We start from the raw sequence: 288,358 nt of genomic DNA, 5'->3' as shown, positions 1-288,358 counted from the left end.
GTGCATCTAGTAGCACTACAGGTAAAGACAAAGGAAAAAATAAAGTGTCAGATGGCATTGATGCAGTTCTTAATGGAGACTCTAGTGGCTCAGAGAGCTTGGATGATGAGCTTGGTATTCCTTCTGTCAGGACACCAGGTGTACAAAGAGCTCATAGTAATGTAAAGGCTCCATTGAGTGATCCAGTGGTACCCAGATCTAGCAGGGTCAGATACCCTGTTAAAAGATTTGGTTTTGAAGGTTATGTAGCTCACCATTATGCTTATATGCTGAAACTAGTTGAGGATGTTGAGCCCACATGTTTTGAGGAGGCTGTTGGTCATGCTCATTGGGATGCATCAATGGATGAGGAGATGGCTGCATTAGAGGCCAATAAGACTTGGGATCTAGTATCATTGCCGAAGGGTAAGAAAGCTATTGGATGTAAGTGGATTTGTAAGATTAAGCACAATGCAGATGGTTCTATTAGTAGGTACAAAGCTAGGCTGGTTGCAAAAGACAATGCCCAGACATATGGCATAGATTATGAAGAAACCTTCAGTCCAGTTGCTAGGATGGCAACTGTCAGATGTGTGATTGCTTTGGCAGTAGCCAAAGGTTGGAGGTTGCAGCAAATGGATGTGAAGAATGCCTTCTTGCATGGTGATTTGCAGGAAGAAGTGTATATAGATCAACCAACAAGTTATGAAGATTTAGAGCATCCCTGTATGTGTGCAGGTTGAAGAAGGCGCTCTATGGGCTAAGCAAGCACCTAGAGCATGGTCTGACAAGATCAGAGAGTATCTTATCAATATTGGCTTTTATGTTTCTGATATTGATCACTCACTTTATGTGAGAAAGGGAGATGCAGGTTTGGTCATCATAGTCATCTATGTGGATGACTTGATTATTACAAGCGATAGTGATAGTGGAATTGATGAGGTCAAGGATTTGTTGAAGAAGAAGTTTGAGATGAAGGATTTAGGTGAGCTAAGGTACTTCCTTAGCATTGAGGTGATAAAATTTGATGATGGTATATGGCTGTCCCAAAGACAGTATGGCTTGGATATGTTGTCCAAGTATGGTATGACAGCATGCAAACCACTTTCAGTCCCGTTGGAGCAGAATGTAAAGTTGAGTGCTGATGTTGGGGATGAGATAGAAGACCCTACTATGTTCAGGAGGATAGTGGGGAGTTTGATCTACATCACCATTACAAGGCCAGACTTGAGCTACGTTGTTGGTCTTGTGAGTCAATTTATGCAAGTACCTAGAAATCCACATTTGGATGCAGTCAGACGCATATTGAGATATGTGAAGTCCACATTACATTATGGACTTTTCTATGAGGCAGGTATAGATGTATAGGTGTTTGGATACACAGATGCAGATTGGGCTAGTAGTATGTCTGATAGAAGATCTACCAGCAGATACATGTTCTCTCTTGGTAGTGCAGCAGTTGCTTGGAGCAGCAAAAAGCAATCTATAGTTGCTTTGTCGAGTACAGAGGCTGAGTATAGAGGTGCTGTTATTGCAGCATGTGAGGTAGTATGGCTACAAAAGTTAATGGCTGATTTGGATGTGCAGGTGGAAGGTCCAGTTGTCATTTATTGTGATAACATGAGCAGTATACAGTTGGCTAGGAACCCTGTGTTCCATGCTAGGACAAAACATATTGAGGTACACTACCACTTTGTGAGAGAGAAGGTACTAGTTGGTGAGATTGACTTGGTGTATGTCAGCACACAGGATCAAATAGCTGACATCTTCACGAAGGCATTGGGTACAGAGAAGCTTCAAAAGTTTCGAAGCTTACTTGGAGTTGCAGAGATGCAGTTGAGCTTGAGAGGGAGTGTTGAGATGACAAGCTCAACACATGCCGACATTGATGATGGACCACCTGGTTAGATGGGTCCACATATCTACACTTAGCACGTCGGTGGGTCATTATGACTCTCACATGGCCATTGACTCATTACTTATTATATTCAGGTTGTTACACCTATTTACAGCTGGCATAGTTATAGCGCCAATCAACTAGTGTAGTCGGTTATGCATTGTTTGACTTAGTAGGCCACTTTCCTTTATGTTGTATCTTATCTATACTTTGTGTACATTGTAAAGAGTGTGAAAGAAGAAGAAGAAACCAGCAAGAAAACGTTTTGGCCTCCATCTCTCTTCTTGTCTCTTGAGTGAGCTTCTCCTTATGCATTCTGTGTGTGTTCGGCGCAGCATCTTGAGCAAGTTCCCCCACCACGCGATTCTTGACATGTAGGCTAGAGGCACAAGGCTAGAAGAGGGAAATGGAAAAAGGACCTTGCCACAATGGCTGGTCATATAAAAAATGGATGGGTGCCCATGGGATTTTAGGGCTTGTATATAAAGTTCAAAAAATGAATGAAAGATCATTCTTTTGGTATGTGGCAACAAGAGTCTTCTTCTTCTTCTCTCCTTCTCATCTTCTTGCTTTTGTGTGCTCTTGAGAGAGGGAGTGTGAGAGTGTGAGGGAGTGAGTGTGTGAGAGTGAGGGATCAAGAGGGTGAAGCTCTTCACCATCTCCTCTTCTCTTCTTCTCTTCTCTTCTCCCTTCTTGCGCGCGTGGCTATGGAGGATGGAGCTTGGAGGTGGAGGAGGCTTGAGGATGCTTGAGCTTGCATCTAGGATCGTGGAGCTACCAGTGTGGTGAGAGAGGAGGCAACTCATATCGGCATTAAGGTAAGCTCATACACTCGTAGGATCGACGGCGCGTCAGCTAGGTGAGAGATAGCCATTAGAGCTCGCTTAAAACACTTGAAACAATAAGCGGTCCATGGGTCTTGGCGGTAGAGCGAAAGCTCCCACATTTTGGTTCCGTTTTGCCGGGACCAACGGATTCAAGCTTGAGCACTTGCGCGCCTCATATCAAGCATCGAAGTAAGGGATTCATCCCCGAAACGGAGCTTGAGATAGGTAGGGAGTTGGGTGTTTTGATCTTCAAAAAAAGTAAGTATTTTGAGGTATTGTGTTTGTATGAGGATTGGAAAACATGGAGAAATCATTTCAGTTTTATGCTTTCGATTCTTGTTGCATTTAGCGTAGGTTAGGGTTAGGAAATCGAACCGAAAAAGGGTAGGGTTTATCGTTGCAAAACAAGGCAAAACAGTGCAAAAATCGTGCAAAAAATGGCAAAAAAGCTCACTTTTGATGCCTAAGATCGGCAAGTGAGTGATTGGGGGCACCAACACCATACCCGGGAAGGGGTATAAGAGCCAAGAGGCTAAGGGAGAGCTCATTTGTGACCATTTCAATGAGAGAGAGAGAGAGAGAGCCATCCCACGATTCAATTTGATCGCACCATCAATGAGCCTACCGCTCTATTCAGGTATATGAATCCCTTTCCCTATCCCCCTAGATAGAATATGGAGGTTATTGCTTACTATGATTGCCTAAATCACACGAATCAACCAAAATCATCCCTTTGCTGTCGTCGCGCTGCCGCACTCGGCCCGTCCGAGTGGCCTTTTCTGAGCCGAGTCCCAGGATCGGCCCTCGGCCCCTTACCATTCGGCCCACTCGGCCCGAAACCCTAATCGGCCCTCAGCCGTCCGAGTCCATTATTCGGCCCAAACCATTCAGCCCGTCCGAGTCAAACCATCCGAGCCTATTGATTCGGTCCGTCCGAGCCAACAATTCGGCCCTTGGCCCGTCCGACTTCAACATTCGACCCTCGACCACATATCACATTCAGCCCTTGGCTCAAGTGCCTCGGCCCGTGCGAGTAACCGCGTCCGAGTCTGCTCTGTCCGAGTCAGGAATTCGGCCCTCGGCCCTGTGCCTCGGCCCGTCCGAGTAACCCACTCGGACCCTGGAATTCGGACCAGTTGGGCCGAGTGTAGATTTTTATCAAATTTTCAGAAATTTGACCTGACCCAGCTAGAACTCAGCAGCGCAAACTGTCGAAAGCCCTTAGGATGCTCAGAACTTGATTCTGGCACATAGAATAGGCAAAATCGTAGGACGCAGCCGCTTAGCAGCTAGAAGTAGGCAGTTGCGAGACCCAGAGGCTTAGACGCGAACCGCTGAGTTGTAAAGCCTGATTGGACCTAAAACGAACGAGGCAACATATTAGAGAAACCCTAAACCCTGTCAAGACGGCAAGAAAATTGACCAACAAGCCTATCAGGCCCGAAACAATGCGAGAGTGTGTAAGACGCCTAGAAATTGGTTGCTGCACTCACCTTGAATTTCCTCACTTGAAGTACACTTAAGGAAACTGAAAGCCTGATTGAGCACAAGTGCACAGGAAAAGACACACACATTGAGTGGCCATAAATTGAGGATTGTGTTCAATAACTGAAGGAACTCATCCAAATAAACCACTCGAGGAACCCACCAGTAGGAGAGGACCCAAGACATAGACAAACCATCAACGTGCAAAATAGAACTAAGCAAGGGGTGCCGACGAAGTGGATTTGACAAGTCTACTGAACCTGATCGATAGCTTGGTGGAGCACGAGAACTTGACAATGGCAGAAGAAAGTTTAGACCGCAGATCTAACGAGGAATTCGACTTAGGAGTCTTTTCAGATGCTATTCAGCAGCTAGTCAGTAGTTACGATGCTCATGCCTGGTATGAGCACCGCTGCAAGACAACAGACACTATGATCGCAGATCTAGAAGAGAAGAGAAAGCTAGCCCACAAGGCATTGCAAAGCATGGCTGAATACAATAGGGATCAGCAGGCTAGGAGCCAAAGGCAAAGCATGGAGTTGCGAGAGGTGCAGCGGGTGCTAAACCTGGCTAGCAGAAATCAAATGAACCATGAGAGAGCACTAGAAGGAGATTTAACGCTGAGTGAGCTTCTCATGAAGCGACTGCTCGATAACACGACTATAGAGCAAAGTGCCACGGCTCTAGCAACATCGTTTCTCGTAGGATTAGGAGCAAACCAAGACTCAAAGAGCCAGTCTAAAACCCCTATTGTCGCCAAGCAACTCGATAAGTACCAACCCCATGACGATCCATACAGCTTTGTTGAGCAGTTCGAGCAAGTTTGCGAAGCCAACGGCCTCAATAACCTAACTCAACTCTCTCAAGCGTTCGGGCTTTGCTTGGATGACAAGGGTAGGATGTGGTATATGAGCTTAGATACCACAGAGCGAGCCAACTTCGATGGCCTCAAGGATCTCTTCATTAAGATATTTGCCGAGCCCAGATACTTTGATAATCTACTAGTATGCTTGATGAACATCAAGCAGAAAGACATTCGCGATTACATGACCCACATGAGGAGTCTCTTCAAGAGAATTCCTACTGGAGAGTGGCCAACTGAAAGAGCAGTATCAACTGTATTCATCAGCGGGATTCGGAACGAGGAAGTATATAAGGCTTTGGCAAGCAACTCGAGCTTGCAGGGAGATGTGCTAGCTAGGGTCTTGAAGGAAGCCATCCAAGTTGACAATCAGCTGAAGGAATGAAGCTCTAGGAGCTCAAACTCTGAGCAAACCAACTTGCGAAATTCAGAGAGAGCGTCAGCCTCGAGTGAGCGATCAGCCCCATCATCCCAGGATAAGGGAAAAACCACCGAGACGAACCAAGACTTGGCTGACGTTAAGATGGAATTAGCCAAGTTGCAAGACATGTTGAGACGACCAACGCGCCCACACGTCCAATGCGTGTGCTGTGGCGGAAACCACTTGCCAGCCGAATGTCAAGACCCTAGGTCAAGACCTTGTGCTAACTGCAATAGATTCGGTCATGACGTCGCGCATTGCAGATTTCCAAGAAGACTTCCATACTCACAACCATACGGCTAGCCTTACCTAGCGAACAGGCCGTAGCCATTTTTCAGAAGGGGAGCCCCATTGGCCCTCCCTGCGCCTAATGACATTAAGCAGACTATTCCTAGGATGGAAATAAATCCTACATGCATTCTAGACCGCCTGGTCCTTACGTAACCCATCCACCGAGTGACGCTCCTGTCCACTACGTGGAAAAACCAACTGAAGAAGAGATCTATGTATACCCTTACGTCTTGCATGGCAATGAGGGCAACGCAGTCCTCATGGATTATCGACCAGTGCTGTTGATGGCGTTGGGAAGAGGAACTTAATACTGATAGGTATTTTGCCACGTCGAGTAGCATGGAACCTTGACCGAGTCTACTGGCAATATGTAACCCCTCTTCGGTGAGAACCTTATCAATCAAAGGGCCCTGTAGCCTAGTCCCAGCCAAGTCCGCACCCCGAATGTCAGTGAGCACTCGAAGGGAAGTTGGTGCCACGTAGGTTGGGTCCCTTTGGGATCGCCATTTGGCCAATCTCTCTTCTGAGACCATCATGATCTGAGCCCCTAGTTCGGCCATTACGACGCGGCTTTCGCACCAACGCCGCTCAAATTGACTCTGGCCTGTTGACAGTCGCTTTAGTAGCTCTAGGTCTACAAGATTCGGTCGGCAGAGCACTTCATTGAATGTGACGGTTAAGCGTAGTTCATCAGCCTCCTCGTCAGGGATGAGTCGCATCTGTTCATGCAGGAGCCTGTCGTAGTGCCCGTTAAGATGTTCTTGTTCTTCCCATGATAGAGGAAAGGTCAAGCACTCTCCAAGCTGCTCCTTGGGGATCATGCCCACGTCCGCAAGGACGTAGACACGTGCGACCACTTTGAGCTTAGCCTCTAACTCAGTTAAGCATTCTGCGAAATTTCTATGTTCAACGAGGGCTTGCTCAGTTGCTATCTCATGCAAAGTTCTAAGAGTTTCCTTAGGCTTTAGCATGGTTGGGGGCTCAGGCCTAGATGAGCAAGATTGGTCAACGCTAGGATTCCTTGTGCTCTTGGGGTTCTCACGTTTCTCCTGAGGTTTTGTTGTTATTTCGTCATGGTTCTTCTCGGATGTGACTGGTATAGATTTGTCACCCTATTGTGACAGCGTTGTATCCACTCTTGATTGATCAATGTGAGTTCTATTGTCAGTGGATAGAGTGTTGCAAGCAACTGTTGATGGCAACGGTTGCTTTGGTTTCTCAGAACACACGGATGTGTCTGGGGTTTCACTGCTATTCGGAGAGGCATCAATGAGTTCATTGGTGGATGGACTTGAGGCTTTATTAATCGGCTCTTCGGCACCCTTCGTCTCAATGTTCTTGGGGTCCACAACCACCTGCAACTGTTGCTGTTTTCTCTGCTTTCTCCTCTTTTTCTTGGTCAATGAAGGTGCCTCTCTCGACGACTCAGGACCCTGGGCTATATCGACCGTTGATGTGCTTGGTCGGGCCTCAGCATTTCCCTTCTCTAGTGTGTCCTTATGGGACATAGCCGCGGTTTGCTGAATAGCCTTGCCCGGTTGTGAGGGCACAACTGCTGCTCTTTTTGGAGAGTCTAGCTTTTCAACCAACTCCCTTGCGTTTAACTCCTCTGTCCTAGGCTTTAGGCACTTTGAAAGCGCTGGAGTTGTCGAGGGATTTGGTTGCGACATGTCCTCCACAGGTAAACTACTGACATGTTCCACAAGGGGCATTGTCACGGCCAAGGGCTGTGACTGCTGTGATCCCAGATTGGAAGTAGTAGCAACCAATTCAGTGGGCTGGCTACCCTTGGTGGATTGTGGTGTCAAGTCCCTAGGGCAATCAGAAGTGGTTGTGTCTTTCGTTGGCCTTTGAGCACTCATTTGTGTAGATCGAACATGAGCTGATCTAGTCGCCTTAGGTGGCTTAAGCATATCCTTGGGTCGAGAGCTACAGATGGCACCATGCCCCACCTCTTTGACGGTTGGAAGCTTAGATGGAGGTAGAGATTGGAATTGAGCAGTCGCCCTTGACAGCTGCTGTAGTGCTTCCTGTGTTTGTTTGGGAGAAGAGGGCGTAGGAGATCTAGGACTCCTAGGTGGATGTGGCACTAGCTGAATGATTTTCTCAAGGCTATTAGATGATTGTGCCTTTTGCTTTGTTGAGCGAATAGCCTTGCCATGAGCAATGTTGTGCCTATGATGTTTGTTCTCCCCTTGGGAAATCAAAGGCTCCTTGGGCACTAATGATTTTTGTGCACCCTCAGTGGCTGCATCTGATATCCGCTTGTCAAGCACACTAGGCTGAGGATCTACTTTTTGATAGGCCATGTTTGGTTTCTTGATTTCAGTAGTGATGGGCTCAATCACTCCAATATTTTTGGTTTGAAACTTGGCCGTTCGTTTAGTTTTCCTCCTACGCCTCTTTGCTTTGGACATAGTTTGGGCTTCTGATAGAGGTGGCCTAGCAGGGAGTTTGGGCACCCAAATCCATTGGTTACCTGCGTAGTATCCTTGAGCACGTAGCAATGCTTTGGATATCCATCGCGGTGTTGTGCTGACTCTCCATTGACGCCTCCGTCTATAAGGGTTGGGCTTCTTTCGTGGTCTTCTACGATATTTGTGAGTCCAAACCCTGTCCTTGGCCTTGTCTCTTGACCTTCTTGTTTCCGGCATGGCCTCACTCACTGGTTCTCGTTATTCGACCTGTGCTTGTATCGACTCTTCCAACAAGTCCTTGCCCTCGTTAGTAGGCTTGACTGTTACGTTAGTACCTTCCTTGCCTTTCCCTCGAGGTTTGATGAGGTCACCCTTGCTAAAGGTTGTGACTATCCTCACACCCGGTAGTGTCAGGTGTATCCTCTGTGCTACATAGTCAGCCTCACACTTGGTCGCCCTTTTGAAGGGTCTTCCTAGGAGGGTTTCTTTCCCGCAGTCAGCACTATTTGGAGGAACATGAAATAGAATAGGCAAGCTTTCTGTTTCAATTGTCGCAAGGATTTTGCACTTCCCTATGAGTGCTTGTGGGTGTCCCCCATAAGGGCTAAGAGTTGCACTAGTCGGTGTCAGCTCTGATATTCCTAGTAGGGTCCATGATTCATAGGTCAAGATATTAAAATCTGCTCCTTCATCAATTAGAGCATCAATAGTATGCTCTCTTTTTGCGGTGAGTTTGACCCTAAGATAAGCAGGTGGTACTATGTCTTCATCTTCCGGGTCCTGGCTTGTAAATTTAAGCCTTTTGACAGATGCCCTTGAGTTCTCGACTGCACGACCAGATGTGGATTCTCCACTGCTGTCTTGGATCGTCAGTGCAGTGCTATTCAAGGTACATCTCTCGTCAAGAGTGTTATGTCTAGTCATATTCGCATTTGTAGCTTGCTGAAGTTGCATTTTGCTCTGACTAGACACAGTCTGAACACAATGTCTTTGTGTTCTCGTGGTGTGGCCTTTTCGCCCTTGATGGCTAGATTGGCCCATTGATGTTCTAGGGTCTCTGTTTCTCTCTGTTCGGGTATGGGCTTTTGGTTGCTCTATTACAAGTGAGACTCCATGCTGGTGTAGAGCCATTACTATGCTAGGGTCCAATTTGGAGGACCTGTCACGGCGCGCGTTTTCTCTCCAACCTACTCGAGGGAGGTGCAGAGGGGGCAGAGCCCCCTCTGCGGGGGTCCGGGGGGGGGGGGCAGTCCCCCCGGCCCGCAGGGCCGTTACGGTAGACGCCATATGCAATTTGGAGGATCGTTTATAGCCAAATTTTGAACTACGTGCTCTAAATTTTAGCCCGGTTATGGATATGTGATGTGCCTTCAGCTCTACATAGCCTTAGGGGTCAATCTCGGGGTTTAGATGTATCAGAATTTGTGTTCTAGACACGTGTCCGATTTTGACAGTTTTCTGTCCGATTCTCAGATGTCCGATTTTCAGGAGTCGACTATCAGAATCGGACGTCCGATTTTGGGTTGGTCCGATCGGACCAGTGGTCCGATTTTGCTCACGTCCGATTCTAGCAGTCGGATCAAAAAGTGGTCCGATTTTCAAGTGGTCCGATTCTGGGAATCGGATCGGACAGGGTGGTCCGATTTTGACTGGTCCGATTCTGACTGGTCCGATTATGACTGGTCCGAGTCTAGGACTCGGACGGCCTGGTCCGATTGTGAGTGGTCCGATTATGGACTCGTCCGAGTGTCCGAGTCGGACGGGTTGGTCCGAGTGCCACGTGGCACGTCCGATCGGGCTGGTCCGATTCTGGAAATCGGACGGTCTGACTCCCGAACTCGGGTGGTCCGATTCTGGGAATCGGACCACAGCGAGTTGGTCCGAGTGCGTCGACGGGCGGACGCGATTCCCGCGCGTTTGTCCCCTCCTCACTGTCTGGTGCACAAAATCACCATAGACTTTCTAACTCTGATCAGGACACTTGTTAGAAAACATCAGACTCACCTGGAGCAGCACGAATCACTGATGCCTAAGAATCGGGGCAGCGCTTCCTCGTCCTATGAGCCAGAAGTTCTCTCTCTCTCTCTCTCACACACACACACACAAGGCAAACCAAGGAACTGAGGTCTGTCCTGGCCTCCCAGGCCTCTTAAGGTCCTTTCTGAGCACTGCAGAACCTCACAGCTAGTTCCTTGTCCCTATCTTACCCAGCAACTTGAATCTGGTCCCCTGTTTCCCTGTTTCAGCCTGTTATACAGCAACAGAAAACCCCACTGTTTGCCTGTTTTTTTCTTCTTTTTCTTTGTTTTTTTCCTACCCTAAATGCATCCAAATCACAAAATAAATACCTACACTACTCCATTCCACAATATAAATCTCAGAAAGCAACAAACCTACTTGCCAAGGAGATCGAATACCATCTTCAACCCCCTCGCTTCCTACCTATCTACCTGAAGCACCGGTTCGGGGGAAACCCCTTACTTTGATGCTCGATTTGAAGCGCGCAAGCGCTCAAGGCTTGAATCTGTTGGTCTCGGCAACGGAACCAAAATGTGAGAGCTTTCACTCAACCACCAAGACCCTCAGACCGCTTATTCTTTCAAGCGTTCCAAGCCGAGCGCTAATGGCTACCTCTCACATAGCCGACGCACCATCCATATCTACGGGTGTAGTGAGCTTACCTTGATGCCGTTCGAGTTACCTCCTCTCCCGCGCACTCCGGTAGCTCCACGATCCAAGTGCAAGCTTCAAGGAAGCTCCATCCTCAAGCTCCACGCTCCAAGCTCCATTGCCACGGGCAAGAGAAGAGAAGAGAAGAGAAGAGAAGAAGAGAGGAGAAGATGGAGAGCTTCTCCTCCTCGGTCCCTCACCCTCACACACTCACTCCCTCACACTCTCACACTCCCTCTCTCAAGCACAAGCTCAAGCAAGCAAGAACAAGAAGAAGAAGAAGAAGAGGAGAGCTACTTTTGGCCACACACAAGAATGAGCTTCTCATTCACTTTTCAACTTTATATACAAAACCCTAAATCCCTTTTGGGCGGTCATCCCCTTTTCCCCTTTTTACATGGCCGGCCATAGCCTAGGCCCCTTTTCCCATTGTCCTTCTATCTTCCTAGCTTCCTATCCACCGCCCGTCTACATTTACAAATTGCACGGGTGAGAGCCCGGCGCTCTTTTACAAGGTTTCAGGGTGCGCCTTTTTATTTTAAAATGCGCCTTTCCCCTTTTGCCTTTGCCTTGGACTTTTAAGGTTGCCCTTGCGCTTTTGGCCTTTTCTCCTTTTCTTTCTTCAGTCCGGGCTACCTTTTTTCCGCCTTTGCCCTGCATCTTTTCCACTTCCTTTTGCTTTCTTCGTGTTGGGGTTAACAGTAGCACAGCCGAAAAGTGCAAGAGTGCATTGTCTCAGGTTGAGACGCCCTTCGCGGTGAAGCAAGAGGGCAGTGTATGCTGCGGGAAAGGGCTTTAGGCCTTAGGTGACCTTGTTTTTTTGATTTGAGACCATTTCGGGGCCTGTTTTGGAGGCAGAAGTTTTCTGCTGCAAGAAAAGGCCCAGTTTTATGCTGTGCAATCACTGTTCTATAGGTTGGTGAAAAGTTACTGTAGAAATTGCATTGTATGCCTGTGCACAGAGACATTGGGAGTTACAGAATCATTCCTGTTGCCTGTTGATGCAAAATCGTCACTAGGAAGTGACTGTGTGGTCAAATACCACTTTCGTTAGTTTTGCAGATTTGCCCTTGTGGGGATGAAGCTGTGTTCTTTGCAGTGACAGAATTTTTTGCAGTGTTCTGTAATGGCGTATGATTCTCTTTCATAGATTGTCACTGAAAAGCTTGACAAGAACAACTTCCAAGCATGGAAGTTTAGAATGACGAATTTTCTTATGGGAAAAGGATATTGGGAATTTGTTGCAGGAAATGAAGAAGAACCAGTTCTTCCTGATGTTCCCAATCAACAACAAATGCAGGCATTTAAAGCATGGCATGAGAGAGCCGAGAAAGTTATGTATTGGCTGTCTATCAGCATTTCAGACTCTATGATTGTGCATATTCAAGATGCAAGTACGCCAAAGGAGGCATGGGATACTTTGTCAAAAATGTATAGCACAAATACACAAGCCAGGAAAATGCAGCTCAAGCAAGAGTTGCATAATATGCAAAGAGAAAATATGAGCATCAATGACTACCACATGAAGGTGAAGAAGATTGCAGATGCACTTGCTTCCATTGGGTCGCCACTGGAAGATGATGATTTAGTTTTTGTGACCTTGAATGGTATAGGAAAGGATTATGCACAGTTTCGAACATCCATTTCCGTCCGTGAAAGATTTCCTGATTTTGAGGAGTTGATTGCTCTTCTAATTTCTGAGGAGCAGAGAAATGGTGGTGCATCTTCTTCAGGAGGAACTTCAAAAGAAGCTATCTTCTACTCAAATGCTAGAAGAGGTAGAGACAGAGGTAGAGGAGGCCGATCTGGAGGCCGTGGTAGAAATCAAAATATGCAGCAAACTCAAAAGCACCAGTCCTATGGAGGAGGACGTGGTAACTCTAGAGGCAGGAGGAGCCAAAGAGGTCGTGGTGGATGGCAAAGAGGCCAAAATGCAAACAGCAATGTTGAATGCTACTACTGTGGTAAAATGGGTCATATGGCTAAGGACTGCTATACAAAGCAGAATGACATCATGAATGGAAAATTGCAACAAGGGAATTATGCATCTTCTAGTATACAGGGTGATGACAAAAATGAGCATTTGTTTATGGTACAGCACATGAACAATTCTATGACAAGTGCAGAAGAAAGCAACGATGTATGGTATGTTGACTTAGGTGCATCAAACCACATGACAGGTCATGCAAAATGGATGGAGGATGCAAGGAAAATGAAAAAACCAGAATTTGTGGAGACTGGTGATGATACTGCACATCCTATTGTGCAGATTGGAAAAATTCCTTTGTCTATGCAGGATGGGAAAAAAAAATACCTGTCCGATGTATTTCATGTCCCGAATATCACCAAGAATCTGGTTTCTGTTGGTCAAATGGTTGAGCAGGGCTTGCAGGTCAGATTTAATCCTCATGGATGCTTTGTTGAGGATATGAAAAATAAAGGTCGCTTGATAGCAAAAGGAAAGAAGAAGGGCAGAATGTTTACATTGGATGCAGACATGTCTGAATTGAGTGCAGCAATGTTTGCACATGGGACCGGTGTAGTTGCAGATATTGATATCTGGTATAAAAGCATTGGTCATGTTAATGTACAGCGAGTTAAATCAATGCAGACCCAAAATATTGTTGCAGGATTGCCTAAATTCAAGGTTGCAGAAATGCATAAGGTATGTGAAGCCTGCCAATTTGGAAAACAAGCAAGGAAACCATTTCCTAGACATGTTCAAGAGAGTAAGAAGCCATTGGAATTAATCCACTTTGATGTGTGGACTACTAAAGCTACATCTCTTGGAGGCTGTCATTATTTTGTCACTTTTATTGATGACTATAGCAGAAAAGTTTGGGTGTATTTTATGAAAAAGAAAAGTGAAGTTTTTGGGCATTTCAAAACTCTTAAAGCTATGGTTGAAAAAGAAACAGGCTTGCAAATAAAATGCCTAAGGTCAGATGGAGGGGGAGAGTACCTCTCAAATGAGTTTGCAAGGTTCCTGCAGGAGCATGGCATAAAGCAGCAATATTTATGTAGTCATACCCCACAACAAAATGGAATTGCAGAAAGAAAAAATGGGCATATTGGAGAGGTATCTCGTGCCATGCTCAATGAAAAAGACCTGCCAGATTTTTATTGGGATGAGGCAGTTGCTACAACAGTCTACATAATGAACAGGACTCCCATTGCTGCAATACATGGGATGACTCCAGAGGAGAGGTATACTGGTAGGAAACCAGATATTTCTCATTTGAAAATATTTGGTTGCATTGCCTATGTTCATGTGCCAGATGAGTTGAGATCCAAGTTGGATCCAAAAGCTGAGAAGTGCATATTTATTGGTTACTCTCTGCAGCACAGCAGAAAGGGTATAGATGCTATAACCCTTCTACTCGTAAGTTTACAGTGAGCAGAGATGTTGTTTTTGATGAGATGAGTAGCTGGTATAAACCAGTAAATGTGATTGATAATGTGGATGCACAAAATGGTAACACTGCACAGAATTCATAGCAGCAGTCACAAGATATTAATGGACCTGGAGCGTCCTCTAGCAGTGGTTCACATTCTTCGCCATGGACAGGCAGATTGAGATCAGGAGAATCTTCTCAAAGCAATGCAGATAGTGGTATGCAGGTATCACGAAAAGGAAAAGAGAAGGTAGATCAGCCCATGTTTGATGTTAATGTAGGTCACTCTTATGTGGATGGTGAATCCAGTGGCTCAGAACAGAGCATTGATGATGAGTTGGGTATTCCTTCTATTGTTACACATGGAGTAAGGAAGACCAGGGATGTTTTGAGAGCACCTGGGAGTGAACCTACTTTGCGCAGGTCTACCAGAGCTAGGTATCCTGTGGATAGGCTGAAATATGATGGATTTACAGCCATTCACTATGCATATATGGTCAAAGTGATACAGGAACCAGAACCCACTTCTTTTGAGCAAGCCATGGGAAAAGAAAAATGGGAAAAAGCCATGGATGAAGAAATGGATGCCTTGGAAGCAAATGCTACATGGGAATTGGTACCTTTGCCTAAAGGTAAGAATGCAATTGGCTATAAGTGGGTTTAGAAGGTGAAGCACAATGCAAATGGTTCTGTGAACAGATACAAGGCAAGATTAGTAGTCAAGGGGTATGCACAAACATATGGCATTGATTATGAAGAAACATTCAGTCCAGTTACAAGGATGGAAACCATAAGAGCAGTCATTGCTATGGCTGCTTCAAAGGAATGGTCTTTACATCAGATGGATGTAAAGAATGCCTTCTTGCATGGTGATTTGCAAGAAGAGATATATATGGAGCACCCACCAGGTTATGTGCATGCTGTTCATCCTGAGTTTGTTTGCAGGTTGAAGAAAGCATTGTATGGCTTGAAGCAAGCACCTAGAGCATGGTCTGACAAGATAGGACAATATCTTATCACTATTGGCTTTCAGATTTCCAAGGCAGATTTCTCACTTTATGTGAGAAAAACAGAGAAAGATATTATGCTGCTTGTCATTTATGTTGATGATTTGATTATGATAGGCAACAGTGATGAAGATATCCTTCATGTGAAAATGCTATTGAAGCAGAAATTTGAGATGAAGGATTTGGGAGAGCTGCGTTATTTCTTGGGCATTGAGGTGATTAGATCACCAAGTGGGATACGGCTCTTGCATAGGCAGTATGGATTGGACATGCTGTCCAAATATGGGATGACAGGCTGTAAGCCTATTTCAGTTCCTTTGGAGCAGAATGTGAAGCTGAGCACAGATGCAGGTGAGCTTCTGGAAGACCCTACTATGTACAGACGCATAGTAGGAAGTTTGATTTATATGACTATTACCAGGCCAGATTTGAGCTATGCTGCTGGATTGGTAAGTCAGTTTATGCAGGCTCCAAAGAAACCGCATTTGAATGCGGCTAGATGCATACTCAGGTATGTGAAGTCAACACTACAGTATGGACTACTTTATGAGATTGGGATTCAGATACAATTGCATGGATACACTGATGCTAATTGGGCTGGTAGTATTTCTGATAGACAATCTACCAGTGGGTATGTGTTCTCTTTTGGGAGTGTTGCAGTCACTTGGAGCAGCAAGAAACGGTCTACAGTTGCCTTGTCGAGCACAGAGGATGAGTACAGGGGTGCAGCAATGGCTGCATGTGAGGTAGCTTGGTTGCATAAGCTACTTTATGATATGCATCAGCCTACAGATGGGCCAGTTGTCATTTATTGTGACAACATGAGTAGTATATACTTGGCAAATAACCCAGTCTATCATGCTAGAACAAAGCACATTGAGGTGCATTATCACTATGTGCGGGAGAGGGTTTTACTAGGTCTTATTGATCTAGTTTATGTTAGCACAGAGGATCATGTAGCTGACATATTTACGAAGGCATTGGGCACAGAGAAGATACGCAAGTTCAGAGACCTGCTTGGTGTGCAGGAACTGGGATTGAGCTCGAGGGGGAGTGTTGAGATATCGAGCTCCACTCATGATATGCCAGGGTGACCGTTATGCATTTATGTCACCAACTTGTCAGTTTGCAGATGCGATTGGTACACCACTCATCATGAATAATAGCTAGATGACAGCTATCCTTATCTACTCTAGTTCGTGGCTCAGTTAGTATGCCACCTTAGTTAGTTGAATTTGGTTTGAGACCCATATATAGGGTTCTTCTATTTCTATGTACTTGAGTTCTTTTTGGCTTACACAACTGAGAAGAGGAAAACTGTTTTCAGCCTCCACCTTTGTGTGTATTCCCCCATTGTGCAAGCAAGAAAGCTAGAAGTGAGACTCCTTCCTTCTCTCCCACAATCTTGACAGTTATAACAGCGATACCCTTTCTGCTCTAAAGAGTATCCAATAAAAACACATTTTTCTGCCTTTGGATCAAGCTTCTTCCGTAGCTCATCTGGCACATGAATGTATGCAACATAGCCAAATACCTTCAAGTGCGATACATCAGGCTTCTTGCCAGTAAAGCATTCTTCAGGAGTCATCCCATGAACTGCAACTGTGGGAGTTCTGTTCATAATATAAACAGCAGTATGAATAGCCTCATACCAAAAATGCTTAGGCATATTCTTTTCAGCCATCAAGGCACGTGCAACTTCTGCAATATGCCTGTTTTTCCTTTCTGCAACCCCATTTTGCTGTGGGGTATATCTGCATGTGAATTGTCTCTTTATCCCATGAGACCTTAGAAAATCACTGAACTCATTCGAGAGGTACTCTCCCCCTCCATCTGACCTCAAGCATTTTACTTTCAAGCATGTTTCTCTTTCAACTGTAGCCTTGAAAGTTCTAAAGTGCTCAAACACTTCACTCTTTTCCTTCATAAAATATACCCACATCTTTCTAGAACAATCATCAATGAATGTGACAAAGTATGAACTGCCTCCAAGAGATACATTTTGTGTAGGCCTCCAAATGTCTGTATGCACAACATCAAGGATATTTCTGCTTATATCTCTGTCATGTGAAAAGGGTTGTCTTGCATATTTACCAAACTGACATGCTTCACATACCTTATGAAATTCTACAACTCTAAATGTAGGCAAACTTGTAACCAACCCTTTGAACTGCATTAATTTCAGCCTTTGTTCATTTGCATGTCCAATGCATTTGTGCCAAATTTCAATATCTACAACAACATCTTTTCCTTTAGCATACATAGCAGCATTCATAGTAGGAATTTCAGCATCTAGAGTAAACATACGTCCAACTCTACTTCCCTTTGCTACCAACCTGCACTTGTCATTGAAGTCTTCTACAAAGCAGCCCTTTGCATTAAATCTGACTTGCAGCCCTTGCTCTACGATTTGACCGACTGACACCAAGTTCTTTGTAATAGATGGCACATGTAATACATCTGAAAGACTCTTTGTCTTACCATCATGCAAGGACAAGGGAACTTTTCCAATGTGTGAAATTGGGTGGTATGAATCATCACCTGTCTGTACATAACCTGTATTTTGCAAATCCTGCATCTCTCCAAGCCATTCTGCATGGCTAGTCATATGATTGGATGCACCTGAATCAACATACCAAACATCATCATGTGTTCCCTTTCCTGTAACAGTATTCAGCATATGCTGCATAACAAACAGACGTTCATTTTTGTCTTCATTCTGTCGTGAAGATGATGCATAGTTTCCTTGCTGCAACTTACGACTGCGAATATCATCTTTCTTAGCATAACATTGGGCTGCAATATGACCTATTTTGCCACAGTAGTGACACACAATACCAGAGTTGTTAGAACCTCTGTTCTGCCATCCACCTCTTCCTCTAAAGCTCCCCCTTCCTCTAAAGTTACCACGACCTCCTGAAACCTGCATATCGCCAAATTGCTGATTCAATCTGTTTTGTTGGTTGTCACTACCACGTCCTGTACCACAGCCTCTTGAAAAGGACCTGCCACGTCCCCTTCCTGAACTGGAGTAGAAAGCTTGGACCTGTTCACCACTTCTTTCAGATGTCTCACTCTGCATGTTGATCTCTTCAATGATCATAAGGGAGACCAACTCATCGAAATCTGAAAATGGCTTTCTGACATATACAGAAGTTACAAAAGACTTCCAAGCCTTTTCATTGTTAAGTCCACCCAAGGTAGACAATACCAAATCATCATCATCGAGCATTGCATCAATCGCTGCCAATGCATCTGCAATGCTCCTTACCTTTAGTGCATACTCATTGATAGACATCTTCCCTTTCTTCAATGTATTCAACTCTTGCTTGAGTTGAATCTTTCATGCCTTTGTATTTATGAAAAACATACTTTCAAGTATGGTCCAAGCTGCATATGAATTTTTTGCATTTCTAATATGTCCCAATATATTATTGTCAATTACTGCAGACAGCCAATACATGACCTTCTTGTCTTTTGCATTTCATTCCTTCCGTGCCTTTGTCTCTTCTGCACTTGGAGGATCACTCATCTTCGGCTCCTTTTCTTCACCTGAAACAAACTCGTAGAGGCATTTTCCAATAAGGAAGTTCGTGACACGGAACTTCCATGAAGGGTAGTTGTTTTTGTCGAGCTTCTCAATGATAGGGCTTCCACTATTCTCTGCCATTATCACAAAACTAATACCATACAGTAAGCAAATCTTCTGCAACCCTCGACCTGTAGTGCACAGCAATACACCAAACAGCCTTTTTTACTGTTTGCTCAACAATACATGCAATCTGCAACCTCTTTGTAGATAAACATTATGTTTGCTTCTTGCAAACACCTCAAGAATTACAAATTCACAATCTGTAACCTGCGTACCCACTTTCGATCAAAATAGCCGAAATCACAGTGTACCTTGAAACTGATGTTCGCAACCTTGCGGCTCTAAAACGGGGCCTAAAACGACCTCAGATTCCCAAAATCACTGCGGAATGCCCTTAAGGGTTGATCTGTAGAATACACAACGCTCTTCACATATACCAAATCTCACTGCAATCTGACATTTTTGCTCTGCCCTGCTTCCGGTGCCTCCACAGGCACTATCCAAGAGAAAGAGTGGAAGGATGGGAGCGCTTCTTACCCTGGCTTGCTTGCTTGAACCTTGCTTCTTCTCCTTCACTTCAGCCTTTGAAATCAGCCTCTCTCAGTGGCGTGGCTCTGATACCATGTCAAGAATCGCATGATGGGGGAACTTGCTCAAGATGCTGCACCGAACACACATAGAATGCACAAGGAGAAGCTCACTCAAGAGACAAGAAGAGAGATGGAGGCCAAAACGTTTTCTTGCTGGTTTCTTCTTCTTCTTCCACACTCTTTACAATGTACACAAAGTATAGATAAGATACAACATAAAGGAAAGTGGCCTACTAAGTCAAACAATGCATAACCGACTACACTAGTCGACTGGCGCTATAACTATGCCAGCTATAAATAGGTGTAACAACCTGAATATAATAAGGAATGAGTCAATGGCCATGTGAGAGTCATAATGACCACCGATGTGCTAAGTGTAGATGTGTGGACCCATCTAACCAGGCGGTCCATCATCAATGTCCGCATGTGTTGAGCTTGTCATCTCAACACTACACCCATCTAATATTTTACAATTGGCACAGGAGAGAGCCTGGCACTCTTTTACAAGAGTTTTCTGAGTTTTTTGAGGCGCCTTTTCATTTAAAGTTGACTTTTTGCCCCAGTTCATCTTTAGAGGCCACCTGCGTGTCTTTGCTCTTTTTCAATTTTCCTTTTGCTTTTTCCTTCACTTTTCCGCCATCTCGACTTGGGGTTAACAGCTTCCCATCAATACAACCCTAACTTCTTCAATTGGTTTTGTCCAAGCCTACATGACAGGAACCCTAAACCATCTCTTGCTTCTACACTAGAGTCAGTTGAACCTCCTGAGCAAAAGAAAAATAGCTCTAAACACAACACCCGCTTTGATAAGAAGCAATGGAGACATGTTCCAATGGGTAAGGACAAGAGTCTAGAGTGAATGCTCGACCAAGAGCAACTGCCAATGCAATCGAATGATGGGGCTAAACTGAGGGGAATTAGTTGAAGAGCTAGACTCTCCAAAGAGAGGGGATTTTATTTTTGTGAGCTTTCATTTTTGTTCTTTTGCAATCAATCTCATTTTTTCAAGCTTTTTTGTACAACATACATTCATAGCATGATTACTAATTCATAGTCATACAAACTATAGACATGAAGTGACATAAAAATAAAATTGTAATTCTTTATTATTACTGAAATAGTATGCCAATTTGTATTTACATGAGCAGACATCAAGAAAACAAGACCAATGTGGCATATTCTCAACATAACCAACCAAATCAAATATCCTAATGCATATGATCTCTTGGCTAAAGTAATGATAGGGAAAGAAAAACCAATATAGTCACATGCCAACAATATAGTTGAATGATATGGTGTCAACACAACCAACCACAAAGCATAATGTCAGACTAAACAATGTAATAAGTTCACATACAAGGGTGGATAAACATTCCCTCTCTCCCTCAGCACAGTACAAGGGTGGATAACCCTCTCTCCCTCAGCACAGTACCGGTCCACATACAAGGGTGGATAAACATTCCCCATAGAGCATGTCATCTAGCTCTAGACATATGCAATGTCTCCTCTCCTCTACACTAGCACGTGCCAAACCACCACATCCTGCAAACATATCCAAAACATAGTCATAGTGCTTTGTAAATGTAGCCGATAACTACCTAACTATATCACCAATTAAGATACAAAACGTTTGTGACCATGCAAGTAGAAACAATGAAATAACTATACAACAAAACTTGAGAGCCAAAACATACAAAACTACTTACCGATAAAAAAGATGAGACCTCTCTGCCCCACCTCTAAGAATGGTACCATCAATATCTGTGGGAAAGACACAATCATCCAACATGTAGCTACGATATGCTAGAAACAACCTCTCTGAAATCTTCTCCCTAGCCTCTCTATCTTAGCAAGATACAACATGGCCAACATGATGCCAAAGACACATTGTAACATTAACTACCTATTCATGAGTGGAAATAGAATAAGTGATCAAACCTTGTTTGCAACATATAACAATACGTTTTCAACTTTGTTATCTTACTACCTCTCTAGTAATAGGGTGATGATAAGCCTTGAAATCACACATGAGCATCCAAGTGCGGTGAAGCACAAGCCCCACTCTCGCTGTATCCACAATGAACTCACCTATATGCTTTGCCAAGAAAATACTAACCAAGAATCCCTCGTCGGCCAAATACTCATGAGCAAGATCCATGCAACTCGTAACTAGACCCTTTGAGAATGTATTCCACTTGGGAATAGTCATTTCCTCTAAAAGAAACACAAGAGTCATAACATATGGGAAGTGATTTTGATGTAAACCTTGTATGAGAGAAAATGTAGCTTACCTAATGATGCGAGACCTAGACTATCCACAAGCAAGCTTGTAGGAAAATATGCAAATATCAATCGAGCTACCTCTCGACATGGAATGGCATTTTTGCTATAAAGATGTGTCTTTTGTGTTGCAAAAAACTCGTTGATGCTATTCAAAAAACAACACATAGTCATTGATGCTAAGTAAACAATGATGCAATGCTACATGTAACATGTAAATTAAGGTTCTTGCAAAACATGGTTACCACATTTACCTATCAAGGGCAAATCTATCAATCTGAGTCACATCCACTAGCAAAGCATCAATGTATGTTTGATATTGGAACCCTGAAATAATTATTTCAAGTAATATATTTTTAATTATCATACATGTAAGTCTTCCTCATCACCGCCAAACAAAGCAAATGAATTTCAACTTAATATAAGAGCTTCTCACCTACTGAATGAGTTATGGGTTGCCTCTCCCAACTCTCTTGGCCAAGAGATGACTCTGCAACAAAGGAGGCGGTGGGTGCCATAAATGATTGCATCACATTTTTTCTCAGTGGATCTATGGAGGTGCTTGGTTGGCTCATAAGCCCTTTGCCTCTCTTGTCAATGGGGATAGCAAGAGGTGTGGTAGTGGCCCCAATGGTAGCTTGAGCAGCCTGCACATTATCATGAGTACCTTAGGTGGCTTGTGTAGTATCCTTGCGAGCTTCGATGGCCTGAGTACTTCCTTCTACACCTTGAATACCTGTAATTGCTTGCTCTTCTATAGCAATGGGCATGGCAAGTGAATCTCGAGCAGGAACCTCCTCCACGAACCCTACAAGCATGATTCAACCTTTAAACCCTTATGCATGAGCATAAAATGTAATTCTACAAAAGCAACAATGTGCTTTACATGGGTTAAAGTACTTACTCTTATGCAAATTTTTCTCTTGCTCAGGGATAACTCCCACAGGGTAATCGAGCCACCAAGGACAAATATGTTCCTCCCATGCCATCAAGTTCCTCTCACATAATGTTGGAGAATACATGGTATTCTCATCATGGATATCAATCCACTCTCTTGTGAATTTTGGAGCTACATCCAATGTCTTCTCTTCTACACTCTATAGTATCCACTTGCAACATTCTCGATCCAAATGACTCCATAATGATCAAAGCACTTACCATAAGAGAAGAAATGATTACTCCTCATGCACAACAATCAAAATAAACCTATAAATCACGCGTTTGGATGAATGCACAAGCTCTGGTATCTTCTTTGTAGTGTTTAAAGACTTGACTCCATCCATGAGACATACAAAAGCGCACAAACATTTTACAAAAACTTAATATTGACACGTACATTAAGAAAAATGTCAAAAAAGAAATATGGATGTATTGTGTTGTGCCAATGTGCATGACATGATTCTTCAAGTTAAGTTTGAAGAACTCTTGAAATGAGTTCGGTAGTTGTGGACCTTCTACTTTTATCCTTTGGATCTGTAGCACGGCCTCCAAATGCAAATGAGCCCAATATGTCTCTTCATGTAAACCTGAAAGAGCTTGTAATCACCAAAGTGAGGGTATTGGGGATCTTTAGACTTCATAAGACTCATAAGATGCAGTGATATTTTTTATTGCGTTGCACAGCAACATGCATGAATAGAAAGCATTGAAGAAAAAAGACACCACACACACAACTCTCTTTGTAAATACAAATTACCTTTCCGGAGAGATTTTTGAACTTGTAAGACAATACAACTTGTCTCTTGTGATTTTGAGCATGTTCGCATCATCCCACCTTAGGCTAAATAACAACTTAAAGAAATGATCCCCATTTTGGGAATTGGCAATGCATAAGTACTTGTAACCCCTATCTTTGAGGCACTCCTCTTCGGCTCTTATAGACTTATCTAATTGTTTCTTCCTCTCTACCTCATCTATAGCAAGAGCCTCAACCTTTGCAGTTTCTTTTGAGATAAAGGCATGGAATTCATGCTGTCATGCCAAAACAAAACTAAAATTATAGCCAGAGATAGAAAAGCACATCCCATACAAGAGAGCTAGAGATAGAAAAGCACCTTCCATACAAGTTGAGATATTAAACTGCAAGGAGAGTTATACCATGGACCGGCACCATGATAATTCCTTCTCTCTATACTCATCTCAACCTCAGCCCACTTCCGCATGTCTGGACTCAATCTATCTAGAATGGATTCCTTTTTTGCAAGACCAAACTTTTGGAACATGTACACCTCATGAGCAATATTTGGAGCTACATGCACCCTAGAAATACTATTGGAAACAAACATAATCATAAATATGACAATGAGAAGCATAGTTTAAGGAAGAATACTTACGCATTGGTGGTATCCAATGCGAGTAGTAGCTCTACTTCCTTCTCCATTGGCACCTCAATGAATTGAATATGAAATTGAGCATTTTTGGAGTACTCTATAATTGAAAATTAGATAACATAAGAATATGATACATATATTCAATGCCTACATGTATAATGGACAAAGTATAAATGATTACTTACTTTCTTTGATGCATCTCCATCATGTTTTTAGCCTATGGTTTCCATCCCAAACTAAGAACTTCTAGCCCCTAATATCTTGCCATTCTCTCCCAAGAGCCATCTCAAACTCCTCATTTCTTTGATGCCAAATCGGATCCCAATCATCTAGATTGTTGACTGTCACAGGTATGGTCTCCCCTCTAGGACCTGCAACTGACACAAGGAAGTGTCCCATAGTCTCTAGATAACCAATAGAATCAAAGGAAGGAATCAACCACTAAGCATCGTTTGTGGCAAATCTGACTGCCTCATGAGCCACCAATCTACAAAGAGGCACAACAGGACGCAACGTCCTCTTCTTGTTGGCTTAGTACATCCTTCATCAAGCCTAGAGAGACTTGCTTGCCTAGGTGCCTTGAGTGCTTTTGTTGTTTTCCATCCTCAGCCTCCCCTTGAGCATTATCACCACTCATATTTTCATTATCATCCAGACCCCCATAATGCACATTGGTCTCTATAAACATAGATGTTAATAAACAACAATAAAAAATAATAGTAGCAAAGCAATATATAATGATAAAAAACAATGAGTAAAAATAAGCAACAGTGACATATAAATGAAATGAACACATAAGTGACTACCTATCTACTCAGCAATCTCGTTAATGGTATTGGAGTCCCCATCTACTTGTGCTTCATCGTCAATGAACACACATATTTTTGGACCACATCCTTTTTGCTTTGGAGGAGTGTCCAAAGGTCTCACACGTGATGATGCTTCTTGGTCTATGATCTGCCGCCTAGCAGCACATCCCGAACATAGCTTCATGCTTACTTGACGTTTACTATGATGTGAGACATATTCCTTTCTCTTGCCAACCACTCTTTTTGGTGCCATAATATGAAATTTGAGCATGAACCACAAAGAAAATTAAAATTCATGATGCCATTATGTCTTAGGGCAGTGACTTGGATTCGGATACAAACCCAAAAGATGATAGCAATAGTGAGACAATGGGAATTTAGATGAGGATGATGGGAATAACCCCTAAGATAAATGATGACATCAATAAATCATTAAATGGTACTCACAAATTGTAGTTTTGGACTAGTTTTGAACCCACTTGCTCAATGACACAAATAGAGAAGATAGAGGGATTCATAGTAGCTGCCTAGACCTAGTCTAAGTCGCCGACTTACCTTTTCACTTCTTGAGTGGAGATGCTTGTGAATTAGTTTTTTACTATTTTTTTGTTGAAAATTTATGATTCATCTTTTGAAATCCACTAGAGTATCAAAGGGGGCAACTACATTGGAATTGATCAAAGTAGCTAGACATGAAGGGCACTACATACACTATGGTTGCCAGTGCAATTGCTTGGACATCCAGTTGCCATCCCATCCACTTGGGAGAATTGAATGACCATTGTGCATCTTGAATCATACATTAGATCTTTCTTTGGGGCTCATAGTGATAGAGACCTCCAATTGTGTATAGTGCTTACACTTGCTCCACAAAGATAGAGGTTTCACATTGAATGTCTTGTAGTACATGCAATGGGAAAAACATAGGGAAAGAGGTGACTTTTTCACCTCTTAGACGTGTCTTTGATGAGCTCATTGTTGAGCACCAATATCACAACTATCTTGTGAGAATTGTTAAGTTCATCAACTTCATTAACACTACCAATTTGACCCACATAGAGGGGGACTACTAAGCCATTGTACTACTAGCATCTCCAACCTTCCAAGAGGACCAATCTTCAAATCATCAAAGGCAAAGTTATTACTTCCCTCAAGTTGCACTCTAAGGGACTAAATGGTCACATGCTCTTAGGCCTGGAATTCATCTTGAGACTTGGTAATTGCATGGGTAGGTAGAGCTATACACCATCACTTTTCTAGAAAAGGACTTAACCCATCCTGAATTGTCTATTCACCATAACCTTGAGTTTTGGATGATGTTCTACCTCAAATTTCTCTTGATGCCACCCCTAAGTTGTTATGCTAAAAACTTTCATGTGGAATTCAGTCAAATCTATGAAGAGGATTTTTAGACCTTAATCTTTGTTGAGAGGTGGGAGAGACGTTTTCGAACAGGTCATGGCTAATGGCCAACATTATTTTTTCCTAAGCTTTTCAAAATGAACTCTTCTACTAACTCTACCCATTTTTACAAATGAGAAATATATTTGGAGGGCATTTGGGAAAGAGAGTGCAACAGACACTATCTTTGTGGAGCATCGCATGTAAAAGCATCTAATAGTGCCTCACCATCGGATATAGCTTTACCGAGTTCTGAGCCACTGCTACACAAGCCACAAGCCCTTGCTACACCTGCACCGAATTGCTGCTACACAAGCCTCTTGGTATGCCAAATTGTTGTATGCAACGTGGATGGGATTTGCACACTCTGCACCTTCATTAAAATGCTACTGCTACTACTTTCCTTCCACCCACTATTCTCTTTTTTCCTACCCCCCCTCCTCCTCCCCCCATTGTACCTTTTCAAACTTGTGGGCCTTTTTAGACATGGGCACATTGATTGCTGCTCAGGAATTTGGATGACTGATCTGGCCTTTTCCATATAGCGATTAGTGGTCTCCCTCTCTGGCTTAAAGGCATTTTCCATTTTGTATTGGATTAGTGGTCTCCCTCTCTGGCTTGATAAGCAGCCCCCACTTTCATTCGGCCTTCTCTCTCTCTCTCTCTCTCTCTCTCTCTCTCTCTCTCTCTCTCTCTCTCTCTCTCTCTCTCTCTCTCTCTCTCTCTCTCTCTCTCTCTCTCTCTCTCTCTCTCTCTCAATGCTCACACTCCTCAAGCCCATTCCGCTACCAAGACGCAGGAGCTCACATCTCAGCCAATATGAAGGAAGATTAAACCCTTCAATGAGGGTCGAATCGATGGGTAGTTTGAGCCAATTGATGGGTAGCCTGAGCCATAAGGCTTAAAGGGAAAGAATCTTTGCCACTTAATCAACAATGCTTGAACTAGATGCCCTGACATCTCTATGGTGCCTATTTTAATGTGCCTATTTTAACATCATAGCTTGTTGTAATGTGCCCTAACAGCTCTATGGTGCATTGAAAGTCGTACTTGCATTGAAATATTACCTGATGAGAGGAAGGAGCTAAGCTCACTTCTAGTTTGCGTCCATGCAGACGATTTGGCTGCTCTTGTGGTCAATTGAAGATGAACATAGACCTACTTCTCCACGTTCTCTCACAAGAATGAAATAATCAAAAGCCCTTGCCTTTCAAAAGTTGATCCACCAAATAATAAGGCCTTAGGGCCTACCCACACTTATGAGGACATCTATGTCACAAGACCCATTAAGATTGCATTACCTACAATCAACCGTGTGCCTTTCTCTTCCAAATTCATTTGATTGTCCATGGTGTTAGAAAATTTCTTGATTGTCCATCATAAAGGCCATAAAGGCCATTAAATTTGGCAAATCTCCAAATGCAAAATTTCAATTAGAATTCATCCAAATTTGTTTAATGGAAAATTCATCTAGTTAAAGATCTCTAGATTCACCTTAGTGTGATTCACATTGACTGATTCTGGTTAAAGATCTCTAGATTCAAATTTGATCGATTGATATTGTGGTCAATTCATCTAGGTCAAAATTCATTCAATTGATGACACATCTTGAAATTCATCAAATTTGCAACCTCCAAATTCATTCGGTCATCTGATTTGACAATTCCTAAAAGCAATGATTTGGTTTTTCTTACACTTACCCAATGAATGACCAAGTAGGGACCGAAGGATTAGGAAATACACATTTTTCCCAAACTACTCAAGTTCGTGCATAGCAACAAAATGAAGGGTCTTCCAAGAAGAGATATTATAATCCAAACCTTCATATAACCATTTTTTATAGAAAGGTAAAATTGATAACTACCTTCAACAATTATTTTTTATAGAAAGCTAATGCAACAATTATTTTTAAATAGAAAGTTAATACTTCCTTGAAACAAGAGTCTATCCTTGTTGTTTTACAATGGAGTCTATCCTCTGCAGCAAAACATGTCTACTTACACATGCATGCACACACACTCTCTCGTATCTTGGCCTATGTGCGTGTCTCACCTAAAATGGTTATATGATCATAATGTGCAAAAAAAGGCAGGTTGGCAGTCCCCCATCCTCTGCATGCACGCAAATGATGGTAGGAAGCATATGCAAAGGACAAGATCCTTAGTGAGTTCACTTGTACACCTCCCTTGTGATTTGCGTGTGTGCAGTCGACTTGACTGCTTTGCAATCTTGAGGATGATGACTTGCGGCTCGCTGACCCAATGCTTCATGATCTTGAGTGAGAGAGAAATACATACACAAAGATATATATATATATATATATATATATATATATATATATATATATATATATATATATATATATATATATATATAGAGAGAGAGAGAGAGAGAGAGAGAGAGAGAGAGAGAGAGAGAGAGATAGAGTCTGTATGCGTGTGTGTTGGCTTGAATCAGTCAAGGTTTGAGAGAGAGAGAGAGGGGGGGAGACACAAAGCTTTGTGAGAGCGAGAGTGAGAGTAAGACATTGAAAAATCAAGAGTTCATGTTGAAAGATGCCTTCTTTGGCAAGGCAATGTTCTTAAGTAGGATTATATCAGGCTCTTACTACCAAGGTAGATGGCAGTGACTCTAGAGATTATACTACTAAGCCTGGAGGGTCGTACCAATGTGTGTGTAAAATGTCCTAGCAAATAGCCCAAATATCCTTCGATGTCATTTTTATTACATCTCTCATGCAAGTCTCTCACTCACTCTAATGATGTTTTAGAGTTATTGAGCCGTCACTACTAAATGTTCTCTATGATGTGTCATAAATGGATAGTCCTTCTGCGGCTCTTAAATTTTGATGATTCTAATAATTCATTAATTATTCTTCTCAAGTTACAATGATGGCCACCCACTACAACTTTTACATTATTAAAACCCTCTCGAGACTTCCTCTATGACACCCTTTTTCCTTTGCACTTTCCTTAATTCGATAGTTGTTGCTTTCTCTTTAACAAATCCACATTATAAGCTCAATATAGAGTTGTCTTATTTTTCATCAATTTCCAACCCAACAGAGAGCACAACATGTCAATTTTTGCCATTTTGTCATGGAGAATAGGTGGTGATTACATAGAGCACATGGTTTCATTAAGAAATGGAGAGCTTGTTCTGAGTGAGAACTACTCGGAATCTATTGCCTCCAACACAAAAATTTCAAGGGTTGAAAGCCATCGTAGAGCATGAAGGTGGAGCAAACAAGGTAAATGTGTCTCCAAGATGGGATCATGAAGGGCATGTGCACTACATGATTAGTAGCACACTATCAAGCACCTACTCCATCATGCACTTAAATGATTGTGTGTATGTATGTGATAGTATTGAGTCAATAAAAGGTGGTACTGGTAGCAAGTCAACTCCAGTGTATCTTGATATGCCCTCAGATGATAGCAAGGATGTTGACCAAGTGATAATGTCAAAAGCTAAATACAATTGCAGAGGTGTGCACATAGGGATGCATGACACAAATATTGATGAGGAGTTGCATGTGGGTAGCAAAAGCAAGGATGTGTCTTTCTATGATAATTCCATTGTGGCCTTCATTGAGGAGAAAGCTAGGCCAGTTAGATTGAGAAAATTTCTAGTACTTTGTGGATCTTCGCAAAAGGTGGATGAGCTCCCAAGTGAGTATAATGGTATGATTGCTTTTGAGCTTCCAACTACACAAAGTAAGAAACGAATGATGGGTATGGAACAGAAATATGATGGTCACCTTTGGTCGTGGCCCTCACAAACAAATATGTCAATAGAGTGCACAGTGCATTTGAGCTATTGTCTTGGAAGTCTTCAATGTCCCAGGGTAACTTGTCCTTACTACATAATTGAGAGAAGATAAAATGATGATTTTTTCCATGGTCGTTTAGATAGACAAGTGAGCATGGGCTATCATGCAAGTGAGGGAAACTCCAAGATAACATGTCACTATTGTCAAAAGGTTGTTAGTTGTATAGTCATTGCAGATGCTCAATCTATTATGTGTTGCCATTAGACCCTACAATGACAGGATTGGTGATCCATGTTGGGGAGCATGCTCATGATGTTCAATAGGGCACAAAGAGGGCAACCATTGAAAAGGTACGGAGCCTTATTAGCACAGTCCTAAAGATTGAAAAGGGAGGCCCATGAAAAATATAGATGCTAGTTGCTCGGCAGATGTTGTTTGAATCTCTGACAAAAGAAGATGAATTAGAGGTGACTGAGGTGGATCTTAATCATTTTTTAGAAGAAATGATGCCATTGGTGCAGAATAAAGGGTAATCTTGTGTATCATTACTTTGTACTAATGTTGTATGCCTTGCATTTGAAATAACCATCTAGCAAACACACAGGTTCAAAGGTATTGTTTCACAAGAGAGAGCTAATCAGATTCAGGTCATTGGTGATGTGTATGACAACATACTTCTTTTGCAAAGATGTTGTAGCTTTCCATTTTTCCATGGAAGTAGATTTCCTGGGCAAGCTGATGCCAAGGAGAAGTGCTTCTTGTTTAAAACATCCACTAAGGGAAGCATCAGGGGTGGATTTAGTGAATCATATGAGGCGAACAGGAACTGGAGATCTATGAAGTGCATGGGTGCACTTCGATCACACCCATAGGGTTGATGGATGGGCAACAATGTCTTGTTCTGTTTATGATCCTGGGTATGTGATAATATTATTATAGCTTACATTAAAATTGAATTGTTGCCAACAAATACTATGCTAATGTATCAATCATCAACTAGCATGAGAGCATTGCAGGTGATTGCAATATGTGAATTTAAAGAGGAGGATGAAGAGTCTCAAATCTTGTTTTGGGAAAATCTGAATTTCGTCATGGTTTGATGTGGTCGTGATCCTCCTGACTTTTTTGGATTCATGTCCGATGAGGCAAGTGCAAATTGGTTGGCAGTAAGGGCTGTATACAATGGAGGATTGCATAACATAATGGAAGGGAGAGAGCGCTCTTGTCTTTTTCATTGGGAGCAAAGTTTACAAAGGCATACCAAGAAATTAGTCACTATAGATAAACAAATGCATCACATTGAAATGTGTGAAGCATGGAGGCTAGCAATGACAAGTCAACATGCATCGCTTCATGCCTATGCTATCCAAGAGATTGGTGGGCAAAAAATGTAAACAAGGATAACATTAAGGCTTTGGATAGGTGGTTAAAATGGTGGCAACAAAGAATTGCCCATTGGGGAGGAATTGAATCTCATGTAGGTCTGTTGTTTTTCTTAGTTCATTAAAAGAATTGCTACACAATGTACTAATGGAGAGAGCTACTAACTTTGTTCTTGGATTGGACTCTATAGGATAACAAAAGTCCCCGGGAATGTGCTCATATTCCAAGGATAAACTTGCTGGAAGGCATCCATGCATGTGTTATTGATGTTTTGAATGCATATATCCAATGTGCAAAGAGGTTGGGCTATATCACGGGTAGGTATATTGGATCTTGGTCTTCAATGGACTCTTTGATGGCTAATGCTAGCAAAAGGAAATCCCCAAATCCTGTGTTTGTTGCGCGTGCATTGCAAGGTGTTGTAGCTGGCAGTCCTTTGTATGAGGAGCCCACAATGTAAGGTGATAAGGAGACCGTGCATAGAAAAAAGAAGGGAATTGGAGCAACTGCAAGTTCCCACAAGCTGGGATACGTGATTGAGTCAAGGCAATGTAAAAATAGGGGTAGACCACGAAGTATGCAATTTGATGATGGTGAGTTGGAAGAGATATATATTCAGGATGTGCTGAGGAGAATGAAGAGATGCCAATCAAGTTGGTGGAAAGTGGAGTAAATGTGCCAAATGCAGGAACAATGACTTATGTAGAAGAGGTAGAAGTGGCATAGGAGGAGTGGGCTTTACGAAGGATGCCACCTAACTGTGTGAGGAAATGTTTTGGTATGGAGGGTAGAAAGAGTTGTAGCAACAAGTTACAAAGTCAGCAAGTGGGGCTAGTCACACCATGCTTTTGGTCTGAGAGAGCCTATAAGGACAAGACCATTGCATAATGGATATGATTTTGCAATCATGATGTCATGCATACAAACACTGTGTAGAAACAAGTGATAGTACACCAATAGTTCCTTTTTTGTGGCCAGTTAATATAGGGACAAATATAACAAAGGAAGAGTGTAGCAGTCTAAAACATGCTGGTTTCAAGTTTGCTTGCTTTGCAACACCATCAAAGAATGAAAAGAGAAAACCTCTTACTTCTGCAGAGGGTGGTTCAAGTGGGAGGAGACACAAGTGGAGGCATGGAATTTCCAAAGATGCACAAAAGAGAATAGAGGTAGTTGCTTACATGGTTGCAACCTGCTTGGAGGAGATAGTGAAACTTGAGAGGCAACATTCAGTATTTCAAGTCTTGACAGAGAGTTATTATGATGTGCACATCAAAGAAGAACCTAGGTGCACTTTTTCTGATTTTCAAAGAAAAGAATCTACCCAAAAGGCATTTCTAGCCTGCAAACATATGTATTATGTGTACGTGCACATACTTGGCCTTCGACCTAAGAAGCACATGGTTATAAATCAGCCCGCACTAACTCCCATTGACCTTTGCCTTTGTGTTAGGGCAATCATGTGAGATATGCCATGTCATGTGGAAAGCTAAAAAATAATCATAACTCATTCATTGTTTTGGCCCACTCGTCATCATACTCAGATCAGTAGGGTGTGGCATGTCCTTGTTTATTGCAAAAAGATTAGGGTGTAGCAATCTTGAAAATTTTCTAGATATTGTACTCCTTTTGGGAGATATAAAAGTTCTCCATTGCTCACTGGAGGAATGTTGCCCATACTCTTTCTAGATATTGCACTCCTTTTGGGTGATGTAGAAGTTTTGGTTGTAGTAATCTTGGAACATTTCTAGAATTTTGTACCATAGCTTCCTCAATTCTGGATACTATACATTTTTTTGCAAGCTTGAAAAAGCTCAAAAAATCAATTTCAATTACAAAAGCACGAAATTGAAAGCTCGTAAAAATAACACAATCCCAAAGAGAGAGGTAGTTGTACCCTCACAACCTCGCGAGGCTATTCAGCAAGCCACGACTATGTCCCATGAGGACACAACAGAGAAAGAGAATGTTGAGGCCCAACCAAGCACATCAATGACTGACCTAGTTCAAGTTGGGTCCTAAGTCTTTAAAGGATACACCTCGATTGCCTAAGAAAAAGAGGAGAAAACAACGACAATTGCAAGTGGCTGTAGATGCCAAGAAGATTGAGACCAAGAGTACTTAAGAGCTGAGAAATAAAGCATCAAGTCCATGTACCAATGAACCCATTGCCATCTCTCCTACTGGTGGTGAAACCTCAGACACATTTGTGTATTCTAATAAATCAAAGCAACCATTACCATCAACAATTACTTGCAACACTCAATCCATTGACAACAGAACTTACATTGACCAATCAAGAGTGGATACAACACTATCACAATAGGTTGACAAATCACATCCAAGGAAAACCATGAAACAATAGCAGCAAGGCCTCACGAGAAACGTGAAAATCCCAAGGACATAAGCAATCCTAGCATTGACCAATCTTGCTCATCTAGGCCTAAGCCCCCAGCTATGCTAAAGCCTAAGGAAACTCCTAGAACCTTGCATGAGATAGCAACCGAGCAAGCCCCCATCAAACATAGAAGTGTCACAGAGTGCTTGATCGATTTGGATGCTAATATAAAATTATTCGCATGTACCTACATCCTTGTGGATATGCGCACATTCCCTAGGGAGCAGCTTGAGGAATATTTGTCATATCTGCTATCTTGGGAAGAGCAAGAATATCTTAATGAGCACTATGACAAGCTATTATATGAATGCATGCAACTCATCTCTAAGGAGGAAGCCGACGAACTACGCTTGACCGTGATATATCAACTAAGTGCTTTGCCAACCAAATCTCTTAGAGATAGAGCAACTAAAGTGACAATCATAGGGTCAAAGTCAATTTGAAAAACATTGGTTTGAAAACCGCGCTACAATGGCCGAACTTGGAGCCTAGAGGAGTGATTGGCTAGATGGCGGTCTCAAAGAGACCCAACCTTTGTGGCGCCAACTTCCTTTCAAGTACTAACTACCATTTGGGGTATGGACTTAGCTGGAACTAGCCAAGAGAACTCTCTGATTGATAAAATTCTCACTAAGGAGGAGCTACATGTTGCTAGTATACTCATACAAGATACCATGCTACTTGATGTTGCAACATATCTATTGTTATAATAGGCTGCCACAATTACTAGATATGTATGCCACACTCCAATACAATTGTGAGTTCTACAATTGGTTTTTATCCTCACGAAGTGACATGGATTCACAAACGTGTACACAAATAAACAATGTGTTTTGTGACTATGTATAAATAATACGAAAAGAAGCAAAGCTAACACACACACAAGCAATGATAATCAAGCACATGTGATATGCATTGAAGTCAATACTATGGGATTCAGATAAGTGATGCCTTGTTGAGCTGCACTTGTTCATTATGGCTGAAGCATATGACTTGCATGTACTCTCACGAGTTGCCAAGTGAATACAAGATGACATAGGTCTCTATATGAAAGTGTTCAATGTCCAAGTCACCACAAGGCCACCAACCCCACAAAGAACCATTATGGAGAAAGTGACAGAAATATCAAAAAACAAAGAGCCATGATGGAAGCCCCGCTGGAAGAGAAAATCACCCCTACAGAAAGCACACATTGCATCTGAGCATGGCCAAAAGCATAGTCATTGGCTACTCTCTCTTTCTTGGATAAACTCTACATCCGGGTAGGAACCATGCTCTCAACAATGGCAAACATTTCTTCATCAACCAAGATTCAATTTGCTAGATGCTCTATCTCTTGTCCATGCACATCTCACTCCAGTTGCTACCTCGATTGTTCCCATGTCTCACACATTACAAAGAGGTTTGCAAAATATCAAGTGTATCTCTTCATCTCAACAACTGTTCCTCTAGTATCGAGGCTAGTAACACAATCATCTTTCTAATATCCATCTTTCACAGCCTTTGGATCTCAATATTTCTTAATCCAAATGAAAGGCTGATGGCCTCAACGTATTGCATTGATTGTATTCATTTTCTCCAAAAAAAAGAGAGAGAGAAAAAAAAGAAAAAAAAAGAAAAAGAAAAAAAAGGGGGCACCCACAATCACATCACAGCACCCAGGGGTCTTGAAATTAGGTACGTCCAGTGACCTTGGTCCCATCCCTAGTCCACTAGCCCTTTATACATCCCCCATAATTATTCATGGCACATCAAGGACAAGACATACCAAGGGAGCTCGTCTCGGTTAGACTTGCCACCCTGAACCATTTGCACAATTCTTTTGCGCACTCCATCTCAGTGCCATCGCAATCAATAGTGGTAGGAAGGCACAAAAGACCATGGAAAGTACATCATATGCTAAGACATTGACAAAATTTTCCACCCCTTTGAATCCTCGCTCCATCCACACATTGCTACAAGGAACTAAACCAAAAATCTTCTATAACTATGTAATATCTAAGTATGCACATGCACTCACATAATATCTGCACCACAATCTATACATAGTTTGGGTCCTCAAATGTAGGACAATACTCTTGGTCCTCAAATGTAGGACAATACTCTTGGCTTGCTTAGAGTAGACCTGTCTCACAAACTAATCAAACTACATCTTGTGCACGATAAGAAGGCTAGCACTAACCCTTAGGGAGAGACTATATGAGAGGTTTTCAATTACAGGTATTGAAGACTCCAACAAAAGTACCGTAATCTCTTCATCAACACTCAAATCTGAACTCTTGTCCTTTATCATCATGCAATCCCACCAAAGAATCGTCATGCCCAGAATCCCTAGAACACCAACACCTATGCCAGCCATGAGTGCAACTCCCAACAAAGAACAACCCTATCACCAGCCAATTAGGCCAACAACATGCCACCAACGAACTGCATCTATACCACCACCAAAACTCATCCAAGGCAAACCACAACAGTCTTTTTCACCCACGTCTTTGGTGCATGCCAAAGCCTGCTACCTACGACGGTGAGTGGCATGGGATTGGCACTCGTTTAGGAGGGGGGTAATGTTAACCCTCAGACAAACAAGGTGGAAAATCTGGAAAATCTAAAGCAGAAGACAAGGCCAAGGAAAAAGTGAAATGGAAGACAAAGACGCGCCAAGAAAAATCTAGAAACACAAGAAGTGTAAAAAATTCCTAAATTAAGGAGAGACGCACACAAGAAAAAGGACAAGTTAATACTTTTATAAAAGAGCACAAGGGGCACCATGATTTATTTTGTAAAAGAGCACCGGGCTCTCACCATTGTAAAGGGTTACAGGCATAGGTTGAGGCCATGCTAATAGGGAAAGAGGAGGAGAAGGGTTGGAGGAATGGGCCAAGCCTAGACCAAAAAAGGGGATGACCACTTAAAGGGAATTGGGGTTAGGGTTTTGTATATAAAGTTGAAAAGTGAATGAGGAGCTCATTCTTGTGTGTGGACAAAAGTAGCTCTCCTCCTCCTCCTCTTCTTCTTCTTCTTCTTCTTCTTCTTCTTCTTCTTCTTTCTTGCTTGAGCTTGTGCTTGAGAGAGGGAGTGTGAGAGTGCGAGGAAGTGAGTGTGTGAGGGTGTGGGAGCTCACGCTCAACCGCCAAGACCCACGGAGCACTTATTGCTTCAAGCGTTCCAAGCCGAGCACTAATGGCTACCTCTCACATAGCCGATGCACCATCCATATCTATGGGTGTAGTGAGCTTACATCCATGCTGATTGAGTTACCTCCTCTCCCGCGCACTCCGGTAGCTCCACGATCCAAGTGCAAGCTTCAAGCAAGCTTCATCCTCAAGCTCCACGCTCCAAGTTCCATAGGCGCGAGCAAGAGAAGAGAAGAGAAGAGAAGAGAAGAGAAGAGAAGAGAAGAAGAGAGGAGAAGATGGAGAGCTTCTCCACCCCACGGTCCCTCACCCTCACACACTCACTCCCTCACACCCTCACACTCCCTCTCTCAAGCATAAGCTCAAGCAAGCAAGAAGAAGAAGAAGAAGAAGAAGAAGAAGAGCGCCACTTTTTGTCACACACAAGAATAAGCTTCTCATTCACTTTTCAACTTTATATACACAACCCTAAATCCCTTTTGGGCAGTAATCCCCTTTTCCCTTTTTTACATGGCCGACGTAGCCTAGGCCCTTTTTCCCATTGTCCTTCTATCTTCCTAGCTTCCTTCCCCCCGCCCTACTACATTTACAAATTGCACGGGTGAGAGCCCGGCACTCCTTGAATTAAACCATGATGCGCTTGCGCCCTTTTACGAAAGTTTTTACTTTCACTTTTCCTTGTGCGCCTTTGTCTTCCGTTTCTCTTTGCCTTGGCCTTTGTCTTTGTCTTCTGTTTTAGCTTTCCGGATTTTCCACTGCCTGGCACTCTTTTTTAAGATTTCAAGGTGCGCCTTTGTATTTTAAAACGCACCTTTCCCCTTTTGCATTTGCCTTGGACTTTTTAAGGTTGTTCCTACGCTTTTGGCCTTTTCTTTTCTTCTTTCTTCTGTCAGGCTACCTTTTTTTTGCCTTTGCCCTGCGTCTTTTTTATTTCCTGTTGCGTTCTTTGTGTTGGGGTTAACATTACCCCCTCCTAGAGGAGTGCCAGTCCCATGGCACTCTTCGTCGAAGGTAGCATGTGGAGCTTGCAGCGAAGACGTGGGTGGAAGGGACTGTTGTGGTTTGCCTTGGGGGAGTTCTAATGTTGGTGCGGATGAAGGTCATTGATGGCACTGTGGTGTTTCAATGGTTGGTGATATGATGGCAATAGGACTATTCGGTGTTGGGAATGGCCACTCATAGCTGGCACGGGGGTTGGTCATCGGGGGATGCTCATGGTGGATTTTGCTCGTGATGATTCTCTGGTGGTTTGCATGATGAAGTAAAGGACAAGAGGTCAGAGTGGAGGGTTGATGTAGAGCTGCCAACGCGTTCGTTGGAGTCTGTAAGAACTGCAATTGGAAAACCTCTCATGTGGTCTCTCCCTAAGGGGTGGTGCTAGTCTTCTTATCATGCACAAGACAGATTTTGATTAGTTTGGGAGATAGGTCAAACTCGAAGCAAGCCTTGAGTATTGTCCTGCACTTGAGGACCCAAACTGTGTGTATACTTGGGTGCAAAGATTATGTGAGTGCCCATGTATACTTAGATATTACGTGGGTAGAAGAGCGCAAGCTGGTTTCACCGAATGACGTGTGGAGTAAGCAAAGTCGTCCCGGATGGAAAGAACTACACATGGAGACGTATGCGACATCCTGTACATTGTGATTGCATGATTACAATTGATTGCAATGAGATTAAGGCAGAGTGTAAGGGGGGATTGTGGGAGTGGGTCAGGGTGACAGGTCTAACCATAGGCGAGATAGGCTCCCTAGTTATGTCCTGCCCTTGAGGTGCCCTGAACGATTGTGGGGGGGTGCTAGGGGACTAGGGGCAGAGCCAGCCGACCAAGGGCGCTGGACGCACCTAATGTGAGGGCCCCTAGGTGCGGTACTGTGATCGGGGGTGCATTTTATTTATCATTCTTTTGTTTTCTTCTCTTGTCTTTTTTTTTGGCCACAATACAACCTTTGCAGTATGCGGAGGCTATGAGCCTTTCAATGGGTCGGGACATGTCAAGCCTCGGAGGCTCAGGAAATGGATATGACCATGGTGATTTTGCCCTAGCCTCGTTGTTAAGGGAGCCATTGTTGCGGCATTGGTGCGATTGTGGTGACACCCGTCGTGACCGCAGAGCGTGACCCAAGAAAGTTCCTGACTATGCGTGGGTTCATGCGATGTGTGCACTTGCGAGGGTGATGGTTCACGTTCAGCAGCATGTCTTTGTTGTGGTTTTGCAGTGACCCAGAGCGCTGAACATGTTTGCACGAAGACCTGTGTTATCGTGCATCCACTTGTCACATCGTGAGAGCACATGCTTGATTTCGTTAAGTAATTCAATAGATGCAGTTGAGTTAAACCATGACTTTCCGAACCACTATGATGTTAATCGCACTGCATAAGCGATCGCTTATTAAAGATTCGGCATACATAAGCTATGGGTAGCACAAGTGGCATGAGTGGGGAGTTTCCCTTTCACCCATCAAACTGCTCGTACATTACAAGGCTTAGTCGATTTCTATTAGGCAGGGCGAGTCCGATTGGTTGGGTGACTGGGCTGGTGTTGGTGCGGGATTGTCGTGAGGTCGGGTGGGGCACATGTCGATTGGGATGTGGATGGTATAGTCTCGGGCCGCCGCTAGTTCCTGAATGCTTTTAACCAACTTGTTGAACTCTTCCCTGTCCTTGGCTGCCTTTTCTGCTCTTGGGCATCTGGTGCCCGAGCGCTTGTGGGGGGTTTGTGCAACCCGTGTTGCCACGGGTTGCATGCTTAGACGATCTCTGACTTTCTTGGCTTGAGGATCTTTAGGCCTTCATCCGGGACGCTGCCGTTTAGGTCTGCACCTCTTTGCATATCTCTTGAGTGTGGGCACATAGCGCTCCGGTGGAGGGGCGCATGCCGTGTGCTCCCGTCGTGTGCGAAGAGCGTCCTTGCACGCCAACTGATCGTGGTTCTCCATGTTTTCCTTCTGGAAACCTGCACAATGCAATCCAAGAGTTAGGCCTTGATACGGGATAAGAGTGTTCCCATAGGAGAGACTCGGTGTGGGTTGTCAAATGCATGTGACTAGAAGAGAAGGTGCGGAACATGCTGGACTCTTGTAATGGTGTCCCTCTAGCCTCTAACTATGAGTAGATCTTGACTCATGCCGAGTTGCATCGTTTGGTGGTGCTGCGTTTGGAAGGCTCCTCCTCGAAAGGATAGACCGGGGAGGGGATCGTGTGCAGAGAGAGAGAGAGTGCGCCCTTCTTACATCATTAGGGATGTTGGTCAGAGCTACCCTGGTGGTAATGCGAGGCACATGCCCTTTGCTCGGAGGCGGACATGATCTGGTGAACGGGGGACCGGCCTAGCATAGCTTGTTAGCCCCGATTTGTCTGTCTACACTTGACTTGTTATGGCTTGTGTGTGTTGATAATGTCTATACAAGGTGATACAAAAATCATTGTATATATATGTGTACATACATTTTTCCGAATCCTTGTCACTTCACTAGGATAGAAACCAATGGTAGAACTCGGGATTGTACTGAAGCGTGGCACACGCATCTAGCACACGTGGTAGCTTACTCAATACTGATAAATATTTTGCCACATCGAGTAGCGTGGAACCTTTTCTGAGTCTACTGGCGACATGTAACTCCTCCTCAGCGAGAACCTTATCAAACAGAGGGTTTCCTTAGCTTGGTTCAGCCAAGTTCTTGCCCCGAATGGCAGTCAGCACTTGAAGGGAAGTTGGTGCCACATAGGTTGGGTCTCTTTCGGATCGCCATTTGGCCAATTGCTCCTCAGAGACTGTCATGATCTGAGCCCCTAGTTCGGCCATTGCCACGCGGCTTTCACACCAATGCTGCTCAAACCGACTCTGGCCTGCTGACAATCGCTTTAGTTGCTCTATGTCTATGAGATTCGGTTGGCAGAGCACCTCATTGAACGTGATAGTTAAGTGCAATTCGTGGTCTCACTCCCAACCACTGTCTCCATTAAAGCTTTCAAATACCCAAGAGGAGAAACAGGACACTGGCCGCAACTCTCAGCCCAAGGATACTCCTGTGCACCCAATGTGACTGGATCAACGCAGGATCAATCCACGCAGCTGAGTGTTCAGAGGACAACAAAAGACACGTCCACGTTTGATTGCCCCAGGGACTCCACATTGCTATCCACCAAGACTGCCCAACCCACTGGACTCAACGCCGCCGCTCCCAACCATGGATCGAAGTTGTCACAGCCCTCGGCTGTGACCACACCCCTTGCAGAGCGTGTCCCGGACACTTCATCTGAGGAGGAGGTGCCACAACCAGTAGCCTTGACAACTCCCATCCGTCCCAAGCACCTGAAGCCTAGGCTCAAGGATGTTGCCAAGGAAATGGCACACCAAACCACTCAACCCAGCGAGGCTATTCAGCGGGCCACAGCGATGCTCCATGAGGGCACACTAGAGAAGGAAAATGTTAAGGCCCAACTAGGCACAACAATGGTTGACCTAGTCCAAGGTCCTGAACAACTGAGAGATATGCCCTCACTGACCAAGAGAAAGAGGAGAAAATAGCGGAAACAATAGCAACTGCAGGTGGTCCTGGACCCCTAGAGTATTAAAACCAAGAGCGTTGGTGAGCTGGGGAATAAAGCATCATGTCCACCCACCACTGAACCCATTGATATCTCTCTTGATGGCAGTGAAACCTCAGACATATCCACGTGCTCTGACAAATCAAAGCAGTCGTTACCATCAATGGCTGCTTGCAACACTCTATCCACTGACAATAGAACTCGCATTGACAAATCAAGAGTGGATATAACACTGTCACAACAAGGTGACGAATTCATACCAGTCACATCCAAGGAGAACCATGACGCAACTACGAAGCCTCAAGAGAAACATGGAAACCCCAAGAGCATGAGCAATCCTAGAGTTGACCAATCTTGCTCATCTAGGCCTGAACCCCCAGCTATGCTACAACCTAAGCAAACTCGTAGAACCTTGCATGAGATAGCAAACGAGCAAGCCCTCGTTGAACAGAGAAGTGTCACAGAATGCTTAGCTGAGTTGGATGCTAAGCTTAAGGTGTTTGCATGTGTTTACGTCCTTGCGAACATGGGCGCATTCCCTAAGGAGCAGCTGGGAGACTACTTGCCCTTCCCTCTATCTTGGGAAGAGCAGGAACACCTTGACGAGCACTATAGTAGGCTCCCGTATGAACGCTTGCGACTCATCTCGGGCGAGGAAGCCCTTGATGGCTGTCGTTGTGCCTCCGGGGTCCGTTTGGGAAGAGAGGATGTAGGGGGCCTAGGACTCTTAGGCAGACCTGGCCCTGGCTGAATGATTTGCTTGTGATCGTTGGGGGATTATGTCATTAGCTTTGCCGAGCAATCAGCCCCATCATGAGCGACATTGTGCCTGTGGTGCTCCTTGTCCCCTTGGGAAGTCAAAGGCTCCTTGGGCACTAGTGGACCTTGTGTACGCTCGACAATTACCTGTGATATCTGCTTGCTAAGCACGCTAAGTTGAGGATCTAATTTTTGATAGGTCATGTTTGGTTTCTTGATTTCAATCGTGAGGGGCTCAATCACTCCAATATTTTTGGTTCGAGACTTGGATTTTTGTTTAGGTTTCCTCCTATGCCTCTTTGCTTTTGACATAATTTGGGCTTCTAATAGAGGTGGTTTAGCAGGGGGTTTTGGTACCCAAATCCATCGGTTGCCTACATAATACCCTTGAGTACGAAGCAACACCTTGGATATCCATCATGGCGTTGTGCTAGCTCTCCATCGATGCCTTTGTCTATAAGGCTTGGGCTTCTTTCGTGGTCTTCTACAATATTTGTAAGTCCAAACCCCATCCTTGGCCTTGTCTCCTAACCTTTTTGTTTCAAGTATGGCCTCACTCACTGGTTCTCTCCGTTCAACATGCGCTTGTATCAACTCTTCCCACAACTCCTTGCTCTCATTACTAGGCTTGCTTGGTATGTTAGAATGCTCCTTGCCCTTCCCTCGAGGTTTGATGAGGTCACCCTTACTAAAGGTCGCTATTATCCTCACACCTGGTACTGCTAGGTGTATCCTCTGTGCTACATAGTCGGCTTCACACTTCGTTGCCTTCTTGAAGGGCCTTCCTAGGAGGATTTCCTTCCCATACTTCTCGCTATTCGGAGGAACATAGAACAGAACTGGAAAGCTCTCTGTTTCAATAGTAACCAGGATTCTACACTTCCCTAGAAGTGCCAGCGGGCTTTCCCCGTGAGGCTTAAGAGTTGCATCAGTTGGTTGGAGCTTTGATTGACCTAGTAGGGTCCATGCTTTGTAAGTCAAGACATTGAAATCTGCTCCTTCATCAATGAGAGCATCAAGATTATGCTCTCTTTTTGCAGTGAGTTTGACCCTAAGATAAGCAGGTGGTACTATGCCTTCATTGTCTGGGTCTTGATTTATAGCTTCAAGCCCTCTGATACATGCCCTTGAGTCCCTAGCTGCACAGTCAATCACGGATTCTCCACAAAAATCTTGGGTTGTCTGTGCAGCGCTGCTCAGGGTACATCTATCGTCAGGACTGCCATGTCTAGTCACCTCTGCATTGGTAGCTTGACGATGTTGCATTCCGCTTTGACTAGACGTAGTTTGAACACAATGCACGTGTGTCCTTGTAGTGCGGACTTTTTTCCCTTGATGGCTAGATCGGCCTGTTAAGGTTCTAGGGTCTCTGTTTGCCTCTATTCGGGTGTTGGCTTCTGGTTGTTCCTTTGCAAGGGAGTCTCCATGCTTGCGTGGGGCCATTACTGCCTGAGGATCTAGGTTGGAGGGCCTGTCATAGCGTGCGTTCTCTCTCCAACCTACTTGGGACGGAAATGGAGGGGGTAGGGCCCCCTTTGCAGGGGTCCTGGAGGCGGTCCCCTCCTCGACCCGCAGGGTCGTTACGGTAGGCACCATGCACAGCTTGGAGAATTGTTCCACCAAATCTTGAACCACTTGCTCGAGGGTTCGGCCCAATTGTGGGTCTGCGATGCGCCTTTCATTCTATGTAGCCTATGGGGTCAATTTCAGGGCTTGGTGCTCTTTTTCCACTTCGTTGCCTCGTTCGTTTTTGGGTCCAATCAGGCTTTCCCCCTCGATGGATTTCGCCTAAGTCCCTAGTCTTGCAACTGCCTGCCTCTAGCTACTAAGCGACTGCACCCTACGATTTTTCCTATTCCGTGTGCCAGAATCGCGTTCCGAGTGTCCTAAGGACTTCTGACAGTTCGCGCTGCTGAGGGTTAGCTAGGTCAGGTAAAGTTTTCTAAAAATTTGGTCAAACTGCACACTCGGCCCAACTGGTCCGAGTTGCAGGGTCCGAGTGTCCAATTCGACACATCCGAGGGCCGAGTGGTAAGGGTCGTGTGTGACTGTCCAAATGAAAAATTCGGCCGGTCCGGCCCCAGGTGTTCGAGGGCCGAGTGGGCCGAGGCCGAGTCAGAGGGCCGAGTGGGCCGAGGCCGAGTCCGAGGGCCGAGTGGGCCGAGGCCAAGTCAGAGGGCTGAGTAGCTAGGCCGAGTCCTCGATTCGGAGGACCCAAGCATGGGCGTCCGAGTGGTAGTGGTCGAGTGGGTCTAGTCGAGCGGTCCGAGGGCCAAGTCTGGGCCTAGGACCAGAGTCATCGTGACTCGGACGCGCCGAGCGCCACGCGTGTTTTCGCCGATGCTCACGAAATTTGTCGTGCAGGGCACTGGAGGCCTTCTTGTTTGTCGAGCAGCTCCAAATTGGCCTACTACTGTAGGGGGAGGTGTAGAATTACCTGGGCTAGCCGAAGATCTCTCTGATTCCAAGATTGAAGTGGATTCCCTCGCCAAGCTTTCCTCTTCTCTCCTGCTCTCCTGAAACCCTGCAATGCACAATGTGGCCTTTCTTGCCACTTTTGGCCCATATACCCTTTTTTGGGTATGGTATTGGCACCCCCAATAACTCACTTACCGAGCTTAGGCATCACAAGCGAGTTTTTTACCACTTTTGCACGATTCTTGCCATGTTTCTGCCCTGTTTTGCAACAGTAACCCTAATGTTTATTTTCTTTGTTTTTCTTTGTTTTCTCCTACTCTAATGCACACAACTCACAAAGTAAATACCTACTCTACTCCATCTCACCACATAACTCTCAAAAAGCAAAAAACCTACTTCCCAAGGAGATCGAATACCATCTTCAACCCCCTCAATACCTACCTATCTCAAGCACCGGTTCGGGGAAACCCTTACTTTGATGCTCGATTCGAAGCGCGCAAGCGCTCAAGCTTGAATCCGTTGGTCCCGGCAACGAAACCAAAATGTGGGAGCTCGCGCTCAACTGCCAAGACCCACGGACTGCTTATTGCTTCAATCATTCCAAGCTGAGCACTAATGGCTACCTCTCACATAGCCGACGCGCCATCCATATCTACGGGTATAGTGAGCTTACCTCCATGCCGATCGAGTTACCTCCTCTCCCGCGCACTCCGGTAGCTCCACGATCCAAGTGCAATCTTCAAGCAAGCTCCATCCTCAAGCTCCACGCTCCAAGCTCCATAGCCGAAAGCATGAGAAGAGAAGAGAAGAGAAGAGAAGAGAAGAGAAGAGAAGAGAAGAGGAGAAGATGGAGAGCTTCTCCACCCCATGGTCCCTCACCCTCACATACTCACTTCCTCACACCCTCACACTCCCTCTCTCAAGCACAAGCTCAAGCAAGCAATAACAAGAAGAAGAAGAAGAAGAAGAAGAGAGCCACTTTTTGCCACACACAAGAATGAGCTTCTCATTCACTTTTCAACTTTATATAGACAACCCTAAATCCCTTTTGGGCGGTCATCCCCTTTTCCCTTTTTTACATGGCTAGCCGTAGCCTAGGCCCTTTTTCCCATTGTCCTTCTATCTTCCTAGCTTCCTTCCCCCCGCCCTACTACATTTACAAATTGCACGGGTGAGAGCCCGACGCTCCTTGAATTAAACTATGATGCGCTTGCGCCCTTTTACGAAAGTTTTTACTTGCACTTTTCCTTTTTGTCTTCTGTTTCTCTTTGCCTTGGCCTTTGTCTTTGTCTTCTGTTTTAGCTTTCTGGATTTTCCACTGCCTGGCACTCTTTTTCAAGATTTCAGGGTGCGCCTTTGTATTTTAAAACGCACCTTTCCCCTTTTGCATTTGCCTTGGACTTTTTAAGGTTGCCCTTGTGCTTTTTAAGGTTGCCCTTGTGCTTTTGGCCTTTTCTTTTCTTCTTTCTTCTATCGGGCTACCGCCTTTTCCCTGTGTCTTTTTTATTTACTTTTGTGTTCTTCGTGTTGGGGTTAACAGAGGGTGAGGGACCATGGTGGAGAAGCTCTCTATCTTCTCCTCTCTTCCTCTCTTCTTGTCTCTTGTCTTGTCTTGCTCATAGCAATGGAGCTTGGAGCATGGAGCTTGAGGATCGAGCTTGCTTGAAGCTTGCATTTGGATTGTGGAGCTACCGGAGAGCTTGGGAGAGGAGGCAACTCGATCGGGCATGGAAATAGGCTCACTATACTCGCAGAGAGAGATAGCATGTCGACTATGTGATAGGTAGCCATTAGTGCTTAGCTTGAAATGCTTGAACACTAAGTGGTCCGTGGGTCTTGGCGGTTGCTTGAGCTTGCCTCTACAGAAACCTACAACATAAAGGATATGAAGATCATGAATTAAGCAATGGGGCATCTAGAAGACAAGTCTTCCCCTCCTAGGTTCCTTATTGCTTTAGAACCACCTCTTATCATGACACCACTGATAGATCTTCTTGTAAGGCTGAACCCTAAAAGGTGTCAGATCACTCTATTCTGCGTGAGCTAATGGAGAATGAAGATGAGGAAAATACAAAAGAGAAGCCAAAGGAGAAACTTTAGAGGTACAAGACACATGAAGAATCAATCAAGGCATTACTTTTTTATTTTAAGATCAATAAGCTCAATAAGTTTAAGGAGCCCTTACCTTTGTAAACAATACGAGTACTTGTCCAAGTAGCTTGAAGCATAGTAGAGAAGAGGTGGACAATGATGCCTTTAAAGCATCCTATTAGATCAAGTAGGCACAAGTAGATATCTCAATATGAATCATCAAGAAGCTTGCCAAGACAATCATAATGTAAGTACCTACTCTTGGAGCAAGATAAAGTAGCATTGAATGCATTTATCCTACTCTAGTGAGCTCGATTAAGCAAACATGCTTCTGTGTCCTTTCTCCTACCAACATGGTAGTTGATGAGGATGATAAAAAGCAACATGGGAGGTACAGCTTTCCAAAAATTCTAAATGTAAGGGCCCTTGAGAAGAAGAAGATTTTCTTATTCTAGCCCTTTGACCTCATTCCCTCTTTTATATATATTTGTGAAAAAATTCACCAATGGCCCAAACCCTTCCTTCCTTCATGACATAGAGCTAAGTTTCGATGATAATATAAGAAAAAATGAAATGTGTGGCAAAGAGAAAAATGTTGGTTGTTGGAGGTGGAGAAAGTTGTAGAGAGAAGGAAGTATGGGCCATTCATGTTGATGGTTCTTCATGCAGTCCATGTACTTGTCATGATGCTCTCCATGAGGTTGTAAACTACCTATCTTGGAACATGAGGTGCTTGTTGAGTGTAATTGGGAGATGGTGGGTCGACTTTTTAGTGAACTCAAAACATTGTCCCGCACTTGAGGACCTAGTTTGTGAGATGTTAGTGTGCTATGCTATCCCCAAGGTGAAAGGTTTTCTAAGCAAGCTTGGGATATCTTGCCCTTAATGGGCTCTACGGTTGCGATGTGGGGGAGTGGGCTAGGGTGGCCCCTAAGTGCTATGTGAGCGTGCCAATGTGTTTCTTTATTTTTTTTATTTTCTCACATTTAAAAAAAATAAATTTGTCATGCAATTCCACTACTTAGTGACTTGCTTGAGTGTATGCCAAAGGCATCCTTTATTTAGCATATACTCTTTTGGTGAGCTGCATAGTTGTAGGCACAGCTTTGGATAAAGTAGATGTGTGCACAAAGTAAACCTATTGTCTAACATATCTATCAAGATCTTAGTACTATATGTAGGAGTAGTATGGCCTAGAGGTGGAGCCGTATCATAGCCACCCAGTTGATTTTGACATTTACATCAAACAAGAGTGGCAACAACCTTTTTTTAAGGGTGTGAGGGGCCGTTGGAGTAAGATAATGAGGAGATAGAGATGATTGAGGATCTCTTCATTAAGACTGACCCGACACTTCTCACCAACGACATCATGCTCCTATAGCATATGTGCCATGGGACTAGCAGTCCATTAGGAGGGGGTAACTGTGACTTAGCATAGGATTATGGATCCAAGTGCATGCAAGGGGAAAAAGAACAATCTTTGGGCCAAAAGATATGAAGGATGCCCAAGGGTATTTGGGAAATTTGTAACCCTAATTTTTAGTATAAAAAGGTTGAAAAGGAATGGAAACAATATTCTTGGATGTACCAACTTTTGGTTCTTGCCTTCTTGCTTTTGCACAAAGAGAGAGAGAGAGAAAGAGAGAGAGAGAGAGAGAGAGAGAGAGAGAGAGAGAGAGAGAGAGAGAGAGAGAGAGAGAGAGAGAGAGAGAGAGAGAGAGAGAGAGAGAGAGAGAGAGAGAGAGAGAGAGAGAGAGAGAGAGAGAGAGAGAGAGAGAGAGAGTGTGTGTGTGTGTGTGTGTTTTTGTGTGAGGGTGAGGGACCAGGAGGGTGAAGCCTCCATCTCTTCTCGCACTCTGTCATGCCTTACCATGCTCTCTTCTAGCATGACAAAGGTCATAGAGGCTTTGAGAATCTAGGAGGTGCACCTTAGATCATGGAGTATGCTAGGAGTGTCCTTCATCATTGAGGGTATGCTTTGTGCATTCAATACAAACAAATCTTGTGTTCATGTGCAAGTGGCTGCATGAGAGGTAGGTAGTCACCAAGTGGTTGAAGCTCCTAAAATAATAGGAGTGTGTCTAAACATTCCATCACACTGAGTGTGTGTTGCCCAGCATCCCTACAACTTGTAAACCCTTTCATCAAGAAAGAGGATATTCAGCTCTATGAGCACCTTTTCTTTGATACCATGTAAAGAAGTAGTAGGGTTTATAGGGAGGAAATGAGTGCATATGATAAACATTATGACACAAAACTCACAAACAGAAAAGGCGATTGCATAATGAATCATGTTGAATTATGATATAGTGGAGGAGAGAGCCTCAAGAATTTGTGTCTCTAGGAGTGGTACTAAGGTGAGCATGGTCAAGTTGATGATGTAGATCAGAGCTTGGAGATGATGGGACTATCTTGATTGATAAAATGGTAGCATCTATAAATGAGGATGTTCTAAAGAGGAAGTGAGACATAGTCCTTCGAGAAGGGATATTAGAGAAAACACTATGATTAAGGATAATAGTAGAGGGAGAAAAGTCCAATCCTTAGGTGGTATCGATGATGAAATTAATGCAATAAAATCATAACATTAATGCATGCAATGACTTTGGTTACTCACAACAAGTGGCACATATGAAAACTCTTGAGCCAAATAACCTATCCGTCAAAGGTGTGGGGGGCTTCTAGAGACTTATAGTTAGTGCCTCTACATTGATCCCTCCCAAACTAAGTTTCATAAACAATAGAACCATTTGAAGGTAGGACAAGTTTCATTTTGATGAAAGAGGCAATCAGAGCATTTGAAAGTTGAAAGGGCCAAGTAAGAGTGAGAGCACAAGTGGAAGCAAGAGCTATGGATGTTGAAGTAGGAAGAGAGAGTAAGATTGTACATGGGAACTCCAACAATCACAATGTTTGACCTACCTTCCTTTATTCTATTGTCATAGTAATAATAAAGAATAAAGAACAAAGTGAAGGGGATGCAATGACAATGGAGAAGGAGAAGAGGAAGATGAGGGAGAGAAGAGCACACAAAATGTAGGTGCTGTCCAACTAAACTAACAGCCTTATTGCACTATCATATTATATATGAATAAAGAATGGGTGGTCATAGTGTACACGGGCAGGCCCATAGGCCTTTTACCCTAGCAACCTCCCACTAAAAAGCCAATGTGGTTGGGGAGTGAAAACAAAGAAAAGAAAAGAAAAAAAGACAAGGCGAGGAATCATGACATCTCACCCAACTCCCAATCGGAAAGTGAGTTGTGCAAGAAGTGTTGGGAATCTTTGCAGAAGAAGAGTCAAGCATCCCCGAGTCCATGACATCCAAGAGATAAGCGATCCCGTAGCTCCATACAATGGAGCAATCCAAGAATGCTTCTCATGAAGCAAGCACAACTCATCAGTGTACGACTGTAAAGCATCAGAGTTGCGCATAGCATCACCATGGTGCATACAAGACATCGGAGAGCAGTCAAACTCTCCAGAGTCAATCACTAAAAGAGAGCCAACATCCCAGACTCTCGTCCAACGGGGTCTCAAGACTACATGTGGCCTTAGTGAAGCGGAAGATTGACATATGGCTAGCTGTCCAGCCTGCAAAACTACAAGAAAATGGCTCTCGTGAGCTTGCAAGGGGCCTAGCAATTGATCACCAACATCCTGACCCTAACTGCTATGCATAGCTATGTCATCTGGCCAATAAGTGCCTCATTTTTAGCATAAAAAACTTGTTGTAATGGCACTATAGTTTCTCATCAAGAGGCCTGAGAGGTGTCTGAATCTCATAGAAGATAGCATGATGGTTGCGAATGACCTACTGGGCATCCAAATCCCATAATATGTAGGCCTTAAAGTCACCGTCTCCATACCCAAGGAGGATACATCTACATGGCATAGGCTCATGTGGCATACGTATAGATGCCTAGTAGCCAAACATCCTCAAGTAATCATAGGAGGGTTGCATGCCACTCCATGCCTCATGGGGTGTAATACCATCCAAGGTCAAGCACTGCATCCTGTTAACCAAATAGACTGCCGTCATAAGGGCCTCAGCCCAAAAGCCATAAGACAACTCAACTGTGGTAAGCATAGAGCAACCTTTGCCTGTAAGGTCATGTACATGCCATGAGCAATCCCATAATATTGTGGGCACAAGAAATCAATGCCATATTGCTGACAAGAGGTTTGAAAGCTGGGAGAGAGAGCATGACTCTCATAATCCATCTGCAAGCACGTAGGTCTGCTACCAGCAGAATCCATAAACCTGTCAAGCATAACTGCAACATCCTCAATCTGCACCAAGGGAAAAACCCAAACACGGTGGGTAGCATGATCAACAACAGTCACAAAGTACGATGCTCCACCAAGTGACTGGGAAGGCATAGGTCCATATACTGCACAATGGACAAGATCTAGAGGAGCATGCGTACGATTGCCATAAGCCAAGGGGGCTCTACAAGGACCAAGAGTACAATTAGGTCAAGCATCAAGATCTGTAAGTGACATAGGAGGCAACAATGAGTCTAAATGAGACAATACCTCCATCTCTCTGTGGTGCATATGGCCTAGGCAATAATGCCATAACAATGCATGTGGTATCTGGATAACTGCAACCATAGAATCTCCCATATGAGAGACATGCATTGGGTAATGAGAACCAACTCTAGAACCTCTGGCCAAAACCAAGCAACCACGATAGATCTTCCATGACCTATCCTAAAGAGAAATAGTATATCCTACATTATGCAACTGATTGACAGAAATCAAGCTCCTACTGAGCATGGGAACATGTAAAACATCCATGAGTATAAGGGAAGTCCCATTAGGCAAAGCTAGGTGTATATCCCCTATACCAACAATAGCATAAGACTGCTCAAGGCCCAAATCAATACATCCATCAACCTCCGTGTAAGAAGAGAACCATGCTCTATGTGGGGTAACATGACAAGATGCCATAGAGTCCAAAAGCCAATCAAATGCATAGACCTTATCACTGAGCAAGTAAGCTGTAGGGAAACAAGATGATAGGAGTACATGCTCAACTGCATCATCATGGGTAATTGCATGTGTCTCACCACTAGTAAGAGTGGTAACACTTGCTACATCTGCTATATCTTTGACTCTCTACTCATGCCGAGTCCATCTCTGTCTCTGCTACTCTCTAATCCATCTAAATCATTTTCTTTGAACATGCCCAAGCTTCCCAGAATGGAAGCAAACAATATCTGAAGTAGAAGAACCTGTAGAATATGACAAGGAATCCAAGTCATCATGAATAGGGCTATCCATAGCATCCACAGAGCTCAAGCAGTTGAGGGCTATCCAATCGGAGGGAACCTGCTCATAAAGACAATCATCTGCAAGTACATCAATGGTAGAAGCATGCCACAAAGGCTCATGAAACCTCAACAGATGGGAGGACATAAAGGGATCAACCAAGGATGCAAAAGCTCCCACATGAAGAAGAGTCGTAGCCAACTGCATGACATAACCAATCACAATACAGTAAAGCATAAGACATCTGTCATAAGAGCATACAGTATTCAGCCATGAAATCAGCTCATAACCATAATGGCAAACATGACTCTGCAGTACATCAGACCACATAGTAGCATCCAAGTCAATGCAAGACCGTTAAGTGGCATAAGATCCTACAATGGTCAAGCTCCAGGAGAAGCCAAAGTATCTATACAACAACATCCAAATAAGTGGCTCTGTAAAGTTCATGATAGTAGACAAAGTGCATAGCCGGGTAAGCATCAAGAGCAACTTCTCTCTGACCTGTATGGGCAAAAGCAACCCAAGTAGCATAGAAGCTAGGCAACATAGAAGCAACAAAGCCATAACCAAGACAATGGAGCAAGCACTGCTCAAAGCATATATCTACATCCAAATAAATCCAAGATCCATAATCGGGGCATTAAAGGCCAAATAACATCCAAGCTGCATAAGTGATAAGCCAACTAAATGAAAACTGCTCCACAAAATTCTCAAATGCAAGTTGATTCAAGCCCAAACATCTGCCATACTACAGCCGAACCCAAAAGCATCCACATTAGACATCAATTCCATAATGGGTAGCACGGGGCATAAACCTTGTTAAGTGAAATGCCAACTGCAAAGAATTTGATAGTGAAGCAAGAATTGAGATCTACTCTTTGCTCAAGAAGCATTCGAGAGCATAAACATCAAAGTGGCATCATCCAAATACATTAGCATATCATCTCGAGTAGTTGGGAGCACCCGTAGACCATAAGCATAACCAAACTGGAGGTAAAATAACATGTCAACCAAGGTAGCATAAATCCCAACCAACAACGAAGTGTCTACATCCAAATCAAGGCTCAATAGCTCTCAAATAGCATATCCGAGTATAAAGCATGATGACCAAGCATCAATACATCCAACAGGACACCCGAATGTCAACAAAGAGCATTATGCATAAGCCGTCCTTGATAAAACCTTGCTGCCTAAACAATGTACAACAACAAATCCATGCATAAATTGAGCTATGGAAGCTCAAACCAAGTCCCAAAGCATCTCAAAACATTGGGCAAACGTCCCCAAAGCATTTGGGCATCAAATACCAAGCCTCGGGAGCATCACATAAGCTAAGAGCATGATATTTTCTTGCTATAAATCAACTCAGATCTGTTACAAAAAAATTTTTGATTAAAATTTGGCAGATCATACATCACCATTGCGTTTAGAGCGTGCAAAAACCCAAAGTTAGACTCTTACCTTGCCTAAATCGGGTTTCGAATGCCCGAGATATGAGAAAAAAATAGGAATTTTGAGCCAAATTTTGAAACAGGCGCAAAAAAATGTGAGCTGCTATTGTGGGGCCTGTTGGTTGTGCTGAGGATAAGGGGAAAAATGGGGGCATACAAGGTGCCCAATGACGCCAAGGAATACCTGCAAAGAGCCTATGAGGGCCGAGGAGAGGCGAGAGATGAAATCTTACATCGAGGGGAAGAAGCCATGGCTGGCATTGAAGCTCCAAGCTCTAGGTCTTCAATTTGGGCTGAAGTAATGCTAGGCCAAGCTCCACGATCAAGCTCTGATCCAAAGCTCTAATACCAGTTGAAGGGGATGCAATGGCAGTGGAGAAGGAGAAGAGGAAGATGCGGGGGAGAAGAGCACACACAATGTAGGTGTTGCCTAACTGAACTAACAGCCTTATTGCACTATCATATTATATATGAATAAAGAATGGGTGGTCACAGTGTACACGAGCAAGCCCAGAGGCCTTTTACCCCAACATAAAGTGATAATGATAGATAGCCATCACCTATAGTGTATAGGTGTGCATGTAGTAACTATAAGATAAATGTATGTGACTAAGCATAGGTGGCACTTAATCCCCAACAACCTCCCACTTAAAGGAAAACCTGCTTGAGTGTGGAGAAAACAAGAAAAAAGTGACAATGTATAATGTGTATATAAAATTACAAGTGGATGAGGAATAAATGTCATCTCATCCTATGCCCATCATCTTCCTAAGGAAGGCATTGCGTTCCATTGGGAAACTTTTAGTGAGTAGATATGTAGGATTCTTATCAGTGATAGTGATAGATAGTTGTCACCTACAGTGTATAGGTGTGCAGATAGTAAGGATAAGATAAATGTATGTGATTAATCATAGGTGGCATTTAATCCCCAATAACCTCTACTTAAAGGAAAACGTGCTTGAGTGTGGAGAAAACAAGAAAAAAGTGACAATGTACAATGTATATATAAAAGTACAAGTGGACAATGAATAAATGTCATCTCATCCAATGCCCATAATCTTCCTAAGGAAGGCATTGCACTCAATTGGGAGACTTTTAATGAGTAGATTTGTAGGATTCTTATGTATAGAGGTCTTGACAAGCTATGTTTGCTTGTCCTCAACCACCCTAATAAAGTGGTAAGGGACCTCAACATGCTTAGTCTTTGTATAAATGATCGGATTACATGCCAATTGGATGGCAATCATAGAGTTTGAATGCAATGTAGGAGTCATATATGTGATACCAAGGTTTACAACCAAGTGGTCTAACCATAGGACCTCCTTGTAAGCCTTAATGGATGGCAACAATATACTCAACCTTAATAGTAGACAAGGCAGTGCATCATTGTACCCTAGATATCCAAGAAATAACACCTCTAGCAAATTCGAAGACATAGCAAGAAATGGACTTATTACTATTATCTACACATCTTGCATAATTAAAGTTTGTATAACCCATGACTCTAGTTTCCAGGCTTCCATAGCAAAGGCACAAAATTTGCATTGCCCTTAAGGTATCTCATGATACCCTCCATGATGGTATCCCAAGGTTGCCTACCAAGTGTCACCATCATATAATGAGCCACAACTCCCCTTGCAAATGCTATGTCAGGTCTAGTAGCAAACATAGCATACATCAAGCTATCAACTGTGAATGCATATGGAATCTTGGCCATCTTGGCCCTCTCATCATCTGATTGGGGACAATCTGGATGGCTCACCTTCACATGAGAAGATAAAGGGGTGCCTATTGACTTACCACCCTACATATGGAATCACTCAAGTACTCTATGAATGTACTTCTTCTGTGAGAACTGTGAGAAGTAGAGGAGGAAGCCTCTTAGAGTGATTACACATAATGTGCATACCAAGTATGTGAGAGGCATGCCCCATGTCTTTCATCTTAAAGCTCTTCTTGAGATGAGTCTTCAAAGCATCCAACTCATCACGAGCACTCCTGTCAATCATATGTCATCGACATATAAACTTATGATACCATTTTTTAGGTGCCTGCTTAACTCCATAAAGACTCTTCCTCAACTTTTACGTTAGGTGCTTTCTCCCTTTTCCACAAATTCCTTAGGCTACTACATATAGATATTCTCATGCATGCCCTCATGTAAGAAAGCCATCTTAACATCCATTTGGTACAAATCTAGATCCATTTGTGCAACCAAGGCCAAAACTAAGTGAAGGGTAGTCTCCTTGACCACATGAGAGAATATCTCATCAGAGTCAACTCCTTTTTCTTATTTATCCTTAGCGACCAAACAGGCCTTGTGTGCTAGCTTAGGGTGACCAGGGGTGCTCTTCAAGCTATACATCCACTTGTTTTTCATTGGGCAATGGAACCAAATCCCATGTATGATTCTTATTTAGTGAATCAAACTCAGGCTGCTGCATGGCCCTCTCCCAAGATTGACTATCATCTTTGCATATAGCCTCCTCATAACTGAGGGGCTCAAAAGAATATATCAGCATGACATAATGCATAGAGGACTCGTAATGTTCAAGAGGATATGCGGCTCTAGTAGAGCATCTCAAAATTGGTTGGGGGCTTATACATCATATCCTCTTTGTCCAACACCATGATGCTACACAATAGGCGGATCCTAGATCACTACATCATCAGCAACTACATGCTATCTAATTGGGGCTAGCTGTATTAAAATAGGAGGTTCCTCTTAAAAGATTACCTTGTGTGCCTCAATCATTGGCTTTGGTTTCTTATGTATCTTGCCCTCATGAAAGATAACATCATGGATGTGGATAACTTTTTGAGCCTACAAAGCTCAAATGCGATAGCCCATCTCACCTGCATCACCCCATAACCAAGAAAGATGCATTTGATGAAATTCGAATCTAGCTTGTTGCATTTTGTCTTTGGAAATATGGTAGAATACCTCACACCCAAAGACTCACAAAATGGGCATATGAGGGAGGTTTTGTAACTCTACCACCAAGAGTTGTGCATGGGGATCTATTAATCAAGTGAACAACAAAAGTAACTACCTCAGTCCAAAATGTATGTGGTAAGCTTGCACAACTAAGCATACTACAGACTCTTTCTTGAATAGTCCTATTCATGTGCTTTGATATATCATTTTAGGATGGGGTGCCTAGGGTGGTCAACTGACACTTTAAACCTCTCTTATCACAAAACTACTCAAATGCCTTAGAGATATATTCACCTCGATTATTAGATCCTAGGTATTTTAGCCTCTGCCATAGTAAGAAAGCACTGAAAAGTAGGCAAACTTTTTTACTTCTATTTTATAAGATAGACCTGGACCTTATGTGAGTAATCATTGATAAATGTAACAAAATACTTTGCACTATTCAAGGACTAACAAGGCATATAACCATGAACAATTGAATGAAGTAGAGCCAAAGGCTCATTCTGGACCTAGTGCTAGACTTTTTATGTGTGTTATGAGTCTACTTGCCATATAAATAATGATCACATCAACCAAAACATGAAAAGTGTAGGGGTGGGAGATATTGCAAACAAGTCAAGACTTTCATTCCTTTTAGGGACATATACCCAAGACAACAATGCCAAAGAGATACATGTGGAACTTCAATCACATCCAAAACATGATTAGTGGGGCCAAATACAAGCAAGGGATAAATGCTGTTGGTCTTGGAATCTCTAGCCAAAATGAGATTGCCACGAGTGATTTTTCATGTATAATCACCAAAGGAAACATGATACCCAATATTGTCCAATTGTCTTATAGAGCTAAGGCTTTTAGTCAAAGACGACACATGGTGTACATCATGTAAGACAAATGGAGTACTAGTATAGCAAACTAAAAATGAACATTTGTGGTGCCAACAATATCATACACATGATCATCTCCTAGTCTCATAGAACCTATCATATGATGACAAGTATAGAAGCAAGCACGATGCAGGGTCACATAAAAGGAAGCCTGCGGATAAAGCAACCAACATTGAGACAAAGGTGACTAAGTATCAATCAACTCGACATTAGGAGAATAAATAGCCAAAATATACTCATCAAAACTATACTCTCATGCATTGATCTCTATGAATTTGATAGTAGACTTTTTGATGTTACAATCATTGAAAGTCTTAGCATTATCACGCACTTTTTCCTTGTCTTTATCTCACTTATCTTGGCATATTTTATGGCATTGTGGGCAAATATAGCCCGATTGCTTGCAATAAGCGACATGTTCAAGATGATTTGGGACCATGGGATTTACTATGAGCATGCTCATGAGATCTAGAATTAGATTTGCCTTGCTATGCATCTCTTCAAGCTAACCTAGTATGCTCTAAGTCTCTTAGTCCCTCTTATTTCACCAACCACATCACTTTTGCCACACCATACCAACCATCCTTGTCATTTTTCTCATGGATATCCCAATAATAGCAACACCATCCATTTGGCAAAAGTGCCATGGGGTTGGTACTCATCTAAGAGGGGGATAAATGTTAATTGTAAGAAGAAGACAAAGAAAAAGGCCTACAAATTTTGGAAAAGTAGTAATTTTTGGAACAACTAGCCTTAACATTCTCCTCAAAGGTAAATCCCTCGCAAAGTAAGTTGTTTAGAAATAGAATTAACTCATTCAAGTGAGCTGACATAGCATTGCCTTCCTTCATACAAAGATCTATGAGTTTCTTAAGCTAATATAATTGGTGAGCAAAGCTTTGCTTATGATTAAGGAGCACATATTTTCTCCCATAACTCCCAAGCACCACCCTCTATCTCAATGACATTAAAATAAATCTACTTTGACAAAGATAAGATGATGGTGGACTTGCATAATTCATCAAGATCAGACCAATCCTTTATGTCAAAATCTTAGAGCTTTATGCCTTTGCATTTCAATGGTCTAATTTGATTCTTTTGAATCACAACTTGCCATATCCTGGTCTTCCAATAAGTGAAGTTGTTGCCATCCAACTTATCCATGTTGAAAATGGTAATATTCCTAGAAGCAGATGTCATTATGACTACAAAGCAAAGAGTGAATGGGCCACTATAATAATAGTAAATATGTCCCAAAACTAGCCCAAAACTAAATGGAAGAGGCAATGTGCAATACAATGTATGGTTGTCCACAAAATAAATGCACTGCTATGCTCAAATCAAGTGTTTGTTATCAAAAAAAAATTTCAAAACTAAATTTCAATATTGTTATCCATAAAATTACAGTAAAAGAGTATCTAACAGTAGGCAAAAAAGCCTAAGATGACAAGCTCTCACTAGTAGGGAAATCCAGGTAGCAACTAGGGTATATAATGCAACTAGTAATTAAGAAAGAGCATAAACCACCAAGGCACCAAATACTGTTAGAGACCCAAGTACATAGATGCATTCCAACCAACAACATCAAATGTCATAACATTTGAGAACCCAAGAAGCATCAAATGTACAACCATGAGCATATGGATAACATAAGTGACCAAGTTTGTAGCTAATAAACCTCCAAAGTAAGTAGGCATTGCAAATATGTAAGCATTTGAGCTCAAGATCAAAGCTCAAAGCTCAATGAGAACATATCCAAGCACACACATCAGTGGCAAGCATCCATAAGTCCATATAGTATCCTCGTGTAGCATGTAGGCATCAAATACATCAAACATTCATTGTGTATGCTTGTTGGCCATAGTGCATTACAACAAATATCTTTCCAAATGTTGAGCTAAAGAAGCTATTATGGATCCAATAAGCTTTCCTGAGCATCAATACATCATCCCAACATCACAAACTTGCCCCATAAGCATCAATGGAGAATGAAGCAATGAAATACTTATGCCCCAAATAGTGAATGACGATTTTCCCTAGACAATGAAGCAATGGTTGAGTGTATCAACCCAAAACAATGCTATGGAGTCTAATGAGCCATAAGGAACCTCCAAATGCCAAGAAATGAGTAGTAGGAGCAATATGGAGTAATGGATGATGCAAGAGGAGTAAGAAACAACCCTAAATTTATGTTGAAATTTGCAGGGTTATTCATGGGGCCTTTGCTAGTAGCTTGAAGCTTGGAGATCACTTGGGGAGGCTCAAACAGTATTGGGGAAGGTCTTGATCAAGGCTGGAAGGTGTGGAGTTGATGTGACAGCTCCAAGAAGTCAACATGGAAGGCTAACTTTATAAATTTGGCCTCTATGGACAATTTAGCACTTCTGTGCCAATTGACTTAAATATTGTGAATCAAAGTGGATTTGTGCCAAATCAGTAGAAAACCTAGCAATTTGATCATATAATTTAAGGGCTTGAAGGGCTTCTAAGAGATTGTGAATGCCAACTTTCAACATCATTCATTAGCAAACTATCTTGCCTAAAAGCTGATTTCCTTTGCAATTAAGACCCTCTGATAATTTTAACTTGTTTTTAAATGCAACAATGAGAAATATACATATGAATGAATGTGCACAATGTCTTGTATGTTGGAGCATTGTTTCGATTGCTCCAACATACAGGATGTTGTGCACATTCGTTGATATGTATATATGAGAGAGAGAGAGAAAGAAAGAAAGAAAGAAAGTTATATTAACGTCTTCTAAAGACCAAAACTGACCTATGAGACAAACTGTGATACAACTGATGAGGTCCAGCTATCCAAAATAAAAGTGCTGAATGAAAAGCTAAAAACTGGAAACTGAAAATACAGTGCTGTGAGTGTGATAAGTGTCGTATATGTGTATGTGCGTATGTAGCTCTGGTACTCCAGATAATGGCTACAAAAGGGGAACAAATGTCGGCTGTGATAGGGGAACAACTGTCGGCTGTGATAAAGTGGTTCGATGTGTATATGTAACAGATGCAGGGAGATATACTATCCTGGGATGTAGTAGCAGTCGTCGAAGTCGCTAATAGCAGGTGATCCCTCCTGGAGAGAGAGAGAGAGAGAGAGAGAGAGAGAGAGAGAGAGAGAGAGAGAGAGAGAGAGAGAGAGAGAGAGAGAGAGAGAGAGAATTCTCAATTATCATTTAAAGCAAATAATGGAGAATATACAATAGTAATTATGTCATGTTTTGAGTTGGCTAACTTGGGGCAATTCTTTAAAAGTTTAAACAAGAAAGGCAAACCATTATCCAAAGCATGCCCTTTAGAGCAATGCTAATGAACAAAACTACAAAGAGAGTAGGCATGGCAAAACAACTAATTCTTATGTTATAAAATCTCTTTTTTAGCTCTAGATTGGTGTTCCTTAACGGTTAAGGTAGTATATAGGATGCATAAGAAGTACTAAAGCAAGATGCGCACTACCCACAATTGGAATCGACAAGAGTTGTATAGGATGCATAAGAAGTACCAAAGCAAGATGGGCATTGCCCACAAATGCAACCGACGAGAGTTAAAAATATATATTCTCTCTCTTTTCTACCAACATTAATCCAAGATTGCATTTCTAAAAGAAAAACAACTTGGTTCTTCTCATGAGTTGCTGTTTTAGAGTAGGGTCATGCCTAGGTGTATGAGTCGACAAAGTCCAAGAAAATAGAGGCATGGAAGCTTGACTTTACGATTGTGACCTTTTGAACCCACCAACTAGCATCTTTCTCAGGACTGCACTGAGGCAATGTAGTCCCTCTAAAAATAGGGGTACTACATCAACTTCCCAAAGCAAATGCCATGCGTTAATGAACAGCTAGGTAAATCAAGTAGTGAACATACATTCTCTCCTTTGAAAGCGGAGTATTTCGTTGTCTCTCCTACCTATCACCAAATCCATGTCGATAGAGCTGCCTCTTGGTGTGACCTTAGCATTTCACTATGCTTGCCTTGCATGCTCAAGACGGCTCGGCGCTTATAATTCAAAGGTTAGGTTAATGTATAAATGTGCAGGAAAGGAGGCGGTTTAATCTCATATGCAAAGGTTAACTATAGATATGCAGAAAAAAGAAGAGGGTTCCTTAGGGGGTTAAAGCTTGCTTGCAGCCTCGCATGTCATGGCACTGCAGCTCTCGAGTCTCACACGCCATGTCAACGCGACAGCCTAACAGAGCAAGCTGGGCCAGCTCTGTTACTTCTGCACCTCACATACGGGAGGGGCATCATACAGCATGGATCTGCGTCATGGAATGGTGCACTCACTTGCAGTTACCTTGTGAGTGATTTCCATTCCAGCAGGCATTTGTCCAGGCATCGATTCTGGTCATGTAGAAGCATGATGCTTCTTCCACTCAGGGGAACTGAATGCTTCATACCATGTGGTCATTCCGTGCCGTTGGAGTGGCCGTACGCCGTATGCCGCCGTTTTCTCGTGTTGCCAAGACAGAGCTACCGCTGTACGAGCCTCGATTGCTGTCCCCTGTTTTCAATGAGTGTGGAAGCCATTGCCTTATGCAGTACAGATGCGTTGTTTATAATAAGATCACAAAAAACAAGCTTTTAATGAACAAGAAGAGAGACTCTCACTTTGAGGATAAGATGGATGAAGAGAAGCCACTGAGGATTATGAAGCGATTGGTTGCCTATTTGATGAAGCACCCAGGGCAGAAGGCGCTCTACAGGTTTGTCATAAGGAGAGCCAAGCAGTTTGGCATTATAAAGCCTCTACGAGCTAGTGATGTTATCAGAAAATACCCTCATTTTGTCATAATTGAGCGGCCCCCGGATGAGATGGAGTACTGGGTCACAGTGGCAAAGCCTGTGATAGAGTTGATGGAAGTGGAGAAGCAAGTGAAGAAACAAATGGTAGACTCTGCTGTTGTACGGCTTAGAAAGGTGCTTATGATGTCTTATACCCGGAGAATTGAGCTAGGCAAAATCTCTCAACTTCAAGATGAGCTGGGCTTGCCTGAGGACTTCAAGAAAAGTGTGATCAAAGCCAACCCCCATCTGTTCAAGCTTGTTAAATCTCCAAGAGATGTAGGTAAGAAAGATTTTATGCCTCGAATTAGGCTCATGGAGTGGGATCCTCAGTTTGCAGTTCCAGCTATTGAGAAATTCAGGAGGGAAAAGTCACTTTCACATGCTTATTCATTTCCCATCAACTTCCCTCCTGGCTTCAGGATAAAAACATCGATCAGATATAAACTGAGAACTTTTCAAAGGCTCGCTTATCGATCTCCTTATGAGGACACAACAGACCTAGATTTGAACTCTGCAGAGGCTTACAAGCGTGCAGTTGCAGTAATACATGAATTTTTGCACATATGTGTGGGGAAGAGGACTCAAGTTGATCGGTTAGCGCTTCTTAGAGAGGAGTTCAAGCTTCCTCAAAAGGTGGGAAAATCCGTACTGCAGCATCCTGGGATATTTTATATGTCTATCAAATGCAATGTCCATACCATATTTTTAAGAGAGGCATTCACAAAGGGAGAAGTGGCAGAAAAGGATCCCCTGCTTCATGTAAAAGAGAAGTATCTGGAGCTTATTCGAGCATGCAGGGTGACCTATAAAATGCGGAAAAAAGAAGTTGAAAATATGAATTTTATAACAGTAGATGACAAAAAGCATGGTAAGAGGCGAAGTATTCATGACTATTGGGAAGTAACAAGTCGAGATGAGAGTAGAGGGAATAGGGATAGGAGTGATCATGGTCAAAGAGAGGAATATGAGAGTGCAAATGAGATGGAGGGGACTGTTGGTCACAATTTAAGTGAAGATGATAGCGGTGAGGATAAAGATGAGGTTGAAGATGTGAGTGGGGATAATGAATGCACAGAGGAGGATGAGGATGGTTACAATTCAAATGAAGATGATGATGAGGATAAAGATGAGGCTGAAGAGGTCAGTGAGGATGATGAATGCACAGATGTTGACTTTGTGGATGGGGGCGAAGAGGAAGAGAGCCAGGAAGAAGGAGAACGCCAAGAGGACAAGGATGAGGATGAAGATGATGATGAGTGTAAGGCTGCTGATGTTCAGGTAAGTGCCCAGGCCAAGGGCTGAGGTGAGGGTGAAAAGGTTGCTCATGGAACTCTTAACAGGCATGAAGTCGTACTTGATCTTGGCAAATTGCTTCGACTAGGTAGCAGCCTAATGTAACTGCTTCACTCACAGGTTTTCTGTGCTGGTTGCTTCTGTGTTATCTATAAGCTTGGATGAGTATTGGACTGATGTTGCATGAGCTGTGCTTACAGAGATGTGATCAATCTAGTGCAATTGCAAATGATGGGATTTTGGCTTGCGCAAGTGACTTTGAGATGTAGAAAATTGGATTCTCAGACAGTTATAATCTCTGATTGTTTGGCAAATCATTTGCCAATTGATATACCGCAATGTCGAGTTCTGAGATGTATTTTGGAGCAACTAATGAGAATAAGCTTCTCTCTAGGCTGTGTGACTGTTTTGTCACAACCTCTAGATCTTTCACGTGCTTGTACAATGTTTCATGCTGGTCATTGCTAAACTTGTATAATTTGATCTCCCAATAATGTCTTCATTTAACTGGTCAGGGGTAGATAAAATTATAATCCATGCTGTTGTTTTGGGGGCAGGAGTTAGATTGCTGTCAGTGGCAGTCACTGGCATGGACTGTTGGCTTTTGCAGGCCTTATCACTATTGCAGGAATTTTAGAGAAAACAATCATCCAATCGTATTGATCTGAAAGTGTGCAAAACAATGATGATGGTTGACCGTCTTGTATCCCCACTTCAAAGCTCTACCTTTGAGTTGGGGAGAAGTACTAAACCATGTCACCATTGAAGGAAATTAATGCATCCCAACTTGATGACCTAAAGAAGCATGTTGCAAACTCTTGCACTGGGATGAAAGTATGAATGACTGCACTACATAATCTTGGACTCAGATGAAGTATGAATGAACTTCCCATGTGGATGTAAAAGAGGCATAGCCTGCTGTCCTCTCATTCAGCATCCCATTAAAAGTATTCCAAGTTATGATACTGATTGGTATGTGTAGCCCACCCCTTTTTCTGGCTTTTGAGAGGTTCACTTGTGCTTGAAAATCACATCTGCAATGAGGATGCCAGTCATTGGTCCCTAACAACGACACCACTAAAGACTCATGCTAGTGGCAGGGTTCAGGTTAAGGAGAGCTTTAGTTGACCCCATGTGATGAATTTAATGGTTGGTGTTACCATCTGAATATTTCTAGAGCCCCATAGGACATTGAGAATATTGCTTGGTCGTTACAGGATTCTAGACCATAGTTCTTTCTCATCTCAGCCAGTTATGGGGGGTCACTATGAGCTAGTAGCCAAAAGTAGTATGAGTGTCACTTGTTCCACACTATGCTCCAAAAGAAGTATGTGTTCTAATTGTTCCTTAATATGCTCTAAAACTTACCTTGATATTGATCTACTGCTCTTCATGTTTCCTTTTCAATGTGTGATTTGAGTAAAATGAAGTGTTGGTTGGGAGTGGAGAAGGTTCTTTAAGCCATTGTCTATAGTCTTCTAGACCTACTTAATGTGCAAGAGACTCCTAGCAGATAAAACCCCTTCCTTATTGAGAGGCCACATTGTTTGCCAGTACTGTTAGCCTGCTTTTATACCTCATTTGCTCTCCACCTCTCTCTCTCCAACTGTAACCTTCTCATTGCATCGAAGCATATGCAAATTCTCCATCCAATAATCATGAATGGACTATACTCAATTGTTGCATGCCTAGCAATATTATAAGCAGATTCCATGATTGGAAGATAGCCTTCTTGTTGATACTCTTACTAAGCGCAGTGCCCAGATTACCTCTCTTTACCTACTATTTGCCCTTGGATGATTGTTGATAGTCTTACTAAGCCTAGTGCTTAGTTTAGCAAGCACAATCTTTTGTAGTGGGTTATTGAAGACTTCTTATCATGATTGTTTATAATGCTTGTAGGAAGTTTGTACAATTTGTCAAGGTAAAATGAGTTGTTTTTGTTAGTCTACAAACAATCAACTAGATTGTATCTTGACCCCTTCTTGGTCCTATGAATGGACAAATGATAAGAATGTATAGACACGTGCTTCCACTTTCTCAAAGGGATATTTGAAAGGTTAGGATGCCCACCTTTAGGTGCTTGCTTTATGGACCTAACATTTGGGCAATGCAATACTTGGCCAGTAAGACCAAAATTTAGAAGAACACGTCCTTTGAATTTAGACAACTCCTATGTGACTTACTTAAAAGTTGGCATTGGAGGTCACCCATGTTAATTCATTATCATCTTTATTGCAAAGCGAGTCATTAATAATAATGTAGTTTCAATATTTGGGTCCTCTCTAAGTCCTTGGATCCCAATGACTCAGCTAAGAAATCTATACCACTGGTGAACTTTAGTTGTTGGACATGCTCAATGACCACTTTCTCAAACATTTATGTATCGTGTCCATACAAGTGCCTAGTTAGCTTTAATGTTCAATGGTTTAGCTGCATGAATCTAACTTCATAAACTATTGCTACATGATTAAGGGAATCAACAACATTAAGTTTTCTACTTAATTCCAAACCATACTTGTCTATGATTTGCTCTTGAAATCAATTTGGACATCTCTATGTTCTACTCCCACAGTGATCATTAAAATATTTCCACCTCATTAGTTATAGGTAAAATACACTTTTGTATTGTAAACATTTAGTGAGAGTTGGGCTCATTTTTGTTCAAATTGTAAACTATTCTCAGAGTTACACCATAGAAGTTTCAATGGATGAGAAGGTTGTGAGTAGTCTATTTATTTCTACATTAACCATGCCCACAAGAAGATACTGTATGAATAGCAAATTGCCAACAACTATTCATCAAAAGCAAAAGCAAAAAAATAAAAAATAAAAAAATAAAAATAAAAATAAATAAATAAATATATATATATTGACTAACTTTCGTCGATTGGCCCAATGAATCCTCCACAATTCATACTGGAGTAAAAAGTTTCAGTCTATATATATCCCCCATGTGTTACTTATTCCGTGGTCAAAAGTCACTCATACATCACCCACCTTGGCAAGCTTATAACACATTTGGAGAGAGAAATATATTCTCCAATATCTTCAATATGGGTTCTTGATACGAGAAGTTGTATGAGCCTAAGGCCACCTAATATCATCAACATGAAAATCTCTCTCAATTATGCAACCTCTTTATCTTTGATTTCTTGTGGATCATAGTGCACTTACTAGAATGAGTGGAAAACAAAAAATTGAGATTTATTCAAACATATGGACTTAATTAATTCCTTCTATTCATTGACCGTCTATCTTTTAAGTCATTTATTTAATATCAAATGTGATGTACCTCCTCTAATGAACCCAAAGGAGTCCACTATTAGTAGATGATTGAAATATGTGTCCTTGTATATCACTACCTAGTCACCCCTTAGGAAATTTTGAACTTAATTGAGCATGGGAACCCAAGTTCTACTTCACAAGAGAAGTATGGATAGGTCACCTCTAATAGCACTCTAATGCTTATCTAAGAGATATCACTGTGTGAGAGTAGGATCGTGCTTGGTTCAAGGAGAGTAAAAAATGAAAGAGAGTAGAACATCGATCCCTTTGCCCATGAGGCATAGTCTCACACCATCCCCCTAAAACAATGCTAAACTCAGTAGCTATTCTATTGAGTTTGGAGGGTCATGTCGTAAGATCTCTATCTAGTGTTTAGGAAAACTAGCTAATTTATTAGGTACACTTTGTAATTGGTTATCGAAATTTACGCATCCCACTTTCCTTGATGGATTTTGTTTTATCTAATTAGACAACATACTACCACAATGTTGAAACATATAAAAACAACTTCCTTTTATTATCTTGTTAAACATGGCTCATTAATACATCATTTATGTTAAGAATTGCATGGTGGGGGGAGTTGCTTGAGCTGCTGCGCTAAACACACACCATATACATAAGAGGAAGCTCACTCAAGTACACAAGAAGAGAGAAGGAGGACAAAATGTTTATTGCTGGTTTTTTTCTTCTTCTTCCATACACAATACAATATACACAAAGTATAGATAAGATACAACATAAAGGAAAGTGGTTTACTAAGTCAAACAATACATACCTGACTATACTAATCGATTGGTGCTATACCTATGCTAGTTGTAGGTAGGTGTAACAAACTAAATATAATAAATGATAAGTCAGTGGCCATGTGACGGTCATAATGACCACCGACATGCTAAGTGTAGACGTGCGGATCCATCTAGCTAGGTGGTCCATCATCAATGTCCACACGTATTAAGCTTGCCATCTCAACACTTTAGAACATGACAAATACTAATATTTTATTCTATAAGAAAATATAGAAAACAATCACTTCGTAAAGTGATACAAGATCTGTCTCTCTATGGAGAAAACTTTCCTACCTAGGATGGGAACTTCTAGGGCTAGAATAAGTGGGGGAGGGGGAGTTGTAGGATGGTGTCAATGGACTTTGCAAGAGTCTAACACGAAGTTTTTTGTAAGGCCAAGAAAGTGTCAGCAAAAGGGGCATCAACAAGAGAAGGTGCTAAGGAAGATTGGAGACATTGCAGATCATGAAGCTTCAAATGCATATCATATTTAGAATCCTCAATAATGAAGAGTAGATTAAGATCCTCCTCGGGCTTGGACTCTCTCGTAGAGATTCAAATCTATGGTTTTTTACCAAATAGGAAAGGTTTAACTAGATGTTTGGGGAGAAGAGCTCGACATGCTTTTCCCTTCTCCTTGCTTTTTTAAGTATTCTATTTTAATATTGGCCTTGTTGAGTATACCCTTAGCCCAAAAAAATGCATTTCTTTTAGCTCTTCTATTTTTTTCCTCAAAAGTCAAATTTTATTTTTTTTCCCACTCTTAATTTGTTTTCCTTTTCTCCCATAATTTTATTATCCAAAAGCACTTTTCCTCTTGTTCCTTACAAGTAAGGCACGGTGTGATCTTAGTATCAGATTCATAAGCCATTAAAATGTAGAGTGACTAATTTTCCAAGATGAACTCATCTACACGATTAAATTTTCTCGATTTCAGTGTTAACTAGCCCATTTTAAAATATGTATTTTTTGTATTTTAATGTTGTGGGTTAAGTTTTATTAAGTACGCATGCACTTAACATTGTGTAATGTGAAAATGTGACAAGATTTCTTATTTAATAACAAATTCACTAGTTCAATAATTTTTAACACGTTATTTAACTTATTTTTGAGTTGCACATTGTTTACTAAACTGTATTGCATAATGGGGACATTACATACACCGACCACAAACTACCCCTCATGATTGCTCAAACCCCACGATTGGCATCTTTATTTCTTCATTTGATCGTGTAACATGATCACCACCTCTAGCATGCAATTGAGAATACAATTGTATCCAATCCACTTTGCACAAGACACAAGGCACATTAGCACATGATCATGCATGCTAAGGGAAGAATTAACATGAGCAACCTGCACTTTGCACTTGACTACTAGCACCTTATTGCACACAATCTCCACCACAAGAACCAATCACACAATCACTATCACTTCACATTGCATATGTACATCTCCTCTCATGGTAACTTCATGCATTGTACTAGCTTGTACTTGGTAAGTTGTCACTTTGAACTTCTCTCTATTTGTGAATGGAAAATCTAAGATAGCTAAGACATGCATCCAATAGTGATCATCATTAAGATGGGGACATACAACATATGATTATTGTGTCCTACATTGATATGGAATATAAGGTCTACAAGAGAGGCTTTCTAAGTCTTCTACTCTTATTGTGTCCTTCCTTGAGCACTAGTCCTTTATTAATTTGACATTTCTCATCTAAGGTCTTCTTATGCACAAGTCATAGACAATGCCTTTATAAACACAAGGATCCTTGATATGGAATCTAGGTCTACAAGAGAGACTTTCCATGTCTTAGACTCTTTTTGTGTCCTTCTTTGAGCAATAGTCCTTTATTAATCTAGCATTGCTAATCTAAGGTCTTCTTAATAGCAAGTCATATTCAACACCTTTATAAACATGGTTAATTGAGAATTTCATGCATGATGCAATCTTTACTGGTAGTCTTTTAGGACTCCCGTATGCTTAACCTTAGATTCCTCAATCACAACCAAGTTGAAGTTCACTTTTCTAAAGTGGGATACTTCACTTATGAAGCACTTGGCTATTGAGACTACTCCATATTTGGCTTTTTATCAATGAATTCTCTCTTAGTGCTAAGGCTAAAGGTGTTTCATGATGCTCAATCCTTTGTAAATATGTTAAATTCTAAGGTTTGTGAGCTTCTACTAGGTATAAAGCTTTGTTCGAGTAAGGTAGGCTTATCTTCTCTTTCTATGTGTTTACTGTCTTTTTAATCACCTTCAATCCAAGCTTTAAAGGTCTTCTAGTGGTTGCCTGCCCTTTAAGTAGCACACCTAGGGGCATGGTTATGTGGTTGAGGCTATCTTTAGGATCATACTAGTATCCACCCCTTCAAACCTATTATGTCCTAACTAGTCTATGACTGGTATGTTTCTTAATTGGATCTATTAGCTCTTCAAGGCCTTGAGTGATGATGGGTGTTTGATCTTCAAGAGGCTTCCAATTGTTTTATGCTTATTGTTGCATGATATTGTGTATTTATACGAATGCATGCAATCCATTTGGTATTTATACATATACACAATAACATATTTCTTGACACTTTACAAAGTTGAAGTGTAAATAACCACTTGATGAAGCAACGTTCTTTATCTGTTCCTTTTCACATTTTCTTATTTTTCCTATGCTCTCAAGAGATCCTTATTTTAGCCAAAAGAATCAATCTTTCAACCTACTATAGTAGTAGATTGAGAAACATAAAAAAAACCCTTGCATGTGCTATTTTTCCATGTGCATCTTTGATACAAAACTTTGGCATTCTCTACTGGCTTGAGTTGATGTTGAGGGTTGAAGGGAAGCTACGGAGATCTACCCCGAGACCTACAGATAGCTTATTGATCAAGCGTTTCAAGCTGAGCGGCCATGGCTACCTCTCACATAGCCAACGCGCAATGCCTACCTTACGGGTGTAGTGAGCTTACCTTGATGCTCCTTCTTCCATTTTTTCCACACCTCTGCTCCATTTTCCGATCCTCTGTGCTGCGGTAAACAAGGGTCAATTTGATCTAATTTATTCTAGCCACAATCGCAACATGCCATCCCCTTTCAAGGGTGACCCATAACCCTCTTCTAAGCACCATTCTCAATGGACATGTAGTCCATGAGAATCACATTTCACATTTCATCATACATCATATAAGAACAGGGTATACACATGAGATTGATTTCTATTCCTAGGATGCTTATTTTTAGTTCTAGTCATGTTGGAAATGCCAACATGGTTTTTCTTCCATAGATTGCACTTTTATTGATAGGATAAGGGTTTCTTAGATAAGTTAAGAATTTAAGAGTTTCGCCTTTTTCCCTTTGTAATATTGGAGTTCACATAAACCATTGCATTATTGGTTTCATGATATTATGAAGACAATTGATCACCATAGCAATGGAGACATAAAGTGTTTGGCCTATATGGGGAGATCTAGGCCACACACTTTCAACTAGCTTGTGAGAGGGAAGCAATGGTAGGATGGCACGTAGGAGCTATAGAGTGCAAGAGGGTTGAGAGAGAAGAACACAAGAGACTTATGTGGGTACAAAATGAATGTCATCCTTATTCTTTGTTATCTTCACTTATATATGATTGTATAGTGTGTGCATATACAAGCTGTGTGCCCCTCCTGGTAGCTATAAGGCATTGGTATTTACCTCAACAACCTCCCACCTAAAGGCCAATACACATTTATGGGAATTTTATGGGGGGAGAAAAAAGTGAAGATATTATCTAATGCCCATTAGCTCAGAAAGTAAACTTATGACGAGAAGATTTGTAGAGTTATCATCCATATGAATCTTGATAGCTCAATGTGCTTGTTTTCAAGGATCTCCCTAATGAAGTGATACTTTACTTGAATGCGCTTTGTCTTTGCATGGAAGATAGGGTTCTATACCAATTGAATGGCACTTTGAGTATTAAAATGAAATGTAGGCACCTCTTGTATAATACCCAAGTCTCCCACTAGATGAAAAAGCCATATATCTTTCTTGTAGGCCTTATTGGCTACAATGTACTTTCCTTCAATGGTAGATAAAGCTATACATGGATATAATCTAGAGACCCAAGAGATTGCATCATGTGTGAAGTGAAGACAATACCTATAGTAGACCTCCTAGAGTCTATACTTCTTGCAAAATTAGCATCTATATATCCAAGAACAAATGCATCATTCATTTCAAAGCATATGTACATAGACACAGTGCCATTCAAGTATTGCATGATGCTCTTTACTATCTCCCAATGCTTCTTACCAAGGTTTTCCAAATACTTGCTAACAACTTCCATTGCATAGGTAGTGTTTGGATGTGTAGCAAGCACGGTGTACGTTAAAGGTACCAACTATAGATACATAAGAAACATTGGCTATTTTAGCCTTTTTCTCATTGGCTTGGGGCTATTCTCTTAGCTATGTTTTTATATATGGAGGCAATGGAGCACTAATAGCCTTTTGTCTCTCCATATTGAGACTCTCCAATACCTTCCCAATGTATTCCCCAAGCCCTTCATGTCAAAGGTTTCATGTGACCTTATCTTTAAAGCATGCACATCCATGACTGACTTTCCAACAATTAGCATTTCATCCATATAAAGAATCAAGATCATAAGGCTAAATCCCTAGCCTTAGGATCATAAGGCTACTATCACTACCCTTCCTACTATATAGCCAGTAATTGGCTAGTACATCCTTGAGATGGCACAAAAGGCATAGAACTTATGATACCATTCCCTAGGAGCCTATTCAAACCATATAAGCTCTTATACAACTTAAACACCAAATGCTCATTTTCTTTCATAACAAACCCAAGCAAGAATCATATGAAGGGTAGTGATTTTCACTTAGTAGTGAGAATATCTAATCAAAATTGATCTTCTTCTCTTACTTAAATCCTTTATCCAAGTACAATCTTGCCTTGTACTTGGAAAATGCATCAAATGGAGATATCTTTAGCTTATAGACCCACTTGCATGGTGCTGTATGTTTTCCCTTCGGTGAAGGAACTAACTCCCAACTAAGATTCTTTTCCAAAGAATCTATCTCTCATGCATAGCCATTTTCCATTTATGATTGTCATTCCTAGTGGTAGCATCAATGTAACAAGAAGGCTTACCATAATCCATGACCATGACATAGTCTAGTGATGGAATATACTAGAAACCCTTGTGGACTTGCGTAAAGTTGGCTTAGCAAGAGCATCTAGCTATTCCACCTATCTATTATGTAAGATACGAGGTTTTCCATTGTTTCATGGCACTCCCACCTCAACATTAGTAGGCTATCCAAGCCCTATATCATGTGGAACATGTCATGGAATGTGCTCATGTGCTAGCTATTCATCCTCCTGAAACAACAATATACAATTCCCAACCATTTGAATGGGCTCATGTGCTAGCCATTCATCCTCGTGAAACACCACTCTACAAATCTCAACCATTTGAATGGGTTGATTATGTATTTTATCCTCATTGAAATAATGTCATGGCTGTATACTACCGTCTTTGAGTTAGGATCCCACAAGTGTATCCCATTTGGCCTAACTCTCCATAGCCAAGAAATATGAATTTGTTGGACTTAGGATCAATCTTACTTTGCTTATACCTAGGTATATGTATAAATACCTCACAACTAAAAATATGCGTGAGCATGACTAGGTCTCTTACCAGAGCATAAATCCTCTTATATCTTGCCATCCAATGGCTTGTGAAGAGACTTGTTGATAAAATGCACTATTGTCTTTATAGCTTTAGCCAAAAATCTATTAGTGATACCAATATTAGAGAGCATACTACATGAATCCTTTCTTAAATGGTCATGTTCATCTTCTCAGCCACAAAATTTTGAGCAGGAATCTCAAGAGTTGTCAACTCTCCCTTGATACCATGCTTAGATAAATGTTCATAAAGGTATGTGAGATGCTACTCTACCATTATTAGTCCTCAATAACTTAAGCTTCTTCCCTAATTTATTTTCTATAAATGCAAAAAACTTTTGAAAACCATCCAGCACACTGGATAGGTCCAAACCTTCCTTGTTGTTGGGATAAAGGCCAAAGGCCAATAGCCTAGTAGGTACCCCTTGTATATTTATACACTATACAATCATATGTGAAGATAACAAAAGAAAAGGATACAATTTCATCCATTTTGTACCTAGATAACTCTCTTGTATTCTTCTCTCTCTCAACCTTCTTGCACTCCATAGCTTCTACCTCGCATCCCACCATTACTTCCCTCTTAAATAGTATCAAAGCATTGTTCAAAGTTTATGAGAGCTTGAGCTTGAAGCAAGGAGTGTAGGGAGTGAAGTTTTTTTGTGAAGGTCAATCAAGCTTCTTCTTCGATATTGATGTTTTTTTTCTTGTACATTGATAATGATACTATTCTCATGGTTGGAATTTAGATCTGAGTCAAGTAGGTGCTTGAGCTATTAAGGCTTGATTGGGGTTTCAATAGCCCACTTTTGCAGTGATTTAGCAACCATTTATGGCTAGGTTTAGAGAAAAATAGCTTGGCTTTGGATGCTATGGAAGAGATATTGGTACATTGTTTTGATATATGCAAGCACATGGGCTATTTAATAAGCACAATGAAGACTTGTTTTTTGGAAGCACGGGGTCTACTTGGATCTAGTAGAGGGATTTCTTAAGCTCATGCTTTTCATGTTTTGAAGTAGGGGGTCTACTTCTGTCTATAAACAAAGTATTAGAAAGAGAGAGACTTGATGATTTGACAAGATAATGATGTCAATGGGCTCTATTACTAGAAGGTTGTTTACATTAAAAAAAATCTATGTGGATGCATTTTCATTAGTAGTCACATTCCTCTCCACATTTTTTCTTTGTCTAGAAGCTATAGTGTGTCCATTTTAATACAAAAACCTTTTTGTAAGATTGCACTAGGAGGATCCCAAATTACTCTCAACTTTGGATTCTACACAGATCTTGATGAAATTGTCATCTTGGAGGATTTACCATGATGTTTGTACTTATTTTTTAGAGATTATGTGGATTGAAGTTGATTTGTGAAGGTAGGTTTACATGTGCTTCGTCTCCAATGATGTTTTTGTTAGAGATTAGTCATCCCCTAGACTAGCATTTCTCAAGTTACCATTCGTACATACAAAGGCAAGAAGGATCAGCTCTTCTGTGACTTCTGCAAAAGGACCGGACACACCGAGAAGTTCTGCCACGCAAGAAAGAGATCCCAAAAGGCCTATTTAGTCGCAGTCAAAGAAGAAGAAGAAAATGGAGCAAAGGAAGAAGAAGATGAAGATGAAGACCACCAGGATCGGAAGGACAAGACTCATCAGTCCTTCTACTCTCATAACTCTGATAGACTGTTTTAAAAGCCTTGTACTTCCTTGCCCTAATGCTTCCTGCCATAAGCTTTGTAAACTCCTTATGTAACTTGGCATTACAGTCCCTGTACACTTTGTGAGGCCCCCTGTTACAGCCTCTGATGCCCATCATGTTTTGGTGCCCATACTTAGCTTTTTCTGCAACAGCCTCTGGTGTCTACCATGTTTGTGGTGTGCCCACACTTTGCAGGTGGTTCTCATTACAGCCTCTACACACTTTGTGCCTTTTTAGTTGTGATTGAGGAGGGGTGTTGAGAATCAGCAATCACACTCACTAAACAACCTCTTTGTATAGAGTTTCAGGGTCAAGGATATGCAGGCTAACTTATCCCATATGCACAATGGTGCCTACTGCAGTTTCCTACTTTCCTATAAAGCATTGTACTTGCTTCCTTTTCTTAATGCAATGGTAGTACTCTTTTCTTTTCAGTGAAGTGTCAATGTCATTGTCCACATACACAAGATTGTGTTTATGAGTCCAAGTCTCAATCTTGGAACCTAATTCACTTGTGTAACAAACAGTGTCTTTGTCTTCTCCATCATGAGTCCACACTTCTCCTTTCATCCACCATAACTCACTGCCATGCTTTAGATCCCGGATTTGTAACACTCGACATGGTCAATAAAAGGACATGTTGAGTTATTTTCATGACATGAGGGGGGATTTACACAAGTATTGATAGTTTGATCATTGATTTGTTCTTCTTGGCGTCGTTGCTCTAAAAATGAGCAAGCGCAAATAGAGAAAAGGCCGACCAAAGGTGTCTTGAATGCATAATCATACATCTATTTACCGATTGGCCTAGACAAAAAACCCTCCATTAGCTTAGTAATCATACCATTTGTGCCACTCAAACTCTTTTGTGTTGAGTCACCTAAACAACGATGCCACACCTATCCCCATAAACATCATGATACGAGCTCAAACAAAGTAGGCCGATATCTCATTACTTAGACTGAGTGACCTGGATGCATCTTCTATAGGGAAGAAGAGTTAGTGGAGGAGGAAAAAGAGGATTGAGGCAAAAATAATGCTCAAGAGCGAAAGTGAGACCATGTTAACTAAGGAAAAATAGGTAACTAATGGCAAAGTAGAAACATCTGCTCCTAGGGCGAGAGAGAAGGGAAGCACTAGCATTGGAGAGTACCTTGACCACAATCATTAGCTAACGGCTATGGATAAGGTGAAGGAATGGATAAAGGAAGCACAAGCTCAATTGAGAGATGCTGAACCTATCATTGAGGATAAGATCAATGAACTCTCAACCATGAGCCTACTAGTCTCTCCCACATACTTGAGAGTAGGAGAGGCAACACCACAACATGAACAACTGCATAGGTAGAGTGAGGATGCCATGAATAGGAAAATAACTCAAGAGCATTGGTCGGGAGCCCATGAAGCCAAGGAGGAAAAGACGGATGGAAAATTGCTAGCCACACTAATAACAACTCAGGTGACATTGTCACTGGGAAAGTTGCTTAAGCAACACCCTGCACTATGGCACGAATTGAAGCGATGGGTAGAATATAATAATAATGAGCTACAATACTTACTAGATCATGATGCCATGGCACATATACCAAGTCTAACATTGAATCCAATGTTTAAGTCCCCACAAGTGAATGCCTTTTGGGAAGGCACTAAGGTGCACACAGTCTTACTTGTCATTGCCCTAGGTGATACTACGTGAAGGGATATAGTAGACACAAGAGCAAGGGTTAGTGTCCTTAGCCCCACGTAGTCTTGCAAGCTTGGGGAAACCCACTGATGGAAATCGCATGGTTTAATATCACTCTAGCAAATGGGATGAAGGTTAGACCTTTCAGAGTCCTGAAGGATTGGCCTCCAAAGATAGCAAGAATCCAATTCTTCGTGAACTTCGTAGTCATGAAGGGAGTGGATTATGATATCTTGCTAGGAAAACCTTGGATGATGGATATGCCAGAGTGACATAGGACTAGGGTAATAGGCTAATATTCTTAGGCAATAGATTAGAAGTAGTCCAACATTTGGAAAACCTCACTAGTGGACCTAGAGGCTATCTTTGCCATGCTAAAGGGTGACTCAAGGGCTAGAAGAGATCATGGACCTATAACGAGGTACATTCCTTGTCCTAAGAATGAGCGTGTTGGATGTGTGTGTTGGCAAACATTGATCTTCCATTCTCAAAAAATGAGGATGAATATAGGCAAGCTGTAGACTCAGCTAGCAAACCTACCAACACCATCACTTCTAAACTACCCACAGTGCCATTGTGCATGATGGTTAGAGTCCTATCAGCCAACTAGCACCAATCACATCCCAACTAACAAATTGGAACTCCACAAAATCCTCGAGTATCTATCAAGTGAGCTAGATGACAACCCAGCTGCCAATTTAAAGCCCCTCAAGGATCTTATGTAAATCAAAGAGTGGTGATGGACTAAGGTGCACGACTTAAACCTATCATATAACTAGACTCTCATGATAAGTGAGACAAAGCTTGAGAATAGAAACCCAATGACACACAGTCCAAGTTTGAGGATTCTGACAACGAGTATGAAGACTGCTATTCCATCAATGAGAAAAACAAAGAGGAAGTAAGAGATTGATAAGCTATTGAAGGAAGGATTCATTTATGAGATAGAGCACACAGATTAGGTATCACCCATAGCATAGTCATGAAAAAGAATGGGAAGATTCGAGTGTGTCTAAACTATAAGAAGGTCAATGCAGCTACAAAGAGAGATAACTAGCCGTTGGCATACACGGAGCACATGCTAGAGAGAGTGGCAAGAAAGAAAGCCTATAATTTTTTGGATGGCTTCTTAGGATATAACCAAGTGCAAATCCATCTAGATGATAGGCACAAGATGGCATTCGCCACTGAATGGGGGTGTTTGCCTACATAGTCATGCCATTTGGACTGAACAATGCTCATGCTACCTTCGAGTGTCTCATATGTGTCATCTTCAAGGACATGCTTAGAAAATGGTCTAAAGTATTTATCGATGACATGTGTGTCTAGACCAATTAGGAAGAGCACTTGGAAAAGTTACGAATAGTCTTTGAACGGTGTCGACAATACACTAAACCCCTTAAAGTGCTAGATTTGGGTAAAGCACAATTGTATTTTAGGGCATAGTGCTAAGGAATGGGATAGCCATAGATTGCTCAAAAATTAAGGTAATTGTAGACCTTCCCTCTCTGACCAACTTCAAGGGAGTTCAATGCTTCTTAGGCCGCACAAGGTACATCGATAGTTTGTGCTGAACTATGCATTAATTGCTAGACCTTTGTACAATCTCTTAATAGTGTTTGAGTGGATTGAATAATGTCAACAAGCCTATGAAAAGCTTAAATAGGCTCTAACTTTAGCCCCTATCTTAAGAGCCCCAGATTGTTCCATTACCTTCCGCGTGCACATTGATGCATCAAAATTTATCGTGGGGGCAGTGCTGTGCCAACTTGGTGAATATAACGTAGACTATGTAGTGAACTTTGCTAGTAGACACCTCATTGATACAAAAATGAACTACTCCACAATAGAGAAGGAAGGGTTAGCCATAGTGTTCACTGTAAGAAATTTAGACACTATCTTCTAGTGACACAATTCTTATTCTTTGTGGATCATCAAGCATTGCTTTATTTTATGAATAAACACACTATGCAACATGATGCATTGCTCAATGGTTACTTCTATTTTTGGAATTTAACTTCTCTATGGTCATGAGCTTACTGAATCTAGGGATGATCACTATGAAGAGGATTTTGATTCCTTAGTAGATTATGATACTCATGGCTGCTGCGCACAAAAAACATGGAGGCCCAAGAGGAACACCAAGAAAAAAACAGAGAATATACTATAAGAAAATCTATCGATGTTTTTTTATATTTTAATCAACCACAAGAAGAAAAACAACACCAATCTTCTCAAATCTTCATGCAGCATTATATATAACAATTCTCCCATGGATTTATCACAACAAAAATTCAACACATTCTTCATATTCTTTATTAAGAGAACAAAAGATCACAAAGGAATGCTCCATTTTGAATGGAAATCATCACATAGAATTCATCTTCAATAGTTTCATAGTCTTCATAATCTCTCTCATGATCTCTCACTCATAGATACATTGTTTTTGCATGAAAAATTGGCTATCTCTCTCCTATGTACTCTCTCTCAATAGTACATTGGAATAATGAAGAATAATGATCCACAACCCCTCTTTGGCCATAGATACCTCTCCCAAGAGGTATGTTTGATATGAAATGTCACTAGAGCCACCACAGTGTCCTTTCACAACTCAACAATGTCACTATCACTTTAGTCTTCACTTGAGTCTTTAGCAACTACTTCTTCCACTTCTTTGAGCTATTTTGAACTTTTATTTATCTCTTCCAAATATTGCAAAAAATTTCTAAGCCACACATCCATTCCACAAACACTTACAGAGGCATATAGAGAAAAAATAGAGGCTCTACAGATGGTCAACATAGGCTTAACAAAAAGTCATCAGAAAGCATTTAGCTAAACTAAAACCATTCAAAACCATCAAGAATCATTCATTAAGCTTCCAAACACTCTCAAAATCCATCAATCATCATTTGAATCTTCCATACAAAAAGAAAAACAAACTAAATAGAAGCTCAATAGAACCAATCAGAACCTATTAGACACTCAGCAAAGCCTTTCAGCACATCATATCTCCATTGAAAAACATCACGAGCTTCTCAAACCTATTCAACCTTATCTAAAACTCTCTCAAACACTTCCAAAACAATCAATTATCATTCAAAGTATATAAAAAATAAGCTCAAAATCCAACAAAAAATAGCAAAAAAACACAGTCATATCAACTCGCAATAGGTCCTAGTTTCTCTGTTTCTAGAGGAGGATACTTTCTAGCCCTCTCATGTTATGCATTGGCAGCAAATTGAACTGATATAAAATAAATAGTTGGCTACAAGAGATGAAAATTTCTATATTATATAGGAAAGATCCTTGAGGAGGAGGAAGACGTAAAGGCTCTTGAGAGCTAGCTTTATACTTTTCTATCTTGAAAAATACTATGAATTCTCAAGTTTCATTGTCATCTTTAGTATTCATTCTTTGAAGCTATTGTCAAAAAAACCAATTGAAAAGCTCCTCAAGAGCATTGCTTTTTGTAACTCCTCCTCCATATCTTGTGCTTTGAAAAAAACTTGTACGTGCTTGATAGTGAGATTTTTCCATACCTTGGTCACTATAAGTTGCTAGGGGGCCTTGCTTCGCCACAAAGTAAGGCCCATGGATATGAAGGATATGCTACAAATACAAGAGAGTAACATTCATTTTATACCATTGGAAAAAATTTCAAAGAAAACTTGGATTAAATATTCTCTCTTACCAAATAAAACGCGATATCCTTTTCTCCCCATGCCTCCTTTATTGCTTGAATAAGATTTGTAATCGAATATTTGAACTCTTCTGGATGTGTGTAGGTTGTCTTCTTTTGTTGCTTGAGGAGATTTAGAAAGACATCGAGGTGTCTCCAAACCTCCATCCTTAAAAATGCAAGCCGTGGTGTGCTTGCAACATTTGTCATTATCCCACACAGCTCTCTCCAATGCTCCCAAGTAATGCTCATATGTTTTCATGTATGGTTTACTAGAAAGCATATGACTTTTAGTCCTCCCATTGAGACATTAGCCAAGACATCTCTTGTTTTCCCTAAAAGTTTTGGATCTTTTCTTTAAGTGAACTTGACCTCCATGAAAACCCATTTTGGAGAGTAATATCTCACATTTGTCAATACACTCATCCGATAAAGACACGGGCTTAATCGAGTATGAATAGTCAAGATGCAACTTGAGAAGTTTGTCAATTATTCTAATCTCTGCATACAAAGTACATATATGAACATTTCTAAGAGGAATTGAAAGAATGGAATCCCATATATCTTATTTATTTTTAAATTTACTCAGATCTATAGGGTCTCTAGTTGGGGCTCTTCTTATAGGGTGCAAGTTGCTCCAATCTTTAGACCCAACACTTTCCATGTAATAAATACAAGTATATTTTCCATTTGCCCCATTACATATTTCAAGCATAAATTCCCATATTAAAATTACCAACCCCATCAACCACAACATTTCTCCTGCATTTTGAGACTTAATAATGTTTGGAATAGCTGTATGAGTGAGCAACCATTTCAGTGTTTGATGATTCTCAATTGGTACCTGAGTTGCACCAACCCATGGAGAAAAAAGGTGGAAGTAGCGCGCAAGAAGCTCCAAGCAAAGCCACTACAAGTTTCATAGATGACCATCCCTCAAAGTGAGGAGTGCGACCTTTTAAAACTAGGGTCGGGAACTTGCTGTGTGGGAGCAATGGGAGAACCATGGCCACCCTTTTGAGTTCTCCTTTACCTTCCCGCTCTCATACAATGGATAGGGTACTATCTCCAAGGGTCATGGAGGATGTCATAAATCTCTCAGCAAGGTTATAAAGGAGATGGCTAGAAGAAAGAATGAAACACCCCACATGGTGGTAGTGGGAGCTTGCAAATTATTGGAAAGATAGGGTGGTGGAGATACCCTAGATAGTGGAAGGATATGAGGCTCAGCCTAAGTGGCACAGAAACATTTGGGACTCTAACTTAGAGGCATGGATGGATTTCTGTAGCACCTTACAACATGAAAGGGATGATCCTATCTACCTGCCCTTGTTGAGATGGCAAAATGCCTAAACTCTTTTTTCCTACTCTCCATTGCCGATGACTCCTTGAAAGTGCATCAATTTTACCACTCCATCAAGTAAGGGTGGACTGTCTAATGTAGCGGGGTCTGTCATCGACATTTCTAAATGCAAGGATGAATGTGAATGTGGCCAATGATAATAATAACTTGAATGTCCCAAACCAGGTATTTTACTTTTCACAATTGCAGATAAGTAATTTGTAAATGAGTAAGGAAAAGTACATAGATTTAAAGTATGCATTCTAATCATGTAATTAGAAAAAAATTCATAGGAGAGTAGATTAAAACAAATTTATATCAAAACTAGCTAAGAAAGTATTGGCAATGTGGATTGCAAATGTTATATATATATAGAGGATTTAAGAACTTAATGAATTTCATATAATTATCTTAGGAAGGTAAGATATATCATGAATTTGTAATATTTCCGCATGAAATATTAATGATTTTTGATCCTACACACCCTGCGCAAGAGCAGTTTGAAATAATCTCCCCGTGACTAGAAGAACCTTGGGCTAAATTCTCCACCCTCGCACGTTAATAAACTCTAGCCGCATTATGCAAAAGAGGCCGAGGCTAAAAACCCGTAGGCCGCACGAGAACACCCTTCACGAGAAAAGGTAAATGGATAATGGTTAAGTTTTGTGCAATTTTTTTTTATTATTAATCCCTCCCCTTAGCCGATGCATGGTAGGAAGAGGGAGTTTGGGTGTGTAAAAGCTAGAGTGGTGGAGTGCATGAGGGAGGGAGGAGGCATGTGAAGCCACGTGGGTGGCTATCTCCTCCCCCCTTATCCTATATGACCTCGCCCAGAGCTTGTAAGGGGAGGAGAGAGAGGGAGCTGTTGTGCTGCCCAGGCCGTCGCCATCCGCCATGCCACTGCCGCCTGCTGCAGCACTGCTGCCGCCTGCCCCATCCCATCGCCATCATCATCATTATTATCATCATCTTCATCATTATCCTCATCATCATCTCCTCCATCAAATTCTTCTCTCTCCACGATTGTTTTGACAGAGAAGCTTTAGAAGCTTCTTTGGAAGCTTCTAAATTAAAGCCTCCATAGCCCCTTTTCACTCGTGCCTCCCTCGGGGTTGAAAAACTAAGTCTCCAAGGCCCTGGTCCTGCGCGGGAGAGAGAGATAATGGACAAACGTCGATTCGATACACGGAGTGACTTAGAGGAGATTTGTTGGAACAAAATTACTGCGTCACATGGCCCCCAAACAAAAGACGCAAGGCACACGCGCAGGAGCTTCTACTCCGAGTTTGCGTGTGGATAACACCCCGAACCTCAATGCCCAGGTTCTTAGAAATCGATTTCGCATGGAAAGAATGCATTTAAGCCTGTCTTTAATTCACGTAGTCAAGTTAAATTACATTGGGAAATTTATTTCCTTGGACGATTTACAAGAGTTAGTGCATGTCGTGCATTTGGGTTTGTTTGCATTTCCAAGTTGCAATCCTAAATGCATATTGCATAGGTTAAAAAGATGGAAATTTTTAAATGCATCCTTGATTTCCTCACGAAAAAGAAACATCGCATAATGCATTTAGATGGTAATCTCCTAGTTATGATTTGTACGAGATAATCATTGATGTCCATCTAGATGTAGTCCAAGTAGTCGCATTGCATGAAATGGATATAAGTACCTTGCAAATGGCATGCGGTGATAACTACATCGTAGGTTGGGCTAAGTGTCGAAGGATGAATTAAATCAATAATGGTCTCATGGTATTCGTTCGTGCATGGAATCTTTCCATCAAAGATTGTATTTAGGAAAGAATGCATATTTCATATTAAAGCTTGAATTCAATGCATTAGACGAAGGGTTCATAGGCATAGTTCTTGATGTAAATTAACGTAGGTTTTTATACGAGTTAGCCCTAAATTGTCAATATTTATAGTTTAGGCAAGGAAAAGAAATGGTCATTGTACATTTTATAGTTGCATAGAAGGAAAAGTCTATGAATCGCATATTTGCATAGAATGTTATGTCCTACAATTATTAGCATCTTTAAGGAAAGATCACTTCTTGTCGCAAGACAATTAGATCGATTAGGTAATTCACTTGCAATGGTGTAACTCAAACGATGATTACCTCATTGCGCTAGGTAGAGTTTAGTACGTTAAAAATTCTGCCTAGTATCACACTTGGGATGCCAAGCCAAGACTTTCGATCCCAAAGATCCTACCCACATTCATAGAATGCTAGGGTTAGCTGAACGCCTATGCAAGAACAATCCAGGGTTTTACCCTAAGGATCAATTAGCCAAAGACTAGACCTCCATATGGGTTTAGAAACCCTAGGGCCTCGGCCTAGTAAGATTAGGATTGGGTTGAGTCAAGAGGACATCCCAAAACCCTACATCTTGACCAAATGTATTTCTTGACCAAGGAACGCCGTTTGATGGGAGAAATGATCCTATAAGTTAGGTGCGACACTTGTCTCGTGCAACAAGTTTAATTTGTAAGAGGATGAGTAGTCATCCTGCTACATCACCCTTCTGTGAGGCTGAGTTGCCAAGTTAGGGTAACTATGAATTGCCTAGCAAGCAATTGACAAATCAAGTTAGAACAACAAGGTTGCCCAGGATTTACTGTCTTAATTTAAGGAACCTAAGGTGTTGGTTAATTTGGGTTAACAGGGTACAAATCCTAACCCAAGGATAAAAGGGTAAACAAACAACAAAACCCTTGGGGAACATGCCAAGTCGCAATCGATCCCGGATCAAATGTTGGATGCATTCGAAGAGAAGGATTCACACCTTAGCAGTTGGCCAAACAAACGACCACTGGATTGATTGTGTTTGTACAGTTAGGAGCACTGTTTGTACTTCTTTGCTCAAGGAATTAAAGCTAGAAAAATAATTAATGCTTTAGGTTGAAGGCCCAGAGGGAGAGGCAGCCTCAGTTACCCCCGATTGTTTGCCTAGTACCCTATCCAAGGGGGTTGTTAGCGGCGCCAGGTACGTGGACTGAACCCACCGCGAGAGGTCTCTTCGTGCGTGCTACTTGGAGCAGGAGGATGCTTGGGTGCCAGGGGGGTTCTGGCCATAAATCCCTTGCCTTTGGGTCTTGCACAAGAGGCTGACGTGACTCGAGATTGGATCTCGAGGCCCACATACTAGTCTATGGGCAGAAACTTGGAATAACGATCCCTGAGGATTGCTGGAATTGCCTTCGGGTGGATTATGGATTGCCTTCAGGCAGATTATGGAATTTCCTTTGGGCGGATTATGGAATAGCCTTCAGGCTGGATTATATGATGTATTCCAAAGACTGATAAATAAGATCAATTGTTGTAAAGGAACTTGCTCGACATTTTTTTTCTATGTCAGTGCTAGGATTACGTGAAGGAATCGGAGATTAATTGGCTAATTAAGGAAGCTATTTTTGTGTGTCAAACTAAATGTGGTAGGTAATTAGATAACTAAAGCAACCCTGAGGAAAGTGCGATGGATGCGACCATGGGTCTGTCCTACGGATGGGTGGTCCCGGTTGGCCGGGAACTTTTCTCAAAGGATTTGATAGCAAGGAACGATGACCTAGAATTTAGAGTACTAGAGTCCCGATTTATGCTGTTTTAGGGGAACGGAATGGGACTATGCCTTATGGGCAGAGAGGTCGAGCTTTGCATCCCTCTCATTTCCCATTCTCCTTGAACCAAGTGCAGCATGAATCCGCTTCGACCCTGACATTTCTGTGTAAAGTAGCTCACCTGGGGTTCGACGCTAGCTACCGTTCTAGGAAATTGACCACTAGGAAACCCTGATTCAGGTCGGTCCTAAGTGGGAATGGCCAGAATGCTTTCGCTTCGTGGTAGACTCGGGAAGACCTAGATCACAAACCCTGTGACATTCCGTGGGAGTGCCGGGCGGCGCTTTCTGAACTCTCTTCCCAATGGGCTACTAAGACATGCCCTACAAGTTGACAGGTGGACACGTTACATAATTAAATTCATAAACATTCTCGCACAAGGCATATGCATTCACTCATTCTTATGTTTTCCATTCACACTTGCAGTTTGCATGCACAACTTATGTTTTATCAATCATCATCTTTGTAAGTGATATCTTGTTACATTATTTAAGAAAGGATTTTTATGTTAGAAGAATGAGAGAGAGATAGGGGCAACAGAGAGCAAACAACTCTCAATGTTCATCTTTATTATTCATCACTCTCAAAGTACAAAGTACATCTAACTTAGGTCTAGTGACTAACCACTGACTAACTCCAACTCTCGTTAAGTCAACTACTGACTTATTCAAGACACACCATCAACTATCCCAAAACCTATCCATGAAGAGAAGTTTGAAGAACAAATATCATATCATGGTCAAGCAAGTGGGGGCAATGTTTCTCATGGGCAACACCATTATAATGGACATGGTCATGTCAATTTAGCCCAAAAATTTTATGGGAAGCAGCAGCATGTCAAGAATAATCATGCTTACAATAAGACTTATAAGCAAAGTCCTCATTCTAATAAGTTTTGGCCCATCAAATTAGTGGGTAATGACCACAACAAATATTCAGTCTCCTATGTATGGAAAGCATCAAGAAGTATATGGATCTGTCTCATCTAGGTGAGGTTTCCTTAGTTGTTGCATAAACTGGTTGATCAAACCAACTACATAACTCAAGTCTGATCTAGTGATAGTCAAATAGATTAGACTACCAATCATTTGTCTATACATAGTCACATTCTCTATCACATTTTGTGCATCAATAGCTAGCTTTACATTTTGGTTCAAAGGTGTATCCATGGATTTGCATTCCAGCATGCCATACTTCTCCAACATATTCTATGCGTATTGTTCCTATATCATCCATATCCCATGAGGTGTAGATTTAACTTCAATCCCTAAGAAAAATTTCATCTCTCCCAAGCCTATAATCTGAAATTCTTTCTGCAACATAGCTTTTATGTTATCAATGCCATGTATGTCATCACCTATGATCACCAAGTCATCTACATAGAGCACCAAATTCATATATCTTGTCTTTGTTTTCTTGGTAAATAAATTGTGATCAACTTTGCCTTGTTGAAATCCAAGTGTTTGTAAGTTGGAAGTAATCCTAGCATTCCATGCTCGTGGGGCTTGCTTTAAGGCATACAATGCCTTCTTCAATCTACATACATATGAGGGATAATCGGGATGCACATAGCCTTTGGCTAATCCATATAAACCTCTTCCACCAAATCACCATTTAGGAAAGCATTTTTCACATCCATCTGATAAAGATTCTAGCCTGTGGATGCAACCAATGCAATAATAATCTATACAATTTCCATCTTAGCAATCGGACTAAAGGTTTCCTCAAAATCTAGCCCATAATGCTTGGCATATCCTTTCATGACCAATCTAGCTTTGTACCTCTCTAGTGAGCCATCAGACTTACATTTTACCTTATAAACCCACTTACATCCAATAGGCATTTTGCCCTTAGGCAAGTCAACCAAATCCCATGTTCTATTTCTCAACAAAGCCTCATAATTAGTATCCATATCCTTGCACTAGTTTTCATCCTTAACTACTTTTGCAAAAGATCTAAGGTCTTTGTATTTCTGCACCTCTATCATATATGCATAATATTTCACCGAGTATCCTTACACTGTCAAATGCATCTTGAGTAGGTCCACTGGTAGACATAGTGTCTTGCTATCCATTTTTAGCATATATACCTTGTGAAGTGTCATCATATACTACAACCTAATTAGCACCATACCAAGTTGCTAACTCATCAAACGTGATATCACGGCTAAGCAAGATCTCTTCTGTACTTGGAACAATGCACTTGTCATTGGGGATGTTCTATTCATCACATAGATAGCTGTAAGTACTGCTTCATCCCAATAAGACAAAGGCATGTTCTTCTCATTCAACATAGCCCTGGCTACCTCCACAATCACCATGTTCTTTCTCTTAGCAACTCCATTCTATTATGGAGTGTAGCTCAAGTCAACTACCTCTTGATCACATGCTTTGCTATGTATCTATCAAATTCCTTTGATAGATACTCTCCACCACCATCAGATTGTAAGGATGAGACATAACAATTAAGCTCTTTTTTAGCATGAGCTTTAAAATCCATAAAGTTATCAAATACCTCATCTTTATGCTTTAAGATGTATATCTAAGTGTACTTCCTATATTCATCCACAAAGGTCATAGAGTATCTAGACCCACCAAGTGATGCATTATGTGGTCCCCAGATATCTAACTGCACAAGTTGTAAAGGCATGTTGCTATTTCGTGTATGAAAACCTAGCTTATTTCACAAACTGACATGCTAAGTAGACATGTCCCAAATCAACATACTTAAGGTGATTTCTAGACCTGAATATTGATTGTATTTCATAGCTTCCACATGAGCATTCACACTGATATGCACCAATGAGCTTCAAGCATAGCTAATCAAGGCCACCATTGCCATCCACATTTGTCATATACTCAAGAGCCACTTCACACCACATTTTATTCAATCAAAATAGGTGCAAACATACATAGTCACATTTTTTAAGATATTTCCTTCTTTGAACCAAATGCCCACTCTTTAGAGCTTATACATATGCCAAAGAACCCATCAAGTAGGCCTCAATAGGCTTTGTCACAACCGAAGAGGCGTTTCTTCAACCACAATGAAGATTGAGCTATGGCTTCAACCTACATATCCTCTTCAATCTTCAAACTCTAACTTCTACAACTCCAATGCCATGCTTCTAGGCTTCACATCTTCTCAGGCTTCCATTGGTTCATGGGGTTTCATGGGGGTTCATGGCTCTGATACCATATTAGAAGAATGAGAGAGAGAGAGGGGCAATAGAGTGCAAACAGCTCTCAATGTTAATCCTTATTATTCATCACATTCAATGTACAAAGTACAAAGTACATCTAACTTAGGTCTAGTGGCTAACTCTAACTCTAGTTAAGTTAGCTACTTATTCAAGACACACACATTATTGACAGCTACACACACCCAACTATCATGTCAGTAGGTAGTAGGTAGACTGAGCTTGAATATCTCAACATTTTATACTTTTTGGTTTTACTAATAATTCTTATATTTAAGTGGTATATGTTATTCATATAAATCTAGCATTCAAGAGGTATAGGTTATGCATATAAGGTTCTATCTTGAGTAAAGGAGATTAGTGCTTATGTATCCCTATAAAGTGAATCTACGATCATGATTTCCTTGGGATCTTTTTGCATGGGTTATTTAGTGTAGCATTCTAAAACCCATTAATTAATTGCTATAACTACAAGTTGGGTTGAAAGTCTATGAAGTTTTTAAAACAAAATTAAGCAAAGATCTTTGTCCATCAAATCCGTGGAAGTTCTTTGGTCATTAAACCAAAGCAACTTTTTCAATCTTAATATAGGAAAGCCCATGGTAGAAATTGTTGGGGGTAAAGGCGCCCCTGCCTAGCCGCCCATGTATTACTACATTGACAGTACCTGCACCTCTACACTGCAGGTAATGGGTGCCCATCAATGTCACTTCATTCTTTATTCTTTCAATGACATTTGAATAAAGGGAAGGCCACTCACGCATTGCGACTGTTGGAGTTTCCACATCTTGAGTCTCTCTCTCTTGCTCTCTTGCTCCATCCACCATAGCTCACATCTCTCTTGCATCCACCTCGTACTTTCACTTGGGATTCTCCCTTAAAATAGTATCAGAGCCACGTTCTCCATGAGCTTGAGCTTAATTTGACATTGCTTCAGCTCTCATTCGAGTTATCTACAATAGTGTTTCGCCATTGGTAACCATAGCTCCATCTCTTGAGGTTTATATTGAGCTCTCATTGCTCTATGACTTCTCACGACTTATTGGGGCTATCTCATGGAAATATTGAGCCTACATTGAGCTTATTTCAAGGAGTATTCAACTCAATATTTAGGGCTGGAAATACAAGCATGTTTTTTCAACTATGGCCACTTTCAAGCACTAGTGCTTGCTCAACTACTCCTCGGCATTGGATAAAGGCTTTGACATTGTTTATCACTCATCCTAGCATTGACCATTAACATTGAGCATTGGTTTTGAGTCATTGAGCTTCAGTTGTTAACTATGCAAACAGGGCAACATGTTGTCATAAAACACGGACAACCATATCTTCAATGTTTGGAGCTTGTATATGCTTCTCTGGATGCCCGTATACCTATGTTTTGTTGCGGGATACTTGGGGGATCATATGTCATTGTTTTGAGATGCTATTGGACTTATTTGAGCAGTCTTTTAGCTTAGTTCTCTCATAGATATCATTGTTATCATAATAGGGCTGAATGCTATCTAGGAAATGTCATGCTCTTGGTTTATGTGATGCTCTCGGGATGCTCATTTGATGTTGGACACTTGGGGAATGTTTGGCCAATGTATTGGAAAGATTTTGGATTGATTTGAGCCCATATTTGGCTCACTTTTACCATCATTTTTACTGCTATAATAAGCAAGGCTGAAGGTTATTTTATCAATGAAAGCATATGCCTATTGCTTGTTGATGCTTCCCTGCTACTTAGGATGATACATTGATGCCTATGGTTGATGCCACATGCTTGGCCATGCTCCTGGCTTTGATTGAGCTCACTTTTGGTCTGCCTTGACTGTCATTTTACTACTGTACATACAATGGATAACAAGCTTTTAACAAGGATAGTCTCTACCTAATGCTTTTTCATGCTATTTGGGTATTCTATCAGATGTATTGGTGCATAACATTGAAGCTCTATGCTTGGTTATCCTATTGAATGCATTTGAGCTTTGATTTGAGCTTACAACATTTGACATCTATTGCTAGTTACTTCATTGGATGCTTCAAAGGTCTATGACCCTATGGACTTGAAGTTTTTATTGGGTCTTATGCTCTTGAATATGTACTTGATGTAACTTGGATGCTTGGATGCCACCCAAATGAGGATTTAAGCTTTGTTTAATCATCTGGCATCTGACTTTTATTCCAGTGGGAGCCCCTTACTTGACACTTGGATGTTACATTGAGCTTTGGATTTTATTTGCAATGAGCTTTTATGTTGTACCTCATTCAGCATGTTGTAATTGTAGTCTATTGTATTACTTATGAGAGAGAGCTGTCTCCTCCATTTGATGCTATTTTGGTCATAGTTTGTAGAAACTCATTATTTGGTCTATACCTCTTGTTTTTATCTTATTTTGGCGGTGGTTTTGGGGTTCTATGCAAGTATTATAGTAGCATGTTTGGTCCAGTATTGTGCCTCTTTTTTTCTACAGTATGGCCTATCATTCAAATGACAATGCCATCTTCAACATTGAAAAGTTGGATGGCAACAATTATGGCTATTGGTTAGAAGACCCAAATTTGGCAGGTTTTGGTGCAGAAATCTTAAATTAGGCCGATCAAATGTAAAAGCATTAAGCCTGAAGGTCAAGATTGAGATGTATGGGATGACTTATATGAGCTTTGCAGGTCTGCGATTATCCTATCCCTCAATAATCAGGTTTATTATAATGTTGTCATAGATGAGAAATCTGCATGGATCTTTGGGAGAAAATATATAATCTCTATGATAAGCAGAGCCCTGCTTCTCTGATAGGCTGAAGTATCTTATGGACATTTGAATGAAGGAAGGTACCAGTGTTTCTCAGCATCTAAGTGAGTTTCATGCTATCATTGGCCAACTGTCATTGCAGGTTATTAAGTTTAAGGACAATCTTCCACCTTTGTTCTTGTTGGTCACATTGTTTGAGACTCGGGACACATTTCATACTACTATGTATGCAAATATGCCTAAGAATGGACCAAAATTATCTGATATAGAGGGTGCACTCTTGATGGAGGAGATTAATAGGAAGAATGTGGATGCTTCTTGTACTTCTCATGCTTTGACTATTTGGGGTCACCATGATGGCAAGAATGGGAATGACTACCATGGTAGAGACTCGAAAATGTCTCATTCTAAGTCCTATGGACAATTTCACAATAAGTCCCATGGACATAAGTTTGATTTGACATGCCATTATTGTGGGAAAGAAATACATATCGTGCCACAAAGTGCCATAAAATGCACAATGACAAGCACAAGGAAAAGGAAAAAGGGAAAGTGTAGGACAAGTCTGATGATTGCAAAATTGTCTTTGTTAAGCCCAGTGTTAAGATCGAAGAGATCAATGTAGTGAAGCAACCTAACTCTGATGATGATTACATACTTGCAGCTTCTTCTTTGGATAAGTCACAGCTATTTGATGCCTTGCCTAGTTTTACTCATTGTTGGTATATGGATTCAGGGGCTTCCTTCCATGTGACCCCTCATAGAGAGTGGTTCCACTCCTATTGCAATATGACTGGATCTATTTGTTTGGGAAATGACTTGGCATTGCAAATAGTTGGTATTCGTGATATTGGTTGTAGTTTTCAAGTAGTATGTTTACTTTGCATAATGTTTGATATGTATCGGCTCTCACGAAGAGTCTTATCTCTATTGGTACACTAGATAATGAGGGTTACTTTGTTTCCTTTGGGGCTTCTTCTTGGAAGATCACCCATGGGAACCTTGTTCTGGCATGTAGTGCCAAGTTTGGCACTTTATATCCCTTGGTTGTATCTGGATCCGTAGATCATGTTTTGTTACTGGATGTAGTTCCACATATATCCGTTTGGCATTTTTGTCTTGGGAACATGTCCTTCAAGGGAATGAAAATGCTTACTTGTTTGCAATATCTTTTGCCCCTTGACTATAAGTGTTTTAAGTCATGTGATCATTATTTGTATGGCATGCAGACACATAGTATGCACAATAAGTCTAGTACTCTGCACATAGGTGAGCCTTTGGCTCTTGTTTATTCTAATGTATGTGAACCTATGCCCTGTTATTCATTACTAGGAGGTGTGAAGTACTTTGTCACATTCATTGATAATTAGTCACATAAGGTCTAGGCATATCCCATAAAGTTGAAATTTGATATTTTGGCTACTTTCAAAGTTGGCTTGCATTGGTTGAGAACCAGTCTGAGTATAAGCTAAAATACCTATTGTCAGATATAATGGGGGTGATTATGTCTCTAAATCCTTTGAGAAATTTTTCAAAGAGAGGGATATTAAACATCATTTGAGCTCCTTGTACACCCCACCCCAAAATGGTATGGTTGAGTGCATGAATAGGACAATACAGGAAAGGGTCCAGTACTATGCTTAGCCAAGTAGTCTTACCACATCAATTTTGGATTGAGGCAGTGACTACTACCATACACTTGATCAATTGATCTCCTTGCAGTTCTATTAACTTTCATCCTACAGAGGAGGTGTGGTCTAGAAAACCTCCCTCATATGATCATTTGCATGTCTCTGGTTGTGAGGCTTTCTGTCATGTACCCAAGGACAAGCACACAAATCTGGATCCTAGGTTTGTGAAATGCATATTTCTTAGTTATGGGGATGCATGTGAGATGGGATATTGCCTATGGGATCCACATGCTTGAAAAGTCATCCGCAACCATGATGTAGTATCCCATGAGAAAATATGCATAAGCTGCATGAGCGGATAGTCAAGATATGTAGGGTTATCTTTCAAGAGGAGCCTCCTACTCTTATACAACCAGCTAGACAGCCTCTTACAGTAGCACCTGATACTCTAGTAGCCCATGACCATAATGTTAGATAGAATGTGCAGGCTCCTTAACTTGGCTTGAAATGCTTTGCTAGATCCAAACATCCTCCTAAGCAGTTTGAGCCCTCTGTTGATTATGTGATGGTGACAGATGTAGGCGAGTCTCTCACTTATGATGAGGCCATGCACCATGGTGATAGTCACTCTTGGAAGAGGGCCATGCAGTCATAGTTGGAGTATTTACAAAAAAATCATACATGAGAGTTGGTTCCTTTGCCTGGTGGAAAGCGTGCATTGCCATACAAGTGGGTGTACAAGTTGATGGGCACCCTTGGATGCCCCAAGCCTTCCTATAAGGCTAGATTGGTTGGTAAGGGTTTTAAATGGTAGCATGGTGTTGACTTCAAGGAAATATTTTCTCCTATAGTCAAGATGACTACCCTACATCTGGAACTAGCATTGGTTGCTCAGTTAGATCTAAACCTTTATTAGATGGATGTTAAGATAACTTTCTTACATGGGGACTTGCATGAGGAGATTTATATGCAATATCCTAAGGGCTTTGAGGAAAATGGTAGGGAACACCTAATGTGCAAATTAAGAAAGAGTCTTTATGGCCTTAAACAAACACCTAGGGAATGGTGCTACAAGTTTGATACTTTTATTCATTCACAAGGCTATACAAGCAGTGATATGGATCCATGTTTATATACAAAGAAGGCTCATGATGGCAACCTTTTGATTTTGGCGCTCTATGTGGATGACATGTTGATTACTAGGAGAGATTTTGATGAGGTGGATGCTCTAAAAAGTCAACTCAAGAAGAGTTCTGAGATGAAAGACATGGGACACGCCTCATATATTCTTGGGATGTGCATTATGTGTGACCGCCCTTAGGGCTTCTTTATTTGTCACAAAATGAGTATATCCAAAAGGTTGAGCGGTTTCATATGCTGGATGTTAAGCCTATTGGTTGTCCTTTTCCTTCTCATGTGAAGGTGAGCCATGCTGGTTATCCATAATCTGATGAGCAGAAGACTTGTTGAGATATGATTTGTGGAGAGAGATCCAAAAGCTTGAAGCAGGCAGGGTGCATGGTGGCTATGGCTGCCAAGGAAGGTCAAGTAGAGATGAAGGTGAGAAATGGAACCATGAGCTAGACTTGAGTTCTTTGGTAGCACTTAACATCCATTGTGCATATGGGATTTTGTCTCTCTTCCTAGAATGGAGTGCATCTTCCTAGCCTAGCTGTCCTATACAAAGGGACTAGAGTAGGTGTGATTGCAAGTATCTCAACAAGACTGAGATGGCCAAGATCCCTTATGCATCCGCAATGGAGAGTTTGATGTATGCCATGATAGCCACTTGTCCTAACATAGTTTTTACAGTGGAAGTTATGGCACGTTATATGGCTATACCTGGCAAGCGGCATTGGGATGTCATCAAGGGTAGCATGAGATACCTGAAGGGCACAGTAGATATGTGCATATGTTATGGTGTCCAAGATATAGGAATCATGGGGTACACTGACTTTGATTATGGAGGACATGCAGATAGTAGAAAATCCACCTCTGATTATGTGTTTACCTTTGTTGGGGGTGCTATTTCTTGCATGTCCAGGGTGCAAAAATACACGGCACTCTCTACTATATATAGAGGTTATGTTGTAGCCCACTGAGGCTTGCAAGGAGGCTCTTTGGTTATAGGCTATATGGTGGCAAACCTTGGTATGACTGATGTGGTTCCTACACTGCATTTGGATTTTATGAGTGCCACCCAATTAACTAAGAATTAGCCAAGAATCAGGCTTTGATGCAAAGATGAAGCACATTGAGGTGTGGTACCACTTTATCAGAGAGAGGTCATTGAGGACAAGTCTGTTGATCTCATCAAGATCTCAACTGATCAAAATCCTAAAATCTACAAATGAAAAGTCTCTCAACAAAGTGTTTTGCCTTCCTTAGGAAGTTGATGGGTGTTGGATGAGATGTCCTCTATTCCTCATCCTATTGTACTCTATGTACACATTGTACTTTGTCACTTTTTATTCTTATTCCCTCTTCACTCGAGGCACATTCACCTTTAAGTGGGATGTTGTTGGGGATAAAGGTGCATGTGCCTAGTTGTCCGTGTATTACTACACTAATAGTACGTGCACCTGCACACTACATGCAATGGGCACCCATCACCATCACTTCATTCCTTATTCTTTCAATGACATTTGAATAAAGGGAAGGCTAGTCACACATTGTGACTATTGGAGTTCCCACAACCTGCGCCTCTCTCTATCTTGTTCTCTTGCTCTCTTGCTCCATCTGCCATAGCTCACACTCTCTTATTTCTGCTTACTCATGCTTCCACTTGGGCTTCTCCCTTTAAAAATAATATAGCATGGAATTATGGTCATGAGAATCTATTTTCTCTATGGACTATATAATGTGAATAAAAACTTGTTAAATTTGTGTTTGAAGTTTGCCAATTGAGATTACAAATGGCCTTGCCATTTTTCTTTTTGACCAATCCAAACAAAGATTAAAATAATTTAAGGTTATCAAAACCCTTAACTTAGGGATGTCTTACAAAAGAAAATAATTTTTTTTTGCCTATTAATAAGTGCAAAGAAAGTTACTAAAAGCGTATAATTCTAACTAAAATGGTATTTTGAGACCCCCTCAAACTAGTCAAGTAAACAGTTCTATGAATTGAAACCATTGTTTTCACTTTAATGAGTAGATTTCTTTATCATTGATCAATGATACAACTATCTAAAGCATATGTTACAAGTAATCGTTACTGTTTAGAAAGGATTGGTTGGTTATACTAATTGACGAATAAATGCCAATTATGGTTCACATCCACATTTTGATAAAATTATTTATTCATACCTAGATAATAGGGAATTTTTGAGCAATCACTACCTCCCCCAAGGTCAATTGTTGGGCTTAGTCATTATAAGCCATTTTTGAGTTTTGCCTATGATCATCTAACTAGCACCTAGGATGGACAATCCAATACAGAAAGTTCTCTCTTATGGCAACACGTAACCGAGGGGCTCTGGTCTAGAAATAATCAAATGTGTAGTTGGTCCTAAGATGAAGGAGAAATCCATACTAGTGCAATTTGGCAAGTATCAAAAGCTCAAGAATTTAGGGGCTAGATATCACTCTTCTCCAAAAGAGGGTGGATTTTGCACTTACCTCTTTGACCTAAAAATAAATATATAAACTATTTGTAAAGGATTGCCTTCTATGTATTCCTATTATGGTATAGTGAAGACGTGAAATGAACCCTGTATAAGAGTTAATTAAGGAAGTTATTTTTTAAGTGTCGAACATTGTGGTAGTATGCTTTGTTTTGATAACTAAAGCAAACTACATTTCAACGAGCAATCATCTATCCTTGACAGAAGAGATCAATGGCTAGGTGAACCCAATTAGTCGGGTGCTTTCCTAAAAAAGAAACAAATAGGATAAGAGAAAAATTGTTGAATTTCCCTAGGGTTTGAACAACTAATCATGCACTATTTTAGGAGAATGGAGATGAGATTTTGCCTCGCAAGCAAAGGGGTCAAGTCCAACTCCCCCTCTTCTCTCACTCACTATGAAGCAAGTGTCGTAACTAGTTTGCTCTTGGCTTTGACTAATTTCTAAGTGATCATTGAGGCCACAAGTACTAGAATGTTGTAAGAGATAGTTACATATTTAGGAACCTCGAGTTGGTCCTTATGAGACTGAGGCACACCACTTCTCTGTGAGGTAGACCTAGGGCCGCCTAGCTAGATCAAAGTGAGATTATTCTTCCGATGGAGTACGAACAATGATGTCTAGAAATAGATCCTCGTCAACTACAAAAAACATAAGTTGTGAATCAAATAACAAGTGAATCACATGTGCTATTAGAGTACGATCATCTATGATATGATATAGTTCTTGAAAATTTAGTTTCAAAAAAAAAACATGGCAAACGGATATAAGATAGTTAACATAGCAAAAATCATGGTAATACTTACTCACACCTATGATCAAGTGAAAAATGTTACTATCAATAGATTGGCGTTTCTTGGTATAGACCTTGGAAGAAATCTAAAACATGCATTATCGCAAAAGGTTATTACTTATGAGCAGATAGAATCTAAGGAAAATGAAAAAAAACTGAGATGGTAATGGATCACGTCTAAATAATCATTAGTTAACAAATTTTGTACTTGTGATCTCAAAAAGTTCTTGTTGTTCACTGCCAAAATCGTGTGTAGGAAGAACATGACTTTGGTGAAAATAGTAGTGTTGTGATAAGGCTGTCCCTAAGGTCACTATGACATGAAGTCAAATTAAGATAGAAGTTAAAATCCGATACTTGTCTCTTGCATTTTATATGCCAAAAGAGCTTGAGAAAGTTACCATAGGGAAATAACGGCCAAGGTTGCATAAGCCTTGCTAACACATCCCAAAACTATGGCAATAAAAACAATGATAACAAGAATTGGAGGAATGAGCCATGTTGCTTCAAGTGCAATCAACCAACACTTTTGCACCCAGTGTTCCAATAGGAGAATGAATGCCGATGCTAACACTCCTTGCAACCCTCCAAGCGAGGGAAATTTCAATAATTGTGAATGCAAATGTGGGGCTAGGTGTGGAGTTGGGCCTAGAGTAGGACAAGAAGCTAGACATGGAGTACTACCAGCATGAGTTGTGCGTGCCAAATAGTTGGGACCTCAAGAAGAAGATCCTATGGGAGGCCCATGATAGTTTGATAGTTGGACATCCCAACTATGTAAAGATTGTAAATGTTGTGAGGAAAAGCTATTATAATGTTGTGAGGAAAAGCTATTATAATGTTGTGAGGAAAAGCTATTATTGGCTAGGAATGAGAGCTAATGTGTTAAGGTATGTAACTCAATGCTTGAGTTGTCAACAAAAAATCAAGGTTAAAAGGATTAAACTACCAAGAGAACTGCAACCACTTGATATACCATACACAATGTGGGAATGCATCAGTATGGATTTTTTGGTAGGTCTTCCAATAGTGCAAGGATGATATGAATCATTCCTTCAAATCATTCGACATTGCTAGATTGTTTGTCAAGGAAATCTTTAGGCTGCATGGGTTGCCAACAAGGATCGTCAATGAAAGAGGCTCATTGTTCACTTCCAAACTTTGGACATGTCTCTTTCAAGCCATTATCACACAACTTTGTTTCAGTATTGTTTATTATCCTCAGACTAACGAGCAAACTAAAAGGGTCACAAGTGTTGGTACATATTTTAAGGGCCTAATGTAGTAGGGAGTGCAAGAAATGGATTGATAATCTACAATTGGTACAATTTTCTTAGAATGCTTCATATTAGCAAAGTATTAGTATAACCCCCTTTCAAGCATTGTATAGGAAAGAATTCTTGTCTCCTCTCAATTTTTTTGATCAAAGTGATTTGTCTATATTAGCAAAGTGATTTGTCTCTTGGGAAATTCAAAAAGATTGGCCCAAGAGACTATGGAAAATACCCTAGGAGAGACCACGCCCTGAGTTTCTCTTGAGATGAGGACATCTCAATTTCTCTAAGGGGAAGAGGATGTAATGGACCCAACATTTTCAAAGACTTTGGCACCTTATTACTTCTCTCATACTTGATCCAATTCCTGATTCTCATTGTACACACAAAAAAATGTCATGAATCATGTGGTGGGGGGGACTTGGTTGAGCTACTGCGCCAAACAATCACCATACACACAAGAGGAAGCTCATCAAGAACACAAGAAGAGAGATGGAGGCCAAAACATTTTCTTACTAACTTCTTCTTCTTCTTTCACATACAATACAATGTACACAAAATATAGATAAGATACAACATAAAGAAAAGTGGCATACTAAGTCAAACAATACTTAGACAAGAAGCGATCACTACCACAATGTATGCACTACATATTTTTTTGATAATGATGGGACTATTTAAAGGACTCGACTATCTTTAGGAGCTCAAATTAATGTTTCATAATATCTATCATACAATTCTATATTTGTGTTGCTTCAATGTTAACCTTGCCTCTACTAGATTGGGGTTCTAGTTCAAGATTCTTTCCCTTCTTATATATACTTTTTTCTTTGTGCAAGTCCTCAATCCTGATGGTCTCATCTAAAGTTGTGTTCATATCCACCCTAAGTTTCCCACCATAGCCTCATTAATATTTTCATTATGGATAGCCTTGACGAAATCCTTTGTAATTGCTTTTAGCTACTTAATGAAGAGGTTTCTTAGAGTGGCAAAGGAAGACTTGTTGGTAGCATCAAGGCTTGTGGATGACATATGCCCTTTTTTGCCCATGCAAAGCCCAAAATATTGTTCCTGATTTGAGTCTCTAGCGAGGCTATTATACTCATGCAATTGCTCAAACTATTTGATGAACCTATAGGGGTCATCCCCAACTCACTACTTACCCAAGTTTCTTACCTACTAGGGGTACTTTGGCTTGATCTCTCTATTCTAGAGTATTTCCCATTCCAATTTGTAACAAAGGTTTGAGACATATGAGCTCCTACAGTGTGAGTAGATCAATGCGGTAAAATATTTTGCATTCAACAAGGTCCATAAGGGTGCCTCAAGTATTGTTGTGTGTCCCATGTGTGGTTGAGAAGCTATCTAAAGGCATTAGTGCCATGATATTTCAATGTTGAAAGTTGTTATTTTTTTTTTCTCATTAATAAGGTTCATAATTTTAAAGCACATAACCTTGTTTAAATTTTCCAAGAAATCATAAAATTCATTGGTAAGGCCAACTCAATAGATAGGATTATCCATGGTGCTTAAATGGAAATCTGATGTTTATTGGTCCACTAGATCTACAACTTGGTTTAAAATGTTAGGAATTGAAGTAATTTCCATGACCGACCTACCAATCAATTTCTCAAGGCTAGGATTTTTTCTTCTTCAAGATTAGTATCACACCACTACTTCTCAAGTGCATGCACTTGTAATGTTCCTAGGCTCTTCTCTAGCCATATGTATAGGGATAGGGTCCAAGTTTCTTATGGGTCTCGTCACTAGTTTTGGTTAAATTATTAGTTCTTTTTTGCATTTCTTAATGGCTTTGTTGTTCCTTTTTTTTTTAATCCCTTAGTGTGAGGTAGGCTTTTAATCAATTTCTTAATATCAATCAATTTCTTCTTAGCAACACAATTTGTGCAATGGTGAACCTATGCACAATCAAGTTTTCCTTTTCATAAAGAAAAATGTTCTTAAGTGTGCTTAAAGGTGAACATTGTGCACAATTATGCTTTCTCTTTTCCCAAACACAAAGTGCAATGCTCAACAAGTTTTTGGGAGAATGTGATGTGATCCTTTCTTATGCTCTAACATTATGAGACAAGGTGGGTCCTGAAACCTAGATAAAAAGTGCCTATGCATAGTGCACCAGTGTTCTATTCTCTTGTTAATGCAAGTATGTAGTGCTCTCTTATGCCTACTTGAACCCACCCGAATGTGGTGGGTGCTTATGTTGTGTAGGAAAAAGTGTTAGAAACTCCTAGTTGGAACTTAGAAGTCCAAACTAATCCTAGAATCCAAAGGCTATGAAGGTGCAAAAGGGGTGTGATTTATACTTAAGTCAAAACTTGAGATCCCTAGGATGCCTCAAATGCAACAAAAAGACCAAGATGTATCCCTTGTTAGCACATATTAGGGATTGTATGCCATTATGGTGTAATGCCGTATATACTTGAACAATAAGGTTTTTTTAAAGACAAAAGGTTGAGTGTATCCTAAGCTAACATGAGATTTTGAACACCTAGACTTATAAGTGAGCTATATGACCTAAGTGGCTTAATGTGGAGTGGTCCTATTGTGCAACAAGTATGCTAAGGTGATATGTACCAATTTTCTTAAGTTAGTATGCATATGCAAGATGGATGTGCCACTAAGTCCAAGTAGTATTTAGGCTCTAAAGGTGCAACTAATTGATGTGCAAGAGTGATAGCTATAGTGATTCCTAAGGTGCAAGAATGGCTTATTGTCTTTAAGTGCAAGGGTGTGTTCTCTAGTGCATGTGTCCATGAACCCATCCTAGTGTGTCTGTGGGAGTGATGTTACACTATGTTACCTATCTAATACCCTAAGTTCCTAAGGTTTTGTGCCCTAATTCCTATTTTCCTAAATCCTTGACCTTCATGACAAAGCTTCACTCCTTATGCTCCTCACTACAACATAAGCATAAGATCCCACAAATATTGAATGATGCTCTAATACCAACTGAGAGGGAAACAATGGTCGGATGGAAGGTAGAAGCTATGGCATGCAAGAGGGTTGAGAGAGAGAAGAGCACAAGAGAGTTATGTGGGTAAAAGATGAATGGTACTACCTGTATTCTTTGTTATCTTCACTTATATATGATTGTAAAATGTGTATATATACAAGGGGGACCACTCTGCTATAGGCCATTGGCTTTTACCCCAAATAACTTGAATAGTTCTTTATTTTACTACTTGAGATAAACCATATCCTTGGAGAGGCTAGAATATTTTTATCATGAGTCTATTTATGATGTTTTACTTGTAACCAATCTCAAAGAGCCACTTGATCAAGACATCATTCAACATGGAAAACATGCCCCACTTCCAATGTGCAATGAGGCTGTTAGCCTCATAGAATTGATTGAATAGCTTTATAAAAGTATGAAGGTTGTCATTGTGCAAAGTGTATCTTTTCTTCCTCCTTTGAATTACTATTCTTTCCAAGTCCTCCATGTATGAATTGTTTGTCAATATCACCTTTTGATGAAGTGTTAGATGTTCCAATATACATAATAAGCTTTCACATGTCTTTGAATCTATTGCTATGACTTTAGCCATGGTCTCAAAGCTTTGTCACTTGAGTGTCTCTAGGTATTCAGTTTCCAGTATGTCCCTATACAAGAGCAACCGTCATCAAGTTCTTTTGGTAGACTAACTATTCTATTTGGTCCACAAGGTTAGCAACAAACACCTCATGCAAGAAGGATTCAGAGTGGTTAAGGTAATATCATAGGAAAATTTTTGGTTTGATCAATTTATCCAAGAACCACTCCTAAATTAATGAGCTACTCATATTCAGTTGTTGATGGTATTAATTAATTAGATAATATCAATCTATTCAATGATCATCATGCAAGTTCCACTATGAATATTGTATGCAAAGATGTAATGTGCCCACCTATCGGATGTCCAAGCACGTTTTTAGCTGTCCATTGAGAGACAAGTCCAAGCAACGGTGCTCGGCACTCCCATGGAATGTCACGAGGTTTGTTGCCTAGGGTTTTTTGAGTCCGCCTCGCAAACGGAATGTTTGCAGCCGAACCCACTAGGATCGACCTGAAAATTAAGTCCTTAGAGGTGAGGTCTTCTGACAACATTCTTAGCGTCCGGCTCTAGACGTCCTACTTTACGTAGAGATACCCAAGTCGAAGCAGACCCATGCCACACTTGGTTCAAAGAGAATGGGAAACGAGAGGGATGCGGCACTCCACCTCTTTGCCCATAGGGCATAACCCCATTCCGGTCCCCTAAAATGGCATGAATCGGGGTTCTAACCTAACGAGTTCTAAGCATCGTTTGTCAGTAAAACCTAACCTTGTGAGAAGCCTCCTAGTTCTCTGGGACCATCCTACAGACCTGTCGGGCGTTTCCTCATCCGGCTTTCCTCACTTGGCGTATTTTAGTTGTCTACTGAGCCCTATCACTTTTAGGTGTGACATGTAAAAATAGCTTCCTTAATTAGCCTTTTAAAAGGGCAGGGTTTGTTCACGTAATCTTATGACACTAACACGAAAACAAATTTAAACAAGATCACTTGAAGTACCTAATATTAGCAATTTATCAGAGATACAAATCTTGTTCAAAAGGGACAATATCCTCAATTCTTAAGGATGCACTTTTATTTCCACCAAGTTTCTGCCTTGCACTAGTAACAAGGGCCTCTCGAAAATCTATTCGGAGTCACGCTAATCGTTTGAGTAGGACCTGGAGGCTGGGAATTTACGGCCAGAGCCCCCCTGGCATCCAAGTGTCCTCCTACGTTCAACCCAATCTGCGGAGAGACCTCTCATGGGGTTCAGTCCACGTTCCCATCACGGCTATTTAGAACCCCCTTGCCTAGAGTTGGCGGCTAGTTGTGGGTGGTTTGGCGCGCCCTCCAAAAGTTCAACCTGATTCACTATGCTCATTTATGAGTTTGGGGTTACACAATCTCTCTTTTCCTTTTTTTTTTCTCTCTTTTTTAGTTGAAGCAGTGTCCTAAATTTACAAGCACAAACAAAGGTGCAGGTGAGTGCTCAAGACATTTTCTAAGGTGGGGTCCCTCTCTTGACCCTAGCGTTTGTCCTTCTTGCCTTAGCGGTAATTTCCAATATCCTCCGAAGGATAGGGAATTTCTTCATTCCGTCCCCCTATGAAGTAACAATAGATTGGCTTAATTTCTTCAAAACCCTAAATAAGTTGAGTTGAGCCCTATCCTTGCGTGTAAAGGGTTCATTTTTATTGAATGGCTCTTGAGCAATTATTAATATTTCGTATATGCAGTTTATAGTTATCTTCAAGATGAATCCCTAGTAGTGCAACTGAAATTGATCATGATACCACACAATTTAGACACTTATCTTTCCTAGACAATGTTGCAATGCAAGCCTTTGCTTTTGGAAATTCATTTCGAAGAAGTGCTTATGCAAAACACAAATAGAGACTTGTATTTTTTTTTTCTTTTGGGTGGAGGACATGAAGTTATCAGTCCTAAGGCAAAAGCAAACCACTCTCCTCTGAAGGTTTATAGGGGCCTAATACCTGTTTTAGTATTGCAATGGCCTAGATATACTTAAACGTCATCGTAACAATTCAAGAATTTCATGTACTTGATTCAAACCGTCACTTCTATCTTTCCAAATTCACAAATTTTGCCATGCAAAGAAAAAGAAAGTACGATTTTGGCTTAATTGACAAATATGCATGAGTGTTTTAACAACCCATTTTTAAGCATGCTAATGTTAGTGCATAATCTAAAGTATTACGAACATAATCAATAAGGTCCTGGCTTCTTCTTCTTTTGCATGTATGAATGCAAAATATTCAGTGCAATTTACTCATTCAAAAACATACCAAAGTGCAAGTAAGCACAATTTCCAATATGATAAAATGATGTAAACTAAATGGTGGTTAGTTATGATAGACTTTTGCCGAATAGCTTTCCCTTCCCAATGAAGTCGGCCTATGTCCTTAAGACCTCCCATCAGGGTAGGGTGTATGGAATGCACTTGATTACCAAGTGACACGGTTCCTTGCCCCGCAACTCCATCGATTGAGGCAAGATTCGTGTTCAGTTGGACCTTACTTCGTTTGGGAGGCATCATATGATTTAGCTTTTGCTTCGTGGCTACGCACCCAGATTATGTGAGAGAGGCTCCTTGCGGAAGGGACTCGTCTACGAGGACCTTCTCCAAGAGGGGGAGGAAGAAGATGGCAAGCTCTGAGAAGCTCAAAGTTCTTCAGGGAGGAAGAAAAAATAACTATTTCCTTCTCTCTCTCCCTCTCTCTCTCTCTTCTCTTACTCTCCCTCTTTCCTCTTACTCTTCCTTCCTCTCTCTCTCTCAATTTTTTTGTTTCTGTTCTCCCTCCAACGTGAAGGGTCCTCCCTCCCATGCTTAACCCCTTTTTATAGGGTCTTGGGGGGGGGGGGGATTTAGTAATGGAGGCCCTCCCTCCTCCTTCCATGGCATGCAGCGCCGCCTCTGCCACATCCAGGACAGCGGTAGTCCCCTTGCCCCTTCCAAGCATGCAGGAGCCCCCCTTGCCACCTCCTTCGCCACGTGGCACCCTCCCCTATCGACGCCACAATAGCCCCCCTAGTCCGTCGACCACGATAGCCCTCTCCCCTCATGCCGTTTGCCAGTTGGCGGTGTAACCAGGGGGTTAATTCTTTTTTAAAAAAATAATTTATGGGGGGGGGGTCATACGGTGGGAAGGAGGGGGGAAATGTTACATTCTTCCCCCCTTAAGGAATCGAGATGTCCTCATCTCGAAAGGATTCGGGGGTATTGTTGGTTGAGAGTACTCTTGTCAATACATGTGGCATCTTCTTCTGGAAAGTCCTTCCACTGGATGGGGTATTCCTTGAGGATTCTACTCATCAATATCTTTTCTTGTATGTCTAGGATTCTGGCTGGCCAAAGCTCAAGGACTCCTTGGCTTGGCATTACAACTTGTTGATAATCGAGTATATGGCTAGGATTTGATCCATATTTCTTTAGTAGGCTAACATGAAATACATTGTGAACCTTTACGTTCTCAAGGAGTTGGAGTTTGTAGGCATTGGGCCCTAGGAATTTGAGGATCTTGTAGGGTCCGGAATACCTTGGACTTAGTTTTTTTTAATTCCCCCAATGACAGGGAACTCCTCTTGGGCCGTACACGAATAAAAATCTTGTCTCCACCATTGAAGAGTTGCTCTTGTCTATTTAGGTCTGCATAGGCTTTCTGCCTATCCTTGGTGGCTCTAATGTCTTGTCTGATGGTCTTAACCTGCTCATCCATCTCCTTGAGCATTTCCTTAGAGGCTTCTAATCTTAAAGTAGGATCTGAAAAGCTCACTGGGGAATGGCAATCATGCCCATACAATGCTTGAAAAGGTGCCATTTGGATGCTTTGTTGGTAGGAAGCATTATAGGTGAACTCTACTAATGGTAGATATTGAATCCATTTCTTGGGTTTGAGACAGCAATAAGCTCTAACGATATCTTCAGTGACTTGATTGACCCTCTCTGTTTGGTCGTCAATTTGAGGGTGATAGGATGTGCTGAAATAGAGTTGAGTCCCAATGGCCCCAAATATCCCTCTCCAGAAGTGAGATGTGAAGAGGGAGTCGTGGTCACTAACGATCCTTCTAGGCAACCCATGAAGCCTGAATATCTCCTTGATGAACAATCTGGCAATATTTGAAGCTTTATAATTTGTCTTGACTGGAGTGAGGTGTGCAACCTTGGTGAGCATATCTACTATAACCATAATTGAGTTGTAGCCCCCTTGCACTGAGGGTAACCCAACAACAAAATCCATGCTAATAAATTTTCACTTCATTTTGGGGATGTCAAGAGGTTATAGCTTCCCAGGCATCTTGACATGTTCCACCTTGATGCGTTGGCAAGACAAACATTCCGTGATATATTTAAGCACACCTCCCTTAATCCTTCCCCAATGGTAGCTCTTTCTGACCGTGTTGAGGGACTTGACATATCCGGGATGGCCTGAAAAAGGGGAGTCATGTGCTTCCCAAAGTATTCTCTGTTTGAGTTTCCTACTAGAGGGTATGCATAATCTTGTCCTTAAATAGACAAGTCCCTCATTGACGGAGAATTCTTGATATTTGACCTTAAGTTTCGGGTTTTGGTCCTTTCCCAAAATTTCCTTTATCATCACCAAATATTCCGGATCATGGCTAGCTTCTTCCTTGGCTAGTTCAAGGATAGGGTTGCTGGGCATTGACACCATAGTTGCCAAAGATTCGGCTAATGAGGGTTCTTCCATGATAAGAGAGTTGAGGAATGCCTTGTGACTTAGAGCATCAATGACCACATTCTCCTTTCTGGGTCGATACCTGATCTCAAAATCATACTCCTGTAGAACTTCTATCCAACAACGTTGCCTCATGTTGGGTGAAGATCCATTTAAGGCTCTTATGGTCCGTGATCTAAGAAAACTTGTTATCAAGCAAGTAATGTCACCAAAGTTTGAGGGCGTGGATTACTGCTAGCAGTTCCAGGTCATGGGTGGCATAATTCCTCTCATGGGTTTTTAGCTTCCACGAGGAATAAGCTATAGGATGACATTCTTGCATTAGTACATAGCCCAGTGCAAGTGTGCTAGCATCCGTGATAACTTCAAATTCCTTGCTTAGTCAAGGAGCTTCAGAATTGGTGCTATCACCAAGCTATGCTTGAGTTGATCAAAACTTGCTTGTTCAGAGGAGGGCATCCACACTATGGCAACTTATTTTTTCAGCAAATTTGTGAGGGGTGCTACGATTACAGCATAGTCCTTAATGAAGATCCTATACCAACCTGTTAACCCAAGAAAGCTACGCACTTCTTTAATAGTAGCCAAGGGAGACCACTCTTGAACGTCCTTAACCTTGGTACCACATGAAGGTGAAGAAGATTGTAGATGCACTTGCTTCCATTGGGTCGCCAGTGGAAGATGATGATTTAGTTTCTGTGACCTTGAATGGTCTAGGAAAGGATTATGCACAGTTTCGGACATCCATTTCTGTCCGTGAAAGATTTCCTGATTTTGAGGAGTTGATTGCTCTTCTAATTTCTGAGGAGCAGAGAAATGGTGGCGCATCTTCTTCAGGAGGAACTTCGAAAGAAACTGTCTTCTACTCAAATGCTCGAAGAGGTAGAGGCAGAGGTAGAGGAGGCCGATTTGGAGGCCGTGGTAGAAATCAGAATATGCAGCAAACTCAAGAAAACCAGTCCTACGGAGGAGGACGTGGTAACTCTAGAGGCAGGGGGAGCCAAAGAGGTCATGGTGGATGGCAAAGAGGCCAAAATGCAAACAGCAATGTTGAATGCTACTACTGTGGTAAAATGGGTCATATGGCTAAAGACTGCTATAAAAAGCAGAATGACATCATGAATGGAAAATTGCAACAAGGGAATTATGCATCTTCTAGTAGGCAGGGTGATGATAGAAATTAGCATTTGTTTATGGTGTAGCACATGAACAATTCTGTGACAAGTGCAGAAGAAAGCAATGAAGTGTGGTATGTTGACTCAGGTGCATCAAACCACATGACAGGTCATGCAGAATGGATGCATGATGCAAGGAAAATGGAAAAACTAGGATTTGTGGAGACTGGTGATGATACTGCACATCCTATTGTGCAGATTGGAAAAATTCATTTGTCTATGCAGGATGGGAAAAAGAAATACCTGTCAGATGTATTTCATGTCCCGAATATCACCAAGAATCAGGTTTCTGTTGGTCAAATGGTTGAGCAGGGCTTGCAGGTCAGATTTAATACTCATGGATGCTTTGTTGAGGATATGAAAAATAAAGGTCGCTTGATAGCAAAAGGAAAGAAGAAGGGCATAATGTTTACATTGGATGCAGACATGCCTGAATTGAGTGCAACAATGTTTGCACATGGGACCGGTGTAGTTGCAGATAATGATATCTGGCATAAATGCATTGGTCATGTTAATGTACAACGACTTAAATCAATGCAGGCCCAAAATATTGTTGCAGGATTGCCTAAATTCAAGGTTGCAGGAATGCATAAGGTATGTGAAGCCTGTCAATTTGGAAAACAGGCAAGGAAACCATTTCCTAGACATGTTCAAGAGAGTAAGAAGCCATTGAAATTAATCCACTCTGATGTGTGGACTACTAAAGCTGCATCTCTTGGAGGCTGTCATTATTTTGTCACTTTTATTGATGACTATAGCAGAAAAGTTTGGGTGCATTTTATGAAAAAGAAAAGTGAAGTTTTTGGGTATTTCAAAACTCTTAAAGCTATGGTTGAAAAAGAAACATGCCTGCAAATAAAATGCCTAAGGTCAGATGGAGGGGGAGAGTACCTCTCAAATGAGTTTGCAAGGTTCCTACAGGAGCATGGCATAAAGCAGCAATATTCATGCAGTCATACCCCACAACAAAATGGAATTGCAGAAAGGAAAAACAAGCATATTGGAGAGGTATCTCGTGCCACACTCAACGAAAAAGACTTGCCAGATTTTTACTCGGCTGAAGCAGTTGCTACAGCAGTCTACATAATGAACAGGACTCCCACTGCAGCAATACATGGGATGACTCCAGAGGAGAGGTATACTGGTAGAAAACCAGATATTTCTCATTTGAAAATTTTTGGTTGCATTGCCTATGTTCATGTGCCAGATGAGTTGAGATCCAAGTTGGATCCAAAAGCTGAGAAGTGCATCTTTATTGGTTACTCTCTGCAAGCAGAAAGGGTATAGATGCTATAACCCTTCTACTCGTAAGTTTACAGTGAGCAGAGATGTTGTTTTTGATGAGATGAGTAGCTGGTATAAACTAGTAAATGTGATTGATAATGTAGATGCACAAAATGATAATGCTGCACAGAATTCACAGTAGCAGTCACAAGATATTAGTGGACCTGGAGCGTCCTCTAGCAGTGGTTCACATTCTTCGCCATGGACAGGTAGATTGAGATCAGGAGAATTCTCAAAGCAATGCAGATAGTGGTATGCAGGTATCACGAAAAGGAAAAGAGAAGGTAGATCAGCCCATGTTTGATGTGAATGCAGGTCACTCTTATGTGGATGGTGAATCCAGTGGCTCAGAACAGAGCATTGATGATGAGTTGGGTATTCCTTCTATTGTTACACCTGGAGTAAGGAAGACCAGGGATATTTTGAGAGCACCTGGGAGTGAACCTACTTTGCGCAGGTCTACCAGAGCTAGGTATCCTGTGGATAGGCTGAAATATAATGGATTTACAGCCATTCACTATGCATATATGGTCAAAGTGATACAGGAACTAGAACCCACTTCTTTTGAGCAAGCCATGGGAAAAGAAAAATGGGAGAAAGCCATGGATGAAGAAATGGATACCTTGGAAGCAAATGCTACATGGGAGTTGGTACCTTTGCCTAAAGGTAAGAATGCAATTGGCTGTAAGTGGGTTTATAAGGTAAAGCACAATGCAGATGGTTCTGTGAACAGATAAAAGACAAGATTAGTAGTCAAGGGGTATGCATAGACATATGGCATTGACTATGAAGAAACATTCAGTCCGGTTGCAAGGATGGCAACCGTAAGAGCAGTCATTGCTATGGCTGCATCAAAGGGATGGTCTTTACATCAGATGGATGTAAATAATGCCTTCTTGCATGGTGATTTGCAAGAAGAGGTCTATATGGAGGAGCCACCAGGTTATGTGCATGCTGTTCATCCTGAGTTTGTTTGCAGGTTGAAAAAAGCCTTGTATGGCTTGAAGCAAGTACCTAGAGCATGGTCTGACAAGATAGGACAGTATTTTGTCACTATTGGCTTTCAGATTTCCAAGGCAGATTTCTCACTTTATGTGAGAAAAACAGAGAAAGGTATTATGCTACTTGTAATTTATGTTGATGATTTGATTATGACAGGTGACAGTGATGAGGATATCCTTCATGTGAAAATGCTATTGAAGCAAAAGTTTGAGATGAAGGATTTGGGAGAGCTGTGTTATTTCTTGGGCATTGAGGTGATTAGATCACCAAGTGGGATACAGCTCTTGCAGAGGCAGTATGGATTGGACATGCAAGAGCTAGAATCTCTTGAGGGAAGCATGAGGATGGCGACGGATCCAAATCTATGGTTGGGTGGTCTTGATAAGCCAAGAGCTTTTCTAAGAAGGAATAAAAATCACATTTTTGATGGACCATTAGAGATAAAAAAGCTTGACTCGCATCATTTTAGAACCATGGGCAGAAGGGATCAAAGTGCCACACTCCCCTGCGTCTCGTGTTCTCTTTAAACCTAGCATAATGCAAGCCCATTTCAGTCAGCAATTTTTATAAGAGATGGAAACTCGAACTACTGACACTAAACGAGCGTTAGTAGTTGATTTGACCAAAAAGACTACTAAGAGAGAAAACTTCCACTGTGGGGTAGACTCAAGCGAGCCTAGTTAGCAAACTCCGAGAGTGTTCATCAAAATCTCAGACAATGTTTTCTAGGACATCACTGAGGTTCTCACTTTTCTAAGTGGAATTATTAGAGGTATTCAATTAGTATGGTATATAGACACACTATCTATACATATAAAAGTAGCTTTCATTTATTAATTTGTTAGATGGGGTTCACTAACATAACTTTAAGCACAAAAAGAACAAACAATCCAAAGAATAATAAAAATATTAATCAAATAAATTTATTACAAAACTATCACTCTTGCAAGCGAAAACTTGTTAAAGGATAGGGGAGAGAATAGAGGCAAAGAGTTGGAGTAGACAATAGAGTAGCATGCTCTCATCCTTATTCTTCTTCATTATTCTTCAGTCTTTCACACACCAAAAATGACATACTATAATGTTGTAATCTAGGTCTACAACTGACTAAGGTTCCAACTGTGGTTGAGTTACTAACTCAACTTATTGACCACACACACACACACAGAGCACAACTTAGCTGGACAAGTCGAGTGAGATAAATGAGCTTGATCCTTAACACTCCACCTCAACCTCAAGAAAGGCACTGTACCCCAAGCAGCTCTCTAAAGTGATTGAACTTATCTTTATCTAGTGACTTGGTAAATATATCAACTATTTGGTCTTTGGCTTTGACATGCACAAGATCTATCTACCTTGCAAGCACCATCTCTCATATGAAGTGATAGTGTACCTCTATGTGTTTTGTTTTTATTAGAGTTCAGAAGGAAAAAAGAGATAGAGACAAAGACTCAGGCCCAAGGGTAGCAGACAGCTCCCTTCAGTTCATTCTCCATTATCCACACCCAGTCACTCACAAGTCAACTGTATGTACTACACACACTCAAAGATAAACTGACCTAAATCTAATCATGGTTAAGTCAGTGTGACTTAACCTTATTCACTAAGGTAAGCAACTGACAGAAGACAAATGAGCTTGAGTCTCAACACTCCCCCTCAAGCTCAAGTAGGATACTTGACTCCAAGTAACTCTCTGAAATACACAAAATTATCTTTACCCAATGACTTGGTAAAGATATCTGCAACTTGGTCTTCTGTCCTCACATGGACCAAATCAATGTCACCTGCAATCACTTTTTCCCTGATGAAGTGATAGTGTACCTCAATGTGCTTAGTCCTAGCATGATAGATAGGATTACTGGCTAGGAGCACACTACTCATGTTGTCACAATAGAGTGTGACAGGCCTGACTTCCTGCATGCCTAAATCATCAAGAAGCTTCATGAGCCATGCTGCCTCACATGCAGCTAGTGCAGCACCTCTATACTCTGCCTCAGTACTAGAGAGTGCAACTGTAGGTTGCTTCTTACTGCTCCAGCTGATCATAATACTACCAAGGGAAAATGCATACCCACTAGTAGATCTCCTGTCATAGGTACTTCCTGCCCAGTCAGCATCTGTATATCCTGTAAGCTCCAAAGGCTTACCATGCTCATAGAATAGACCATAATCTGATGTAGCCTTTACATATCTCAAGATCCTCCTCACTGCATCCAAGTGTGGCTTCATAGGCTTCTGCATGAACTGACTAATCAGTCCAACTGAATAGCTAAGATCCGATCTAGTAATGGTAAGGTAAATCAGGCTACCCACCATTTGTCTATACATAGTGACATTCTCAATCTCATGTCCAACATTTGCAAGTAGCTTAACATTTTGTTCCAATGGAGTGCTCAATTCTTTGCAATCCAACATACCATACTTGGTTAACATATCCTGTGCATACTGCTTCTGCAACAACCAAGTACCATGAGATGTAGAGATAACCTCAATCCCAAGGAAATACTTCAGATCTCCCAAATCTTTGACCTGAAATTTAGCATGTAACATTTCCTTGATCTCTCCAATTCCTGTGACATCATCACCTGTAATGTTTAAGTCATCCACATAGATGACTAATACTACAAAACCAGCTCTTGTCTTCTTTGTGAATAGGCTATGATCAACCTTGCCCATAGTAAAACCAAGTTTTTGTAAGCATGCACTTATCTTAGCATTCCAAGCTCTAGGTGCTTGCTTCAGCCCATATAATGCTTTCTTCAATCTACACACATATGTAGGAAATTCTGGATGTGTATAGCCCTCGGGCTGATCCATGTATACTTCCTCAACCAAATCACCATTGAGAAAAGCATTCTTCACATCCATCTGATACATACTCCATCCTTTAGATGCTGCCAATGCAATCATTGTCCTCACGGTTGCCATTTTAGCAACAGGACTGAATGTTTCCTCATAATCAAGACCATATTGTTGTGCATACCCTTTTGCCACAAGTCTTGCCTTGTACCTTTCCAATGTGCCATCTGATTTGCATTTCACTTTGTATACCCATTTGCAACCAATAGCCATTTTTCCTTCAGGCAATTCAACCAAATCCCAAGTGTCATTTTCAGCCAATGCTGAATATTCCTCATCCATTGCCTTACACCAATGATCATCCAAAATAGCTTCAGAAAACTTTGTGGGTTCCTTGAAGCTAGTGACTTTTGCCATATATGCATAGTGTCTTACTGTGTAACCACTGTATGTAAGCCTATCCATAGGCTTCCTGACTCTTTCTGATCTCCTCAACTGAGGTGCAGTATGAGACTCTCCTCTCTCATGAGGTGGTATATATCTATGTCTCACACCAGGAGTCACAACCGATGGAATACCAAACTCACTATCCAAGCTGTCAGTACCAGGTGAATCATAACCACAAGTGAGTGGCCCTGTAACATCATCAAGTTTTCCTTTGCCTTTATCCACATCTCTCCCCCTCACTGACATACCCGTGTCAGTGGACAAAGATGCTGAAGTCCTCAATCTGCCTGTCCAAGGACTAACTGATGTAGTAGCATCTTTAGAAGGCCCAGAAATTTCTGCACTTTCATTAGTACCTGCATGTATATAAGGCTCGTGATAGCCATCCTCATCATTCATCACAGTGATCTTCTTCTCATGCCATGATTTCAGCTCATCAAATACCACATCTCTTGAGACCAATGTCTCATGAGTGGAAGGATTGTAGCATTTGTACGCTTTCCTATCTTGCGCATACCCAATAAAGATGGCCTTTTCTGCGTTTGGATCGAGCTTTTTCCTCTTTTCATCTGGAACATGTACATATGCCAAGCATCCAAAAACCTTAAGATGGCTGATGTCTGGCTTTATCCCATAAAGCCTCTCATAAGGAGTCACCTCATGTATACCTGCTGTTGGTGTACGATTCATGACATACACTGCAGTCATTACAGCCTCTGCCCAATATGCATTTGGTAGGCTTTTCTCATTCAACATGGCTCTAGCCGATTCCATGATCACCCTGTTTTTCCTTTCGGCTACACCATTTTGTTGTGGTGTGTACCTGCATGTCAGTTGCCTTTTAATTCCATGAGCTGCCAAGAAGTGATCAAAGTCTTTAGAAACATATTCGCCACCACTATCAGATCTCAAGCATGAGATATAACAAGCCAATTCTTTCTCCACATGTCTCTTAAAATCCTGAAAAACATCCATGACATCACTCTTGTGCTTTAGCACATACAACCATGTGTACCTACTATAGTCATCTATGAATGACACATAGTAACGTGATCCCCCAAGAGATACATTCTGTGAGGGTCCCCATATATCAGAATGTACAAGCTGTAATGGTCTAGTAGTAGTGCTTACATGCTTCATAAATGGAAGCCTTGATTGCTTTCCAAATTGACAAGACTGACATACATGTCCCAATTCCGCATGCTTGAACTTAGGAAGTCCAAGTACAACTTGTTTATGCTGCATATTTTTCAACTTTTGAACATTTACATGTCCAATCCTTTTATGCCATATCTCAATGTCCCTTATTGCAGCATTTTTATGTGAGTACATAGCAGCATTCAATGCTGGAATTTTCGTATCCAATGTAAACATCCTACCATTTCTTTTGCCTTTAGCAATGAGTTTGCATCCTTGACCATACTCTTCAATGTAGCATCCATCTCTATTGAATCTAACTTGTAGATTTTGTTCAGCCATTTGTCCCACAGAAAGCAAGTTTTTGGTTATGGAGGGTACATGCAATACATCATAAAGACTCTTTTTCCTGTCACCATGCATCATCAAGGGAACAGTACCTGTATGCATAATGTCATGTTGCGTATCATCCCCTGTGCAAACATATCCATGAGCACCTTCTACCAATGTGTCAAACCACTCTCCATGAGGAGTCATGTGGTTAGACGCCCCTGAGTCTATATACCATACATCATCTGCTTTGTCGTGTACAGGCAACCCTTTCTTCACATGTTGCATTGCAAACAACCTGTCATCCTCCTGCATACCACTAGAAGAAGCATAATTACCATGTTGCTTTCCTCTTGCTCTTTGATCATTCTGCTTTTTGTAGCAATCCTTAGCTACATGCCCGTATTTGCCACAATAATGGCAATCCTTATTTGCATTTGATTGCTGTCCATAACTCATTTGAGGCTGTTGCCAAGTGCCTCTTCCTCTAGGTGAATAACCTCCTCTTCCACGAGTATTTGAGGCACCTCTATTTGCTTGAGGCTGCCTATTTTGCCATCCAGTAGCTTGCTGTCCACCACGGGCTGCATATGCATTTCCAGCACCTCTTCCTCGAAAAATTGATCTTCCTCTTCCACCTCTACCCCTTTGATTTGAGTAGAAGACATTGTCCCTACTGTTTTTAGACCCACTGGAACTTGTATTAAGTCCAAGTTTCACTTCTTCATGCAAAAGAAGTGCTACAAGTTCATCAAAGTCAGGCTGCTCCTGACGCACTGAAATGGAAGTATCAAACTTCTTATATTCCTGTCCAAGTCCATGGAGGGTAGTTGCTACCAAATCATCATCCTCAACTTCAGCTCCAATTGATCCTAGTTGTTCTACAATGGATCTGATCTCACTGACATAGTCCTCAATAGACCTTCCATTCCTGGATATGTGGCTGAACTTTTGCTTCAGTTGTGTCTTTCTTGCATGAGTAACATGCCCATAATTCTTCATCAATAAGTCCCAAGCAGCTTTTGGGGAAGTACAATTTGCAATTTGCATAGCCTTTGTGTCTGACACACATAGTGACAACCAATGCAAGACCTTGCTGGCCTTTTCCAACCAAGTCCTGTGTGCCTTCAACTGATCCTGTGTTGGAGGTCTATCTTCCGGTAGCTTGGGCTCATCTTCAAGACCTGTGACTAGGTCCCAATAGCCTCTTCCAATTAAAAAATTAGACATCCTGAATTTCCATAGAACGAAATTGTTATAGTCCAGCTTCTCATCAACTATCTGAGTGATAGTATCCTTCTCTCCTGTGTTTGCCATTTTAAAGCCTTAAGATTTGTAAAACCAGTCAATTTTCCAAAATTCCACAGGCAATATACTTCAATAACTTGTAGTGCAACCAGTTTTTAATGTAAAAATGCATGTGCTTCTGTTTCCATTCAACTGCAGTTACAATGCATCAACAACTTTGCATAAGAGAACATCAAGTACAGATATTAAAGTTTCACTTGATACATTCACTGTTGCTGCAGAATTTGTCTCCAACAAGGCTCTTACATGCATCAACAATGGGTCTGTAGCCACTGCACCTGCAGATATTACCCACTGTGCCAGATTTGCAAGTATCCGTATTTGAAGTGCCAGACTGAGCACTGTTCAGCCAAGCATACATGACATGTATATTTCAAGTGTGCACTGAGAACCATGAGAAAAAAACTGCAATTCTTTCTTGCTCTGCATTTCTCTATTGTGCCCTAGCACCTGTTTACAAGTGCTTTTGAATAACCCGTGAACTTGTCATATGTTTGTGTAGCAACAATGTGCTGCTTCTGCAATTCAGAGTGCTACCTCAAGTTACCTCTGTTTTAAGTTGTCAAGTCTTGCTCCTCTTGCTGTGTTTGTTATTTCAGAAGAGCTGAAAAATGTGGATCCCAGTCAATGGTAACATCAAAGGGGAAATAATAGCATCAGCCTCTATTTTGGCAACACACATGTCTTCTATTCAGATAAATACCATATCTTCAATAGCAATCTTTGTGATTTCTTTGATCTCGAGAGGCTATTGTGGTATATCTATTGTTAAATACTTCTGAATCCTTGATCTAAGCTTCAGCCCTGGTGCAGAGCAAACCAGTTATAAGCTCCAAGTTAAAGAGCTTCAGAACCCTTTCCTGACAGATGGGGCAATTGGGTGACTGTAAATTTTTCACCACGCTACTGCTGCCGTTAGATGCTGAGAATGAGCGAGGACCCACTCCAGAGCCTCTCTGCCAAGTCATGCTCAGAGTTGGAGATTTGGATAGATCCATTAATTTCTATGCAAAATCCTTTTGTATGCAACTTCTTCGGACTCGTGACAACCCAGAACAGAAGTACACAGTAGGCGCAGCAGCTCATTGTCCTTTTTTTCATCAGCAATTATATTCACCAGCAGGAAAGTTCGTGAGCAGCCATGCAGACGCCCTACAGTCAAGACTTTCTACTGTCCCTGCAGTACCCGAAAGACTACTGGTGGGCGGAACTGGAGAGCAACGCGTCCATAACCGCTGAGACCGTGCTCCTGTACAAGATCCTGGACATGCAGGACAACCAATACCCCAAGGACAAGATGGAGAGGCATCTGAGGATAAAACGACTATATTGGAGTTGACGTACAATTATGGTGTTACTGATTATTCCAAAGGCAATGCTTATGCCCAGATTGCATCACATGAAGTCAGCACCAGAACTGAGAGACCATCTTGAGATCCTGCCCCTGGACTGCTTCCCAATACTCGATAACGCACCTGCTGCCCTGTAGCGCTCTGCCACTCCAGCCCCTACTCGAAAAGCTTCTCCTGATCTCGAGTCCCAAGACCACGCTCCAACTCTAGCTTTGCATTCTGTACTACCTCCAGGATACAGTCCCAATGGCGTCGATTCTAAGGTAGAATCGCTAGTATTAATCACATGCTTCCTCCCTGTTATTAATCACATACTTTGCGGCAGCCATTAATCGCATGCATCCTCCTTGGATTAGCAGCTCCCGTTCCTCTGAAGTTTATGCTTGTACCTTTGGCAATTCAGAAGCTTGCCGAGTCCTGTTTTTGGTGAACCTTACAGGACTGTCATTCATCCACAGACTCCTCTTCTTCATTTAAGCAGGTCTCACAGAGGATGGAGGCTCTGATACCATATTAGAGTTCAGAAGGAAAAAAGAGATAGAGACAAAGACTCAGGCCCAAGGGTAGCAGACAGCTCCCTTCAGTTCATTCTCCATTATCCACACCCAGTCACTCACAAGTCAACTGTATGTACTACACACACTCAAAGATAAACTGACCTAAATCTAATCATGGTTAAGTCAGTGTGACTTAACCTTATTCACTAAGGTAAGCAACTGACAGAAGACAAATGAGCTTGAGTCTCAACAGTTTTGGCATGATATAAGAATTTGTAGCCAAAAGTACATTACTTATATTGTCACAATACAATGTGACTAGAATGTCTATTTGCATACCCAAATCCATCACCAACTTAAGCAACCAGGCAATCTCACATGTTGCTAATGTGGAACCTCTATACTCTACCTTAGTACTAGAGTGCAATTGTAGGTTACTTCTTGTTGATCTAGATAATCATTTCATTGCCAAGGCTGAATGCATACCCACTAGTAGACCGTATGGACAACCTGCCTAATCTACATCAATATATCCCATGAGTTTTAGGTGTTTACCACTCTCATAGAAGAGTCCATAGTCTACTATAGACTTGACATAGCACATAATTCTTCTTTTGCATCCAAGTGGAGTTTTCTAGGATTTTGCATGAACTGATTGACAATTCCAACTGAGTAATTGAGATTAGGCCAAGTGTTGGTAAGATATATGAGACTTCCTACCATCTACATGTACACAGTAATATTTGAGATTTCACCTCCAGTATTCACATATAGCTTAGTATTCTAATCCAAAAGAGTATCCAAGGGTTTGCAATCTGTCATACCATATTTCTTCAGTATCTCAAGTGCATATTGTCTTTGCATCATCCATACTCCATTTGCCAATTTACAATCTTAGTACCAAGAAAAAACTTCAGTTCTCCCAAATCTTTCATGGTAAATTTAGTTTTTAGCATGTCATAACATCTTATATCCCAATATCATCATCTCCTATAATGATTAGGTCCTCTACATAGATGATTAATACCACAAGTCCTACATACTTTTTCTTTGTAAATAGACTATGATCAACCATGCCAAATACAAATCCAAGACTTTACAAGTAAGTACAAATCTATGCATGCGAGGCTCTTGGAGCTTATTTCAGCCCATAGAGCACTTTTTTCAACTTGTAGACATAATTCATATATTGATGATGCACATATCCTTTTGACTGATCCATGAATACTTTTTCTGCTAAGTTTCCATTCATAAATGCATTCTTAACATCCATTTGCTACAATTTATAGCCCTATGTTGTAGCCAATGCAAGCACTGTCCTGATAGTTGCAATTTTGGCAACATGAGTGAATGTCTATTCATAAACCATATTGTTGTGCATAGCCTTTGGCCACTAATCTAGATTCATACCATTCAATGCTACCATCAGAATTACACTTAACTTTATAAACCCATTTACATCCAATTGACTTCTTACCATCAGGTAGTAATGTAACAAATTTCCAAGTTTGATTTTTAGCCAATGCGTTCATCTCCTCATCCATTACTTTACACCAACTCTTGTCCAAGATAGCTTCACTGAATGTAGCAAGCTCTTTGTATTCCATGACCTTTGTCATATATGCATAATGCTTTGCTAAAAATCCACTATACATAAGCTTGAAAATAGGGTATCACACCCTCTATGATCATCTCAACTGTGGTGGACTACTTGACCCCCCTCTTTCATGAGGCAGTACATATCTAGTCTACCTAGCTCCAAGAGTATACACAGACAAAATTCAAAGCTCACTATCTAGGCTTTCTGTCGAGTCATATCCAAAAGTCAAAATCCTAAGAGCATCATCAAGAGATTCCTCTTTGCCTTTGCCTTTTGTCTCAATTCTCCCCCTCACAGACATAGTTTTGTCAATGGATGGTGATGCATGACTGCGTAACCTGTTGATCCAAGACTTTTAAATTGTTGATGTTAGGCTTACGCCTATACAACTTCCAATATGGTGTCATGTCATGAATCCCTACTATAGGAGTATGATTTAGGACATACATAACTATCATAATATCTTCAACCCAATAATATAGTGTCATATTCTTCTCATTAAGCATTGCATCAGTAGTTTCCTTAAGAACCCTATTCTTCCTTTTTGCAACTCCATTTTTTTGTGGAGTGAAATTGCAAGTAAGCTGTATGCGAATGCCATTCTCTTCCAAGAATCTATCAAATTCATTGGATACATATTCACCACCATGTTAAACCTCAAGAAACAAATCAAACAATCAAATTATTTCTCAACCTGTCACTTAAAGTCCTTAAAAATAGCAAGTACCTCATCTTTACACCACAGGATATACACTCATATATTGACTAAAATCATCAATGAATGTCACATAATATCTTGATCCACCGAGAGTAGAATTATGGGATGACCCCCAAACATTAGAATGAATTGCAGTGGCCAAGAGTTCTTCCAACCATGTCTCACAAATGGAAACCGAGCTTGCTTACAGAATTGACATGCATCACAAACATGACCTAAATCAGTGTTGGTAAAATTTGGCAAGCCTATAGCTAGTTTCTTCTTCTACATATTATGAAACCTTTGAATATTAGCATGACCAATCATCTTATGCCTTGTCTCAAGGTCTCTAATTACACCCTTGCCCATGTGCAAACATAGCTGATTTCAGCTAGGGGAGACTAGCATCCAGAGTAAACATCTGACCATGTCGTTTGCCCTTAGCAACTAGCTTACAACTGTTTCCAAATTGCTCAATAAAACAACCATTTTTATTGAACCGCACTTGCAAATTTTGTTCAAACTCATCTTCCCAATTGATACTAGATTGTTAGTGATAGAAGGAACATGCAAGACATCATGAAAATTCTTCTTCTGACCATCATGTATAATCAGGGGAACGACACCCTTAAGCTCAATGTTATGCTGAGTATTGTCATCTATACAAACATAACCATGCTTATCAACAACCATATCAATGAACCATTCACCATGAGGAGTCATGTGATTGGAAGCTCTTGAATCAATGTACCATACATTATCTAACTTATCAACCTCAGTGACATTCTTCTAGACATAGATCATAGCAAACAACATGTTAGCAGTAGCATCTGTAGCATGACTAGATGTAGCATAATGTCTTTGTTGCTTGCCTCTCTGATTTTCTTGCTTCTTCGAGCATTCCTTAGCAATATGCCCATAATTCCCACAATTGTGACAATCCTTATCTTTATTTGCATTCTCATGTGTATTTTGAGATTGCCATGAGACTCTGCCTCTAGAGTTGGTTCTCCCACCTTCTTGGAAGGATCCACCACCTATATCATTCTATACCTATTTATTATTCGCATTTTGAGATGCATTATGATGAGTCTCTTGACCATGAGCTGACCCTCTACCATGGTTGCCTTGACCTCTTTGATGCAAGTAAAAGACTAGTCGCACCTCTAACTTTTGAGCTCCTTGAGCTTGTAGTAGCTGATCCAAGCTTAACCTCTTCATGAATGAGCAAATCAACTAGCTCATTAAACTCAAGCATTTCTAATCGTAGTGATATAGATGTATCAAATGGACATCCAAAACCATTCAATGTAACTACAACCAGATCTTCATCATTAACTTCAGCTCCAACAAATTCTAGTTGATCAGCAATGGTCTTTATCTTTGTGACATAGTCCTATATTGACTGTTTCTTGTCCATGGTGTTAAACTTCTATTTCAACTATATTTTTTGTGCATTTGTAGTACTACCATAGTAGTGCATCAATATTCCATGCATATTTTGGTGACTTGCAATTCATGATTTGCATGACCATTGCATCAAAGATGCATAGCAAAAGCCAATGCAAGACTCTGCAAGCTCATTCAAGCCATGCACCATGTGCTCTAGTGGGATTTTGTTCTAGAAGCTTAGGTTTAGCCTCATCACACCTATAATCAAATCCCAATATCCATTTTCAATAAAAAAATTCTCCATTTGAAATTTCCATATTGCATAATTATTGTTATCCAACTTTTCACCCACTATATGTGTGATATTGTTTGTCCTATCAACGTTTGCCATGTTTACATCTCTATCTATTTAATGCAATATCCAAGCTGTGAATGCCTAACTCCATGCATACTAATATATATTTTCACAGATAAAATGCTTACATAATATTCAAGCAACACATGTACATTTGTAAGCACTCAACATCTAGTTCAGTCCCAAGTCATTTTTGAGGCATCAATTCTTCAATTAGAATCCCAAAAACATTCAGACAACCAGCATAGGTATGCCCCTTTTTAGACACGATAATTTTAGTCCTAGAGTAAATGACTATTAAAACTCTACCAACAGTCAATGCATTTCAACTCACTAAAATACAAATACATCTCCAAATATCTGCCACCATAACATCTATGAGAAATAGCATATCATGTAGATATTATTGATTGCATAAAGCATTATGCATATATGAAGAAGAACCTTCCAATGCCCAATGACAGACAAGCAATCCGAAGAAATCAACAATAAAATATTTGCATAACCAAGGTATTATATGCTAAAAATAGCATCAAGACTTGTTAGACATGTATCATAACATATGGAAGTCGATACATGGACATGTGAGCATCAATGCTTATACCTACATCAAGTAGTAGCAGTGTGACCAAGAAGCCTCTCTATAGGGAAAGCAAAATACTTTGATGATTCGCTTGAAACATATTCCTGATTATCCATGGATCAAGAGGAAAATGATCAAGAAGATGCATTTTTTACGTATAGCAGGGCAAAAATGATTTCTATGGATGAATTAGAAGAGGAAGAGATGCTTGAGTTAGTGGCATTTAATGTAGATGACATCTGAATAACCTCTTTGGAGAATATGGAAGAATTTGATGTTCCTGATAATAATAATGGCATGCCTGAGAATAGGGTTTTTATTGTTTCCCCTTATGATGAAAATGCTCTACCCTTTGGATTTGAACAATTTCCAGATATAACTAAAAGAACTTATTATTACCAGTTAGAATGAAAGGAAAGAGAATGGAGGAGTAGGAATAGGTGCAAACCGTTACAAAGACCAATATTGCAGGATGATGAGGATGACTCAGCTTCGGCCTTGCCTAGGTTTGCACAAACATCTAGTAAACATCATGGTAATTATGATAGTATTATTAGAGAATTAAATGAGGCTTTGGAAGTCGAATGTGAGGCAGCAGTGATTGCTATAAATGAAGCAATGAAGAAACTTACTGAGTTGTTTAGAGGAACAAAGGTCGGAATTTAGTAGTGGGGAGTTATAGATGAACCAAGCCTTACCTATAGATAAGAACCAGTGGGATGAATATGAAAAGACTAATAGGTTTCAAGAACAAGATAAGTCTAAGTGTCTTTTTGAACTAGAAACTTGCAGGAAAACCCTACTAGCGCTCCTTGGTTGTATCATCCCTTTAAGCGCTTCAATGGAACTACATTGCAGAAGATGCATCATTGTTCTAAGGGACCATACAAAACAAATAATCCTTTAAAACAAACAGAAATTAAAAAAAAACTTTTGGTTTGGTTGATACCTTTACATTTTAGGTTTTAGTGTACTTTAGTTTAGTCAGTCTTCACATGGTTAGGTAATTAGTTGCATGCACGGTTGGGATACTCCTTCAATGGTAGGAGCTCATTACAACAAAGTTTGACTAGATGGCTGCTTATTAAAGGAGTTTCACTCTTTATTAATCTAACATATTAATGGGTTAGTGGTTAGTGGCTGAGTTCTATGCAGGTTTGATGATTGTTGCAATTTACGAATCACTACGTGATTATCTTCGCAATTATCTTGGAGTTGCAATATCCATATGCATAACAGGTTGTTTCATATCCAATTTATCTCTTTATATTCGTTTGAAATATGGGAATGTTAAAAATATAACTTGATTGAAATCATTTAGAGTTTTCCAAACCTAATTACCTACAGAAGAAACACAAACCTCAAATTTTAAAACACAAATACATCGAAAGATATATATAAAAACACTTTAGTCTATATGAGAGTCCACCCACATGGAATGGGGCTTTAGCACTAGGGACTGATTGAAGGGGGTGATATGTGTGCATGGCATAGTGAATTTCATTGTATAGAAGTTTGATTCGGAATCCAATAGAGTTTTTCCCTATCTTTTTGTCACTTTTCTAGCGATATGTGGGGGTAGCTGAATAACAAGGTTCTCTTCATGAAATTTTGACTAAGAGTAGCATGGATGAGAGATAATGAACTGATGAGTATCTTTGCTTATCATTTGCCAAGTCAGAGTGCCTAGTATTATGTGCTAGATTAGATTTCTTGAGTGAAGTTGTTGAGCTAAAATGTTTGATTGTTCAATTAGGTAATGCATTTTTAGCCTTCTAGCTGATCATTTATAAAAAAAAAACACACTTAAATTCCAATCCCAGTAATAAATGTTCAGAAGAGTCTATATATTTATTCTTCAGAAGGAAAGAAAAGAAAAGAAAGAGAAAGAAAGAAAGAAAGAAAAACCAAAAAAATGACATGAGACTGCAGGGTTGAAGAAGTGAAAAAAAAAACCACCAAAAGAAAATAACCATCAACTCTGAGGTCCTGGTAGGCTGTAGGGATTTCCTTGACGGATACCTATGTTCGATGCCTTGCATCTCTTTGGGGTGGGACCTTTTGGGAAGGAGAATCAATGTATATACTCTTTTGACATTGAAAGAAAGTCACTACCATTTTAAAAAATAAATAAACAAAATTCTAGACAATTGGAAGTTAGGGACCAGTGATTGCTTGTTCTAGTAGAACATGGAGGGTTAGCAACTAAACCATAGGAGTCCTGTTTGGTGTCGTAATGTTAGCTTGCTTTGTTTGGGTTCTTTGTTAAGCATGGACCTTATCCGTGAGGCTATTTTGGAAGAAATATTCCTAGTAGGATAGTAGTGTGACAATTTCTTGCCTAGAGGGATTATTGTTGTTTAGCGGCTCTAGAAAGCTTCCTAGTTGGTATATTCTATGCACTGGATGAAGCTATGTTATGCACTTAAGTGGGGAGAGTGAGTAAGGGAATGTTAGTATGCATAAGTTTTTACACAACTTAATTGAATATTTGCTTTGTTGGATTTATAATATGACACCACTAAACATTTTCCTATCTTTTCAGTGTCTACAAGTTTTATTTGTGCAGTTCTGCAGTTCTTATAGCTGTGCTCATGAGGACGCTTCGCAATTAAGCGAGGGAGAGTATATTTTTCTTTTGAGGTGGTGTTGTAGTGCTCGTGGTAGCTATATTTGTGATGCTTGATGTTCGTGATGAAGCTGTGATCATGAGGACACTTCGCAATTAAGTGGGGGAGAAATGACAACACCTAGAAACAATGCCTAACATTGCAAATTTTTTTAGCAAAATTGTATACAATTGGCACATTGTTACCAAATTTTCGCATCAATTCAATGGAGATGCGGTCAAGATTTCATCTTTGAAGGACATGTCTCTGCAGTGAAAATCCTAGTTCGAAGGAGTTTTGTGCTAGAGGGTGGACTTAGGAAAATACCATGTAGAATTCAATGGTTTTATCTAATCAGAATGGATTATAATTTTGGCTTGCATGATCATTTGAACTTTCTTTCCATAAAGAATATATTGACAAATCCAAATAAGTTGTTTTTGGAAGGTTAGAGATGATTGAGTGTATAGTCGAGTACAACTTGGCAAAAGCAAAAGGCATGAATTCGATAGCACAGATTGGACGAGTGGTCTTGGTCATTGATGATGATCGTAGATAGGAGTAGTAGAACTGGGAAATTTTTCACCGCATCATACATAGGATATATATTGGGATATGGTAGGGAGAGAGTTGTATTCCTAGGATGATCACATTAAAGATTAAAGGAGGGGAGGGACAAGTCAAAAGAATAAAGGCAATGCTAGTGTGGACAAGAAGAGTCACTACTCTACAATGCCAAGTACATGAGACATCTTCGAGTAAGTGGAGTTGATGACATGGATATAACAATTAGTGGACCATGAGTATTTGAGTTAATGTGACAAGATACTAGCATGGTTACTTATCCATGAATAAATAAATGCAAATCAATATTGAGTTGTAGTGATCATCCATGCACTTGCCACCAATTTGATGTGCAACTTAGAGATTGGAGTATGGAGAAAAAGTGTCACTTGCATTATTGTTTATAAATGTATTTACAACAAAAATATGCAATAAAAAGGTTAATTGTTGGTGGAAGAGGATTAGGAAGGGAAGAGGAAGCCCAAAGGGTGGCAATTGGAGAAGAAGAAGGGGAGGAGTTAGTGGGAAGTTGAAGAGTCATGAGAAAAGAAGGGGATGCCATCATATAACGGGGAAAGAGAACAAACAAGGATGAAGGAGGGCGCCATATTGAACACCATGATGCAATCAATCAGAGAAGGAGAGAGAGTGAAGAGGCTTTCAAGCCATCCAAGCAAGGAGATTGGAATAACAATTGTAGTTGGAGAGAGCAAGAAGAGAGAATTGAAGCCAATGCCTCTCCCATAGCCATCGCCATGATCTTCTCCTTCTACCTCCATTTTGGAGCTTCAATATACTTGCCTATGCAATCTACTGGGGCTATAAAGCCAACTTGTAGTAATCGATTAACTTGTTTGGCTATATGTGGATTCATTTGATATCTCATCATTTAGCTTCAAGGAGATCCAGTCCTAGTAGAATTGTGGATCCAATCCTTTCATTTCTAAATAATCTCGGGTGAACACATTCTTGAATTCTTGAAATAAACTAACTAGTTGCTACCAAAAACCTGGCTCAAGGTGAGCACTAATTTTTATTGGTTTGGTCTCCTCGAAACCTAGAAACACTATAGCGAATTCATCCTCTTTTACTCTCATGACTTTCTTTATATGAGCTTCAAACTCCTGCTCTTGCCTCAATACTTTGGTTATCTTTGTCAAGATTGTGGGAGAGAAGGAAGGAGTCTCACTTGTAGCTTTCTTGCTTGCACAATGGGGGAATACACACAGAGGTGGAGGCTGAAAATAGTTTTCCTCTTCTTACTTGTGTAAGGCAAAAAGAACTCACGTACAAAGAAATAGAAGAACCCTATATATGGGTCTCAAACCAAAGACAACTAACTAAGGTGGCATACTAACTGAGCCACAAACTAGAGTAGATAAGGATAGCTGTCATCTAGCTATTATTCATAGGCGGTGTACCAACCGCATCTACAACTGACAAGTCAGTGACATAAATGCACAACGGTCACCCTGGCATATCACGAGTGGAGCTCGATATCTCAACACTCCCCCTCGAGCTCAATCCCAATTCCTACATACCAAGCAGGTCTCTGAATTTGCGCAGCTTCTCTACGCCCAATGCCTTCGTAAATATGTCAGCTACCTGATCCTCTGTGCTGACATAAACTAGATCAATAAGACCTAGTAAAACCCTCTCCTGCACATAGTGATAATGCACCTCAATGTGCTTTGTTCTAGCATGATAGACTGGGTTATTTGCCAAGTGTATACTACTCATGTTGTCACAATAAATGACAACTGGCCCATCTGTAGGCTGATGCATATCATAAAGTAGCTTATGCAACCAAGCTACCTCACATGCAGCCATTGCTGCACCCCTGTACTCAGCCTCTGTGCTGGATAAGGCAACTGTAGGCTGTTTCTTGCTGCTCCAAGTGACTGCAGCACTCCCAAAAGAGAACACATATCCACTGGCAGATCGTCTATCAGAAATGCTACCAGCCCAATCAGCATCAGTGTATCCATGCAACTGTATCTGAACCCCAGTCTCATAAAATAGTCCATACTGCAATGTGGACTTCACATACTTGAGTATGCATCTAGCCGCATCCAAATGCGATTTCCTTGGAGCCTGCATAAACTGACTTACCAATCCAACAACATAGCTCAAATCTGGCTTGGTAATAGTCATATAAATCAAACTTCCTACTATGCGTCTGTACATAGTAGGGTCTTCCAGAAGCTCACCTGCATCTGCGCTCAGCTTCACATTCTGCTCCAAAGGAACTGAAATAGGCTTACAGCCTGTCATCCCATATTTGGACAGCATGTCCAATCCATACTGCCTCTGCAAGAGTTGTATCCCACTTGGTGATCTAATCACCTCAATGCCCAAGAAATAATGCAGCTCTCCCAAATCCTTCATCTCAAACTTTTGCTTCAATAGCATTTTCACATGAAGGATATCTTCATCACTGTCACCTGTCATAATCAAATCATCAACATAAATGACAAGCAGCATAATACCTTTCTCTGTTTTTCTCACATAAAGTGAGAAATCTGCCTTGGAAATCTGAAAGCCAATAGTGACAAGATACTGCCCTATCTTGTCAGACCATGCTCTAGGTGCTTGCTTCAAGCCATACAAGGCTTTCTTCAACTTGCAAACAAACTTAGGATGAACAGCATGCACATAACTTGGTGGCTGCTCCATATAGACCTCTTCTTGCAAATCACCATGCAAGAAGGCATGCTTTACATCCATCTGATGTAAAGACCATCCCTTTGATGCAGCCATAGCAATGACTGCTCTTACGGTTGCCATCCTTGCAACCGGACTGAATGTTTCTTCATAATTAATGCCATATGTTTGTGCATACCCCTTGACTACTAATCTTGCCTTGTATCTGTTCACAGAACCATCTGCATTGTGCTTCACCTTATAAACCCACTTACAGCTAATTGCATTCTTACCTTTAGGCAAAGGTACCAACTCCTATGTAGCATTTACTTCCAAGGCATCCATTTCTTCATCCATGGCTTTTTCCCATTTTTCTTTTCCCATGGCTTGCTCAAAAGAAGTGGGTTCTGGTTCCTGTATCACTTTGACCATATATGCATAGTGGATGGCTGTAAATCCATCATATTTCAGCCTATCCACAAGATACCTAGCTCTGGTAGACCTACGCAAAGTAGGCTCACTTCCAGGTGCTCTCAAAACATCCCTGGTCTTCCTTGCTCCAGGTGTAACAATAGAGGGGATACCCAACTCATCATCAATGCTCTGTTCTGAGCCACTGGATTCACCATCCACATAAGAGTGACCTGCATTCACATCAAACATGGGATGATCTACCTTCTCTTTTCCTTTTCGTGATACCTGCATACCACTATCTGCATTGCTTTGAGAAGATTCTCCTGATCTCAATCTGCCTGTCCATGGTGAAGAATGTGAACCACTGCTAGAGGACACTCCAGGTCCACTAATATTTTGTGACTGCTGCTGTGAATTCTATGCAGCATTACCATTTTGTGCATCTACATCATCAATCACATTTACTGGTTTATACCAGCTACTCATCTCATCAAAAACAACATCTCTGCTCACTGTAAACTTACGAGTAGAAGGGTTATAGCATCTATACCCTTTTTGCTGCAGAGAGTAACCAATAAAGATGCACTTCTCAGCTTTTGGATCCAACTTGGATCTCAACTCATCTGGCACATGTACATAGGCAATGCAACCAAAAATTTTCAAATGAGAAATATCTGGTTTCCTACCAGTATACCTCTCCTCTGGAGTCATCCCATGTATTGCTGCAGTGGGAGTCCTGTTCATTATATAGACTGCTGTAGCAACTGCTTCAGCCCATTAAAAATCTGGCAAGTCTTTTTCGTTGAGCATGGCACGAGATACCTCTCCAATATGCCTGTTTTTCCTTTCTGCAATTCCATTTTGTTGTGGGGTATGACTGCATGAATATTGCTGCTTTATGCCATGCTCCTGCAGGAACCTTGCAAACTCATTTGAGAGGTACTCTTCCCCTCCATCTGACCTTAGGCATTTTATTTGCAGGCCTGTTTCTTTTTCAACCATAGCTTTAAGAGTTTTGAAATGCCCAAAAACTTCACTTTTCTTTTTCATAAAATACACCCAAACTTTTCTGCTATAGTCATCAATAAAAGTGACAAAATAGTGACAGCCTCCAAGAGATGCAGCTTTAGTAGTCCACACATCAGAGTGGATTAATTCCAATGGCTTCTCACTCTCTTGAACATGTCTAGGAAATGGTGTCCTTGCCTGTTTTCCAAATTGACAGGCTTCACATACCTTATGCATTTCTGCAACCTTGAATTTTGGCAATCCTGCAACAATATTTTGGGCCTGCATTGATTTAAGTCGTTGTACATTAACATGACCAATGCGTTTATGCCAGATATCAATATCTGCAATTACACCGGTCCCATGTGCAAACATTGCTGCACTCAATTCAGACATGTCTGCATCCAACGTAAACATTCTGCCCTTCTTCTTTCCTTTTGCTATCAAGCGACCTTTATTTTTCATATCCTCAACAAAGCATCTATGAGGATTAAATTTGACCTGCAAGCCCTGCTCAACCATTTGACCAACAGAAACCAGATTCTTCGTGATATTCGGGACATGAAATACATCAGACAGGTATTTCTTTTTCCCATCCTGCATAGACAAAGGAATTTTTCCAATCTGCACAATAGGATGTGCAGTATCATCACCAGTCTCCACAAATCCTGGTTTTTCCATTTTCCTTGCATCCTCCATCCATTCTGCATGACCTGTCATGTGGTTTGATACACCTGAGTCAACATACCATACATCATTGCTTTCTTCTGCACTTGTCAAAGAATTGTTCATGTGCTGCACCATAAACAAATGCTCATTTCTGTTTTCACCCTGTCTACTAGAAGATGCATAATTCCCTTGTTGCAGTTTTCCATTCATGATGTCATTTTGCTTTTTATAGTAGTCTTTAGCCATATGACCCATTTTACCACAGTAGTAGCATTCAATATTATTGTTTGCATTTTGGCCTCTTTGCCATCCACCACGACCTCTTTGGCTCCCCCTGCCTCTAGAGTTACCACGTCCTGCTCCATAGGACTGGTTTTCTTGAGTTTGCTACATATTCTGATTTCTACCACGGCCTCCAGATCGGCCTCATCTACCTCTGCCTCTACCTCTTCCAGCATTTGAGTAGAAGACAGCTTCTTTTGAAGTTCCTCCTGAAGAAGATGCACCACCATTTCTCTGCTCCTCAGAAATTAGAAGAGCAATCAACTCCTCAAAATTAGGAAATCTTTCACGGACAGAAATGGATGTTCGAAACTGTGCATAATTCTTTCCTAGACCATTCAAGGTCACGGAAACTAAATCATCATCTTCCACTAGGGACCCAATGGAAGCAAGTGCATCTGCAATCTTCTTCACCTTCATGTGGTAGTCATTGATGCTCATATTTTCTCTTTGCACATTATGCAACTCTTGCTTGAGCTGCATTTTCCTGGCTTGTGTATTTGTGCTATACATTTTTGATAAAGTGTCCCATGCCTCCTTTGGCGTACTTGCATCTTGAATATGCACAATCATAGAGTCTGAAATGCTGATAGACAGCCAATACATAACTTTCCTGGCTCTCTCATGCCATGCTTTAAATGCCTGCATTTGCTGTTGATTGGGAACATCAGGAAGAACTGGTTCTTCTTCATTTTCTGCAACAAATTCCCAATATCCTTTTCCCATAAGGAAATTCGTCATTCTAAACTTCCATGCTTGGAAGTTGTTCTTGTCAAGCTTTTCAGTGACAATCTGTGAAAGAGAATCAGACGCCATTACAGAACACTGCAAAAAATTCTGTCACTGCAAAAAACACAGCTTCACCCTCACAAGGGCAAATCTGCAAAACTGGCGAAAGTGGTATTTGACCACACAGTCACTTCTTAGTGACGATTTTGCATCAACAGGCAACAAGGATGATTCTGTAACTCCCAATGTCTCTGCGCACAGGCATACGATGCAATTTCTGCAGTAACTTTTCACCGACCTGTAGAACAGTGGTCGCACAGCATAAAACTGGGTCTTTTCCTGAGTGCGTGCAGAAAAGTTCCGCCTCCAAAACAGGCCCCGAAATGGCCTCAAATAAAAAAAACAAGGACGCCAAGGGCTAAAGCCCTATCCCGCAGTATATACTACCCTCTTGCTTCACCACGAAGGGCGTCTCAACCTGAGACAATACACTCTTGCAATTTTCGGTTGTGCTACCTGCAGAGATCTGCTCCCAAAACAGAAAATGAAAGCAACACTGCTCCTCTTACCAGAACACCGCGAGCTTGGCTTGCTTTCTTGAGCTCCTTACCACGAACAAGGCTCTGATACCATGTCAAGTTTGTGGGAGAGAAGGAAGGAGTCTCACTTGTAGCTTTCTTGCTTGCACAATGGGGGAATACACACAGAGGTGGAGGCTGAAAACAGTTTTCCTCTTCTTACTTGTGTAAGCCAAAAAGAACTCACGTACAAAGAAATAGAAGAACCCTATATATGGGTCTCAAACCAAAGACAACTAACTAAGGTGGCATACTAACTGAGCCACAAACTAGAGTAGATAAGGATAGCTATCATCTAGCTATTATTCATGGGCGGTGTACCAACCGCATCTACAACTGACAAGTCAGTGACATAAATGCACAACGGTCACCCTGGCATATCACGAGTGGAGCTCGATATCTCAACAATCTTAGCTTCTACAATATCTTTAAGGTCTTCATTTTCATTTGCAAATTCTAGGTTCAAGATTTTGGAGATCTTGGGGTTACGACCCTCTTCTTCTTTCTCTAGAGGTTTATCTAGTAGACTCTATGGCTACACATACTATTTACTAATTCGCAAAACATTAATGAGGCACCATGGTTGTAGATCTAAATTGGTCTTTAGAAACTCCTCTTCCTCATCATCACTTAATCCTTCCGCCATGTTGACTACTTTTGCCACAACAGGTCTGCATTGCGGTTTAGGAGGGGCAACATTTTTCAAGAACATAATAACCTTGTGTTGATTGCAATGAATAGTGAATTTTTCTTGATCCTAGTTGTGAGTGATTCTTTCTTGGTGGAGCCAAGGCCTTCTGAGGTGGTAATCCTCACCTACATGCTCCATATTTTTAAAAAATAAGGAAACCAAGAAGGAAATGGTAGCAACTTCCAAAAGAATGGAGCAGATGATGTCAAGTGCATCCCCTTTACTAATTTGCCATTCTTACTAAGAATGGGATTGGTTTCCAAGGTAATAATGTTGACACTAGATCCGAAGCAAGACATTTTGGATAACTTTGTCCTTGCACCGAACAAGGAGTACCAGAATTATTGGATTAGATAATGGTGTTCAAAGAGTAGAGAGAGAGAAAGGGAAAGACACCATATCCATGAGCCTTCAGGCTCTCAAGCTCATTCCTTCATTTCCACACACTCAACTGAAAAGCACACACCCCCTACAAGATAAAGTGACCTAGTGTAAATGTAGACTAGACTGACTAACTCTAGTCAGGTCACTGACTGACTACTAACCTGACTTATTTAATGTAGTCACATGTAGACAGCTGTACACACTAGCTGTCATAGATGTCAGTCATAGATGAAGACACACTGACGGTGAGCTTGATTTCTAACACTCCCCCTCAAGCTCAAAAACAAAACTCAAATCATCTGCATCAATCCAAGTAGCTGTCTAAAGTGAATGAACTTATCTTTACCAAGTGATTTGGTAAAGATGTCTGCTACCTGGTCTTCAGTCTTCACATGCTCCAAGTCAATCTGATCTGCTAAAACCATTTCCCTAATGAAATGGTAGTGAAACTCAATGTGTTTTGATCTTGCATGATAAACATGATTGCTTGCTAACATAACACTGCTCAAATTGTCACAGTACAGCTTGACTTTGCTGTCCAAGTGTACTCCCAAGTCATTCAGTAACTTCTGTAACCACTTAGCTTCACAGGCAGCTAAGGCCGCACCACGATACTCTGCTTCCGTACTGGACAATGCAACTGTAGGCTGTTTCTTACTTTGCCAACTGATCATGCTACTACCCAATCCAAATGCATAGCCACTGGTTGACCTCTTGTTATATGTGCAACCAGCCCAGTCAGCATCAGTGTACCCCATCAAGTCAAGGGTTTTCCCATATGCATAAAACAGCCCATGATCTGTGGTACCCTTTACATATCTCAGAATTCTTCTGACTACATCCAAGTTTGGTTTGCGAGGCTTCTGCATGAATTGACTGATCAGCCCCACAGCATAACTCAAGTCAGGTCTAGTGATCGTGAGATAGATCAAGCTGCCTACCAACTGTCTGTACATAGTAACATTCTCAATCTCTGTCCCAACATCAATGTGCAGCTTGACATTTTGCTCCAAAGGCGTATCCATAGGCTTATCATATTTCTGTAACATGTCATGAGCATACTGCTTCTGTAGCAGCCATATGCCTTGAGGTGTAGAAACAATCTCAATCCCCAAAAAGTATTTCAGCTCTCCAAGGTCCTTGACCTTAAATTCAGCCTATAAACATGTCTTTATTTCTGCAATCCCATTTTCATCATCTCCTGTAATGATTAAGTCATCAACATAGACAACTAGAAAAACATAGCCACTATCTGTCTTCTTCGCAAACAGACTATGATCAGCATCTCCCAATTGGAAACCATGTTGCTGTAAATAACTGCTGATGCGAGCATTCCATGCTCTGGGTACCTGTTTCAACCCATATAATGCCTTTTTCAGTCGACATACATGTGCTGGAAATTCTGGATATACATAGCCTTCAGGCTGTTCCATGTAAACCTCTTCCTGTAATTCTCCATTGAGAAATGCATTCTTTACATCCATCTGCCATAGTTTCCAGCCTCTAGCTGCTGCCAAAGCAATCACAGTTCTAACTGTAGCCATCTTTGCTACAGGGCTGAAAGTCTCCTCATAATCAAGACCATACTGCTGCGCATACCCTTTTGCAACCAGCCTGGCCTTATATCTCTCCAATGATCCATCTGATTTACATTTTACCTTATACACCCACTTGCATCCAATAGGTGTTTTGCCCTCAAGCAACTGTACCAAATCCCATGTACAATTTTCAGCCAAAGCTGAATATTCCTCATCCATAGCAGCATGCCAATTCTCATCTGAAACTGCCTCATCAAACTTACTTGGTTCTCTAAAACCTGTTACTTTCGTCATATAAGCATAATGACGGGCTGAATATCCAGTGTAAGTATACCTGTCAACAGGTCGTCTGACCCTCTTTGATCTCCTGAGCTGTGGCTCACTGTGAGCTTGCCTCTCATGAGGCGACACATAACGGCTCTGTCTAGCACCTGGCGTCATAATAGACGGAATCCCCAATTCACTATCTAAGCTGTCACTGCTAGATGAATCATAACCTGCAGTGAGTGGACTTGTTACATCTTCAAAAACCTTTTCTTTTCCCTTATCTGTTTTCCCCCTCACTGACATATCCGTGCCAGTGGATGTAGTAGTGCGACTCCGTAATCGTCCTATCCAAGGACTCACTGTAGATGATACATCACCTGTCTGACCAATCATGGAAGTACTCTCTGCAGGAGTATTTTCAGCATGACTCATACTGGGTGAGCCATCAGTAGGCACTGCAACAGGATTCCCATACCAAGATGCTAACTCATCAAATACCACATCTCTGCTTATGAGTGTCTCATGCGTAGAAGGTACATAACACTTATAAGCTTTCCGTTCCTGTGCATATCCGATAAACACACTTTTCACTGCCTTAGGATCCAATTTCTTCCTCTTCTCATCCGGTATATGCACATATGCAATGCTGCCAAATACCTTCAAGTGTGAAATATCAGGTTTATGACCATACAGCCGTTCATACGGACTGACATCATGAATCCCTGCTGTAGGGGTTTGATTCAGCACATATACAGCAGTCACCACTGCTTCAGCCCAATAACCATTTGGCAGACATTTTTCATTCAGCATAGCTCTAGCTGACTCCATCAAAACCCTGTTTTTCCTCTCTGCAACACCGTTTTGCTGCGGTGTATAATTGCATGTGAGCTGTCTTCTGATCCCATGTTTAGCAAGATACCTGTCAAAGTAGTTTGAGACATATTCACCTCCTCCATCTGATCTCAAATATGATATGTAACAGCCCAATTCATTTTCAGCATGTTTCTTGAAGTCTTTGAAACACATCATCCTTATGTTTCAAGATATAAAGCCAAGTGTACCTGCTGAAATCATCAATAAATGAGACATAATACTGTGCACCGCCAAAAGAAGCATTATGTGAAGGACCCCAGACATCAGAGTGTACCAACTGTAAAGCCCTAGTGCTGTTTTTTACATGTCTCATGAAAGGAAACCGTGCCTGCTTCCCAAACTGACATGCAGGGCATACATGACCAAAATCATTATACTTGAATTTAGGTAATCCAAGTACTACTTCTTTCTGCTGCATAGATTTCAGCTTTTGTACATTGACATGTCCGATTCTCTTGTGTCAGATCTCTACATCTCTGATAGCACTCTCATCATGAGCAAACATAGCTGCTTTAAGTTCAAGAATGGTCGCTTCCAAAGTAAACATCCTGCCATCCCTTCTGCCCTTGGCAATTAGCTTGCAGCCATTTCCATACTCCTCAATGAAACATCCATCCTTGTTAAACCTCACTTGCAGATTCTGTTCTGCCATTTGACCCACAGACAACAAATTCTTTGTTATGGTCGGTACATGTAAGACATCATGCAGGCCTTTCTTCTTGCCATCAGGCATCATCAATGGAACAATCCCTTTATGCTTTATGTCATGTTGGGTATCATCCCCAGTACATACATGACCATGTGTACCTGCAACCATCTCATCAAACCACTCTCCATGCGGGGTCATGTGGTTTGACGCACCAGAGTCAATGTACCACCTGTCATCTCTGTTCTGCCTTGATGCAGTCTTGGACACATGCTGCATGGCAAAGAGTCTATCAACTGACTCATCATGAGCACCACTGGAAGATGCATAGTGCCCATGCTGTCTGCCCTTTGCCTTCATATCTCCTTGCTTCTTGTAACAATCCTTTGCAATATGCCCATACCGGCCACAATAATGGCAGTCCTTGTCCCTGTTGGACTGATCAGAAGACTGCCATGAACCAGAACCACCACCTCTACCTCGGGGTGATCTCCCCCTGCCTCTAAACCCACCAGATCCACGCTGGCCTTGTGTATTTGCACCATGCCAATTACTCTGCTGCTGCTGCTGTCCATAAGTATTACGAGTGTCACCACGACCTCGAAATGAACCATGACCTCTAGATCCTCTGCCACGCTGGCTAGAGTACAACACAGTGTCTCTACTCTGAGATGCACTAGAACCTGTATTCAAACCAAGTTTGACTTCCTCATGCAGCAACAAGGCAACTAGCTCTTCCCAGCTAGGGGGCTCTTCTCTGATAGAAATGGAAGTGTCAAAAGCTTTGTACTCTTTGCCTAAGCCATTCAAAGCAATAGCAATCATATCATCTTCTGATACACTTGAGCCAATAGTAGCAAGTTGATCAGCTATGGTCTTAATCTTCGTGGTATACGTCTGGATGCTCTTGCCATTCCTAGACATGTTGTTGAACTGCTGTTTCAACTGGATCTTTCTTGCATGTGTCATGGTTCCATAATTTTTCATCAGTATGTCCCAAGCATCCTTCGGAGTCTCACATCCAGTGATTTGAATTACCATAGCATCAGATATACATAAGGAAAACCAATGCAGCACCTTGCATGCTCTTTCATTCCATAGCATGTAGGCTCTTTTCTGTTCATTTGTTGGATTGTGTGCAGCCAACTCAGGAGCAACTTCATCTCCTGTACATAAATCCCAATAACCTCTGCCAACCAGAAAGTTTTTCATTCTGAATTTCCATAATGTAAAGTTCTTATTATCCAACTTCTCTCCAACTATCTGAGTGATATTGTCAGCCCCATGTGCATTAGCCATGATGCAATAGACTGTCTATCAAGTGCTTGACTCCCTGCAGTCCAATAAGTATGACTGACTAAGTTCAGTCCGTAATAGTTTATGACAGTTTTCTGCACTAAATTGCAGAAAAAAACCAGGGTATTGCAGAAACTGAATTTGTTGACACTTGTATGTGCTGGTTATGCACTGTTCTGTGCCCTTATGATCATGTCTTAGCAGCTGTCATTGATTTTCAGATCTGAGTATTCTGTCATTGACTGTGTATGACAGTTTTCAGCCTGTCATTGATTTTCAGATCTGAGTATTCTGTCATTGACTGTATATGACAGTTTTCAGCCTGTCATTGATTTTCAGATCTGAGTATTCTGAGCAAGAGATCTCAGCTCCAAGACATTTGATCCAATGTATACATGCTTTGACACATTCTTGTGCTCCAAAGATGCCTTCTGAGTGTAGTACAAGGCTCCTGTGTGTCAGTAATGACTGAATGCATGCTGTCCATTCATGTTTACAGTAGTTCAGAAATGATTACAGGTCTGTGTTTGTCACTCCAGCTCATAACAGAGCTCCCACACAAGCATTTACTCCTTGCACACTTCAAATACCTTCAATAGTGAGCATACATGCTCTATGAACCTTGTCCAGGTGCCCCACTGAAGATTGACAGGTTGCTGTCCACTCAAATCAGCAGGCGCAGATTTTCAGATGCAGGTTGCTATCCATTCAGATCAGCAGGCACAGATTTTTAGATACAGGTTGCTGTCCATTCAGATCAGCAGGCGCATATTTTCAGATACAGGTTACTGATTTTCAGGAGGCAGTCCACGATTTTCAGACACAGGTTGCTGATTTTCAGGAGGCAGTCCACGATTTTCAGAAGGCAGTCCACGCTAATTCCTTCCTTTGACTATGGCTACATTTGCAAGTGTCCAGCTTCTTCCTCATTCCTTACTTCCATCTCCTTTGCACTGCAAGTTGTCATGCCCATTCTCCCATAGCCTTATGGATGAAGCTCTGATACCATGTTCAAAGAGTAGAGAGAGAGAAAGGGAAAGACAACATATCCATGAGCCTTCAGGCTCTCAAGCTCATTCCTTCATTTCCACACACTCAATTGAAAAGCACACACCCCCTACAAGATAAAGTGACCTAGTGTAAATGTAGACTAGACTGACTAACTCTAGTCAGGTCACTGATTGACTACTAACCCGACTTATTTAATGTAGTCACATGTAGACAGCTGTACACACTAGCTATCATAGATGTTGGTCATAGATGAAGACACACTGACGGTGAGCTTGATTTCTAACAAATGGGCATGGTGGTATTGGCTCCTACTTGATCCTTTGAACTATCTCCTTCAAAGCAGTTAAAATCATTGTTGCTACTTGGGGTTCTAGTAACATTGGTTGATCAAGCTAGATTTAAAATATGGTACAAGATTTAAAAGATCTCTTAGTGGGATAGTGATATTAAATAGGCCCCATACAATTGATTCTTTGAATGGATCTCAAACAACCGTAACTCTTGGCATGTTTCTTTCCACTTCCCTAGGCTTAGAAAGGGTCTTTTGACACTAACTACCTCCAGGATTAGCTTTTGGGATCTTACCATACTTTTTTCTAGGATGATATTTCGGATTCTTTTTCTACTCCTTGTTGGGATGAATTTCTTGTTAGCTTTCAGGGATGCAGATAGAGAGCAACACACAGAGTGAAGCAACATGCTTCCTCTCTCATTCTCCTCATTATTCATTCAACACACATTTTAGTGCATATACAACCTAAGGTCATAAAGACCATTCACACCAGAAGTAGAACCGACTTATTTAATGTACCTAACTGATCTAGTCAGACTAGCTGTGTCCAGCTCATGTCGGTCAAACACACATGAAAAAGCTTGATATTCTAACATTCCCCCTCAAGCTCAAGACAACATCTGTACTCCAAGCAGCTGTCTAAAACCACAAAACTTATCTTTACCCAAGGACGGTAAAGATATCTGCAACCTGTTCATCTGTCTTTACATGCATAAGATCAACTCGTCCTGCAAGAACCATCTCTCTGATGAAATGGTAGTGTACCTCTATGTGTTTCGTCCTGGCATGATAGATTGGATTCATAGCCAAGAGTACACTACTCAGATTATCACATAGTAACTTCACTAGAGCATCTACCTATATGTCCAAATCAGCCATAAGCTTGAGCAGCCATGAAATCTCTCATGCTGCCAATGCAGCACCCCTGTACTCTGCCTCAGTACTGGACAAAGCAACTGTAGGCTGCTTCTCACTGCTCCAGCTAATCATGCCGCTACCAAATCCAAATGCATATCCACTCGTAGATCTACGGTCATATGAGTAACCTGCCCAATCTGCATCCGTGTATCCAGTCAATATCAAGGGCTAGTCTCTGACATAGAACAACCCATACTCTACAGTGGACTTAACATATCTCATAATGCGTCTAACTGCATCCAAGTGCGGCTTTCTAGGCTTGTGCATAAACTGGCTTATGAGCCCTACAACATAGCTCAAGTCAGGCCTAGTGATAGTCAAGTAAATCAAGCTGCCAACCATCTGCCTGTACATAGTCACATCCTCTACTTCAGCCCCAGTGTTCATGTCTAGCTTGACATTCTGATCAAGAGGTGTATCCAGCGGTTTGCATTCAGCCATGCCATACTTCTTCAGCATCTCCATGGCATAGTGCTTCTGTATCAGCCATAACCCATTGTCAGCTGGAACTACCTCAATGCCCAAGAAATACTTCAATTCTCCTAGGTCTTTCATGTCGAATTCAGATTTCAACATCTTCATTACATGCTGTATGCCCAAGTCATCATCACCAGTGATTATCAAATCATCAACGTATATGACCAGCACTACCAAGCCACTATCGGTCTTCCTTGTAAATAGGCTGTGATCAGCCCTGCCAATAGCAAAACCCAATCTCTGCAAGTACTTATTGATCCTAGCATGCCAAGCTCTTGGAGCCTGCCTTCAACTCGTACAATGCCTTTTTCAGCCTGCATACATAATGCTGAAAATCAGGGTGAACATACCCTTCTGGCTGAACCATATAGACATCCTCTGCTAGGTCACCATTAAGAAATGCATTTTTAACGTCCATCTGCTACAATTTCCAGCCTTTAGCAGCAGCCAAGGCAATCACATTGCATATGGTTGCCATCTTGGCAACAGGGCTGAATGTTTCCTCATAATCAATTCCATACTATTGGGCATACCCATTTGCGACCAGCCTGGCTTTGTATCTCTCCACACTGCCATCTGACTTGCATTTGATTTTGTAGACCCATTTGCAGCCAATGGTCTTTTTCCCTTCAGGCAGTGGCACTAAATCCCATGTCTTATTTTCAGCCAAGGCATTCATTTCTTCATCCATGGCTACACACCAATTCTCATCTTCCACTGGTTCAGCATATGTACTTGGTTCTTTGACCTCCATCACTTTTGTCATGTAAGCATAATGCTTTGCGGAGTAGCCATTGTATGTCAACCTGTCAACAGGGTATCTGACCCTGTGCGAGCGTCTAAGCGGTGGTGCATTGCTCGATTCCCCTCTCTCATGAGGCGGAATATACATACTCTGCCTTGTGCCAGGCGTATAGACAGTCAGAATACCAAGTTCGTTGTCCAAAGTATCAGCAGACTCATAGCCAGAAGTCATTTTGCCAGGTGTCATCATACCAGATGCATCCTCAGTAGCTTTCTCTTTTCCTTTGCTGTCCAAGACATCATGTCTCCCCCTCACTGACATACTGGTGTCAATGGACGGTGAGCTCCTCAATCTCCCTGTCCATGGGGATACTGTCTGAGTACTAGGTCCTGTCATAGTAGTGCTCTGCTGCAAATCAACTGTAGATACATGAATGGAAGGCATATCCGATGGCATTGCAACTGGTGATCCATACCAAGAGCCCATCTCATCAAAGATGACATCCCTGCTCACCAAAGTCTCCCTGGTAGAGGGATCATAGCATTTGTATGCCTTCTTCTCCTACGAATACCCAATGAAAACACACTTATGCGCTTTTGGATCCAGCTTCTTCCTTTTCTCATCTGGGACATGCACATAAGCAAGACATCCAAAGACTTTCATGTGACTTACATCCGGCTTATAGCCATATAGCTTCTCAAATGGTGTCATCTCATGAATACCTGGAGTGGGAGTCCTGTTCAGAATGTATACGACTGTCGTAACAGCCTCTGCCCAATAATAAAGCAGCATATGCTTTTCTTTCATCATGGCCCTAGTAGCTTCCATCAGAACCCTATTCTTCCTTTCAGCTACTCCATTCTGCTGCAGAGTATAGCTGCAGGTGAGCTGCCTAGGAATGCCATTTTTAGCCAAGAAATCATCAAATTCATTTGATACATACTCCCCACCACTATCAGATCTCAAGCAAGAGATGTAGCATTCAAACTCCTTCTCAACCTGTACTTTAAATTGTTGAAAAACAGCAAAGACCTCATCTTTTGTTTTCAATATGTAAAGCCAGGTATAGCGATTGTAGTCGTCAATGAAAGATACATAATATCTGGAACCTCCCATAGATACATTATGAACTGGCCCCCAAACATCAGAGTGCACTAACTGCAATGGACATGTACTCTGTTTTACATGCCTAACAAACGGTAGTCGTGAATGCTTACCGAACTGGCAAGCCTCGGATACATGACCAATATCTGAATATTGGAACTTGGGTAAACCTGTAACTAGCTGTTTCTTTTGCATAATTTGCAGGCTTTGCAAATTGACATGCCCCACTCTCTTGTGCCATATTTCCAAATCCCTAACAGTGCCAGAACCATGGGCAAACATAGCTGAATTTAGCTCTGGCAAAGAAGCATCAAGAGTAAACATTCTGCCATTCCTGTGACCACAAGCTATCAACTTGCAGCCATTGCCAAACTCTTCAATAAAGCAGCCATGCTTATTGAATCTAACCTAAAGTTTTGCTCCGACAGACAACAAGTTCTTCTTAATTGAAGGGACATGCAAGACATCATGCAAATTTTTCTTCCTGCCATCATGAACCACAAGAGGCACTTTGCCTTTATGCTCAATGCTATGATGCGTGTCATCACTTGTGCATACATAGCCATGCTTTTCAGCCACCATATCAATGAACCAGTCAACCGTGAGGGGTCATGTGGTTCGATGCCCCTGAATCAATGTACCACACTGCATCATCAGATGATTTTTCAGCAGCCTTATCTTTGACATATTGCATGGCAAACAGTCTATCACCAGAGTCATCTGCCTTACTGGACGTAGCATAGTGTCCATGTTGTTTACCTTTCTGGTTTCCCTGCTTCTTCCAGCAGTCCTTTGCAATATGCCCATACTTTCTGCAGTAATGACAATCCTTATCCTTATTTGGATTGTTTGACTGACGCTGTTGCTGCCATGAACCTCTGCCACCACGGGAGTTAGATCTCCCCCTGCCTCGAAAATTTCCACCACCTTTTGCATTTGATGACTGCTGATTTCTATTACCATAGGATGCAATCTGCTGGCCTTCTCTGCCAGATCCATAACCCATGCCATGGTTGCCACAGCCGCGCTGATTCGAGTAAAAAACTGCATCCTTACTCTTTGAACTGCTTGACCCTGTAGCTAAGCCAAGCTTCACCTCTTCATGAATCAATAATGAAACCAGCTCATTAAAGTCAGGCATTTCAGCCCTCACAGACACTGAAGTGTCAAAAGACTTGTACTCAGGACCCAAGCCATTTAAGGTCACTGCGACCATATCCTCATCTTCAACCTGTGAACCAACAGATGCCAGCTGATCTACTATGGTCTTAACCTCTGTGACATAATCTTGTATGGATCTGTTCTTCCTCTCCATGTTATTGAATTTCTGCTTCAATTGTATCTTCCTGGCACTTGTGGTTGTGCCATAGTATTTGACCAATATATTCCATGAATCTGTTGGGGATTTACAGTTCATGATCTGCATCACCATAGCATCCGAGATACATAATGACAACCAATGTAAAACCCTGCGAGCTCTTTCCGTCCAAGCTCAATGCGCTCATCTTTGATCAGCTGTAGGATTCCTTTCTGGAACTTCACGTTCAGCCTCAACACCTGCCACTAAGTCCCAGTATCCTTTTCCTATCAGAAAGTTCTCCATGCGGAACTTTCATATTGCATAATTGTTTCTATCAAGCTTTTCTCCCACAATCTGGGTTACATTATCAGTTCTATCAGGATTTGCCATGTTATAGACACTGCCTGACTACCTGCAAACCAATAAGTCAACTTGACTGACTTTAGCCCTTGGCTATTTATGACAGTTTGTTGGTTATTCTATGCTTAGATATGCAGTATTTCAGTCTGAAAAACACTGGTACATACTCCCCCTGACACTTGGCAATCACTAAGATATTTCAACCTATGTGTATGGACTGCAATCAATGCAAAGCCAGCATGTATTCAAGCAAATTGTTTATGATCAGACATGCAGTCTATATGCATAAAGCTTGAGTGACCAACAGCTTCTTTGCGGTCCAAAAATGAGTGTATATGATCCAAAAATACACCTACAGCAGTCCAGATGTTGACCTCTGCATAGGAGGTTCCAAACAAGTCAATCTGACACTTTATGCATGTACTGCAAGTACCAGAACATAGTAATCTGGCTACAGATTTCAATCAGCCAAAGACATTCAATCACAGTGTATTTCAGTCCAAGAACTGCAAATACATTCCATCCATTCACTGCTTGATGACAAACTTAATACATGAGCATTCGGTTAACCAAAGACAACCCGTCTTCAAGGAGTCAAACCCATCCTGGAAGAGGCAAGTCGAGAGTTGCATCAACTGTTTGTAACCAGCCCATAGTCAATGAGCACAAATGACAGTTTCTATTCAGCTTCAAATTAGTCCAGATTTGAGCATTCAATGCTCTCGGTACTTCACAAGTACTTTGCATTTATGAAGACCCACCTAGCATTTACTGTGACCAAGTAAGCGTCTATAGGCTCTCAACTTCGAAATGCAAACTGTCATAAGAGTAAAAAAAACTTCAGCAAGTTAACTCTCTACAAATCTGAGAGTTTAACTCTTTAAAGGCATTTCATTCCAGCCATGATGAATATAAGGCATCCCATGAAGTTTGTGTATGCCAACTCTACTATTTAATGACAAGAACTGTCTGCTAGTATATTACAGATCTGTCTCAACCTTACATACAGTCCATGTCTATATGCATGCTGAACATGGAGCTGCTAATGCTACCCATAGCACTAACTTATTGCATAGTCTCAATAGCCTTCAACTAACATGCCCTTTGTGTACTGTCTTCAGGAGGTATGGTGCTACCAATTTGTCCATACATTAGGCGCATTTTCCTGGGAGTCGTGTGGCCTGCATGCTGAATATACTCACGTTTTTACTGTTGCTTCTGGTATGGGAGATGCCAAGCACTAATCAGTGCTCACTATACTTCAACCACCAAGTGAAATGCCACCATTGATGTCAAGCATATAGGTGAATGCTTCATCATGTTGATCATTAAAACAGGTGCAGAGTTTCAGACAGTTCACGCTATTTTCCAGGAACTGATTTTTAGATATATTTTCCACTACTTGTTGCTTCCAATGCTGGTCATAATCTACTCCATAGCATGATTCAAATCAAGCTCTTCAACCCTTCCTTCAAGCCTTGATGACCTCCTGTCAGTCGTATGCATATAGACATTGATACATATCTTCCCTTTGACTATGGATTCATTTGCAGGTTTCCAGCTTCTTCTTCATTCCTTACTTCATCTTCTCTGCACTGCAAGTGGTCATGCCCATTCTCCCATAGCCTCATGGATGAGGCTCTGATACCATGTTAGCTTTCAGGGATGCAGATAGAGAGCAACACACAGAGTGAAGCAACATGCTTCCTCTCTCATTCTCCTCATTATTCATTCAACACACACTTTAGTGCATATACAACCTAAGGTCATAAAGACCATTCACACCAGAAGTATAACTGACTTATTTAATGTACCTAACTGATCTAGCCAGACTAGCTCTGTCCAGCTCATGTCGGTCAAACACACATGAAAGAGCTTGATATTCTAACACTTCTGGCATATTGCTTTTCTATCTATCAAGATAGCCCTTGGGATGCTTGCCATTATCAATACCAAGCTAAACATAAAGACATTCATTTAGTGCATTTTGGGGATAAACTTCTGGATGTGTAAATTATGGATTACTCCTTGCAATGTGTGGGGTTCTTGCCTTTGGGGATGAAACTTTAATGACCCCACTAGGTTGTGGTCCTTTGTAACTTGCTTGTTTTTATCTTATTGCAAGGATGGTACACCCTAGACATTCTCCTATTATAGCTTAAACTTCGCAATTTTCGAGCCTATGGCCATTCTCTGGCTGTGTTGATTCCATCTTGAACTTGGGTGTAGAATTATCTTCAGACTTGGTTGTAATTTGTGAATTGACAGGGTTTGTGCCTTCTTCTTCTGCCAATTATATTGCTAAGAGTGCATCGCAGTGCATCTTACATCCATTCCTTTTGGGGTTTTATCATCCCAACCATCATTGTTTTGCAGAGGATTCTTTCCTGTGCTTGAATTTTTGGTTGATTTTTGTTGTTTTTGTGGACTGAATGGTTGATTTTTTATAAGATTATGTTAGGTGTTTAGTTGTTTTGGAGTTTTTTGAGAGTGTTTTGGATGAGGTTGATTATGTTTTGAAATATCATGATGTTTTATAGTGGAGATGTGATGTTTTGATATATTCTGTTGATGTTTTGTTAGTGTCTGATTGTGCATGTTTATTGACCTTCTGTTTTGCTCTATTTTTCTTCTATATGAAGGGTTGGAGTGCTAGTTGATGAAGTTTGAGAGTGTTGGAAAGCTTAATGATTTATTTTTGATTGTTTGTAATTATTTCTTTTTAAGTGAGCTAAATGCTTTCTGATGCCTTCTATTAATCCTCTGTTGAGCGTCTATAGATTCTCTTTTTCTGTTCTATTTTGTTTTGTATGCCTCTGTAAGTGTGATAATGGATGAATGTGAATCTTGAGAAAATTTTCCAATCTTGCAAAGGGATGAATATAATTTCAAATTAGCTCGAAGAAGTTGAAGTTCTAGCTGTTGAAGAACTTAAAGTAAAGACTGAAGTGAAGTGACAGTAGTGAGCTCTCAAGAGACACTATAGTGGTCCTGGTGACCTTTCATACCAGACATACCTCTTGGGAGGGGTATCCATGACTTAATAGGGGTTATGAATGATTATTCTTGATTATCTTGTTGTACATTTGAGAGAGAGAATGTATGAGAGTGAGTGAGTGAGTGAGAGGTAGTCACTTCTATGAAAAACAATGTATCCATGAGTGAGAGATTGTGAGAGAAAGCTATGGAACTTTTGAACAAGAATATTATGTGATGATTTTCATTCAAAGTGGTGTATTCTTTTGTGTCTTTGTGGTTTCTTGAAGAATTATATGAATAATATGAAGAGTATAATCAATTTGGTTCAAATTAAAGCCGTGGGAGAATTGTTACTATGAGCTGCATGAAGATTTCTTGTTCCTGGTGTCCTTTTCCTTGTTGTGGACATATCAAATATGAAATAAATGGTTGTTGATGATACAAGATATATTTTCTTGCAGTAGAATCCCCATTTTCTTGGTGTTCGTTTTGGGGCTCCATTGAATTTCTTGACCATCTTCGAGATTGAAAATTCGGTCCCAATGGCATATATTTCATCGCAGCTTGTTTTGCCTGATGTCTTGCCAATTGGTGCCAAACTCACTCCTCTTCTATCCATGAAGTATCTATGGGTTTTAGTGATGCTTCCTTGTAAGTTTTTCTAAATCGGGTTACTATGTTGACATTTGGCTCTAATACCCCTTTGATTTCCATTGTGTTGGCTCCAAGCATGGCTATTGGGCCTTACCCTTGCCATCTCTAGGCATCCTATGCTTGGGCTTCTAGACCCTCCAATCTCTAGTGTTGTTCTATCATACATAAGAAAAAATGTTTTAAAAATATCCAAAATTTCCTCTGCCTCTTCCTCCCCTATCATGGATGCCACAACCACCACCAAGTTGCTAATACTCCTAATTTGTGTAAGCTACTATGGACATCTACATCTAATTACATGACATGGGATTCCATTGGCCAAACTGGGATACTCTAGTACCTTGGTATCCTTCGAGGTAGACCATTTGATAGAGGCCATTGTACCAATAGTAGTTTGTATTATGAGTGGCCATATTATAGATGTCACACCATTGCTAAGTTAGGATGCATTTGGCCTAAACATGGCTTGAATTATTGCATTATGTGCACCATATATTCTTGGCCTCATTTATTAGAGTACACTCCAAGGGTTTCTTTACCTTTTCTTTCTTCTTGGACTTGATGGGCCTTTTCTTCTCATCCTCAGAGTGATTTTCCTCATGGGTAGTTTCTACCTCTAGATCTGATTCAGAGCCTGAAATGCTAGTGTCATCATCCTAGTTCTTTTGAACCAACTTTGTGGATTTTTTCCCTTGTTCAAATTTTTCTTTGGCCAAGAATTGTTCCAATCTAAGAGATTTCTTGTAAAAGGCATCTATGCTATTGTTTGACAACTCATTAGAGGTAAAATCTTTCTAGATTGGCTTATTTGAAGCCTTGGACATATAGAGTGTTTAACATTTCATCCCAGGGTTAGGTATCTGGGTCAATTATACTTATTAGGATTGTGAACTTGGCCATGTAAACCTGGACTGATTTATCTTCTTACTTGCAATTGCAAAAACATTCAAGATTTGTGCATATATTTGACAAGGTTCAAATCTATTGTAGAATGTGGTCAATGCAAAATTCCAAGTGGACCATCCATATTCTATAGCTAGCCATGTTGTGGCCTTCTTTTTGCATCAAATATTCGAATACAAAAACTTTGTGAGACTTGTTGACTTGACCAGGGAAGTTGACAGTGTAAGCAATATCAAAATGATGGATGAAGGCATTCGAATCCTCATGAAAAGATCTAAAGAAATTTGGGAATGGGATGTTTGTTTGGTGGAACATTCTATTCAGCTAAAAATCGAGGAGGGGGTATATGTGGAATAACAATCATATGAGTAGAAGCAAAGAGACGACCCACTAGCTTTAATGGAGTAGTAGGAGCAATTGGCAAGGGTGCGGATTCACTTCCATTCCTAGGAGTGGAGCATGAATGGAGCATGAATGACTGAGCGGACTGCGCCATTTAGGAAAAATCGTCACCAAGGATAGAAGGAACATCAAGAGATAGTGCCATTCAACACTATTCATTGGATGCCTGATCGAGAGCCAAAACTCCATCAAGTGGACCTTGTGAACACATATGCATTCAGCCTAGCACGCGGAGGAACCTTGAGTGTGATCACCATGTGTAATCAGGTCCAAGCATCACTGCCACAATGTAGAGTATGATCATACTCAAAATTGACACAAGTGGACATCGACATCATTAGCTTCACTCTCTCTACTTTCGCTACTTTTTCTACTTCCTTCCCTAGTGTGGTGCCTGAGGCCACTCGATCCCATTGATATGAGTCTACTTCACTTCTTGTTGATGGTGTTTTATCAAATGATATACTAGGCCTAAAAGGCTCTACATTTGAGGTAGACACAGCATCTATCCCCAGATTCAATAATGCATTCACCCTCTCAAGCCTTTCTAAAAGCCAAGCCTCTTGTCGCACTGTGCATTCTCTAGCTTATTGATCTCGAGATTCATTTTGCTATCTCCGTCTCTCCTTTGAATTCATCCACTATTAATGAAATAGCTATTACTGTCATATTTTAAAATTTTGCATGTTTTGTTTGAAGATATAAGGTTAAAATTTTACTTGCATGTGCGCTTAGAAGGTTTAGAATGGTTGGTAACTCTAGGTCTATTTCTCCATAAGGCAACTTTTCTTCTTGCTCAAGAATTAGACCTAAAATTTCAGCGATCTCTCTTACGTCTTTTGTGTCGAAAGTAACTTTTAAACCTCTAGATACACGTATCCAAGGCAACACATCATCCCATGCCACTCTTCTAAAAGTTTGATAAGCGTTACAATAATACCAATCAAAATGGTACGATACATTGATTGTATTTATTTCCACTACATCTATTAGCCCAAAGTGTGTTGCTAATAAAACTATGGTTTGCATGCAATTGTTATAACCCCAACTCCAAGAAGATAACTGTTCTACGTCTATAGTTAGTTTCAGGCCAAAATATTTACCCCCCTCTACTAAGTCTATGTCTCTTGCCAAATCCAATATTTTCCTTTGGTAGTTTTGGGGAAAATTCAGAAAATAGTCCCTTAGAAAAGAGACCTCATATTCACTCATCAATACCTAGGATTTCAATATCCTAGGGAGATCGATCACCCGTTCAAGTGCACTTGGCTCCTGCCAAACACACCAAAAAATGACCGGCCAAAGACCAAGCCACTTTTAACTATGTTGTCAAGCCAATTCCTAGGAGTTGTTGCACTGAATAGGTGATATTGGTAACTAATTTATATTATTTATCCTAGCCTTCCTCAATGTTTAGGACACTTGTTTATAGTGGTCCAACTAATCTAATATCTAAAACTCAATAAGTTTGCTTAATCTTTTACTTCATCTCTATTTTTATACTGAACACTTAAATACTAAAACTAGGATTTTTATCCATTCGAGGATTAACTTCAAAGCATGAATCCAATAGTTCTATCTAATTCCTTTCATTATCAAATCAACTAACATTCCTCAAACCCATAAATCCTAATTTTCTTTTAAAAACATTTTCCTTATCCAATATTGTATAACTTAGTACCTTGTCAACACTTTTAATTTGCATAAAGTTAGACACATCATATTTTATATTAATAATGTTTAAAGTAATAACATCGAATAAATTTTTATTTTCTCTAACCTCAAGAACATTTCATAAAACATTCAAAAATATATTCTTACATGTTCTATAGAAGATCCTAATTTTTGTTGAATTAAAAACATGATTTTTATCAAAAAATATTGTAATGTTCATCCAAAATAACTATTTTTTATTTTTAAGACATTGTAAACATCTTCCAAAAATTAAAAAAAATTAAAAATACTTCTAATAGTACATAATTTATCATAAAAGTTATCATATTTTATAATTGTTTAGCTAAATATTTTATAAAATTTTATCTATACAATTTCTAAGCCATTTTAAAGCATTTTTAACGATTTTTTGTTTTTAAAATAAAAATCAGACCTACATAAATTCTAAAAACTATCCAATGTTTAAATTGAGATTCAAGTACATTTTATAAAAATTACAAACCAAATAAATATTTATGAAAAAGTATTTTTTCTGTTAAACGAGTTAAGGCACTTACATAAATGGCGCCCTCCTTCATCCTTGTTTGTTCTTTTTCCCCCTTATATGATGGTGCCCCCTTCTTTTCTCATGACTCTTCAACTTCCCACTCTCTTCAACTTCCCACTAACTCCTCCCCTTCTTCTTCTCCAATTGGCACCCTTTGGGCTTCCTCTTCCCTTCCTAATCCTCTTCCACCAACAATTGACCTTTTTATTGCATCTTTTTGTTGTAAATACATTTATTAACAATAATGCAAGTGACTCTTTTTCTCCATACTCCAATCTCTAAGTTGCACATCAAATTGGTGGCAAGTGCATGGATGATCACTACAACTCAATATTGATTTGCATTTATTTATTCATGGATAAGTAGCCATGCTAGTATCTTGCCACATTAACTCAAATACTCATGGTCCACTAATTGTTATATCCATGTCATCAACTCCACTTACTCAAAGATGTCTCATATACTTGGCATTGTAGAGTAGTGACTCTTCTTGTCCATAATAGCATTGCCTTTATTCTTTTGACTTATCCCTCCCCTCCTTTAATATTTAATGTGATCATCCTAGAAATACAACTCTCTCCCTACCATATTCCAATATCTATCCTATGTATGATGCGGTGAAAATTTTGCCAGTTCTACTACTCCTATTTATGTTCATCATCAACGACCAAGACCACTCGTCCAATATGTGCTATCAAATTCATGTCTTTTGCTTTTGCCAAGTCGTACTCGACTATATACTCAACCATCTCTAACCTTCCAAAAACAAATCATTTGGATTTGTCAATATATTCTTTATGGGAAGAAAGGTAAAATGATCATCCAAGTCAAAATTCTAATCCCTTGTGATTAGATAAAACTATCAAATTCTACCTGGTATTTTCGTAAGTCTGCCCTCTAGCACAAAACTCCTTCGAACCAGGATTTTCCACTTGCTGGACTGCAAAGACACGTCCTCCAAATAAGAAATCTTGACTGCATTTGCATTAAATTGATGTGAAAAGTTGTTAAGAATGTGCCAATTGTGTACAATATTGCCAATTTTTTTTGCAATGTTAGGCTTTTTTTCTAGGTATTGTCAATGGCAGCAAAGTATCTCATAAAGCTCTTCTTTATCATGCCCTTTATGGCCTATTTTGTTAACATGGCAAACATGCATTGGCTACAACATATTTGCATTAACTAAATGGCCTTTTAAGGAAGTTTTTTTCTCTTATTTCCCTTATTTGTCATATTATACTTGTGATCATCACCTTGATTTGTCGATCTTCTTTCCCTTCTTCTATGTTCTCTGTATATCTATCTTCTTGTTCCTTGCTTCCATGGCTACATTCCAACTAGCAACCGAGGAAGTTTGCCTTCCTAGCCTAGTGACTATCATCAAAGTACAACCTTGGATCCAGCCACTTCATTAGCCTACCATGGAGCACTACCCTAGTTTATCTAGACACACAGTCTATCTTGGAGCAGCTTGTCTCAAGCTCCACCATCTACATCTAGGGTCACAAGTACACCCTCTCCACCAATAAACGAGTCCACAAGAAGATGTGCCTACCCATTCATGGTGACATTGACCCTCCAATGCTCTCCACCTCAACCCCATTAAAGAGGCCTTTGGCTTGATTCTTCACAAAGAATATTGGTTGACACGACTCCCACAAATCCAAGCATGATACCCTAAAGTTCCTTGTAGAAGCCCTATATTTGTAGGCCAAATCCAAAAAAGGTCACTTCTCTCTTCTTCTCTTCTTCTCTTCTTCTCTCCTTCAACTCTTATTATTTTCTAGGCTCATGTCATCCAGGAAAAATTCATTGTCCCATAGGATGGGCAGTATGAAAACCATGGGGGTTATGTGCGGCCAACATTTTACTCTCCTCTTTCCCTTATGTGCTCTCCTCGCCCTACCTTGTAAGCTTTCACAAACCATGATGGATGTCGTCTAGTTCAACTTGAGATTGTAATCTCACATGATCCTAGCCCTAACCCTCGTTAAGACTAGGTAAAGTAGAGCCTTGAGGGCCAAGTCCTGGAAAAAGAGGACAATATGGTTCAAGACACTGCCAAGACAGTACCAGGGCAAAGTCAGTCACCCTAGGAAAACCAAAACCAACTCACCTAAGGCGTGTACCTCCACTACTAGCCTCTCTATCAAAATTTCCCTCCTTAAATCTAAGGGAAAAAAGTGCTAACAAAAGGAAGAACCCTCCTAAGATGAAAAGTGCCCCAATCCCACTCCTCAATGATATTCACAAGTTTGAATGGCACATCTTTTGATGCCATCCTATCCTCTACAACTCTTTTCCAGTGACTCATTCTCATCCCTTCTGAGTTTTATTGGGAAATGGTGCACCGGTCCCTAAACTTGGTCAATGAATTCTTGACCCAACAATAACACTAGCATCAAGAGCTCACCACCCAAGTGGACCACCTAAAGTAAGCAAATAGTACCCTCTCCAAACAACTCTAGCAGAAGAATGCCATCTTCCACGAACATTGATAAAGGCTAGAGGTAGAGTGGACCAGAGTGCAGTAGATGGAGAAGGAAAATTCCTTCCTTCTCACACTGATGGAACCTAGAACGGGCCGGCACTGGCTCGTGCACTAGCCGGACCTCTATCTCACGCGCTCAACAACCCCACGGCCTTGCGGCTAGGAGCGTTGATGACACATACATTGCCTTCCTAGACATCTTGCGTTTGTATTACGTCGTTTGTAGTCCACTCTTCTCTCACCCACTACTCCTCAGAGGGATTCCCTTACACATTGCCTAATGGCACGAAGCACAAACATAGGGGGTCCTCCAATGGCTGAATGCCGCCACCCCTCTGCGACTCTCCTACACCTTGGGGATTGGCCCCTCGATGCATCGCTCAACATATAAACATGTCGCACAAAATCCACTCAAGGTACCATTTAATCGTATACAGGAATGTACCATTGTCATTACTTCTCTTTCCCTTAGACCCCACGACTAGCCTATGGCTTAGGGTGTCCTGTCTCTCACTCAACGTGGGTCAAAGTCCTAATGAAAGCAATTGCTATGCATCCAGGATTTTTGATACCTTTAAACATTTCCATGATTTATGCATATTGTGGATGCTAAGTGCTCAAAAAATTATAAAATCAATATTGTGCACATGTGCCAAACATCCTTTCAATGATTTTCAACTACCGATCTTATGCAGCGTTGCACAAACCTAGCACCAAGGAAACCCTCGTGCTACTAGGCCCTTATTTTATAATTATTCACCGACCTATATGGCATGCAAACAAAAACAACAATCTTTTCGTCATTTTACTTCGCATTTAGACACATTATAACCACTCTACCCTCCCATCGATCAAATGTTGCATTGTTGTATGGATTTATAGGGCATTTTGCCATCATTTTATGTGTAAAAAGCGGAAAAAGACGCACTAGAACAAGAAGGTGGGGTTGAACTGAGGCAAATCCTCATGCTTCAGTCCCCCCAAACATTCACAGACATTGTTTTTAATTTTCATTAATTTTCCGCACCCAAAATGCATTTTTCCCCTATTTTTTGTGGTTTTTCTCTATTTTCCTTGTATTTTCCCTTATTTTTTGCATTATTTTATTACTAAAAATTCAAAATAGGTTATGGGCTATGGCCCTTAGTTCCTTCTTGCAGTAAAATGAAAATTTAGTTGGTGTTCCTATTCATTTTCCCATTTTTATGCCCAAAAATATCATTTTCCCTTGATTTTCCATATTTTACGTGTTTTAGTGTATTATTTTGAACCACAAGATGCATATTTTTTTGATTTTCTGATTATGATCAGCAAGTACTCATGGAAAACAGCAATATAAACAATTTTTAGCCCACACGAACAACATTTTATCAATCAAAAGCCATAAAATCTCAAATTTCCTTTGAAAAAATTGAATTACCGCTTATTTGCATGTTTCGGGTTTCATGTCCATGGCTGCAAATCTGAAAATCAGCAGCACTTCATGCTCATGACGATCACAAGTCACCATTTCCAGCCCGTGGAGCAATCCGATCCATGCCGGACAAGCCTCCATCATTCTTTCTTCTTCCTTCTTCTTCCCACATGAACTCCCTCTTAGAGGAGAGAGAGGGAGGAGAGAGAAAGACTAGAATCAGAGATCTTCAAAGAGACCATCATTGCGCGAGCAAAGGGCGGCGAAATGACCAGCATACAGAGGGGAAGCAAGGGCCATGATCATTGTGATGGGTTGTATTGAGGTTGCATGATGCCTCCATCTCCATCAAGCGCATTTTTCGGCGCGCCTGATGGCGCCCTCTTCTTCCACATTTTTTGCCTCCTCAAAAATGCCACGATTTGATGCCACATTCAAATGCTACATGCCCCCCCCCAAAGGTCATGACCACTTGGCCAAACTTTGGTCCACCTTTTCAAATCTTGCCCACTTTGTGGCTATTTCCCCGTTCGGACTTGGAATTGAGCTCTGAAAAATCCTGGGCGTCCGGATTAGCATCACGCATTGGCCAATAGCTCGTGTCAACCCGCACGACTGTTTGAAAAATTATGAAAAATCAACAAGTGTCGCTCGGGCACCTTTAAAGCACTTTAGCGCTTAAAATCGTCCTAGATCGAGCCGCCGCCTTTGACGGTGAATATTTTTCCCTTGGTATTCATAATTTTTAGCTATTTTTAAGCACTTTCTGGCACCAAAATTCCACTCTCATTGGCGACCACGGGATAGGGCGACTCAGCCCGTCGAATCCACGAACATATCTGCACATAAACAACCAAAGAAGCATCAAACTAATACAAAATAAATATATAATAAAACTCAGCACAATGCTCACCCTACCCCTTGGACAGAACCAAGGCATGACATCCACAAGGAGTAGGCCTAGCATCATTTAATAAAAGATCCGAAGCGAGTGACTGACCAATTGCTCCAACACAGCCAAACTAAAAAACCTATCAAAGAGGTTGCCCTAAGTGGTAGTCTGAACTACTTACCCACTAAAGACAACACAACTAGGAGCTCCTACAAGGCGAGGACTCCTATAGCCTGATCAAGGAGTATTTTCTTTCAGTACATTTCTTCTTTTAGGGTTTTTATTTTATTGACATACTTGGGCATGTAAAAAGGAGGGAGCTGAGCGTAGTGACCCAAGGAGAACAGGGCATCGGTCTCAGGACCTGTCTCGGCACCCAAGAACCTACCAAGCCCTCGCAAGGCGACACTTAATCATTTTCTAACGCTCACTTTTATTTTCGCTCCAACCTTCCTTGGTTTATCATCATTTGTTTTCCAGCAAGAGGCCACCCCTAGGAAGACAAGGTATCGGCCCCGGGTCTAACTCGTCCCCAGGAACCTACCAGGCCTTCGCAAGGCAATGATCAACTGCTTATAAATCTTTTCAGTTTCTTTTCTTTTCTTTGATAGGGTTTAGAACCCCTTTTTACACACCTTCGTATTTATATTCATCTTGTCGGATGTACAGGGTTTCTTGGCATCATCATTATTATCTTCTGGCAGGCTTCTCTAACGGCCTCATTACTAACAAGAACTCCTAGAACGGCTGCCTAGTAGGCTAGCAGAACAGGGCCACTAGGACTTCCTTCTAAAACAGGTCTTTCGATGCCTGACAATGTCTTTACAGGAGGCAATGACTACTCCGACCTCCCTCAAACATACTTAGCCTAAACCTGGGACTTCATGCCTTGGTTCCCGGTTCCCAACAAAAATGTATCCCCTCGACAAGCACAAATACACATATAACAGGAAAGAAAGGTACTCGTAAAGGAGAGATATCACCTGGATTGGCCACAAGAAGCTTCCATCACAGCAAAGGCTCCTCCAAGCTCCACCAAATTCCACGAAACACGAAACCTGTCCAGCACAACACTTAAAACAAAAACCCGATTAAACGCACCTGCACTAGACAGGGAAATGGCCCTCTTGGCCTAATGAAATAAAAAAATTCACTACAAAACTGAATCAGCCCTCTTGGCCTAATGAAATCCAACAATACTATGCATAACATCCACCTAGAAACAACCATGATAGACATCAAAGCATACCATTCCTAGGGGAACAGAGGCTCGAAGCCCTAAACTAGGTGCATTAGATTATGACCCATCCCTCCTGCGTGTATCGCAAGAGGTGTTCGCATCACATGTCATCTAATCAGTCTGTGGGTCCAAGATAATAAAGGCAGATGAGTCTCACCTACCCTCTGCATCACCCAGATCAACCATCATCTGCCAAAGAGGGCATGTTCAGAAAGCATACCCCACAAACGACCAGGTCCTATCTCACCATCAATAGATATATCGGGACAAGGGCCACAATTAAAGAAGAGGTCTTCTTCATACGCAAAATTAGCCAATGAATCGGCAAACTGATTCCAATTTCGTGGAATCAGCTGAAAAGACACTCTATCAAATTCGTCTAGCAGGGCTATGGCAGTATGATGGTACATGCAAAGGATGGGGTTTCGTACCATGTACGTCCCATTGAGTTGATTTAAAACCAATTGAGAGTCCCCTTTCACCAACAACTAGCGGATACCACCCTTCTTTGCAATATTTAAACCCATAATTAGGGCTTCGTATTCTGCCATATTATTGGTAAAATTCACCCCGAGATAAGCAGCTAACTTCATGACAATGCGTCGTTGGGGGTCTCGGATGACAACTCCTACACTTCCTTTTTTGCATGCACCCCTGGACGCCCCATCAAAGTACAAGGTGTACGTCCATAAAGGGTTTACATATCCCGCCATCCTGAACTCTACTCGTAATTATGGTAATCGAAATTCAACATATTCAACGGGTGGACTGTAGGCTCCATCCCTCCATCATCATTGAATTCAACAGGGATGCTCGTCAAAATTTGTAGGCAGTGATGGCAGAAGACCTTGATCTCCCAAATAAATGTCCCACCTTCTTGCTCAATCACCTTATATCCTTTGCTCCACCAAATGAGCTTTCCCTGATGATACCTCTGTTCTAAATATGGGTGTTCTAAATAAGGGATCAGACGACCCATCAACCTCTACCACGATTTCCTTGCAGATATTTGATCGATCGCTCCTAGACCTGCAAGGTAGTCATAGCATTAGTGCAATCAGAAATAATAAGGTTTAATCTTATTAAAATTAACCTTATTTTTAAACTCTATCCCCTCAAGGTCAGCTAACAAGACTGTGGATTTATTCTTTCCTATTCTAACGATCCTATAGGGCCCATCCCATTTGGGCTCTAGCTTGCCTAGAAATAATTCACGTCGTGCGTCATAATACAGAACAAGCTGTCCTTTCTTGAAGGTATATTTCTTGGCTTTCAGGTCATGTGACTGCTTCATTCGGCGCTTCGCCACTTCTTGGTGCAATAAGCTCTGTAGCTTAAGCTCATCTAAATGTGCCAGTGTCGTCAAGCGCTCAAAAAGTGCGTCTTCATCACTCAAAGAATGATTGATGGCGAACCGAATAGTCGGCAGCTCAATCTCTAAAGGCAAGACACACTCCTCCCCATATACTAACTTGAACGAGGTATGGCCAGTGGCTCATTTGAAGGTCGTATTATAGGCCCACACTGCCACGTATAACTTTTTATCCCAATCCTGTTTCTTTTTCGACACAATTTTGGACAGGATGCCCACAAGTTGCTTGTTGGTGCTTTCAACTTGCCCATTGGCTTGCGGGTTGTATGGGGTTGTCTTGTTATGCTTGATTTGCCACATCTCTGTCAAACCTTTGATCACCTTATTCAGGAAATGGGTTCCGCGGTCCGATACTAATTCTTTCGGCGGACCAAACCGGCATATTATCTGCTCTAAAAGGAAACTAGCAGTTTCTTTAGCATCATCTTTCCTTGTTGCACATGCTTCTGACCACTTTGTGAAGTAGTCAGTTGCTACAATGATGTACCTCTTTTGCGTAGTCGACGACGGAGTAATAGGACCCACAAAGTCTATTCCCCACTTCTCAAATGGAAGTATCGCCATAATAGGGGTAAGTGGTCGTTTCCTATTCTCTCGACTATCATGTCGTTGACAAATATTGCATCTCTTAACATACGCAAACGCATCTTGGAAGATGGCAGGCCACCAAGAACCTGCTCTTAAAGCCTTTTGTGATGTAAGCCGTCCAGCAAAATGGCCACCGCAAGCAGAATCATGGCACTCTTCCAAAATGAATGACACCTGGTCAGGCATCACACATCGGCGATAGATGTCATCAACCCCTTGCCGATATAATGTACCTGCGATCAAGGCAAACTTTAACGCTTACTGCTTAATTTTCCTTCTCTCAGCTTTAGATAATTCGGATCCCGCCTCTCCCATCGATAAATAATGCGTTATTGCAGCGTACCAGGAGGGAATAGATGCCGTATCTATTTTAAATAACAACTCCATGTCACTACCTTCAGCCACAGATTCTTTCGGCTCCCCAAAGTCCACAAGACATTCCACGATGCCTTGCCACCTTGGTGGCTTACTACGGATTTCATAATCAAATTCTTGCAAAGTGATCAACCACTTCGCTAAACGATCAGGCGGCTGTAACTTATTCATCAATAATCGAAGTCCCTCTGTCTTCGTATAAAGCACGACTTTCTCATTGAGAATATAATGCCTGAATTTCTTGGTCCCAAAGACGATCGCTAGATACAACTTCTCCATGTAGGTATAATTGATTTCGGATACCCCCAGCTTCTGGCTAGCCAAAGCAATCGGGTGGTACCACTTCTCTTCCCAAATTTGGGCTAAACAGCAGACAGCTGATACTATACATGGTGGCTGTTGAGAATATATAGAACACCTCACCTCTTTTAGGTGCTTTTAAAACGGGCGCTCTTGCTAGCTCCTGTTTCACATCCTCGAATGCTACCTTACAAGGGTCACCCCATTCAAACAAATAGCTAAAGGACAATAAATTTGTAAGCAGCAACGTTCTTTCTGCCAAGGCGTTTATGAATCTACGGTAATAACCAACCGAAGACAGAAAGCTATGAACTTCCTTCGAGTGCGTGATGGACCCATGGCAACTATAACTTTGACCTTCTCGGGGTCTGTCGCAATTCCTACCGAACTGACCACATGCCCCAGCAATAGCCCATAAGGTACTCCAAAAACACACTTCCGTGGGTTTAGAGCGATTCAAAATTGTCTACAACGCTCAAAGCATTTTCTTAAAATGCTCAACTGCCTTCCTCTCATGGTGGCAGCCCCTAAGTCATCAATAAACACCTTCAACTCTTCGGGGGATATGTCACCGAATGTCTTATCTGCTGTTCGTTGCCACGAACCAGGCGCATTGCATAAACTAAAGGCCATCACATGGTACGCAAAAGTACCAAATACAGTAATAAAAGTTGTTTTCAACTTGTCCTCTTCTGCAATTGCCATCTGGTTGTATCCTGCAAATCAATCCATAAACGAATATATTTCCCTACCCGCTAATTGATCCAAAATCTGGTCAATAAATGGCAACGGGTAGTAGTCCTTAACTGTCTGCTTATTCAGCTCCCTAAAGTCTACACATAATAAAATTTGATTATTTTTCTTCTTTCTGATCACAACTGGCGAACACCATTCCGTGTGTTGCACAGGAAAAATCAAACCCGCTTTCCGAAACTTCTGTAACTCTTCAAATAGCCCGTCCCTCAGTTCAAAAGGCATACGCCTTACTTTCTGTCGTACAGGACGACTACCCTCTTTCAACGGAATTGTATGAACAGCCAGACTAGGAGGAATGCCTCTCAACTCATCATAACTCCAGGCAAAGATATCACGGAATTCCTGGATCAAGGCCACATAGTCCCTTTCTGCTGTGCTGAGCATAGAACCTAATTTGATTGGCCGCGAATCATCAGGCATACCAAGGTCTAGCTCGATAACATCTGCATCTCTTATACGATCTTGGCCCTCTATCGGCTCGTTCAAAGTAATCTGATAGATGTCTTCCGTGGTGGATCCCTCTTTGGACTCATCACTCGATGATGTCTCACTGGCAGATAAATCTTCCAATGTCTCCAATTTTGTAGAAGATAGAGGAGCTCTCTCTCTGCGGAGATTCAGGATAAGCATCAACCACCACACGCTGGGCACCCCTACCGAATATTAGTCGACCGACGGGTATATCTACTTGGCAATCCGCTTGCAAGATCCAAGGTCGTCCGAGTAATACTTGGTAACTTGGACGGCTTGCAAAACGAATCACCCTAAAGTCCAACAGGCATTCTACATTTGCAACAATGACATGGACCTTAGTAATGCAGCCTTCCGGCTGTCTCAAACTATCATCTGCCATTCTGAGAATTATGAAGGTATCTTTCTAGATCGCAAGACCCAACCTTTCCATCAGTTCAGAACTCATAATGTTAACAGATGATCCCGTGTCGACAATGGCATAATCTACTAATATCCCATCGACATAGGCTGCAACCCTTGGGCAATGCTTCTCAGCATGCTCGAACCAGTCATCACCAACTCGCGCAATACCCAAAGGTTACGATATACCCGGTACGTAGGATCTTTCTAAATTCCTTGCGTACTCCTGGGGAAAGCTTAATCAGCTGCAGAAGATTCACATCCGGCTTGACTTCACAAAGAGAGCTCGCCAAATCGAATTCATGATAGTTCGATAGAGCTCGCTTTTCACGCCAAACCATCCGCTCTTTAGGTCGCTGAACCGGCTTTATTGCCTCTTTCTTAACTTTCACCTTCTTCTTTGGTGGTTCCTTATTGGCTTTACTCTCTACGGGCTTCAAAGGTCCCCCTTCCATGGCAGGATCCAAAACTTGCGTTCCTTTGTCGCCTTGTTTAGGGTTTCCATCGACAGGCTTATCCTTGTCGGCTTCTCTACCCTTTTGACCTCTTGTAAGGACAGCTCGCAGATTAGAGGTTTCAGCATCATTAACGCGTACAGCCTCAATCAAACTAACCCCACTACCACTAGGTAGCTCCTCCACTGTATTCTTTGGTCGTTGAAGTATTTGTTTAGGCCCATCTTCTCGCTGAGAATCATTTCCTTGGGCACGATGATTAACAGGCCCTGGTTGCCGACTTCCTCACTGGAGGGAACTAATCTTACTCCAGTGAGTAGCTGCTAAATGGCCGGATTTTCCACAAATGTCGCACTTAACATTTGGGCAATTTCTTGGATAGTGCTGTCCACCACACCATTTGCAACTAAACCTCGAAGGTGCACCCTCATCTGGGTATCTACTTCCTATCAAATTTTGTTGTTTTTTAAGGAAGTTGACATCAACGGCTATTTGTCGATACTGCTCCGTAATCATATCGGTATAATGCTTCATCATGTCCTTAACCTTGCCAAGAACATTGGAAGCGCTCGACTCATAGCCTTGGTCATTACCATGTCGTTCCATCGACCTAACAATTCGATTAGGCACTGGTTGTTGAGCCACAGGCACGGTATTAGAATTGACCGCCTGGCCTCCACCATTCGGAGCCATTTGACTGCCCGTAGGCATCGACATGCTAGGGGGAGCTGGTAATAAAGGGACATTCTGCATCATGTTCCCTCTCCCATTAGGATTAGCCATCTCTATCCCTTGGCCACTACTGCCATTGGCCATTGCCATATTGTTTCCCAATACTAAACCCATATTCGAATTGCCTCGAGAAGCATAGGCTGCTTGTAGTCGGGATTCCACCTCTTGTGCTCGTGTAATGGCAGTATCTATATCCCCAAGGGGACACTACTCAACTGCAATTGGATATTAAAGTCCAAACCATGTAGGAAATATTGCAATTGGGCAGCTGCGGGGATAGGAATAGAGGTGTCCAACTTACGGAAAACCTCTTTTATTTTCTTCGCATAAGCACGAATATCCTCGTGTGGTTCTTGGCGGGTCACGTTGAGTACACGCAACCAATATTGCCCACCCCTTTCAGGGGCAAACTCCCTTCGAAAAGCTCCATAAAATGAATCAATGTTCAATATGGTTCCGGCTTCTAAACCATGATACCATATAGCGGCTCTTCCTTTGAGAGTCATATTGAAGAACATCATTAAATGTCCTTCTTCTTGGATACGACAATTAAACATCAGCTTTTGAAACTCCCTAATGTGGAGTTCCACATCTTCCTCAACCAACCCATTAAAAATGGGTAGCGGATAACCTAGAGCCGGCAAATCCGTCGTTCCTGCTAGAATTGCAATAGGCTACGCCATGACGAGGATTGGATTTGCACTAGGAACAGGGGACGGTGGGGTTACACCTCCCGCACTTGATATAGACTGGCTTATGGAAGAAAGGGGAGCACTAGAGCTTCCACCTTCTCCTGACTTACTGCTTGTGGCCCCAAGTCCACTAGATCCACTCCCTCGTAAGGGTTCAGCACTGCTACGCTTAGGGGAATATCTCCTAACAATTTCAGCACGTCGCCTAGCTCTTCGTCTCTCTCTTGCTTTTGGATTTCTACTAGACAATGCTTATCGTTAAATAACGGATCAATCTCAGTATCCTTTGGCATAAACTGCTAGTTGGTCCCTAGACAACCAGGATTCGAGGACCGCCACTTTTAAGCGGCTCCCGGCAGACGCACCACTGATGGAACCTAGAACGGGCTGGCACTGGCTCGTGCACTAGCCGGACCTCTATCTCATGCACTCAACAACCCCAAGGCCTCGCGGCCAGGAGCATTGATGACACATACATTGCCTTCCTAGACATCTTGCATTTGTATTACGTCGTTTGTAGTCCACTCTTCTCTCACCCACTACTCCTCAGAGGGAGTCCCTTACACATTGCCTAATGGCACGAAGTACAAACATAGGGGGTCCTCCAACGGCTGAATGCCGCCACCCCTCTGCGACTCTCCTACACCTTGGGGATTGGCCCCTCGATGCGTCGCTCAACATATAAACATGTCGCACAAAATCCACTCAAGGTACCATTTAATCGTATACAGGAATGTACCATTGTCCTTACTTCTCTTTCCCTTAGACCCCACGACTAGCCTATGGCTTAGGGTGTCCTGTCTCTCACTCAACGTGGGTCAAAGTCCTAATGAAAGCAATTGCTGTGCATCCAGGATTTCTGATACCTTTAAACATTTCCATGATTTATGCATATTGTGGATGCTAAGTGCTCAAACAGTTATAAAATAAATATTGTGCACATGTGCCAAACATCCTTTCAATGATTTTCAACTACCGATCTTATGCAACGTTGCACAAACCTAGCACCAAGGAAACCCTCGTGCTACTAGGCCCTTATTTTATAATTATTCACCGACCTATATGGCATGTAAACAAAAATAGCAATCTTTTCATCATTTTACTTCGCATTTAGACACATTCTAACCACTCTACCCTCCCATCGATCAAATGTTGCATTGTTGTATGGATTTATAGGGCATTTTGCCATAATTTTATGTGTAAAAAGCGGAAAAAGACGCACTAGAACAAGAAGGTGGGATTGAACTGAGGAAAATCCTCATGCTTCAGTCCCCCCAAACATTCACAAGCATTGTTCTTAATTTTCATTAGTTTTCCGCACCCAAAATGCATTTTTCTCATATTTTTTGTGGTTTTTCTCTATTTTCCTTGTATTTTCCCTGATTTTCTGCATTATTTTATTACTAAAAATTCAAAATAGGTTATGGGCTGTGGCCCTTAGTTCCTTCTTGCAGCAAAATGAAAATTTAGTTGGTGTTCCTATTCATTTTCCCATTTTTATGCCCAAAAATATCATTTTCCCTTGATTTTCCATATTTTACGTGTTTTAGTGTATTATTCTGAACCACAAGATGCATATTTTTCTGATTTTCTGATTATGATCAGCAAGTACTCATGGAAAACAGCAATATAAACAATTTTTAGCCCACACAAACAACATTTTATCAATCAAAAGCCATAAAATCTCAAATTTCCTTTGAAAAAATTGAATTACCGCTTATTTGCGTGTTTTGGGTTTCATGTCCATGGCTGCAAATCTGAAAATCAGCAGCACTTCATGCTCATGACGATCACAGGTCACCATTTCCAGCCCGTGGAGCAATCCGATCCATGCCGGACAAGCCTCCATCATTCTTTCTTCTTCCTTCTTCTTCCCACATGAACTCCCTCTTAGAGGAGAGAGAGGGAGGAGAGAGAAAGACTAGAATCAGAGATCTTCAAAGAGACCATCATTGCGCAAGCGAAGGGCGACGAAATGACAGTATACAGAGGGGAAGCAAGGGCCATGATCATTGTGATGGGTTGTATTGAGGTTGCATGATGCCTCTATCTCCATCAAGCGCATTTTTCGGCGCCTCATGGCGCCCTCTTCTTCCACGTTTTTTGCCTCCTCAAAAATGCCATGATTTGATGCCACATTCAAATGCTACATGCCCCCCCAAAGTTCATGACCATTTGGCCAAACTTTGGTCCAATAGCTCGTGTCAACCCGCACGACTGTCTGAAAAATTATGAAAAATCAACAAGTGTCGCTCGGGCACCTTTAAAGCACTTTGGTGCTTAAAATCGTCCTAGATTGAGCCGCCGCCTTTGACGGTGAATATTTTTCCCTTGGTATTCATAATTTTTAGCTATTTTTAAGCACTTTCCGGCACCAAAATTCCGCTCTCATTCACACATGCAATGAGAGTAGAGCACCCATATGGTACAACCCCACTCAGCTTGGAGACCATTGAGGAGCTCTAGTAGGATTACAATAAGAAGGGGCTCGATTTCTATGAAAAGGTTAAGTGAAAACTCCAGGCCACCTCCATGACAGTCTCCTGCTCCTAGTTCCTAGCCCTACCCAACAAATTGAATGAACCAAACAAGGATGCCAAGTCCACCCCTTCTATCCAACCTCACCCCCAACCTTAGTCCACTAGCCTCAATCCACTTCCACTCTACACGTCCACTAGCCGGCAAAGTGAGAGTGTCCCCTCTTGGTCCCGCCTTGTCTCATTCACACTCTACTCTTTAGATGACACTAATAACAATGTAATTGTCCACAACTTCTCTAAGGTGCAATGTCATTTCGACATTCCATCCCTTACACCAAGATTGGTACTGAAAGCACCTAGATACCCATGTCCAAATCCCATGGACAATCAATAATCCACTCTTCATCTAAAATAGGGGTGTCAAAAGACATTAGGCCATAGAGGTTTTTCATCTCCATAGTTTGGGCTGTCTAGAGCTTCCCTAACCCACAAGTTGCCACCATAGGAGCAAACCAATGTTCCATGGTGGCCTTCACACCACTCGACCCTTAGCCAATGTAGCAAACATTTCACTTTTAGGTTCCTTGCCTTTATCAACGTCTATTTCTATGGTTTGATCATGGAGGTGATCTACCCATGCCTTAACCACTCGTCCAATAATCCTCAGAATGAGTAGAATATTCCCCTCAAGGAGTTCCCCAATTTCAATCAAAAGAAATGCAAACTATCTACTTTAAGCTAATAAAAGTAATATTTTTCCTTAACAAGAACAACATCTTTTCAAGGAAAAATTTCCATTCAAACAATGCCTTGGGTATCCCATAGGGGGGTCAATAAATATGCCAATATAATCCTCCAAAGAGTGCTATGACTTGGGAATCAACACATAAATAGCAATCCTAATTATGCTTAGATTACAAGTCAAGATAAATCATTTTGAGAGCCTCTTTGTATCACACAATTATTTTTCCTTAGAAATGTGTAACCTTAGTCTTGCGTAGTCTCTTTCTTATGATGTAATGAGTTATCTTATATTTGCATCTAATTTGATCTAGGGATCACTAGAGTCCTAGTCAATTCATGCAATGTTTAAGTAATAACTTAATGATTGAGAAATCTAGTCTTTATGTCTAATCCTCCCAAGGAAGGTCCTCTTTGTTAGGCTTTCCCTTTCAAGAATATTTAAGGAAATTATTTCCTAAACAAATAGTACCTAATAATAAGTCAATAAAAATGTATTCACTTTACCTTTTAGCTTACATACAATTTATCCTAGCATTTATGAGTCCATGTTTAATTTTCCTAGTACCTATACCTAGTATAATTCCTTTCATGGTTAAGCCATGCAATAAAACTTCACAATTTAATGATAAGCATTTCTAGGCCATGTTATTAATTAGTTATTGGTATCATCATTTAATTGAACTTTGTACAAAGGCAACTAGAAGGCTCATAACATAGGTGGAATGGGCATCGTAGTCATCACAATCGAGTGATTTGTATTTGAGGTGTTTCCCTTGGAAGCCATTATGCATCCTAAGATCCTTTGCCCTTTCTTGAGCCTCAATAATACTTGTGCTTATTAAGCTTCAAGGTTTGAGGTTGTTTTTCTTCTTGTACACTTTTGAGTCTTGATACCTCCTTCGACTTGATGAAGTTTGGAATCAAGGGCTCATTTTTGCGTGGCAATTGTGCCCAACTTCCTCAATTTTCCTCATTTCCTTTGCCTCTCTCAATCCCTCTATCTCCCTCTATTTCTCTCAATCTCTCCTCTTACCCCCTTTTTTATCCTTTTTTCCTATCCTTCTTCTCTCTCTTTATTTCTTCTCCTCTCTCTCTCTCTCTCTCTCTCTCTCTCTCTCTCTCTCTCTCTCTCTCTCTCTCTCTCTCTCTCTCTCTCTCTCTCTCTCTCTCTCTCTCTCTCTCTCTCTCTCTCTCTCTTTGTGTAGCATTATGACATTCAAAAACCAATGCTAATAGCCTTAAAATGTAAAGGTTTTTGTAATGTGCCCAGGTCACGACATGTTTTAGTAGAGTCTGATCTAAAAGATGTCGCACCTGACACTCTCACGGAATGTCACAGGGTTTGTCGATTAGCGACTCCCAAGTCTACTCTGCAACAACGAAACATATTGGGCAACCCTGTCAGGATCGACCTGAGTCTTCCTAGGTTTCTAATGGTCAAGTCATTCTATAGCCTTCTAGTGTCGATCTACTTTGCACAGAGCATCTAAACCGAGGTAGGCTCATATCGCACTTGGTTCAAAGAGAATGGGAAATGAGAGGGATGCATTGCTCGACCTCTCTACCCGTAGGGTAAAGTCCCATTTCGGTACCCTAAAATGATATGAGCTAGGGTGCTACCCTATATTATTTAAGGTCAATATGTCATCGCAATTTGAATGTTGAAAAGCCTCCTAGTTCTCTAGGACCACCCTAGCATATAGGACGGACCTGTCAGGGGTTCCACCCATCTGCTTCCCTTGATAGCTTTAGTTTTATACTTAACTAAGGGCACATTATTGGTAACATATACAAGCAACTTCCTTAATTAACCCGTTAGTCACATGTTTATTTACATATTTTTATGCATTGATACGAAAACAAATCATATATATTCCTTGAAAGTAAACTTTATATTAAAATTTCAACTAAGATACAAATCCCATCCACGGGATGATTCCCGCAATCCGTAAGGATGCGTCTTATTTTTCTCGAAGTTTCCGCCCTTGCACTAGTAACAAGGCCTCAAGATTCCCTCCCAAGTCACGTAGACCATCTGAGTAGGATCAAGAGGCAAGGGATTTATAGCCAGAGCCCCCTGGAACCCGAGCATCCTCCTACGAATAGATGTTTCTACGAAGAGACCTCTCACGACGGGTTCGGTCCACATTCCCAATGTGGTTATTAAAAAAAACCCTTGGATAGGGTTGGCGGCGGGTAGCTGTGGGTGCTCAACACGCCTTTCCCATACGTGTTTCAACTTGAATCCAATTTGAAGTATTTTATTCTTATCAATTCCTTTGTTAGATGACTCCTTTTCCAAACAGGTATTCCTAAGTACAAACACAAGCAAAAGTGCATAATATATACTAGACAATTATTTGTTCTCTTTGTCGAAGGAAATTCCAATTTGGTGCGATAGCATAATCTAACCTCAGCTTTATCCTCGTTATCATCTGATAAATCCAGAGATAACCTAATTTAATTTCTTCATTCTTTTGAATGAAGGGGTATCCTTGAAATGTTGATTGCAATTTGGGACATTGGCTTCCCTACAACAAAATCATACGTATTCATTTGAACTAGGGTTTGTCGCGTAATTCATATCGGTTTGAAATTCTTTCAACTTCTTAGGAACCCTACGTATTCTATTACAAGTTCAATCTATGTAAGATTTCCTATTATTTCAACCAAGCAAACAGATGTGGATGCATAAAATCTATCTGACTTCATTGCAGTTTAATGTGTATTCTTGAAACTTTTCATATATATATATTAGCATGAAATTTCTATGCAATTTATATGCAATTTAACGGCTTCTAAGTGCAATTTTAATTGATCACCTAAAATGAATGCGATGAACAAAATTTTCCTACTACGCTCATTATCTCAAAACATGCTCAATTAAGTTGTGATAATTAATGTAAACATTCTTTTCATCCAATTTATTTTCCCTAATACAACGAGATGCACCCGATTCATAAGAGATGTGTTTCCCGTAGTTGCAGTCCCTTGGTTCACGGTCCCGTTGTTGGTTATGGTGGGAGTTTCAATGTTTGGAGAGATCTTCGCTTAGGGGTCATCGTCTGTAAGTGGATTCGAGAGATAAAGAAGGATAAATGGATTTGAGATGGGAGAGCGTAAGAGAAGATGCCTCACTAAAAGACCGAGATAGGGGGAATCGAGCTAACTCACTCTCTCGCAGCCTCTCGGGGTTCTCTCTCTCTCTCTCTCTCTCTCTCTCTCTCTCTCTCTCTCTCTCTCTCTCTCTCTCTCTCTCTCTTAAGCTCCTTCTCGCAATCTCTAGGAGGGGTATCATTTTACCTCCCTCTCTCTACCTCTCTCTTGCAACCTCTTGGGGTCTCCTTGTGCTTTCCTAACTACTCCCCATGCCTCATATTTATAGCTAAACAAGAGAAAAAGGATTGTGGGTGAGAAGAAGAGCTCTTATGGAGGGGATCTTGGAAAAATCAACAATCTGATGTTCAAATCACAATTTTGATAGTTTCATTGGCTCTGAAAGGGTGGTAAAACTCCAAGTACACTTGCCAAGAAATCTTCCAGATCACTCCTTCTTCTCCCTATTCAAAGTGTTGTTTACTACCTGTAAACTGCAATCGCGACGCGCATGATTTCGCCAATCCTTCTTCTTTTTGTATTAAATCTCCAAAACAAGCTGAAAAAACCACTTGCCTTTTTTACATGACATCATGTTCTAGAGATCTCCATAGCTTTTTAGAATATTCACTATAAGTAATATCTAAAATATGCCAATTTTGCCCAAAATCTAATATTTTTGGATCATCCATACTATATACATTAACACTAGTGATTAATATGGCTCATAACTCTCGTTCACGTTATAACTTTCGTGAAGGGTGGCTACAATCCTTGTTAATCTGGAAAAAATGTCGGATTATGACTCTCAATTTTTTAATATTTTTAATTAAATAAAAATTGTTAGTTATTAATGTTAGCTAGTTTTTATAAAAATTGTTAGTTATTAATGTTAGCTAGTTTTTACTTAAGTTAGTCTTTAATTAGTAAACTTACTAACCTATTAATTGACTAACTAACTTTCGAACTAACCAACTAATTTTTAATTGTGTGGAAGTATTACATCCTACTTCCCTTAGAGAAATCGAGATATCCTCATCTCAAGAGAAACCGTGGGTATTGTTGATGAGGAGCATCCTCATCTATCCATGTAGCATCTTCTTTAGGATAACCCTTCCACTGGACAATGTATTCTCTAAGGCTTCTGCTTCTTAATTTTCTCTCCCTAGTATCGAGGATTTTATTTGGTTGTAGCTCAAGGACTCCTTGGCTAGGCATTACAATTTGTTCATCACTCAGTACAAGGCTAGGATTAGGCACATATTTCTTTAGTAGACTAACATGAAATACGTTGTGTTACTTTTTCAAGGAGTTGAAGTTTGTAAGCATTAGGTCCTAGGCTTTTGAAGATCCTATAATGGTTGTAATACCTTGGGCTAAGCTTTTTAAACTCTCCCAAGGATAAGGAACTCTTTTTGGGTCGTACACAAATGAAAACCATATCCCTCTCCTTGAAGAGCTACTCTTGCCTGTTCAAATCTGCATAAGCCTTTTGCCTATCCTTGGTGGCTTTGATGTCTTGCCTAATGTCCTTAACATGTTCATCCATTTCTTCTAGCATCTTCTTTGAAGCCTATACCCTTAAATTAGGGTCCGAGAAATTTAATGAAGAATGGCAATCATGCCCATACAATGCTTGGAAAGGTGTCATTTGATTGCTTTGCTAGAAGGAAGCATTGTAGGCGAACTCCACCAAGGGTAGATATTGTATCCACTTCTTGGGTTCTTGACGACAATATGCTCTAAGCATATCTTCAATCACTTGATTGACCCTTTCTATTTGGTCATCAGTTTGAGGATGATAGGCCGCTGATCCTTTTGGGTAGACCATGGAGTCCGAATATCTCCTTAATGAACACTCTGGAAATATCTGAAGTCTTATAATTTGTCTTTACTGGGATGAGATGTGCAACCTTGGTGAGCATATCTACTACAACCATAATTGAGTTGTATCCACATAGAACTAGAGGTAACCCAACAACAAAGTCTATGCTGATAAATTCCCACTTCCTCTGAGGGATGTCAAGGGGTTGTAGCTTTCCAGGCATCTTGACATGTTCTGCCTTGATGCGTTGGCAAGACAAACATTCTGTGACATATTTAAGTACATATCCCTTAAGTCTTTCCCAATGATAGCTCTTCCTGACCATGTTGAGGGTCTTGGAATATCCTGGATGACCAAAGAAAGGGGAATCATGTGCTTCCAAGAGTATATGTTGTTTAAGCCTTTGGCTCGAAGGAATACCTAGTCTTGTCCTAAAGTAGACTAGGCCTTCATAGATAGAGTACTCTTGGTATTTAACTTTGATTTTGGGACTTTGGTCCCTTTCTAGGATCTCCTTTATCATTTTTTGATATTGTGGGTCATGTTTAGAGTCCTCCCTAGCCAATTGAAGGATAGGGTTGCCTGGCATTGACATCATGGTGGCTAGTAATCCAGTCGTGGAATGTTCCTCCATAATGAGAGAGTTGAGGAACACTTTACGAGTTAAGGCATTAGGGACCACATTTTCCTTGCTAGGTGTATATCTGATTTCAAATTCATACTCTTATAGCACCTCGATCCAGCAGTGTTGCCTCATGTTGAGGCCAGCCTGGAAGAAGATCCATTTGAGGCTCTTATGGTCCGTGACCAAGGAGAATTTGTTGCCAAGCAAGTAGTGCCTCCAGAGTTTGAGGGCATGAATGATAGCCAGCAGTTCCAAGTCATGAGTAGCATAATTTTTCTCATGGGTTTTTAACTTCCTTAAGGAATATGCCATGGGATGACCTTCTTGCATTAGTACACAGCCTAGTGCAAGCGAGTTGGCATCTGTAACAACTTCAAAATCCTTGCTCAAGTTTGGGAGCTTTAGAATTGGTGTTGTTAGTAAGCTATGTTTGAGTTGGTTGAAGCTTGCTTGTTCAGTGGGGTGTCCACACTATAGAAACTTGCTTCTTTAGTAGATCTATGAGGGGTATTGCAACTAAGGCGTAATCTTTTGTGAGGTGCCCACCCATCGGCTATCTAGGCTCGCTTTTAGTAGTCTATTGAGAAACGAATCTAAGCGACGCTACCCGAAACTCCCATGGAATATTCCAGGTTTTGTCACCTAGGGTTTCCTGAATCCGCCTCGCAACGGAATGTTCACGGCCGAACCCACTAGGATCGATTTGAAATTTGGGCTCCTAGTGGCCAAGGTCTCCTAGCAGCATTCTAACGTCAGATCTTGGACATCCTACTTTACGCAAAGATACCCAAGCCAAAGCAGACCCATGACACACTTGGTTCAAAGAGAATGGGAAACAAGAGGGATTCACTCCTCAACCTCTCTGCCCGTAGGGCATAGTCCCATTCCGGTCCCCTAAAACGGCATGAATCAGGGTTCTAATCTAACAATTCCTAAGGGTCGTTGGACATCGGTAAAACCTTGTGAGAAGCCTCCCAGTTCTCTAGGACCACCTTATAGTAGGACAGACTCATCGGGGGTTTGCCCACCTACTTCCCTTGATAGCTTTAGTTTTCTAATTAGGTCTTACCACATTTATGTGCGACACTTAAAATCAACTTCATTAATTAAGCCTTTTAGGGAACAGGGTTCATTCGCATAACTTACATCACAGACACAAAAACAAAGTAAAGCAATCTATTGACAAACAAGTTCAAACAAGTTCATTAACTTTCTTCAAGTTAATCTTTGTCACCCGCCCATACAGGAGAAATTATGTATCACTTCTATCCAACAAAAGTATCCCTTCTGCCCTGCAGAAGTAACTGGTCCAAATCACATGGCACCACAAACTCAATCCTTTATCTAGAATAGGATCTCCCAACATGCCACATGTTGGGGGCCACGGAGGTCTTCAACTCCATTCTAGACCTAGCAAGGGGTGTCCAGAGCTCCACCTGACCTGCAAGCTGTCTAGGAGTGAAACATCATTCCAATGGTTGGTCTTTTCACCACTCGACCTTCGGCCCATGAATCAAGCATTGCCCTCTTTGGGTTAATCCGCGGTGCGATCATGGAGATGATCCACCCATGCAAAATATCCTTCCTTAATTAAGTCCTTTAAGAATTAAGCACAAACAAGGCATCCAGTCCTAATATCATTTTCTAGGAAAACATTCCTTTATCCCCATGGAAACTTGTCATCATAGACCCTTGCCATGCATTTAGCAAAAATCACAAGTACTTGGAACAATCATCCAAACAACAACTAACAACCAGTTGAATGTAAAAGCATTTAGGATGTTGTTCAATCAACCAACAAAACCAATTGCATTCTTCCCAAACAATGTAACAATAGACGATATAACATTTCCATCGTATATTTGCTCTCCTGCTTGGGATCTAAGAGCAATACTATGCAAAAACATTTCTTAACACTTCCTTCCTTCGACTAGGGCATATGTTAAGGGTTCAAACACTATTCATGATGTAAGTTCTATAGGTCACTTACCTTGATTGATAACCCAACCCTGAATTTGGATTAGCAAAAGTTGTCGTTATCCGACGGATCTCAAGACATCTTAGTTTTAACCCTTATGATTAATTTCTTGTACTAGCTCTTAGTCAAGTCATAAGGCAACTAGAAAATTATCCTCATATATCAAACATGTTATAGGCATAACATGTAAATACTTGATAAGATAAGTGCGAGATGATCTCAAGTAATTAGACTCCAACAGGCCTTACATTGAGCTAGAATCTAGTTCTTCTTAATGTTTGAGCTCTTAGGCTAAGTATTTTTGAAGTATTTAAACTTTAAACTAGTACTTTCTATTCATGATTCTCAATGTCATATTCTTTTAGTAATTATGCTATTTGCAACCCATGGCTATGCTTTAATCTAGCACTTGTATGCACAATCTTTTAATGTTGTTCTTTTGACGACTATGCCATTCATAACCCTTGACTAATTCTTCCTTGTAATTGCTCTACCAACAAATAAGCCATACGTAACTAGGTGCAATTAACTTCCCTTGATATATGCACTTCACAAACTCCATCTTCCGAGTAGGCGAGATGAAATTTATCCTTTCCGATGACCTATACTCGTGCATCATAGTATGGGGCCTAACGTATCTCATACGAGAATCAAAGCAAGCATATGTCAATTTGAAATTACATTACTTACGACCGGAACCGCAGTTGGACGCATGCAACATTCTTCTCTTGGAGGCCATCGTCCACAAGTAGATTCAAGAGATTAAGAAGGCATAATAGATTCAAGATGGGAGAGTGTAAGAGAAGATGGGTAAGTCAAGGATCGAAATAGAGGGAATTGAGCTAACTCTCTCCCTTGCAGCCCCTCGGGGTGACTCTTCTCTCTTTCTCTCTTTCTCAATCTTTCTCTCACAATCTCTTGGAGGGGTATCCTTCTCTCTACCTCTCTCTCACAGCCTCTCGGGGTCTCCTTATGCTCTCTTGTGCCTCTCCATGCCTCATATTTATAGTGAATTAGAGAAGAGGGCTTGTGGCTGAGAAGTGGAGCTCTTTGTGGAGGGGGATCTTGGAAAGATCAGTGATCTAATGCTCAGATCATAAATCTAATGTTTCCATTGGCTCCGAAAGGGGGGTAAAACTCCAAGACACTTGATTAGAAAGCTCTTAGTTCACTCCTTATTTTCTCTGTTCGAAGTGTTGTTTTCTGTTTGTAGACTGCGATCGCGGCGCGCTCGATTTTGCAAATCCTCTCTTTATTTTTTTTCTTTTGATAAAATCTCCAAAACTAAAACATCACTTGTCTTTTCTTTTAAATGACATCCAGTTCTAGAAAACTCCATATCTTTTTTTGGATAATATCTAAAATATCTAAAATATACTAGTTTTGCCTAAAATCCAATATTTTTGGACCATCCAAACTATACACATTAATACTAGTAATTAATATAGCTCATAAGTCTTGTTCACATTGTAACTTATGTGAAGGGTGGCTACGGTCCTTGTCAATCCGAGAAAAATATCACATTTACGACTCTCAAAAATGTTAACATATATTTTTAATTAAATAAAAATCCTTAATTATTAATGTTAGTTAGTTTTTACCTTAGTCTTTAGTTAGTAATCTTACTAACTTATTATTTGACTAACTAACTTTCGAACTAACCAACTAGCTTTTATTGTGTGGAAATATTACATCTTTGATGAAGATTCTATACCATCTTGTTAGACCAAGAAAGCTATGCACTTCCTTAATAGTGGTTGGTGGGGGACATTCTTGTATATCTTTAACCTTTGCAGGACTTGTGGAGATTCCCTCTTCTGATACAATGAAGCATAGATACTCTATCTTTCATTTGAGGAAGGCACACTTCTTCTTTTTGGCATAAAACTTGTGCATCCTCATGATTTTGAAGGACAATCTAAAGCTGAGGCTCATGGTCTTCTTCTTCCTTGGAGTAGACCAAGGTGTCATCAAAGAAAACAAGTACAAACTTGTCAAGGTATGGTCTAAAGATATCTTGCATTAGCCTATTAAATGTAGCTAGAGCATTGGTTAATCCAAAGGACATTACTGTGAACTCAAAATGACCATATATGGTGTTGAAAGCTGTCTTTGGAATATCCTCATCCTTGATCCGAATTTGGTAATACCCTGACCTTAAGTCAACTTTTGAGAATATTTTTGCCACTGTAGGCGATTGAGTAACTCATCTATCCTTGGGATATGATATTTATTCTTGATGGTTACTTGATTCAGCCCTCTGAGTTGATGCATAGTCTGAGCATTCCATCCTTCTTCTTCTGAAACAACATAGAAGCTCCCCATGGTGAACTACTAGGCCGAATGAACCCTTGATCTAAAAGTTGTTTGAGCTGCTCCTTTAATTTATTAGCTTCGGGAATAGACATTTTGTAAGGTCTTTTTGCAACCGGAGTAGTGCTTGGTATGAGTTTAATCAATCTCCCTTGGGGGTGGTAGCTCTATCAAGTCCTCAGGGAACACATCTACATACTCCTTTAGCCATGAAGGTTCTTCTTCAGACTCCTTGCTTTGCTCTATCTTATTCAACTGGATCAAATAGATGAGTAAACCCTTCTGCATCCCCTTAACTATCTGTCATGCCTTTGCTAATTGGATTTTGGGTTTTCCAGCCTCCCCTTGAGTTGTGACTAGTTCCCCTTCAAAATTTTGAAAGGAAATTTGGCCCCTTCCATAGTGAATGTGGGCATCATTGGGTATTCACCAATCCATGTGCCAAGTATTCATGAGCCCCCAAGTTCATTACTCTGAATTTTACAATTGTTGGCTTTCCATAGTACAAGTGATTTCACGCCCATTTGCTAATTCCACAAGTAAAGTGGGTGCAACTATTGTGGTTATTCCTAGATTTCTTAAATAAGTAGGAGAAATAAAAGAATGCATACTTCCACAGTCAATCAAGGTTTTGAAATTCTTACATGATTTACTCTTATCTTGCTTATGTTGTTTGTTGGTTTGCTCTAATACTAATTATAATGTGCCTAGGTTGCGACACGTTTAATAGTCCATTGGGAGTCTGATCTAAAAGATACTGCCTGGCACTCCCATGGAATGTCACAAGGTTTGTCATTTAGCAACTCCCGATTCTACTCCGTAATGAAATGTATCGGCCAACCCTATTAGGATTGACCTAAGTCTTCTTGGGTTTCTAATGGTGAAGTCATTCTATAGCCTTCTAGCGTCCTCAATCTACTTTGTGCAGAGCATCTAAATCGAGGTGGACTCATATCGCACTTGGTTCAAAGAGAATGGGAAACAAGAGAGATGCATCGCTCAAGCTCTCTACTAGTAGGGTAAAGTCCCATTCCGATCCCCTAAAACAATATGAGCTAGGATTCTACCATACATTATCTAAGGTCAATACATCATCGCAATTTGAATGTTGAGAAGCCTCCCAGTTCTCTAGGACCACCCTACCGTAGGATAGACCCGTCAGGGTTCTTTCCACCCACTTCCCTTGATAGCTTTAGTTTTATACGTACCTAAGGGCACATTAGTGGTAACACATACAAGAAGCTTCCTTAATTAACCCATTAGTCATATGTTCCTTTATGCAATTTTATGCACTGACATGAAAACGGATTAAAAAAATTCCTTGAAAGTAAACTTTATATTAAATTTTCAACTGAGATACAAATCCCATCCATGGGAGGACTCTCGCAATCCATAAGGATGTGTCTTATTTTCCTCCAAGTTTTCGCCCTTGTACAAGTAACAGGGCCTTGAGATTCCTTCTCGAGTCATGTAGACCATCTGAGTAGGATCCGGGGCAGGGGATTTACAGCCAGAGCCCCCATGCACCCAAGTATCCTCCCACAAATAGATTTCTTCAAAGAGACCTCTCACAATGGGTTCGGTCGACATTCCCAATGTGGTTATTAAAAAACCCACTTGGATAGGGTTGGCAGCTAGCTGGGGGTGCTCAACACGCCTTTCCTAGGTGTTTCAACGTGAATCCAATTCGAAAGATTTTCTTCTTATCAATTCCTTTGTTAGATGACTCTTTTTCCAAATAGGTGTTCCTAAGTACAAACGCAAGCAAAAGTGCATAATATATACTAAACAATTATTTGTTCTCTCTGCCAGAGGAAATTCCGATTTGATGCAATAGCATAATCTAGCCTCGACTTTATCCTCGTTATCATTTGATAAATCCAGAGATAACCTAATTTAATTTCCTCATTATTTTGAAGGAAGGGGTATCCTTGCAACGTTGATTGCAATTTGGGACATTAGCTTCCCTACAACAAAATCATACGTATTCATTTGAACTAGGGTTTGTCGTGTAATTCATATAGTTACTTAAGAAGTTTTTAATTCTTTCAGCTTCAAGCAAGATGGGCCTTGAGAAGAATTCTTTCAACTTTTAACACTTTAGGGTTTGAAATTCTTTCAACTTCCTAGGAACCCTACGTATTCTATCACAAGTTCAATCTATGTTTTGTGAGATGTAATAGGATTTTCTATTATTTTAACCAAGCAAACAGATGTGGATGCATAAAATCTATCTGTCTTCATTGCAATTTAATGCGTATTCTTGAAACTTTTCATTTATATATATATTAGCATGAAATTTCTATGCAATTTAATGGCTTCTAAGTGTAATTTTAATTTATCACCTATGATGAATGCGATGAACAAAATTTTCCTAGTACGCTCATTATCTCAAAACATGCTCAACTAAGTTGCGATAATTAATATAAACGTTATTTTCTCCCAATTTCTTTTCCCTAATACAACAGAGTGCACCTGATTCATAAGAGATGTGTTTCCCGTAGTTGCGGTCCTTGGTTCGCGGTCCCGTTGGTTGTGTTGGGAGTTTCAATGTTTGGAGAGATCTTTCACTGGGGGCCATCGTCTGTAAGTGGATTCAAGAGATAAAGAAGGAGGGATGAATTTGAGATGGGAGAGCATAAGAGAATATGGCTTAACGGAGATAGGGGGAATTAAGCTAGCTCTCTCCCTTGCTGCCTCTTGCGATTCTCTCTCTCTCTCTCTCTCTCTCTCTCTCTCTCTCTCTCTCTCTCTCTCTCTCTCTCTCTCTCTCTCTCTCTCTCTCTCTCTCTCTCTCTCTCTCTCGCTCCTTCTCGCAATCTCTTGGAGGGGTATCCTTTTACCTCTCTCTATCTATCTCTATCTTGCAACCTCTCGGGGTCTCCTTGTGCTTTCCTAACTACTCCCCATGCCTCATATTTATAGCTAAACAAGGGAAGAAGGATTGTGGCTGAGAAGAAGAGCTCTTTATTGAGGGGATCTTGGAAAAATCAGCAATTTGATGCTCAAATCACAATTTTGATAGTTCCACAAGGGGAGTAAAACTCCAAAACACTTGATTAGAAATCAGCAATTTGATGCTCAAATCACAATTTTGATAGTTCCACAAGGGGAGTAAAACTCCAAAACACTTGTTTAGAAATCAGCAATTTGATGCTCAAATCACAATTTTGATAGTTCCATTGGCTTCGAAAGGGGAGTAAAACTCCAAAACACTTGATTAGAAATCTTCCAAATCACTCCTTCTTCTCCCTATTCGAAGTGTTGTTTACTGCTTGTAAACTGTGATCGTGACACACAGGATTTCGCCAATCCTTCTTTTTTGTATTAAATCTCCAAAAAATTTTGAAAAACTACTTGCTTTTTTTTACATGACATCCTATTCTAGAAATTTCCATTACTTTTTATGATCTTTACAATCACTAATATCTAAAATATCTAAAATATACTAGTTTTGCCCAAAATCTAATATCTTTGGCCCATCCATACTACACACATTAACACTAGTGATTAATATGGCTCATAACTCTCGTTCACATTGTAACTTCCATGAGGTTTGCTACAGGCCTTGTCAATCTGGGAAAAATCTCAAATTGTGACTCTCGATTTTTTTATATTTTTGATCAAATAAATTTTTTTAGTTATTAGTGTTAGTTAGTTTTTACTTTAGTTAGTCTTTAGTTAGTCTTTAGTTAGTCTTTAGTTAGTAACCTTACTATCTTATTAATTGACTAACTAACTTTCAAACTAACCAACTAATTTTTAATTGTGTGGAAGTATTACAGTTTTTATGGCCTTAATAGGGTGATGACAGAAATGAGCATTTGTTTATGGTGCAGCACATGAACAATTCTGTGACAAAGCTTGTTGATAATACAAGATAGATTTTCTTGCAAGATAATTCCCTTTTCCTTGGTGTTCCTCTTGGGGCTCCATGTTTTTGGTGCACAACCGGGGAAACTTGCCATCAACAAGCACCAGAAGAGGCTGAAAATGAAGGAAATGGCATTGCCAAGAAGAGAAAAATTCAATGGACGATGGCCAGTTTGACTATGAACCAATAGTACCCAAGCATTGAAATAAGTAAAGGGATCAAACTTGTGCTTGTTTAAACATTTTAAAGTTTTTAATTTTTCTTTTCTAAAGAAAAAAATTCCCCCTTATAACCCCCTTATCACATTCGAGAGGGGTGGGATATCACATCATCTTCCCCTTAAAGGAATTGAGATGTCCTCATCTCAAGATAAACCTAGGGGTTATTGTTCTCTAGGATAAGTTCTTAGTGCATCAAGGATCTATGGGTTAGGACGCATTATGATTCTACTCTACTATTTGGATTGTGTAAAGCACTCAATCTTCCAGATACTTGATGAATTCAAAGAAAAATTTATTGCAATGTATTGTAATTCAACTATTATTGCATTAGTAGAGGATCATTACAAGTATAGGGCTTATTACATCTCATAAAGAGCTTCCCAGGACTTCTAATCATCTTCAAAGATTTCAACAAGCTCTAGGTCCTCACCATTATTTGATTCTTGACAAAAGCTAGATGCTAAGCTTGTATGGCTCTGTTTTGTTGTTGGTTCCTCATCTTCTTGATCCAACTTAGTGCAATATTTTAAATATGCCCTAGCTCATTGCAATGGAAGTGACTATTGAGACATTTATTTTGAATGTGCCCTATCTCATTGCATTTGTGACACTTCTTTCCTTGGTCCTTTGAGTCATCATAGTCGTTGGTCTCCATTTGGCTCATACGAGAGTGCCTTTTATAAGTCAACTTGCCTTAGGGACTCTAGACGAGTATCCAATGGTTGATTCAATCCATGTCATATCTTGGTGGACACCTATTAGGTTATATATCAATTAGTGGCACACATTTTTAATGTGTCATGAATCGGGAATAATAGACCTCCAGAATTAATCCTAGCTGGTGCAAGGAAAAGAACTCGTTCATCTTGATGGTATAATAGGAAGGTGGTAAGTATCTTTGTATTGCGACTTTCTTGATATCTTCCTAGCTCACAAAGGTCTTAGTGGTAGCATTGCCTTAGCACCACTGTTTCCACCATAAGCATGTCTCACCTATCAACTTCAGCTTGACAATCATAGCCTTGTTAGCTATACTTATTCTCATTGCATCAAAATAATCTTCAAGGTTTTTGATCTAGACTTTAGCATTAGTCTCAACATTAGATCCTTATGAACTCATGTGGCTTGATTTACTTGAATATGTATTTTTTTTCTTGGAACTTAGTATCCATGTTTATAAAAGGTGTTGTAATCAAGATCATAGTATTTAGAGCATCCCTTTAGGGTTTCTTTAGCTCCTTTTTTCTCAAATTTGTAAAACAAATCATTAGATAAACATAGGCAAAATGGTTTACTCATGTACTCATAATGCTCTGCTTTGATACCACACGTAATATGCTTGATTGAGAAGTTCTTTTAGTGACACTATTTAATGGTCCCATCAAGAGATATTCCTAAGTGATGCCACCCAATACTCCTTAGAATAACACGTTGTTTTAATAGAAGGTGTCAGCCATGGCCCACAAGAATCAACTTAAATCTGATTTCCTAATTTGATGCTAAGGCCACTTGACAACTTATCTAGCGTCAATATTTGAGCCTCTACATTCACAAGTCAACTCAATGCAAAGCAAATCAATGCCACACTTGATTCATGGAGAGTGAGAAACAAGGTGGGTCATACTTGGAACCTTCCATTGTGAAGTGGAATCAAGAAAATCTAGGTGACAAATCATGTGTTATTCTAAGGAGTATTGGACATCTTCATAGGGATTAGTCTAATCATGTACAATTTTTGGAATGTGCAACTTTCAATTATATCCTAATAGAAGGTTTACTATAAAATGTGATTGTATTGACTATATCTTACTTGTAATAGATTAACTTTCAATCACCTTCATAGGATTAGTATAATCACATATCATTTTTGAAATGTGTAACTTTATATAAATATTTTAGAAAAGTGTTGGAGAAAGATGCTAAGGGGAAAAATATCGCATAAGTATTATGAGTAGCTTACATCTTACGATCATTCATGGAAGAGGGTTCCATGTCTCAACATGTCTTTATGGGGCCATCTAAGTGCAAGGGGAAGAAATAACATAGAAATTAGGAAAGTGACTTAGGATTTTTCGATCCTTGGTCTTGCCTTCACACACACACACACACACACACACACACACACACACACACACACACACACACACACACACACACACACACACACACACACACACACACACACACACACACACACACACACACACACACACACACACACACACACACACACACACACACACACACACACACACACACACACACACACACACACACACACACACAAGTGTGATGCCAACTCCCTCTTTTCTACCTTTAGAGTGGCGAGGGGTATATTTATACTTTTTTTTTTTTGGAGGGGGTTAATTTGCTTTGTTTATTAAAAATAGGGGAGGGTGTTTGGGTTTTTGTGAGGGGGAGGTTTTGACTGCTCCCTCCATAATGTGTTGGGGGTGGACCGAGGCATGAGGCACCCGAGGGGGGGCAGGGGGGGGTGTGTGTGGGTGGTGTGGGGGGGGGGCATCTAATAGGGGGTTGTGCATGGTGAGGGCCATGAGGGGGAGGTGGGATGATGTGGAGAGGTGACAGGAGGTTAGTTGATCGTGGGGGTTATTGGCCCCATTGAAGTGTCCCTCACCCACGTAACCTTTATATATTTACTAATATTAAAATAAAAATACTATATTATGATTTAAATTAAAATATTACATAATTTTTTTTCAAATGCATTCACATGCAAAGGAGAAGGAGAATTTATGATGCATTCAATTGCAATTGTAGGGAATTTGACTTATATGCTAATTGACATGTGTCTACATGTATAAGAAATGTATGTGTCCATATGTGAATCAAAAATGGGGAATTCATGTGGATTTCTTCTCATGAGTCTGTTATAGAACACCTTTGTCTTGGATTTGGTCCAACTAAAAAAGGATATGTTACATCTAGAAAGCACCACAAAAGACAATATGCTAGATTGAGATGGATACCCAAGGTCTTACATAAAGCATAGGGATACTACGAAGGCTATTACTAGATCTAGGGTCCTCAAATGCATCAATTATGCCAATAAAGCCCATTGGTCATCTACTAGGAAATCTCAACATAAGCTACCAATTAGTTATACAATTAAAATAAAAAAGCCTAAGGAATCAATGAAGAAATCTCATTCTAAGAGGATTGTCTAGTTGTATAGACCAAATGAAACTCGAATGCCTCTTGAACATTTACAAACCTCATAAACGCAAGAAGAATAGTTTCTTCCAAGGCACAATAATAGCATAACTCTTGTGTGACCGAAGATCCTAACAGAATTAGTCCATTTCAAAAATTGCTCAATTTGGCCTTACCATGACAATAGCTAAAGCAGTCACAAACCCAATCAAAAACACCGAACACAAATAACTCATCGAATTTAAGCCAAAAGAAGGAAAGAGCCCAAATAGCAACCAATTTCAAGCTATACAATAAAATCATGCTCACCAAAGTTGATCTTTCTCAGTGAACAATCTCAAATGGTGATAGCACTAGTTAAGAAAATGGGAATCGCAAATGACCAAATTCTTGAGGTTCTCTCCCACTAGGAAACCACATGGGAAAACCATGAGCATATCTTTGATAAAAGCATTTGAGAAGGAATTTCTGATAGCACTTCCTAACAATACCACTAGAGCCTAAAGGCTAATCCCTACTTTGGCTCATGTCACAAAAATCTAGGATCAATCTAAGGTTGTTGAACTTAAACAAAGGTGCGACTCTCCAAGAAAATTCTTGAAGAAATGTCATGCACATCAAGTTGGCATTGCTTACAATGGTAGTTTACCCAGGACCAACATTGAATAATGATGTGCCATTAATATGCTTCAATATGATCCTACTCACTTTGATGGCCATTCTCTTTACTCCATCATTCTTCCACAAAATCTAGTCTATCCTCCATAATTAGAACATCTCCCTCTATTTGACAAAATCTTACTAGAGGAAGAGTTGCACATAGCTAGCCACCTTGAAGGACCTAACCTATTAATAATTGATATTTTTATATATCTTTGTATGCTAGCCACTCAAACTTTTGGCTTGGACTCCTTTACTGAAATACAATAAAATTCTAATTCTATAATTGGTGGTTTTCCGAAAGCTAAACCCAGATGATTTATACATGCATACACTCATCACCTTTTGTACGTAACAATAATAAATAAATAAATGTTTTCAAATAAAATTTCTCAAAATTTGTGTATATAAACTTCAATGTGATATCACAACAACCCCACATTGCAAGCTAGTAAGCATTATACATCTTTTCACAAGGGGAGACAACATGGATCATATGGTATGGTAATAAATGATAGAATTTTTAGAATATTTTGATAATCACATTGTTAGGTCTCAAAAATAGAATCAAAATGCACTTTGAAAAATACAATTCAACAAATCTAAACAATATATATATACAGTTATGTGTTCTCAATCCATCAATGTCTCATGGTCTCTCACAGTACAAAGTATCTTCACCACCATGGTAGCCACACAAGACTAGTATAATTAGTTGATAAAATCCAAAACTCCCGTTGATTCCAAACTCCAAGGAAAAAGGATATTATCTAGTCATCTTTATCGTTAGTGTGTTCACACTATGGACCACTTGTATATTATGTATGTTGTACTCCCTCTTTATAAAGATTATGGTTTTTAGCTTCCGATTGTAATGTGCCCGTTGTCCAAGCACGTTTTAGCAGTCCATCGAGAAACGAATCTAAGTGTCGTGACCCAGCACTCCCAGGGAATGTTCCGGGGTATGGAGCCTAAGGTATCTCATGCGAGAATCAAAACAAGCATCTATCAATTTAGAAATACATTACTTACAACCGGAACCACAGTTGGATTAATAGTGATGCCTTTGCCAGAAGCCTCTTGTTGGTTGTAGGATTGCCATCCGCATGCGACATTCTTCACTTGGAGGCCCTCGTCCACAACTAGACTCAAGAGATTAAGAAGGATGAGTAAATTTGAGATGGGAGAGCATAAGAGAAAATGGTTAAGTCGAGGATCGATATGGAGAGAATTTTGCAACCTCTCGAGGTAACTCTTCTCTCTCTCTCTCTCAAGCTCTCTCTCACAATCTCTTGGAGGGGTATCCTTCTCTCTCTCTCTCTCTCTCTCTCTCTCTCTCTCTCTCTCTCTCTCTCTCTCAATCTCTTGGAGGGGTATCCTTCTCTCTACCTCTCTCCCAGCCTCACGAGGTCTCCTTATGCTCCCTTGTGCCTCTCCATGCCTCATATTTATAATGAATTAGAGAGGAGGGGATAAGGTTGAGAATAAGAGTTCTTGGTGGAGGGACTCTTGAAAAACTCAGTGATCTGATGCTTAACTCATAAATATGATGGTTCCATTGGCTCCAAAAGGGGGGTAAAACCCCAAGACACTTGCTTGGAAAGCTCTCAGTTTGCTCCTTCTTTTCTCTGTTCAAAGTGATGTCTATTGCCTGTAGACTGTGATCCCGGCCCGCACGATTTCACCGATCACTTTTCTTTATTTTTTACTTTTTATAAAATCTCCAAAACTAACTAAAACATTACTTGTATTTTCTTTTAAATGACATCTAGTTCTATCTTTTTAGGATAATATCTAATATATACTAGTTTTTTGCCTAAAAATCTAATATTTTTGGACCATCCAAACTATACACATTAATATTAGTGATTAATATGGCACATAAGTCTCGTTCACGTTGTAACTTCCGTGAAGGGTGACTACGGTCCTTGTCAATCCAAGAAAAATATGGGATTTGCGACTCTTATTTTTTAATAAATAAATTTTTAATTAAATAAAAATTATTAGCTATTAACGTTAGTTAGTTTACCTTAGTTAGTCTTTAGTTAGTAATCTTACTAACTTATTAACTGACTAACTAACTTTCAAACTAACCAACTAACTTTTATTGCATGGAAATATTGTACCAATGTTGTAAGCATTCTTTGTGTGTTGTGTGTCTTGTAAGATCTCAAGCTCTCTCTCCCTCCCTCCATCTTTTCATGGTATTAGAGTAATGTCTAGGCAAGGAGCTATGAGATGCAAGCATAAGAGTCTACAAGGTAGCCTTGTTGTGGAGTATACCTTTGGAGATCTCTCATACAATCTTTGATTGACAAGCACTTCATGTGCTTGGAGTGCTCGAGGGAGTGTAACAAACATCTAGTCTTTGGTCTGGACTTGTGCAATCATATTTGTATTCCAAGTATGTTTTGATCTTTGTTCAAGAGTTAGAGGCTATCCATGTGTGAATCTAGTAAGTTTTGAGAGCTTTCTAAACCTTATCGTGATTTGTCAATAAGATCGCAAGTGTTGATGTGGCAAAATAGTATTTATAGACTATCAAATATTATGGACATTGCTCAAGGTATGCTATGAATTTAGCATAGATGACGATTTACATGAAATAGCACGTTATTGATATAAGCACATTTTTGGATTTTGCTGCATAATGTCTAAGGGGTTTAGTCAGATTATCAATGCCAAGCTTAACAAACATAACTTTCATGCTTGAAGTTTAGATTAACTGATTTTCTTATGGGTAAAGGATATTGGAACTACATTAAAGGAGATAATGTAACATGTCCGCTCATCCACTTGTGGGACACGTCTTAACAATCCATCGGGAGGGGAGTCTAGAAAGCCCTGCCTGGCACTCGCAAGGAATGTCACAGGGTTTGCGATCTAGGTCTTCCCGAGTCTGCCTTGAAGCGGAAGTATCCGGCCGTTCCCACTTAGGACCGACCTAAAGTCAGGGTTTCTTTTCTATCAGCCAAGACTCTAGGCAGTAGCTAGCATCGAGCTCCAAATGAACCATTTTGCATAGAAACAACAGAGTCGAAGTAGATTTATGCTGCACTTGGTTCATGAAGAATGGGAAACGAGAGGGATGTGAAGCTCAACCTCTCTACCCATAAGGCATAGTCCCATTCCGCTCCCCTAAAATAGCATAAATCAGGATTCTAACTCTATCGACCCTAGGTCTTAACAATTTTGTTATCACGTCTTTTGGAAAAAGTTCCCAACTAACCGGGACCACCCTTCTGTAGGACGTACCCAAGTCACGTCCACCACACTTTCCTCGGGTTGCTTAGTTATCTAATTACCTACCACATTATGTTTGACATGCAAAATCAGCTTCCTTAATTAATCAATTTAAACACAGGTTCCTTCACATAACTTACACACTGACACAAAAACAATGTCAAGCAAGCTCCTTTTTCAAATATCTGATCTTTATTTATCATAGTCCTGGAATACATCAAGTATCATGCCTGAAGGCTAGCCCAGTAATCAACAGGATTGCTGCTCCAAGTTTCGCCCGTAGACTAGTACACGGGCCTCGAGATCCCATCTCGAGTCATGTCGGCCTCTTGTGCGGGATATAGAGGCAAGGAATTTACAGCGAGAGCCTCCCCTGGCACCCAAGCATCCTCCCGCTCCAAGCAGCACCCACAAAGAGACCTCTCGCGACGGGTTCGATCCATATACCCGGCACTACTAACCCCCTTGGATAGGGCCAGGCAGGCAATCGGAGGTAACTAAACCTGCCTCTCTCTCTAGGCTTTTAACCTAAAGCATTTAGTGTTTTGCCTTGAATTAGTTCATTGAGCAAAGAAGTTCAAACAATGTATCTAAGTGTACAATCACGATCATTTCAGTGGTCGTTCATACGACCAACTGCTAAGGTGTGATTCCTTCTTCCCAAATACTCCCAGCATTTGGTCCTGGATCATTCTGACTTGGAGAGATTCCAAGGGCTTGGCAAGCTATGTTGCTTGTTTCCCCTTTTTCTTCGGGTTAGGGTTTGTACCCTACCGACCCTATTTATCCTTACCTTAGGTCTCCTTGTAGGATAATCATGGACAACCCCGTCGTCCTCGGTTGGTCAACTTGTTGGTTATTTCCTAGATCCCTTGAAGTACCTATGTACCTTTATCTTTGATCTCAATTGATCAAGATTGTCTATCCCCTTAACCATGGTTGGTCAAGATGGTTCTGTTTAGAACAATTCCTACTCCGTCTTAAGTATAATCTTCTTAAGCCCTCTTAATAATTCTCACATGCACTAAACTTTTACCTATCCCTCTTGAAGTCACCAAGGACTTTGACATGGGATTCATGGATCGAACCTCCATCCACACTTGCAGGGTTTCCGGACATCTTTGTGGAACTACGCTTCGGGGCCATACTCGAAGACGTGTGTACGAGAGATAGAATTCTCGCACTCTCCTATGCAAAATTCTCACCGCCTCTCCTTGAGTGGAGAGAAGATAATGAAGGGGAGGGGTGTATTTCTGAAAATAATGGAGGGGTGTGTGGCCTCTCTTTAAGGAGGGGGGAAGAAGAATCTTCCAGAAACTTCCCTCTCTCTCTCTCTCTCTCTCCTCTCTCTCTCTCTCTCTCTCTCTCTCTCTCTCTCTCTCTCTCTCTCTCTCGTGATGATGATGAGGAGGGGGGTACGCTGCTTGACGATGAGGGGGGGCTGCTATCGAAGACGGAGGGGGGCGTGATGTAGGCGACGAGGGGGGGGGCTATTGTCTAGGAGGGAGGGGAGGGCTCCCCTTTTAAAGAGGGGGAGGAGGGAGGGCTTCACGAGGGGGGGAGATGGCCATTAATGGCCGCCACCCTCCACCTTGGGGGCTACATGTAGGCCGTATAAGATGTCCATCCCGAAAGCTATAGAACTGAAAGAGCAACTCAAGCAATTGTTAGATCAAGGCTACATCCGTCCTAGCATTTCTCCATGGGGAGCTCCAGTGTTGTTCCAAAAGAAGAAATATGGAACGCTTCGCCTATGCATTGACTACAGAGGGTTGAATCAGGCAACCGTCAAAAATAAATACCCCATTCCAAGACTAGATGAATTACTTGACCATCTTCAAGGAACGAAGATCTTCTCAAAGATAGATCTCAAATTTGGATATTATCAGATAAGGATCAAAGAAGAAGATATTCCAAAGACTGCATTCAGTACAAGGTATGGACACTTTGAATTCCTAGTGATGTCATTCGGGCTGACGAATGCTCCTGCTACCTTCAACAAGTTAATGCAGGATATCTTTAGGCCCTATCTTGATGACTTCATACTCGTCTTTTTTGACGATACCCTAGTCTACTCAAAACAGGGAAAAGATCATGAACCCCAGCTTTGCATTGTTCTTGAAACAATGAGAGCACACAAGCTTTATGCCAAGAAGAAGAAGTGCGCATTTTTCAAGCAACAGATTGAATATCTGGGATTCATTGTATCAACAGAAGGAATTTTAGTAGATCCAACTAAGGTCAGAGATGTTCTGGAATGGCTAACACCAACTTCTGTCAAAGAAATACGTAGTTTTCTTGGATTGACAGGGTGGTACAGAATTTTCATCAAAGATTATGCTTTGATTGTAGCACCTCTGAATGATCTACTAAAGAAGCAAGTAGCAATTGTATGGTCATCTACTAAAGAAGCAAGTAGCAATTCTTGAGCTAGCAAAAGAAGGGGCATATTGTGACCCAGTCTATCAGAAAATGCTAAGGGAGATCCCCATCAAGGATCAAGACCCGAAGCTAAAGATGAAGTATCAAGAATTCTCCATCATTAGTAGTGGCCTTGTCTACTTTAGGACAAGATTATGTATCCCTGCAAGCCAAACTCTCAAGCAGAAGATACTTTGGAAAGCCCATGACTCCCCTTTCTCAGGACATCTTGGTTATGCCAAGACCCTTAATGCAATCAGAAAGAGCTATTATTAGGAAAGGCTCAAGGGAGACGTACTCAAATATGTCACGGAATGTCTATCTTGTCAACGCATTTTTGTAGAACATGTTAAAATGCCTGGGAAATTGCAACCACTTGACATTCCCCAAATGAAATGGGAGTTCATTAGTATGGACTTCATTGTTGGCTTACCCCAAGTTCAAGGAGGATATAACTCTATTATGGTTGTAGTAGATATGCTCACCAAGGTCTCACATCTCATCCCTGTCAAGACGAACTATAAAGCTTCAAACATCACAAGATTATTCATCAAGAAAATATTCAAACTTCATGGGTTACCCAGAAGAATCATTAGTGATTGTGACTCTCTTTTCACATCACACTTCTGGAGGGCTATGTTCAGTAGAGCTTACCATCCCCAAACTAATGATCAAACAAAACAAGTCAATCAAGTCATTGAAGATATGCTTAGGGCATACTGCTGTCGTGAACCCAAAAAATGGATTCAATACTTACCCCTGGTTGAGTTTGCCTACAATGCTTCTTACCAATAGAGTATTCAGATGACCTCTTTCCAAGCATTGTACGGGCATGATTGTCGTACCCCTTTGAACTTCTCGGATCCAACTTTGACGGTAGAAGCTTCAAGACAGATGCTGGAAGACATGGATGATCAAATCAAATCAACAAGACAAGACATTCAAGCTGCCAAGGATAGACAGAAGGCTTACACTGACTTGAAACGGCAAGACAGATCCTTCGTCGAAGGTGATATGGTCTTCATCCATGTACGCCCTAAAAAGAGTTCACTGTCCTTGGGAGAGTACAAGAAGCTAAGTCCAAGGTATTGTGGACCTTATAAGATCACCAAGTGCCTAGGGCCTAATGCTTACAGACTACAGCTGCCCGCAACTCTAAAGATTCATAATGTATTCCATGTTAGTCTATTGAAAAAGTATCTATCTAATCCGAATCATGTACTTGATGATCAACAAATTGTAATGCCTAGACAAGGAGTCCTTGAGCTACGGCCTAATAGAATCCTAGATGTTAGGGAGAGGCACTTGAGATCAAGGACCTTGAGAGAATACCTCATCCAGTGGAAAGATTATCCAGAAGAGGATGCCACCTGGATGGACGAAAATACTCTCAACCAACAATACCCCTAGGTCTTCTCGAGATGAGGACATCTTGATTCCTCTAAGGGGGAGAGGATGTAATATCTTCCCCCCCGTACCTTCCCCATAAGAACCCCCCTTGAAATTTTTTAAATTTAGCCCAAATTTTTTTACTCTCTCCCCCTGTCGTCTGCATGGCGGGGAGAGAGAGAAAGAGAGAGAGAGGGAGTAAAGGAAGAGAAGGGGGGGCATGTAGCCCCCTAGGTGGAGGGTGGCAGCCGTTAACGGCCGTCTCCCCCCTCGTGAAGCCCTCCCTCCTCCCCCTCTTTAAAAGGGGAGCCCTCCCCTCCCTCCTGGACAACAGCCCCCCTCCCTCATTGCCTACATCACGCCCCCCTCCGTCTTCGACAGTAGCCCCCCCTTCTCTTCCTTTACTCCCTCTCTCTCTCTCTCTCCCTGCCATGCAGTCGGCAAGGGGAGAGAGTAAAAAATTTTGGGTTAAATTTAAAAAAAATTAAGGGGGGGTTCTTATGGGGAAGGTACGGGGGGAAGATATTATAGATAATGCTGAGGCTCCATAGTTATCAGAGGAAATTGCTATGCCTAAGCATGCCAAGGGATTTAAAGAATGGAATGAGGATGCTCAAAAAGTTGTGTATCGGCTTTGGCACATACAAGATGCAAAAAATCTTGCAAAAGCATGGAATAACCTGGTCAAGATGTTTGGCACAAATATCAAAGCTAGAAAAGTAATGTTGAAGTCTAAGTTAAACAATATCAAACATGGCAATTTGTTTATCAATGATTGTGCATTTAATATTGAGAGCATTGTTTTATTAATTTGCAAAATGATGATGATGATGATAATGATATAGTGGCTACATTTTGGATGGTTCAGGTAAGGAGTACAAGTAGTTTCGAGAAAAAAAAATCCTAAAATACCTAGTTTTGGGAAGACAAGTGATAATATATTGCATCCTATCACTCATGTTGGGAGTGTCCCATTGTCTGTGCCTAATACTACAAAGAATTTGGTTTTTCTTGGAAAAATGATTGAGCAAGGATTGCAAGTAAAGTCTAATTAGGATAGATACTTTGTAGAATATTTCAAGAATGTATATAAATTAATTGCAAAAGACAAGTGTGTGGGAGTATTGATTGAAGAGTGTATAGTCACATGAATTTGTGATAGGATTACATAAGTTCAAAGTGACTGATATATAAAAAGTCTATGAAGCATGCCAATATAAAAAGTAAACAAGGTATGTAGTAAGAATTTACTTGATCTTGTACATTTGGATATGTGAGGTCCTACAAATACTGTATCAATGGTTGAATTTAAGCATTACGTAATCTTTATTGATGATTATATAAGGAAAGTATGGGTGTATTTCATGGAGAAAAGTGAGGTGTTCTCTCATTTTTAGGATTTTAAAATCCTAGTTGAGAATCAAATAGGTGTGCAAATTAAGTACCTAAGGTCAAATGGAGAGGGAGAGTACCTCTTCAATGAATTCAGTAAATTTTTTAAATACGTATACTCCACAATAGAATGTCATAAGGAAGAATATGCACATGGTAGAAATTGCACGAGCCTTAATGACATACCTCATTATTATTGGACTAAAGCTATCTCTATAGTTGTGTATATTATGAGTAAGGCTCCCACCATTATAGCACATGATGGACATTAGAGGAGAAGTTTATTGGTAAGAAATGAGATCTATCACATGTTAAAGTATTTGGATGCATTGTATATGTGCATGTGCTTGATGAGGTAAGAAAGAAGTTGGATCCAAAAGTTGAAAAGCGTGTATTTGTTGGCTATTACCTTGAGCAAAATGGTTACATGTGTTACAATCCAATTACATGTAAGATATAGGAGCTAAGATGTAGTGTTTAATGAGATGAGCATTTGATATATTGCTTAAATATAGTTTGTTGTAGATGGTATAGAAGACACATTGGTTGCAAAATATGTGGGTCCACAATCATAGATAGTGAGTGAGCCAAAAGAATCCTCTTCCAGTAGTGTCTACTAAGAGACTATGGAGTTTCATGTGAATAGCACTTTTACAAGTGTAGAAATGTATCACAAAAGGAAAAAAAAAAGTGGTTGATCCACTTGGTATGCTAGATATTTTTGCAAGGTATTCCCATGTAAATGGTGAGTCTAATGGCTTGGATCAGAGTATGGATGAAAAGATTGGTATTCCATTGCTCAAATACTTGGTGTAAGGAAAACTAAGGCTAATGTAAAGGGATCTAGAGTGGTCCACAAATGTGTAGGCTAATGAGAGTAAGATATCCTATGCTTAGGTTGGCATATGATGGTTATGTTGCTCGCTACTACCGAAAGGGCACCAATTTTGGGGGCAACAGTGTCAAGATTGTGGGAGAGAAGGAAGGAGTCTCACTTGTAGCTTTCTCACTTACACAATAGGGGAATACACACAAAGGTGGAGGCTGAAAACAGTTTTCCCCTTCTTAGTTGTGTAAGCCAAAAAGAACTTTGGTACAGAGAAATAGAAGAACCCTATATATGGGTCTCAAACCAAACTCAACTAACTAAGGTGGCATACTAACTGAGCCACGAACTAGAGTAGATAAGGATAGCTATCATCTAGCTATTATTCATGGGCGGTGTATCAACCGCATCTGCAGCTAACAAGTCGATGACATAAATGCACAACGGTCACACTGGCATATCACGAGTGGAGCTCGATATCTCAACACTCCCCCTCGAGCTCAATCCCAATTCCTGCACACCAAGCAGGTCTCTGAACTTGCGCAGCTTCTCTGCACCCAATGCCTTCGTAAATATGTTAGCTACTTGATCCTCTGTGCTGACATAAACTAGATCAATAAGACCTAGTAAAACCCTCTCCCGCACATAGTGATAATGCACCTCAATGTGCTTTGTTCTAGCATGATAGACTGGGTTATTTGCCAAGTGTATACTACTCATGTTGTCACAATAAATGACAACTGGCCCATCTGTAGGTTGATGCATATCATAAACTAGCTTATGCAACCAAGCTACCTCACATGCAGCCATTGCTGCACCCTTGTACTCAGCCTCTATGCTCGACAAGGCAACTGTAGGCTGTTTCTTGCTACTCCAAGTGACTGCAGCACTCCCAAAAGAGAACACATATCCACTGGTAGATTGTCTATCAAAAATACTACCAGCCCAATCAGCATCAGTGTATCCATGCAACTGCATCTGAACCCCAGTCTCATAAAATAGTCCATACTGCAATGTGGACTTCACATACCTAAGTATGCATCTAGCTGCATCCAAATGCGGTTTCCTTGGAGCCTGCATAAATTGACTTACCAATCCAATAGCATAGCTCAAATCTGGCCTGGTAATAGTCATATAAATCAAACTTCCTACTATGCGTCTGTACATAGTAGGGTCTTCCAGAAGCTCACCTGCATCTGCGCTCAGCTTCACATTCTGCTCCAAAGGAACTGAAATAGGCTTACAGCATGTCATCCCATATTTGGACAGCATGTCCAATCCATACTGCCTCTGCAAGAGCCATATCCCACTTGGTGATCTAATCACCTCAATGCCCAAGAAATAACACAGCTCTCCCAAATCCTTCATCTCAAACTTCTGCTTCAATAGCATTTTCACATGAAGGATATCTTCATCACTATCACCTGTCATAATCAGATCATCAACATAAATGACAAGTAGCATAATACCTTTCTCTATTTTTCTCACATAAAGTGAGAAATCTGCCTTGGATATCTGAAATTCAATAGTGACAAGATACTATCCTATCTTGTCAAACCATGCTCTAGGTGCTTGCTTCAAGCCATACAAGGCTTTCTTCAACCTGCAAACAAACTCAGGATGAATAGCATGCACATAACCTGGTGGCTGCTCCATATAGACCTCTTCTTGCAAATCACCATGCAAGAAGGCATTCTTTACATCCATCTGATGTAAAGACCATCCCTTTGATGTAACCATAGCAATGACTGCTCTTACAGTTGCCATCCTTGCAACCAGACTGAATGTTTCTTCATAATCAATTCCATATGTTTGTGCATACCCCATTGACTACTAATCTTGCCTTGTATCTGTTCACAGAACCATCTGCATTGTGCTTCACCTTATAAACCCAATTGCATTCTTATCTTTAGGCAAAGGTACCAATTCCCATGTAGCATTTGCTTCCAAGGCATCCATTTCTTCATCCATGGCTTTCTCCCATTTTTCTTTTCCCATGGCTTGTCAAAAGAAGTGGGTTCTGGTTCTTGTATTACTTTGACCATATAGGCATAGTGAATGGCTGTAAATCCATCATATTTCAGCCTATCCACAAGATACCTAGCTCTGATAGACCTGCGCAAAGTAGGTTCACTCCCAGGTGCTCTCAAAACATCCCTGGTCTTCCTTACTCCAGGTGTAACAATAGAAGGAATACCCAACTCATCATCAATGCTCTATTCTGCACTAGATTCACCATCCACATAAGAGTGACCTGCATTCACATCAAACATGGGCTGATCTACCTTCTCTTTTCCTTTTCGTGAAACCTACATACCACTATCTGCATTGCTTTGAGGAGCTTCTCCTGATCTCAATCTGCCTGTCCATGGCGAAGAATGTGAACCACTGCTAGAGGACACTCTAGGTCCACTAATATTTTGTGACTGCTGCTGTGAATTCTGTGCAGCATTACCATTTTATGCATCTACATCATCAATCACATTTACTGGTTTATACCAGCTACTCATCTCATCAAAAACAACATCTCTACTCACTATAAACTTACGAGTAGAAGGGTTATAGCATCTATACCCTTTCTGTTACTGCAAAGAGTAACCAATAAAGATGCACTTCTCAGCTTTTGGATCCAACTTGGATCTCAACTCATTTGGCACATGAACATAGGCAATGCAACAAAAAATTTTCAAATGAGAAATATCTAGTTTCCTACCAGTATACCTCTCCTCTGGAGTCATCCCATGTATTGCTGCAGTGGGAGTCCTGTTCATTATGTAGACTGTTGTAGCAACTGCTTCAGCCCAGTAAAAATCTGGCAAGTCTTTTTCGTTGAGCATGGCACGAGATACCTCTCCAATATGCCTATTTTTCCTTTCTACCATTTTGTTGTGGGGTATGACTGCATGAATATTGCTGCTTTATGTCATGCTCCTGCAGGAACCTTGCAAACTCATTTAAGAGGTACTCTCCCCCTCCATCTGACCTTAGGCATTTTATTTGTAGACCTGTTTCTTTTTCAACCACAGCTTTAAGAGTTTTGAAATGCCCAAACACTTCACTTTTCTTTTTCATAAAATACACCCAAACTTTTCTGCTATAGTCATCAATAAAAGTGACAAAATAATGACAACCTCCAATAGATGCAGCTTTAAGTCCACACATCAGAGTGGATTAATTTCAATGGCTTCTTACTCTCTTGAACATGTCTAGGAAATGGTTTCCTTGCCTGTTTTCCAAATTGACAGGCTTCACATACCTTATGCATTCCTGCAACCTTGAATTTAGGCAATCCTGCAACAATATTTTGGGCCTGCATTGATTTAAGTCGTTGTACATTAACATGACCAATGCATTTATGCCAGATATCATTATCTGCAACTACACCGGTCCCATGTGCAAACATTGTTGCACTCAATTCAGGCATGTCTGCATCCAATGTAAACATTCTGCCCTTCTTCTTTCCTTTTGCTATCAAGCGACCTTTATTTTTCATATCCTCAACAAAGCATCCATGAGTATTAAATCTAACCTGCAAGCCCTGCTCAACCATTTGACCAACAGAAACCTGATTCTTGGTGATATTCGGGACATGAAATACATCTGACAGGTATTTCTTTTTCCCATCCTGCATAGACAAAGGAATTTTTCCAATCTACACAATAGGATGTGCAGTATCATCACCAGTCTCCACAAATCCTAGTTTTTCAATTTTCCTTGCATCATGTATCCATTCTGCATGACCTGTCATGTGGTTTGACGCACCTGATTCAACATACCACACTTCATTGCTTTCTTCTGCACTTGTCACAGAATTGTTCATGTGCTACACCATAAACAAATGCTAATTTCTATCATCACCCTGCCTACTAGAAGATGCATAATTCCCTTGTTGCAATTTTCCATTCATGATGTCATTCTGCTTTTTATAACAGTCTTTAGCCATATGACCCATTTTACCATAGTATAGCATTCAACATTGCTATTTGCATTTTGGCCTCTTTGCCATCAACCACGACCTCTTTGGCTCCCCCTGCCTCTAGAGTTACCACATCCTCCTCCATAGGACTGGTTTTCTTGAGTTTACTGCATATTCTGATTTCTACCACTGCCTCCAGATTGGCCTCCTCTACCTCTGCCTCTACCTCTTCCAGCATTTGAGTAGAAGACAATTTCTTTTGAAGTTCCTCCTGAAGAAGATGCACCACCATTTCTCTGCTCCTCAGAAATTAGAAAAGCAATCAACTCCTCAAAATCAGGAAATCTTTCACGGATGGAAATGGATGTCCGGAACTGTACATAATCATTTCCTAGACCATTCAATGTCACAGACACTAAATCATCATCTTCCACTGGCGACCCAATGGAAGCAAGTGCATCTGTAATCTTCTTCACCTTCATGTGGTAGTCATTGATGCTCATACTTTCTCTTTGCACATTGTGCAACTCTTGCTTGAGTTGCATTTTCCTAGCTTGCGTATTTGTGCTATACATTTTTGACAAAGTATCCCATGCCTCCTTTGGTGTACTTGCATCCTGAATATGCACAATCATAGAGTCTGAAATAGTGATAGACATCCAGTACAATAACTTTTCTGGCTCTCTCATGCCATCCTTTAAATGCCTCCATTTGCTGTTGATTGGGAACATCAGGAAGAACTGGTTCTTCTTCATTTCCTGTAATGAATTCCCAATATCCTTTTCCCATAAGAAAATTCGTCATTCTAAACTTCCATGCTTGGAAGTTGTTCTTGTCAAGCTTTTCAGTGACAATCTGTGAAAGAGAATCAGACGCCATTACAGTACACTGCAAAGTATTCTATCACTGCAAAAAAACACAACTTTAGCCTCACAAGGGCAAATCTGCAAAACTGATGAAAGTGGTATTTGACCCACACAGTCACTTCCTAGTGACGATTTTGCATCAACAGGCAACAATGATGATTCTGTAACTCCCAATGTCCCTGTGCACAGGCATACGATGCAATTTCTGCGGTAACTTTTCACAGACCTGTAGAACAATGGTCGCACAACAAAAGACAGGGCCTTTTCCTGAGTGTGTGCGGAAAACTTCCGCCTCCAAAACAGGCCCCGAAATGGCCTCGAATCAAAAAAACAGGGCAACCAAGGGCTAAAGCCCTTACCCACAGCATATGTTGCCCTCTTACTACACTGCGAAAGGCGTCTCAATCTGAGACAATGCACTCTTGCACTTTCCGACTGTGCTACCTGCAGAGACTTGCTCCCAAACTCGAAAAATGAAAGCAACACTGGTCCTCTTACCAGAACACCATGAACTTGGTTTGCTTTCTTGAGCTCCTTACCACGAATCAGGCTCTGATACCATGTCAAGATTGTGGGAGAGAAGGAAGGAGTCTCACTTGTAGCTTTCTCACTTACACAATGGGGGAATACACACAAAGGTGGAGGCTGAAAACAGTTTTCCTCTTCTTAGTTGTGTAAGCCAAAAAGAACTCTGGTACAGAGAAATAGAAGAACCCTATATATGGGTCTCAAACCAAACTCAACTAACTAAGGTGGCATACTAACTGAGCCACGAACTAGAGTAGATAAGGATAGCTGTCATCTAGCTTTTATTCATGGGTGGTGTACTAACCGCATCTGCAACTAACAAGTCGGTGACATAAATGCACAATGGTCACCCTGGCATATCACGAGTGGAGCTCGATATCTCAACAAACAGGGTGTCCAATGTCCAAGATTATATGGTAAAGTGTGCATTTTAGTTTTTTGAATTTGTTAATACTTGTAAATAGTGCTTAATCAGGTTATTTACCACCCTATCTAAGGAGGAAGGCTGGTCTTAGAAACTCTAAATTTCTCCAACAATTTCATAGAAAATCTAGAGATGGAATTTATAAGGTTGAGAATAAGGATATTGAGGTAATAGAACATACCTTGAAGTATGAAAGTTTTCCAAATAGTGTGAATTCTAGTGATATTTTTAGATGTACTCTTTTTGCTAAGGAGTTCACGAAAAAAATAATTGAAAGGTTTAATGAGCCTTTTGTTGATTGCCACTTGTTTAACTCGAGCATACTTTTTTCACCTAAGCACTATCCAACTGAGATGTGATTGAGGTCCGATTGCAAGCCAATTGATGGGATGGTTGTGTGATAGATTTGCAAAGGAAGCAACATTGCATGTCAATCGTGAATCGAATGTTAGAAAATTAGTTGCACCCACTTGTTTTGAGGAAGCTACTAGTCATGTGCAGTGAGAGAAAGTTATGGATGGATTGTATGTAAATCAAACTTAGGATTTGGTGTCATTGCCTAAGGGAAAGAAAACTATAGGCTACAAGTGGATTTACAAAGTTAACCATAATACAAATAGAAGTTTGGGTAGGTATAAAGAAAGATTGGTTGCCAAAAATTATGTGTAGACCTATGAGATTGATTATGATGAGACATTTACTCTCGTGGAAAAGGTAGCAACTGTCAGAGAGCTGTCATTGCTGTGATTGTAGCAAAAGATTAGGTATTACATAAAATATGGATGGAAAGAGTGCATTATTACATGGTGAGTTGCAAGAAGAAATGTATATGGAGTAGTCACAAGGTTATTAGAGCATATTTATTCCAATTATGTGTATAGGCTATGAAAAGCCTTGTATAGGATGAAACGAGTGTCAAAAACATGGCATGACAAGATATCACAATACCTTATCTCTATTGATTTTCATGGTTGAAATGAAAATCACTCACTTTATGGCCATTACAGTGATAAATATACGTGGATTATTTGATTATTGGGGGTGCAATATGCAAGAGGTGAAGCATGTGAAGAGTTTTCTCCAAGTAGAAATTTGATATGAAAGACGTGTGAGCTAGAGTAATTTCTTAGCATTGAGGTGAATCGTTAGGACATCTAATGGGATATCTCATAAAGATAACACATCTTGGATATATTGATGAAGTATGTTATGGATGATTGTAATCCAATCTTAGTGCCATTAGATGAACTTATGAAGCTAAGTATTGATGTGGGTGAGATGTTGAAGGATCACACAATGTATAGGAAGATGGTGGAAATTTTGATATTCACTACTATCACTAGGATAGATTATAACTGCATAGTTGGCTTGGAGAGTAAGTTTACGTAGGTGCTTTGCAAGCCTCATTTAGATAGTATGAAACATACCTTGTGGTATCTTAAGGCCACACTAGATTATGGTATCTCTTAATTTAGTGGTGCAATTATTTGGTTATACTAATACAGATTGGGTAGGTAGTGTGTCTGACAAGAAAAGCACAAGTGGCAATGTGTTTTTCTTTAGGAGTGGGGTTGTGAATTGGAGTAGTAAGAAACAATCCACTCTTGCATTATCGATTTTAGAGTATAGGGGTGCTACTATGGTAACATGTGAGAGGTAGTTTGGCTACAAAGGATAGTTGATGATTTGGGGATACAAATAGATAGGAGAGTTTTCATTTATTGTAACAATATGAGTAGCATGGAACTCGATGTTTCATTGAGGTTCATTATCATTTCATCAAAGAATGGGTCTTGGCAGGTGACATTGATCTCATATATGTGAGCATAGAGGAGTAGGTTGCAAATATTTTCATCAAGGCCTTAGGATGGAAAAGCTTTGATGATCTCAAAGCTTGGAGTACAAATTATGGAGTTGGACTATTAAGAAATTAACCTCAACACGAGCTGATACTCATGTACATAGGTGACTATTTTCACATTTGTATCACTCACATTGTTGGTACATGTATCAACATATACTTCTAATGATACTTCAGAGCTCAAATGAGTCCACCTATCCAAGTTATGGGTTGTCTATCTAGTCATCTTTCTAGTTAGTGTGTTTATACTATGGACCACTTATATATTATGTATGTTGTCCTCTCTCTTTATTTTTTGTACACCATCATAGTGGAGAAGAAGAAGAAGAAGAAAGTTTAGGGTTCAGAGCTTCCCATCTTGTGTGCATTCTTTGAGTGTTGTGTGTCTTGTAAGAGCTCAAGCTCCCTCTTTCTCTCCCTTCATATTTTCACATACAAGGGAGAAACCTTTGAGAAATTGAATCTTAAGGATACATTGTGTATAATGGAAGGGCTATCTTGAACAAGATGCCACATGGGTAGATGACTCTACCACCCTGAAAAAATAATACCCCAAATCCTCTCAAAATAAGGACATCTCGATTTCCCTAAGCAAGGAGGATATAATGTCCCCTTATGTGACTCTTTGCACACAACACTTATACGCTATTAAATGTAGATGTAAATAGTAGAATTTAATCTATACATTTAAAATATGAAAAATACAGAAAACTAAATGAAAATATTAATATTAGAAATAAGTAATTATCTCAAAAAATTAGTTACTTGACGATTGTATGATACCTTAATGTGATTTAGAACACATAAGACTAAGCCCACAAGGAATACATGAGAATATGTTTTTTATATAATAAAATAACGGGTGAAATAAGAGAAAAATATTGAAAATAAAGCTACTACTTTTCTTTCAGAAAAATAGAGAAAGTATACAAAATAGTTACTTTTGTAGAAGATACTACGAAGAAAGAAAAAATCAGATTAGCTTTCAGTATTAAAAAAGAAGAAAGTAATGAAGTTTTGTGTTGATTGGCATGTGACGGCTAATCTAACTGGTCCCAAAATTGATAGAAAGATGTTGAAGTTGAAACCTTAGTTGATACATGTTTTTCATATAGCATGGATCATCTTTCCTTTTGCTACTTATCTGCACTAATTAAAGATGCGTGGCCATTGCAATGTGTTTGTTTGATGTCTATTTCACTAGGCAATGGATCACGATTGGGAAATTGTGCCTTTGATTTTGATGAATACTCCCATATGATAGTAGTGATTTATCAAGTGATGACATGGATATTAAAGACCTATAAGAAGGTAGTCAAAGGATTGTCTTTGACTTCCTTAGTAGTCACCTCTCTGATCCTAAGATAGGTAGGTGGAATAATTTGTTTCTCGTGTAGATCAAGGTTTCTACCCATCATTGTGCTTACATTAAAGCTCCATGGTTATATTGAGTCATTGTTGTTTGGGTGTGCTGCATTGATAGCATCTTGGTTGGACTTTTACCATCCTTAAGGGTTGTTCATGCTTATGATGTCGTAACAGTTAGTATTTCTTAACACAACTTCCATTAAAGTGGCCAAATTCCTTTCCTTTCTAGGGTTCCTAGCTCAACGTTTCTGGTTTAATTGATTGCATGTACTTGATAGGGTCCTAATCCCCTATACTTCATCTTTTGTTTAGGGTTTCTAGTTCAACATTTCTGGTTTAAGTTGATTGCATGAACTTGATAGGCTCCTAATCCCCTATACTTCATCGTTTGTTTATGGCCCTTAAGCAAGTACAATAGGACTAAGTCCCCTATTTAAATGTTCTTTAATGTATAGGTTTTTCAAACTAGGCTTTTGGATGAATCTTCTTAATAATCAATGCATGGGGGGTGGCTAAAAGTCTAGTCTCTATTAGGCACTCCAATTTGGTAAGATGCTCAATCCAAGCTCTATTTGATATTAATAAGGACATATGAATTTTAAAATAAGTAAATTAATATACAAAAAGAATCAAATAAGCATCCTTGACAATGAAATGTGAATTGTTAGCACATTTGAATGTATACTTATTAAGCATAGACATAATTAACTAAACTTAACATATACAATTAAACTGCAAGAAAATCTAGACCATTTAAAATGAGTATCTTTGATATCAAAATTGGGAAAAACTAATTATATAGACACATTTATCTCTAAAATTAGTCACTTTATAGCACATCAATCCAATAGTAGGGGTGTCCTAGACCAAATCCATATAAGGGACAAAGAAAAGCACGCTTCTTGTGCACAAAAATAATGGGAGAAGGGAAAATAAATTGGGAATTTTTAAAAAATTATGAATTTAGCTTTTGAATGAAAAGAGAGGAGCTAAAAAGAATTAGCTTTTTTGGAGAGAAGGTATGCTTAACAACAGTAAACTCAAATTAGACTCTCTTTTTTCACTAAAAAGAGAGAGAAAAGGGAAAATGCATGTCATGGATTTCTTCTCCCCTCCTCCTTGCCCCTACAACTACCCCTACCCCTTCTCCCTCCCTCTCCACCCCCCCCCCCCCCCCCTCGAACTCAAGTGTCTATATAAACCTTTCCCTCATTTAGGTAAGAAATGAAGGATTCTCCATGTTGTTAGATAGGTCAAGTCCTTAGAAGTATGAGATGTCAAAATTATGAGGACTCTGGTGGCGATGTCTATTATTTGTGAGAAGTGAGACAGATTGTGTATAGCAGGAAAATAGTGTCAGTGGCTCCACTTTTCTGAAATATGAAGCATACATATGTAGATTTTAGAGGAAGTGACTTTTAATTTTTATGATGGATCTTTAGTACATATGATGGAAATATGATTAAATGGTTGAAATATGTTTGTTGATGTCTGCAATTTCAAAATTTCATTCATGAATATTAAAAGTAATAAAATCATAAAATTTGAAATATGGTGTTTAATAGAAAATTATGTTTTTTTTGGGGAGCAAATGATGTTCATATGGCATGAAAATGAGTATAATACCATATTAGAGAATTTTGAAATTTTCCAAGTCCCAATTTTAAATAAATGATAAATATTTGATCATGTGGCTACATTTTGATCAGTATTTGAAAGTGGAATTTGGAAAGGTAGCTTATATAGTATTTAGGGTAGACTCCACCTTTAAGACAACAAGATTTTACCATGTGGTCAAATAATAAAGGTATTGGGGGTTCTCGAAGTGTATGAAATTTTCCAAATTCCCTAATATGGTGTTGTATGTTGATGGATCACACCTCACATAAGTCATACAAATTAGAAAACTCAAGGTAAAATGGGAAAATATATTATTTTCAGTAGACTAAGCTATATAAGTCCTCACCTAGTACGAGTTCATGGTCCAGTTGTCCTAGATCAGGTAGGTGAGTTAGGCTACCACTTAGGATGACTCCTTTGATAGTTCTTTTTAGCTATTCTTTGTTGGAGTAGTTGGATAGTGACTAGCTCTTTAGAACTTTGTTAGACTATACTAGCCCTATCCCTCATGGACTTCATGCTTTGATCTTGTCACAGGGTCAGGTGAGAGCTATGTTTGTGCTCTATTGTGTATTCTTATTTGTAGTAGCTTGATGCTCTTTATGGTTTCTATTTGTGTAGATTAGCTCATGCTTTGACTTCATATCATCTTAGGGGACCAAAGTGAGACTTTACCCTATGGGTCTTAACACACCTAGGTCCCCCTCATTTCTCACTCTCTTTGAACCAAGTGTGACACTAGTTTGCTTTGATTTAGGATTTCTTGCATAAGTAGCTAGCTACCCCACAAGCAATACTAGAACTTTTGTTAAGAGACCTTAGAAATCTTTTAGAACCCCTTTTTTTAGGTCGATCCTTGTGGAAATGAGATGGATCTTCCCTTGCAAGGGTAGAATCAAGAGAATCTAGGCCACAAAGTTTATAGACTCCTTGGGAGTTGTGGATGGAGTCACCTTGATAAATCCCTTGATGGACTACCAAAATTATGCTATCAATGGTTTGTTAGATAGGCATATTACAAGTTTGGCCACCATTGAATCCATCAAGCACATAATTTCATTAACTAATAAATCCTCCTCCTAAAAATACCTAAGGTTTGTCAATTGATAACCTCAAAAGCTCAAAAATAAACACAAGGGGGGGGGGGGGGGGGGGGGGGGGGGGGGGGTAAATCCTCCTCCTAAAAATACCTAAGGTTTGTCAATTCATAACCTCAAAAGCTCAAAAATAAACACAAAGGGGGGGGGGGGATTCATCTTCCTTATGCTCATTAGCCTCCACATGAATGGGTTTAGACTATGTGATGAAAACTAGACTAGTAGGGAGTAATTAAACCAACACTCTAGCATCATTTATAGGGAGGGCAATTGCTCATAAATTTTGAGTGGTAACAAAATCAATATGGGTGGACTAATTCTTGATAATCAAACTAGATATGAAGCTAATCTAGTTATTATCAATTTTTATAAATTAAATCAATGGGAATCTCCTACCTAGTAAAATCAAATGAACACATGGTCACATCTAAAAGTGAGAATGTTAGCTTATAAATGAGTGCCCAAATGTTGTTGGTAAAAACATGTGCTCGAGTTTTCTCGCAAATTTTGAAAATGTCTATCCAATATTTTTTGTCGAGACAATTTGCATTTTTGTTGGAGCCAAGTTGGTGATTGAGAGCAGTAGATGGCAACCAGTTGCTTGCCCCAAGAGCATGAATAAAGGAAAAATATCATAAGGCTTTTAAAAACCATGTCACATGTAAGGGAGGGGAAAACCTATAAAAGGAGGATAGATTAAGGGCTAATATACTTCTCTTACTTGGCAAAGTACATTTGTGTGAAGAGTCTCATGGGGAGAGTATGAATGGACTTTGTTCAGATCCTCGAGAAAGTCTCTACTTGGAGACATCCTTGAGGTCAATAATATGGCTATATCTCACAATCCAAATGTACTAAGCAATAGTTCTAGCAATTAGCTCCACTTGTGGAATTTGTCCCTAAGTCTATTTGGCTTACAAGTATCTTGGAGTGGAGATGATAAAGTAGTACCAATCCACGGACATATCGAATAAAAGGCAAAGGCTATTTATAATAGCCTTAGCCTTTGAGATAAGGGCTTCTTTTTATTAAAAAACATTATTATTCTAGCACACACCGAGAGACAAAGGGAATGAGAGAGAGGGATAGAGAGAGAGAGAGAGAGAGAGAGAGAGAGAGAGGGGGAGAGAGAGAGAGAGAGAGAGAGAGAGAGAGAGAGAGAGAGGGAGAGGAAGAGATTATGAGATGATAGAGGAAAAGAGAGTAGCCCCCTGTAAAGGGATATCAAAGTTAGTTCGTATGTGTGTATATGCTAGGCATGTCCTAATCATGTGCTCCTCTGATTCTACACTCTGTATTCCACACAGCTTGCATAACCTTATCTCTCTTGCCTGTCCACTCCATGCACCTATCTTGATCAATAAAGTGTGTCTCTAAATACCACTAAGAGCGGGTTGGTTATGTATGACTGCATGTGTGCCTCTTCCTACATGTAGGATTCCCAACATGAAGGATAGATATGCATACTGTAATAAGCAAGTTTTCCATTTGCTCCCTCGCTTTGATGTTTTGCTTGATACACTCGTAAGAGGTCTGATTGAAATGTGTCAATGCATATATCTTTGGATGCCATATCTAGATATCTATCCACTCCCCACCCTTTAAACCATTTTTGCATATCCAGCACCCATCCTATTGAAAGCACTTTACTTTTCCATGTTTTCTGTAGGTGTGTGATAGCATCCCAAGCTTGTTTAGGGAGCCTACTGTCATCCATTTGACGTACTTGAGTGGGATATCTTAGTACTCAGATCATAGCATGTACATCAATTGGCAGATAGCCAGTTTCCAAAAGTATAAATACATATGCTTTGGTGCTTTTGATGCCCAAATGTCTATGAGTAAAAGCTTTCTGTAGCTTCTCAATGTCATTCCATGCAAATGAGGAGATGCTCCCCCCACACTTCCACTCCATATAATACCGTCTGTAGAACATATGCATCAAAAATCATACAGTGTATTTTCTAGCATTTAGTATCTATACGTGGCTATAGTCATTTTCAAAGTGATAATACTTGATTTTTCGTGCCCCTAATCGCCGCTCCACATATGTATGCCATCTGTGGTCTGCAGGTATCTCAATCCCCAAGTATTTGAAAGTAGATACTAGCTCTATAGACTATTTCACATAATGTACTTTTGGTGGGGTCTTTGATTGCTTGGTGTGCATAACCATTAGCTTTGTTTTGGTTACATTCACTGTCAAACCACTATCTTGAGAAAACCGTTCAAGAATCCCCATGAACTGCTACATACATTCCCCAGTTTTTTCAAAGAAGAGCACATCATCTGCATAAAGCAAGAGCAAGATGGCAAACATACCAATATGCGGGCTTTTGGCTTCCTCTTCATTCATAGCCATGAGAAGTATTTCCTCTAGCTTATCAATGCATAAACCAAATAATGTAGGGGAGAGCATGAAACCTTGTTTGACTCCCATATTAGTCTCAAATACTTTTGACACCCCATTGCGACCTTTGACGTGGCACACCACTCATTGATATATCCTATAAATTCCCATGCATAGATCATTTGGGATCCCTAATTCTTGCATTCATTGCCATAATCCAACCCTTGGTAAGGTGTCAAAAGTCTTCTTAAAATCCACAAAACAACAATACTAAGGTTGCTCCCTCAAGTTGACTCTCATTCATAAGCACACGTAAAGTAACCAAATGGTCTATGGTGTTATGACCAGGGCAAAAAACTTCTTGTCCATAAGCTCATTTGTTATTACTTTATGTCCATTTACTCAGTTGCATTTCCAAGATAGTGCCGAATAGCTTTGCTATGGCTGAATTGACCATAATCATGCGGTAGTTTGTGAGCAAATTGCGATCTCCTCCCTTATAGAACAGTTGTATCCGATTCTCCTTCCATTCTTTGGGAAAACCATATGCAAAAGCATGATGTATCACATGCAACATAAACAATCTCGTCTCCTTTGTTGTCCATTTCAACATCTTCCCATTCAACTGCAAAGTATCACATGCTTTTCCATTAGCCATCTTGTTGAGGGCTGCCTCCAATGTTTTTAAAGTGAAGAGAGCACTAAATGGCTGCATATGTGCATCACATTTGATGGGATGTACCCCTTTATGCATATAAAGTTCTGTAACATACGATAGTATGTCAACATCTATAAAATCCCCCATAACACTTGACCTTTTGGTTTGCAATTTTCTCCATGCTTTCCTCAAACTCCCTAGCATCTTCACTTTCTTCGGCCACAACATTTTGTCATTGCTTTTTACATGTGAGAGCATTATATCATTTTTTTGCCTCACTTCATTCTCGTCCCTTAGGGAGGGTTTTCAACATTCTATGTGTAGCCTTACATTCATCATCAAACCATTTCTTGCATGGCAATCCTTCGACATTTTTGTGACTGTCTTTGGTTTCCCAAAACCCTATATAGCCATATTTAACAATGCACCTCTCAAATCAGCCCATGTGCTCCTAGTAAGATTACTCATAAGACTATCCAGGTGACTAGCATATGCTTGTTTCTTGTCTACATCAATGCGGAATGCAACAATACCTACTGTGTCCCCTACATGTCCTACATGGTAGCAAATATCAAGTGTCAGGCCCAAAGCTATATGATCCGATTCTAGATGTTTTTCACCTAGCCAAAACTCTTTGATCATGCATAAATCATTCATGTGTACCATTGCATAGTCTACCACAGTGGAACCTCCACTAGCTGAGTAGCACGTGTATCCTTCAGTATCGGGGAAACAATTCATACCATTCAATATCGGCATGTGCAAACCATTAACTATATCCATCAAAGCACGTCCATGAGCATTAATGTCTATATCCTCAGACTATCTATACCAACCTGCATCTACATCCACAACCTCTTCCTTGTCTAGCTCATCACGTGCTATGGGCTGAAATTGCATACGTCCAATACGTGCATTTAAGTCATCTAAGACCATCACATGTCCTTGTTGCATATATGTGCATGCATCCATACCCAAATCTTCAAAAGGTTCTTGCGAATCCACTTCATATCATGCATAGAAGGGGGACTCCTTATGTGGAATGTAACATCCCGCAATGTACATCGGTGTAGTGTGCCTGAGCATAATCCATATGTACCGCTTATGTCGGTCTACTTTACATACATCAATCATTCCTTCCAAATGACATTTGTATATGCATGCAACTCCTCCTTTCCCTCTTTTTCCTACATGTGGATGATATGCGCTATGAATTGTGTACACTGGGATATCTGGAATTATACATGTCTCCCGTTCCCATGTCTCAGCGAGGAGCACAATGTTAGCATCACCAAGCATAGCATTAATGCTTTCACCTTTATGCCATGGAAACCCTCTGCAATTCCAAATCAACACCTTCACGAGTGCACAGCTCCCATGGGTCACACATCCCTATGCACCCTTTGAAGTGTTATCACTAGATTTCTTTCTCTTATTGTATTGCTTTTGACGTTCCTCCTGTTCCATGGGGTGCAATCCTCATTTACACAAAAATCTGTTCCCTTGAGCTATTCTCGACTACTATCTAAAAGTATAGTTCTCTTATGCGCATCAAAAAGAGTGCATACAATGGCTCTCTCCTTCCCACAGTCTTTCTTCTTGCCTATACGTCGGGCACCAAAGACGGGTATATCTGCCATGGCAAAATGCTTACCAAAAAACTCGGTGACTTCCATAGTAAGAGACAGTGCAGTCTCATCATCTGTTTTGGGCAATCCCCAAATAACCAGGTTTTGGACCTGCTTTTCTCTTTCTTTACGTTCATGTGCATCCACATCATCTACCACTACATCACCACCCTCTGCATGAAGTACAAGCATGTCTCCATTTGAGAGAGAGAGAGAGAGAGAGAGAGAGAGAGAGAGAGAGAGAGAGAGAGAGAGAGAGAGAGAGAGAGAGAGAGAGAGAGAGAGTGTGTGTGTGTGTGTGTGTGTGTGTGCATACGCGCATGTGCTTAAGCCTTGATGAAGGCTATTTAAGAAGGCTTTACAAAAATCATAGCACTTAATTTTCCTCTTTCTCCAAACAAATCACACACATACACACACACACATAGAAGATGAAAGATGGAGAGATAGAGAGGGGAGATAGAAATAGAGAGGAAGAGAAAGTGGATTGAAGGTAAGACAATGCACCACTTTAACTTAAACTTGATGTCATGTAATTTTGTTTTTTAAATGAAGATAGAATGCAACAACAATTTAACTTACAATTGATTGTATACAATTGTATTTTTAAACTAAAGATAGAGCACAACACAAATAGAACACAACACTAATTTAATTTAATGTTCATGTCACACAATTATGTTTTTAAAACTGAAGATAGAATGCAATGCCAATTTAACTTAAAATTGATGTTATTATCTTGGAGTCATATCTTAAACCTTGATTATCTTAAACTTAAAAATAAACATTTTTATATTTATTATCTTGGAGTCATATGTCTATTGAATAGTATAGTAGCTCTCTCTCTCTCTCTCTCTCTCTCTCTCTCTCTCTCTCTCTCTCTCTCTCTCTCTCTCTCTCTCTCTCTCTCTCTCTCTCTCTCTCTCTCTCTCTCTCTCTATCAAAACTCACTCTTGTTGAGATATTTGCAACCAAACCTACTTGAGTCCCTTTGTAAGGAGCAGTGAGGGCTCAAGACCAGAATCCCATATGCACAGTAGGAGAAAGTGCCACCACTCAATTCCTATAAAGCATTGTACTTGAACTCTTTTTCTAAGGCAATGATAGTACTCTTTTCTTTTCAGTAAAATGTCTATGTCACTGTACACACACAAGATTGTGTTTATGAGTCCAAGTCTCAATCTTGGAACCTAATTCACTTGTGTGACAATTTGTCTTTGTCTGGGTCAATGTCTTCACGAGTTTCTTCTTCTTCGTTCAGCCTCCATAGCTTCCGCATCTGCCATGCTCTAGATCCTGCATATTTTAACATGGTATCAGAGCCCGCAGGCTGAGAGCAGGAGGAGTCCAATATGGAGGAGAAGAGGTACCATGGCTACCCAATTTCAGGAAACATCATGCTTAGTCTGCAAGTAGGCAAGAGAAATCTTTCTTTAAACTACTCACACAAGATTGAGTTACTAATTAACTAATCTTGCAAACTGATCTACTTGTGTGCACACAAACGGCTTGGTTTGGTTAATGTCTCAGCCGAACTTTCTTTCCTTACCCAATGACAGAAGGATCACTAAATCGCCGTGAGTGCACAATGGTCATCAACTACGATCATTATCGGGGCTCACCGAAAGCATACAACCTGCCCTTAAGCAATCTCAACCTTACACGCTCAGCAAGAGCACAAACTCACCGATCGCCGCAAAAACCCTAATCTGCCATAGCTCACTTTCACTTAAGCTCTTTTTGACTTCATCTACTCACTGATTCTAGCACACTGAAGGTCTTATCACTCAAATTTGAAGGTCCCAACATCAAATCAAGAAGGGGAAGATTTGGATTTGAAAGAACTCCAAGGATTTTGCACATTTGGAAGACTCAAGGAAGAAACATAATGCCCATTGACACTCATATAGTGCTCTTAGAACTTGTGTCTTTTGACACATCTCAACCAACTCTTCTGTTGCTCAAATTTGATAATTCTAAAGTTAATTTGTTGCTATTCTCGCAAGTCTAACATGGGCAAAAACTGTCAAATTGCTAGCTTCAAAGGAGTCGGGTTTCACACCTGGCAGACCCGCATCAAACTCATCTTGATGAAGAAGGGCCTTTGGGCCATTACCACTGGAAAAGAAAAGAATCTTCGTGATGCAAACCTTGCTGTCACTTGGAAAAAGAACGATGATAAGTCTCAGGCCATTATCAAACTGGAGCTAGACAACAACTATATCCACCATGTGGATAACTGTGATACTTCACAGGATACATGGAAGAGACTTGACACCTTGTTTGGTGCACAGTCTAAATCATCAAAGTATGGTCTCTTGATTGAGTTTTTCAGGCTTGAAATGAAGTCCAGCACATCACTTGCCACACATCTGAATTATATATGGAAGGACTTCTAACCCAACTTGTAGGAATCAACATTAAAATGGAAGAAGATGTTTGCATCGGTGTTCTACTTAAGAGTTTGCCTCCTAAATATAATAATATATCAACAAATCTAATCAATATTCCGAACCTTGAACTTGTTGATATCTAGGCATCACTATTAAAGGAGGAAAATAAGCTAAAAACTAAGGAAGAACCAAGCATCTCCAGAGATGAACATGCATTATATGTTGGCAACAGGACAAAGGCAAGAGGGATCAGCTCTTCTGTGACTTTTGCAAAAGGACCGGACACACCGAGAAGTTTTGCCAAGCCAAAAAGAGGTCCCAAAAGGCCTATCTAGTTGTAGTCAAAGAAGAAGAAGAAAACAGAGCAAAGGAAGGAGAAGAAGGAGAAGACCACCAGGAGAAGGACAAACCTCATCAATCCTTCTATGCAGATAGACTTTTTTAGCTTTGTATCTCCTAGCTCTAGTGCTTCAAACATAAACTTATAAACTCCTCAAATAAGCATTATACTAAAGCTTCTATACACTTTGTGAGGTCCCTACTACAGCCTTTGGATGACCATCATGTTTGTGGTACCCACACTTAGCCTTTTCCACAACAGCCTCTAGTGTTTTTTTCATGTTTATGGAGTGCCCACACTTTGTAGTTGTTCCTTTCACTAAAGCCTCTATATGCTTTGTACTTTTGGTTGTGATTGAGGAGGGGTGTTGAGATATTTACAATCACACCTACTTCAGTCCCTTTGTAAGGAGTAGTGAGGGCTCAGGACGAGAATCCCATATGCACAGTAGGAGAAAGTGCCACCACTCAATTCCTATAAAGAATTGTACTTGCACTCTTTTTCTAATGTAATGATAGTACTCTTTTCTTTCTAGTAAAGTGTCTATGTCACTATACACACACAAGATTGTGTTTATGAGTCCAGGTCTCAATCTTGGAACCTAATTCACTTGTGTGACAATTTGTCTTTTTTTGGGTCAATGTCGTCATGATTTTCTTCTTCCTCTTTCAACCTCCATAGCTTCCGCATTTGCCATGCTCTAAATCCCGCATATTTTAACAACTCCCTCTCTTGTTTGCATGGTGGCCAATTTAGTCTCATCCTCTCCTTCTTGACTAATCAATACATTGTCTCCCCCCTTCAATTCAATCATCAACACTCAATATGGTAGCCTAATGAACTCTTGTTCTCTTCTAGGTTGATGTTGGCTACTTGTTTTTCTCTCATTTATTCAAGATTATGATAGAGAAAAAAGCAAAGATGATCATTCTAAGGAGAGGGTGATGATGATAAGCCTTGGTGATGATGTTATTTGCCATGATACACGGCGCAGCGAACAGAATCTGAGAAAGAGATAGAGAGTACACAACAGATAAGAGGAGAATCAGTAAATTCTTTAACTCCAAACAACTGATACAAAGATGGCTCTGTCCATCCGTGCGCTTCCACTGTGTGAAGCTTAGATGGCGATCTAGATAGAAGATAGGTGAAGAGCTTAAGGCTAGCTGGAACAACAACTCTGACTGGGTGAAAGATGAGTGGGAGATGGCTGCGAAGGGGTTTAGCTTTTATAGCCCGCGAAGGTCGTTAGGTCGGCCTGCTGACCGACCTACCATATGAGCCTCCACTAGTCGGCCAGGGAATATTCCCTTTACCATCGGGCCGGGGGCGCTGCCCCTGGACCCCCGCCAGGGGGGCCACTGGCCCCCCTGGGACCCCCCAACCAGGGGCCGCGGAAGCGGCCCCTGGACCCCACAATAGGGGCCCCTTTTAACTCCCTTACACCGCAACTCGATGTAATGCGCCTCAAGTTGCTACTAGCTTAACCACTCCGTCTAACCCAAAGATTAGACCCACAACGGTCACCTTTTTGCCATCCGATCACATAGACCTCATCTGATATACAAGTCAGGAGTCAACCAATGTTCGGACTCACATTTGGCTTCTCCTCATAATGGGGGCCTTACAACTTTGAGCACCATGGATCATTGGTAGCACCTAATGAGGGTAGGGCATTGATCATATCTAACATATGCTAACAATAAAAATTATAGAAAACAAAATCTTTAAGAATTTAATAAATTTTTCTTATTATTGACATTTTTTCCTTGTCCTCCCATTCATGTGTTTTTTTTGTTGAAGAGCCCATGATCTTATGGAGAACTTGAGGTATTATATCCTCTCCCCCTCCTGAAACAAGAAATTCCTTGTTTATTAGCCTAATTAGGCCTTGTGCATGACTGAAACATGGTTTTGTGTGAACTTTATAGGCCCACCTAGTCGCTCTACAATTAGGCTTGGCCTTCATAAACTCTTTTGGCTAAATTATGGTGGCAATCAACTCATGCTCACCAAGACCATGTTGGGCCTCATATATGGCCCATTCGACCATTTTAAGGCTGAAATAAAGATAATTCTCTCTTTTTTATTTTCTTTTTAAATTAAAAATGATCAAGTAAAACTAAGATTTTAAATCAATGGGTAAACAGGATGTATTCTAAGGGGCTTAGTTGGCCGAATTTGTCATGAGGCAACCTAACAACTAAAAAGTCTATAGGTTGGTTGATCTGTCTGAGTTGACAAAACCTCAAGGCCTTTTGTCATGTGGTGTTGGAGCCCAAAGGCTCATATGGTGGCTAATTCAACCTAAAAGTGATAAAAGAACTTCACCAAGTGGGAAATTCAATCATTTCATAATTTTGGAGACATACCTAGTGCTTCATTGAGGATAATGTAGTTGAGTTTCTTGCTATGAATGCTTCTTCCTTGTTTTTCTCAAATCCCTCTTTGTCTCCTTTACCATGCAAGACTTCAACTGATGCTTCCTCTCTTGTGTTGCCTTGCTCTTATAGCTCCCTTACTCCACAACTTTTAAACTCAAAAAGCACAACACTCAACCAATAACTCAAAAGCTACATATTAAAAAAAGGGGGAAAAAATGCAATCCATATTCCATGGATTTTTCTCAAGCCCCCTACTTGCAAAGGCCTTGCTTTTGCCTTTTTATCAACCACCAACAACCCAGAGTTTCAAAAAATTTAAAATTTTCTAATGTTTTTGGACCTTTTTTTTTTGCTTCTACCTTCCCATAAAATTCAAACCTACTTATGATCTCGTGAAAATTCCAGTACACAACCTTAAAAATCCCAACAAATGTGCAAATCATCTGGATGGTGTTTTGGATACAAGCTCCTATTTCATCGCTTGATGTAGAGATTATGTGCCTAGTTGCTCGAATCCATTAGTCTCGAAAATGGAACCAAAATGTTGCCACTTTCACAAGCCAGGCATGCTGAGACTCAATGGACCACATGTTATTTCAAGCATTTCAAGCAACACGACTATAGCTACCTCTCATATAACCATTGCAAGCTCTGCAAACGAATGTAGCAAACTCATTGATTAACCTTCTCATTGTAGTCTATCCATGAAAGTCTTGTCAATGGCTCCATGATCCTTGCACTATGCCTCAATGTGAGCTCCACCGCCTTTGCTTCAATCATTGTGAAATCCCCACAAAGAAGAAGAAGAAGAAGAAGAAGAAGAAGCAAGAACTTCTCCACATTTGTCCCTCTCTCTACCCCACACACACACACACACACACACACACACACACACACACACACACACACACACTCTCTCTCTCTCTCTCTCTCTCTCTCTCTCTCTCTCTCTCTCTCTCTCTCTCTCTCTCTCTCTCTCTCTCTCTCTCTCTCTCTCTCTATCTCTATCTCTCTCTCTCTCTAAAGCAAGAAGCATGCAAGAAGCAATAAGAGAGCTCTCAAGTTTACACACCACAAGAATGAGCTTATCTATTCACTTTTTAGTTTTTATACATAGCCTCAATTTTTTTGGGCACCCTCCTATTACATTAGCCTAGACTAGTCTTCTCTCATCTTGTACACATTGTTTTAATTTTACAACCCTTTATTGACTTTCTTGGTTGAAATCCGTTGAGCTTATGCCTCACTTTGGACTTTATAATTGTGCAAGGGAGCGAACCTCATGCTCTTTTACAAAAATGATTTTAAGCAATTCTCAGGTTTAAAAATTACATGCACTTAACCATTGCTCCATTTCCACTTATCTTGTGCTTTTTTTATTTTAAAATTTCTTTCTTTCTTTTGCACACTTTCTCGGTTACCTTCCTAGAAGGGGTTACCAAAGTGAAATCGTTTCACAATAATTCACCTAAACCCTACGGTTATCCTCATTCGGCCCCATCCATCATTATGTGAGACTATCACAAAAGTTTGAGTTGGCATGCAACCACTGCTATATTGAGTTGCATATTTTCTATGGCCTCATTAGGGTTGTTTAGCCTTAGGATATACCTTAGCTTTAGTGATGGGCTCATTATTGATGGGCGCATGAGTACTCTCTCTATGTCTCTTTGGGATCATTGAATGTACTCTTCAAGACACAATTTTCTTGTACACTCACAAATTGCTTGCAAACTCAAAACTATTATTTCTTGAGGCATAGTAGGGGTACGATATGTTGAGAGTGTAAGCATTTGAATCCTCCTTATGTTAGAGGGGATAAGCCTAGTTGAGTACAAATGGTCCTGCGGGGAAGGAGAAACCCTAACCCTAGCCATTTGGGGCCATATAAATAGCCCATGGGTCTACATCAACTATTGAGTGAGAGTGACTCAAGTTGAACTTTCATAAGCAACTTAACAAGCAAGACTTGTTCTTGTAATTTTGAGCTCTCCTCTCCCTTTTGTGCACATCTCAATGTTTCTTTGCTCTAATTTTGCACATGGTATGAGAGCCATCTCTAATCTCCTCAGCTTCCTTTAGCATCATCTATCGCTAAGTGCACAAGAGCCTTCATCTTCTTCATCTTATCCCTTGACCTCCATAGCCACAGACTTTGACCCCCTGACCTTGGTGGACTTGGTGCAAGAAAATGAGGAAATATATTGGCATATGATCTTCTAGAAGTTTGTTCCTCATCCCTAGGCACAGTTGCTTGTTAGCTCAAACATCAACATTGTTGTTGCAGGAGCACGACATTACTGCTGCAGACACAGATTTGTTTTAGGTTGTGACCTGCTTTGAGTTGGAGCACGGGTAGCATAGGGCACAATGAAGGCCGCTATTATGGGGCTTTCATAGCCCCCCTAAGAGTGCCATCTATACCTAAGAGGGTTTAGAGAAATTCCCTCTCTATTGCCCATAATCAACAAAATCCTAACTGTGTCTTTATTTAGCAGCCATGGCTACAAGCTTGAACGCTTGACTTTCTTGCTTTTTTCTATTTAGTGTTATCATCAACAATGATTTTAATCACCAATGCACTTCATTGAGAGTCCATTCCATGTGTGGAGATCCTTGGCTAAGCATCATTTATGAGGTTGAGTGCATTGAGGTTGACTATTACTATTATGGTCAAGCATTACATTAAGCTTGCAACTAGTGTTTGTTAACATTGACACTAAAGTATTTTGTCATCTTTTTAATTATTGATAGTCTTTGGTCTGATTCTCTAAATGAGAAAGCTTAAATCAGTAAATCACTTCCTATTAAGCTTCTTCCATTTTATTGTAATATTCGTGTGTCCACTTATAAGCACACAAATACTTGCTCGCTTTGTTTAAAACATCTTGTATTAAATTTGACTGAATTGAGCTATTCCTATCTTATTGTAGCTAAGTCAATCTTGGCTAATGCACTTATTATTAAGGGGTCAGTCATATTATAATATGCTTCCTTATTGCTTTTGGATTAGCTTAGGCCAACCATAGCTTCAAATCACGGATGCAAGATTGAATCCCTACTATGGAGGATGTTGAGATATTTTCAATCACACCTACTTTAGTCCCTTTGTGAGAAGCAGTGACGGCTCAGGACCATAATCCCATATGCACAGTAGGAGAAAGTACCACCACTCAATTCCTATAAAGCATTGTACTTGCACTCTTTTTCTAATGCAATGATAGTACTCTTTTCTTTCCAGTAAAGTGTCATGTCACTGTCAATACACAAGATTGTGTTTATGAGTCCAAGTCTCAATCTTGGAACCTAATTCACTTGTGTAACAATTTGTCCTAGTCAGGGTCAATGTCTTCATGAGTTTCTTTTTCCTCTTTCAACCTCCATAGCTTCCGCATCTACCATGCTCTAGATCCCACATATTTCACATGGTATCAGAGCCCAATTGAGCATGGCCCAACTCTCCTTTCACTCCTCTCAACTCCTTTCCATCTCTTCTCAGCTCATTTTGAGTACTAGACCCTATCTCCAACTTCATTTGAATTTCTACCTTCAATGAAGCTTCCATGGCAGCCATAGACAGCAGTACCCTGTCAGCTTGAAGCTTTCATATCTCTCTCCACAGGCCAAATCTCTCTGAACTTCCTTCTGGAGAAGTGTTTCTCTACTTTCAACGCTCCTTGTTGGCACCTCAATCACTGAGATTGGGCAACTATAACTTTAGCATTGCCTCTTTTCAGAGTTAATGCCATAACTGTGTCTGTGGACAGCACCTACCTACCTCTGTTGGAGCAGCCATATCTCATCAACCATGCCATATCTCTTCAAGCTTTCATCAGTCCCTCTATTCAGATAGACTTTTTTAGTTTTGTATTTCCTAGCCCTAATGCCTCAAACATAAACTTGTAAACTCCTCAGTTTTCCTTGTACTACAGCCTTTGTACACTTTGTGAGGTCCCTGCTACAGCCTCTAAATGTCCATCATGTTTGTGGTACCCACACTTAGCCTTTTCTGCGACAGTCTTTGGTGTTTTTTCCATGTTTATGGTGTGCCCACACTTTGCAGGTGTTGCTTTCACTAAAGCCTCTACATACTTTGTACTTTTGGTTGTGTTTGAGGAGGGGCATTGAGATATTTGCAATCACACCTACTTTAGTCCCTTTGTGAGAAGCAGTGAGGGCTCTGGACCAGAATCCCATATGCACAGTAGGAGAAAGTACCACCACTCAATTCCTATAAAGCATTGTGCTTGCACTCTTTTTCTAATGCAATGATAGTACTCTTTTCTTTCCAGTAAAGTGTCATGTCACTGTCAATACACAAGATTGTGTTTATGAGTCCAAGTCTTAATCTTGGAACCTAATTCACTTGTGTAACAATTTTTCCTAGTCATGGTCAATGTCTTCATGAGTTTCTTTTTCCTCTTTCAACCTCCATAGCTTCTGCATCTGCCATGCTCTAGATCCCGTGTATTTCACAAAGGACAACCTTACTTATTGCTAGAAAAATGTAAATTGACTACAAAAATTGGGATTGAAAGCCTCCCACTCCTCTTCTATGTTCTTTTGAACTCTAAGGGGAGTGGAATTTGCGTTTTGTTGAGACAAGCATTCAAATTCTTAACCAACTATAATGCCAACTATGCCAATAAGCACATCCATCTACAATTGGTAGATGCTCATATAATCATGACCTTTAGTTCCAAAGAGGTGCAAATCACACCTACTCAAATCATCCTTATGTTTTAGTCTAACTCCACACATAAAACCACCACAATGTTGTCCCAGATATTGAATGGCCAAGTACACAAGAAGCCACCTATCATCTCCATCACTCAGTGGAAGTGGTAGTCCAAAAACTCTCCTTGCCCCTCTTTGTAGTGCAAGCCAAGGAAATAGAAGTGAATACATATCCATGACCTTGCCATCATTTGTAACACTCGCCCAATAGCTCAGTAGGTTCTAAAGGACCTTTTTGAAGTGCAAGGGTATTATGATGGTTGTCACACTCTCTGGCTACCAAATCATCCATGGTTGCAAGCACGATCCCTCACCATATTTAAATCACTAGTCTTACTATGATTACACATCATAAGTCAACCGAACCATCCCCCTTGAGCCGTCACATAGGGATCCTATCAAAACAAAGGATCACCAAATTCCTCACTCCCATTGGTAACTCCTTCAACTACCAATTCCCTAGTCAACATGATCTCTCCATCCTCTAAATTGGACTCTACTAGTGTCACCAACCTACACCTCCACAATAGTATTTTCTTTCTAATCTATAGCAAGTTCTCCCATATCAAGTGAGTGAATACTAACCTTCTCTGCAGCCACAATGAGGAACCCCTTCAATATCTTTTTCAAAAAAGCATTGTGGTATAGGAGTAGTTAGTTCATGAGATTCCCAAATAATAGCTACAAGCTTGCCGCATACTTCCTTCATTCACCATGTCAATGCTTCTTAAGGATCTTTTTGCCATTGAGAGACTCAACCATCTCTCTAATATGACTACTCATTTTCTCAAAAGATGGTATGCCATGCATAATGAAGCTATTATTGCAAGAAATAGGGTTGTCACCAAGGCTAAAGAACACAAGATTGGCATGTTCTTAAATATGATCCAACATACTATGAGACCACCTCTTTATGCACCATCAACAAGGCCCGCATGTTGACACCCCCCAAATAACTACTTCATCATCTACTATTGATTGATAAACAACTTATTGAAGAAGAGCTCCATTTTGTAAGGTAGCTCAATGGACTATCACTCTTGATGAAATAATGTCCCATCTTTGCAAATTGTTGATTCAATCTGATGCCTTCAATGCCCTAGTGGAAATTGCATATAACCCAAATTTTAATGACTAGTGGATGTGTGAACCTTTATCTATTGTACATTCCTAAATACTTCCTTTCACCTTGTAAAACTATAAACCATGAAAACTCTATGCACACACTATGATCTAGTCTCCCAAGTTGGGAATCTTGATCCACTTTTGCAAGAGGGGAGACATGAAAGAATAAATTGCCAAGACCAAAGCCAATGATCACCATCAACATTCAGCAAGAAAAAATTCAAATAAACATTCAAGACCTTGGAAACCAAAAGGCTAGCCTCCAAAGATCAACCTTCAAAACAAAGATCAACCAACTGAGAACTCAAGTAAAAAATTGTTATGTGGTAAAGGTAGAGATATGGGTAAGAATTTTGTGATTCCAAGATATGCAAGATTATACCCCAAGTCTTTAAGTGTAGCAATATCCTTAGATAATTAAAAATATATATTTTTGAAAATAAAAATTTTACTTTATCTATTGTTGAGAACTCATAAAGATTCTTTTGATTGCAGGGCCAAGACATGGAACAACAATGACAAGGATAGTGAACCAGCATGTTCTCATCAAGGAACCCCTGATTGAGGACAAGGCCATCTTCACTACTATTAAACAATGCAATGACTTTGGAATAATAGTTCAAATGTATGAGATATGCTATGTTTGATTAAGTGCCCTTAGTAGTATAGATAGGCTAGTAGACCACTATTAGTCACTTAGAAATTTAGTGGCAAAATATGAATCGGGTGCTTACATCAAAGCTACTGCCTGTGGCATCCATTTTTTAGCATGTGAGATATCCATTAGTCACTATAATCTAGAAAAAAAATCAAGTACACTTACTCTATTAAAAGAGGAGAATACTGGAAGAGCTATGAAATTGTGATAGAACTCAACCCACAAGAAGTAGAGAAAACCTTGAGCATAAGGGAAAAGTCAAACTCAAATATGTTAGAGCCAAGGAATGGTACAAGTGTCTCAATGATGGAAGGATACCATTGTTAGGAGTGAGGGATGTTGTTGGTGGGCATACAAGAAGAGAAGTTACAGGTCATGGTACAGGTGATCCACCATCCACCATCTATTCACCTACAATAGGCCCTCTACAAGTCTAGAGTACCCAATGGTTGATGGAAAACATCCTAACTAGAAATTTGGAAAAGTAGGACCTTAATGCCCTATGGCAAGAGTACATCATGGAATCTCTTGCAAAAGCTCACAAGGTGTTGTATTGAGAAACAACCATAAGACTAAGCTACATGGAGGAAAAGGACACCATCATCAATTATGGAAATGCACTCTACCAACTAATAGCTATCCATCTTGGGGTTGTCAAGATCCTATATGGTTCCACACCCAACACCAAAATGAAGCCAAGGAAGAAACAAACCTGAAGAGCACCCAAAGTGATGCAAAAGACATAGAGAAGATAATAGCAATGATGAGGACTCGGAAGACAGGGATCTTCTTGAAAATTTCCTTTAGCAGTCTAAGAAGGGATTCAACAAGAGGGAAATTCTCATAAGAAGAGAATCAAAAGAGTACCAAGTACCCAAAAGATCATCTATATCAAGGAGTTAATGTATAATGAGGTGGGAAAAATTGCAGTAGAGAAAGTAGCTCCAAAAAAGTAAAAGCCAAACAAAGAAGATTAGGTGGCTAGCATTGATCTCTTGCACAACCTACAAAAATAGACAAAATAAATGTAAACACAAATATTAGAGTGGCTAGGGAAATTCCTCCTCCAAAAGACACCATCATTAGGCCAAAAAAGAGCAATCACCCAATTAATTCCACAATATATGCACAAGAATCTTCTAAAGGGAAGGGTGCTATAGGAAGAATAGGAGCCCTTGAGTGGATAATTGAAGAGCTCAAGGAGAACAAGGCCAATGCACTCAAGTCAAACCAAGAGCTACATGGAAGACTAGAGAGGACACAAGAGTATAAAAAATTCTTGATAGAGTTAGAAAAGTAGACTCAAGAGCTCCAAGCTCAGTTGTAGGCTCATGACAATGCACTAAAAGAGATTTAGAAAATACAAAACTAGGAGTTCGAAAACTAGCTAAAGGAGCGCAACTTGATGCTTGTAGAAGGTTAGGAATACCACTATAGCTGCACATACCTTGCTTGTTGAACTAGCAAATGTTCGAGAAATCACTTGCACTAGACAAACTGCTAAGGTGGAATTCCTACTCGAAAACAAGCCCACATATGTTAAATTTAGGGTAATGAGTCTAGGAGTCCATGAGTGTCTACTCGGGATGGACTGGCTAATCCCCAATGATACTCACATTCATTGTCAAAAAGGAAAAGTCTCCTTTCGTAATCCTAAAGGTGAGTAGGTGACAACAAGGAAGAAGCAGGTAAACCAAAAATCTAGCTAGCTAAGGCAACGTGAATAGTTCAAGGGATAAGGAAGGGATTACCCATCTACTTGATCAAGCTAAACAAATTAGAACAAGTAGAGGACACCAATGAAGAACTATCTTGGATAAAAGAGTATGTGGATGTGTTTCCAGAAGAGTTGACTGAACTACCACCACCTAGGGAAGTGGATCATGAAATTTAGCTAACACCAGGAGCTGCATCAGTCGCGAAAAGGCCCTACAAGATGTCCATTTTGGAAGCTATTGAGTTAAATGAACAACTCAAACAGCTACTGGACCAAGCGTACATACGGCCCAACAGTTCTCCTTGGGGAGATCCAATCTTATTCCAAAAGAAGAAGGATGGTACACTTCGCCCTTGCATCGATTATAGAGGCCTAAACCAAGTAACCATCAAGAATAAATACCCTATCCCAAGGATAGATGAGTTGCTTGATCGATTGCAGGGAGAAAAAATTTTCTCCAAGATCGATTTGAGGTCAAGATACTACTAGATCCGTGTCAAAGAAGAAGATATTCCTAAGACGGCATTCAACACATGATATGGTCATTTCAAATTCACAGTAATGTCTTTTGGATTGACTAATGTCCCTATCACCTTTAACATGCTAATGTGGGACATTTTTAGACTATATCTTGATGATTTTGTGCTGCTCTTCTTTGATGATACCTTGGTTTATTCCAAGGAAGGGGAGGATCATGAATCCCAAGTTTGCATCGTCCTTGAGACCATGAGAACTCATAAGCTCTATGCTAAGAAGAAAAGTGTGCCTCCTCAAGAGGCAGATTGAATACCTTGGATTTATAGTGTCAAATGAGGGAATCTTTGTAGATCCTACGAAGTTCAAGGATGTCCAAGAGTGGCCTCCACCAACTACTCTTAAAGATATGCATAGCTTTCTTGGATTAACAAGTTCGTACAGGATCTTCATTAAGGACTACGCCTTAATCGCAGCACCCCTTACAAATTTGCTGAAAAAGCATGTTGCCATAGCATGGATGCCCGCTGAACAATCAAGTTTTGATCAACTCAAGCATAGCCTAGTGGCAGCACTGATTCTAAAGCTCCCTGACTTGAGCAAGGAATTTGAAGTTGTCACGGATGCTAGTTCACTTGCACTAGGCTGTGTACTAATGCAAGAAGGTCATCCTATAGCATATTCTTTGAGGAAGTTAAAGACCCATGAAAGGAATTATGCTACCCATGACCTGGAGCTATTAGCAGTTATTCATGCTCTCAAGATTTGGCAACACTATTTGCTTGGTAACAAGTTCTCTTTGGTCACTGACCATAAGAGCCTTAAATGGATCTTCACCCAGTCTAACCTCAATATGAGGCAACGTCATTGGATTGAGGTTCTACAAGAATATGATTTTGAGATCAGGTATCGACCAAGCAAGGAGAATGTAGTTGTTGATGCCTTAAGTCGCAAAGCATTCCTCAACTCTCTTATTATGGAGGAACCCTCAATGGCAGAATCATTGGCAACCATGGTATCAATACCTAGCAACCCTATCCTTGATTTAGCAAAGGAGGAAGCTAGCCATGACCCAAAATATCTAAAGATGATGAAGGAGATCTTGGGGAAGGACCAAAACCCCAAGCTTAAGGTCAAGTATCAAGAATTGTTTGTCAATGAGGGACTTGTCTACTCTAGGACAAGATTGTGCATACCCTCAAGCAAGAAGCTCAAACAGAGAATACTTTGGGAAGCACATGATTCCCCCTTTTCAGGCCATCCCAGATATGTCAAGACCCTAAACATGATCAAGAAAAGCTACCATTGGGAAATGCTTAAGGGAGATGTGCTCAAATATGTCACGGAATGTTTTTCTTGCCAGCGCATTAAGGCAAAACATGTCAAAATTCCTGGAAAGTTGTAACCTCTTGGCATTCCCTAGATGAAGTGGAAATTCATCAGCATGGACTTTGTTGTCGAGTTGCCTTTAGTCCAAGGAGGATACAACTAAAATATGGTTATAGTAGACATGCTCAGTAAGGTTGCACACCTCATTCTAGTCAAGAAAAACTATAAAGCTTCAGATATTGCCAGATTGTTCATCAAAGAGATATTCAGACTCCATGGGTTGCCTAGAAGGATCATTAGTGACCATGATTCCCTCTTCACATCTCACTTTTGGAGAGGGATATTTGAGGCCATTGGGACTCAACTTTGCTTCAATGCAGCCTATCACCCTCAAACTGATGGCCAAATGGAGAGAGTCAACCAAGTCATTGAAGACATTCTTAGGGCATACTGTTGTTGCGAACCCAGGAAATGGATCCAATATCTACCATTGGTAGATTTTGCCTATAATGCTTCTTACCAATAAAGCATTCAAATGACACATTTTCAAGCATTGTATGGGCATGATTGCCATACTACATTGAATTTTTTAGGTCCTACCTTGAGGATAGAAGCTTCCAAAAAAATGCTTGAGGAGCTGGATGAGCAGGTCAAGGCCATCACACAAGATATTAGAGCAGCCAAGGATAGGTAGAAAGCCTATGCAAATCTAAATAGACAAGAGCGACTCTTCAAAGAAGGAGATATGGTTTTTATTCGCGTACAACCCAAGAAGAGTTCCTTATCCTTGGGAGAATTCAAGAAACTAAGTCCAAGGTATTGCGGACCCTACAAGATCCTCAAGTGTCTAGGGCCTAATGCTTACAAACTCCAACTCCCTAAAAACGTAAAGGTTCATAATGTATTCCATGTTAGCCTACTAAAGAAATACGTATCCAATCCTAGCCATGTACTCAATGATCAAAAAGTTGTAATGCCAACCCAAGGAGTCCTTGAGCTCTGGCTAGAATCCTAGACACTTGCAAAAAGAGATTGAGGAGTAAAACTCTCAAAGAGTACCTCATCTAGTGGAAGGACTATCTAGAAGAAGATGCCACATGGGTTGACGAGAGTACTCTCAACCAAGAATACCCCCAATTCCTTTCGAGATGAGGATATCTTGATTCCTTAAGGGGGGGAAGGATGTAACACGGCGTCACCGTATAACGTCGTCCCCCCCTTTTCTTTCCGCCACCGTCGCCGTCAATCTCCCCCCTTTTTTTCTTTTTAAACAAATTAACAACATAAATTTTTTTTATGTCTCCCTCACCTATCAACGCCCTCGATTGGTGGTGGGAGGGGGAGTTGGACTGGGAAAACGTAGTGATGAGGGAATGGATATCCGACGAGGAAGGCAAAGATCACGATGGGAAAAGAGGATGTGCTAGGCAGAGGAGGTGGACGATCATGAAAATGATAATTGCAATAGGGGGAGGGGCACACGTGTGCCACCTCCAAACCCCACTAATCTCCCCTTCTCCTTCCAGGAGGCATACTATGCATGGCGGGAGGGCCAGTCTGGCCACTACGATAATGACAAAGGGAGGGGGGCCCCATGCTAATACCCCCATAACACCCTTCCTTCCTCGTCCCTATAAAAATCCATTCCCCCTCCTTAACGAGAGAGATAATCTTTTTCTTTTGTCCTCCTTAACCATCACCATCCCTCCATAATAATTCGTTTTTCTCCCCTTTTTCTATCAGGAGACCCACTATTCCTCTTTTTTCCCCCCTTTGTCACCAAAATTTTGAGAAAGAGAAGGAGAGGGAGAGGTAGTGAAGGAGAGAATGAGAGATAGTGGAGAAAGAAAGGAAATCTAGAGTAAAGAAGAGTAAGAGAGGGAGAGAAGTGGTTTAAGGATAACTCCCTTATTGGGCAAAGGCCCAAGTACTGCTTCTCCTCATTGCAAGTCCCGTAGTCACTCCATCGATTTCCTCCAGAGACACGAGAGTCAAGGCAAGCATAGGGAACTCCGACACCAAGGAGTCCTTCGAAGGAAGTGAAGGTCGCTTCCAACTCCAAAATGGCCCCAAACTATAAGCTCTCCCATGTAACTGGAAAAGTCGCGACTACGAGAGAAGGATGGGCAAAGATGCCACTATCAACATGAACGGTTTATTAGGTGAAAACACTAATTCAACTCTCCAAAACCAGGTATCGCTAATGTGTCTAGAAAACTGAAATCGAATATTTAAGCATAGACATCATTAGGAAAAAAGTCATACCTCGCATCGGGTAATTTGCATATTTTGAAAGGTAGTCGAAAAGGGTTTAATAATCATGAGTGTTAGAAATAGATTGACTATCTACGATATAGTGGAAACAAGTCAAGTATTAGGATCTAACTTCCACATATGCATCATAGATTGTTGGGGTACATAAATATTCAGTATAGGTCAATTTTACTCCGTAGACCATCGTAGAGAATTAAGTTACTCCATAAATGTACTAGAAGGGATTTTTTTATGAATAGGGACCTCACATCGCATCGACAACTCAAGGAAGACTTGCATTGGCATCATGAATAGCCTCGATTGCACCACATAATGGGTTATGCATCTAAAAAGGTAGACTAAGATGATGCGCATGTGAAATGTTGAGCTTATTTGAAAGGAATGGTTTGGTAAATGAAGTCTTGGTCGATAAGCCAAGCCAAGATTTAGCTCGACCCAACTAGGACCTTAGTCTCAAATAAATCGATTTGTCCTTATGACCATATCTTGACTTGGAGTCAACATGCTCTTTGGTCTCTACCCCAATAGCCAACAAGGATGAACCCAAAACATGCTTAGGTATATCATTTGCAAAATATGAAGCATCCCGAAGCTAACACAAGGGAGCTCGAATGTAGTACCCATAAGGAGAATGACTATTCGCCAAACTACATTCGATGCTTGTAATTATTGCAGAACAGTAAATAGACTTTCTTTATGCTTGACTTGCAAGAGAAGTAAATATAAGTTCATGTTATCTTGAAAGGAGGATACCCTAGGGTGAACTTAGAACCCGATAGAGTTCTAAGATGGAAAAGATGGTTACCAATTGACCAAACAAAACCCTAGACCAAGATCTTAAGATAGGGGCCAAAGGATAGTAACCCAGGGGACCCGTCACCTAAAACTATAGTGTAATTTCTCTACCCTAATATATAGTAGTGAGGTCAGAAAGAGGGTATTATCTATCCCTCGAAAAATAATGGAAAATGATGCCTAGGTAGGAAAGACCAAGAAGGGCAACGCCAGCGTCAAAGATTAGGACTCCACCTTAGCAGATGTCTTGAGCACTCACCTTCATTGATTGTTTGTGCCTATAAATCTAGACTCAATGTCTACAAAAGGAATCTATAACTCAAGCTCACAAAAGAAATTTTGATTAATGACTTAGGTGGAATTCAAGGAGGGCATGCCAAGCTACCCCCAGCTGGCCACCAACCCTAGCCAAGGGGGTTCCACATAACCGTGACAGGAACGTGGACCGAACCCACCACAAGAGGTCTCTCTATTGGTTAGTTTAAATGTAGGAGGACACTTGGATGTCAGGGGTGCTCTAGCTGTAAATTCCCTACCTTCGGGTCCTACTCAAATGATCTACGTGACTCGAGATGGATTCTCAAGGCCGTGTTACTAGTGCAAGGTCAAAAACTTGGAGAAAATAAGACGCGTCCCCATAGATTGCGGAATCCATCCTTTTTGGACAAGAATTGTATTTTAGTTAAGATGGTAATATAAAGTTTACTTCCAAAGAACTTGCCTTGTTTTTGTGTCAGTGCCATAAGTTATGCAAACGAACCTTGTTTTCTAAAAGGCTTAATTAAGGAAGTTGTTTTTAAATGTCCTACATAAATGTGATAGGACCAAATTAGGTAACTAAAGAATGCCCATTGAGGGAAGTGAGTTGGCAAAACCCCCAACAGTCCTACAGTAGGGTGGTCCTAAAGAACTGGGAGGCTTATTACAGGTTTCTACTGACATTCAACCTTTAGGAACCATTAAGTTGGAACCTAACTCATGTTGTTTTAAGGAACCAAAATGGGACTATTGTTGAGAATCTGTCAATCACACCCTATGTATGCCTCTTTGTATAGAACAGCTAGGCTAGGAAGATGCAGTTTATTCTAGGAAGAGAGATAGAAACCCATATGCACAGTGGATGTAAAGTGCTACCAAGCTACTCTATAAAATGATGTACTTACATACAATATGATAATGCAATAGTACTTGTCTCTTTCTGTCAAGTATTTGTGTCATTGTCTCTCTACACAAGAATGTCTTTATGATTCCAAGCTTCCATCTTGGAACCTCATTCACTTGTGTAGTAGTTGGTCCTCAGTCCTTGGTCAATGTCATCATGATTTCAATCTATGCCTTCAAGCCGCCATAGCCATGCTCTAGATCCGCATCTTCGACAACTATGCCCCATGGGTAAAGAGGTTGAGTGATGCATCCCTCTCATTTCCCATTCTCTTTGAACCAAGTGTGGCATGGGTCTGCTTCAGCTTGGGTATTTCTACGTGAAGCAGGATGTCCAAGATATCCGATGCTAGAATGTTGTTAGGAGACCTTGGCCTCTAGGAACCTAGATTTTAGGTCGATCCCAATGGGTTCAATCGCAAACGTTCTGTTGCAAAGCGGACTCGGGAAATCATAGGCAACAAACCTCGGAACATTCCATGGGAGTGCCATGCAACAACACTTAGATTCGTTTCTTGATGGACTACTATGAATGTCTTGGGCAGCCGTTAGGCGGGCACGTTACACAAACCCCCTACATAAATAGCAAGGGGTGTTCAATGAATACGACGATAAACAATCCTATGTGTCCATGACAAAATAGAAAGGTGCTCAATTCCTACCTGACTCATGACCCAAACTAGTCATCGATGGCCAAAATAGAACGTGTCAACAAGAAGACCCCAAAGTAGTCTTGGGCTAATATTAGAAGGTAATTGTAAGAGCTCCCCTAGACCACAATTGAAGAAGACATCTTCAACAAAAGCGTAATTAGCTAGGGAATCGGCAAAGCAATTCCACTATCGAGGAACTAGCTGACAAATCACTGTCTCAAAAATATGCAACATGCCCAAGGTTGCATGATGGTACATCTGTATGATGGGATCCCACACACTATAGATCCCATTCAATTGATTGATCACTAACTCGAGTCACTTTTCACCAATAATTAGAAGATACCACCACATCAGGCTACATTCAGCCCCATAATCAAGGCCTTGTATTTTGCCATATTATTAGTAAAAGAGGGTCCTAAATATACTCCCATTTTCATGACAACCCTATGTTAGGGATCTTTATAATAACAATCCCTACACTCACCTATTTAGCCGGCCCTCTCTAGAAGCTCCATCAAAATACAAAGTATAGATCGAGTCTTCAGAGAAGCCATGTCATACCAATTAGCTCACTCATACTTATGACACTCAAAGTCAAGCTGAGAGATAGGATGTACAATAGGTACAATCCCTCCTTTCTTGCTGAACTCGATAGGAATACTCGTAAGAATCCTTTGACAATGGTGGCAATAGACCTTAATATCTCATGTGAAAGATCTATCTTACCACTCAATAACCTGATAACCTTTACTCCATCAGATCACTCGACCTTGGTGGTAACATATGCTTGCTTACTTTTAGAAACTATTTTGGATAAGATCCCTATAAGCTATTTATTCGTACTAACACTATATTAGGGAATTTGGGAATTTTCATGCACTTTCGGAACCCCCAATATCTTTATTATTTGACCAGATATTTATTCGTACTAACACTATATTAGGGAATTTGGGAATTTTCATGCACTTTGGGAACCCCCAATACCTTTATTATTTGACCACATGGTCAAACCTTATTGTCTTACTTAAACGTGGAATCTACCCTAAATAGTATATAAGCTACCTTTCCAAATCCCACTTTTAAATATGGATCAAGATTTAGTCACATGGTCAAATATTTAGCACTTATTTGAAAATGAGACTTGAAAATTTTCCAAATTATCTAATATGGTGTTTACTCTCAACTTGACCATTTGCTTGCAGATTATATGGGGTAGTTTTATTGTGTTTAATCTTCAAAGCTTCCATCAAGGCTACTATGACCTTATTCAGGAAGTGTGTCCCTCAATCAGATACTATCTCCTTAAGTGGACCAAAATGGCAAGCAATCTGCTCCATAATAAAAGTGGCCATCTCCTAAGCATTAATCCTTCATCATTGCTTGAGCTTCAACCACTTCGTAAAGTAGTCTGTCGCTACAATAATATAACTATGTAGTCAATGAAGGGTATATTGGTCTAACAAAATTGATATCCCATTTTTCAAAGGGTAACAAAAATAAAATAGGCTTTGGTGACCGCTTACGATTTTTCCTAGCATCGTATCTTTGGTAGATATCACAACACTTAACATAACTGAAAGCATCCTAGAAGATCGACGGCCACTAACATCCACCACGGTGAGCTTTCTAGGTAGTAAGTTGTCCTGAAAAATGTCCCCCACATGGTGAATCATGGTATTCCTCAAGAATGAATGGTACCTCATTAGGTACTACACATCGGCGTGATAAATGTTATCCACACTTTCCGATACAAGACACCCTCTATAATCAAAAAGTGTACTTCTTTCTACTTAATCTTTCTCTTCTCAGACTTCAATAGAGCAACCCCAAATCCCCTTGTAGATAGATAATGCATTATGGCTACATATCAGGAAGGGATGGAAGTTGTATCGACGCTGAATAGACCTTCAATGTCACTTCCTTCAACTAGAATTTTCTTTGGCTCCCCGAAATCCACAAGGCATTCCACAATATCCTGCAGCTTTGTTGGATTACTCCTAATCTCATAATCAAACTCTTGCAAAGTGATTAACCACTTTGCTAAACGGTTAGGCAGCTGCACTTGTTCATCAACAGTCTAAGTCCCTCCGCCTTCATAAAAAATACCACTTTGTTGCAAAAACCATTCCAATGCACAATTTCTCCATATAAGTATAATTGACTTCAGATATCCCCAATTTAGGACTAGTAAAGGCTATTGGATGATACCATTTCTCCTCCCAAATTTGGGCTAAATAGCAACCGATTCTATGCATTATTGCTATTGAAAATATATAAAAGACCTGTAACCTATAACATGCCTAGGTCACGACACGTTTTAGCAGTCCGTTTGATCTAAAATATGTTGTCTGGCACTCCCACAGAATGTCACAAGGTTTCTCCATTAGCGACTCATGAGTCTACTCTGCAATGAAATGTATCGGCCAACCCTGTTAGGATTGACTTGAGTCTTCCAGCCTTCTAACATCGGCATTCAGACAATCTACTTTGCACAGAGCATCTAAACCAAGGCATAATCATATCGCACTTGGTTCAAAGAGAATGGGAAATGAGAGGGATGCATTGCTCGGCCTCTCTACCCATAGGGTAAAGTCCCATTCCGGTCCCCGAAAACGATATGAAGTTTTCTTTGATACCAACTATAACGTGCCTAGGTCGCGACATGTTTTAGTAGTCCATTGGGATTCTAATCTAAAAGATATCACTTGGCACTCCCACAAAATGTCATAGGGTTTGTCAGCTGACTACTCCCGAGTCTACTCCGCAACAAAACATATCGGTCAACCCTATTAGGATGACCTAGTCTTCCTGGGTTTCTAATGGTCAAGTCATTCTACAACCTTCTAGCATCGGTCTTCAGACAACAATCTACTTTGCACAGAGCATCTAAACCGAGGCAGACTCATATCACACTTGGTTCAAAAAGAATGGAAAACGAGAGTGATGCATCACTCAACCTCTCTACCCCTAGGGTAAAGTCCCATTTCAGTCCCCTAAAACGATATGAACTGGGTTTTACCCTACATTATGTAAGGTCAATACGTCATCGCGATTTAAATGTTGAGAAACCTTCTAGTTCTCTGGGACCACCCTGCCGTAGGACGGACCCGTCACGGGTTGTGCCCACCCGCTTCCCTTGATAGCTTTTAGTTTCCTACTTATCTAAGGGCACATTAGTGGTAACACATACAAGGAGATTCCTTAATTAACCTGTTAGTCACATGTTCCTTTACATAATTTTATGCATTGTCACAAAAATAGATCAGACAATTTCCTTGAAAGTAAACTTTATACTAAAAATTCAACCGAGATATAAATCCCATCCATGGAATGATTCTCGTAGTCCGTAAGGATGCCTCTTCTTTTCCGCCAAGTTTTCACCCTTGCACTAGTAGCAAGGCCTCGAAATTCCTTCTCGAGTTAGGTAGACGATCTGAGTAGGATCCGGGAGCAAGGGATTTATAGCCAAAGTCCCCCTGGCACCTGAGCATCCTCCTACGAACAACCGTTTCTACAGAGAGACCTCTCACGATAGGTTCGGCCCACATTCCCGAGGTGGTTATCAAAAACCCCCCCTTGGATAGGGTTGGCCGCTAGCTGGGGGTGCTCAACATGCCTTTCCCAAGTGTTTCAACCAAAATCAAATTTGTAACATTTTCTTTTTATCAATTGCTTTGTTCCAAACAGGTGTTCCTAAGTACAAACACAAGTAGAAGTGCACAATATGTACTAGACAATTCTTTATTCTCTCTACCGAAGGAAATTCCAATTTAATGCAATGGCATCTACTCTCGGCTTTATCCCTGTTATTGTCTGAGATTTCTAGAGATAACCTAATTTAATGTCCTCATTCTTTTGAATGAAGGAGTATCCTTGCAATGTTGATTGCAATTTGGGACATTGGCTTCCCTACAACAAAACCCTACGTATTCATTTGAGCTAGGGTTTGTTGCTAATTCATATAGTTACTTAAGGACTTTGAATTCCTTTAAGCTTCAAGCAAGATGGGCCTTAAGAAGAATCCTTCAACTCTTTAGGGTTTGAAATTCTATCACAAGTTTAATCTATGTTTTGTGAGATGTATTTGGATTTCCTTTTATTTCAACCAAGAAAACAGATGCGGATGCATAAAATCTATCTGGCTTAATTGCAGTTTAATGCGTATTCTTGAAACTTTTCATATAATATATATATATATTAACATGAATTTTCCATGCAATTTATGTGGAATTTAATGGCTTCTAACTACAATTTTAATTGATCACCTAAGATGAATGCGATGAACAAAATTTTCCTACTATGCTCATTATCTCAAAACATGGCAGCCTAAAGGCTATGTTCATCCAGACTTTCCTACACATGTATGTAAGCTGAAAAAGACTTTATATGGGCTGAAATAGGCACCTAGAGCATGGAATTCTCGGATTAGCAGTTATTTACAGCAACATGGATTTAGATTGGGTGATGCAAATCACAGTCTGTTCACAAAGAACACAGATCATGGATATGTGTTTCTAGTGGTTTATGTAGATGATCTTATCATCACTGGAGATGATGAAGAGGGCATTGCTAAAATTAAATCATGTTTACGGACTGAATTTAGAGTCAAAGACCTTGGTGAGATGAAGTGTTTTCTTGAAATTGAGGTAGTCTCTATGTCTCAAGGTATATGGATGGAATGTCAAGCTACAGATTGATGTTGGGAATGACATAGAGAATGTGAGCATGTATCGACAAATGGTGGGCAGCTTAATATACTTTCCATCCTGACTTATGTTATGCAGTGGGGCGGATTAGTCAGTTCATGCAGAAGCCTCGCAAACCACATTTAGATGCAATCATAAGGATCATGAGATATGTAAAGGGTACTATAGATTATGGGTTGTTTTATACATATGGAAAATCCCTTGACTTGACAAGGTTTACTGATGCTGATTGGGGTGGTTGTGCCTATCATAGGAGGTCAACCAGTGGTTATGCATTTGGATTGGGCAGCAGTATGATCAGTTGGCAGAGTAAGAAACAGCCTACTATTGCATTGTCTAGTACACAGAAGCTGAGTACATAGGAGATGCCTTAGCAGCTTGCGAGGCAATTTGGTTGATGAAACTGCTGAAAGACTTGGGAATACAGTTGGAAAGTAGAGTGAGATTGCATTGTGATAACCTCAGCAGTGTTATGTTGGCTAGCAATCATGTCTACCATGCTAGATCCAAACATATTGAGTTTCACTACCATTTCATTAGAGAAATGGTTCTTATAGGACAGATTGACTTGATTCATGTGAAGACTGAAGACTAGGTAGTGTATATATTTACCAAGTCTCTTGCTAAAGAAAATTTAATATACTTTAGACAACTACTTGGAGTTTATCAGATGGTTTGAGCTTGAGGGGGAGTGTTAGAATATCAAGCTCTCGCTACTCTTCAGTCAGTCTACCTTTATGTGTGTGACCGACATCAGCTGAATACAACTGTACACGTGTGTGATATTCAATAAGTCAGTGTAGTCAGTGACTTAACCACAGTTAGTCTTGATTAGTCATATAGGTGTGTGTAAGTCTCTTTCAGTTAGCATGATGGAAGAATAATGGAAGAAGAACAACAATGAGCTAATGCTCATCTTCTTCTCCACTCTGTCTCTCTCCCTCTCTTCCAACAGTTCTTAGTCATGAAAGTACAAGAGATAGTACCAGAAGCAGGAGTCAAAAGGCTAGTTACAGCAAACATGGAGTCTAGGTAAGACCCAAAAAGGTAAAGGTTGGAAGCATCCACCACCACAGCATCGCCTACAATGCCACCAACAACTCCTAGCCCATCTAGAGAAGGCCAAGGAAGAGAAGAAGGCAGCAACTCTACAGATCTAGAGGCCGGAACTAGAGGCCGAAAGAGAAGTTTCTACGTCACTAAGGCTAGAGATGACACGGCAAGCTACATAACATCAGAAAGAAATTCAAAACCTGAAAGAGCAACTCAAGGCCAAGAAAAAGAAGGCTCAAGAGAATGGGGATCGCTTAAGGCAGAGGCTAGAAGATGAAGCCCAAGACCTAGTGGTCGAGCAGCGAGGCCACAAGTTTATCATCTAACAATACGCTAAGCTCCAGCAATGAATGGCACACGTGGAGGAAATGAATGTAAAACTACATGAGAACCAGCAAGAAATCAACTAGGCATTAGAAGAAAAACACCAAGAACATGAAGATGCCATGGTATTTCAGTTGTGGTTAGTAATGGAGGAGCAAGGGAGACTAGAGAGGGAAATAGAAGTCGTGGAGAAAGAGAAGGAAGAGTCCATAGACGAAGCTACTAGAAGCTTGCAAGACAACCTAGAAAACACCCAATAGGAAGTGGAGGCATTGATGGCCATGTCCATGATCGAAAGAAGGCTGCACCAAGAAAAACTACAAAGCCATGCCCAAATTACTGAAGATCTATCAGAAAGTCTTGCAGAAGCCCACCAGCAATTCTCCATGGTTGACCAAGGTAGAAGGATAGCAGAAGAGCAGTTGAACCATCGAAACAAAGAAAAGACCCAAATGTTGGAAGTGTGGAATGAGCAGCAGTAGGTGGTAATGATGTTGTCTCAGGAGATGGAAAAAGGCAAGAAAGATCTTATGGAATGCAAGAGAGTGCTCATAGAATCTAGAGTAGAAGCTATAGAAGTATGCTCAGATACTCAAAGGCAAGCTTTTTTGAGCAGGGTGCTTCATGTCACCCAAAGTTGAAGGCCAAGATTCGGTGGAGAGAATGAAATGGAAGCTGGAGTTGATGACCAGAGCCTTCAGGTATGGCCTGCAAGAGCGCGCACTCCCAACAGACACAAGCATAACCAAGGAGCAGCATCGCAACTACTTATGACAAGCTGACTTGTCCACCGATGAGCTCAGGAAACTTGGATTTGAAGAACAAGAGTAGCCCCATCCACCCCCAGTCCAACTCATAATGGAACAAGACACCGACAAGGAAGGGACAAACTTCAAGTAAGAATTCGAAGAAGAACCGCAAACCAGAGAGCCGAGTCCACCCTTGCCTGACCTACCCCCAAAAGAGCCAGAGGGTGCCCAAGTCCCGAAACGCATCATTGCTACCAGAAGAAGACGACGAGAACTTGTCGAGAAAGCCCAGAAAGAGCGCAAGCACTGTTGGGGGTAAAGGCGCCTCTGCCTAGCTGCTCGTGTATTACTACACTGACAGTCACCACCAATGCACACTGTAAGTGGCAGGCGCCCATCACCATCACTTTATTCTTTATTCTTTTAGTGACAGTTTGAATAAAGGAAGGCCCAGTCACACATTGTGACTGTTGGTGTTCCCATTTCTAGTCTCTCCCTTTCTTGCTCTTGCTCTCCCGCCATAGCTCTCAATTCCAACCTTCAATCCGTCGCTCCCTTTCAACTAGTATCAGAGCTTTGCTTTCTGACTCTTGAGCTTGGTTCATGGCATTTTCAGCATCCCATCAACTCCCTACTTGCATTGGGTCTCCTTCTCGGCAGCCATATCCGACTCCTTCAAGCTCCCGTCACTCCCCGGCTTCCCGAGCACCTTCCCGGCATTGTTGGGCACCTTCAGGGCATTACATCAGAGGTATTTGATCATTTTCTTCACGGTTTACTTCAATTCTCAGGTCTCACATGCTGTAAACAAGATTGGGGCAACCACCATTGAAGCTCATTTGTTTCATATCTCACTTGCCTTTGAACAAGACTTGCTGGAGCTTGTTTGAGGCCTTCCTTGGCTTTAACCGGACCCCTCCGAAGCTTGGCCACCATTTTTTGCAGCCCCAGAACCAGCATTTATAGTTGGAAGAATGACATAGTCCTCTCATATCTGTCTTCAGCATTAACAGTCACAACATCAGCTCTCCCCCTCCATTGGCACTTGGAAAGGCTCCATTTCGGGCATATGAACATGCTTTGATGCTTGGTTTTGATGATTGATGTGTTGGCATAGCATTTGGACTAATTTAACACTGTTTTGGGACTGTCATAATAGTCCACAAGCAGTTTATGATAGTGTTACACTGACATTTGATGCTACAACTTGTTTGGCATTGTCATTTGATGCCCAGTTGGTCCCGTTTGATGCCCGGATGTTAGGGGAATGTATGCCTATTGTTTGGCAACCATTTGGAGCTGATTTTGGTGCTGAAACTCTTAGTTTTGAACAGTAAATCACTGCTGTACACAGTTGGGCTGAAGTCATTTTACTCATGTATACTTATGCCTATGCTTCTAGGGCTATGTTTCGAACATATATGGTGATGTATTGACACTTGGGGCTCGACATAGAGCTTGGTTATGATTCGGGATCATTGGTTGTTGAGCTTGCTTTGCAAAGCATTTGGATGCTCTTTCTTGGATGTACTTATGGCATGTATGTTGCTTATGTCTAACCGGTCTTGACATGCTTAGCCTATGCCATTACTACATGCTAGTTACATTGTTTGGAGCCTATTGCTACTAGAGCTTGATCTTGGCTTGACCTTGGATTCTCGAAGCTTACTTGAGCTATTTATTGGCTTTCCAGAGTTGTATCTTGGGATGTACTTGATATCTTACATGCTTATGGATGCTACATACGGATGCTCTATCGCATACATGTTCGGGATGTACTATTGATGTATTGTCTTGGACTTATGTCATTGGCACTGTGTCTTGCCTTGGCTTGAGCTCTTGAGCTCGTACATACGGCTTTTGTGCCAGTGGGAGCATTCTTGAATGCTTATCAGACATTGAGTAGGTGGTACTTTTATGCATTGAGCTGTTACATGCTATTGAGCAGTTACAGACACTTGAGACTTTGGGACTTCTTACCTTTTGGGATGTTACATCATATGTCTTGGTTCAATGTATGCTTATGAGCTAAGTCTCAGTTTTGGATCCGTATCTTTGTGAACTGACACCTACTTGTGTCAAGTTTTGGTAGTGGCAGGAACACTTTGCCTCGTTGCCTGGGGGGTGTGCCTACTCACTAGCAGATGTTTGTATGACATACTTGGGTGTTGGATTCATGCATATTGACCGTCATATGCTTATGCTATGCCCGCATGATACCGGCTTTGGTCTTGGTAGTATCTGATTGCCTTGGGATCCGATTTTGGCACTGTTAGCTCTCTTTTACTGAAATCTGAAATTTATTACAGCAAGCATATATGTATGGACTGACATGGATTTATCATGCTAAAACACTCTGAAATGATGTACTTTCACTAGTACTTGGTGGGGGCAGCTTTGGTTCCACTTTCTTCGCCATTTTTTCTCGATTTTGCTGATTTTTTGGTCATTTTCTTCAGTAATTAAACAACAAGCAGTTTTGAACTGTCTATAGTCTTCCAGCCTGCATTATGGCGAGTTCATCCACTGATCATGCTATTTTCAACATCACTAAGCTTGATGGTACAAATTACTCTTATTGGAAGAGCCAGATTTGGCAGGTGTTGGTGCAGAAATCGCAGATCAAACCTTTGAGGTTAAGCGGGCATCTACCTGCAACTATGCCACATGAGGAATGGCATGAGCTTGATGAGTTGTGCAAGTCCACTATTGTATTGTCTCTCACAGAACAGGTTCACTATAATGTCTTTGAGGAAGAATAGAGTGCATGGCAGTTGTGGGAAAAGATCAAAAATCTCTATGACAAGAAAAGTCCAGCGAGTCAGATGTATAGGCTGAACCAGCTTATGGATCTGCGCATGAAGGAGAATGTGACTATGTCTGCTCACTTGAGCCAGTTCCATGCTATACTCAAGAACTTGACTTCGCAGGACATCACTTTTGCAGAGGATGTCCCTCCTCTTTTCTTGCTTGGTACTCTTAATGAGTCATGGGATGTATTCCGCACTGCATTATGTGCCTCTACTGCTACCTTGAAATTATCTGATGTTGAGAGTGCTCTTTTGCAGGAAGAGGTTAACCGTAAGAATTTGGATGCCTCTCATGTGTCTCATGCTATGACAGTTAGAGGCAAGAATGATGGATATGGGAAGCATGGCAGTGGTAGTGGTCGTGGATGGGATTCTCAGAAATCTCAGTCCAAGTCTCGTGGGAAGTCACGTAGCAAATCCCATGGTAGGAATGCAGATGTTACTTGTCACCATTGTGAAAAAAAGGGCCATATTAGGCCACAATGCCATGAATTACGCAATGAAAGGCGCAAAGATAAGGGGAAAGACAAAGTGCAGGATAAGTCTTCTGATCGCAGCATAGTACCTGCAAAGTCCAGTGTTAAAATTGAAGAGATCAATGTTATGCAGCCTGAGAATGTTGATGATGATTATATCCTATCAGCTTCTTCTAGTGCTTCACAGATGATAGAGATACACTCTATGTATGCACAGTGTTGGCTCTTGGATTCAGGTGCGTCCTTTCATGTGACACCTTGCCGAGAGTGGTTTCATTCATACCGTACTGTTTCGGGTTCTGTGTGCTTGGATGATGACAACTCTCTTGATATTGTGGGCATTGGTGATGTTAGGCTGCAGTTTCCTTCTGGTAGCAATTTTGTTATACAGGATGTACGTCATGTACCTGCTTTGACACGCAGTCTCATATCAACTGGACAGCTTGATGATGCAGGATATCATGTATGTTTTGGAGACTCTGCATGGAAGATCACTCGTGGCAGACTTGTGATTGCAAGAGGTGCCAAGGCTGGCAGTCTCTACCCCTTAATTGTATCAGCTTCTTCCCTTGATCATGTTTTGTCTGTGGTATCTATCCCACATGTATCTCTTTGGCATGCCCGTTTGGGCCATATGTCTTTGAGGGGAATGAAAATGGTTTCTGGTTTGTAGTACTTATCGCCCCCTGATTATGCATGTTTTGATTCATGTGAGCATTGTCTTTATGCCTGGCAGACTAGGTCTACGCATAAGAATTCTGGTAGGCCACGCATGAGTGAGCCATTGGCATTGGTACATTCGGATGTCTGTGGGCCCATGCCTTGTCAGTCTATGGGTGGTGCAAAGTATTTTGTTACGTTCATAGATGATTTTTCACGGAAAGTCTGGGCTTATCCCATTAAGCTGAAATCCGATGTCTTGGCTGTGTTTCAAAGATGGCTTGCATTGGTTGAGAACCAGTCTGGGTATAGGCTAAAATGCCTAAGGACAGATAATGGGGGTGAGTATGTCTCATGTGCTTTTGAGCAGTTATGTGATGAGAGGGGTATTAAGCGTCAGCTGACTGCCCCCTACACCCCCCCTAGAATGGTTTGGCTGAGCGGATGAATAGAACCATCCAGGAGTGTGTACGCAGTATGCTTAGCCATGCAGGCCTACCACAGAGCTTTTGGGCTGAGGCAGTTAGTACAGCTGTGCATGTCATAAACAGATCACCCTCTAGTGGTTTGGATTTCCAGGTTACAGAGGAGGTATGGACTGGAAAACCTCCCTCTTATGCGCATCTTCGCGTCTTTGGATGTGAGGCATTTTGCCATGCGCCCTAGGACAAGAGAAGTAAGCTGGATCCCAAGAGTGTCAAATGCATTTTCCTTGGTTATGGGGATGCAGGCGAGATGGGTTACCGTCTATAGGATCCGTAAGCGCGGAAAGTCATCCGTAGTCATGATGTAGTCTTCCATGAAGACAAAATACATAGGCAGCTTGCGAGAGTTGTTGAGATCCGCAGGGTCATATTTCAGGAGGAGCCGAGAGGTCCCGCACAGCCAGTTGGATAGCCTACAGCGGCAGCAGATGCTCATGGTCAGGGTGTTGGACAGACAGTTGGGCAGGCAGCAGAGTCTGCCATGAGATGGTCTACTAGAGACAGATGTCCACCCGATAAATTTCAGCCCTCGTCCTCACTGGGGAAGATTTGCCTTTAAGTGGGAGGTTATTGGGGGTAAAGGCGCTTCTGCCTAGCCGCCCGTGTATTACTACACTGACAGTCACCACCGCTGCACACTGCAGGTGGCAGGCACCCATCATTGTCACTTTATTCTTTATTCTTTTAGTGAAAGTTTGAATAAAGGAAGGCCCGGTCACACATTGTGACTATTGGAGTTCCCATTTCTAGTCTCTCCCTTTCTTGCTCTTGCTCTCTCGCCATAGCTGTCGAGTCCAACCTTCGATCCGTCGCTCCCTTTCACATATCCCCTCGTCCTCATGTTGACTTTCTTGTATGTTTGGCACCATTTTAAAAAACTTGAGGAGACCTATATAACTGAAGGTGGTGCTTATGATTTATGGAAAAAATATGTGATATTTATGACAAGCAGAGTCCTATTTCATAGTTATATTGGTTAAAGAATCTTGTGGACCTTTGCACGAAGGAGGGCACTCCTATATCTACTCATTTGAATAAGTTATACTCAAATTTCAAGTAGTTGATCTCACATGGCATTTAGTTTAATGATAACATAAAGTCTTTATTATTCCTTATCATTCTACCTTAGTCTTGGAGATATGGATAGCATAGCATGTATGGGTAGTAAGGTTTTTATATGGGTAGTAGGGTCCCAAAGACCTTTGTGGTAAGATTATTCTTACCAATTACAATGGGAAATCACCATCCCTACCTGAGTTGGAAGAATGGATGTTTGAACCAAATTTGATGCAATTGAATTAGCTAAAATATATGCAAGGAAATATAGCAAGATATGCAGCAAAGAACTCCCATTAGGCAATGCCAATATGATGGCCTTTACAGATAGAGGAAATTCCATGCCTATTAGTAGCCCCAAAATCCCGACTTATCCCTCCTTTAATATTGAAAGGAAACATGGCAGTTTTGGGACAACACTTAGCCCACATGGAGATGGTAAGTATGCTAAAAACAAGCCACAAAATGCACGAGCCCTAAGTGGTCAAAGTGGTAAAATATTTATTCTACTTGCTCATGTTGTCACTTCCGTTTGATCTTCCTCTATACATGCATGGATAGGCTCTAGGATCCGTAGCAAACTATGCATTCAACTAAAAATCAATTGAAAGAATATATTCATCCCAGTGGATAGTGGTAGCATACACAATTTTGTCAATAAATCAACCATTGATAGCTTGAATTGTTTTTCTTCGAAATTACAATACTCCCTCAAAGTTCAAGTGGCCAACACTAATGAGAAAATCAGTACATATGTGTGCTCTAAGGCTCCCTTATACTTGGCTAAAAATTATGTGGCATCAATTAATCTAATTGCACTAAAAATAGGTCCCATTGATGTTGACTTAGATTGTGATTGGTTAAAACAAATGGGAAAAATTGTATGGAGATTCTCTTAGTTGTATATGGAGTTTTTCATGGAGGGGCAACTCATCCATTTAAAGTGAGCTCAAGATATTGCAGATTTTTAGCTTATTACAGCAAACCAAGTCAAACAAGAGTTTAAGAAATGGTCACAAATATTTTTTTTTCACTTAAATAAGGGGATCAAAGATCATCCTCGATAGTGGCAAAAAATTTAGCATTGAAAACCTTACTAGAAGAGTATAAATATTTGAAGAGAGCTCTCTCGCTCAACCCTCGAGACCTACAGACTACTTATTGGTCAAGCATTTCAAGCCGAGCGACCATGGCTACCTCTCACATAGTCGACGTGCTCTCCCTACCTATGGGGTGTAGTGAGTTTACCTTGATGCTCGATCGAGTACCCTCCTCTTTCTTGCACACTGGTAGCTCCATGATCCTTGATGCAAGCTCGAGCAACCTCAATCCCTCTCCGTCAAGCTCCATCCTCCATAGCCATGTGAGAGAAGAGAAGAGAAGAGAAGAGAAGAGAAGAGAAGAGAAGAAAAGAAGATTAACAGAGGACATGGGGAGCTTCTTCTCCTTGATCCCTCACTCTCACACTCTCACTCCCTCACTTTCTCACACTCTCCCACACTCTCTCACATTCTCACTCAAGCACAAGCAAGAAGATAAGAGAAGACAAGAAGAAGAAAAAGCTTTTTGCCACACATTAAGAATGAGCTTCTCATTCACTTTTCAACTTTATATACAAAACCCTAAATCCCTTTTGGGCGGTCATCCCCTTATCCTCTTTTTTCCATGGCTGGCCTAGGCCTTTTTTCCCTTTGCTCTAACTTCCTAGCTTAGTCCTACCGCTCGTCTATAGTTACAAATTGCACAAGAGGGAGCCTATTTAGAGATGTGCCTTCTCACTTTTGGCTCTTTTGCAGCTTCCATGGTTGTGCCTTGGACTCCTGTTGGTTGTTCCCATGCTTTTGGATTTTTTCCGGGTACGTTCCCTTGTGAGGCGCATTTTCCTTTTTTTCACCTTGCGCTTTTCCTCTTGATGCCTCTTTTTCCTCTTTCTCTGCTCTGTAGTAAAAATTACCCCCTCCTAGCCTGAGTGCCAATCCCATGGCATTGCTTTGGATGGTGAGTTGGACGGTGGTGATGGGGTAGTCGGGTGGCTTTTTAAGTTTGTATACAAGCCTTGGTTGAGGATATGTTGGAGGGATTCATGCTTGAAATTAAAGATGGTCTTGGAGTGAGTCCCTCCAGGGAGCTAGTTGTGGTGGAGGTCTGCCTTTGAAATTGACGATGGTGTTAAGGCCATCGTGGATCTACCCTCAATTAACAATTGATTAACAATGGAGTTGGGTGGATCCTCCTTGGAGAAGCTGAAGATGGTGGACCTGTCCTTGAGATTGAAGATGCTATTGGATAGATTTCCTTCATTGTGCCCTCTCCTTGATGCGATATAATCTTAACCTACAAGACAGAGTTGTGTACTTCCTAAGGGGTGTGTTTGCCTTACCATGTAGTGTGTGGTGTATGTGCTTGTGGAAGTGGGAGATGGGTCCAAGCCCTTGGTGGTGTCCCACACTTGAGGATCTAGTTCATGCATGGTTGTAAGTGTGGTGCGTTGCTTAGGGAGATAGGTCTTGGAAATGTCCTGCCCTTAATGTGCCCTAAGTAGATGCTGTGGGGGATGGGGCTAGGTATAAAACCCTAGGTGCAATGATTGTGGCACTGAAGATGTTTTTGGAGGATCCAATGTTTTTACTTTTTCTTTCTTTGTCTTTGTCTTTTTCTTTTTCTCTCATTTTCTTTTTCTTTTTCCTGTTTTTTTTTAGTAGATGATTATAGCCATTGTTTTGATGCAAGGGGTGCTCTTAGGCTTTACCCCGATCTTCCTCGAATGATGCATCATGAGGTGGTCTTATGACTTAATCAAAAAGGCGCAGCCCTGTAGGTATTCCTTGATACTAGCCTTTACATTAAGAGGTGTGGTTGACAAGAACGGATGCTTGCACCTCCCAAAGCGGCTATCGCTCATGTCCTCAAGGATCTTCATACAAAAAGAGGAAAGCAGGGTTGCCCTCATCATGAGCCTAGCCATAGCGCAACTATCTATTCCTAAGTTAATGTCAAAAAAGAGTGGGGGAAGGTGGGCTTCCTCAGCTGATAGGCCTTTTCCTGCTAGTAATCTGTGGGCTCCCACCTCCATTGTGTGATTACGATGCTCCACTCCTCGACCCATTGGTTTGCTAAAGTATTGCGCCCAAACGAATGATCCTCTCCACTACCTCCAAGGGTAAGAATTGGTCCGAGGCTCGTGGGTAGAGGAAGGAAAACTCGAAGGGTTAGGATTGGAGTTCCTACTGTTGCCAGATGGTTAGCTCTCCTGTGGCCAGTTGACGGGATGGTGATCCTTACGCAGTGGCATGGGCTTGTTAGGAAGCTACCATGGCTGTGCTTGAAAGGGAGCAACACTGGGGCTTCCTTTATTCAAACTGTCACTAAAAGAATAAAGAATAAAGTGACGGTGACGAGCGCCTGCCACCTGCAGTGTGCAGCGGCAGTGACTATCAGTGTAGTAATACACGGGCAGCTAGGCAGAGGTGCCTTTACCCCCAACAACCTCCCACTTAAAGGTGAATCTGCCCCAGTGAGGAGTGAAAAGAAAAAGAAAAAAGACAGTACAACATGTACACATGTACAACAGGATGAGGAAAGACGTCATCTCATCCCACGCCCATCAACCTCCTGAGGAAGGCAAAGCGCTCTGTAGAGAGGCTTTTCGTGAGCAGATCTGCAGGATTCTGGTCAGTCGAGATCTTGAAAAGATCAATAGACTTGTCCTCAACGACCCCACGTATGAAGTGATACCTCAAACAAATGATCCTCTCCACTACCTCCAAGGGTAAGAATTGATCCGAGGCTCATGGGTAGAGGAAGGAAAACTCAAAGGGTTAGGATTGGAGTTCCTACTGTTGCCAGATGGTTAGCTCTCCTGTGGCCAGTTGACGGGATGGTGATCCTTACGTAGTGGCATGGGCTTGTCAGGAAGCTACCGTGGCTGTGCTTGAAAGGGAGCAACACTGGGGCTTCCTTTATTCAAACTGTCACTAAAAGAATAAAGAATAAAGTGATGGTGACGGGCGCCTGCCACCTGCAGTGTGCAGCGGCGGTGACTATCAATGTAGTAATACACGGGCAGCTAGGCAGAGGTGCCTTTACCCCCAACAACCTCCCACTTAAAGGCGAATCTGCCCTAGTGAGGAGTGAAAAGAAAAAGAAAAAAGACAGTACAACATGTACACATGTACAACAGGATGAGAAAAGACGTCATCTCATCCCACGCCCATCAACCACCTGAGGAACGCAAAGCGCTCTGTAGAGAGGCTTTTCGTGAGCAGATCTGCAGGATTCTAGTCAGTCGAGATCTTGAAAAGATCAATAGAATTGTCCTCAACGACCCCACGTATGAAGTGATACCTCACCTCAATGTGTTTCGTCTTCGCATGGAAGACCGGATTCTTGGATTCTTGGCTAACTAAATAGCACTCATAAAATCCAAATGCAGTGTAGGGATAGCATCAATACCAAGGTCAGTAACTAAACGACCCAACCAAATGGTCTCCTTGCAAGCCTCAGTGGCTGCAACATACTTGGCCTTTGTAGTAGAAAGGGCCGGGCATTTCTGCACCCTGGACATCCAAGAAACAGCACCTCTAACATAGGTGAATACATAGCAAGAAGTGGACTTCCTACTATCTGCATGTCCTGCATAATCAGAGTTAGTGTATCCTACGACTCCTGTATCTTGGCTGCCATAGCATATCCACATATCTGCAGTGCCCTTCAGGTACCTCATGATACCCTTCACGGCATCCCAATGCTTCTTGCCAGGTATAGCCATATAACATGCCACAACACCAACTGCAAAGGCAATATCTGGGCGAGTGGCTATCATGGCATACATAAGACTACCCACTGCGGATGCATAGGGAATCTTAGCCATCTCGACCCTCTGCTCGTCTGTCTGTGGACAATCAGCCTGTGATACGTTCACATAAGAAGGCAATGGACAGCCAATAGGCTTTACGTCCTGCATGTGGAAGCACTCAAGGACTTTATGAATGTACTCCCTCTGTGATAAGTAGAGGAGTCCCTGATGCCTGTCGCATCTAATGTGCATACCAAGTATGTGAGCGGCCCGTCCCAGATCTTTCATCTCAAAGCTCTTCTTGAGTTGAGCCTTAAGAGCATCTAGCTCATCATGAGCTTTCCTTGCTATCAGCATATCATCCACATAGAGTACCAAAATCAATAAAGAACCATCACGGGCTTTCTTCATGTAAAGACACGGATCCATAACACTCCGGCTGTAGCCCTATGACTGCATAAAGGCATCAAACTTATGATACCACTCCCTAGTTGCCTGTTTGAAGCCATAAAGACTTTTCTTCAATTTGCACACTAGGTGCTGCCTGCCAGGTTCTGCAAAGCCCTTAGCCTGCTCCATATAAATCTCATCATGCAAGTCCCCATGTAAGAAAGCCATCTCGACATCCGTCTGGTATAAATCCAAGTCAAGCTGAGCAACCAAAGCCAAGACTAAGTGTAGCGTGGTCATCTTAACCACAGGAGAAAAGACATCGTCAAAGTCCACACCATGCTCATGCTTAAAACCCTTTGCTACCAATCTAGCCTTGTATGCCGGATTGGGGTATCTAGGGGTACTTTTTAGCTTGTACACCCACTTGCATGGCAAAGCCTTCTTACTCGTAGGCAAGGAAACAAAATCCCAAGTGTCATTCTTATGCAGGGAGACTATCTCAAACTGCATAGCCCTCTCCCAGAAGTGACTGTCACCCCTGCGCATAGCCTCATCATAGGTGAAAGGCTCTCCTGCATTTGTAACCAAGATATAATGCATCGAGGGCTGAAATTTATCGGGTGGACGTCTGTCTCTAGTAGACCATCTCACGGCAGACTCTGCTACCTGCCCAACTGTCTGTCCAACACCCTGACCATGAGCATCTGCTGCAGCTGTAGGCTGTCCAACTGGCTGTGCGGGACCTCTCGGCTCCTCCTGAGATATGACCCTGCGGATCTCAACAACTCTTGCAAGCTGCCTATGCATTTTGTCTTCATGGAAGACTACATCATGACTACGGATGACTTTCCGCGCTTGTGGATCCTAGAGACGGTAACCCATCTCCCCTGCATCCCCATAACCAAGGAAAATGCATTTGACACTCTTGGGATCCAGCTTACTTCTCTTGTCCCAGGGCACATGGCAAAATGCCTCACATCCAAAGACACGAAGATGCGCATAAGAGGGAGGTTTTCCAGTCCATACCTCCTCTGCAACCTGGAAATCCAAACCACTAGAGGGTGATCTGTTTATGACATGCACAGCTGTACTAACTGCCTCAGCCCAAAAGCTCTGTGGTAGGCCTACATGGCTAAGCATATTGCGTACACGCTCCTGGATGGTTCTATTCATCCGCTCAGCCAAACCATTCTAGGGGGGGTGTAGGGGGCAGTCAGCTGACGCTTAATACCCCTCTCATCACATAACTGCTCAAAAGCACGTGAGACATACTCACTCCCATTATCTGTCCTTAGGCATTTTAGCCTATACCCAGACTGGTTCTCAACCAATGCAAGCCATCTCTGAAACACAGCCAAGACATCGGATTTCAGCTTAATGGGATAAGCCCAGACTTTCCGTGAAAAATCATCTATGAACGTAACAAAATACTTTGCACCACCCATAGATTGACAAGGCATGGGCCCACAAACATCCGAATGTACCAATGCCAAGGGCTCACTCATGCATGGCCTACCAGACTTCTTATGCATAGGCCTAGTCTACTTGCCATAAAGACAATGCTCACATGAATCAAAACATGCATAATCAAGGGGCGGTAAGTACTACAAACCAGAAACCATTTTCATTCCCTTCAAAGACATATGGCCCAAATGGGCATGCCAAAGAGATACATGTGGGATAGAACCCACAGACAAAACATGATCAAGGGAAGAAGCTAATACAATCAAGGGGTAAAGACTGCCAGCCTTGGCACCTCTCGCAATCACAAGTTTGCCACGAGTGATCTTCCATGCAGAGTCTCCAAAACATACATGATATCCTGTGTCATCAAGCTGTCTAGCTGACATGAGACTGCGTGTCAAACCAAGTACATGGCGTACATCCTGTATAACAAAACTATTTCCAGAGGAAAATTGTAGCCTAACATCACCAATGCCCACAATATCAAGAGAGCTATCATCACCCAAGCGCACAGAACCCGAAACAGTACGGTATGAATGAAACCACTCTCGACAAGGTGTCACATGAAAGGACGCACCTGAGTCCAAGAGCCAACACTGTGCATACATAGAGTGTATCTCTGCCATCTGCGAAGCACTAGAAGAGGCTGCTAGGATATAATCATCATCATCAACATTCTCAGGCTGCATAACATTTATCTCTTCAATTTTAACATTGGACTTTGCAGGTACTATGCTACGATCAGAAGACTTATCCTGCACTTTGTCTTTCCCCTTATCTTTGCACCTTTCATTGCACAATTCATGGCATTGTGGCCTAATATGGCCCTTTTTCCCACAATGGTGACAAGTAACATCTGCATTCCTGCCACGGGATTTGCTATGTGACTTCCCACGAGACTTGGACCTAGATTTCTGAGAATCCCGTCCACGGCCACTACCACTGCCATGCTTTCCATATCCATCATTCCTGCCTCTAATTGTCATAGCATGAGACACATGACGAGAGGCATCCAAATTCTTACGGTTAACCCCTTCCTGCAGAAGAGCACTCTCAACATCAGATAATTTCAAGGTAGTAGTAGAGGCACATAATGCAGTGCGGAATACATCCCATGACTCATTAAGAGTACCAAGCAAGAAAAGAGGAGTGACATCCTCTACAAAAGTGATGTCCTATGAAGTCAAGTTCTTGAGTATAGCATGGAACTGGCTCAAGTGAGCAGACATAGTCACATTCTCCTTCATGCGCAGATCCATAAGCTGCTTCAACCAATACATCTAACTCGCTGGACTTTTCTTGTCATAGAGATTTTTTATCTTTTCCCACAACTGCCATGCACTCTGTTCTTCCTCAAAGACATTATAGTGAACATGTTCTATGAGAGACAATAAATAGTGGACTTGCATAACTCATCAAGCTCAAGCCATTCCTCATCTGGCGGCATACTTGCAAGCGGATGCCTGCTTAACCTCAAAGATCTGATCTGCGATTTATGCACCAACAACTACCAAATCTGGATCTTTCAATAAGAGTAATTCGTACCATCAAGCTTAGTGATGTTGAAAATAGCATGATCAGTGGATGAACTCGACATAATGCAAGCTGGAAGACTATAGACAGTTCAAAAGTGCTTGCTGTTTACTACAGAAAATGACCAAAAAATCACCAAAATCGAGGAAAATGATGAAGAAAGTGGAACCAAAGCTGCTTCCCACCAAGTACTAGTGAAAGTACATCAGTTCAGAGTGTTTCAGCATGAAAAATCCATGTCAATCCATACATTTATGCTTGCTGTAATAAATTTCAGATTTTAGTAAAAGAGAGCTAGCAGTGCCAAAATCAGATCCCAAGGCAATCAGATACTGCCAAGACCAAAGCCGGCATCATGCGGGCATAGCATAACCATATGATGGTCGATAAGCATGAATACAACACCCAAGTATGTCATACAAGCATCTGCCAGTGAGTAGGCACCCCCCCAGGCAACGGGGCAAAGTGTTCCTACCACTACCAAAACTTGACACAAGTAGGTGTCAATTCACAAAGATACGGATCTAAAACTGAGACTTAGCTCATAAGCATACAGTGAACCAAGACATATGATGTATCATCCCAAAAGGTAAGAAGTCCCAAAGTCTCAAGTGTCTGTAACTGCTCAATAGCATGTAACGGCTCAATGCACAAAAGTACCACTTGCTCAATGTCTCAAGAATGCTCCCACTGGCACAAAAGCTGTATGTACAAGCTCAAGAGCTCAAGCCAAGGCAAGACATAGTGCCAATGACATAAGTCCAAGACAATACATCAGTAGTACATCCCGAACATGTAGGCAGTAGAGCATCCGTATGTAGCATCCATAAGCATATAAGACATCAAGTACATCCCAAGATACAACTCTGGCAAGCCAATAAATAGCTCAAGTAAGCTCCGAGAATCCAAGGTCAAGCCAAGACCGAGCTCAAGTAGCAATAGGCTCCAAACAATGTAACTAGCATGTAGTAATGGCATAGGCTAAGCATGTCAAGACCGTCAGACATAAGCAACATACATGCCATAAGTACATCCAAGACAGAGCATCCAAATGGTTTACAAAGCGAGCTCAAGCTCAACCAACGATCCCGAATCAAAACCAAGCTCTATGTCGAGCCCCAAGTGTCAATACATCACCATATATGCCCGAAACATAGCCCAAAAAGCATAGACATAAGGATACATGAGTAAAATGACTTCAGTCCAACTGTGTACAATAGTTATTTACTGTTCAAAATTGAGAATTTCAGCACCAAAATCAGCTCCAAATGGTTTCCAAACAATAGGTATACATTCCCCTAACATCCGGGCATCAAATGATAATGCCAAAGAAGCTGTAGCATCAAATGTCAGTGTAACACTGTCATAAACTGCCTGTGGACTGTTATGACAGTCCCAAAACAATGTTAAATCAGTCCAAATGCTATGCCAACACATCAACCATCAAAACCAAGCATCAAAGCATGTTCATATGCCCGAAATGGAGCCTTTCCAAGTGCCAATGGAGGGGGAGAGTTGTTGTTGTGACTATCAATGCTGAAGACACATATGGGAGGCTGCGTGATTCTGCCAACTGTAAATGCTGGTCCTGGGGCTGCAAAAAATGATGGCCAAGCTTCGCAGGGGTCCGGTTAAAGCCAAGAAAGGCCTCAAACAAGCTCCAGCAAGTCTTGTTCAAAGGCAAGTGAGATATGAAGCAAGGAAGCTTCAATGGTGGCTGCCCCAATCTTGTTTACAGCCTGTGAGACCTGAGAACTGAAGTAAACCCTGAAGAAAATGATCAAATACCTCTGATGTAATGCCCTGAAGGTGCCCAACAATGCCGAGAAGGTGCTCGGGAAGCCGAGGAGTGATGGGAGCTCGAAGGAGTCTGATATGGCTGCCGGGAAGGAGACCCAATGCAAGTAGGGAGTCGATGGAATGCTGAGAATGCCATGAACCAAGCTCAAGACTCGAAAAGCAAAGCTCTGATACCAGTTGAAAGGGAGCGAAGGATTAAAGGTTGGACTCAAGAGCTATGGCAGGAGAGCAAAAGCAAGAAAGGAAGAGACTAGAAATGGGAACTCCAACAGTCACAATGTGTGACTGGGCCTTCCTTTATTCAAACAATCACTAAAAGAATAAAGAATAAAGTGACAGTGACGGACGCCCGCCACCTGCAGTGTGCAGTGGTAGTGGCTGTCAGTGTAGTAATACATGGGCGGCTAGGCAGAGGCGCCTTTACCCCCAACAATATGAAGACACATTCTATAAAAATTCAAAGTTTTACTTAGAGCCAAAATCTTTGAAAATGAAAGAAGGAGGTGGGATAATCTTGGATACACATGCCCTTGAGTATTTTAAGAAATACTCCAATAACTCTCCCATGTGGTGCATACATCCATTTCTCTTTTTCTTCTCTCTGATATTTTTCTCATTTCATGCACCTCACCTTCCTTAGCCTATTAACGATGATATTCTCCCTTTTAATATTTGGAGCTTTATAAATTGTGCATACATGAAAAAAGCTTTGGCCAATAAAAGAAAAAAATGTAATAATATATTGGTGCACAAAAAGATTCGTAACAAAGGCCACATCTACAATGGTGGAGATTTTAGACTCTTCTCAATTATTATTCAAAGCCTTTTTCTCCATGAATCTCTCTTCAAAGCAAGCTTCATCTGCTTTTGGAGGATCAAACATATTGTAAGAAGTGTATATACCTTTTCACATTCTCTCTACTTAAAACCTTGTAAAAATATCCATCCCATATTGTAAAGTATCATATTATATTAGTAATACATATGCATAACTCTCCCTCACATTTTTCAACCTTTGTAGTTTACCTTCCATTTTCCTGTTATTTTGGAAAGCTTGACTATGAAGACTCATGCACACAAGACAACAAAACGTATTATACACTATTTACATCACCTAGTGCGTCATCCAATTTGGGACTCTAATCAATCAAGCTTATACTTGATTATTAGGATTAGTAGATAATATAATCTAGCAAAATGTCTATAAAAGAAGACCCCTTGAGCCTTCAAGAGGGGGGCACACATACTCCACTCTATCACCATTCTCACTATCTCTATTATCTTCCTCTCCTTCACTACTCCTCCATCCCTCTCCACTCCACCACCCTTCTTCCCCACTTCATCACACCATCACCCTCTCCCTCACCCCCCAATCCATCTTCCAACTTCATCACCTTCCTTATCCCCCACTTCATCATACCCTCACCCTCACCTACTCTTTCCCTCATCCTTCCTCATTCTCCATCTCTCCATTATCCCCTTTCTCCCCATTCTAATACCCCAAAACCCTCTACACCCTCATCCTCTCCACCCCTTCTTCCTCTTTCTCCTCCCATATCATCACTACCTTTATCCCTCCACTTATGCATGCATGTCCCCCCCCACCATTTTGGGCTGGGGTTCATTAGTTGCAATCCTAAATATTAACATTTTTAATCATTTGCTTCATATTGTACCATGCCTTCTCCTCTCTTCTTGTTTTATATCATCGTCTCTCTACTCATGTGTATACAAGTGGCCTATTCCACTTCTAATTTTACTAGGTGGTGTCTCTTTCACATTCCTTAATATATAGAGACTAATCCCATTTGTGTAGAGGCCACAAGTGCTCATTCTCTTCTTCAATACCATGTTGTCCATGAAGACCATGCTATCCATTAACACTATGATATCCCCATGAATGTCATGCTAGCCATTAATCCCATGTTGTCCATGATTGCCATGTTGGCCATGCTACTCATGATTGGGTTGAGCTACATAATTGCCATTGGGACTACCAATATTGAAAGGGCTCCTAGGGAAAGTGGACTTCTACCAATGTTTGGCAGGGGTCTCACTAGAGGGCTAGCTACATGGATAATGTGAGAGTTCAAAATAGGTTCTTCGTTTTTGTGGGAGGGCTCACCAATTGAGAGGTCAATTTAGATGCACACTTTGCAAGATTTCAAAGCATTTTTAGCGAATCTATAATGCATTTTTAGTGAAAATTGAAGATTCAAAGTGGTTGTTCATGCAAAGTGTTCCATGCACAATATATGAAACATTTTAAAGTTAGACTCATAGCATTGCCCTAAGTCAAGTCTACAAGAAGTGTAGAATGGTCTACTAGCCACATCATTTCTCATCATTTCTACACATTTGAGGTGTCATTTCATGCTTCAAGACCTTAATTTATGAGGGAACACAGAGGAGGGATACATTTTTGGCCAAAGAAGGCCCCAAAATCATGAGGGCATGCCTAATTTTAAGAGGGACTTGTAGTAAGTTTTTTCTTTTCTTTAATGTGTCTTCTCATTTTTATGAAGTGAGAAAAAAAGAAAAAAAAATGGTGCAGAAGATGAAAAATGCCTTCATAGGCTCCTTGTGGATTATCTCCTCCTCCTAAATCTTCATCATTTGGTACTTTTGATCATATATTTGGAGCCTATTCTTCTTTCTCTTCACCATGATACCATTTATGTAAGCTATTTTAAAGAAATAAGAAATCAAAGAATTTAGCCTCTCTTCCCACACACATAAAATCAATTCTTTGAGAGAAGGGGAAAGCAAAGTGTGAGGGTGGGAGATGGAAGAGATATGACAAAGGATGGTTGTGAGCTAGTGTTGGAGCACTGTGCAGTCTTATCAAGTGCATTAGCAACCATTGGAGACGTTAGTGGCATTGGTATGCATGCAAGGCAACAAGCGTGTGTCATGGCATATATGCAGTTTTTGGGTAAGTTCATTAATTTTCATAGCAACTAGAATGGAATTTAAAAATTATTTTAGAGGGAGGAAAATGAACGTGAATACTTGATTTTAAGTACTTTATATTTGTTTTCTCCTTTTTGACTTTTTATTGGATAAATTTCTTAAATTTTTAAAAATCAAAAATCAAAAAGAATATCAATAAATAGTGAAATATTATAAATAAACTAGAAAACCAATTAGTACAATTATATTTCAAATATGAATTCAAAAAACTTAAAAGCAAATATCTTCATATCTAAGTAAGGCATTTTGATAGTACAAGAGTAGTCTCAGTATCGTTCACAGTGTGTCGAATGAATCTATGTGTTAAAAACCAAAGAATCATTTCTAAAAACATTGATTTCTTGCTACATATCATGAATAGGTCGATCTTATGTCATCTATGTTTCTAAAGGTAGCATGAATCAAGAGAACACAATGCCTTTGGGATGTAAACTAGCAATGCTGCAATGAGTAGAAAATTAATGAAAAATATAAAGGGATGTTTGTTGCACATACATATCTTGTTTGCTCATTAAATATGATTGTGCACATTTATTCACGCTTTGCATTCAAGCATGTATTGTGCATATCGATGCATAGCATCTGATTTTTCCATGAATGTGTGATGCAATCCTAGCTGTTTATGTAATACTTCCACGTAATTAAAAATTAGTTGGTTAGTTCGAAAGTTAGTTAGTCATTTAATAAGTTAGTAAGGTTACTAACTAAATACTAACTAAATTAAAAAATAACTAACATTAATAACTAACAATTTTTATTTAATTAAAAATATTAAAAAATCAAGAGTCGTAATTCATCATTTTTTTCGAATTAACAATGACTATAGCCACCCTTCACGGAAGTTACAACATGAACGAGAGTTATGAGTCATATTAATCACTAGTGTTAATGTGTATAGTATGGATGGTCCAAAAAATATTAGATTTTTGGGCAAAACTAGCATATTTTAGATATTGCTTATTGAAAATATCTTAAAAAGCTACGGAGATTTCTAGAACAGGATGTTATGTAAAAAAACCAAGTGGTTTTTTAGCTTGTTTTGGAGATTTAATATTTTAAAAAAAGAAAGATTGGCGAAATCGCATGCGTCGCAATTTCAGTTTACATGCAGTAAATAGCACTTCAAATAGGGAGGAGTGGTGGAAGATTCCTAATCAAGTATCTTGGAGTTTTACCCCCTTTTGAAGCCAAGGAACTATCAGAATTGTGATTTGAGCATAAGATTGCTGATTTTTCCAAGATTCCCTCCATAAAGAGATCTTCTTCTCAGCCACAACCCTTCTTCTCTTGTTTAGCTATAAATATGAGGCATGGAGAGCAATTAAGAAAGAACAATAGGACCTCGAGAGGCTACAAGAGAGAGGTAGAGAGAGGGATGTACAAGGATACCCCTCCAAGAGATTGCAAGAAGAAGCTTGAGAGAGAGAGAGAGAGAGAGAGAGAGAGAGAGAGAGAGGAGTAACCCAAAAGGCTGTGAGGGAGAGAGTTAGCTCAATTCCCCCTATCTTGGTCTTCGACTAAGCCATCTTCTCTTATGCTCTCCCATCTCAAATCCATTCCTCCTTCTTTATCTCTCGAATCCACTTGCGGACGATGGCCTCCAAGCGAAAGATCTCTCCAAACGTCGATACTCCCACCACAACCAATGGGACCGTGAACCAAGGGATCGCAACTACGGGAAACACATCTCTTATGAATCATCGCAACTTAATTGAGTATGTTTTCAAGATAATGAGTGTATTATGAAAATTTTGTTCATCGCATTTATCTTAGGTGATCGATTAAAATTGCACTTAGAAGCTGTTAAATTGCACATAAATTACATGGAAACTTCATGCTAATATATATATATGAAAAGTTTCAAGAATACGCATTAAACTACAATTAAGCCAAATAGATTTTATGCATATGCATCCATTTGCTTGGTTGAAATAATAGGAAATCCTATTACATCTCACAAAACATAGATTGAACTTGTGATAGAATATGTAGGGTTCCTATGAAGTTGAAAAAATTTCAAACCCTAAAGAGTTGAAAGGATTCTTCTCAAGGCCTATCTTGCTTGAAGATGAAAGAAATTCAAAGTCCTTAAGTAACTATATGAATTAGCAACAAACCCTAGTTCAAATGAATATGTAGGGTTTCATGTAGGGAAGCCAATGTCCCGAATTGCAATTAACATTGCAAGGATACTCCTTCATTCAGAAGAATGAGGGAATTAAATTAGGTTATCTCTAGAAATCTCAAACAATAATGGAGATAAAGTCGAGACTAGATGCTATCGCATCAAATCGAAATTTCCTTCGGTAAAGAGAACAAAAAATTGTCTAGTACATATTGTGCACTTGTGCTTGTGTTTGTACTTAGGAACACCTGTTTGGAAAAGGAATCATCTAACAAGGAATTGATAAGAAGAAAATCTTTCAAATTGGATTCAGGTTGAAACACTTGGAAAAGGCGTGTTGAGCACCCCCAGCTAGCCACCAACATTATCCAAGGGGGTTTTTGATAGCCACGTCGGGAATGTGGACCAAACCCGACGTGAGAGGTCTCTCCGTAAATCCCCTGCCTCGGGTCTTGCCTCGGGTCCTACTCAGATGGTCTACGTGACTCGGGAAGGAATCTCAAGGCCTTGTTACTAGTGCAAGGGTGGAAACTTGGAGGAAAATAAGACGCATCCTTATGTGTTGTGGGAATCATCTCATGGATGGGATTTGTATCTCAGTAGAAATTTTAATATAAAGTTTACTTTCAATGAATTTTTTCCGATCTATTTTCATGTTAGTGCATAAAATTGTGTAAAGGAACATGTGACTAACGGGTTAATTAAGGAAGCTGCTTGTATGTGTTACCACCAATGTGCCCTTAGGTAAGTAGGAAACTAAAGCTATCAAGGGAAGCGAGTGGGTCCGTTGCAGAGTGGTCCTAAAAAACTGGGATGCTTCTCAATATTTAAATCGCGATGACGTATTGACCTTAGATAATGTAAGTTAGAACCTTGGCTCATATCGTTTTAGGGAACCGGAATGGGACTTTACCCTAAGGGTAGAGAGGTCGAGCGATGCATCCCTCTTGTTTGCCATTCTCTTTGAACCAAGTGCGATATGAGTCCACCTCGATTTAGATGCTCTACACAAAGTAGATCAACGCTAAAAGGCTGTAGAATGACTTAACCATTAGAAACCCAGGAAGACTCAGGTCGATCCTAATAGGGTTGGCTAATACGTTTCATTGCGAGGTAGACTTGAGAGTCGCTAATCGATAATCCCTATGACATTCCGTGGGGGTGCTAGGCGGCATCTTTTAGATCAAACTCCCAATGGGCTACTAAAACATGTCGCGATGACCTAGGCACGTTACAGTTTAGTTGCATGGGCTTAAGAGGGTTATAAGTAAGGGAAGAGTGGAGCTTGTGTTACATTTATGCAAAAAGATGAGGATTGGTGGGCCAATCCCTAATCATGTCAATACTCTCATTCTAGAGGCCACAACACACTCAGCCCCACAAGGAGCAACATGTCTTATGTATATGTGGTGTGCTAAACACCTTATATTGGGCACTCCTGCTTGGAGTTCAGGGCAGGCAAATAGATATTAAGTGGACTACATAACACAGCATTTTAGAGTTTAGAGAGGTATTCTAGCTTATCGTCAGTTGCTCATGGCCACAATGCCATGGGGGTTGGTTGTGTAAGGTTCTGTAGTGAGCTTTGAGTGAGAGAGACATTGTCGTTCCTATTTTAGGTCCCGACACCAATGTCACAAGTGCTAGATGGGATACTCCTAGCTCCAATGATGCCATGTGGGCCATGCACTTGCTCCAATGATAGAGGTCATCATGCTTCAAGCTTGGTCTCATTTGCCTTCTCTTGCATCGAAGTGGTAGCTAACTAGGAAACAAGAGTGGTAAGATACTCTAATGTTTGTTGAGTTTAAGAGTTGGAGAGGACCATTTTTTCGATTGCTTCATCAATCTTAAAGAGCATTTGATGATGATTGGCAACTATGTCATTGTGTCTCTCTATATAATGAAGTTCATGCTAACAGAGAGTGTGATTGAGCATGCTATAAGGGTCTGTATCCGGCACTTCTTGCATTTCCCCATTGTAATCTTAGGCTAAGACAGGCTCATCATTCATGGATGCTCAAGAGTCTCGAAGATCTTCCTAAGCCTTTCCTTTACCTCTATGTCATGCTATTTAGTGCAATCCACTACACGAAAATGATTGTAACTTTTTGCTCATAACTCCAATTGGAGAACTTTCTAATTCAAATCAAAGGGGATAGCACCCTCTTCACAATGAGCTATAGAGATCTCCAATAAAAATAATAGAAAAAAATTAAGCCACTTTTTGTGCTATCTAAAAATTCGTACACCCTGTCTACAGCCTATTATGACCAAATTTCCATTGTTTGGCCTCGTTAGGGGATGAATACCTTGTCGGACCTTGTATAAGGCGTATACATCATTGTATACATGCTGGGAACTCAATACATGGATTGCAAATGTCTACAACTCACTTAGCAACCCATACATATACCTAAAATGCCATACATCTAATACTTTGCTAATACATTTGTCAAGAATACTTTTGCCATTGTCAATGCCTTCCAATGGGATAAAGGGAGTGTGGGTGGGCAAAAGGGGAGTGTATTTGCACTACAAATGAATATTGGGCTCAAAGATTTGAGAGGTGCAAATTTCCTCCTCAAGCCTGGTCATGGACCCTTTCAGGGTGGTTGGTGATTGGCAAGGGAGGGTCACCTCACTCTTGACTTGCCACCTCGCTTAGCATCGGCCTTTTTCCTCATTTGGTAATAGACATGACAATAGCATACTATGCTAATCAAATAGCATGCATTGCAAATTTGATAAATGAACCGATGATATGCAAGAGCAATAGGAAATGGGCTAAGGGAAGGATTACCTCAGTAGCTTAGTGACTCATTAGCTATACTAACTTTTTTCTTTTCTTTTCAGATTTTATCAAGGATAGCGCACAAATCAAAAGGGGTTATGGGTTAGATACAAATTTGATTCAAAGAGAAAGATGAATCCACTCATTGATCATTGATGTATGCAATGAAAGACTAGAAGGGGTTGATGCTTTTAATTGATCCATTTCATGTAATGCAAATGATTAAGTGAAGAAGATGTCAATCGATCATGCACTAAAGAGTATCTTTGGTAAGTTGAGAATGAATTCTAAGGAGGATTTAATAACACAAGTTTAGATTGAAGGGAGAGAATACCCAATTAACCCATCTTTGAAAGCTAGCATTTGAATTCATCAAACCAAAAGGCATTTCCCTACAACAAAAACATCCACAAGGAGTAATGAACACTGTCTTTTTCTTATCCTCCTTTGCTATTCTAATTTGAGAGTATCCAAAATACCCATCATATACACTAAAGCTCATGATATGCTACTTGATTCAAAATCTCATCCTATAATGGGCGAGGATAGTAATCCCTTTTAGTAGGTAGCATTAAGAGGCTTAAATTGAACACATACTCTCCATTTTCCATTCTTTTTTGGTCTAATTATGATAGGAGATACCCATTTTGTATCATCAAAAGGGTAAATAAACCTTGTTTCTAATAGTTTTTGAACCTCAGCTCTAAGTACACTTTCCTAAATTGTACCAAGCCTTCCTAGCTTTTAAGTTACTAGTTTATTGTTTCATTTTACTCTTCATCTCTTGCCATTTGCTGTTTGCGATTTCCTTTTCCCATTTCTCATCAATAACAATTGAAGTAGTAGAACTTTTAGGGTCATACTTACTTGCAATTTTACATGGCCTTGTTTCAGAAATATGAGGTGAGTGATGGGTTCCCTGTCAGCTCGTTTCCTGCAATAATATATACCTATTCTCTTGACATCTAATGCATTTCATGCGCTTAAAACCACACCCATAGTAGCAGGGCTGGAACTTTGTGGCACTGCATCATATGTCTTCATTCTCCAACAGCCATGGACTCATGCAAGGTAAATGTATTCCCAAGGGACTGACAGGGATGGCAACCGGGTCATGCCTTCCTTACTGATTAACATCCTGTTTTTAGTGAAAGGGAGGGAGCCTACAGAAACAACTATATCATACCCATCTGCAGAGTCAAGCCCTATTGTCTACTCAAGGAAAAGACCACCAACCGATCCAACGCCAAGGGGAGGAAAAGAATCCAAGGGAGAGAAACATAGGGGCGGGGGGGACAGACAGAGAGAGCGCTATTGATGACACATTTGCGGAGAGACAGAGAGATTGGGATTTTCAATTATGGAGCAACAATCAGAATGTGCTCTAAATCTCACTTCGTGCATAATTAACCCATCTCCCTACCTGGTTGCTTCATTGCATTCAATCTCTACTTTCATACCTGGTTGTGCAGGGCATGGGAAACTCTCAACGTGAAATCAAGGCACGCCTCTCAATATATACCTTTTAAAACCTAACCATTGTCATTTCTGACGTGGTGCCAAGAGCACTATCCGTCTCATTTCCTTCTCTTCCTCTCATTTCATTTACTTCCTTATAATTGAGTTCTGTCTGCACATAGTGGATAGCAAGAGTTGAACTTACCTATAGCCCCTTTTGGCATACCCTCACTCGCCATCATAATCAAAGCTTTGGCTTCCTTTAACAGTATTCCATCCTTTGCCAAACAAAAAGGCCATACTACCAATTGAATCTTTTATTGTTAAGTGGGCTGTTCAATGATATAATTAGTTGCTCTATTCAAAGAGACCGAAGTGTACAAGATGGAGAAATTTGTGATCTCCTAAGAGGCTGACGAACCATTCAAAATCCTTGAAGATTTAAGGCAATCCGCTGCTTTAACAAATAATGGCTCAAGTTCAATTGACATTTGTGGTTTTCTTTGTTATGTGAAGAATCATGTTCTTCCTTGATTATGAGATTCGAATTTCATGATACAAGATCTGAGGCTTCTACCTACAAATTCATAGTATCTCATTTGAAACTACTATGACTAATCACTAGTGTGAAGTTTCATATTTCAGAGTACAGGGAATTGCACGTCCATGTGCCAGAAACAGGTCAGCAAAAATTTGCAGATGTTTTTGCTCATATACAAGGCTCGCCTTAGCTTTATCAGTTTGTAAACATGTATCGAGCCTTTTTGTACAAACAAGTGTGTACAGAGGTACACACACACATACATGGGCATAAATGTATGTATATGCACAAACATTTGACCAGGTGTATATGTACATGTGGAAACATAGGAACGTGTGTATATGCATACAAAACAAATGTATATTATGTATGCTCCCATGATGGGAACATTTGTGCATCAAGTAAGAGCAGAAACACAGGCATCAACCTTCTGGAGTGAGAAACTGCAGTCATCTACTATAGGTACAACCATGTAGTCTGTTGTTTCTTTCATCCAGTTGTCATCACTTTGAATTACCAAGTCCTCTTGCTCAGCATTGGCAATCATGTTTGATAGCAACACATAGGCAGGAGCATAATTAGGTTGTAGCTGAAATGCAGAGTCAAATGCATGCATTCCCAGCTCCACATTCCCATGCTGTTGACAGGAACCAAGTACAAGCAACCATATGGACAGACTAGGCTGCATTGGCATGCTTGTAAGTACTTCTTTGAGCCTCACCCAACTCCCTGCACGTCCGAGGAGACTTATGAGACAACCATAATGCTCCATTTGTGGGATTAACCCAAATTCCCTCGTCATGGACTCAAAAATTTGCATACCTACATCAATACATCCTGCGTGACTGCAACTAGAAAGAACTGAGAGGAAAATAGCTTCATTTGGATGAATGCCTCCAATGAGCATTCTTTTAAAATTATGGATGGTTGCTGCATAGTTTCCTTCCCGGCTATAGCCAGAAATCAATGTATTCCATGAAACGACATCATGATGTGGCAGGGCATTAAAGATTGCTTGAGCTTCCTCCATGCTCCCACAACTCCCATATGCATGAATAAGCGTGTTAACCACAACAATATTAGAATCTAAACCCACCAAGACTATTGCAGCATTTATCTGCCTACACGTTTCCAGTGTTCCTGTCCTGCTGCATGCTCGTAGAACAGTTGACAATGTGATGACATCAGCAACAGCCATACCTGCCTCCTGCATTTGAAAATATAGTTGTTGTGCCTTTTGCTCTTCATTGCTTTCAACATATGCCAGAAGCAATGTCTTCCATATATCAGCATTATGTTGCAATGACCCCCTAAACACATTCTCTGCTTCAAAAACGCTCCCAGACTTTCCATACATGCTAATAAGACCGCCACAGACAGCACTGTCTAGATTGAAACCCTTGCTACATGCATCAACATGTAATCCCTGTCCAATTTCCAGACAAATTATCTTGAATGATTTATTAGCAGATTCTTCTATATCAGCAAGCCTGCAACATGCTTTTAATGTTGTTGCAAAGGTCAACGCATCTGGGGTAACTCCCTCCACATGCATTTGTCTGTGCAACTGTAGAGCCTTCCAGCATTGATTATTCTCAATGTACACCGATAGTAGCCTTGTCCATAAGATGGCATCACAGTCATGCAATCCTGCAAACACATTCTCTGCTTCAACTAATGCCCCGCAACTGCCATACATTGTTAGAAGGTTGCTGGACACAAAGATGTCTAAATGAAAATTATTCCTATGCGCATCAGCATTTAATGTTTGACCAATTGTATACATCATTACTTGCTTCTGCTTCCCCTCTTCCATAGCAGTTCGTTCCCTAGCTGCAAGCAAGCAACATGCCTGTAGGGCCACTGCATAGGTAACCTCATTTGCAGACCCCTCTTCTTCTTGCATCTGTCTAAAAAGCAGCAATGCCTTCTCTCCTTCACCTTGTTGAACATATGCTGAAAGCATTGCATTCCATGACACGATATCATGATCAGGCATTTCAGCAAACACTTGCTCTGCTTCAACAATGTCCCCACAAAAAGCAAACAACTTTAAGACACTACTACTGAGGAAGATGTTGGACATAAAGCCCTCAGTCATACCATCTTTACATATAGCCTGCCCAATACTCCAAGATACTGGCTTAAATCTTTGACCTTCCATAGGAGGTGCCATCTCCTCCTCAGCAAGCCTAGAACAAGCCTGAAGGGCTCCCAGAAAAGTCCACTCGTTTGGTTTGATTCCTTCCTGGTGCATTTGCCCATAAAGCACCAAAGCCTTCTCTACTTGGTCATGCTCAATATACGCTGTAAGAAGCACAGTCCATGACACAACGCATTGCTGGTGCACCGCATCAAAGAAGTGCTCTAAATCTTGGAGTCTCCCACACTTGTTATACATATGAAGAAGAATGCTACAGAAGAATGTGTCTGAATCAAAGCCCCTCTTTTTCCCATCAGCATGCAGTGCTTGGCCAATTTGCAGAAGTGACGACTTAACAGACATCCCCTGCAAGACAGCAGACTCTGCCTTCTCTGCAAGCATGCAAATTGCTTGAAGTGCAGTCAAAAATGTCTGCTCATCCTGGTGCATGCCTTCTTCAAACATTTGTCTGTACAATCGCAAAGCCTTCTCTCCATCACCTAGTTCAACATACACTGAAAGCATCGAGTTCCATGTGACTGTATTCTGCAAAGATAACCCATGAAACACATTTTCTGAATCTACTAAACTCCCGCAAAGTCCATACACGCTAATGAGTATGCTACCAACAAAGGGATCCAAATCAAATAATTGGGAATCCACATGTAAAGCTTTGGTGATTTCCAAAGCCACCAATTTGTTTGTTTGACCTTTCACAATATTTACTTGTGTTTCTGCAAGCACACCACATGCTTGAATGGCTACTACCATTGCCTGATTGTCTGAAGGAATTCCTTCCTGCTGCAGTTGTTTATACAAATGTAAGGCATTCTTTGAGTCACAACGTTCAACATATGTTGAGAGCAAGGCAGTCCATGACACAACATCAGACGATGACAAGTTTGCAAACATGTGCTCTGCTTCTGCAATGCTCCCACACCTGCTGTACAGATTCAAGAGAGAATTGTTCACAATTACATTTGATCTGACATTGCTCCTGAAATAATTAGCGTGTATAGCTTGGCCAATTTCTAAGCACATCAACTTGCTCCTGCAATCTTCCTCCTTGATATAAACTTCCTTCCTTGCAAGCAAGCAGCATGCTGCAAGCACTGCCACAATAGTTCGCTCATTTTGGTGAGGGCCTTCTTCATGCATCTGTCTATACAACTGTAGAGCATTCTCTCCCTTGCCGTGCTCCACATATGCTAAGAGCATTGCATTCCATGATGCAACATCCTGCTCAAACATCAAGCAAAACACACTCTCTGCTTCAATAAGCATGCCACACTTCCCGTACAAGCTTATTAGAGCAGAGCAGACAAATGCATCTCCATGTAGACCCTTGGAAGTTAAATTTTGATGCAAAAGCATGCCTTTTTCTGAGTCACATATGGCAGCACAAGCTTTGAGCAAGTTGGTACCTGTGAATTCATCTAGTTGCACACTATCATGTTGCATACGTTGGAACAAGTTTAATGCTTCCCTAAATTTTCCTCGTCTGACATCAAATGTTATCAGAGCTTGCCATGAAACACCAGTTCTATATGGCAACTTCTGCATGACTTGGAGCGCACTGCCAATGCAACCACTCAGTGCAAAAGCACTTACCAACTCTTCTGCCAGTGGACTGCTAGTGCACAAGCCACACAACACAAGATAAGAATGAAGCCGCCGCAATTGATGGATGTCCTTCTGCTTCGTGCATGCTTTCAAGAGAGGCCAATATAAATTGGAAGGGAAAGCAGAGCCTTCCACATGATTAATGAATAAATCATCTACAGCTTGATCAAACTGGTCCTGATTGCAGGTGACTTCAACACGATCATATGTTTCTGCCAATGGAAATGCAGGTATTGCCATGATGTGTCCGTGTGGATGATCAGCATAACATTCTGCCAATGGAGATGCAGAGACTGCCTGAATGTGTCCGTGCCGATGATGAGCATAACAGTCTCCCAATGCAGATGCAGGGATTGCCTGAATGTGCCCGTGCCGAGGATGAGCATGACATGAGAGAGGTTGCCTGCTCTTCTGTTCTGAGAGGTCCTTGATGGAGATTTTGCTAATGAGCGGGCAGGGCTGACCCCCTGGATCAAAAACACGGGTTGAAGTGGACGAGATAGCTTCCATAGCATGGCAATCCCAGCTCATAGCGTGAGTACAGTGAAGGCAGGCCGCCATGGGAGAGTGGTGTCTCACAGCAGTCGCAAGAATAATAAGGTGATGTGAATACAAGGGCTGCCAACATAATATAAAAGACGTTTATACATGAGGGAAATTTTATATTTGTATAAGTAAATAACTATGTTTAGGTTCTTTCGGTGCTTCACACGAGTGTTCTACCCAAGCACCAATACTCTCTTGGCACTTCGTACCCAAGTTCAAAGCATTGCACGTCTCATTTGGCTTTACACATACATGCTCTATAAACCATATGAATAGATGAATTTAAAAAGACTAATTTTTAAATATGATTGTAATATCCCAACCATAGGACACAATTAGTAGAACTTAGGATTAAAGTTTTTGGGCTTATCATTTGGGAGAGAAGAGTTAGGATTTTTGGGGCAAAGTGCTACATGTATGTATATATTGATGAACACGCCTTAATAATTTATTTGTAGGAAAGTGTTGTTGGCGTGGTGAGAAGGGGGTTATTAGAGCTCTCTCTCTCCCTCTCTCTCTCTCATGTTCATTGTTTGGAAGGGCATGCATTGGGCATCAAGGTTTCGATATGGTGGAGAAAGCACTAAAATTTAGAAGTGGGAGAATTCATGGTTTCCAAATGGGAAGCTAAGCATTTTTTGCTTCCAACAAAATGAATGTCTATCAAACACTTATATTCACTCAATGTCAAGATTGTGGGAGAGAATGAAGGAGTCTCACTTGTAGCTTTCTTGCTTGCACAATGGGGGAATACACACACAGGTGGAGACTGAAAAACAGTTTTCCTCTTCTTAGTTGTGTAAGCCAAAAAGAACTCAAGTACATAGAAATAGAAGAACCCTATATATAGGTCTCAAACCAAACTCAACTAACTAACGTGGCATACTAACTGAGCCACGAACTAGAATAGATAAGGATAGGTGTCATCTAGCTATTATTCATGGGCGGTGTACCAACCGCATCTGCAACTGACAAGTCGGTGACATAAATGCATAACGGTCACCCTGGCATATCACGAGTGGAGCTCGATATCTCAACACTCCCCCTCGAGCTCAATCCCAATTCCAGCACACCAAGCAGGTCTCTGAACTTGCGCAGCTTCTCTGCGCCCAATGCCTTTGTGAATATGTCAGCTACCTGATTCTCTGTGCTGACATAAACTAGATCAATAAGACCTAGTAAAACCCTCTCTCGCATATAGTGATAATGCACCTCAATGTGCTTTGTTCTAGCATGATAGACTGGGTTATTTGCCAAGTGTATACTACTCATGTTGTCACAATAAATGACAACTTGTCCATTTGTAGGCTGATGCATATCATAAAGTAGCTTATGCAACCAAGCTACCTCACATGCAGCCATTGTTGTGCCCCTGTACTCAGCCTTTGTGCTCGACAAGGCAATTGTAGGCTATTTCTTGCTGCTCCAAGTGACTGCAGCACTCCCAAAAGAGAACACATATCCACTGGTAGATCGTCTATCAGAAATACTACCAGTCCAATCAGCATCAGTGTATCCATGCAACTGTATCTGAACCCCAGTCTCATAAAATAGTCCATACTGCAATGTGGACTTCACATACCTGAATATGCGTCTAGCCGCATCCAAATGTGGTTTCCTTGGAGCCTGCATAAACTGACTTACCAATCCAACAGCATAGCTCAAATCTGGCCTGGTAATAGTCATATAAATCAAACTTCCTACTATGCGTCTGTACATAGTAGGGTCTTCCAGAAGCTCACCTGCATCTGCGCTCAACTTCACATTCTGCTCCAAAGGAACTGAAATAGGCTTACAGCCTGTCATCCCATATTTGGACAGCATGTCCAATCCATACTGCCTCTGCGAGAGTCATATCCCACTTGGTGATCTAATCACCTCAATGCCCAAGGAATAACGCAGCTCTTCCAAATCCTTCATCTCAAACTTCTGCTTCAATATCATTTTCACATGAAGGATATCTTCATCACTGTCACCTATCATACTCAAATCATCAACATAAATGACAAGTAGCATAATACATTTCTCTGTTTTTCTCACGTAAAGTGAGAAATCTGCCTTGGAAATTTGAAAGCCAATAGTGACAAGATATTGTCCTATCTTGTCAAACAATGCTCTAGGTGCTTGCTTCAAGCCATACAATGCTTTCTTCAACCTGCAAACAAACTCAGGATGAACAGCATGCACATAACCTAGTGGCTTCTCCATATAGACCTCTTTTTGCAAATCACCATGCAAGAAGGCATTCTTTACATCCATCTGATGTAAAGACCATTCCTTTGATGCAGCCATAGCAATGACTGCTCTTACGGTTGCCATCCTTGTAACCGGACTGAATGTTTCTTCATAATCAATGCCATATGTTTCTGCATACCCCTTGACTACTAATCTTGCATTGTATCTGTTCACAGAACCATCTGTATTGTGCTTCACCTTATAAACCCACTTACAACCAATTGCATTCTTATCTTTAGGCAAAGGTACCAATTCCCATGTAGCATTTGCTTCCAAGGCATCCATTTCTTCATCCATGGCTTTCTCCCATTTTTCTTTTCCCATGGTTTCCTCAAAAGAAGTGGGTTCTGGTTCTTGTATCACTTTGACCATACAGGCATAGTGAATGGCTGTAAATCCATCATATTTCAACCTATCCATAGGATACCTAGCTCTGGTAGACCTGCGCAAAGTAGGTTCACTCCCAGGTGCTCTCAAAACATCCCTGGTCTTTCTTACTCCAGGTGTAATAATAGAAGGAATATCCAACTCATCATCAATGCTCTATTCTGAGCCACTGAATTCACCATCTACATAAGAGTGACCTACATTCACATCAAACATGGGCTGATCTACCTTCTTTTTTCCTTTTCGTGATACCTGCATACCACTATCTGCATTGCTTTGAGAAGATTCTCCTTATCTCAATCTGCCTGTCCATGGCGAAAAATGTGAACAACTGCTAGAGGACGCTCCAGGTCCACTAATATCTTGTGACTGCTGCTGTGAATTCTGTGCGGCATTACCATTTTGTGCATCTACATTATCAATCACATTTACTGGTTTATACCAGCTACTCATCTCATAAAAAACAACATCTCTGCTCACTGTAAACTTACGAGTAGAAGGGTTATAGCATCTATACCCTTTCTGCTACAAAGAGTAACCAATAAAGGTGCACTTCTCAGCTTTTGGATCCAACTTGGATCTCAACTCATCTGGCACATGAATATAGGCAATGCAACCAAAATTTTTCAAATGAGAAATATCTGGTTTCCTACCAGTATACCTCTCCTCTGGAGTCATCCCATGTATTGCTGCAGTGGGAGTCCTGTTCATTATGTAGACTGCTGTAGCAACTGCCTCAGCCCAATAAAAATCTGGGAGGTCTTTTTCATTGAGCATGGCACGAGATACCTCTCCGATATGCCTGTTTTTCCTTTCTGCAATTCCATTTTGGTGTGGGGTATGACTGCATGAATATTGCTGCTTTATGCCATGCTCCTGCAGGAACCTTGCAAACTCATTTGAGAGGTACTCTCCCCCTCCATCTGACCTTAGGCATTTTATTTGCAGGCCTGTTTCTTTTTCAACCATAGCTTTAAGAGTTTTGAAATGCCCAAACACTTTACTTTTCTTTTTCATAAAATACACCCAAACTTTTGTGCTATAGTCATCAATAAAAGTGATAAAATAATGACAGCCTCCAAGAGATGCAGCTTTAGTAGTCCACACATCAGAGTGGATTAATTCCAATGGCTTCTTACTCTCTTGAGCATGTCTAGGAAATGGTTTCCTTACCTGTTTTCCAAACTGATAGGCTTCACATACCTTATGCATTTCTGCAACCTTGAATTTAGGCAATCCTGCAATAATATTTTGGGCCTGCATTGATTTAAGTCGTTGTACATTAACATGACCAATGCGTTTATGCCAGATATCAATATCTGCAACTACACCAATCCCATGTGCAAACATTGCTGCACTCAATTCAGGCATGTCTACATCCAATGTAAACATTCTGCCCTTCTTCTTTCCTTTTGCTATCAAGCGATCTTTATTTTTCATATCCTCAACAAAGCATCCATGAGGATTAAATCTGACCTGCAAGCCCTGCTCAACCATTTGACCAACAGAAACCAGATTCTTGGTGATATTCGGGACATGAAATACATCGGACAGGTATTTCTTTTTCCCATCCTGCATAGACAAAGGAATTTTTTCAATCTGCACAATAGGATGTGCAGTATCATCACCAGTCTCCACAAATCCTGGTTTTTCCATTTTCCTTGCATCCTCCATCCATTCTGCATGACCTATCATGTGGTTTGATGCACCTGAGTCAACATACCATACATCGTTGCTTTCTTCTACACTTGTCACAGAATTGTTCATGTGCTGCACCATGAACAAATGCTCATTTCTGTCATCACCCTATCTACTAGAAGATGCATAATTCCCTTGTTGCAATTTTCCATTCATGATGTCATACCAGTCTTTAGCCATATGACCCATTTTACCACAATAGTAGCATTCAACATTACTGTTTGCATTTTGGCCTCTTTGCCATCCACCACGATCTCTTTGGCTCCCCCTGCCTCTAGAGTTACCACGTCCTCCTTCATAGGACTGGTTTTCTTGAGTTTGCTGCATATTCTGATTTCTACCACGGCCTCCAGATCGGCCTCCTCTACCTCTGCCTCTACCTCTTCCAGCATTTGAGTAGAAGACAGCTTCTTTTGAAGTTCCACTTGAAGAAGATGCACCACCATTTCTCTGCTCCTCAGAAATTAGAAGAGCAATCAACTCCTCAAAATCAGGAAATCTTTCACGGACAGAAATCGATATTCGAAACTGTACATAATCCTTTCCTAGACCATTCAAGGTCACAGAAACTAAATCATCATCTTCCACTGGCGACCCAATGGAAGCAAGTGCATCTACAATCTTCTTCACCTTCATGTGGTAGTCATTGATGCTCATGTTTTCTCTTTGCACATTGTGCAACTCTTGCTTGAGCTGCATTTTCCTGGCTTGCGTATTTGTGCTATACATTTTTGACAAAGTATCCCATGCCTCCTTTGGCGTACTTGGATCTTGAATATGCACAATCATAGAGTCTGAAATGCTTATAGACAGCCAGTACATAACTTTCCTGGCTCTCTCATCCCATGCTTTAAATGCCTGCATTTGCTGTTGATTGGGAACATCAGGAAGAACTGGTTCTTCTTCATTTCCTGCAACGAACTCCCAATATCCTTTTCCCATAAGGAAATTCGTCATTCTAAACTTCCATGCTTGGAAGTTGTTCTTGTCAAGCTTTTCAGTGACAATCTGTGAAAGAGAATCAGATGCCATTACAGAACACTGCAAAAAATTCTATCACTGCAAAGAACACAGCTTCAGCCTCACAAGGGCAAATCTGCAAAACTGACAAAAGTGGTATTTGACCACACAGTCACTTCCTAGTGACAATTTTGCATCAACAGGCAACATGGATGATTCTGTAACTCCCAATGTCTCTGCGCACAGGCATACGATGCAATTTCTACAATAACTTTTCACCGACCTGTAGAACAGTGGTCACACAGCATAAAATTGGGCCTTTTCCTGAGTGCGTGCAGAAAACTTCAGCCTCCAAAACAGGCTCCGAAATGGCCTCAAATCAAAAAAACAGAGCAACTAAGGGCTAAAGCCCTTACCCGCAGCATATATTGCCCTCTTGCTACACTGCGAAGGGCGTCTCAATCTGAGACAATGCACTCTTGCACTTTTCAGCTGTGCTACCTGTGCACAGACTTGCTCCCAAAACAGAAAAATGGAAGCAACACTGATCCTCTTACCAGAACACCGCGAACTTGGCTTGCTTTCTTGAGCTCCTTACCACGAACAAGGCTCTGATACCATGTCAAGATTGTGGGAGAGAAGGAAGGAGTCTCACTTGTAGCTTTCTTGCTTGCATAATGGGGGAATACACACACAGGTGGAGGCTGAAAAACAGTTTTCCTCTTCTTAGTTGTGTGAGCCAAAAAGAACTCAAGTACATAGAAATAGAAGAACCCTATATATGGGTCTCAAACCAAACTCAACTAACTAAGGTGGCATACTAACTGAGCCACGAACTAGAATAGATAAGGATAGCTGTCATCTAGCTATTATTCATGGGCGGTGTACCAAGCGCATCTGTAAACTGACAAGTCGGTGACATAAATACACAACGGTCACCCTGGCATATCACGAGTGGAGCTCGATATCTCAACACTCAACACTTAAGGGAGCATAGGATTAAGGTTTCTGTGGGGGGAAGCCAAGGATTAGCGCAGAATATGTAGCTTGGTGGGATTAAATTTGGGTGAGGCATAGAATTAGAGTGTTTATGGTCGTACGCTAGTTAGCATTTTTGGGCAAAGGGGTCTAGTTTTTTTAGGGAGATAGCAAATTAGGGATGACACTTGGGGCCAAAGGGCTAAGACTTAATGAGAGAGAGAGAGAGAGAGAGAGAGAGAGAGAGAGAGAGAGAGAGAGAGAGAGAGAGAGAGAGAGAGTGTGTGTGTGTGTGTGTGTGTGTGTGTGTGATGCTCACTTGTGTACACACACATATGTATGTGTGTATGCATTCATGTGCATATCTATCTTCCTTATGAGTGATAGGGTAAGATCTATTATTTTTGGGTGGGGATTCAAGAGGGGATGCAAGATTAGGGTATTTGGTATGACATATCAATTAGGGTTTTGGGCATGGCATTATGTTTAGAGGATAAGGTAGTTGCATTAGGACTACATTCGACAAATAGCATTGGGACTGTAGAATATGGGATTAGGTTAGGGCGACAATTGGTTTTTTAAGCCAAGAGAGATAGTAGGAATTAGGATTCAGGTTATTGGGCTAGGCATTTGATGTAAGGGCTTTGTAAGTATACCATGGCATTGCCTACAAAAACACCTATATAGGGAGTAGTAGTCACTCAAGCCAAGCTTGGATTGTGCTTCTAAATGTGATTCCTTAGGCTCGATGGTGAACCCTCACATGTGCGGCATCATGCGGGTGAATCCTTAGATGTGTCTCAATGTTGTACCTTTTCATGAACACAAAGGATTCCTTATTGATATATCTTGTGTGCCTTTCCGTTGTGCCATTTATGTGCATCATGACAAGTTATGAATTGAAGTCTTGTAAAGGTCTATAACACTTGGTATCAAAGCAAACCTCACGGGGGGAGTATGCAACCTCTCATGGTGGGATGCTGGATCTAGGGAGATGAAACTTGTTCCATGATGTCCCAAAGTGAACTTGAAAGCTAAGATTGAGGAGATCTATGCCGAGAAGAGGCATGTCCTAGAAAATTTCTTCATGGTGGAATATGACTGCCAATTCCTCTAGACCAAGAAGATTGAATGGCTAAAAGATGATTAGCCCCCACATGGAAAGGCTCTACATGAGTTAGAAAGGAGGATTGTGAATATGAAACTTCATCAAGACCGTGCCAAGGAGCAACTTTGTGCTATGAATGAGAAAATTATGAATTGGGTGGACAAAGCCGTGGGATGTGGCAACTTTGATATTGTGGAGGTGGAAGGTGACCTCAAGTGAGAAATCACGAAGGAATATGAAGTTGCTGTGGCTCTTAGCATAATGCCAAATGAGAAATGTAAACTTGAAGCCTCAAGTGAGGTTGGGAAGTTTGAGTTTGATTCAGTCCCAATTTTTTAAGACAATTACCAAGAAACGTGCTAGCTTTACAAGTGATAAGTCCACGTCTAAAGAGTCAAGTGACTCGAGTGATGAATATGGTGGTTTGAAGCAACAGATCATGTCAATGCTCCAAGAAGAATACAAGGCAAGAAAAGTTCCTGACAAGGTGGATGACATCAAGTCCAACTCCTCCATAGTAGAGACTAAGTCGGGTCTTGAAAGCGAGTCAAGTGATGGCAATGACTCTAAAGTTGATATAGATACCTACTTGGCCAACAAATAAAGGTGCTTCATGGAGCTATCAACTAAAGGGAACGGAAATAAATAGACTTGTCTGACGAAGCCGGAGGCATAAGGGTTTGGCCATGTGATAGTGCGTGCATGACGACAAAGTCATGGTTATTCAGTGAACAGGACAAGGGAAATTACCAAAGAGAAAGCTACAAAGGCTTGATCACTAAATGAACAAGACAATGGAATGCACACCCAACTCACAAAACAAAACAAAAACTCTAAAATTGATATAGATACCTACTTGGAAAACAAAGAAAGGTGCTTCATGGAAAGAAGAAAAATGAAGATGGAAAGGGGAAAACCAACCCCACACCACTCAAGGAACCTCAAGAAGTACTCAAGTGAGGAAAGTGAGATGAATGCTAAAAGTGAGTCCAATGATGAAAGTGAGCCCAAAGTTGACATGGAGCTTTACTTGGCGGAGCATGAATGGAGACTAAGGGAAAGTGTGATGCCACCTGAAGTTGACATGGGGCTCTACCATGAAGAGGATGAATCGTGACCAAGGGAAAACATGATAGAAGATGGACAAAGGGATACACAATGCTGCCAACACCCAAGGGAGTGGGCCCAAAATCCAAATAATCATTATGAGGTAAATGCACCATGTCAAGAATACTACAGCATGGAAAGCCCACTACTTCAACAAGAAAATGAGTATTAGTAACCATAGTACTATGGGGAGGATGAGCAAGAGGAGACGAATCCTACCCCTATGATTAAAAATATTATGGTGATGCTAGACTAGATGGTGTGGACAAGGTGAGAGGATCCAACTCCCACTATGATGATCAAGTCTACGATGAGGCCGACCCTAGGTGTCAAAGCCCATCATATGGTTGAGTATGATATGTTGAATGGCATGGAGGAGTGAAGAGGTGTTGACTCCCGCTTCTGTGAACAAGAATACTATGATGCCACCCCACAGTGCCAAGGTCCTTTAAGCTATTGAATAGATGCTATATTGATTGAAGAAGGTAGTGAAGACAAGGCGAGTGAGGCCAACTCCCATGCTCTAAGTCAGATTGTTAATGATGTTGAGGCCACAAGGCCAACTTTGGTTTTGGGTGATAAGATGTGTGACAATGTGGGTATGATGGATCTAATGAGGTGCTTGCCTCCAAAGCTAGAAGACTCATGCACCTATGGCGAGGATAAAGAAACCAGGCCTTGTGTTGAGATGAGTGAAGGCTCGTGCACCTGGAGCGAGCATAAAGAAATCGGGCTAGGTGGATTTGAGGGTGCTAGGGGGAACCCCTCCTCTTGTGATGGAATGAAAGAAGGCTCATGCACCTGTAGTAGCAAGAGGAGGGGGGAGCCCCTCTTCTTGTGCTAGGGGGAGCCCCTCCTCTTGTGGGGAAGTCAAGACAAGTGATCTGAAGAATGAGAACATTGAGGGTGCTAAGAAGAGCCCCTCCCCTTATGACGAGATGATTTCTACATCGAATGGAGCTAAGGCATGGTCCACCGACTCATATGATGGAGGAAAGATAGAAGCAAAGCAAAGCTCCAAGAAAAGAAGAAGGAAACGAGCCCATGTCAAGGGGAGGAAAGCTCAACTTGAGATGCAAAAACCAAGTTGATGAATGGAAGAAAATGGGTGACTTTTTGTGTGGAGGTTGTAACCCACTTCCATGAACTTGATGAGGTGTTAACTACTTGTGCTCAAATGGTTGATACGAGGGTAGAGAGTCTCTCATGTGCCAAGACCAAGGAGTGTGCTAGGATGCTCTTGACCAAGGAGATTGGATCTTTGTGAATGGAACCCAAAGGGCTAAGTTGTGGGATGACACATGCCCCATACTCAAAATGAAGTCTCATTTGAAGACTCCAAAATCTGAAGTCAAGACCACTTATGTGGTGAAACCCATTCCAACTACTAGCCCAAAGGGATGTAACCTACTTGGAAAAATCATTGTGGTTGGATGGCTACGTGATTATGCAAGGTCAATTGCAAGGAGGTTTGATCCTCTATAGTATTCCTACTGGATTCATGAAGCAAGAGGTGTGATAACTTTGCTCTTACATATGCTAATGTGTTTGATATAGACATGGAAAAGTCTATGCAAGGAATAAAGTGTCAGATAGCTCTAACGGGTTGTGTCAACCCACTCAAAGACTTTAGCTAGTGAGAGTCCAGTAGTACCTGGACCCCTCAACTAGGGTGCTAGGTGCCTATCCACACTCCATCATTTGGGTGGTAAATGGAGTCTTCCAGGGAACATGTTCCTGAAGGAATTAGCGAACTCATAAGCTAGTGGCACAAGGAGGTTCTGCCTTTGAGCCCGATTAGGCACCCGACTCAAAGAACAAAAACAAAAAACTCAAAGACTTATGCTCCTACTTGTTCACAAGGCCATTGCAAACCATTTCAAAGTTGTGATAGGGAGGGAGATGACCTTGCAAAGCAAGCTAGACAATTTGACACAGGATGTCAAATGAGTCTAACTCCTCTGTGCTATCTCAAGTTTGTCCTACCCAATGAGGGCCCCATTATACATGCAAGCGTAGCATGAATAGATGATTCTCATGGTTACCTCATCTTCTTGTGCATCTCAAGCAGAAATCCAAGTGATAGAGGCCCAATGGTTTGGAGGTGGTCCTTGCAATGCATGCGCGATGACATGATGCCACAAGACATCAAGTTGTTACACTTCATCCCAGTGCCCCAACTCTCAGTTTTCATGCATGTGAATGCCTTCTTCACACTTCTTCTCACAATGCAAAATGAGGAAGGATAGTTGACATGAGAAAGTAGGATCTTGTGGGACGGGCTAAATGGCATGCTATCCCATGGCATGTTGGGGTTCTAAAAGAGAAGACTCCCTCACTAGGTCCCAAAGAAAATTGTGGTGAAGAGAGGGATAGTGGAAGATGTAGGTTCAATGGACCTACATCAAAGGGCCAAACAACATGCTACTTAAGCTGTTCTTATGAGAGTATACAATGGAAAGAGGAAAGTGAACATGGAGAGAAGGAGACAAAGAGAGAACGTAGGAGAGAGAGAAGAAACAATGTGACTACAATGGCTGAAGGTACAAGGCTGCAAAAGTCAGCCCCACATGCAATTGTACACGGCAGTGTGGATGCCAAACAGTAGCAAGGCGATGAGAGAATGAGGAGGGCTGGCTGATCGTGAAGGTTCAATGATGGATAATGAAACTGGAAGAGCATGTTGCCTGTTTATATGCAAAAAAGAGAAAAAACCCTAGATATGGTCAAACCCCTAAAAAATAGCCAAAAGTGCACAAAAAGAAATGCACTAATGTGCCCTCCATCTAAAGTGTATAAGACACATAAAATGACAGGCAAAGACAATGTCAGAGCTCGTAATGTCCTCATTTGACTCAAATTGAGGCTCACAAGCAAGAGATGACCACACAAAACACACATGACTACTAACACCGACTCTCAAATCATGGATGTAGTGAAAGGCCAAAGGAGATGCAGGTTCAAGGGTGGTAGGAAGAGTGCCAATGCCAATGTAGTTCCTCAATGAAGAAAGCCAACCAAGGAGCAAGACCCCCTCCCCATATAAAAATACAATCAAATAGAAGGCCACATGCTCAGCCAATTTGACACTTTTCGACAATGGGAGTGCCTAGCTTGGTAGAGGTTGCAAGAGCAAAATGCAAATCCGTCTTGGTAAACGCAACTAAAAAAGGGTTGGAAACAAGCTACTCTACCCTATTTGACTCCAGCTACAAGGTCTGCAGCACTTGGGGATGATGCCTATCAGTTTTGTCACACATAGCACGCTCCTCTTCAAGATCTTCGGCTCCCATGTGTGGATTTGATACCTTATGAGAGTGCATAATGGAAAGAGCAAAGTGAACATGTAGAGAAGAAAGAGACAAAGAGATAATGCAAGAGAGAGAGAAGGAACAATCTGACTGCAATGGTGGCTAAAGGTACAAGATTGCAATAGTTGGCCCCAACATGTAGCTCTACATGTTAGTGTGGACACCAGACAATAGAAAGCGGATGAGAGAATGAGGACTCCGAGGGCTTGCTGATTGTGAAGGATAAATGATGGAGTGCCTATATGTAGGCAAAAAATAGTGAAAAATCTTAAATGTACACCCCTAAAAAATAGCAAAAAAGTGCACAAAAAGAAATGCACTAATGTGCTCTCCATCTAAACTGTCTACAAGAAAATAAGGATGGTTGGAGAAAAAATAATAGTTAGTGGGAATAAAAAGAAAAATTTTGTATCACCTCATGCATGCGACCAACATACTCAAGCAATCATAATGTTACACTTAGATGAATCCCCGATTCATCATGTTGATCAATTAAACATTGCTAAAGAAAAATGGGATGAGTTTGAAAAGCTCTATGGAGCCATTGGCAAAAATACTAAAACCTTCCTTAAAATTGAATTCTTTAGCTTGGAATATCGTTCAGGAGAAGATTTGGGAAAATCCATCTCTCATATGAAGGGACTTATGGCACAGCTTGCCTCTGTACAAGCTCCAATACATGAAGAAGATGCTATTGCTATTCTCCTAAAAGATGTAAAATAGGTGTTTCCTACTCTTGTAACCACTCTCACCAACATTCCAGATCCTACATTGGCAAGTACCATTCAATCCTATTTGGATGAAGAAAAGAGGAACCACAAAGAAAGCAGCAACAATCAGGCAACTTCAAATTCCCGTGATCAAGTATTGGTTCATACAGTTCTCACTAGATGTTCTTTCTGTAAGAAAAAAGGACATCTTGTAAACAACTGCTGGAAGAAGTATCCCGAGAAGATGAAATGTAATAAGTGCAAGAAAACAGGGCATATCACTAGTAAATGCCCCAACACTCCTGATATACCCAAAGAATTGGTGGCCAACTATGCCTCCAATCCATCTGAAGATCGACTGTTTTGACTATTTAAATCATCTACCTCAAACAACCTTGTAAGCCTGATTTATAAAGGCATCCCAAGACGGGGGGAATCTCTTACATGCTTTGTAATCCAATGCCACCCTAGCATTGAGGGGGGGTGTTAGAAGGAAGGTATAGGAACCCACTATAAGCAAGGGAGTATAAGGGCAGATGAGTGTGAATAGCCCTAGGGGCAGGGGAAACCCTAACCCTAGCTTGGCAAAGGCTATATAAACAGCCTATGGGTCACTATCAATTGTGGGAGAGTGTACCCAAGTTGTACTCTAAGCAACTTAGTAAGCAAGATTTCATTCTTGTACTTTGAGCTCTCTTCTCCCTCTTGTGCACACATTCCAATGCTGCAACTCTGGTTTTCAACAAGTCATAGTGTGGTAAACATTGACTAGCTTGATAGAAAAGGCTACATTAAGACCCCACTAATGAGTCAAGCCCTAGAACATTAGGTATTTACCACCTTGATAGGATGAGTTGTGTTAAGATCCTAGAATGAGTTTTGACAACCACCCTTAGATTGTTGAGGACAACAATCCATTAAACAAGATGAGTGTAAGGGCTTTGTAGGTATACCATGATATTGCCTACAGAAACACCTACATAGGGAGTAGTAGTCACTCAAGCTTTGCTTGGGTTGTTGTGCTTCTACATGTGATTCCCTAGACTCACTAGTGAACCCTTACATGTGCGGTGTCACAAGGGTGTAGTCCTAAGATGTGCCTCAATATTGTATTGTTCTATATTATGAATACAAAGGATTCCTTATTTATATATCTTTGTGTTCCATTTTTGTGCCTCATGATGGCAAGTTATGACTCAAAGTATCGTGAAGGTGTGTAACGTTTGAAAGGAAAGGATTAGAGTTTTGGCAATGTAATGTGACATGTATGAATACACTAATGCACACATCCCCTTTACCTTAAGTCATTTCTTTGTGTCCCCATAACGATGATATAGATAATTGATGCAGCCAAGGCAAAGAGGGGGCTAGCATCTAATCTCAACATATGAGACATATTATGTTATGTTGAGAGAGAGAGAGAGAGAGTGTGTGTGTGTGTGTGTGTGTGTGTGCGTGCGTGCATGCATGCGTATGTATGTATGCATGTGTATGTGTGCATTTATGCATATCGTTTGCCATGTAGTGCACCTGACTACATTCCATTTAGCATATAGAAATATATGGATGTGAAAGGTCTAGTTTGGGGAGAAGGTGAATTATGGATTTTGTGCTGGGGGTCAAAGGGTTAAGACTTGACATCAGGCTCTATGTGTATATGCATGGGTGCAAAACTTGCACACATGCATGTGTGCATTCATATGTATATCTATTCTTAGCACAGTTATACCAACACACTAGTTACCCAATGCCTTGTCTTACACGGGGTTCTTCTCCTTTCAAGGGTAGGGACTTGGCAGGGGTAGGGGGTTGGGTGGGCCATTGGGACCTTGTAGAGGGATAGAACTAAACTAAGAAACCTTTGTGATGCTTATCTAGCTTCTCCCACAGATAGAACCAAACAAAGAAACCTTTGGGCTACTTATATAGCTTCTCCTATAGTCTAGGTAAATCCTTCTTCACTGGTAACCTTGAGGTTGTAAACACACAGCTCAGAGCCACACACATGTTGATGGTTGGGGGATGGGGTTTGATGATGGATGTATGGTTTGATCGCAAGTGTGAGGTTCCAAGGTGCAAGGTTTGATGGGTAGCATGAGTCCTATCACAAGAAGGTGCAATGATGCAAGGGTGGGTCCTCATCATGGCTAACTAGGTGGACACTTCGTAGGTGGCCACAAGTGGACCTTTCCAAGGTGGGGACTATAGGTTGCAAGGGGTTGACACATGAGGGCCGTGAAGTAGAGAAAATAATTGCCCACCCTTACTAACTTGCAAATAATAATAGTAGTAGATAAATACATTGAATGAATATATATATATATATATATATATATATATATATATATATATATATATATATATATATGTATGTATGTATGTATGTATGTATGTATGTATGTATGTATGTATGTATGTATGTATGTATGTATGTATAATCATATAAATGAATTATATATGTGTGTGTTTATATAATATATATTCAATATGTCTATACATGTAATACCAACACACACACACACACACACAAATGTTAATGTTGATCTGATGGGTCACATATTAATCTAGCATACTAATAAGAGTAGATACCACCCTTGATCTTAGCCAAAAGACCGAGAGACATGGGGAAGTCTTCAAGTCCTGACCCTTCATTTTATACATGTCCCCCTTCAAAGTTGCAACATAGTTGTGCCTATGGGACATACATAAAGCCACCATATCTAGAGAGAAAGAAGGTTGGGTGTTGATGCAACACATGAAGTGTGATTTACGAGGGGAAGCTTGGAGTGGACATGTGCCTTTGTACACCTTCCCCCTCACCCCCAACAACTGAAAGCTTTAGATAATAGATGTAGTAGACTAAGACTATGTTTGCATACCACTTCTACAAGCACGCTTTAATCCATGAGAATAATAAGTTATCATTCAAATGAATATTTAGTGTACAATTCAAAGTGCCTCTCTTTCTCTCTCTCTCTCTCTCTCTCTCTCTCTCTCTCTCTCTCTCTGTCTCTCTCTCTCTCTCTCTCTCTCATTATCAAATAAAACAAAAATAGAAAGCATAAGGGAGTATTATACCTTTGATAGACATGTTTTTTAATATAATATCACTAAAACAATTAGTAATATTTTTTAATCTATAAGTACTAATCTGGAAAGATAATGCCAGGAGTATAAGTAAAACTCTTTTGTATTAAACAATAGTATGCAATAGATTACAAAGATTGTATTTCCAAAAAAGCACACCACAATATCGATAGAGAGTGAACCGATACAGGCAAGTCAAACAAACCCACGTATTAGTGAGAACCAATAATTGATTTCCATTGTCATTCACCTTCAACCCACATATGAGTTTACCTTTGGGGCGTCTATTCCAAGTAATGTGTTGAAAATATACTATAGTAGATTGAGGTGTCATGTAAGTGGTGTTGTTCAAGCTCAATTGCTAGCAGCACTAGTATTCAAATGAAGGGAGAAGAAGGAGAGGTAGTAGAAAGAAAAGTGAAAGAGATGGTTGAATAAAAAACGAGGCTATAAACATAGGTTCACAAGTATACAAGTTCGTGGATGGAAGTTGGATTACAGATTTGTTTAAAAATATATTTTTCAACAAAAAAGATTTTGCAAAGTTAGATACATTAGCCTGTGAACAACCATGAGTATGGTTTTTTGGTCCTATAATATATACGTCAGTAGAGTTTGCAGGAAAAACATATGTAGTGAGAAGGGTGCATTATTATTAGGATCCATCAGCACTAATCAAAGATACCTAAAAAGGGGGGGTTTAGAGAATACATACTGGCATGTGTCAACTGCATGGAATATCACACATACAAAGGTGAAAGACATGAAGGAAAAGAAGAAGACCTTGAAGGCCCACAACATTTTTGACAAGATTTATTATGTTTTGAGGTAACCATTGTATGGAATGCTATAACAAGAGTTGGGTTCCCTCCTATGCAAATTGTATTTATAAGAGATTTATGATTAAGAGACAACAAAGGCTTGGCATGTGCAACTCATTTGTAATCAACTAGTCTAAGTTGCATTACAAAAGAAAGACTTGTCAATCACAAGGCCCAAAAAGGGGGTTGGATGCCCAAAGGGGATGGGAAAACCCTAACCCTAAGCTTTTGTATAAAAATGATGAAAGAGAATGGAAAAGGCTGTTCATGTGAGTGTGGACTTCTTGCTCTTGCTTTCTTGCTTTTGCCCATTGAGAGAGGGTGAGTGAGGGAGAGGTTGAGATTGAGAGCAAGGGAGTGAGAGTGTGAGTGACCAAGTGGTGGAGCCTCCTTTCTTCTCTCTAACAGTCTCTCTCTTGCTTATGCACATGCTTCCCTCTTTCATACGAAGGCCATAAAGTGTTTGACAAAGCACCAAGTACTTGACATTTTCATGAAGGCCTTGGATACAAAGAAGCTTCAGAGATTTTGAAGCTACTTGGAGTTACAAAGATGCAATCAAGCTTGAAATAGTTGAGATTATAATCTTAACATATGGATACATTAATGATGGATGGCATGTGTAGATGTGTCAAGATCCATAGTTAGCATGTCAATAGTCATTATGATCCTCACATGGACAGTTATAGTGCCAATTGATTAATGTAGTCAATTATGCAATGCTTAACTTACTACGCCACTTTCCTTTACGTTGTATCTTATTTATATTTTCTATACATTCTATATTGAGTAAAAAAAGAAAGAAAAACGAACAAGAAAATGTTTTGGCCTCCAACTTTTTGCTTGTTTCCTTGAGTGAGCTTCTCCTTGCATCTATTGTACATGTTCAACAACATAATAGTTCAATAAATTCCCCCCACTCTGCAATCTATGATAATATCAAGTCAAACCCCTTAGATCCCAATGTTATTATGCATAAATGCATAATTACCTAAAACCATATCATTGCATACCCATAATTGGCATACATAATCTATCCTTAATTTCTCACCTACATATTTAGACCTTTAATATGCATGTTTACATGCATACACATGTGCAAACACCTTCAAGTATGCAAGTCTAATTCTAACAAAGTCCTAGATGCCCCCTCCCTCATTCCCCCTAAGAAAAAGACACACACTAACATTTAGAAGGATCATAGATTGAAGCTAAAGTACTTTTACATGTAAGCACCCTCACAATAGTACACTCACCAACATGCCACCATGAGGGACTAAATGTGGTCACCTTGGTTTGTAGAGGTTTACATTTCTAGGCTTGATTTTTTCCTACTACATGTATGTGTGTGTGTGTGTGTGTGTGTGTGTGTGTGTGTGTGTGTGTGTGTGTGTGTGTGTGTGTGTGTGTGTGTGTGTGTGTGTGTGTGTGTGTGTGTGTGTGTGTGTGTGTGTGTGTGTGTGTGTGTGTGTGTGTGTGTGTGTGTGTGTGTGTGTGTGTGTGTGTGTGTGTGTGTGTGTGTGTGTGTGTGTGTGTGTGTGTGTGTGTGTGTGTGTGTGTGTGTGTGTGTGTGTGTGTGTGTGTGTGTGTGTGTGTGTGTGTGTGTGTGTGTGTGTGTGTGTGTGACATGTTATAAGTGCATGTGTGCATTTGGATGCACTTGAACAAGTGTGCAGATTTCTATAATAGTTGTTTTGCATAGTGGTAGGGGGTGAGATGCATGCAAAATGTTTACTTCAAGGATCACTTACATGGATAAATATACATATAAATCTACATCTTTTCTTATCTCAATATATCTTCTTACTTATCTCTTGATAGCCCTCCATGCAAATCTACTAGTCTCCAATACTTTAACACTTATAAACCAAAAAGTGTGAATGTGCCGAAATAGTCCCTCTATCCATTTCTCTCCCTAATCCTTCAAACAAACTTGATATATTCCTAAATAAGACAATGAACTCACGTCTTCTCATGTGATATTCTAACTTTCTCAACTTCTCGTAACTAGGATTTGAGAGTTCAGACCATTAGAAAGGGAGCCTTGAATAAAATAATCCATATTTCGTAACCCGACACCTTCCAGGACCGATAAAATTGCAAACATCTTCACACGTAAATTGTCATACACAAAGCCTAAATTCTCCTCCTCAATCTCAATGTAAGATTCTAGCATTCTCCCCCTTTTCTCAGTTCCACAAGAGGTCTAGATTGGAGCAAGATCACTCAAGAGCCAAGCCAAATCAGTTGTGGCATCTTTGGTACCTCTCTAGACCTCAAAGATCAAATCGCAAACATCAGATTGCATCTTGAAAGCTTCCAGATAGTTGGATTGGCAAGATGCCCTCCATAAAGAACTCCTCTTCTTGGCCACAACCAGTAAACCCCCTCCCCTTCAATTTAACTATAAATATGGGGCATGAGGAGTTGTTGGGAGGCAACCCGAACTAAGAGGAGAGACTCTTCTCGAACCAAGGGAGAAGAACAAGAGGGAGAGAGGTAAGAGGAGTGTGAGAAAGGAAATTGTTGTCTGCGAAGACAAGGAGGATACTTCGCTGGCTCTCGAAATCGAATCCCATATCTTCTACCTTCAATCTCCTATAGAATTGAGGCTCTACTCAATTTTCTCCCATTTCTAAAAATTGCCATCTCCATCAACCCAATTGTGATGATTCAAAGCTCTATTGTAAAAGTCTTCCACACAATCTCGTGATCAATGAGCATGGCCTCGAAGAAGAAAATTATGAAGGTCATAGAAGTGAAAACTGCTAATAACATTGCGAGAGCAAAGAGAATGGTGAGTACTGAGATTACAAATGAAGCTGCGAATACCAACATCAACCAAGCGCTCGTTATAAATCACTAGGTACCGTACTTGATTATTATTTTAAATATTAAAGGCAGCAAATATATCATCATCCTATGTGTTGGTAACGAAAAGCTGCATTCGTAAGAAAAGGATTTCTTAACAAATTTCAAGGAATAATTTGGGTTTATATGAGATGTATTGGGAGTAGGATACAAGGAAGATACCACACTTCCCGAAAGAGTTATGATTTTTTTTCTACATCAAAATAGGAAAAAAAATTTCAAGAACTAGATTCAGGGACTAAGATTTTTGAAATAATATATATTCTAAGAGATTAAAATTTTCATTTGTATTGAACTGATGGAACCTCTGATCGATAAACATGAACACTAATTCTTTGGAAAAAAAAGTATTGAGATGAAATTGTTTTGACTTATCATTAGACAAGGACTCACAAAACTCCATTAAGAAAAAGAAAAGGATCATCACAGGAGTTGCTCCCCAAAAATAAATGTCTAGGAAAAACAAACTCTTGTTTAATTTTAACTCGGGCTAGATCCCAAGGGGAGAGTAATCCGAGAAGATTATTGGAATATATGGCCACTTATGCTAAGTTTAGCCCTAATACTGTTATTCTAGAAGAGGGTTTGTCTTGAAAATAAATTTGTTGAAAGTTTTTGTATAATGCATTTAAAGAAAGCCGTTTGTGATTGTAAACTAGATATTAGGAAACCCAACTTGCATTGTTTTAGGGGGGCGGAATGGGATTTTGCCCTATTGGTTGAAGGGTCAAGGTGGCGAACTCCCCTTCATTTACCATTCTCTTTGAACCAAGTGCAATGCAAGTCCGCTTTAGTTCAAGTAATCCTATAATAAGTGAAAACTTGAATTACTACCACTAACCGACCATTATTAAGTGATTTGACCCATAATAGGAACCTAAAATTCAGGTCGACCCTCGTGGAAACAGTTGGAACTTCCACTGTGAGGTAGACTCAAGTGAGCCTAGATAGCAAGCTCTGAGGTATTTTTGTTTGTGATTGTAAACTAGGTACTGATCTTTCCTAACTTATCAGGCTAAGAGATAGATAATCGAGTATAGATCACCGATTGAGGCAGTATTCTGATATGCACAGAACGTTGACTAAGGTAGTGTTCTCTGATGGTGCTAGACCTCCCCAAGGTCAGCATAAATAAAACCTACTCTAAGGGGTTTTTGTTTTCGCGTTAGTGAATATAGACCAACCATGGCACGAAAGATCCTATCGTAGGGAATTCTAGTTGGTAGGAGGAGGTGAGGACACTAAGGGGCTTTGGTCACAAACTCCTTAGACTCTTATGAACTGCCAATTACGCTTCAAACCCAAATAGTATTCTGGAAGTTCCAATGCTAGTCTAGGAACTAAACTTGGAGATACCTTCAGGTTGACATTATGTCCAGCCATGATAGAAAACATTGTAAAAGAAATTTTGAGAAAGAATTGCTTTACACACTACTTTTACGTTGTTAATTAAAGATGTATAATGAATTTATGTCAAGAGATAATCAAAGAAGCTATTTTTATATATCAAACCTAAAGTGATAGGTAATTAAAAATACTCTATAAAGGGAAGCGGGAGGATGGATCCCCGACGGATCTAGACCTACGGTTGTGGGTGGACTCGGTAAGCTGAGAGCTTTTCTCAAAAGGAAAAATTTGCATTCATAAATAGGTAAATGAATGATCACTAGATATTAGGAAACCCAACTTGCATCGTTTTAGGGGGCTAGAATTAGAGTTTTCCCTATGGGCAGAAGGGTCGAGATGTCGCACTCCCCTTCGTCTCCCATTCTCTTTGAACCAAGTGCAATGCAAGTCCACTTCTGTTTGGGTAATCCTATAAGAAGTGGAACTCAAATTATTGACACTAACTGACCATTAGTAGGTGATTTGAGCTATAAATAGGAACCTAAAACTCAGGTCAATCCTCGTGGGAATAGCCAAAACTTCCATTGCAAGGTAGACTCAAGCGAGCCTAGATAGTAAACTATGAGATATTCCATGGAATCCCTACGACGTTGTCTAGGATATCTCTTGATGGGCTACTAAGAACATGCTGTCAAGGAAGTGATAAGGCCGGGCATGTCACATCTCACTCCATTTTCAATAGAGCATGAAAATTGGCATGTTGCTCATCGCCCATAGCATGTTGATGATATCGACAATTTTGATCTCACTTAACATTAATGGCATGGTAAAAAAAGAAGCAAATGGCAATCTTGTTGCACAACCTATAGCAACACGTTGTTGCACTCTCTCTTTTGATAGTCCTAAGCAAATAAGTTGAACAAGGAGAAGAAAGAGCATGCAATAATCATGGATTGATGTAGGGATGTAGATTTTCATGTTCATCCCCTTGATACTCAAGATCATCTTAAAGCCACAAGGTAGAGATGCTTTGAGAACTACTAACAAAAACATCACACGAGATAGTGGGTGGAGAGAGAGACTATTTACATTAGACATCACATTATATCTATGGAGTGCCAACCCTTACTTTGACTAGCGGAGAGGCATAGTCTTAGAGCCCCTCTACACACACATGCTTTTTTACAAGACACAAGAATATTTT

The 288,358-nt window shown here is 40.9% G+C and overlaps 2 protein-coding genes across 3 annotated transcripts; one reads left to right on the top strand and one right to left on the bottom strand.

Moving 5' to 3' along the window:
- Positions 1-61,235: 61,235 nt before the first annotated feature.
- Positions 61,236-64,695, top strand: LOC148020195 (protein ROOT PRIMORDIUM DEFECTIVE 1-like). The gene has a single exon (XM_087700506.1). The coding sequence runs from the start codon at positions 61,717-61,719 to the stop codon at positions 63,415-63,417; it is 1,701 nt and encodes a 566-aa protein (XP_087556632.1). The 5' UTR covers positions 61,236-61,716; the 3' UTR covers positions 63,418-64,695.
- Positions 64,696-262,292: 197,597 nt separating this feature from the next.
- LOC148020194 (pentatricopeptide repeat-containing protein At4g19191, mitochondrial-like) lies at positions 262,293-266,599 on the bottom strand. Of its 2 annotated transcripts, XM_087700504.1 has the most exons (2): positions 265,790-265,951; positions 262,293-265,604 (listed from the first exon to the last, which is right to left on the bottom strand). In XM_087700504.1, the coding sequence occupies exons 1-2, from the start codon at positions 265,799-265,801 to the stop codon at positions 262,620-262,622; spliced, it is 2,997 nt and encodes a 998-aa protein (XP_087556630.1). In that variant the 5' UTR covers positions 265,802-265,951; the 3' UTR covers positions 262,293-262,619. The 2 variants fall into 2 exon arrangements, with proteins under 2 accessions (XP_087556630.1, XP_087556629.1); XM_087700503.1 differs by having other exon boundaries at positions 262,293-266,599.
- Between the last annotated feature and the right edge of the window lie 21,759 nt (positions 266,600-288,358).

Source organism: Lygodium microphyllum, chromosome 19 (genome assembly GCF_053477565.2).
Source record: "Lygodium microphyllum isolate KBCC chromosome 19, Lygodium_microphyllum_v1.1.10, whole genome shotgun sequence".
NCBI lineage: Eukaryota > Viridiplantae > Streptophyta > Polypodiopsida > Schizaeales > Lygodiaceae > Lygodium > Lygodium microphyllum.
The sequence above is the reverse complement of the archived record's forward strand: the minus strand, read 5'-3'. Positions and strand labels throughout refer to the sequence as shown.

Excerpts from the sequence above, each read along its gene's own strand:
- LOC148020195 (XM_087700506.1), top strand. The coding sequence starts at position 61,717 with ATGCTTCATACCATGTGGTCATTCCGTGCCGTTGGAGTGGCCGTACGC.
- LOC148020194 (XM_087700503.1), bottom strand. The coding sequence starts at position 266,549 with ATGGCGGCCTGCCTTCACTGTACTCACGCTATGAGCTGGGATTGCCAT.